The sequence below is a fragment of the Theobroma cacao genome, chromosome 3, assembly GCF_053813885.1.
Source record: "Theobroma cacao isolate CCN51 chromosome 3, ASM5381388v1, whole genome shotgun sequence".
Taxonomy (NCBI): domain Eukaryota; kingdom Viridiplantae; phylum Streptophyta; class Magnoliopsida; order Malvales; family Malvaceae; genus Theobroma; species Theobroma cacao.
The window spans coordinates 3,205,839-3,465,326 of record NC_142641.1 but is presented as its reverse complement, the minus strand read 5'-3'; the positions used below and the strand labels follow the sequence as shown (position 1 = coordinate 3,465,326).

The 259,488-nt window shown below is 34.2% G+C and overlaps 20 protein-coding genes, 1 long non-coding RNA gene, 1 other non-coding gene and 4 pseudogenes across 28 annotated transcripts in view; 10 read left to right on the top strand and 16 right to left on the bottom strand.

Annotated features, from left to right (window-relative positions):
- Window positions 1-1,805: 1,805 nt before the first annotated feature.
- On the bottom strand, window positions 1,806-5,858 carry LOC18604202 (LEAF RUST 10 DISEASE-RESISTANCE LOCUS RECEPTOR-LIKE PROTEIN KINASE-like 2.8). Its single transcript, XM_088804235.1, has 4 exons — window positions 5,099-5,858; window positions 3,901-4,019; window positions 3,780-3,809; window positions 1,806-3,068 (listed from the first exon to the last, which is right to left on the bottom strand). The coding sequence occupies exons 1-4, from the start codon at window positions 5,800-5,802 to the stop codon at window positions 1,927-1,929; spliced, it is 1,995 nt and encodes a 664-aa protein (XP_088660361.1). The 5' UTR covers window positions 5,803-5,858; the 3' UTR covers window positions 1,806-1,926.
- A 1,857-nt stretch (window positions 5,859-7,715) lies between these two features.
- On the top strand, window positions 7,716-9,946 carry LOC148763476 (rust resistance kinase Lr10 pseudogene; annotated as a pseudogene).
- Window positions 9,947-31,371: 21,425 nt separating this feature from the next.
- Window positions 31,372-34,272, bottom strand: LOC148763475 (rust resistance kinase Lr10-like). Its single transcript, XM_088804916.1, has 3 exons — window positions 33,501-34,272; window positions 32,791-32,823; window positions 31,372-32,669 (listed from the first exon to the last, which is right to left on the bottom strand). Exons 1-3 carry the CDS (start codon window positions 33,940-33,942, stop codon window positions 31,561-31,563), a joined length of 1,584 nt encoding a protein of 527 aa, XP_088661042.1. The 5' UTR covers window positions 33,943-34,272; the 3' UTR covers window positions 31,372-31,560.
- A 2,434-nt stretch (window positions 34,273-36,706) lies between these two features.
- On the top strand, window positions 36,707-41,449 carry LOC148763474 (rust resistance kinase Lr10-like). Its single transcript, XM_088804361.1, has 4 exons — window positions 36,707-37,188; window positions 39,362-39,468; window positions 39,559-39,588; window positions 40,134-41,449. Exons 1-4 carry the CDS (start codon window positions 36,707-36,709, stop codon window positions 41,273-41,275), a joined length of 1,761 nt encoding a protein of 586 aa, XP_088660487.1. The 3' UTR covers window positions 41,276-41,449.
- Window positions 41,450-83,948: 42,499 nt separating this feature from the next.
- LOC148763473 (rust resistance kinase Lr10-like) lies at window positions 83,949-87,548 on the bottom strand. Of its 2 annotated transcripts, none has more exons than XM_088804733.1 (3): window positions 86,767-87,548; window positions 85,395-85,490; window positions 83,949-85,278 (listed from the first exon to the last, which is right to left on the bottom strand). In XM_088804733.1, the coding sequence occupies exons 1-3, from the start codon at window positions 87,476-87,478 to the stop codon at window positions 84,170-84,172; spliced, it is 1,917 nt and encodes a 638-aa protein (XP_088660859.1). In that variant the 5' UTR covers window positions 87,479-87,548; the 3' UTR covers window positions 83,949-84,169. The 2 variants fall into 2 exon arrangements, with proteins under 2 accessions (XP_088660859.1, XP_088660860.1); XM_088804734.1 differs by having other exon boundaries at window positions 83,950-85,278; window positions 85,395-85,430.
- Window positions 87,549-95,471: 7,923 nt separating this feature from the next.
- On the top strand, window positions 95,472-99,336 carry LOC18604192 (putative receptor-like protein kinase At5g39030). Its single transcript, XM_018116954.2, has 4 exons — window positions 95,472-96,157; window positions 97,231-97,334; window positions 97,425-97,454; window positions 98,100-99,336. Exons 1-4 carry the CDS (start codon window positions 95,514-95,516, stop codon window positions 99,239-99,241), a joined length of 1,920 nt encoding a protein of 639 aa, XP_017972443.2. The 5' UTR covers window positions 95,472-95,513; the 3' UTR covers window positions 99,242-99,336.
- A 9,782-nt stretch (window positions 99,337-109,118) lies between these two features.
- On the bottom strand, window positions 109,119-112,183 carry LOC18604193 (rust resistance kinase Lr10 pseudogene; annotated as a pseudogene).
- Window positions 112,184-122,797: 10,614 nt separating this feature from the next.
- On the top strand, window positions 122,798-123,505 carry LOC148763472 (uncharacterized; annotated as a pseudogene).
- Window positions 123,506-125,814: 2,309 nt separating this feature from the next.
- Window positions 125,815-130,927, top strand: LOC108661112 (rust resistance kinase Lr10 pseudogene; annotated as a pseudogene).
- Window positions 130,928-132,303: 1,376 nt separating this feature from the next.
- On the top strand, window positions 132,304-139,868 carry LOC18604191 (diphthamide synthesis DPH2 family protein). Its single transcript, XM_018118037.2, has 10 exons — window positions 132,304-132,471; window positions 132,556-132,746; window positions 134,059-134,167; window positions 135,581-135,920; window positions 136,536-136,605; window positions 136,820-136,887; window positions 137,357-137,472; window positions 137,559-137,665; window positions 138,144-138,283; window positions 139,103-139,868. Exons 1-10 carry the CDS (start codon window positions 132,391-132,393, stop codon window positions 139,351-139,353), a joined length of 1,473 nt encoding a protein of 490 aa, XP_017973526.2. The 5' UTR covers window positions 132,304-132,390; the 3' UTR covers window positions 139,354-139,868.
- A 146-nt stretch (window positions 139,869-140,014) lies between these two features.
- LOC18604190 (coiled-coil protein) lies at window positions 140,015-142,566 on the top strand. Of its 3 annotated transcripts, none has more exons than XM_007036549.3 (3): window positions 140,015-140,360; window positions 140,615-140,840; window positions 141,473-141,790. In XM_007036549.3, exons 1-2 carry the CDS (start codon window positions 140,183-140,185, stop codon window positions 140,812-140,814), a joined length of 378 nt encoding a protein of 125 aa, XP_007036611.3. In that variant the 5' UTR covers window positions 140,015-140,182; the 3' UTR covers window positions 140,815-140,840; window positions 141,473-141,790. The 3 variants fall into 3 exon arrangements, with proteins under 3 accessions (XP_007036611.3, XP_017973528.2, XP_007036610.3); XM_018118039.2 differs by lacking the exon at window positions 141,473-141,790 and adding an exon at window positions 142,274-142,566 and having other exon boundaries at window positions 140,016-140,360; XM_007036548.3 differs by having other exon boundaries at window positions 140,021-140,360; window positions 141,492-141,790.
- A 691-nt stretch (window positions 142,567-143,257) lies between these two features.
- Window positions 143,258-145,666, bottom strand: LOC18604189 (uncharacterized). The gene is made up of 5 exons (XM_018118038.2): window positions 145,559-145,666; window positions 143,845-144,067; window positions 143,681-143,738; window positions 143,525-143,594; window positions 143,258-143,433 (listed from the first exon to the last, which is right to left on the bottom strand). The coding sequence occupies exons 1-5, from the start codon at window positions 145,587-145,589 to the stop codon at window positions 143,348-143,350; spliced, it is 468 nt and encodes a 155-aa protein (XP_017973527.2). The 5' UTR covers window positions 145,590-145,666; the 3' UTR covers window positions 143,258-143,347.
- A 1,704-nt stretch (window positions 145,667-147,370) lies between these two features.
- On the bottom strand, window positions 147,371-148,904 carry LOC148763471 (uncharacterized). Its single transcript, XM_088804354.1, has 4 exons — window positions 148,767-148,904; window positions 147,904-148,129; window positions 147,555-147,819; window positions 147,371-147,469 (listed from the first exon to the last, which is right to left on the bottom strand). The coding sequence occupies exons 1-4, from the start codon at window positions 148,828-148,830 to the stop codon at window positions 147,371-147,373; spliced, it is 654 nt and encodes a 217-aa protein (XP_088660480.1). The 5' UTR covers window positions 148,831-148,904.
- A 1,408-nt stretch (window positions 148,905-150,312) lies between these two features.
- LOC18604187 (uncharacterized) lies at window positions 150,313-151,949 on the bottom strand. The gene is made up of 5 exons (XM_018117179.2): window positions 151,747-151,949; window positions 151,429-151,669; window positions 150,982-151,270; window positions 150,809-150,878; window positions 150,313-150,594 (listed from the first exon to the last, which is right to left on the bottom strand). Exons 1-5 carry the CDS (start codon window positions 151,883-151,885, stop codon window positions 150,464-150,466), a joined length of 870 nt encoding a protein of 289 aa, XP_017972668.2. The 5' UTR covers window positions 151,886-151,949; the 3' UTR covers window positions 150,313-150,463.
- A 3,055-nt stretch (window positions 151,950-155,004) lies between these two features.
- LOC148763470 (uncharacterized) lies at window positions 155,005-158,209 on the bottom strand. The gene is made up of 5 exons (XM_088804353.1): window positions 157,995-158,209; window positions 155,863-155,994; window positions 155,514-155,778; window positions 155,359-155,428; window positions 155,005-155,265 (listed from the first exon to the last, which is right to left on the bottom strand). Exons 1-5 carry the CDS (start codon window positions 158,207-158,209, stop codon window positions 155,180-155,182), a joined length of 768 nt encoding a protein of 255 aa, XP_088660479.1. The 3' UTR covers window positions 155,005-155,179.
- A 33,321-nt stretch (window positions 158,210-191,530) lies between these two features.
- Window positions 191,531-193,133, bottom strand: LOC18604186 (uncharacterized). 2 transcript variants are annotated; one of them, XM_088804842.1, is made up of 5 exons: window positions 192,974-193,133; window positions 192,656-192,896; window positions 192,209-192,503; window positions 192,036-192,105; window positions 191,531-191,816 (listed from the first exon to the last, which is right to left on the bottom strand). In XM_088804842.1, exons 1-5 carry the CDS (start codon window positions 193,110-193,112, stop codon window positions 191,686-191,688), a joined length of 876 nt encoding a protein of 291 aa, XP_088660968.1. In that variant the 5' UTR covers window positions 193,113-193,133; the 3' UTR covers window positions 191,531-191,685. The 2 variants fall into 2 exon arrangements, with proteins under 2 accessions (XP_088660968.1, XP_007036605.3); XM_007036543.3 differs by having other exon boundaries at window positions 192,209-192,497.
- A 1,737-nt stretch (window positions 193,134-194,870) lies between these two features.
- On the bottom strand, window positions 194,871-195,858 carry LOC148763469 (uncharacterized). The gene is made up of 2 exons (XR_016025153.1): window positions 195,276-195,858; window positions 194,871-195,195 (listed from the first exon to the last, which is right to left on the bottom strand). It is a non-coding gene; the product is annotated as an uncharacterized LOC148763469 (long non-coding RNA).
- A 684-nt stretch (window positions 195,859-196,542) lies between these two features.
- TRNAL-CAG (transfer RNA leucine (anticodon CAG)) lies at window positions 196,543-196,623 on the bottom strand. The gene has a single exon. It is a non-coding gene; the product is annotated as a tRNA-Leu (tRNA).
- A 2,307-nt stretch (window positions 196,624-198,930) lies between these two features.
- LOC18604184 (uncharacterized) lies at window positions 198,931-199,504 on the bottom strand. The gene has a single exon (XM_007036541.3). It carries the CDS (start codon window positions 199,453-199,455, stop codon window positions 199,219-199,221), a length of 237 nt encoding a protein of 78 aa, XP_007036603.1. The 5' UTR covers window positions 199,456-199,504; the 3' UTR covers window positions 198,931-199,218.
- A 1,636-nt stretch (window positions 199,505-201,140) lies between these two features.
- On the bottom strand, window positions 201,141-202,713 carry LOC18604183 (Reticulon family protein). Its single transcript, XM_018117176.2, has 5 exons — window positions 202,569-202,713; window positions 201,959-202,139; window positions 201,723-201,864; window positions 201,554-201,623; window positions 201,141-201,474 (listed from the first exon to the last, which is right to left on the bottom strand). The coding sequence occupies exons 1-5, from the start codon at window positions 202,669-202,671 to the stop codon at window positions 201,305-201,307; spliced, it is 666 nt and encodes a 221-aa protein (XP_017972665.1). The 5' UTR covers window positions 202,672-202,713; the 3' UTR covers window positions 201,141-201,304.
- A 1,429-nt stretch (window positions 202,714-204,142) lies between these two features.
- On the top strand, window positions 204,143-208,817 carry CYP77A5P (cytochrome P450, family 77, subfamily A, polypeptide 5). 2 transcript variants are annotated; one of them, XM_018116730.2, is made up of 7 exons: window positions 204,145-204,871; window positions 206,057-206,167; window positions 206,336-206,552; window positions 206,756-207,089; window positions 207,225-207,286; window positions 207,400-207,472; window positions 208,500-208,817. In XM_018116730.2, coding segments are annotated over exons 1-7 (1,275 nt in total). In that variant the 5' UTR covers window positions 204,145-204,394; the 3' UTR covers window positions 208,501-208,817. The 2 variants fall into 2 exon arrangements, with proteins under 2 accessions (XP_088660287.1, XP_017972219.2); XM_088804161.1 differs by lacking the exon at window positions 208,500-208,817 and having other exon boundaries at window positions 204,143-204,871; window positions 207,400-207,476.
- A 7,697-nt stretch (window positions 208,818-216,514) lies between these two features.
- LOC108661085 (non-specific lipid-transfer protein 2) lies at window positions 216,515-217,228 on the top strand. Its single transcript, XM_018116864.2, has one exon. The coding sequence runs from the start codon at window positions 216,640-216,642 to the stop codon at window positions 216,916-216,918; it is 279 nt and encodes a 92-aa protein (XP_017972353.1). The 5' UTR covers window positions 216,515-216,639; the 3' UTR covers window positions 216,919-217,228.
- Window positions 217,229-218,323: 1,095 nt separating this feature from the next.
- HIK (ATP binding microtubule motor family protein) lies at window positions 218,324-223,846 on the bottom strand. The gene is made up of 15 exons (XM_018118599.2): window positions 223,725-223,846; window positions 222,991-223,320; window positions 222,818-222,907; window positions 222,607-222,707; window positions 222,335-222,451; window positions 222,149-222,230; window positions 221,993-222,060; window positions 221,846-221,905; window positions 221,517-221,641; window positions 220,834-221,032; window positions 220,615-220,725; window positions 220,427-220,519; window positions 219,367-220,326; window positions 218,950-219,272; window positions 218,324-218,844 (listed from the first exon to the last, which is right to left on the bottom strand). Exons 2-15 carry the CDS (start codon window positions 223,226-223,228, stop codon window positions 218,517-218,519), a joined length of 2,895 nt encoding a protein of 964 aa, XP_017974088.2. The 5' UTR covers window positions 223,229-223,320; window positions 223,725-223,846; the 3' UTR covers window positions 218,324-218,516.
- Window positions 223,847-230,505: 6,659 nt separating this feature from the next.
- On the bottom strand, window positions 230,506-231,303 carry LOC148763468 (uncharacterized). Its single transcript, XM_088804352.1, has 2 exons — window positions 231,073-231,303; window positions 230,506-230,859 (listed from the first exon to the last, which is right to left on the bottom strand). Exons 1-2 carry the CDS (start codon window positions 231,301-231,303, stop codon window positions 230,506-230,508), a joined length of 585 nt encoding a protein of 194 aa, XP_088660478.1.
- A 20,753-nt stretch (window positions 231,304-252,056) lies between these two features.
- On the top strand, window positions 252,057-255,540 carry LOC18604179 (disease resistance protein RPS2-like). The gene is made up of 2 exons (XM_007036534.3): window positions 252,057-252,153; window positions 252,498-255,540. Exon 2 carries the CDS (start codon window positions 252,506-252,508, stop codon window positions 255,461-255,463), a length of 2,958 nt encoding a protein of 985 aa, XP_007036596.3. The 5' UTR covers window positions 252,057-252,153; window positions 252,498-252,505; the 3' UTR covers window positions 255,464-255,540.
- A 278-nt stretch (window positions 255,541-255,818) lies between these two features.
- The window catches only part of LOC18604178 (uncharacterized), a 6,076-nt gene continuing 2,406 nt past the window's right edge, over window positions 255,819-259,488 (bottom strand). Inside the window, exons 3-6 of one of the 2 annotated variants that reach the window (XM_007036532.3) lie at window positions 258,254-258,545; window positions 258,075-258,160; window positions 257,907-257,998; window positions 255,819-256,678 (exon numbers count right to left, since the gene is read on the bottom strand). In XM_007036532.3, the coding sequence (XP_007036594.3) occupies window positions 256,434-256,678; window positions 257,907-257,998; window positions 258,075-258,160; window positions 258,254-258,545 (715 nt within the window). In that variant the 3' untranslated portion in view covers window positions 255,819-256,433. The remainder of the gene's footprint in view (window positions 256,679-257,906; window positions 257,999-258,074; window positions 258,161-258,253; window positions 258,546-259,488) is intronic. The other variant, XM_007036533.3, reaches the window with a different exon arrangement.

Below are 259,488 nucleotides of genomic sequence, written 5' to 3'. Positions count from 1 at the left end.
CCTTGACAGATTTCTCCAATCTTATCCACACTAGATTGGAATGCATGAACAATGTTGTCACCATTACTTTTTGTCTTAGTTTTTTTGTGACTCACCTCTCTGTCACCTTGCTCCATAGTCCTTCTTCTAGCAGCAATGGATCCCTCACTATTGGTAGCTTGAGCAAGAGAAACATCATCATCACCATTGTCATCTTCATCAACATTCAATGCACTGAAAGCTTCTAAAGCTACCTTTGTTGCCGCAAACGCAACTTCCTCAGTTTCTATGTTCTCCACTGTATCAGCTAATGACTCTGCTCCTTCCCTAGTTGCTCTATCCTTCCCAAATATAATGGCTAATTGATCAAAGTGAGGGCAAGGCTTGTTTCTAAGTCCTGCAGCAGCTGGGTGACTATATATATATAACCAAATATAAGGAATCAAAAAACCATGCAAAACCAAATATATGCCTAACTTTAGAATATAATAATGTTGTAAAATAAATTAGAATCATTACCTTAACCCAGCCAATCCAAACATCATCATCACAAGTAACACATTTCTTAACATCATCCCAATCGAATCTAGAAGCGGAATGTGATATCATCTCAGCAATTTCCCTATATTGTGTCTTCAACAACCTCATTCTAGAGTTAATATGGGGGATAGCCGTTATGTTGCAATTTGGGATCTTTTCTTTCATCCATTTCTCAAGTTGTTGCAAGTAACCAGGCTTGAATGTCCCAATATCTCTAGCCCAACTTCCTTCATTCACAAGATCAATGCAGTAGTCAATTAAGACTCCATCTTCAATAGGTGTCCACTGATGGGTGGATTTTTTGCTTGTCCTTCCTAATCCTTGAGACGATGCAACTTCCATCTATAAGTATAAAACATAATATAGAAATGCCATAATAACAAATATATAGTATACAATAGTTAATTAAAAATTCAAGAAGAAACATAACTTATCTAATTAAGAACAAATACAAATATGTCTCAATCAACACAAATTTGAGTTATTACAAATAAAGCATACAACATTTGTTGTACCAAATAAAAAATTAAGTTTCATTTCTAGAAGCTATCCAATCATTCCACATTTCTTGTGCCAAGTTATTTCTCCAAGTAGTCCATGCATTTGATGTCTCAATGTATTGAATCATATCTGCATTTTCCATCGCTTTTGATTCCACATACTCTTCATCCATTTCATCCTTAAGTGGATAATGTGTCATTTCTCTCCTAATGTGATTGTGTAACAATGCACAAGCAGAGATAATTCTACATTTTGTTGTCACTAGGTACCAAGACTTTTCTCTAAGTATTGCCCGTCTCATCTTAAGGAATCCAAAACATCTCTCAATAACATTCCTAGCGCCAGAGTGTTTGTAATTAAACAGTTCTTCTTTTAAACGAGGAGTGCAATTTTGTCTCTATTCATTGAAAATTTAATGGTAAGTTTAATCTATCTACTTATTGAAAAAGTTGAGTTCAAATCCCTCATTCCCTAACAAAACAAATTACCAAGTTTATGCTTTACGACAAAATTCACATCCTAATTAATTTAAATAAAGAAAAAAAGAAAATAAATTAAATTAATTATCACAATCATAATCATGCATGTATATATGAATATATAGATCTTCAGAATTAAATTGATATATGAGAGATATTAGAGAGTTAAGCTCTCCTTCATCATTTTTATGTTCATTGATTTTTTGATTATTTTTAATCATCATTCATATCTATGAGTCCATAATTCATTACTTATTTGAATAATAATTAAAAATATATAAAAAAGTAACGAACAAGAAAAATAAATAAAAGGAAACCAAAACCCTACATTAGAAAGTAAGGAGAAATCAAACCATACATCAACATCAGGGGGTAAGGGAGTAGAACTTATTAAAGCTAAAGGTTTCCATATTTTAAATCCCAGTATTTACATTTGAGGCACTTCCATGCCCTTGACGGTAGCATCAAGGGTCGACGTGGTTGGCTCCTTTTCCAAATTCTTACTCGCAAAGTCTTTGGATGAGCTGTCAAGAGATAATAGAAAAGGTTTTGCAGGTAACTCAAGTGGCTCAACCTCACCTTCAAGCATCTCCAAGACCTTACTGATTGAAGGACGATCAGTAGGCTTTATCTGAATGCACCAAAAAGCAGTTATGACCATCTTCCTTACAGTTTTCTTTTCATTCTCAGTGACATCTCCTAACTCTATATCCTCCTCTTTGTCAAATCGATCATAAATCCATGAAGGGAAATATATTTGACTAGATTGCTCAGCAAATGCATTCAAATTCCTTCTCTTTCCCACCATTTCCATTAGCAACATTCCAAAACTATAAACATCAACCTTATGTGAGATACTCCCAATGTTCTTGTAAAACAATTCCGGAGCAATATATCCGAGAGTACCTCGTGCTGCAGTGAGAGACACAATACTGTGATCTACTGCATACAATTTTGCTAGGCCAAAATCTGAAATTTTTGGAGTGAAGTTCTCATCTAGAAGAATGTTATGTGGTTTGATGTCAAAATGTAAAATCTGCATTTGACATCCTTGATGCAAGTATTCTATTCCTCGGGCCACACCAATTGCAATCTCAAATATTTTTTCCCAACATAAAGTGGTATCTCTTTCTCCTGAAAATATGATCTTATCCAAAGAACCATTTGGCATAAAATCATAAACAAGTGCTTGTTTTGATCCTTCTACACAAAAACCAATAAGTTGTACCACATTAACATGATGAATCCTTCCTATGGTAGCAACTTCATTTATGAAATCTTGCCCATGTGATTTCGACATGTTTAACAATTTTATTGCAACAAGACGCCCGCTTCGAAGCGTTCCTTTGAAAACTGAACCATAACCACCTTGTCCTAATTTATCCTTAAAACATTTTGTCATTTTCTTTACTTCGGAATAAGAATACCTGATGGGCATTAAATTATTTTGCATTTGAAGAAATTCTTCAATTGTATCATCCATAGATAAATGTCTCCTTCGAAACTTAATTAGCACAGCTGCAATCAAGCATGAAACCCCCAATAGAGTTCTAATAGTAATAAGTACTCCTGTACAAGAGAATTATTAATAAGAAGACATCAGCATAAATACACAAGACAAGGAACGGAAGTAGCACTGCTTTATTAGAATTGATTTAATCAATATAACTGGGGTATGATTTTTATCTTCTTGATTATCACAAATAGTAGAATATTTATTTTCCAACAATGAGAACACAATATTTTTACATAGCTAAATAGGATGGAAAAAGCTTTGATGATGTACAAGACATATTGACTATCTGTTTTTACTAACTAGGAATATATAACGTTTTTAGTTAATTAGTTGTCTCCGATGGGATAACTTAAAGATTCAAACTTAACACTTCATATTGGGAGTCTTGATTCCAATTTTAAAACGAGTGGAATGAGATTTACCAGATGTGATAACTCAAAGTAGCTAAATATTGGAAACTTCACCATTCAATTTAAATTGGTTGTTTAATTAACTCAAACTTTTTATTATGACACATAATTGTGCAATGGAAAGATTAAAAAAAAAAGAAAAGAAAAGAGAAAGAACATGTCATGATTCATGATCTCTTTGATTATTATCATAATTTTTTTAAATAATATATACTTATTTTACCTAATGAAAATTATTTTTATTTACCTCTACATATCCATGAGAGGTGTGAGGGATATTAGTATCTTGCAACTTGGGTCGTCGTGCACATAATCATTATAGCTTAATTAAGTCACAGGTAAAAGCGTTCTCACCTGTGATTATGAATAAAGCAAATGGGATTCCTGATAAAAAGGGGTAAAGATTAGTTTAAAGCAAGGAATAAGGAATAAGCAAAAGCCATAAGCAAATTAGAGATGAAATGAAAAAACATACTTCCATAGTAATAATAATAATAATAATAATCATAGCGATCTCGTGATAGAGAGCCGTGGGTAAAAAACATTCGCAAAGTGTGAAGATACTCCGAAAGGATAAACCTCAACCAGCTTAATCTGTGTCAGGAATGAAAAATTAGGTGAGAAATACATTGAAAATATTCACTTCAAACATTACAAATATTTTAGAAAAAAAATATTCTCATTTTAAGGATCTAATATTTACCAAATATTTCAGTTTAATATCAAATTTTTTTATTTACTTTTTTAAATTAATCTATTTTATCCATTAAAAAAATGATAAACACTATAAATGAAATTAATTGTTTTTCTTATGAGAATAACCTTAAACAAATATTGAAATATAGATTTGTATAGTTAGTTCTATATAGAGCCGCATATAGTTTGGCAAAGTTCAATTTGAAAATTTGTTGATTAACTTGTACTATTTTGATTTCTAAAAAACTGAATCTAACCAAATAAAATGTATTTTTAAGATCAAATTGACTCAAATCAAATTTCATCGATTTGGATTCAACCCTTTAGTTCTTTGATTTTTTTTTAAATGTTATATATATATATATATATTATTAAGTAAATTTAAAAATAAAATAAATATTTTTATTTTATGAAAACTAAAAAGTAATATAAAATATAATAAAAAACACCGTTCTTTTTTATTTGGATAATTTCAATTTTTTTCAATCAATAGATAGAAATCAAACCAAATGGAATACATATTGTTAGCAACCAAATTGGATGTAATAGAAAACCGAAACCAACTCTAAGGTTGGAATCAATTTTCCATTATTTCCAAATTTTTGCTTAGTTCTAAGTCTATATATGGGGCGGTAATCACAAACTCTTTTCAGTATTTTTTTAAATGGATAAAATTGCTTTAAAAAATTGGATTTTGAATTTAAAAAAATAAGTTGAATTGTGAAATAAAAGATTTGGTAAATATTAGATATAAAATGAGCATTTAACCATTTATTTCTATGTAGGGAAAAGAGAATTTGATGCTATTTATAAAATTATGGTATACTACCATTAAACAGATAATTTGATGTTTTTAATTTAAATGATCAAATACTAGTATATATTGTTTTTGTACTATTAACTCAAACGAATGTCCTCAAAACAAAGGGGGAAGAAGGGGGGAGGGGAAGAGTGTTGATGCTCCAAATTAATCTTACATCTTTCCAAGTATAATTTTGTAGAGGGGCGGTGTGCCATTGACCGTCACCGTGCCTAGGCTACTACGAGGTGCGCAATAATCCGGCACGTCATAACCCATGAGAAACATCTGGTGAATATCGAAAATAGAGAGACCGGTGATACTCGAAGACTGAAGCTGAAAGGGTCGCGGAACCTGGACTTCTATGATGCAGGATTCATGCAAATCAATAGCGTTGCTTATCTCTCTGCCATCTACAGCATAAAAGTAAGGGTGCGGAGAGAAGGAGGCGTTGGCGCAAGGAGAGGCATCTACGTAGAGTGAAGAGTTGATGGCCACTTTGCAACTTATAAAATACATATAATCAGATCCGCATGGAAAGGATTTGGGAAGAATGGAGCATTCATCACTCTTCAGACTTCCATCCACCAATCGAATTGTAGGGCCGTCATTATAAAAGATCTCCTGAACATAGAAACTTCCATTACCATAATCAACATTGTGCAAAATGGTGCGATTATTTTCACATATTAGTTCATAGTCGCCACACTCGAGAGGGTCGCCTTCTAATATGAAAGGGCTGCTGATGTTGGTGAAAGCTCCGCAGGAAGAGGGCTTGCAGGGCGTGGTGACACGTCTTGCAGCATTAACAGCATCAAGAAAGTGAGACAAATGAGCAAGGGCAAGGAGGCCCAATATTGCAAGTTTTGCCCTTATTGACATATTACAAAGAGTGAGATGAGATGAAGAAGAGAAGATTAATGCTATTAGTAGGAGAGAATGAGAAATGCTCTAATCTTATGTTTTTCAAGTTGAAATGGGCAAACTCTTGATAGGATGATGCTAAATTGTCGGTTTTTTTTTTTTATTTTTTTTATTTTTTATAAATCCATCTATTCTTCCCTACCTTTTTATTTGAGTTCTTTTTTTAAATGGGCCTCATGCATAAGGCGTTTTTGAAAAAAGATCTCTTTATAACTTTAAATATTTTTAGTCAAGAGAATTAAAATTTAGACAAAATTGCCCTTAATGAGACTGACCCATTTATTTGGTTCCGTGCCTCAACCCGAAACTTATTAACGGGTCAAGTATGTTTAGGTCTGTGCCTCAAACCAACTCATATTCTTTGAGCTTTCCTCGTCAGACTATTCATTTTTGGAGTATTCCTTACCAAAAAGCAAACGTTTAAGTATTTTAAGCATTTTGGAGTAATTTTTTATACACGAAGAAAATATTTGAGCGTTTTGAGTATTTTTAAGTATTTTTGAGTGATTTTTGATATATGAAGAAAAACTTTTGAACATTTTAAACATTTTGAACATTCTTTGTCAAGTAGGTATATTTGTTAATTATGTTGTTAAATGGAATATAGTGTATCGTCTAAAGTTGTTGATCTTGTTAAATGGAATTCAATAGTTTTTGTGATTTTTGGGCATTGCGTGACTAGTTTTTAGGCATTGCATGACTGACTTTGGATATTGCGTGATTGACTTTGGGCATTGCGTGACTAGTTTTTAAATATTGTGTGACTGGTTGATATGACATTGCATGACTAGTTGATAAGCATTGCGTGACTTATTAGTAAGGTATTGCGTGACTTGTTAGTAAGGCATTGTGTGACTTAAGCATTGTTTAAAAATCGGTCACGCAATATCTAAAAACTAGTCACGCAATACCTAAAACCAATCACGTAATGCCTAAAAACTAATCATATAGTGATTAAGTCACGCAATACCTAAAAATCAATCTCGTAATACTTAAAAACCAGTCTAATCAATTTCAACTCCTTAACTTTGGGGTTCTATGAATAAACTAATAAATTCAAGAACCTAAAACACATACTTTTTTTTTTTGCTAAGCCATGAAATTGTGCATTTCATAAAAGATAGATTACAAAACTCTATAACCCTTCAAAGCAAGACAAAATATATTCCTATCGGGGAGGGCCTTGCTCACTCCCTTATACAAAAACAAAATATATTTCATTTACAAAATATTCCCTAAATAATTTCAACTCAAAATCTCATAAAAAAAATCAAAATCCCCAGCAAATATTCTTAACAATCATCTCAATCCCAAACACAATAAAATCGTGAACCACCATAAAACCCATCAAACATGCTTTAGCTATTCCTTCTCCCTGAGCAAAATCGCTGCATGCAAAAAGCAAAATCGCTATTCATCGCCCTTGAGAACCCTAAGATCCACCATCTAAAAAAATAAAACAAAATAAGAAAGAGCTTGATGTCATCTCTGTGCTTTGGATAGCAAGATAGATAGTATTTGATCAGAGAGAAAAATCGAGATTTTATTTTGAAATTTTTGTCTAGATGGCGGGATAGAGAAAACTAAAACCATTTTAATTATTTTAAAATTGTTTAAAAGACATTATTGTCAAGTCATGTCAAAAATTGACTAAAAATAATTAAAATTATAAAAAATGATATTTTTTAATTAGGCTTATGAAATAGGTTATTTCTCACAATTTTTTCTTTTTATCTCATTGAGTACTTTATTTTTGCTTCTCTGTGCTTTTGTGTGGTGTGGGGTACTTGCATTTTGTATTTCTTTTGCTCTGATAAAAAATTATCCGAGATAGATAAAGTAAAGATGAATTGCACCCAAAACAGCCGGCAATGTCTAGTGGTTGACTCACTGTGCCACTTTATTAAAGTAATTAATATGTGAAAAAAAATTTTAATACATATAAAAATTTTAAAAAATACTAATGTCTCAATATTTTTATCTCAATTGATGTGACGGTTTGATTTCAATGTTTCATTTATGAATTTATTTATAATGCATTGATGCAGCTCAAAGAATACAAATAATTAAAACAAAAAGTAAAGAATAACTTACAATGCTAGTGCTAGTAGCAGATAATGATCCTCTTCTGAGGTGGGAAAGGAAATGAATCGAAATGAGGAATGCTAACAAAAATCAATCTAACAAGCATTTTTCAGCATTCGAGCTTTCAGTGGCCCACATCCTCTTCTCTTTTCAGCATTTTACAACGCTACGTAGTGATATTTTGATTAATAATAGTTAGTTAACTATTAGTTATAAAAATTTATTTGATTCAAAATAAAAATATATAAATTTAATTAAATATAATAAAAGAATTTATTTGAATGTTTCTCAATAGTTCAAATATTTTTTTAAGTATTATGACAAACATTTTAAATATAGATAACTTAACTACTTTTGAATTAATAATATTTTAATAATTTTATTATGTAAAATTAAGAAATTATACACTATCAAGTCACTAAAATGTATTACGTGTCCCATTAGCACATTTGAAAGAAATAAAAAAGATTTTTTTGAGAAAAAAAGATTTTGTTTTTAATTCATTAAATAGCAAGATTTTATATATTTATTATTAAATTTTAAAAAAGATTAATTTTACTTTATTAATGAAATAACACATTTTTATATAAAAACTATACATTGAGCATCAAATATAATCCCAAAATTAATAGTCTAACTCTTACCAAAATAGAAAGGCACCAAGCTCAGGAAAAGCAAAACAAAAAAAGTCATAGAGAAGTTGTTGGGTACTTGCGTTTACAAAGAGAAACCTGTTTTTCTTCTTCTCTTTTAAAAAGATAAAGTCAAGATAAGAATTGCACCAAAACAGCTCACTAGTCACCTTCCAATTGTGCGACTTACTTTATTAATATGTGAAAAATTAATGTTCTTTAATAATTATAAATAATGTCTCAACATTTTTATCTCAATTGATGTGAGGGTTTGGTTTCAATATTTCATTTATGAATTTATTGATAGTCTAAAGATGAAGTTTGTTTTTAAATTTATCTAAGAATTACATATTATATTAAAAAATAAGTATAATATTAAAAAATTTTAAATAATTTTTTATTTTTCTATTATGTTCAATCAAATTTTTATATTTTTATTTTAAATTAAATAAACTCTTATGATTTTTTTCTAAAAAATTTTTTTCTTGCCTAACCAAAATTGGCATTTCCATCTTCTTCTTCTCTTGGTGCTTGATCGCCATAGACTTTCCATGGCTATACAAAATTGCATTTCCAAAACTTCACGGAAATTTTTAAAGTGTGTAACAAAAGTTGTGTTATTTTTGTGCTATCAATAAATGTTTTACACAATAGAAGTTAATTATCTATTGAATACTAATTGGAAAAAAATATTTTGAACAAATATATTACTTTTTAATTGAAGATATTTTAACAATTTTATTAAGTAAAATTAATAATCTAATTCTTATGAGAATAGAAGTTAATTATTTGCAGGTGTAATCCCAGCTTCATTTGTTCTTGCACTAATTGTTGTTGCCCTTTACAAGTTGTACCATTTAGAAAAAACAAAGAAAGAGAGCCAACTCAAGGTTGAAGAGTTTTTGGAAGATTATAAATCTCTTAAGCCCTCCAGATACTCTTACGCTGATATTAAGAGAATAACAAATCAATTCAAGGAGAAACTTGGAGAAGGAGGTTGTGGAACTGTGTTCAAAGGAAGACTTTCCAATGATGCCTTGGTAGCTGTTAAGGTCCTCAACAATTTCAAAGGAAATGGTGAAGAGTTCATCAACGAAGTGGGCTCAATGAGTCGAATCCACCATGTCAATGTAGCTCGCTTGGTTGGATTTTGCGCTGATGGATATAAACGAGCTCTTGTTTACGAGTATTTGCCCAATGAGTCATTGGAGAAGTTCATATTTTCTGCCAAGGGTGAGAGTCATTTCCTTGGTTGGGATAAGCTTCAAGATACTGCTCTGGGCATAGCCAAAGGGATTGAATACCGGCATCAAGGTTGTGAGCAACGAATCCTCCATTTCGACATCAAACCGCACAATATTTTGCCATCACACACACTTTGTTGAACATTCTTGTTTTGTAGAAATATCTTATACTTGCTAAAAACTTTTTGACAAGTCAAACAATAGTCCAAAATTTCTTAGTCCTTCTAAAAGGAAAATTGTGGAAAGCTTGAATAAGTTAAAGCTAGAAAATAGCATGTCTTTAAAGTCGGTCTGGTCTTTGTTAAATATTCTTACAAGAATACCTGCAATTGCTACCTATATTGCTTTCATCCTTTCCGTTCACATTATTTCAGTTCAAAGCATATACCAACATTTAATTTAGATATAATACTTAAAAAACTCCTAAATTATTAAAAAAATTTAAATAAATTATATTTTTATTACGTTCAATCAAATCTTTATACCTTTATTTTGAACTAATTAAACAAATTCTTATATTTTTATTTTGAACTAAATAAATCTTATTTTTTCTGTTGCACTCAATCTAACTCCCAATTTTGCACTATAAGTCAAAATACTACTTGTCCTTCTATAACATATGATACTGATATAGTATAATGACATGTCATAATTGATAATAACGAGACATATTAATGTGACATAATGACATGGTCATGAGGCATTTTTTACCTTTTACATCAGCATCACGTTAGTGCCATGTTGAGCGTTAAATGACAAGTGTCATTTTGATTAATAATAATTAGTCAATCATTAGTTATAAGAGTTTATTTTACTCAAAATAAAAGTATAGAGGTTTGGTTGAACGTAATAAAAGAATAACTTATTTAAATATTCTTAAATAATTTAAGGGCTTTTTTGAACATTATGTCTTTAATTTAATAATAAATCAATGTACCTTTATTGAATAAATGACTGCTTTAACAAATCATCTATGCAAATAAAAAAAAAACTTCACCTGTATTTTTTATAATTTTAATAACACTTTCTAATATATATACCAAATATAATACAAAAATAATACATGTGTGATTAGTATGACGTGGAGAGTGAAAATGCCACATAATTATGTCACGTCATAATCCGTTATGACATATCAACATTCCATATCAACGCCACATTGTATAATATAACTAGTGACATTTTTACTAATAATAACTAATTAATTATTAGTTATAAGGGTTTATTTGGTTAAAAAAAATAAGGATTTAATTGACTACAATAAAGAAATAAGGATTTATCTGAATTTTTCTCAATAGTTTAAGGACTTTTTAAGTATAATGCTTGTCGTAACGTGCGGGTCCGGGAACCCGACCGCTAGACGTAAATGTGAAAACTCACTAAAAAATTAAACTAGGAGTCGCCACCAATCTTTTTTTTTTTTTATTAGGTGCGATTGGCCACCTATTGACTCGATTCTAATCGATGCAAACTTAAATTAATTTTAAGCCCATCGAAAAGAACCTTAAACCGGTCTACAATTTTTTGGATCTAGGTTCGGGAGTACGGTTACGCCCGGAGAAGGATTAGCACCCCTCGGACGCCCGTTCCATGAACGGTACCATTTTTAGATTATCCTATTGGGCTTTAATTTTTAATTTCACTAGATTTTCTTAATTATTATTTTTATTTTATCTCCTATTTAACCTAAAATGGAATGCAAATGAGTGGCGAGATGAAATGTATGACGTGAGATAAAAATACCGGACAAATAACCTTTTATCGAGGATATTTTCCGAATCCGTCCATCATACTGGTGGGACTCGGGATATTCTCTCACCTAGGGAATTATCCGAGAAACTCGCCTTCGCAAATTCGATGAATAATTCCCATCTTCGGGGTCATCGTACGTTTTCTTTTTTTTAAAAAAAAATAATATTCTTGTGCATAATGAACCTAATTCGGGTAAAAAGCCTTTTATTGAAGATGGTTCTCAAGCTCTCCCATCATACTGGTGGAACCCGAGGACATCTTTTCACCTAAGGAAATTTTCAAGAAATACCCGCCTTCGCAAGATCCCCGAAAGATCCCATCATCGGGGCTTAAACTCGAAAACAGAAATATCTATATACAATGACATGTATGATGCAATACGTATATGCTATGCTAATGCAATTATCTATATTTTTTTGTTATTATTAATTATTTTTATTTTTATTATATATTTTATTATCGTATTTTCTATTCTTATTTATTATTGTTATTTTTTTTTATACTTTATATTTTTTGTTCTTAAGTTCTTTGTTTTTCACATATGGTTAGACAAATTGTTTATAATTTTATGTTATTTTAGTGAATAGAAATTATATGTATTTTTATTGTACTATTTTTATATATTCCTATATTTTATTATTATTATATTTTTCATAAGCGATTTTTATTCAAACCTAACGCCTAAGACCTTATTTATTATTATTTTTTTATCTTTATCTTCACATTTCTTTATGCCACTTAATACTCAATGCTTACTTTTAAATTAGTCATTTTTTATTATTATTTATTTATTTATTTACTTATTTAATGTCATATATATTGTATTTTCTCACATTAATTATTCATTATATTTTTGAATTGTTATCACTTTATCATTATTTTATTACTTATTACTTATTTTTATCAAGTAATTTCATCAAGTAATTTTCTTTATATAATCAAGATCTTTATTTATTAAGGATTTCGGAATCTTGAAAACGAGACCCTCCCATCATACTGGTGGGGCCTTGATTCGGATTCCGAGCCTAGGGAACATAAGCTCGGGATTGCGACTTCTCGCATCCCGATCGATTATCCCATCATCGGCATCAAATTGAGCAGTTATCTTATCTATATTAAATAGTTCTTTATCTTCTTCTATTTTGTTCTTTCTCCATTTATATAGAACTACCTTTTTACCTAATTTGATTTTTCCACATTTTTGTTTCATCATATTTTAATTCTAGTTCTCCCTAATTTATTTTCACTCTTATTATCTCTACATAAATTTTCATGACTATGAATCTCATAAATATGTTCCACATTTCATCTTTTCCCATATTTATATATATATTTTTTTTTAAACAAGCAATCCGCTAAATATCATATGTACTTTAACTAAATTAATACTCTAACGAAACTAATTAGCTTCCTCTTTTTATATATATATATATAAATTTTAAGTCAAACTTAGCACCACAAAATCAAGACAATATATCTATAATAAAAATAAAGAATTTACCTTGTTATGAATAGCCACTCCCTCCAGCACCGAAACGGTGTCGTTTTGTAGTCAAAAGGGGTTTTGGGTAAGTCAAAACGGTGCCATTTTTAACCTTTGGACCCTCCCTCTTTCTTCACTCACCATTCCTCTCCCTTCCTCCTTCTCGCCCGATCCTCACTGTCGCTGGCACTGCGTCATTTCCAGATCTGGTGTCGCGCCAGCCGCCGCTCCTCTCTCTCTTCCTCCGTTCAGTGCTCCTTCCCCTTGCGCCAGATCCTCACTGTCGCTGGCACTGCGTCATTTCCAGATCTGGTGCCGCGCCAGCCGCCGCTCCTCTCTCTCTTCCTCCGTTCGGTGCTCCTTCCCCTTGCGCCAGATCCTCACTGTCGCTGGCACTGCGTCATTTCCAGATCTGGTGCCGCGCCAGCCGTCGCTCCTCTCTCTCTTCCTCCGTTCGGTGCTCCTTCCCCTTGCGCCAGATCCTCACTGTCGCTGGCACTGCGTCATTTCCAGATCTGGTGCCGCGCCAGCCGCCGCTCCTCTCTCTCTTCCTCCGTTCGGTGCTCTTTCCCCTTGCGCCAGATCCTCACTGTCGCTGGCACTGCGTCATTTCCAGATCTGGTGCCGCGCCAGCCGCCGCTCCTCTCTCTCTTCCTCCGTTCGGTGCTCCTTCCCTTTGCGCCAGCAGCAAATCCTTGGTGTCAATCTGCAGACTCTCCCTCCCTCACGCCTGCGGCTTAGGAATTTTGGTGTTGTTCACTGCTTCGTCTCTAGCCATGGCAGATGCGGTTGCCGACGTTGCTGCACCCGGGAAGCTGGTGGTTTTGCTTGCAGGTTGCTTTCTTGCTTTGGCCTACCGGATCTTCGATTTTTCTCCTCCTGTTTTTCTTTTCCCTCTTTCCCTTTCCTCCTCCGATTTCTTTTGTGGATTTTTTTGGTGTGGCTGCTGGAATTTTCTGTTGCAGGTTCTCCCCCTCATGCTACAGTGCCCCCTCTCCTTTATACCCGATTCCCGGGTTCTGGAGGGGGCACGCTCCATTGCCTTGTCCGTGGGCACCCGGGGGCAAGTTCCACTATCCTGCCAGACGCGAAAAATTCGCGTCTAGCAGGTGAGAGAGGTGCCTGGCAGGGTGCATCCGCACCCTGCCAGTCGTACCTCTCTCCTTTCTTTTTCATTTTTTTTTCATTTTTTCATTATTATTATTTTTTAAAAAAATTTTATTATATATATATTTTTTACTCCATTTTTTTTATTTGTAATTTAGTGTCTACAGCTGCCCCTCTTTGAGCATTTCGAAAATTCGAAATAGTGCAAAGACGTAGACACTGTATTCGACTAAATTCTTTAATTCTCTTATCAAATTTTTATTATATATACATATATATTTATTATTATTGTTATTATATTTATATATATATATTTTTTAATAAATTCCTCAAAACTGAGGCCACAAGACTTTTAAAATGAACTCCTCAAAACTGAGGCCACGAGAATTTTTAAAAGTGAGCTACTCAAAGTTGAGGCAACGAAACTTTAAAAATGAACTCCTCAAAATTGAGGTGACGAGACTTTAAAAATGAACTCCTCAAAAATGAGGCAACGAGACTTTAAAAATGAACTCCTCAAAAATGAGGCAACGAGACTTTAAAAATGAACCCCTCAAAACTGAGGCACCGAAACTTTAAAATGAACTCCCCAAAACTGAGGCAACGAAACTTTTTTCATTTTTTTGAAATGGTGAAAAATAACCAATTCCTCATCTGAAATTCATATGATTTTAGAGATAAATTTCCCTCTTTTTTCAATTGTTTTAAAATTTTGAACATGTCAATTCATCTTCATCAGTTTCCTTTTTTGGTGTTTTTAGAGCCTTTTCTTTGATCAATGGGGGATGAATCGATCACATTTCCGATCTCTCGTCTTCCTCAATTCATTGCTCATAACTGTTTTCTTCTTCTATCATATGCATGTTCCAATCACTCTTCACATTTTTACTGTGCTCCATTCTATTGCTAATTCCATTCCTTTCTTTCCCTTCTTAGACTCCATTTCATTCCCTGTCAATTATGATCCTTTTTTCAAGATATTGCAAACATTTCTTACCTTATCATGCTCTTTATTAAGTATCATTCTAATTTTTTGGCAAATGCAATGCAACATACTCATATCTCCTCTTTTGGCAGAATGGAAATGAGGGCATTGTTGGGAGTGAAAGGCTATTTTTCATTAGAAAAAAATGAAGTTTCTACAATCAAGTATAATGACAAGGAACAGGGAAAAATTGATTAATACAAAGGGGATACAGTCCTTTCTTAATGACTGTTTCGATAGATATTAACAGTAGTCTCAAAATTTTATCCCGAAATAGGCACATTTGTCAACTCCCTTGTCTTTTGTATGAACATCTCGGATCATGATCTTCACCCTTTCCGTGTTAAGCTTTTGTAGTACTTGGACCTCTTTCGTGTCTAGACCGCCCTTTCGGGTTTTCATCCTAAACACATCTCCCAGATTCAAGCCGCCTTTTCAGGTTTTCAACTTGAAAATTTTCTTTCTTTTTTTTTATGCAAAATATTTCTTGACAGCATCAGCATTCACCGGGTTGGAAAACTCCCTTCCATCCATCTCCGCCAAAATTAGTGCTCCTCCTGAAAAAGCTTTCTTCACCACGAATGGTCCTTCCCAATTCGGTGTCCATTTCCCGCGAGGATCATGCTGGTTTGGGAGAATTCTTTTCAATACTAATTCTCCTTCTCGGAACTGTCGAGAGTGTGCCTTCTTGTCATATGCCCTCATCATTCTCTTTTGATATAACTGCCCATGGCAAAGTGCTGTCAACCGTTTTTCTTCTATGAGATTCAATTGCTCATAACGAGCATTAACCCATTCGGCTTCTTCCAACTGTACTTCTTTAAGGACCCGAAGTGAAGGAATTTCCACTTCAATTGGCAAAACTGCTTCCATCCCATACACCAAAGAGAACGGTGTAGCTCCCGTGGAAGTTCGGACTGTTGTGCGATAAGCATGCAAAGCAAAAGGTAACTTCTCATGCCAATCTTTATATATATCTGTCATCTTTTCAATTATCCTTTTGATGTTCTTGTTAGCTGCTTCCACTGCTCCATTCATTTTTGGGCGATAAGGTGTTGAATTGTGATGCTTGATCTTGAACTTGGCACAAACCTCTTTCATCATCGAACCATTGAGGTTACTAGCGTTATCCGTGATGATCCTTTCTGGGAGACCATAGCGGCATATTATTTCCTTTTGGACGAACTTACATACCACTTTCTGGGTCACATTGGCATAAGATGCTACTTCTACCCACTTAGTGAAGTAGTCAATTGCCACCAGAATAAACTGATGCCCATTTGATGCCTTCGGGGTTATCAACCCAATCACTTCCATGCCCCACATTGAGAATGGTCATGGTGATGCCAATACATGCAGTGAATTAGCAGGGGTGTGGATTCTGTCTGCATATATCTGACACTTGTGACATTTTCGAGCGAAGTCTATACAATCCTTTTCCAACGTGAGCCAGTAATACCCTGCCCTCATGGCCTGCCTTGCCAACTTATGTCCACTTGCATGTGCTCCACAAACTCCTTCGTGAACTTCCTCAACTATTCTCCGAGCTTCAGTTGAATCCACGCATCTCAAAAGCGTTTGATCCCTACTTCTCTTGTATAAGATGTTCCCATCCAAGAAGAAATTCATTGCCAACCTTCTAATGGTTTTCTTATCATTTTCTGAGCTTTGATCCGGGTACTGCTGAAATTTGAGATAATGCACAATATCATGGTACCACGGTTTCCCGTCTATTTCTTCTTCTACACTAGAGTAGTGTGCGGGGCACTCTCGAAGATTAATCATGATGGGTTGGATCTTGATATTGGTACCAACTTTGAGCATTGCTGCCAGCGTGGCTAATGCATCGGCCATTTGGTTCTCCTCTCGGGGCAAATGATTGAAGCAAATTTTATCAAAATTTTCAATCAGCTTTGATACATACTTGTGATACCGGACTAACTTCGAGTCACGTGTCTCCCATTCTCCTCGCAGCTGATAAATAACCAAAGCAGAGTCCCCATATACTTCTAAAATGTGAATTTTTCTCTCGATTGCTGCTTGAAGACCCATGACACAAGCTTCATATTCAGCTACATTATTGGTGCAATAGAAGTCGAGTTTAGCTATGACGGGATAATGATCTCCTTCTGGTGACACTAACACGACCCCTACGCCATGCCCCAAGGCATTCGAAGCTCCGTCGAAAAACATCTTCCAATTCTCCTTCTTTGATTCTTCCCCATTTGTTTGACATATTGACATCAAGTCCTCATCTGGAAACTCAAACTCCATTGGTTCATAATCCTCTTCCACCCTTTCTGCAAGAAAATCTGCGATTGCACTTCCTTTGATAGCTTTTTGGGACACATATATAATATCATATTCAGACAATAACACTTGCCATCTTGCCACCCTACCTGATAAGGAAGGTTTCTCGAAGATGTATTTAATCGGATCCAACTTCGCAATGAGCCAAGTGGTATGATATAGCATGTACTGCCTGAGTCGATGCGCCGTCCATGCTAAAGCACAACACATCTTTTCCAACGAGGAATACTTGGACTCGTATTCAGTAAACTTTTTACTCAAGTAGTAAACTGCCCTTTCTTTCTTACCAGTTTCATCATGTTGTCCTAACACACATCCCATGGATCCTTCATTTACCGTCAAGTATAAGAGGAGGGGTCTCCCAACCACAGGTGGCATCAATACTGGCGGACTCAACAAATATTCTTTAACTTTGTTAAAAGCAACTTGGCACTCCTCGTTCCATGCCCCCGGATTATGTTTGCGAAGGAGTTTGAAGATCGGGTCACATTTGAGTGTGAGCTGTGATATGAAACGGGCTATATAATTTAATCTCCCCAAAAATCTTCTAACTTCTTTTTGCGTTTTGGGAGGAGGCAAATCACGGATTGCTTGAACCTTATCCGGGTCAACTTCTATTCCTCTTTCACTGACGATGAAACCCAGCAACTTTCCTGAAGTGACTCCAAAAGTGCACTTTGCCGGATTTAATCTGAGCTGAAATTTTCGTAACCTTTTAAATAATCTTTCAAGATTGGTCGCATGGTCCTCTGTTTTGCGAGCTTTTACAATCATATCGTCCACATACACCTTAACCTCCTTGTGCATCATATCATGGAAGAGAGTCACCATAGCTCACTGATAAGTTGCCCCGGCATTCTTCAAACCGAATGGCATTACCTTATAACAAAAGGTCCCCCACATAGTTATGAAGGTAGTTTTCTCTCTATCCTCTGGTGCCATCTTAATTTGGTTATACCCTGAAAAGCCATCCATAAAGGAAAACATGGAGTGGCAGGCAGTATTGTCAACAAGGGTGTCAATGTGGGGAAGAGGAAAATTATCTTTTGGGCTAGCTCTATTCAAGTCTCGATAATCCACACACATTCTCACCTTCCCGTCTTTCTTAGAAACTGGGACAATATTTGCAACCCATTCAGGGTACTTAGCTACTTCCAAGAATCCTGCATCGAACTGCTTTTTCACCTCTTCTTTAATTTTCAACAACATTTCAGGTTTCATTCTTCTCAACTTTTGCTTAATCGGTTTGCATTCAGGTTTCAAAGGCAGTTTATGGGCTACAATGTCTGTATTGAGTCCTGGCATATCTTGATAAGACCATGCGAACACATCTGCATATTCATGAAGTAGCTTTATTAGTTTTTCTTTTTCCATTGACACCAACGTCACACCAATCCTAACTTCTTTCTTATTTTCTTCATTTCCCAAATTAATCGTTTCAAGTGTCTCTTGATGTGGGACAATTTGTCTCCCTTCCCGTTCTACTAGTCTTAACACGTCCGGAGTTAAATGATAATCCTCCACGTTTTCTGTATTGTCAAGTTCACTGACACTTGTACCTTTTTCAAAATCAACTTCAAAACCACTGTCATTATCATCTTCGCATTCATTATTTGGAATCCTGGAAGGTAAAGGGGAATTGAAATATGTAGAGCTATTGTATAGGTAAATAGTTAAAATAAAGGGATGAAATGACACTAATGGAAATGATTAATTATGAGACGAGATATGAGAAATGCACTACGCATGTCAATTTATTAAAATGATAAATGATAAAAAGCCCGATACATAAAATTCCAATGCTTTTGGGCATAAGCATGGATGTTTAGTTTGCATTACTTTGAAATTGAATCATAAGTGACTGGTAAACTCATGGTGGTCCAGTTGCTCAGCTTTAGATTCGGTGGCCCAAGGTATGTAGTAGGAATCTCATCCACATTTCCTGGCTGTTCTTCACCTTCCTCCGTTGCACATATTGATAAATCAGAAAAGGTCCCTCCTAAAGCTGACACTGATTCTCGGTTCCCAACGGTGAGTGATTCAGGAAAGATGCAACCTCCAGATCGGAAGGTCTTGTAAAGATGAGGATATGTCATTCCTTGGATTTCCAACTCATGCCCCTTAAAGCGAGCCAACCTTTCCTTTCTTCTTTCGGCTATCATTTCTTCCCTTTCCTTCTTAGTTGGTTTGTACCCCAGGCCAAACCTTTCTTCATTTTTGGCAGTACGTATGGGACTTCTAATGCCTTGTAGTTCTTTTCCCAATCCTGCCCCCGCTCGGTATCCTTTTCCTAATATCTGACTGACAATCATCTTGGTGGTTTTGGAAAGCCTCGGAATAGGCGGTGTGGTTCCTTCTCCCACATACGTGGTGTTAACGAACTCGAAGGATCGAAAGGAACATTCAGGCACTTCTTCCGCCGCTTCCACGTAAGGCGTATCTGCTGGCTTGCTTATGAGTAAGTCCTCTTCCCCGTTAACACAGACAATCTTCCCTTCCACAATGAACTTGAACTTCTGATGAAGAGATGAAGGTATGGCCCCAGCCATGTGTATCCAAGGTCTTCCCAACAAATAATTGTATGAAGGAGCAATATCCATAACCTGGAATTCAATGGTAAAGGTACATGGGCCAATTTCTACCGGTATCTCAATGTCCCCTACTACTTCTCTCCTTGTTCCATCGAAAGCTCTTACGATCATCTGACTCTTTCGCATGTAGGACATGTTGATGGGTAAACGGGCCAAGGTCCTCATGGGCATCACATTTAAGGACGATCCGTTGTCAAGCAGTACCTTTACGACGGTACAACCTTTACACTTGGTGGTGATGTGCAAGGCTTTGTAATTTCCTCTACCTCCAGAAGGGATTTCTTCATCGCTAAAGGATATTATGTTACCCACCGAAATGTTCCCAACAATGTAGTCCAAATTTTCAACTGAGATATCATGATCCACATATGCTTGGTTCAGAATCTTCATCAAAGAGTTCCTATGTGGTTCTGAGCTGAGGAGCAAAGATAGTAGTGAAATACGAGCGGGCATCCGGTTCAATTGCTCGACTACGTTGTACTCACTATGTTTGATGAACTTGAGGAACTCGGCAGCTTCTTTTTCTGTCACCGATCTTTTTGAGCCATCTGTCGATTCCGGAGGCTGTACTTTTTCTTCTCTAGGACTTTGCTCTTTTTCCTTTCCCTTCTCATTCTTGAGATTCTCGAATGCTTCCGGTGAATAGCAGCCTCCGCTGCGGGTAATCCCTCCAACGCCAGTTATATTGGCAGCATCATCTTGAGATTCAGCTATCCATTTCTTCGCTTCTGAAACTTGTACATTGCAGTTGTAGTTCCATGGGACAGCTTTGTTGTCTATGTAGGGGAAGGGTTTAGGGACTTCGATGATCATCTTGGCACGGTTTTTGTCCTCCATAAACTCTCCTTTTGGTTCGTAGAAAATGGTCAAAGGTTTTATCTTCATTGGGTGAGTGGACTCCTTGGATATCATGTTTACTGCTGACTCTGAAGCTTCCGTATAAAACTCGATCTTTGATTCGTCCATCATTCTTTGCACTTCCTTCCGGAAAGAACTACAATCCTGGATTGAATGTCCCACACATCCTTTGTGGTACAAGCAACATAGTCTTTGGATATCTCGTGAGTCATTCACATTAGGACATTCAGGCCACACCTCAAGCATATCGGCTTTTACCAAGGCTTCAAATACTTTCTCCATGGAGGTTTCCACTTCCCGAATGTTCCTTTTAACATACACCTCCATTTCGATTGCATTTACCCCTGCCCCAGCATGATTTGGCAGTGGGTTGTTGTTAACATTTTGTTCTGGCTTTTTTTCAAAGTTCAGGATTCCTGCCTTGATCAACCCTTGCACCTTATGCTTGAATGCCATGCAATTCTCAATCGAGTGACCTTCGATTCCATAATGATAATCACAATGGGCGGAAGCGTCATACCATCTCGGGAACGGAGGTTTTAATGGCTCTATGTATAAGGGTGCTACTAGATGGTTTGCAACTAACTGAGTGAAGAGTTCAGCATAAGGGATTGGGATTGGGTCAAACTGCACTTTCTCTTGCTTGTTTCGCCATCCTCTTGATTCACCGGTAGTATGGTTGTTTGAAGGTGTTGTTTGTTGTGTGGTTGAAGCCGTAATAGGTGTGGAAGTAGGTGGGTGAATATTTGTGGGGTAGAGTGTCCGCTGGATGGGATTATATGGGTACGGGTTAGGGAAGGCATTTGGCATAGGCGGGTATGGGTATGGGCTTTGTGAAGTGTTGTTCACAGCTGGGTAATAGGGGTATGGTAGGTATGGCTGGTAAGGATTGTATGTCCCTCCTTGGTGTTGTCCTGAAGTGATGGCTTGGGCTTCTCCCTATTTCCTCTTGAAAGTTCCCCCTTTCTTTGTGTTTGCCATATCACCTCATTCTATCTTCCCCTGCTTAATGGCAGTTTCTATCATTTCTCCCGAAATCACCATATCAGCAAAGTTCTTTGTGGCACTACCAACCAATCGTTCATAGTAAGGGGCTCGCAAGGTGTTAACAAATATTACAGTGGTTTCTTTCTCAGTCAATGGTGGTTGAACTTGAGAGGCCACATTCCTCCATCTTTGAGCGTATTCTTTGAAGCTTTCAATGGTTTTCTTCTCCATATTTTGTAAAGAAAGGCGATCCGGAGCCATATCTGTAACGTGCTTATACTGAGCTACAAACGCCCGAGCAAGGTCTTTCCACGTGTGGATTCGATTGCGGTCCAGTTGGACGTACCATTTTGCTGCAGCACCAGTAAGGCTATCTTGGAAGCAATGTATCAAGAGTTTGTCATCATGAGCATATGCGGCCATTCTTCTACAATACATGGTGATATGTGTGACCGGGCACTTGGTTCCATCATACTTCTCAAAGTCTGGAACTTTGAACTTTGGGGGTATAACCACATCTGGAACCAGACAAAGCTCAATTGCATCCATAGAACAATACATTCCCATTCCTTCTACCATGCGCAATCTTTCCTCAAAAAGGTCAAATTTTTGATGAGTATCGGGATTATCTTTCGATTCAACGGATCCACATTTGAGCTTCTCTTGTTCCTTTGGATCATCCAAATCAGGTACAGAGATGGGATCTGAAGGACTTGCCCCTCAAATTGGCTTTTGTTGAGCATAAGTCGGTGGTGGTCCTATTGGCATCCCAAAAAATGGATATTGACCCACGGATGGCATGGGAATAGAAGCGTTCCTTGCAGGTGGAGGTGTAAATCCTGGTGGATACACGGGGTCTGTATTGGTTTCTATCTGTTGAACGTCTTCTGGTGTACCAGAACTCCTTGCCGCTTTCTTTCCTTTATCTGTAGATATTAACTCCAAAATTTTTGATAACTGACCCATGATTTCTTCTTACTTCTTCTCAATCTTATCCATCCTCTTTGAATGCTCGTCCCCCATGATCTTAGAACGGGCTCTTGTATTGTATCTGTGGAGAATTTGTTTTTCTGGAATTTTGTTCTATTAGTTCAAGGAATAAGTTAGAATTTTATATTGAGTGCATTATTATTTATTATTTTTATCTGAATCATGCATTATGATGCAAATGAAATGTATTTGAATAGGAAAAATATTGGCCATCCAACATTTACCATAAGAAAATCCGCATCCATAAAACTTAAATATCCAATTACATCATTGTCTGAAACCATCCATAACTATCAAAAAGAAAAACCGACTTTGTCATATTGGTCCCTAACCATCTTGAGGTGACTGATCAACCGCTCACTCAATTCATCCTTGGGAAGGATCTCTGGCCTGAGTTCTTCGGTCTTGTCTGCCATTACTCAAGCTCTAAATGCCACTTCTCTCATCTGTCTCAGTATCCATTGCATTTCAGCTTCTTTCCTTTGAAGGCTTTGTGTGCATGAATTGTTTCTTTCCCTCATTTGAAAATATTCTTGCCTTATTGCTTCATACTGTGCCTTATAGCCCTCCATGGCAGTTTCCAACATGTCGCAGTCATTTTTCAACTCTTGGATGGTTTGTCCTTGTCTTCGTACCTCGTGCTGCAAAGCATTGTTGGCACTTTGGAGTTCTTGTATTCTGGCCAACAGAGAAGAGTTTGCCACGCTCCCTTCCTCAAACTTGCTTTGCCACTCATCCTGCTCTTTCAAAGCCACCCGTACCTTTCTTGAAGTCTCTTTCTTTACTTCTTCTAGCTCATCCTCATGTCTTCGCTTTATATTCATCATCTCCTTTTCAAGTCTTTTCCTCGTTAACTCACTCTCCAGCAGGACGTCTTGAGGTTCTGGGTTTACGGGATGTTTGGATGGATTCTTCAGGGGATGTATGACATTTTTCACCCTTTGGTCATGCCAAGTATGATATCCTGTGGTGACTTCATCAGTAACCCTTCCCTGATCTACTCGGCAAGTTTTCTTCCAGTCCTGAGCAATTTCCTCAATTCTCTTTAGCGTCTCTGGCTCTCCATATGTAAACTCTAACTGGTCGAGCTGGTGAGTCATGGGCACGAACTGCTCAGATCCGAACTGTCTCCGTACCATTATTGGGGCATAGCTGATGGCTCCCCAAGGTCCCATCAGTGGTACCCATGGCTTATCCCCACATTTATACATTACTTGCATTCGTGGCATCCATGGAGCTCTCCAAGTCACTTCAATGCTCATTAACCTCTGGAGCCTTGCGACCCACTCTTCTTTCTTTTTGTAGTCGGGCCATTCACTTACGCAAAACTCAAGGATAGGACAACTCGCAGACAGATAAAGCTTTCGAAATTTGCTCTCTTTGCATTCGAAGTGGCTTTTGATCCATATGGTTAGGAGTTGAGCACATCCGATGAATCGTCCCTTACCTTTGCGTCGACAAAAATTCAAGGATCTGAAGGTTTCAGCTAAGATGGATGGGGCCGGGTTGATGCTCCTTGTCACCTGATCAAAGAAGTCTATGACTGATACCTCCACATGACCTAGAACCTTCGGAAAGACCACTAAGCCGTAAATTGCCATCGCAAAAGCCAAGAGACCTTGTTCATCCTCCATGTGTTTTTTAATATATCCGTTCAAGAAACTCCACGGAAGGCATTCTGTGTCTCCTTTCTTCTTCAAATGCTGATCTACTTCTACCGTAGTCATTCCTAACAACTTGGCCAACTTTCGTCGGTGTCCCGTCTTCTGGGCCCTCCAATAGATCTTGTCAGGCTGCATATGGTCTATCCGGAGTAGAGAGGAGTACTCTTCTATAGTAGGGGTCATGTCCACCTTGTTAAAGACAAAGCAACGATATGAGGGATCCCAAAACTGGACAATGGCTCGGAGCATCTGATCATCGACTGGTACATATAGGAGCCATGCAATGTGTCCATACTTGTTCTGAAAATTGTCTCGGTGAGCACATCTCCATTGTTCCCAAATTCCTACCATCTCTGTAAAGTCGTTATGCTGAAGATCCAAGTGAACTCTCTCGGGTAAAATTGAGATATGTCCTTGGGTCAAACAGTCTCCTTTTTCCTGTTGAATCTGCCCTATCTGTAACTCTATCTCATAGTCATTTCTGTATATGTTGAGCGGGCCTGCTGATGACGATGCCATGGATATAACTGGGATCTCTTAGGTTGAATGTTGTGTAGCCAATATTCCTCCTATATGCAATTACGATGTATGCAAATGAACATGTAACATGCGCATGACAAGCAAAATAAACTTAAGTTAGTATGGTAAAAAGAAATAATGTAATGTTAAAAATAATGAGAGAATAACAAGCAATATCATGGGTATTATTATCTACTCCACGATACTTTATTATCTCGGGGCATAATTTAAAATAGAGGGAGTGGAAGAAATTCCTTCATGTGTACCTATTTATAAGGTATATTCTCACGGGTATGGCCCTTTCTAAGGTTAAGCTACTCTCGGTACTCTATATGCTGAGCGGGGTTTATAAACAGAGCTAAGGTCCCCAAATCGTTCCTCACTGTCGTCCATACGGACTAGTAAGGCACCCCAGTTCTCACCCATTACAGGCTTCAAACGGACTAGGTTCGATTTGAGTGGGAGTCTTCACTAGCCCATGCGGAGGTTATCACCTCACGAGAGCGTAGCTACTAAACTCCCTCCTAAAAAGGACATAACCCGGGTGGAGGGTTGGTGTGAATGTAAAATGTGCTGTGTGTGTGAAGGAAATCATGAGTTCAAAGTAACAATCTCACATCCCTCTACCCTAAATCCCCACAAGTATTAGAAGCAATAAAGTAATAAATGCGAAATAAGCTAATGTACCAAACAAAGTATGCAGTACAAATCATTAATATTAAGGAAACAGTGAATTATTTAAAGCCTTGGATAACCTATTATTATTTTTTATGGCTCGACTCTCTAGGTCCACAGTGGAGTCGCCAGCTGTCGTAACGTGCGGGTCCGGGAACCCGACCGCTAGACGTAAATGTGAAAACTCACTAAAAAATTAAACTAGGAGTCGCCACCAATCTTTTTTTTTTTTTACTAGGTGCGATTGGCCACCTATTGACTCGATTCTAATCGATGCAAACTTAAATTAATTTTAAGCCCACCGAAAAGAACCTTAAACCGGTCTACAATTTTCTGGATCTAGGTTCGGGAGTACGGTTACGCCCGGGGAAGGATTAGCACCCCTCGGACGCCCGTTCCATGAACGGTACCATTTTTAGATTATCCTATTGGGCTTTAATTTTTAATTTCACTAGATTTCCTTAATTATTATTTTTATTTTATCTCCTATTTAACCTAAAATGGAATGCAAATTAGTGGCGAGATGAAATGCATGACGTGAGATAAAAATGCCGGACAAATAACCTTTTATCGAGGATATTTTCCGAATCCGCCCATCATACTGGTGGGACTCGGGATATTCTCTCACCTAGGGAATTATCCGAGAAACTCGCCTTCGCAAATTCGACGAATAATTTCCATCTTCGGGGTCATCGTACGTTTTCCTTTTTTTTAAAAAAAATAATATTCTTGTGCATAATGAACCTAATTCGGGTAAAAAGCCTTTTATTGAAGATGGTTCTCAAGCTCTCCCATCATACTGGTGGAACCCGAGGACATCTTTTCACCTAAGGAAATTTTCAAGAAATACCCGCCTTCGCAGGATCCCCGAAAGATCCCATCATCGGGGCTTAAACTCGAAAACAGAAATATCTATATACAATGACATGTATGATGCAATACGTATATGCTATGCTAATGCAATTATCTATATTTTTTTGTTATTATTAATTATTTTTATTTTTATTATATATTTTATTATCGTATTTTCTATTCTTATTTATTATTGTTATTTTTTTTTATACTTTATATTTTTTGTTCTTAAGTTCTTTGTTTTTCACATATAGTTAGACAAATTGTTTATAATTTTATGTTATTTTAGTGAATAGAAATTATATGTATTTTTATTGTACTATTTTTATATATTTTTATATTTTATTATTATTATATTTTTCATAAGCGATTTTTATTCAAACCTAACGCCTAAGACCTTATTTATTATTATTTTTTTATCTTTATCTTCACATTTCTTTATGCCACTTAATACTCAATGCTTACTTTTAAATTAGTCATTTTTTATTATTATTTATTTATTTATTTACTTATTTAATGTCATATATATTGTATTTTCTCACATTAATTATTCATTATATTTTTGAATTGTTATCACTTTATCATTATTTTATTACTTATTACTTATTTTTATCAAGTAATTTCATCAAGTAATTTTCTTTATATAATCAAGATCTTTATTTATTAAGGATTTCGAAATCTTGAAAACGAGACCCTCCCATCATACTGGTGGGGCCTTGATTCGGATTCCGAGCCTAGGGAACATAAGCTCGGGATTGCGACTTCTCGCATCCCGATCGATTATCCCATCATCGGCATCAAATTGAGCAGTTATCTTATCTATATTAAATAGTTCTTTATCTTCTTCTATTTTGTTCTTTCTCCATTTATATAGAACTACCTTTTTACCTAATTTGATTTTTCCACATTTTTGTTTCATCATATTTTAATTCTAGTTCTCCCTAATTTATTTTCACTCTTATTATCTCTACATAAATTTTCATGACTATGAATCTCATAAATATGTTCCACATTTCATCTTTTCCCATATTTATATATATATATTTTTTAAACAAACAATCTGCTAAATATCATATGTACTTTAACTAAATTAATACTCTAACGAAACTAATTAGCTTCCTCTTTTTTTATATATATATATAAATTTTAAGTCAAACTTAGCACCACAAAATCAAGACAATATATCTATAATAAAAATGAAGAATTTACCTTGTTATGAATAGCCACTCCCTCCAGCACCGAAACGGTGTCGTTTTGTAGTCAAAAGGGGTTTTGGGTAAGTCAAAACGGTGCCATTTTTAACCTTTGGACCCTCCCTCTTTCTTCACTCACCATTCCTCTCCCTTCCTCCTTCTCGCCCGATCCTCACTGTCGCTGGCACTGCGTCATTTCCAGATCTGGTGCCGCGCCAGCCGCCGCTCCTCTCTCTCTTCCTCCGTTCGGTGCTCCTTCCCCTTGCGCCAGATCCTCACTGTCGCTGGCACTGCGTCATTTCCAGATCTGGTGCCGCGCCAGCCGCCGCTCCTCTCTCTCTTCCTCCGTTCGGTGCTCCTTCCCCTTGCGCCAGATCCTCACTGTCGCTGGCACTGCGTCATTTCCAGATCTGGTGTCGCGCCAGCCGCCGCTCCTCTCTCTCTTCCTCCGTTCGGTGCTCCTTCCCCTTGCGTCAGATGCTCACTGTCGCTGGCACTGCGTCATTTCCAGATCTGGTGCCGCGCCAGCCGTCGCTCCTCTCTCTCTTCCTCCGTTCGGTGCTCCTTCCCCTTGCGCCAGCAGCAAATCCTTGGCGTCAATCTGCAGACTCTCCCTCCCTCACGCCTGCGGCTTAGGAATTTTGGTGTTGTTCACTGCTTCGTCTCTAGCCATGGCAGATGCAGTTGCCGACGTTGCTGCACCCGGGAAGCTGGTGGTTTTGCTTGCAGGTTGCTTTCTTGCTTTGGCCTGCCGGATCTCCGATTTTTCTCCTCCTGTTTTTCCTTTCCCTCTTTCCCTTTCCTCCTCCGATTTCTTTTGTGGATTTTTTTGGTGTGGCTGCTGGAATTTTCTGTTGCAGGTTCTCCCCCTCATGCTACAGTGCCCCCTCTCCTTTATACCCGATTCCCGGGTTCTGGAGGGGGCACGCTCCATTGCCTTGTCCCTGGGCACCCGGGGGCAAGTTCCACTATCCTGCCAGACGCGAAAAATTCGCGTCTGGCAAGTGAGAGAGGTGCCTGGCAGGGTGCGGACGTACTTCTCTCCTTTCTTTTTCATTTTTTTTTCATTTTTTCATTATTATTATTATTTTTTAAAATTTTATTATATATATATTTTTTACTCCATTTTTTTATTTGTAATTTAGTGTCTACAATGCTAAACATTTTAAATATAGATAACTTAACTACTTTTGAATTGATAATATTTTAATAATTTTATCATGCAAAATTAAGAAATTATACACTATCAGGTCACTCAAATGTATTACGTATCCCTTTGGCACATTTGAAAGAAAAGAAAAAAATTTGAGAAAAAAATAAAAAGATTTTATTTTTTATTCATTAAATAGTAAAATTTTATATATCAATTATTAAATTTACTTCATTAATGAGATGACAATTATGATATAGAAACTATACACTGTGCATCAAATATAATCCCAAAATTAATAGTCTAACTCTTATCAAAATAGAAAGGCACCAAGCTTAGGAAAAGCAAAACGAAAAGAATCAATGAGGACCCCTCCCCAAGTCCCCAAGGTCTCCAAAAGTGGATCCTCTATCTCTCTCCATACGATCGAAGTTCTTCTTTAAAAAATTCTCAGCAGCCCAGCAAGCTCTCAAAGGCTGAAACTATGACCATCACCCCTTTTTCCTTTTTCTCTTTTAAAAGGTTTGCAAAGAAAAACCTTTATTTCTTTTTCTCTTTTAAAAAGGTAAAGTCCAGATATGAATTGCACCAAAACAACCGGCAATAACAGTCAAGCACTCAAATGCTTGACTCATTGACTCATTGACTCATTGTGCGACTTACTTTATTAATAAGTGAAAAATTAATTTTTTTATATTATAAAAAATTACTAATGTCTCAACATTTTTATCTCAATTGACATGACGATATGATTTCAATATTCATTTATGAATTTATTGATAATCTAAAGGATGAAGTTTGTTTCTGAATTTATCTAATAATTATATATTATATTAAAAAATAGATATAATACTTAATTTTTTTAAAAAATTATTAAAATAAATTAAAATAAAATTTTATTTTTCTATTAAGTTCAATCACATTTTTGTATTTTTATTTTAAATGAAATAAGCTTTTATAACTTTTTTCTAAAAAAAAGTCACTTGCTCAACCAAAATTGGCATTTCCATTTTATTCTTCTCTTGGTGCTTGATCGCCATGGACTCTCCATGGCTATATAACATTGTATTTCCAAAACTTCACGGAAATTTTTACAGTGTGTAACAAAAGTTGTGTTATTTTTGTGCTATCAACAAATGTTCCACACATTAGAAGGTATTATCAACTGAATACTAATTTAAAAAAATATTTTGAACAAATATATTATTTTTGAATCTAAGATATTTTAATAATTTTATTAAACAAAATTAATAATCTAAATCTTATGAGACTAGAAGTTAATTATCTATTGAATACGAATTGAAAAAAATAGGATAAAATACCATGATCTCTTTAAGTTTTAACTATAATTCTATGCAGGTCCATTAATATTCGAAATAAATAATCCGTCCCAAATATATAAACGGTGTTAACAAAAAAACATAAAATGTCTAAACTACCCTTATTCTTTCTTCACTCTTTTTCACTATTTTCTTTTTTCTTAGGTCGGTCGGTGGCACTCCCTTAAATCGATCAGCCACCTCGTGGCTAGATCTGGGGGAGCGCTGCGGAGGGGAGCGCGAGACTCATGCTCATCAGGAGACCGTGATCTAACTAGATCTGGCTGCAGGTGGTCGACCGATGAGAGTTAGGTGTTTGTATATATTTTTGAACTAATTGGATTGGTCAAGAAATATATATATTGTCATTTAATGCATACTTAATCATATAATTATATACGGTAGAGGTTTTCCTTCATGTTAGTACAACAACAAAAAGTTTTTAAATACTAATTGGATGAATTTCATGGAACATAAAGGTCTTCTAAGAGAATTATACATTTATTATAATTATGAGCTCATTATACATTAAAACCATGTTCCTAAAATTATTTCTTGTCATTGTATTGTCAAGATAGGGTATTGATAATGCTCAAATATTAGTACATGTTAAGCCTCCTTGAAAAATAAATAATTGATCTCATAGATTGAAGTATATGGATACAAGCAATATAAACTGAGCCATGGAGAGCTACTGGTTATGGGAAGGCCCCAACTAGATAATCTGTGCAAAGCAGAAGTTATCTAAACTGGCCATTCAAGCAATGAAGGCATGTTTGTGGAAATTATATGGATACAAGGGACGAAAACATAGACCAAATAGATGTATGTGTATTAAATATTAGACTTGGCTTTATGAATATTTGCATCTCATTCAATAGTGCTGAGTTTGAGTCTAAGCAGTTTGATTAATGAGTTAAGCCAAATTCGGCTACTTCAGTACTTGACTCAGCAACTAAAAAACTTAATCAATTCTAAAAAATTTTAAAGATTAAGTTAAATATAATGTACATATATAATTGTCTACAAATAAAATATAAAACTATTTATGTATTTACTTAAGTTGATAATTATTTACTTAAGTTGATAATAATCAAGTCAGATAGTGAAGAAAATGTTTGAACGAGGAAGTTTTAAAGAAGAAAGACATAGAAAGTGTTTATTTGCCCTTAGCAATGTTTAGTACAAACACAGCAAATTTATTTAAGTGAATGAACTCACAATTGTGATTATAGAATGCATGTGCGTCCGTCTAGTTTGCTTCATTAGCCATATATAGTTAACTCTTTTCTAGACTTAGTGCTGCCAGCTGAATTATGTCTACTCGGCAATAATTGCTAGCTCTGTACCAACAGGGTTTTTATACTTGGAACCACCCAGCTTCATATAATCTGTGGAAGCAAAAGGATTCGGCGGCAGAGTGAGACTGTCTGCCTCACCTTCCAACATTTGAATCACAACTTTCATTGAAGGACGATCTACTGGAAACCATTGAATGCACCATAGTCCAACAATTGAAAGTTTTCTTGCTATCATGGATTGCCTTTCATCTTCAATTCTTATTCCTAAATCTTCTCCTTCGTCCAAATGATTATAAACCCATTCTGGGAAGTACACCTGACTTGTATTCTCCACTGTAACATCAATGTTTTTTCTCCCTCCAACCATTTCAAGTAGAAGCATTCCAAAACTATAAACATCTGATTTATATGAAACATTTCCAAAGTTCCTAGATAATACCTCAGGTGCTATGTAGCCCATGGTTCCTCTGGCCGCTGTCATGGAAACAGCACTTTGCTCCTTGGAACACAACTTAGCTAGGCCAAAGTCAGAGATCTTAGGGGTGAAGTTGTGGTCTAACAAAATGTTGTGAGGTTTGATGTCAAAATGGAGGATCCGTTGCTCGCAACCTTGATGCAGGTATTCAATTCCTTTGGCTATGCCCAGAGCAATATCTTGAAGCTTATCCCAGCCAAGGAAATGACTCTCACCCTTGGCAGAAAATATGAACTTCTCCAATGACTCATTGGGCAAATACTCGTAAACAAGAGCTCGTTTATAGCCATCAGCGCAAAATCCAACCAAGCGAGCTACATTGACATGGTGGATTCTACTCATTGAGCCCACTTCGTTGATGAACTCTTCACCATTTCCTTTGAAATTGTTGAGGACCTTAACAGCTACCAAGACATCATTGGAAAGTCTTCCTTTGAACACAGTTCCATAACCTCCTTCTCCAAGTTTCTCCTTGAATTGATTTGTTATTCTCTTAATATCAGCGTAAGAGTATCTTGAGGGCTTAAGAGATTTATAATCTTCCAAAAACTCTTCAACCTTGAGTTGGCTCTCTTTCTTTGTTTTTTCTAGATGGTACAACTTGTAAAGGGCAACAACAATTAGTGCAAGAACAAATGAAGCTGGGATTACACCTGCAAATAATATGCTCCAACTTAGCACATGTTTAATTAGTTTTAATCTTGAGATAAGGAGTGATTACCTCTCGTTATAAATAAAGTCGAAAATCATACGTTACAAAAAACAATTCCATACCTGCAAGTATTCGCTTTAGCTTTGTAGGATGGCCTGTAAAATGTTGGAAATGTATAAGCTTGTTATGTTTTTCAAACATTAATTCAATTGTACATATAATACAAGCAAGGAGTGTTTTCTTCGTAAATGGAAGTGAAGCAGCGTTACACTACACCAACTTAATAGGAAGAGAGATACATAGAAAAGAGGAGTGAGCAATCTTAAACAGTTTTAAGTTTTAGTGTCAAGTGGTGTTGGAATATTTTCAAAATAAAGTGAAAGAAAGAAACAAAAAGATTAATCAATTAAATTTGATATATAAAATGGTTGATCAAGTAAAAAATTATCAAGTTTAGTCAAATAATTATCGAGATTAAGTTATGAAGTTTAGTTGATTAAGTCAAAAAGATCATGTATGAAAGATGTTACATAGGAGTATCGAGATTCTTATAATAAGTGATCAGTAATAACTGTTTTTTTATCAAGTCTCGTTTCAAACTCAACAAGTCAAAACTTTAAAATCCTACTGACTATCCTACAGTATTTAAGCCTAGGTATCATTGAATATGTGATTATATGTAATTGTAGCATGTAGTAACATTTTTTTTTTAATTTTTTCTTATATATCAAATAGTGTAAAATTTAGGTGCTAGTTTGGGTAGTAACAATTTCTTAATCGGTAAGAGAAAATAAGTAAAAGAAACAAGTAAATTTAAGTTGAAGGCATATACCTTTGTAGGGGATGTCATAGCACTCTGTTTGATCCTCTGTATTATTCTTTACTCTACAACCTTTGCCTTCGGCTTCACACCTGGCGCACATCGGTTTGGACCATTCTAAGTAAAGATTCTCTCTACTTATTGGTCCCGCCGGTTTTACTGAGATGTCAACAACCTTGCTGCAATTTAACAGGTTATAAGCCTCCCAGGAATCAGAAGGAATAGCACTAATATTAAAGTCATAGATGAAGTCCAAGCAAGTTTTCTCATAGAAGAAGAAAGAATCTTCAGTTGGGTTTTCTGAACAGTTGAACATAGTGTAGTTATCTGGTTCTATAGATTGTCGGAAGGGAGATGCAGAAAAATTGATAGAGAAATATGGGATCATGGCGCAATCAACTGGATAAGAACGGTTAATTCTTTGTGTTTTGTAATCTATATCCTCAACGAACATCTTCACCGACGGTGGCAAGTGGAGCACGGTTTGCTGATTTTAGGTGCAGGACAGTTGAAAGCCAGGATGAGGAAAGCCACAGTGGGCCGGCTGCTTGTCTTTTAACCAGAAGGGAAATCGGACAGGCGGGCCATCGCGTTCGCACTTTGACACCTTGCATATCTCCTGAGTTGCTCCAACTTCTGCAACGTTGAGCAGCAAGAGGAAGGCGAAAAGGAAACTCATCGTCGTTACAGTGGTAGCAGAGCGGCAAAGAGAGGGTGAATTATCATCCATACTTGCAAGTTACAGCCTAAACTCGACGTTTTGGAGACTTTGGGGACTTGGGATCTTGTGTCAAGTACTCTTCCTTTCGCGTTTTTTACTTTTCACTTAATACTTAAAAAAATCTTAAAATTATTTTAAAAAATTTAAATAAATATCTATTTTTATCACATTTAATTAAAATTTTAAATTTTTATATTTTTATTTTGAATCAAATAAGTCTTTATAACTAATAAATAACTTATCATTTTATATCATATGACGTCAATATGTTACACTGATATGTCATAATAGATAATATTATAGTATGCTGATGTGACATAATATAATAAATATATATCATTTTTTACTCTCTAAGTCAGCATCACAAGAGAATTTTCACCCTCCACATGAACGTCACATTCACATTAGTATAAAATAACAAGTGACATTGTGACTAATGACATCAATTAACTATTAGTCATAAGAAAAAAAAACTATTAATCTTAAGAGTTTAATTAACCTAAAATAAAAGTAAAGCGACTTGATTGAACACTATAAAAGAATCAAAACTTATTTGAATTTTTTTAAGCATGATGTCTTTTTTTGTATGTAAACAAGGGTTCCAAGTCAAGCATTCCTTTCTTTCAACCTAGAACTAGAATATTCTACAAAACGAAAGTAAACATTAACAAAATATTTTTTTTGGTAAAATACCCTAACTTCTTTGAGTTCTAGTTATAATTTCACACGAGTTTATTAGAATTCGAAATGGATAGTCCGCTTCAAAAGAATATCTTTCGTTGGACATATAAGCTCAACCATTAGTCAACCGTTAATGTTTTTGTTAGTTTGATGACGTGGTAATATTTTTCAAATAATTTTATTCTTCATTAATTTCAAAAATTACTACATTATATAAATTATAATTTTTCATTTTTAAATTTTTTTTCTCTCTTATTCCAAAAAAATTTCTCTCTTCCTACCTCTTGCCAATCAATCACCCCGTAGTTGGATATGGTCAGGGAGCGCCAAATCTGACTAGATCATATGCCCCTAGATTCTGGGGAACATCGGTGCTTCCCTCCTCAATGCTCTCTTAGATTTGGTCGTGGGGTGGCTAGTTGGTTTAAGAGAGTGCTACCGATCGACCTAAAAGAAAGAAAAATAGTGAAAAATAGTAGAGAAAGAAGAAGGGTATTTTAGATATTTTATGTTTTTTTCATTAACGCCGTTTGCATGTTTGGGATAGATTATCCATTTTCAATATTAATGGACTCGTATGAAATTATAGTTAAAACTTAAGAGATGAGCGTATTTTATCCTTTTTTTCCAATTAGTATTTAGTAGATAATTAACTTCTATTCTCATAAGAATTAGATTATTAATTTTACTTAATAAAATTATTAAAATATCTTCATTTCAAAAGTAATATATTTGTTCAAAATATTTTTTTCCAATTAGTATTCAATAGATAATTAACTTCTATTGTGTAAAACATTTATTGATAGCACAAAAATAACACAACTTTTGTTACACACTTTAAAAATTTCCGTGAAGTTTTGGAAATACAATTTTGTATAGCCATGGAAAGTCTATGGCGATCAAGCACCAAGAGAAGAACAAGATGGAAATGCCAATTTTGGTTAGGCAAGAAAAATTTTTTTTGGAAAAAAAAAATCAGAGTTTATTTAATTTAAAGTAAAAATATAAAAATTTGATTGAATATAGTAAAAAATAAAAATTTATTTAAAAGTTTTGAATAATTAATTTTTTTAAAAATATTATTCTTATTTTTGAATATAATATATAATTCTTAGATAAATTTAAAAGCAAACTTCATCCTTAGACTATCAATAAATTCATAAATGAAATACTGAAATCAAACCGTCACATCAATTAAGAAAAAAATGTTGAGACATTATTTATAATTATTGAAGAACATTAATTTTTCACATATTAATAAACTAAGTCGCACAATGTGAAGGTGAATAGCGGGTCAATGAGTCAACCATTAATTAGAATGCTTGACTGATATTGCCGATTGTTTTGGTGCAATCTATATCTTGACTTTATCTTTTTAAAAGAGAAGATGAAAAACAGGTTTTTCCTTGTCAACGCAAGTACCCAACAACTTCTCTATGACTTTTTCATTTTGCTTTCCCTGAGCTTGGTGCTTTAATTTTCTCTTTTGGTAAGAGTTAGACTATTAATTTTGGGATTATATTTGATGCACAATGTGTAGTTTTTATATAAAAAATGTGTTATTTCATTAATAAAGTAAAATTAATCATTTTTAAAATTTAATAATAAATATATAAAATTTTTCTATTTAATGAATTGAAAACAAAATCTTTTTTTTCTCAAAAAAGTCTTTTTTATTTCTTTCAAATATGCTAGTGGGATAGGTAACACATTTTAGTGACTTGATAGTCTATAATTTCTTTATTTTGCATAATAAAATTATTAAAATATTATCAATTCAAAAGTAGTTAAGTTGTCTATATTTAAAATATTTGTCATGATATTTAAAAATAAATTCTTTGAACTATTAAAATATAATGGAAGTTTCTATGTTCAGGAGATCTTTTATAATGACGGCTTTCCAACAATTCGATTGGTGGATGGAAGTCTGAAGAGTGATGAATGCTCCATTCTTCCCAAATCCTTTCCATGCGGATCTGATTATATGTATTTTATAAGTTGCAAAGTGGCCATCAACTCTTCACTCTACGTAGATGCCTCTCCTTGCGCCAACGCCTCCTTCTCTCCGCACCCTTACTTTTATGCTGTAGATGGCAGAGAGATACGCAACGCTATTGATTTGCATGAATCCTGCATCATAGAAGTCCAGGTTCCGCGGCCCTTTCAGCTTCGGTCTTCGAGTATCAGCGGTCTCTCTATTTTCGATATTCACCAGATGTTTCTCAAGGGTTATGACGTGCCGTGGAAATGCGCACCTGCTTCTTTTACTTCCAGCAACGAAATTACACTTGGAAAGATGTAAGATTAATTTGGAGCATCAACACTCTCCCCCTCCCCCCTTCTTCCCCCTTTGTTTTGAGGACATTCGTTTAATTTAATAGTACAAAAACAATACTAGTAGTTGATCATTTAAATTAAAAACATCAAATTATCTGTTTAATGGCAGTATACCATACTTTTATAAATAGCATCAAATTCCCTTTTCCCTACCTAGAAATAAATGGTTAAATGCTCATTTTATATCTAATATTTACCAAATCTTTTATTTCACAATTCAACTTATTTTTTTAAAATCAAAATCCAATTTTTTAAAACAATTTTATCCATTTAAAAAAAATACTGAAAAGAGTTTGGGATTACCGCCCCATATATAGAATTAGAACTAAGCAAAAATTTTTAAAATAATGGAAAATTGATTCCAACCTTAGAGTTGGTTTCGGTTTTCTAATACACCCAATTTGGTTGCTAAAAATACGTATTCCATTTGGTTTGATTTCTATCTATTGATTGAGAAAAATTGAAATTATCCAAATAAAAAAGAACGGTGTTTTTAATCATATTTTATATTACTTTTTAGTTTTTATAAAATAAATATATTTATTTTATTTTTAAATTTAATTAATAATATATATAACATTTTTGAAAAAATCAAAGAACTGAACGGTTGAATTCAAATCGATAAAATTTGATTTGAGTCAATTTGATTTTATTAAAAACATTTTATTTGGTTAGATTCAATTTAAGAAGCATTTTATATGATTAGATTCAGTTTATGAAAAATCAAAATATTACTAGCACGTTTGGTTTGTAAAATAGAATGATTATTATGTAATAATAGAATAAGATATGAATAGTTATTATATAATTTGGTTCATGAAATAAAATTGTTATTATAACTTATTATAAGGTTTAGTAGTTAAAAATAACTTTAAAATAATAAAAGAATAAGCAATAAAAATAGCTTTTTATTTTTAATTTAATATATTTATTTTTATAATTTATTAAAAATGTTAATCAATTTTTATCTAAAGATTAAATATGATTATTTATTTTGTTTTTGAAAATATTAATAATTTATAATTATAACATTAATATGATTATTTTATTTTAATCTTAATTCTTTATTTTTAAAATAATAAACTATTAATAATTTAAAATTTTAATTTTAATTTAATTTTAAATTTGAAATATTAATTTTTCATAATTTATAATTAAAACTTTAAACTTATTTATTTAAAATTTATTTTGGTTTTTATTTTTAAATTTTTTTGTCAATCAACCACTATAGATGTGACTAGCATAATGGAGCACCAATCTTGTGCTTTGTGGTCGGATCTGGATGCTAGAGCGCTAGAACAGTGCTTCTCACAATCGGATTGAACTATATAGTGTTAGATCTGATCGATAAGGATCTAGTCATGGAGTGCCAAATTTAGTGCTTCCAACAACTAGATCTGATCGTGGAGCACCTAATTGACGCTTCTGGCAACCAAACCCAGCCTTGAAGGCACCTTTGTTGTAATCACCCTCCACCACCTTTCATTGGTGGAGGAAATTTATGAAGAGAAGGAGAAAGGCAAGCGAGTAGAAAGAGAAAGAAAATGTGAAAAAAAAAAATTGTCTTATATAGGATAGTTTTTTTAATATTGGTTAAGAGTAATTTTGTCTAATAATTTTTTAGTCTATTCTTGCACACCCAAAATTGTCATTACCAAAGAGGATCAATAATGGCTATTCCGCCTTCTTTCAAAGAAGTCATTTCATAAACCAAACATATTCTTGAAAGAGATTAGGATTTGGGAAAAATGATTAGCCATTCTCACTAGCCAAGCATGCACAACAAATTAATAAAAAATTTGTGGCCCTATATTAAACTTTTTCTTTTGTTTTTTCATCGGCAACCCTATATAGGACTAACTATGCAAATCTATATTTCTATATTTGTTAAAGGTTATTCTCACGTGACAAGCATTAATCTCACTAATGGTAATTGTTAACATTTTTCATCAATTTTTTAAATAAATAAAATCTATTAATTTGAAAAAAAATAAATAAAAGATTTTGATCTTGAACTGAAATTTTTGATAAATATTAAATACTAAAATGGTCATTTTTTTTTTCTAAAATGTTGTAATCTTTGAACTGAACGTCTTCCATATATTTCTCACATAATTTTTCGTTTTTGACACAGATTGTGGCGGTTGAAGTTTATCATTTCGAACTATCTGGAAAGCTTTCGAATATTTTTTACCTACGGCATTCCATCGCGAGAGACTACTGCGTACTATTATACTTCTAGTATGTTTTTCTTTTCATCTTTAATTTGCTCGTGACCCTTGTTTATTCCTTATTACATGCTTTAAAATAATCTTTACCCTTTTTTAACAGGAACCCAAGTTGATTTCCTTATAATCACAGGTGAGAATCACTTTTTACTAGCGGCTTAATTAAGCTTTAAAGATTACGTGCATGACAACCTAGTGTGCCATATTTATGCAACTACTGACTTGCAAGATACTACACCTCCGATGGATGGAGATAAAAAAAATATTTTTAATTAGGTAAAGCAAGTAATTATTAAAAATTATTTTTTAAAATCGGAGTTAAAGACTCCCAAGGTGGAGTGATCAATTTCTAATATCCAATTTAATCCCCTAGGCCTAGTGGACAACTAATGACACTATATATTATTGATTAGTATAGATAAATAGATAGATAGTTAGTTAATCAATATGCCTTGTATGTCATCGAAGCTTTTGCTATCTTATACATAGCTATGTAAAAAATTGTGTTTTCATTATTTCAAAACAAATATTCTACTATCTGTGATAATTAAGAAGATAACAATGATACTTCAATTCTAATAAAGTAGTGCTACTTTCATTCCCTTCCTAAAATAATATATAGTTCCCTGTCTTGTGTATTTATGCTGATGTCTTTCTATTAATAATTCTCTTGTACAGGAGTATATATTATTATTAGAACTCTATTGGGGGTTTCATGCTTGATTGCAGTTGTGTTGATTAAGTTTCGAAGGAGACATTTGTCTATAGACGATACAATTGAAGAATTCCTTCAAATGCAAAATAATTTAATGCCTATCAGATATTCTTATTCAGAAATAAAGAGGATGACAAAATGTTTTCAAGAAAAATTAGGACAAGGTGGTTATGGTTCAGTTTTCAAAGGAACGCTTCGAAGCGGGTATCTTGTTGCAATAAAATTGTTAGAAATGTCGAAATCACATGGGCAAGATTTCATCAATGAAGTTGCTACTATCGGAAGGATTCATCATGTTAATGTGGTACAACTTATTGGTTTTTGTGTAGAAGGATCAAAACACGCTCTTATTTATGATTTTATGCCAAATGGTTCTTTGGATAAGATCATATTTTCAAGAGAAAAGAATATCACTTTATGTTGGGAAAAAATATTTGAGATTGCAATTGGAGTGGCTCGAGGAATAGAATACTTGCATCAAGGATGTGAAATGCAAATTTTACATTTTGATATCAAACCGCATAACATTCTTCTAGATGAGAACTTCATTCCAAAAATATCAGATTTTGGCCTAGCAAAATTATATGCAGTTGATCACGGTACTGTGTCTCTCACTGCAGCACGAGGTACTCTTGGATATATTGCTCCAGAATTGTTTTACAAGAACATTGGGAGTATCTCACATAAGGCTGATGTTTATAGTTTTGGAATGTTGTTATTGGAAATGGTGGGAAAAAGAAGGAATTTGAATGCATTAGCTGAGCAATCTAGTCAAGTATATTTTCCTTCATGGATCTATGATCGATTTGACAAAGGGGAGGATGTAAATTTAGAAGATGCCACTGAAAGTGAAAGAAAAATTGTAAGGAAAATGGTCATGGTTGCTTTTTGGTGCATACAAATAAAGCCTATCGATCGTCCTTCAATAAGTAAGGTCTTGGAAATGCTTGAAGGTGAAGTTGAGCTCCTTGAAGTACCTCCAAAACCTTTTCTATTATCTCTTGAAGGGTCATCCAAGGATTTTGCAAGTAGCAATTGGGAAGAGGAGTCCACGACGTCAACCCTTGATGCTACTGCGAAGAGCATTGAAGTGCCTCAAATGTAAATATTGTGGAATATGGAAACCATTAATTTTAATATGTACTGCTCCTTTACCCCTAATGTAGGATCTTTGTTTCCCCCTTTACCCCTGATGCAGGATTTTGATTTCCTTCTATTTATTTTTATGTTAGTTACTTTTTAATATTTTTTAATTACTATTCATTTAAGTAGGACTTAATTTACGAATTGTGGACTCATTGATATAAATGATGATTAAAAATATATTGAAAAGTAATGAATATAAAAATGATGGAGGAGAGTTGAACTCTCTAATGGCACTTGTATATCAATTTAATTCTTGATATCTATTCATATATACATGCATGATTGTGATAATTAATTTAATTTATTTCTTGTTTGCCCTCATTTAAGTTAATTAGGATGTGAATATTGTCATAAAGCATAAACTTGCTAATTTGTTTCATTAGATAAACAAGGATTTGAACTCAATTTTTTCAATAAGTAGATAAAAACGATAATATATGTTACAATAGTTTACATTTTAATAATAGATACAAAAGAGTCAACCCACGAAAAAAATTGACAAAAACAGTGAACCCAGCGTTATTTATTACCCAAGTCTTTAACACTTGGAATAACATCTTTAAGATGACCTTTAGCAACGATAACATCCTTTAAGATGTGTTTGGATGAGAAATTGTTGAAATTTTAAACTAAAACAATTTTAAAATGTGTCAATTTAATACGATGTGGTTGGATAACGTTGAGAAATACCTACATTTTTATTTTTAAAAAATCTGAAACATAATAATAAAAAGTTTTTAATCACTGTTAAAATTTGATTATTACTAGGAAAATGAAAAATAAAAAAAAAGGAAATGGATCTTTTTAACTCTATTGCTTTCTTAAGTAATTAAAAATTCTAATTAACCTTTTTCTTTTTTTGAGAAAACTAATTATCCTATTTTAATTACATCTCAAGATTGGTTATAAAGACCTCAATGTTAATCTAACTTACATACAATGTGATTTTTTTCCATGTATGGTTAACCCATGAGAAATAAAATAGTTTCAAATAATAGAATAAAATGTCCAAATACATGAGCAACATATGCTTTTATAAATCCTAAACCCTTACTCTTAGTTTTTTTGTTTACTAATCCATTATTTTCTATTTAGAACAGTTCTTTTGGTATAGTATATAATCAAAATTTTAAAAATTTAAATAAATTATTATTCTTTTATTGCCTTTAATAATATCTTTATTTTTTTATTTTGAGTTAAATAGGTTTTTAATTAATTATTAATATCGTACTATACGCAATACGTATCGTACGATACAATATTAGTGAAAAACTATACGTATCTAGAGTTGTATCGCATCTAATCAAGATTTGAAATTATATCATACGATAAACCCACCATATGCGATATATATCTTACGATACAGGACGTATCATACGATACAGTCCATGTAGCTTTTATAATTTTAATGTTAATTAATTATTAAAAATTTATTTTTTTATTATTTTTTGAGTTGAACATGAAAAATTATTTTTTGAGTTTCAATCTTTAGATTTAAAAAAAATACTAAAAAATCAAATTCTCTTTTAATTTTAACATGATAAATTTTTTTAAATTTTTAATTAATAAATTCATATGTAGAAATGTATATTTTATTTAAAAATATATTATTAAGGAAAACATTGAGAGTTTAAATTAAAAAATCATCCTTTCAATTTACGCTCTATAATCTTCAATTCTGTTAAAAAATATAATATTTTTTCATTTTTTTTATTTTACATGTATAAATATTATTTATAATTAATTTTAAAATTTTTTACTGTATCTTATAATACGATACGATACTTGATACTCGATATTAAAAAAAAAAGATTTTGACACATGATACGGATATCAATTTACAAACTATTGTCTTTTTTATAATTAACAGTTTACTAACTATCTTCAATCAAAGCCTCACTTCTCATTTTACATCCGTGGTGTTGACATAAAATGTTAGATGGTGATGTGATATGTTGATGTGATATGATAATATGATCACGTGACACTTTTTACTTTCTATGTCAACATCACTTGACCATAAAATGATAAGTGACGTCTTGACTAATAATAGTTAATCAATAGTTAGTTACAAAAATATATTTGATTCAAAATAAAAATATAAGAACCTAATTGAACACAATAAAAAAATAAATGCTTATTTAAATTTTGTTAAATAGTTCATGATTTTTTAAAATATTATTCTTTTACTATATAAAATTTTCAAATAGCAAACTCTCTACTAATACATTATTAAAATTGTTAATGAAAATTCCTTTCCCAACTTAAATCAATTTCTTTCCTTACATGCCAAAAAAAAAAAACCCTTTAATCAATTTAACTATGTATCTTAAACCCAAAAAAAACCTTAAACCATCATGATAGAAGAAATATTTGCTGGAGATTTCTTTGCTACTTCCCCTCTTAGTGAGTTCTATTGTACTCAAACAAGTGAAGATGAAAATGATTTTAACATGTTAATTTCCTTTAAGTTTCAAAAGAAAATTATTTTAACGACAAAATAAAATTGAGAGGACTGAATTGGGCTAGGCCTTCTACGCCATCCCTAGCCCAAGGCTGGTTTTGTTTTCGTCTCACTTCTCTCTGCATATTTCTTCTTGGACCAGCACCCGAAGGGAGAGCCAGTCACCTAGCAGCCATGGACTTGGAATCGAACTTTGAAATCAACTGCACAGTAGAGTTCATTCCATACAGGAATTTCACCAGAGTTGCTTTGCAGGTAAATGAATATAATATATATTTATTCTAGTTGTTCCTTTTTTTTCTTGTTTTATTTGTTGAATGAAAAATTGTGCTTTGTTTTTTCAGTTCCCAGATGACTTGTTCAAACATTCAACGAAGGTGGTTCATTGAGAAAGAAACTTGGGTTAGGTAATAAAGTCAGGTTATTTGCAATGGAAAACACAACATACGAAAGTTGTTGTGTTGATGAGGTTAGAGATTCCCCTATTGATGCTGATTGCATTATACATTATTTTGACATACCTGCTTCATTGCGTAAGTACTTATTTTCTCTTTTTTCTTGTTTTGAGTATTTTACTGTTTATGATAAGCTTAGATGTGATTTATCAATTCTGGGTATTAATTGATGATTTGATCTTTCAATTAGTTATGCTGGAACAGTGCTTCTTTTTATTTCTTGTGCTTAAGAATTTTTTTTTTCATTATCCTTAATAGATCCTAAAATATAAAGTCCAACTCTTTCCTTATCAACATTAAGCTTTTAGGATAATTTGTCACCTAGCTTCCTTAGTAGCATCCTTAATCTTTTAGTTTATTTCTCCACTCAGTATGTGTAAGATCAGCAATATGACTAAACGTTGTCAATTAATCATATAACCTTCTTGGGATAGTGAGATCATGGGTGACCGGAGATGGTTAGATGGTCTGTATTCCATTTATGCATACAACCTCAGTAAGAGAGTGACTTGGTCAGTGATCAAAGGCTTTTTTGAAGAATATGGTAAGGTAGTTGATCTGTACATTCTGAAATGGAGATTCCAGGATCAGGAAAAAATGTCTATATTCGCATTCATTAGGTATAGGGAACAACATGAAATGGAGAAAGCGCTTCAATGGGGTGGTCACTAAAGGTTGGATGGAAGATGGGCTATGGTGAGCAAAGCTGAACGTATGAAAAGGATTTTTAAAGTACAAAGAAAAGGTGATAGCACCTACTTCCAACATGAGAAAAACGAGAAAAAATAGGAAATGAATGGCAGAACATTTAAGGATGCAATGATAGGGGAAGGTAGGAAGGTGATAAGGGAAGATGGAACTAAAAGGGAGGTAAGTGGTAATTTGAAAATTACAGAAATGATGGTGAAGACAAGTATCGAGGACAAGGAGGGAGTAAAAGAGTTAAGAGGTAATAGGAAATAAAATCTGTCAAATGGAAATGAGGTGGTCATTGTTAAAACCAACATTCCAGAAGATGAAATGATGTGGGTTAATAGCTCTATTATGGCAAGGCTCAAAACCAAAGTCTCATATGGAGTCATCAAAGTGAATTTTGCTAATGAAGGGATAAATGCTTAGTTAAGAGTTATAGAAAGGCTCTCATATCTCATCATGTTTGGCGATCAGGAGGAGATGGAGATAATTTTGGAGAGTTATCTAGATCTCTTAAAGGTTTGGTGTGATTCGATAACTCCACTCTCAATTGTCAACGAAGAAAGGGACATGAAACTATGGGTAGGATTAATTGAGGTACCCTTACGCCTATGGCATACAAACACTTTCAAAGCCATTGGGGAATGTTGAGAGAAGTTTATAGCAGTTGACAGAAACACTTATAGGAGAGAGAGGTTTGACCAAGCCTTTATTCTTGTAAGAGTCACGAGTAGAACTGTTATACTAAGAAGAATTTGTGTAAAAGCATAAGGAAAAATGTTCAACATCTTTGTGAATATAATAGGAATTGAAGAATGATGTGATCTAGAAAGATATTCGAAGGGAAAGGAAAAATTGCAAGAGGAGAAGAACATCACGCAAAATAGAAGAGGTTGAGGTAGAGATAGTGGCGAGGAGAGAGAACGTATGGTGGAACAGAGTTAGAAGGGGTATGGTGTTATTGACAACTACAAAGCATGGAAAGGCAGTGAAAAAATATCTAATAGAGCAAACAAATTTGAATTAAAGGTGGGGGAGGTTGTTAAGAAAATACCACAAAGGGAAGACAAGGAAATAAAGCTACAACAAGCTTTTTCAGAGGAGGTAAACTATAGGTTGCAAGAGTTAAGAAAAAGTTTACATTTAGAAAGTAGGTTAGAAAAGGAAACAGTCGGAAAACTTAATCAAGGGTCAGTGAACAAGGTTAAGTCAAAGTTGGATTTTGAGATAGAAGTAGAAGGCAAAGCTAAAGGAATGAGTGAATTAAGAGGTTGGGTTGACAAGGCAAATTTAGTGAGCTAATTTACAAGAACAAATAAAAAGGAATTGGGCTAGGATAACAATGGGGTAGTGAATGGGCTAAGAGGTGTAGCGGACATAGAGAAAATGAGCCCACATGAAAGAAGAGTAGTGAAACAAAGTTCAATTGCTACTAATTATCCAAGAAAAGGTGATTATGGTGGGCTAAAGAGTAGTGAGCAAGCCATGAATGTTATAATTAAAGTGATGGGCTACAATAAGGAAATAAGTGGAGTAGAGTGGAAAACCAAATCAACCCGATCTATTGAGGAACAAGAGACGAAGGAGAAAATGGAACTAAAAGTGACGATGAGAGGAAGTTGGCATGGGGAGAGACCAAACTTTGGGGGATAAGAGTTTAAATTTAGGGAGTTTGGAAAATGAAAGATACAAAGATAGAAGGCTTGATGGTGAATATCAGAGATTGGAAGACAATAAAAAATAGGGTAATGTCGGTAAACAAACTAGCAATGATGAGAAGGAAGACGAACAACGAGTCATTATTGATAATGAAGAAGCTGATATTTTCATGGGTAGTATGGTTGAAGAAAGAGTAAGTGAGTGAGGAATATTATGAGGAGGATTTCCTTAGGTCTTGGTTAAAAGAGTAAGAGAAAAGGTAAAGGCTGAAGCAACAAAGGGAAGGGGAAAGGGAACAATAGAAAATCCAAGCTAAGGTCAATAGGGAAGAACAAAAGGAGAAAGTCACAAGGTACTCAGATGGAAGGGTCAGCAAAAAATGAAGTTATAGGACAAGATGATCGAGGCAAAGAGTTAGTGCTTGATATGGAAATTCGAAGGTGAAATTCAGTGTTAAAAAAAAAAAAGTAGAGGACATGTGGGAACTATGCAAAATATTTGGTTTGAATTTTCAAGGGGAAAAAGAAAACGTCATTCAAAGATTGGTAGAGATATTTTCAAGCGGAAAAGGAAGAAGTCATTCAAATATTGGTAGAGATTGAAGCCACAACAGGTAATGTCTAGGTGGCATAGGGTCAGGGATTCTATGATGTGGTAGAGATATTTTCAAGGGGAAAAGGAAGAAGTTATTCAAAGATTGGTAGAGATTGAAGCCATAGTAGGTGATGTCTAGGTGGCATAGGTTAAGGGATTCTATGATTTGGAAAAAGGATGATTAATGCACATTGAAGGGAAAGTTGAGATCATAATTAGGTAAGAAAACTTAAGGACCAACAAAAGGAAATGTGCAACGTTTGAGTCAGTGGAGGTAACGATTGTGATGAGGCTTTTAACCTTGATGAAGATGATAAGAAGAAGATGATTGTTGGTTTGGATACTTTATCATGATTTCTTGCAGGCAATGAGTTTCTTTTAATCAAGGTCTTTTGACTCAAGGACATAAGGCTTAGAGGCAGTTAGCATAAGAATGAAGTATCTTTTTTTTGTATTTTCTTAAATGCTTTTACTCGAAAGCTCTTTTGTATAGAGGCTTGATTTTTTTTAATTGGAGTTGCCAAATACTTTTACAAGTAGCTATCTCTCTTTTGTAACTATACTAGGTTACTTTCTCACCAAAGCTAGTTTTTTTGTGCCAATAGAACTCTTCTACCACCTTTTAATCTTCTTTAGCTTGCACCTTTCTTATGCATTTAGGTTCATGCACAAAACCCTTTTATGATTCATCTAGCTTACATGTGAAGGGTGTATCAGAATTTAAGTATAAAATATCCTATTAGCTTCAGCTTTTTAATAATTTGTCATCCAATTCTCTCTCTGAAAACCTTGTCTCATCCAATTATGTTATTAATTACAAAGTTTGATGTGATTTTGAATCCAAAATTCTAGCATATAAATTCTTGTATATTTTGATGTCCATTTATATTATGATTCAGCAAAGCTCTCCACCAGTTATTGACTTCTTAATGACAATCTTCCTTTATCTAGACTAAGGATAAGCATACTTTTTAATTGTAGATGCCCAATTTTGACTAACTATTATTTCTTGAAGTGTTGTGCTACAAAAGAGGCACAAGCATGGAGCGGCTATTTCATTCAGGGAAGTAAAAGTAACTTAGAACGAATGACAGGGTTCACAAGTTTTTCTCACGATTAGGATGTTCTAGAGAGCTTGGCTTGGTAGCTTAAATATGGAGATAGTAAAAAGGATTTCCTTTAACGTTTCCTTAAAGTATATGAGCTTTACCTTTTTTTTCTTTCTTTCTTCCTTAAGAATACATGCGGTGCACTATCAAGTGTCACTACTCCATTACCCAAAACTTATGCCTATTACCCAACTACATGGTCATTTACTTCATATCCCGTAAGTTGTTCTTCAACTGCTCTTCCATGATAAGCACGTTTTCTTTTAATTAAATGTGTTCTCCTAACTACTCCTAAGAAAGTGCTCCTCTTCCATATAAATATTAGAGATTTGGAGGTTGGGAGGTAATAAGAAACTATTAAAAACCCAGAAGAGATTATCTTGAAAGTTCTCTCAATACTCCTCCAAACATTCTTTCTACTTAGCCTTTCCTATCCGCTGCAATCCATTACTTCCTCCACCCTTTCTTATTCCTTTCCATTTGCCATCAAAGCACTTACGCTTTAAGGACTACTCCAATCTTCCTCTCTGCCACCTCTAGTTCCTTTTGCTTCACTTATTGCAACATGTCCTCTCTCCCTACCAAAAGAACCTTCTACATTTTAGCAACTCCACTAGAGATGAATGATTACAATAAGTGAAAAAAATTTGCCAAAAATTTTTTTATCAAAAGATATGAAGAGTTTTCTCGACAACTAAGAAATGGCCGTTCCCACCTATGTCCAGGAGCTCATGAAAATGATTTAAGGTTCTTAAGAAATTATGCAAGTGTTGGAGGAAAACAACAAGCGAATGATGGAGGCCATCACCTAGTTTGTGTTTTCAACTGCCATAACATTTCAACCTCTATCTATGCCAACAGAAAATGTCGCTAATGTGGTCAACAACAATGAAAATGGAAGAAATAGAGAGAGCATGACTAACCCACTCCTTAATACCACCAATCCCTCTATTGTAGGCGATCTCGTTACAGTAACTCCTTACATTAACGCTCAAAGTTTTGTCATAAAGGAAGAGCTGGAGAAGCTATTTGATAAGAAGAACAAGAGTCTTAACTTCTTAGAGTTTGACTTGAAACTACCTTATCTTGCTAAGGTAGCCGTTAAGTCGTACCCTAAGGATTACACCAGCTCAAATTCAAACAATTCAACGGCAAGACAGATGATGCTGAGGAACATGTCATGAAGTTTGTAGAAACCTTAAGAGTCACAAGCTTAGATGACGATTTGAAGTTAAAAGAGTTCTTTAAGTCCCTCACTGAGAAAGCCTACACTTGGTATGTTAATCTAATTCCCAGCTCAGTTGAATCTTTGAACTAGATGTGTATGATGTTCAGGGAAAAGTTATTTTTTACCCAAGAAAAAGTGACCTTCATTGACCTGGGGAGAGAACATTAGAAGGCAAGAGAAGATCTTATGGAGTACATCTAACGGTTCAAGAAACGCGTATTGGATATATAAGATTTTCATGATGAAAAAAAACTGGTCAAAGTATGCATCCAAGGTATGTTCGATGAATATAGTGTGTATTTGGAAACCTTACCTCTTCTTACTTTTACCACTTTAGTTGAAACTGTACGACGGACTAATAATATGGTCCTGAGGCAAAAAAGAGCTGATCATTTCAATAGAAACAACATCCTAACTATGAATGCAATCCAATGAGGAAGTAGGGAAAAAAGAAGGCCTCGAGAAAACTTGAGGCCAAGGTGTGACAACTTTAAAAGAAAACAAGATGAAAAGATTGCTACACTTCTTTCATTTTCAACTCCACTTAACAGAGTAAGGGCACTATTTCAAGAATGGATTAGAGACGGACAAATAAATTTGCCTTATGTATCGAGACCACCAACTGCATAAGAGAAGTCCAATCTGCGCTACTGTGATTACCATCATGCGGTGGGTCATCCATTTGCTGAATGCAGAAACATGCATAAGATATTTCATAAAAGGACACAAAAAGGAGAAATCCTTATTGGAAACAACAGGATTCAAAATAATCCGCTCCCTACGCATCTAAATGCTTAAAGCCATGTAAGTACAATTATTAGTATTTAGGAAGAGCATGTCCTTTCTTCTAATAAAAAAGAAGATACATGTGCAGCTACTATGGCTACCTTTTCCATTTCCAGCCCACTCATGAAAACGCCTAGCTTCAGGCATTTTTTTTTTATCAACTTAGCTTCTCAAAATAATCAAGGAGGAAGTCAACCATAATGTTAATACAGATAACTGGTTCGTAGCATAGGGAATGCAACTTAGTGGGATAAATTATGAGGAAATTGGCAAACAGATATGAGAATGCCATAGAATTCACAAAAGCAGACATGTGTACGTAACATCTCTATCACAATAAGCCACTTGATGTGGAGAACAATGTCAATGGATACTCAATGCAAAGGACATTCGTTGATGATGGTTCTTTGACAAACCTCATGCCACTATCTACTCTGAAGGCTATGAATATAGACCTAAGAAGTTTACGTCATCCTACGACTGTTACTTCCTTCAACAACTAAGAAATTAAAACTCTAGGACAAGTCATCATGAGTTTCAAGATAGGACCTATTCAAGACCAGACTTGATTCCATGTTATTGAAGCTAATGTGGCAAATCATTGTCTTACAAGAAGGAAGTTCTTGCACAATCATATATCATTCCCTCATTGCACCACTAATGCATCAAGGGTCGCTGGAAAGGGAAGAAAATCTTCATTCTAGCAACAAGGCTCCATTTGAGTGCCATGAGGTAAGTTACACTAAAGCTTCTTTCTTTGAGGAACCAGCATAAGAAGGCAAAACTGCCATGGCTAAGCCCATAAGTATTCCACTTCCACGATGAGAAAAATACTCTAAAAAAAAGAAAAAAATCATATCGAAGAACAAGCAAGGAGGAAAAAGAAAACGCTTCGAAAAGAAGAGGTAAAATCGCACTAGGATAAGCTTTTATGCTCGTGAATACGAGAAGATGGTTTACTGCCTATGATGAGGCACGAGGTCTACAGAAACATCTTTTTCTAAACCCATATCACATGAAGTACCTAATATACCCCCATCTTGTCTTTTATTGGAAAAAGTAAAAGAGAAACATGAAACATCACTTGTAGCAAAGTAGCTTGAAGAACAACCAAAGCCACAATGCAACGAGTTGGAAGAACTCAACTTAGTTGAGGAAAGAGAGATTCCCAAACCATTCTTTATAAGTAAGAGCCTTTTGGAGGAATAGAGACTAATAATGGTTCAACAATTAAAGGAATTTTGAGATGTGTTCACTTGAACGTATAAGCAAATGCCCAGATTGGATAAGAAACTTGTCACTCATGAGTTGCATATCTCTCTCTAAACCAAGCCAGTGAAACAACATGCATGAGTATTTCATCATGAAGTAGAAAGTTATATAAAGTAAGAAATCAACAAACTCTTTAAAGTAGGGTTCATCAAGCCAATACATGATCCTATTTGACTAGCTAATGTGGTTATTGTAAAGAAGAAGAATGGAACAATCTGGGTGTGCATGGCTTTCAAAGATTTAAGTAAAGCTTGTCCCAAGAATGATCTTCCTCTTCCAAACATTGATACTTTAGTGGATGCTACCGCTGGTCATGAGATGTTCTCATTCATGGATGGGTTCAGTAGATATAACCAGATAAGGATGGCACTTGGTGATGTAAAGAAGACAGCCTTCAGAACCTTATCTCTAAGAAGTTTGCTATATAGCTATTTGGATCATCATTTGGCAGACCCCTAAACTGGACTAAAGTTAAATCATGGTGATGATAGTCAGCTTGATTTTGAAATTATTGGCTTGAATAGCTGACCTTCGAATGCTTGATGGAATCCATTGCACCAATGGGACATCATAATCCCTTAAACATCGTTTTCAGTTGCTACTCGCTTTTGGATTTACTATTCATTCTGTCGATCAGCCATTGTATTAGGTTTAGTGAAACCTTGTTGATTTTATCATCGAAGTTTGTAGAATGTTCTCTCAATCTCTAGATCAAAAGGTATAATCTCTAAGCTCTTTGCTTTTCTCATACAAAGCTTAAACACACCTCCAAAACAAAGAAATAAAACTTAAATTAAGATTAATCCGTGAAATTTTAATATTAGCAAATAATAAAGAAAACAAAATCCCTAGCAACGGCGCCAAAAGCTTGTTGTTGATTATCCATTCAAGTGCACACTATCACAAAGAAGTAATATAGTAGAAATAGAGTATCGTTCCCATAGGGATTTGTTTCTAAATTTTCACTAAGTACTAAAATTTTATAACAAATTAATCTTATTTAAGTAATCCGAAACTTGAAAAAAAATAAACTAATTAAAATGAAATTAAAATAAACACTAAGGTAACTAACAAAAATTAAAATTACTTGAGAAAGACAATGTATTAAAGCCTAGGATTATGGGTTCATTCAACACTTCATCTAATACCAACTTCTCTTATAATTTATATTCATGGGTGGTTTTACTAACTTATAATCCAAAGCTATGTGCAAGTCTCTATTGAGATGCTTGCACAAATACCTAACTTAATTGGGTTATTATATGTCAATAGTAATCAATTAAACAAAGTTCATTAAGCTAGTGTTCTAATTTGGCTATGTATGGCAATTGGCATATGTTTACCCAAATCACGAATCAGATCACCTAAATGATGTGGACATACACTATTCAAATTTTAGTCCAATCTAAAATCTCTTCAATTAGATTTACAAATTAGTTAATTATTGGCCAAACAATCAAAAGCATTAAGGACCGATTTGAATAAGCAAAACTATACCCATTCATATTAAATTAAAAATAAACTAATATTCAAACTATATGTTAAAATCCACCATAATCCTAAAAAAGTAAATTAGTTCAAAATATTAAAATAAAACAACATCCAAAGAAATTTAGCCATGAATTCAAACAAGAAAAACACAAAAGAGAGAAATAAACTATTATTGAAGCTTGATAAATCTCGAATCTCTCTCAATTGCTTTCGAATTCTTGATTCTTAGCTCTAATTCTCTAGAAAAGCTGTTGTCATCTTCTCTTTCTGAATGCTTTCAAAAAGTCCTTTACATATGTGCAAGGTGCCCTACTTTCCAAGTTTCTGTCAAAATTTTTATTTTTGAAAATCGGGGATGGCGTCGCAGGTTTAACTCCTTAGCACTGCGGCATTGTGACATTGCTTGGTGGCACCGTGACGCTATTTCTCCAATGTTGCAACACTCTACTCTCGAGAATTGGTATGATGCCCTTCACAAGGTCAGCGCTATTACCACGTTCTTCCGAACGCTGCAGCCCTCGATCTCTCAACATCGCAGCCTTGAGTAACTCAGAGCTGCGGCCTTTATTCACCATGCTGGCTTGTTCAGAACTACATTTGTCCATCATCTTCTAATGTGATTTTTACCTTAATCGGGTCCAAACTAGGCGAAGCGGTAGATATGAAAGTTTTAGCCCCATATCTTTGCTTTCTAATGGATTATCATATCAATTTGACTTCTATAGCTTAGGTTATCTTTGAATTACTTTAGCATGTATGCATGAGGCCTTTACCATACTTATGCTATTTTGACTCAAATACACCTTGCTCATCAAATATCTAATACAAAACTAAGAAAATAATTGACAATAACTTTTCTTAGAGTAAATTAAAGTAAAATAAAGTAAAATTGAACTAAAACAACCAAATTTAACTAGTCAATATGTAATCTATTTTAAACTAGAAAAACATCTAAAAAGCTAAAATCTAAACCTAAAAACTCAAAGATCTAACTACTTAAGTCCCTAAAATGTGTCAAAATAACTCTATATAATAGAGTTATCATGTATCTCTTTTCAGTTTCATTCAATTTACGACTTTCAAACATAATGGAGTGTCATTCTTATAACAACAACCCTCTAAAAGCAAAATTTGATGCATCCATCTATACCTTGAAGGGCTTTTCAATATCGAGGAATGTTAAAACAGGATCTGTCATCATCACGCCTTTCAAGCCTTCGAAAGCTTCATAGGCACTATGGTGTCCATCTCCACTTTTGTCCCTTTTTCAGCAATTCTATGACTAGTATTGTCTTTTTTGAATATCCTTTCATAAATCTCTGATAATAGTTAGCTAGCCCTAATAACTAACGAAGCTTAGTGGTATTCTTAGGAATGGTCCACTTTTTGATAGCTTTCACCTTTTGCATATCCATTTAGATGCGCCCTTGTTTAATAATGTGGCTAAGGATTTGAATTCAGGTTTGAGCAAATGCACATTTCTCTCTTTTCACATACAATTGGTTGCCGCGTAACCTTTGGAAGACCTACTACAAATGCCTTTGATGCTCTTTTAAGGTTGAACTAGACACCACAATATCGTCTTAATAGATTACCATGAACTTATCCAAATAATCATGGAAGACCTGATTCATCAATTTGCAAAAAGTGGTAGGAGCATTGGTTAGTTCAAAAAGGATAACAAGAAATTTAAACGCATTATACTACGCCATGTAGGTGGTTTTTGATTCATCTCCCTCAGCAACTCTTACTCGATGGTAGCCCGATTTCAATCTAATTTAAAGAATTACTTTACACAACTAAGTTGGTCAAAGAGTTATGTTGTAAAAGGAATTGGATATTTACTCATCTAATCCCATGGCAGTTGCTAATCCCATGGCAGTTGCTTACTTCATAAGTAAGGAACATAATATGTGCTAATCATTGAGCATTATTGTGCTAGGAATGGCATGATTAGAGCATCAACGCAGATGAAGAAAAAAAATTGAAATAAAATAAAAACCATGCCTTTTACCTTTGGATCACCTTAGTTGTTTAATGCAAAGTTAAGCACCACATAAAATCAGAAAAAGTTTTACCTTTCCAAGTGATATCATAATCAAATGGATTCCTTTTGTTGACAAAAAGTGAACAACTTTTGTGTGAAAGAATCCTAGCCACTCAATCACTTGGCCTCCAATGCTGCACACATGATTGCAACGGATCCTTATCAAGGAGAGAGCTTTATGCCACGGGCTTGTGCTAGCAAGTGGACAACGATTTGCCATTTTTTCTTCTTTGATTTCTAGCAAAGAATCAAAGGAAAAGTTTTCCAAAAACAAAAAAAAACTTCTCAAGAGTGGCGGTACTCAAGAGAAAAACCTTTTTTTCTCTTTATAGAAAAGAGTGGCTATAATGTGATATTTATATCTAAGTTTAACTTATTAAAATTTGCAAACTAAGTCCTTAATATTATAACAATTATAATATTTAACTAATACCTAATTAAACTCCTTTAATTAGGTCCTTAGTAGCTAAAACTTTTAATTTGATTTAAGTTTAACTTAAATCATCACCTTCTCAATTTAATCCAAATTGTAACCTTTATGTGTGACATATTAGGTTCCTAACATGTTGGCAATGAAATTGAATTATACTATTATTAATTAATTAATTTAAATGAATCATATTCAATTTTAAATTCATTAATTCAATTCCATAAACCATGATTGGCATCTAACAATGCATCATGGCCACCTAATTGTTAGAAGAGTCAAAGAATTTTTTGAAAACCTTTCAGTTTACAGTTTTTCAATGTAATTCATTCCCTCATCATATATCTCAGAGATAATAAGAGTTTGGTGCAGTGCCTACTCTTATTAACCTCCATATTTGTTCTTGCAGTTAGATCATTAGCTTTATAAAGACTCATGAAACTCATTTCATAATCTCCCAATCACTTAGGCCAAGGATTTGATTAAGTTAATGTCAACCCAGAACTAATGAGATATTTCCCCTCGAATCTTTTGGGGTGATGATTCCAACCTTGACCACTTATTTGCCTTCATGTGCTTCATACTATACCAAAAAACATCATGTTTTGGCATCCTTGGTTAGACACTCGTAGGGATGAAATCAAAGCATAGTACTCCACATACAGGACAACCTAGTGTCTTAAGTCTAGGGAGTAGTTACACAACTAACACATGAGAAGTATTGCATAGACAGTTGAGTGAGGTACCAAATGCACTTCTCATGGCGTATCATGTTCAGTGAACTCGCTCTTCTATGGCAAGCGTCCACATGCTAATTCCAAGTAATACTATACTTCAACCTATAAGAGCGATTGCTTACTTCACAAGTAAGAAACATAACATGTGCCAATCTTTGAGTATTATTGATGCCCTGTCTCAATAATACAATGCTCAAGAACTTTTAGGAATAATGCTTTAATGCATAAGGATCTCATAATTGTATCCCAATATAATTCCTTTGCAAGGCATATATAGTTCCATGGCCTTTATCTACATAAGTATAAAAAGTAATTAAATCACAAACTTATGGATAAAGAACTATAAAAAGTAATTAAATCACAAACTTATGGATAAAGAACTACCTTAATATTATTATGAATAATAAAATATCATACATGAATATCTCAAAATTACAATTCCCATACCACCACAGAATGGCTTGTAAGGCTTATTCTAATAATTTACCACTAGCACTAAAGCCAATCGCTTATGTATCTAATTCCAATGTTCTTAACATGACGATTATGCTTCTATTGAGACAGTGCTTTTGTGAGACCTTGACCTTTATAAACTCAGAGTTAGTAATAGACGCGACATCCTTGATCAGGGGCAATTTTGTCATTTCTGTAGTAAACCCCTAAAAGTAAGTTTTAAACAATATTAAGGCCTAAGTAGGCCTAAGGCATAAATGAATGATGAAAATATGGGTAAAATGACAAAGGAAATAAAATGATGATGATTTCCACGGTAGGGGCAAAATGGTCATTTTTCACCTCGGGTCAAAATATTTAAGTTTTCGTAAACTCGAGCATTTCTAGACCATTATGGACCTTGTCCCAATGTCAAAAAGGGTAAAAAGATTGCATAAAGGATTGGAGGAGAACAAGTTAACTTGTGAAGGCATTTTGGTAATTTAAGTGGAGTGGATAAGCTTGAGCTATAAATAGCTTTTTCTTCCAACAACTTCTTCTCCCATTTTCTAGTAGCTTCTTCTTCTTCTTCCTTCTTCTCTTTCACGTTGCTTTCATCCTCCATGGAAACTTGATATGAACCTCCATAACCTCCCTCAAAATAACTCCACTTTTCATGCTTTTGGTGCACCCTTTCATAAACCCTTGTACTTTTTCACTCTCACTTTAAAACCCTTGAAAAAAAATCTTACTTTCATACTGTCTCTCACTAGCTAGGTGTTTAGAGAGAGAAAGAGGGAGCTTTACAATAGTTTGGAGAATTAGTGAAAAGAATTTCAAATTTACAAAGCTACCAAAGTAAGTAATGAATTAGAATTGATTTTTAGTGTTGAAAATGATTAGTGTTTAGACTTGTGGGTGTTTTAGTAGTTGAGGTTGTAAATTCACTTTGGAGTGATTAGGATAATGAAAATGGATAGCCATTTAATGGCACTTGGAAACTAGTAGGTGATAGCTTGTAGAACTTGTAATTATGAGAATTGAGTTAATTGTGATGTTAATGTGATGATAGGTTCCAACGAAGCCCCACCGTCCCATTTGGACCATTAGGGAAGTTAGAATCGACTAAAGGCTCAATAAAATACAGGTGAGTGAACTTGCATTTCAAAATTGTTTTGGGAATGTGAATGTAATTGCACAAAACATTTGAATGATTTTAACCAACTTTGCTTTAAAAATGTGTGCCGGGGAACAAGCCCTTGATAAACATGTCTTGATGTTGCTAAAATGTGAAATGTGTAAAAGGAAGGACCTATGTGCTCCTATACTATGTTGATATATATATATATATATACGAATAATGTTGTATGATGATATTGACCCGGCTATGTGCGAGTAGGAGTACGCATAAGCCGATGCTGACCCAGCCATGTGCTAGTGGGAATGCATACGAACTGATGATGATGGGAGAGTGTGCATGATGATTGATATATATATATATATATATATATATATATATATATATATATATATATATATATATACATATATGATGTATGGTTGTAATGCATGTGAAAATTTGACTTGTTGAATTTTGGGAATTTATATGTGTTTCATGTTGCTTTTGTCATTTCAATAGGATGGCCTTTTCTTGAGGGGAATGGAAACTTTTTCTTGGTGCTCTGTTCAATTTCGCTGTAGCTAGAAACTCTCGGGTTGTTAGGGTTTTTACCGAACCTGGTTCTCTCTGCAACGAGAAACTTTTTGTTTGGCCAGCCGAATTTCGCTGCAGTAAGAAAGAATCTCACTGTAGCGAGAAACTTTCTATCCCACTTGGCTACCTTGTTGATTTTTGCTACATTTTTCACCCCTTTACCACCATAGTGGATCATTGACTTCCAACATCAAGGAATTAATTAACTAAGTCAGAAATGAGGGGTTTAGAGAGAAACCCTCGGCCAGTTGAGAAAATCCTCATCTTGCTATTGATATGAGCCGAACTTCACTTCAGCAGAAAGGCATTCTCGCTGCAAAGGGACCCATCGTTTATTTGACTTGATTCGCATGAATATTATTAAAGTTTTCACTTTCCAAATCCTTTGTTGAGCATAGACCCTTTTCATAAAGTGATTTACTCATGTGGGGTTTACAGGAGGGGTTTTAATAAAAACTAAACTAAATTGCATTGTTTTAAAGATAAATGCATCATGATTTCTTTAAGTATTCCCTATTGTTTGCTTATTCCCTTCCTTGTTCACTCACTGGATTTATACTCACCATTTTCAACTTCATGTTTTTTAGATCAGGAGGCAATCGATAACTAGGTCGAGGTGTCCTTATAGATTCGACTCTTGGTAGGTGTCTTGACATTCAGTAGCTGTACTTTCGTTCGAGTCTCTCCGCTGGAAATCAAGTCTTCTTTTTTTATGTATAGACAAACCTGATTTAAATTATCAAGATACATGTTGTAGACAATATATGTATATTTTGATGGTTAATACCACTACGAGTTGGCAATAGTCATCATTATTTGAATGGAGATTGTGAAAAATGACTTTAGAAATTTTCGATGGAATGATAAATAGGTCTTATAGGTAGGCTTACTTGGGCTTAGTAGGCTACGTCTATTGGGCCCATGCGCCGGACGTGGCCCAAAATTTGGGTCGTGACAGCTTTAGTGAAAGGATCAGCAATATTATCCTCAATGGGTATACGATCTATGCAAATGTCTCATCTTCCAATGATCTCTCTAATCACATGGTAATGCTGCAATACATGTTTGGATTTTTGATGAGACCTTGGTTCCTTTGCTTGTGCAATGGCGCCATTGTTATCACAATACAAAGGTATTGGATCAATAATGCTAGGAACCACATCTAGTTCAATAATGAACTTTTCAATCCAAATTGCCTCTTTTGCTTCCTCAGATGCAAAGATGTATTCGACCTCGATCGTAGAATCCGCAGTCATCTATTATTTGAAACTTTTCCAACTTACTACACCTTCATTGAGTGTGAACACATATCCACTTTACGACTTGTTATCATCTTTGTCAATTTGAAAGCTTGCATCTATATAACCTCTAACTTGGAGTTCGCCTCCTCTATAAACTAGAAATATATCCTTAGTTTTTCGTAAGTACTTTAGGATGTTTTCCACAACTATCCAATGACCCTCACTAGGATTAGCTTCGTATCTACTCGTGACACTTAAAGCATAAAATACATCTGGTCTAGTGCAAAGCATTACATACACGATAGATCTTATTGTTGAAGCATATGGGATCTTATCCATGTGATCTCTCTCTTCTTGATTCTTTGGACACATGTTCTTAAAGAGATAAATGCCTTGCGACATAGGCAAATGTCCATTCTTAGACTTTATCATGCTAAACCTTTTTAGCACCTTGTTTATATATGTGTATTAGGAAAGACCTTTCAATCTTTTAGATTTATCTCTATAGATCTTTATTCCTAGAATCTAAGTTGCCTCTCTCAAATCATTCATGGAGAATTGTTTGAACAACCAAATCATTGTAGAATGCAGCAATGGTCTATCATTTCCTATGAGCAATATGTCATCAATATATAGCACTAGGAAAATTATGGCACTCCCACTAACCTTTTTATAGACACATGGTTCATCCTCATTTTTGATGATGTCAAACCCTTTTACAACTTTCAAAATAGATGTTCCAACTCTGAGAAGCTTGCTTAAGTCCATAAATGGATTTTTGAAGCTTGCACACCTTATTAGCATTAGCATTGGATATAAAACCTTCAGGTTGTGTCATGTACACTTCTTCTCGCAAGTTTCCATTAATGAATATAGTTTTTACATCTATTTACCATATTTCATAATCATGGTATGCAACAATTGCAAGTAAAATCCTAACGAATTTAAGCATATCAACTGGTGAAAAGGTTTCTTCAAAGTCAAAACCTTGTCTTTGTTTGTAACCTTTTGCTACCAGCCTAGCTTTAAGGGTTTGCACTTTGCCATCTACATCGGTCTTTCTCTTAAAGACCCACCTGCACCCAATGAGTTTTATCCCTTCAGGTGGATCCATCAAAGTCCATACTTGTTTGGTATCCATGGCATCCATTTCAGATTTCATGGCTTCTTGCCATTTCTCAAAATCAATTTCCAACATCGCCTCCTTATAGGTTGTAGGCTCATCATTTATGGGCAATACGCCCCTTTCCAAGAGAAATCCATATTTCTTTGGAGCTTGACATATTCTACTAGACCTTTTGAGTGGTTGTGCCTCTTAAGATTGTGGTTGTACATTAGATGTCACAATCTTAGGCTCAAGTTCCAATGGAATGTCAATTTGTGGGTCTTAAACTTCTTCGGGTACAACTTTACTCCCACTAGCCCTTTCATTTAAGAACTCTTTCTCATGGAAAGTGCCATGCCTTGAGACAAACACCTTTTGCTCAATGGGATTATAGAAATAATATCCATTTGTTTCTTTAGGATATCTCACAAATTTCCATTTGTCTGATCTCGCTTCTAGCTTATTAGACATTGTACGCTTCACATAAGCAGTACATCCCCAAATCTTAGCATAAGACAAGTTTGGCCTTTTTCCAATCCATATCTCATATGGTGTCTTATCAACTAATTTGGTAGGAACTTGGTTTAGTATATGAGCAGTAGTTTCTAGGGCATATCTCCATAAAGATATAGGAAGATCCACACGACTCATCATGGATTGAATCATGTCCAATAATGTTCGATTCCTTCTCCCAAACATCCCATAATGCTTAGAGTCCTTAGAGGAGTCCATTGTGCAAGAATCTCATTCTCTTTTAGATAATCCTAAAACTCTTGGCTAAAATATTCTCCTCCTCAATCAGATCTAAGAGTGAGAATACTCTTCCCAATTTGTTTCTCAACCTTTGCTTTGTATTCTTTGAACTTGCCAAAAGATTCAGATTTATATTTCATCAAATATACGTAATCATAGTGAGAATGGTCATCTATGAAGGTGATGAAGTAGGAGTATCCTCCTCTAGCATTAGTATTCATAAAACCACATACATCCAAATGTACAAGTCCTAGTAACACCCCAGCTCGTTCACCCTTCTTGGTGAAAGGCGACTTGGTCATCTTACCAAGGAGACAACACTCACATGTTCCATAAGATTCATAATTAAATGGATCAATATAACTTTGTTTGTGTAACTTGGTTAAGTGAGTCTCATTGATGTGTTCAACCCTACAGTGCCAGATGTAGGATAGTTTTGGATCATCTTTCTTTACTTTCTTGACTTCTATATTAAGTATGGGTGTAATACTTTGCACTTTGATATGATGACTAACAAAGCTTATCGGATGCCAATTGAGGCATAAAAAGGTATTTTGGGTACCAAGGAGACAAGTGAAAAATTTTAGAATAAAATAATATTTTATTAATGAAATAGTAGTAGTTATCTGTATAAAGGAGTTAAGAGTTGGCTTTTATTTTATATGACTCGAATGGATTATAAAGTAGCTGTTTAAATGACTAAATGTGTATGGGAATCTTTTGGTATGATGGAGGTAGACTAGCAATATAATTATTGAGGAAGGATATTCACCTTAGTAGCGTGGTTGGTAGCCTTAGATAATTATTAAAGATCAACGTAGAAAGTCATTAATGGTACAAACAACTACGAGACCTGACAAATGATTACCAATTAATTGTGGAAAGGTGAAATTTGAAATCCCAGTTGCAGTTACAATTCGGAAAGGAGATGGGAGAAATCAATGAGGCTATAGGGGACATTTAGAATGGATGATGTGATTAAGTCGAGGATTGTAATTTAAGTATGGAGGGAACTACAAAATGATGCCATGACATTATAAGATAATTTGGCACAAATATGGACTAAGGGAGGCAAATTATGGAACTTAGGAAAAGGTGAAACCTTGATTTAAGAAAAATTGTGAATGTGGAGCATGGAGAAAGATGAACTATTTTCATGATCATTTGTACTGAAAGTCAACAAAATTATTTGAGTTACAAGACAAGAAAGACAATTAATTGTAAATGTTAAGGTATTTTGGAATGTCATAAATGGTGAATAATTTTGTGTGTGGTATTAAATATTGAGAATTTGTTACACAATATGGCAAGATTGTCCTAAGCTGAGACTTATTGGTAGAAGATAAGTGTTAAAGGATAAAATGAGTTTGAAAATATTGACTCGGCTTAGTGCATATGATAAGCAAAAGAGAAGATACACATGGTCATGAAAATTGTGGGATAGGCTTGGAGGAAAGCCAAATGGTTGAGCATGATCCCTATAGTAACTTTAAAGATGGAAGAACTTGTTCGTGGAAGAAATTTCCAACAGCCACAATGCTACAGCACTAACTCTTTAACACTGCAGTGTTGAAACTATCCCATGTCTAGTAGCCACGATGTTGCAGCACTGATTGTCTAGCGTCGCAGCACTGGGGACACATCATGTCTAGCATGCATGAACAAGATGGGAGTGGCACGATAATGAGCTTACAAGCTGAATTATGGCCATCGGTCATTGATCTTGTTATTTGGGAGTTTTAAATGCTTCAGAGAATGCTTACATGAATGAATTGAAAAGTTTCTTTATTGCTTTGTATATGCGCATATAATTAAAAGAGAAGTTAAAAGATTCTTGAGATGGCTACATTGAGATAAGATACCATGTGAAGTATTAAGATGAATAATATGTTGACCAAAGTCAAATCCTAAGAAATAAAAGAGACAAGAGATTAAGCCTTGTTAAAGGCCAAAGAAAAATTGAATGAAAAGTTAGATGAATGTATAAGATATTGATAAGGGATGTCAATACCAAATGATGAAAGTGTGAATGAAGGACTACAAGAGTGGTATAGTAAATGGGTTTATCCAGAATATAGTTATGATAATTTACAATTCTTGTCTTAACTCAGCTAAATGAAGAGGGTTACTAATGACACAAGGCCAATTGTGTGGCACTCTAGAAACCTATGAAGATGAATTGGGGATTGAATGGACGAGTATGTATTTATATATCTTTAAGAATAAGTGCATGTCTATAAGACGATATGCTCGGGATGTTAAAGAGCAAATAAGAGAATGAGTGTTTCAGGAATGCACAAACATCTTTGAGAGGGAATTACTAATCATGCACGACAAGTATAAAATGTGGAATTTTTGAAACTTGTTGAGGAGCCTAATGGCTAAGTCATGGGTTAAGTGATCACATGCGGTGAGACATAAGTTTAAGATAGGTATCCCCAAGGAAATACTCAAGAGGAGTTCTGCTAAGGATTTTGTGAAAGCAAGCATTAAGTTATGTGGTTATAAAAAGGAAGCCATAAGCTGAAAGTGATATTCGCATTGACATTGAAAAGTAGTTGAGGAGGACCTTGTTTCAAGTCTTGCAGTTTCAAGTACAAACTGCAGATTGGTCTAAGGAGAATGATGTCACATTAGTATGGAAGAATAGAACAAAGGAGATTGAAGATAATCTGGACAATGAAGTCCAATAATGAAAACTTCCTAATGTAGTATGGAAATTAGAATTCGAAAATGCTTAAGGCATGCACGATTCAAATGAGTCTAAGTTATAGGTGACTCATTAAAGTCAAAATGTAACAAGGATATAATACATATATATATGTTAGAGGTATGAAGAATAATTGAGAAATAAGGATGACTTTTAGAGATTGTGGTCTTGCATAATATGCAATGATCCAATAAAGATAAACCTTTGAAATATCAATGAGATTATAAAGCATATACGAATACTGGATAACAATTTAATGCAAATGACATTTAGCAAGTGAGATGTGATTAATGACATTGTGATGCAAGGATAAATAGTACAATGAAACTCAAGCATATAATTGGGAATGATATAAACGATATGAAGTTATGCATAGGCATAACAAGAATGTTGACATGCACTATGAGGATTATTATATTGAATCTTGGATAAGGATGGGGATGAATAAAGGGAGATGTAGTCCAAGGCACGCGAACACATGGATCCCTATGTGTAATGAGGAATGCTGACATTTGGAAATGAATGTACACACGTATATGTGAAATTGATGACTTGACCAACTGAGGTGAAGAATTGTTCTCAGTAATTTGAGATTTGAACTTTATGTATTTGATGAGTTGTATAGATGGCACAATGGCAAGAAGTCCCATTAGAAGTTGAACTATGATGATATAAGAAAGTTTAGGAAAAATAGTCAGACAAATGAGATTAAAGAAATGTAATCCATAACGTGGGAATAATTAAAGTATGTGGCGTAAATGCAAGATAAACCTGAAGTATGTGGGAATAATTGGAGGCATTAACCTTTCTCGACGTTGAGACTATGTATAGAAATGAATATGGCATGTTTATAATGTTGTAGGTTACATAGTAGGCATTAACCTTTCTCGACGTTGAGACTATGTATAGAAATGAATATGGCATGTTTATAATGATGTAGGTTACATAATAGCATATGGGGATAAGATGAATGAATGAATGAATGTCGAAAAGTTTGGCCAGGAGTGAAATAATAGGATGGTGATTAGATATACACAAGTAAGTATAATATGTGATCGAAATTGGCATGATTGAGATGAAGTTATGGTTCAAATTTAATGATAGTGATAGAGGCATGCTTGGTGTCTCGATATAAGAGATCATGATTGTGAAAGGTAATGTTGATCTGGTTCTAAAGGATAATATTGACATAAATGAAGTATTCAAATTGAGGTGAATAAATCAAATTTCCTTATAAAGGGGGAAAAGGAATAAGATCATAGAGTGAGATTGATAACTTAACACTGATGTGAATTCGAGGACGAATTCTATTTAAGTAGGGGAGACTATAATACTTCGCACTTTGATATCATGACTAAAAAAGCTTATCGGATGCCAATTAAGGCATAATAAGATATTTTGGGTACCAAGGAGATAAGAGGAGACAAATGAAAAATTTTAAAATAAAATAATATTAAAATATTAATATTTAACCAAATGTCGAAATCAATCATGAAGAAGGATCATATGGTTGATCCAAGTGGAAAAGAAGAAGTACGAATGAATTTTGAAAATAAATGGCGTAAGTGAGATACGCATGTTTTGTTAAGTTGAGCCAGCGCGGATAAGTAAATATTTAAATATTATGATGATTTCGCGTCAAAGTGCAATTTCGATATTTTGGTAGTACACATGTAGAGGAAGAAAGATAGATGAAAATTGAAATTTTTAAACGTGTCAGAAGGATCAAAATTTAATTATGAAAGTTGAAAGATTATGTAGTAAAATTAAATGGGAGAAGTAAATAAACAAATAATAGAATAATAATAAAAGTATATATATATATAATAAAATATATAAAAAAAAAAAAGAGAAAGACCAACATGGGAAGTCGCCCATGTGGTCAATCAAAGAGTCAAGAAATTTTTTTTATGGTGGTAGGGGCTAACCAAATTGATAAGTAAAGTGAAAAACAAAATGAATGAAAAAAATGGAAGGAGAAAAGAAAAGTCAAAGTCGATTGTGAGCGAAAAGTCGGCTATTTGAAGAAGGAAAGAGAGAAGTCAGTGTGAGAGAGAGCAAAGGGGAAAGTCGCTGGCCAAGGGAAAAAGAGAGGGTTGGAAGAGAGAGCAGAAATATGGCAGTTACCATCGCTTAAAGGAGTAAAAAGAGAGGCTTTGTGCTGCAAAATTTTGAAAGGAAAAAGACAAAGTTTTGCTGCAAATTTTGATAGGGAAATAGAAAGAGTTTTGCTGTAAATTTTAAGAGGAAAAACAAAGAGTTTTGCTACAAATTTGAGAGAGAAAACAAGGGCTGGTGCTGTTGGGTTTGTGAAGGAGTAAACAAAGGCTTAAGTTGTCGGTTTGTGAGTGAAAGGAGGGAAAAGAAAGGAAAAGAAAATACAAGAGAGAGAGAAGAAAGGTGTTGTCGACTGACGGGAAAGAAGAGAAGAAGAAAGAGAGAAATAAACGGGAAAGGGAGAAAGAAGAAAAAAAAAAGATAAAAAGATAAAAATAAAAATGAAAATAATTATTCCTTTGGGCCCCCAACAATACCTTTGGCAAAGAAGATCTAGTGGGCTGCAATATTTTACTTGGGTTAGCATCTGAGCCCAAGTGAGGTAAAAGTTAAAATCAAGCCCTTTTCTTTATGGATCCATTATGAAGTATGTTGTTTGGATTTAGTCCAATTCATTGGTTTGAATGTATAATATAATGATATAGAGCAAGTTGAATTATTTGGTATAAATGTTCTAGAATTGTTAGATAATATTTAAAATATGAAAATTAGTGTAAGTACAATATATGAAGGTAAATATCAATAGTAAGAAAATCAATAATAGATTTAGTTAGTTTTAAAATAATAATGGTAATAGTAATAATAAGTGAATGATGAGGATGAAAAATGTGAATTAGATTAAGGATTAATTGATTGAAGTGTTGTCGCACACGTCTATAATTAAATATATTGAGTTTGAATTGTTGCTAGGAAGTGCTAAGTAAAGATAGTACACTATAATGGCGTGTCGAAAGAAGTAGCGAGCGACCGGCAAGTAGAGATAGTTAGAGACACCTCCGAACAAATAGCAACTTGATATTTCATTGTTACAAGGTGAGTGAACTTGCATTAAAATGTTTTGGGAGATACACATTTATGTTTGATTGAATCCCCTAAAACGTTTTATTGGTTTTTCTTCAAAAACTTGCACGGGAACAAGCCCTTATGAAATGTTTTTATGTTATGAAATGGATAGTGTGATGAATTCATATGTCTATGTATAATGTTGATATATATATATATACTATGTCATAAATGGTACCATTGTGTGACAAATGCAACCGTGCATGTGAGGGGTGAGTGTGCACTTGCCGGTGATGATGGTGGTGAGGGAGATGGATGCTGATACTGCCCATGTGCACGATGTGGGGAGATGTACACGATGACATTGACTGTGCACGATGTGAGGGGATGCACACCGTCACGACCTGGTACTCCCTTCGAGTCCGTGACAACCGTCGAGACGTCTCGATGGACATTCATTGCCCGGAATGCCAATCGAAACTTCGCAAGGCTTTAATATCAGTTTTCGCACCTCCCCTATGAGCAACAGTTGTTAAGTATCATGTTTTGAGAGATTATAAACAATTTCCAAATCAAAACAATAGAAAAATAATTTTTTTCACACAGGGGCATTTTGGTCATTTTTTCTTAAAAATCTCGAAACCAGCTAAAAATGTAGTATGCGAGTGGAGAACACATATTTCATAATCAAAAATAAGTTTAGATGTCTAAAACATTCATTTAAAGTGAAACTATACCTATTTGAATATAATAAAAATATTCTATTTTCTTATAAAACAATATTTATAGTTATCGGTAAATAATTTTTGTAGTGTAAAAGCTAAATAAAATCATACATATTGTAATACAGATAACCAAAATATAAGATTTAATTTACAATAACAAGTGGGCTCCCGAATAACCAAAAGTAATAAAGGTTGTGAACCTACAGTTTGGAGGATGCAAATTCAATGGTAGCTCTCGATGAAATGAGCTATCTACCGACTATCTTGAACCTGAAATGGGTGAAAAAGAGGGTAGTGAGATTATATAATCTCAGTGAGTAAACAAATACCATCTAAAATATCTAAAGTTGAGCAAATGGAGACGATTAAAATAAATCATCATACTGTAATTCATCATCTTTCAACTCATTTCAACCAAATAAAATCAATTCATTTAAATCGAGTAATTAACATGGCTTATGAATTTCTTAAAACTTGGTTTCTGCCAAAATTATTCTCATACTCAGTTGTCAGGGATACCTTGGTCAAGAGCTATCCCAACTAAGTCCACCAAGGCTGTTAAAAAGTTATGTACGAATAAATCATGTTTTTATTTTGAAAACATAGTCGTTCCTTGGCGTTGGCTGAGTTCACCCTCACGTGGTGGTTTGGCTTGAAGTAAACTCTAAAATTGTACCTCGAGAGTTACCCAACACGCCTCTCGTACCGAGGTAATATATAAAAGGGGTTTACCGTGCCCCTCTAATAGGTTGGTCCACAGAAACCCGCCCACTGCAGCAAGCTAAACCCACCATACAATAAAATTTGCAATAGCATGACACGGCAATTATTTTATTTTATAGCCTCTCAAGGCAAATTAACAGTTCATACATTTTCAACACATTTATCAATTCAACCAGTCATGCCAATATTGCCATAAGCCAATCAATTAGAACCATAAATTTACAACACATCAAGTGGTCTCCAATTACTCTATTTTCAAAGCCATCATTCAATTTCAAGACAATTTATAAAATCATTTCATTTAAACACATTTTGTTTATAAAACCTGAAAATTTACCATTTAAACTCATTTTTCATAAAATTCACAAAATCGAATAAAAACATACTTTAGATAATTAAGACGATAATAAGGTTACTCACTGTATCAGGAGTTTGAAATACTCTTATTCTCAATCCTCTGACACAACGTCTTTACCCTTGTTAGAGGGCTCACCACCTATATACAATACACGACACATAATTTAATATACTGTGTCATACCATTATAAATCTATTTCAAGCTCTTTACTATTGCTTGAAATGGAATGCAAATTGTTCGAATTATCGTCTAAACATGGTATTCTACACAATTTCAATTGTGTACCTAAATAAAACGGTATTGGCCTAATTCGATCTATCACCCGATTAATTAGCCAATATGTCCAATTCAACACCAATTAACTCCATTTTTCTTCCTATTCTCCAAACCATCAAACACAAGTCAAATAGCATAAAATTTAGCCAAAATCATCTTCACATTTTCTCTTGAGAATTTCGGCCATGGTGGGTGCATCAACACTATGATTTTTCCTACTTCATTTTCTCACCATAATTCATCATTTCCTAACCAATTCACTTGAAATAAAATCAAATCCACCATCAACACTCTACAAGGAAGATTTGGCCAATGATGAACTCATGAGGAATATGTGAATTTCAAGCTTAATTCTTACACTTAACACCATAAACAACTAAAAACATCCATATATCTTAAAAATCTATCTAAATCATCATCAAATTCTCTCTCCTAGGGTTTGATCAGCAAGATACCCATCATGAAATCATGTGATTTAACCATGGAAAATGCAAAAGAATGCATGGGAAAGGTATATCACAAGTCAAAATCAAGAAATTTTACCTTTGATTACTTGATTACTTGAAATCCACCAATTTTCTCTTGAATTTTCACTCTAGGGTTTTTGTTCTTCTTTTCTTCCTTTGTTCTTGCTATGGCCGGCCATAAGAATGAGAAATGGGCTGATTTTGTGCTAACTTAGAAGGAAAATAATAAAGAAATAAAAGTTTGACACTTGTCACCTTACCATTGGTCCACTTTTAAATTCTTAACTATTAAGCTTTCTCTCTCCACCACATAAAATCCTTCAATTATCCATGATAATATTGGGTAAAATCCATGTGCTGGACAAGTGTTGGGTGGTGTAAAATTACAATTTTGCCCTTGGGGTGGCAAAATGACTATTTTACCCCTATGCTCAGAAAAATGTCAAAATTAAAATTTTTCACTTCTCAAACTCAAATTATGTTCTAAATAGTCAATCTTAATCAAAAACTTCTTCCAACATTTCAAATTTAACCTCGAGTGGTAAAATGACCATTTTACCCCTACATCATGAAAATTTCAATTTGACTCCAAATCGATCCTCGAACTCCGAATCACCATTTTAAGTCATTTTGGGGTTTTAAAATTCTCAATTTCATCTTAAAATCTCTATTTGGACTAGTTCGAGGCTTAATTCAACTTAATTGTACCATTTGGTACATTGCCGTCCTTTAATGATTTTCGAGGTACCCAAGTAAGCAAACATGCATTCTTATGTAAGAATGGCATAATAAACATATTGTACAGTCAGGCTTCACAACACTACTCCCCTTAAAATAAAATTTTGACCTCAAAATTTCATTTACTGAACTCAGAGAAAATGTGAGGGTATTGTTTTCTCATCTAATGCTCGACTTCTTATGTCCTCCCCTTTATAGGGAATTTCGATTTGTTCACCTCATTTACCTCCAATTCAACTCGAGTACTTCACTTATGTCTATTATTATCCTTTAAAATCAGATCAACAGTAACCTTCACAATTATGATCTCTTATATCGAGACACCAAGCATGCTTCTATTACTATCATTAAACTTGAACCATAACTCCATCTCAATCATACCAATTTCGATCGCATTTTATACTTATTTAGGAGTACCAATCACTATCTTATTACTTCATTCCATCTCAAACTTCTCGACTTTCATTCATTCATTCTCTCCTCATACATTATTGTGTAGTTTACGGCATCATTAACATGCCATACTCATTCCTGTACATATCCTCAGTGTTAGGGAAGATTAATGGCTTCAATTATTTCCACATACTTCATGTTTACCTTGCATTTAGGAAATTTCAATCTTCTTAATCCTATTAATCCATCTCATATGGCTTAATCACATTATAGATTACATTCCCTTAACTATTTCCCCAAAATTCCTTAGGTCGCCATAAATCATCTTCTGATAAGATTCTTGATCGTTACATTATCTATACAACTCATCAAATATATTGAGTTCAAATCTCGAACCACTAAAACCATTCTTCATTTTAATTGGGTACATCACTAGCTCCACACATACGTATACACGCACATTTAAATGTCCATATTCCTCATTATGTATACGAGTTTTTGTTTTCAAATGCCTTCAAAATAATTTCTCTTTGTTCATTTCCATCCATAACCAAGATTCAATAGAATAATCTTCATAATTCATACAAATTCTCATCATGCCTGTGCATAGTTTCACATCATTTACATATTTATACTCTCTTCTTATCATTTTCAATTATATGCTTAAGTTTCCTTGTACTATATATCATTGCATCACAATGTCATCTCCATTGAATTATAATCTATTATGCATGTATGCTTTATAATCCCATTGATGCCTCAAAGATTTATCTTAACTTCATCATTGCATCTTATGCAATACCACAATTCCTAAGAGTCATCCTTTTTCCTCGATTATCCTTCATGCCTCTACATTTCCTTGTATCTTTCTTGCATTCCGATATTGATTTTTCACTTAAAACTCATATTCATTTGAATCATGTATGCCTCAAGCATTTCGAATTCCAATTTTCATAATATATTAGGAAAGTTTCATTATCCGACTTCATTATTAAGGTCAACTTCTATCATCCTTTGTTCCATTCTTTCATACGAATATAACATCATTCTTCCTTAACCAATTTACAAATTGTACTTGAAATTACAAGACTTGAAACTAGATTCTCCTGGAGTACTTTTCAATATTAATACTAATATCACTCACAACTTACAACTTCCTTTTTTATAACCACATAACTTAGTGCTTGCTTTCACGAGATCCATGGCAGAACTTCCCTTGAGTATTTTCTTGGGGATATCTATCTTAAATTTATGTCTCACAGCAGGTGATCACTTAACTCGTGACTTAGCCGTTTGGCTCCTTAGCAAGTTTCAAAATCACACATCTTATACTCATCGCATATAATTTATAATTCTTTCTCAAAGGTGTTTAAATATTCTTGAAACACTAATCACTTATTTGCTCTTTCATACTCCAAGTATATCATTTCCATAAAGGCATGCCCAACTACTCATGCTTCAATTTATCTCCAAAGGTTTCTAGCATACCACGTAGTTTACTTGTATTGTTATTAATCCTTTCCTTTCAACAAAGTCAAGACAAGATTTGTAAATTCTCGTAACAATATTTTATATAAACTCATTTGCTATATCATTTTTGAAATCTTCATTCATACTCTTATCACTTGGTATTGACATCTCTTATCAATATCTCATACATTCATTTAACCTTTCTTTCACTTCCTCTTTAAACTTTTACAAGGTTTACTTTATTTCTTAAGATTTGACTTTAGTCAACATATTATTCATCTTAACACTCCACATGTTAATTTATTTTTATGTAGCCATCTCAGAAACTCTCTAACTTTTCTTTCTCTTACATGCCAATATATAAGGCAATAAAGAAACTTTACAATTTCACTCATCATCTTTATCTTAATACCTTCCCAATGCACTTAAGACTCCTAATAACGAAACTCGACATCAAAACCAATGACCATTTTCCAACTCGTGAGTCCAATCTTTATGCGGTTCACAGTTTGCTCATGCTTTCTAGCCATTAGGAGTTCTTAACGCGACAGCGTTTGATAGTTAGTACTGTGGTGTTGTAACTGTTTGAATTCACTTTATCCCAGCAACTCTTCTACCTTTAAAGCTACTACCTCAATTATTCACAATCGTGTGGCTTCCCTCTGAGTCTATACCACAATTAGCAAGACTAACTTTCTATCACAAGTGGGCGATCAGAACATTGATTTAATGTATTTATTTTGCCACTAACATTCATATATCTTTACCATAACATTTAGTACAAGTTTGCTTAAGCAAAAATCTTCAAATTTATTCATAGCTACATGTATCTCAGATTGCACACCACTTATCATCAGTCAATAAATCCCACTTGAGAATACTCTTTCCATATTGTATAGTGACTTCACCATATACGTATGACACCACACACATAATTATTCATTGTTTTCTAGTATTCCACAATTCCTTAGTATTCACAACTACTGGTCTTCTTTGTCTTACAACTCATATAGTCCAATCACTTCAACTTAAAATCTTCATGAAATTAATCCACTTAAATCAACATCTTATGCTTATCTTATTATTAGTTCAAGAGTTTCATGATCATGGAAACTACAATTTACAATACTAGTTTTCTATCATATGTACTTTATTAGAACATTAATTTCAACATATTTAATCTACCCTTGGTGGTATGTCAAAATCATCCCTGTCTCGGTTATAATCCAAAGGAATATCTCTTCTGCATATCCGTACAAGCTGGTGGAGATGGAGCAGCTACCATAGCCTGTCCTAACTGTGGGCAATCTTTCCTAATGTGACTCGGCTGATCACAATAAAAACATCGTATAGGCCCTCTACAGGGCCCGACATGATATCTCCTACAATTTCTACATCTATTAGAACCTTCGAAACTTTTCCCAGAAATAGTCATCGTAAATCTGTTAAATCTCGGAGGCCTCTGCTATGTCTGTGAAAATGGAGGTCAGGAAGATGTTACTGAAACAGTGGTAATACTTCCTGAAACAGATGAGTCTTTGCCCCTTTTTGGTGGCTAACTAAAAGATACACTCAAATTTCTCATTTTTGCTAACTCAGCTCGCATTATCCTATTTTTATTCGTAAGCTTCTCAGCTCTTAAAGCCATTCGCACCACTTCTTTAGCTACGGTTGCGTCCGACTCACCCATACAAAAAACGCAACCATGTTGCCTAGCCTCCTTCAGCTTTTTAGAAATAGATACATCCTGTACTAGCGGTGGAACTGGAGGTGGGGATGGTGGTACTGAATGAGCAGTTGGAGGAACTATAGGAAGAGCTTGACCAGCATGAGCCTAGCCAGCAATAGTAGTAAAGAAGGCTGCCAATGCCTGAACTGCCTTAGAAGGCATGACAGGAATACTAATAAGTGGCAAACAAGGTGGAGGATATGGAGGAGTCTCGGTCTGCTCAACAGTAACTGCTGCCCGAATAGTAGACGCAGTCGATTCTCCTCTATAGGATCTAGCTGACGATGTTGAGAACGACCTCTTCCCCTCCCAGCCGATCTAGTGAAAGGTAGGTGTTCACGTCAAGGAGGCATGATAATCTATAAGAAGGAATAAGGCAAGTTTAAACAACCTCAGGCTTTACATGCAAATATATGCATTCTATTCAGTCTAACCTAACTTAACTCTGGGCCACACTGACACTGTAAATATTAAAACAACTATAAAACCAAAAACTCTGTGCTCTGATCTTTAAAACCAAAAGCTCTGATACCACTTGAATTGTCACGACCCGGTATGGTTCCTTCATCATTAAATTATTTAATAACCAGGAGTTTAATGGAGAGATTTTTAATAAGAACTTGAACTAAATTGCATTTTTTTCGAACTTAAGTGCATCATGATTTCTAAACTTTCCTTAACATTGTTTGTTCCCTTCTTATGTTCACTCACTAAGTTTGTACTCACGTTTTTAAACTTCATGTTTTAAGTTTTCTGAGTTAAAGGTGATTGGATCCTAAGACGAAGTGCTCCTCCCTATCCATTACTCGGTAGGTTTACAATGACATTAAATGTTAGCAACCGTGCCCAAAGTCACTCTGTTGACGGTCAAGGTCTAATTATGTGTATATGAATACTTGATGTGAAATATTAAGATTCATTTGTTAATCTATATATGTATATAATGGTTGATGATGCCATTATGAATGCATGATTGGGTTTTATGAATTGGTTCCAAAAGAATTACATTTGAACACTACGAATTGTGGATTTTAAAGAAATATGGATTAATATATAAGATTATATAAATAGGCTTGCTTGGGCTTAATGGGTTGGACACATTGGGCCCTTATGCTGGTCATGGCCCGAAAGTTGGGTTGTGACAATGGGTCTCTTAGGATCAAGAATATAGAGACCGTTCGAATGTGTGCTTGCACCATAATGCATCTCTCCCTTTGAGAAAGAACAACAATTGCCCTTAATGTAAAATTCAATATCATCATATAATGCCAAGTATGACACAGATATAATATTTCAAGATATGGAAGGAACATATTAGCTGTCTTTTAATTCCAAGATCAACCTAGAAGGTAAAAGTATGGTAACTGTCTCCATAGCTGATGCAACAACCTTTGCTCCATTTCCTACTCTTAGGACCACCTCTCTCTTCGTTAATCTTCTACTCGTTTTCAGCACCTTTATGTCATTACATAAGTGTGACCCACATCCAATGTCTAATACACATGATGACTGATCAATAGTAGACAGATTTACCTCAATCATATACATGGTCAAAGGTAAAACTTCTACAAGTTTCCCATTTTTTTAGCTTGTCAAGAAGGATAGGGTATCTTCCTTAATGACATATATTCTTAATAGATATTTGAAAACATTTTTCAACTTGATATACCAGTCCAAACATTTTGGCCTGAATTTCATGATGACATAAAGTATGCCATGCAAACTAATGTGTATTCGCATTCTAACAACCTAGACATTTAAAGAACGTTTATGAGTAATCATGTATTATAAACAATTAAGATGAGATAGTAAATCTTAAATTGATTGCTCTCACTATTTTCATCAAGATAATAACCCTCTATATCACCTCGAGAGATCTCCACAAGGATTCTCTTAGTGGGCTAGGATCCTTATTCATTCTAATCATGACCTTGAGTGTGCTCAACAAACCATGATAAGTGGATAGGTAGGTAACTGAGCTTACCAATTGCATTTCTATACAACTCCTAGATCAGCTAGGTGACAACACATTGCCTAAACATATCATATATGTTTCACCTAGCCATTGCCTCTAGCTTCCATAATAAGCAAGTTTCCAAGCATCCGAATTTTATGAAACTAGTTAAGTAAGACCCACCAATAGCTCAAACATACTCGTGTAAAAGTGAGACCTTGAGTGTGCTCAACAAGTCTCCAATTAAAAGAGCAGCCAGGTTATCTTGCTATATGGTGGAAGGCAACTTAATCATATGTGGCATGTGCTCAATATTTACTGAGGGATTTTTTTTTACTTTTTAACTTAGTTAAGGTTTCATCTTTGCATGCATAGTATTTATTAATTGCATAAATAAATCTATCTCATGCGTACTACTTTAGATGATTATGGACTTTATCTATACTAATTTCCTTGAGCCATCGAAGGAAATTAGCTTGGTCAAACCTAGGAGATAACATACAACATATTGTAATCTTCCTCCTTGTATCTTCATGGCACCTTTAAGTCTTCATCTTTGAATTGTAAAATAACTTCTAAACTAATCCTAATTCTACACTTATATGTAACTAATTACATTTTAGTAAAGAAACCTCATGGTACATCCGAGGGGAGTTAGGTGAGGAAAGAATTTTACAATCCCTGAAAATCAAGAGAAAGGCAGGATGCGTAGATCTATTTAATAAATAAATACCATGATACAATTTAACTATACATCCATAATCATATTGGGCCTAGTCTATAATCATCCACATTCATCCATCCACATAAACATAAAATTAAAACTATGTCTTATTCTAATTGTTAATCATATGAGGCATTAAAAATTATCATGCAACTTCGAGTTCATTTTTTAATTCCATGTATGGAAACAGTTTTCCATAAATGGAAAGTCTTTACTAATCAGTATTAGTAATATTATCCATTCCTAATCTCATTATGATTAGAATTAAAATATTATTACAAATTAAAACATTTTTAATTCGTAATCTTTAAACATTTTAAGTAACTTTTATTAATTCTTTTAAATTAAAGATTATGTGTTTTCAATTATCTAATCTCATCAGATAATTTAAATATAATATTTAAGATAACATTATCTTTAATAATATTTAAGAGTCCTATTCGAATTTCACTTCTTAGAAGAAGGAAATTAATTCATGATATTTATCTTATCCATATTTATCACACTCCCATATTTGTAGGAATCAAATTCCTAAATTTATGGATGTGATTAATTAAATTGTAGTGTCCTTATTTTAAGGAATCAAATTTCCTAATTTAAATATATCAAAAATTTTCCTTCTGGAACTTTTCCATAAGATATTGTTTAGTGAATTAATGTTTTTAATTGCACCAATTTAGGCTGCAAATATGGACACTAAAATCCCAAGAACCATGACTTCAGAAAATTCTGGCAGCACTGTACCAGTCACGGTTTTGTGGCTTGATGTGTCACCAAATCAGTGAATTTAATTCCAAAATTTTAACCATGGTCAGCTAACATATGGAACCTTTCCATATTAAAATTTCATAATTTTTGGACTTGATTTAGCTAGTCAAAACCCCAAAAAAACATAGCTGATGTATCCTGTACATAGCTACAGTTTTTAGGTTGCATATGTGGCATTATGGTGGCATAAATCAAGGGATTAAATCCCTTAATTTTAGTAATCTTTCCAGGAATCTTTTGACCATATTCAAACTTCAAAATTTATCCAAAAAGGTACCATAATTGCATAATTTTAGGACTCTTTGAAGATGACTTTCTCAGCAAAATTGTGACCTGAAACTACTGTTGGCAGCAATGGTTTCAGCCACGATTTCATGATCTTTCCTTCACTGTTTTCTGCTGGTAATTAATCATATTGAAACAATTTCAATGTAGATTACTTTCAATTTTTTCAGAATTTTTAGAGGCTTTTAGACCCCTGTTAAAAACTGAAAATCAAACCATAAGCAAATCTGGACAGAATCAAATTCTATCACCAAACCGCATCTTGTTTCCCATAAATTCGAATCCTTTTCTTGCCAAACTCTTTTGTGCATCTCATGCACATATTGTTCTGCAAAATTGAGACACTTAAACAAGATTAGTTGCTGAAACAAATAAGTACTAAAAATTAAAACTCAAATATGTGATAAACTACTTTAAAACATAATCGAAATTTAACACTTGCTCTCTTCCAAATACCACACATCCAATCAGAATTGAAATTAAACAATAACAAGACATACCTTTGCATTAAAATGAGCCAAGAGAGGCTTTGATACCACTGTTATGAACGGCATGATAGAGCATCAATGCAGCGGAATAAAAAAATTGAAATAAAATAAAAACCATGCCTCCCACCTTTGGATCACCTTGATTGTTTAATGCAAAGTTAAGCATCACATAAAATCAGAAAAAGTTTTACCTTTCCAAGTGATATTGTGACCAAACGAATTCCTTTGGGTGACAAAACGTGAACACCTTTTGTGTGAAAGAATCCTAGCCACTCAATCGCTTGGCCTCCAATGTTGCACACACAATTGTAATGGATCCTTCTCAAAAGAGACAGCTTTACGCCACAGGCTTGTGCTAGCAAGTGGACAACGATTTGTCCTCTTTTCTTCTCTGATTTCTAGCAAAGAATCAAAAGAGAAGTTTTTCAAAAAAAAGAACTTCTCAAGAGTGGCGGCACTCAAGAGAAAAACATTTTCTTTCTTTTGTTTTTTTTTTCTCTCTAGAGAAAAAAGTGGTTATAATGTGATATTTATATATAAGTTTAACTTATTAAAATTTGCAAACTAAGTCCTTAATATTATAACAATTATAATATTTAACCAATACCTAATTAAACTCTTTTAATTAGGTCTTTAGTAGTTAAACCTAGAATTTGATTTAAGTAACTTAAATCATTACACTCTCAGTTAATTCAAATTGCAACCTTCATATGTTACCCATTAGGTTCCTAACATGTTGGCAATGGAATTGAATTATAATATTATTAATTAATTAATTTAAATGAAACATATTCAATTTTAAATTAACTAATTCAATTCCATAGACCATGATTGGCATCTAGCAATGCATCATGGCCACCCAATTGTCTGGAGAGTCAAAAGATTCTTTGACAACCTTTTAGTGTACAGTTTTTCAGTGTAATTCATTCCCTTATCATATATCTCGGAGATAATAAGAGTTTGGTGCAACGCTTACTCTTATTGACCTCCATATTTGTTCTTACAGTTAGATCATTAGCTTTATAGAGACTTATAAAACTAATTTCATAATCTCCTAGTCACCTTGGCCAAGGATTTGATTAAGCTAATGTCAACCAAGAACTAATGAGATATTTCCCCTTGAATCACTTGGGGTGATGATTTCTATCTTGACCACTCATTTACTTTCATGCACTTCGTACTATACCCAAAAACATCCTGTTTTGGCATCCTTGCTTAGGCATCCGTAGGGATGAAATCAAAGCATAATACTCCACATACAAGACAACCACGTGTCTCAAGTCTATGGAGTAGTTACACAACTGACACATGAGAAGTACTGCATAGACACTTGAGTGAGGTACCAAATGCAATTCTCATGGTGGGTCATGTTTAGTGAACTCGCTCTCCCATGGCAAGTACCCACATGCTAGTTCCAAGTATTTCTATACTTCAACCTATGAGAGCAATTGCTTACTTCATAAGTAAAGAACATAACATGTGCTAATCTTCGAGCATTATTGATGCCATGTCTCAATAATACAATGATCAGAAACTTTTAGGAATAATACAATGATCAAGAACTTTTAGGAACAATGCTTTGATGCATAAGGATGTCATAATTGTATCCCAAGACAATTTCTTTGCAAGGCATAAATAATTCCATAGGCTTTATCTACATAAGCTCAAAAATAACTTATGGATAAAGAACTACCACATAATTATTATAAATTATTAAAATATCATACATGAATAACTCAAAATGTAATTCCCATATGACCAGAGATTGGCTTGCAGGGCTCATACTAACATCACCTTCTGTTGCTGTAACTCCATCTTTGCCCATGGCTCGAGAAAATAAAACAACTTATTTTTCTCGATCATGTCCCTAATATCTAGTATTAGGGTAAAGAGTTCCTCACAAATTCTCATACTGGCCTAGTTTGTGTCAACTCTCGCAACTTCCACCAGGTCATGTACTCGACATTCTTAAAGAAAAAGTGGTTCTTCAATTCTCGCTTCAAGTCCACCCATGTCTATATGTGGCACTCACCATCGAAAAATTTGGAACGCCACCATAATTTGACATCCCTTGCGAGTTACATTGCAATTATCACCACCTTATCTGCCTTCGACTTTGTACACACAACTCGAAAGTATTACTCAATATCAAAAAGGAAGTTCTCCAGCTTCGCATCTCTAGCCCTTTCGTATTGTTTGTGCCCTGGCACTTTATCCTTTTTCTCTCGATCTCATGGGTTTACACTATTATTACCTACAGCAATAATCAAGAGGTTTACTTGAGCTTTTAATTCTCCAAACTCAGTTTAGAAAATACTCAACGCATCCTTAATCTCATCACTCAAGGTATTTATTATTTTGAACAGTTCCCACTAGACTATCTCAATTTCATCTATTCACTCTCGCAAAACCATTTGAGCTTTTATTATGGCCACCATGGCCTCTTAGTCATCGATTCTCTAATGGTCTTCTGGTGCATTTCACGTGGACAACATGTTTGCTCTTTCACTTAGCATGTCTCGCCTGTTCTTTGATACCAAAACTATCATAAACTACGCTCTTTTACTTAAGTATACGATAGTCCATACGGTGCTTGAGTGGACACTTTCAATCAAACTAGCCAATAACTCGTTTAGATTTAAACAAACATCCATAAATTAGATTAAGGCAACGCAACATCGAAATCATAAGGTATAACAAATGTCATATACGTAACCACTGAAGCCACATGAAAAAAATATTTTACTAATATTGAAACAAGTACAAAGGCACTAGCACATGCCATCATCGGGCTATAAGGGCAACCTTAGATGACTTACTACAAACATACCTTTACCAATGAAACAGCCCAACAATTCGTCCACTACTCACCCCATATAAAGAGTTTACGAGGATTTATAAGTATCTCACCAATAGCCATTATAGTACGTGAGATGGGGGCATTCCTTTTCTAAAAGATTTTCCCCCTAAAAACTTAACAAGCATTTTAAGAAATGTCACCAAATGCCATTATAATGTTTGAAAAATAGACATCTCCCTTAAGGATACAAAAGACTTAATCTACTAGGCAATTCTACCTTGTCATAGCCCTATACAAGGTTGGCTCATGACACTGGGCGTAGCAACAATTTAATTTTTTAAATTTCTATTATTTTTTCTTTTTCTTTTTGGACCAAATGACCTTTGGGCTTCAAAAGCCCAAAAGTCTATTTAGTAATGGTTCGAACTATCTTTGGGTTTTGAAAGTCCAAAGGAGTCCAATCTAAAAACAAAAATTAAAATTAAAATTAAAATAAAATGAAAAATAATAATCAAGAAATTATCTTAAATTGCCTTGGACAAAATAGGTTGTCTGCAAATACAAAAAGATCTACCCAAGAAAACAAATAGACAAAAATGGTGAACTCGATGTTATTTATTACCTAAGTCTTAAACAATTGGAATAACATCTTTAAAATAATGGATAGCCATAGCATAAAAAATTTGATGAAGAATACATTACCTTTAACAAGTTGAATAAAGATGTGATTATATATTGTATTTGAGCATTTTGTTTATTGTCAAGTGTATGTATCTCTTATTAAATGAGTTGGGTTTAAATCATCAAATAAGAAAAAAAAAGGAAGTTTGATAAAAAATAAATAAAATAGGTTAATAAAACATGACCTTGAGCAACAATAACATCCTTTTAAGATGTATTTGGATGAGAAATTGTTGAAATTTCAAAATGTATCAATTTAATATAATAGCATTTAGGAAATACTTAGTTATTTTGGACAAAATAGGGTGTCTGCAAATACAAAAAGATCTACCCAAGAAAACAAATAGACAAAAATGGTGAACTCGATGTTATTTATTACCTAAGTCTTTAACAATTGGAATAACATCTTTAATATAATGGATAGCCATAGCATAAAAAATTTGATGAAGAATACATTACCTTTAACAAGTTGAATAAAGATGTGATTATATATTGTATTTGAGCATTTTGTTTATTGTCAAGTGTATGTATCTCTTATTAAATGAGTTGGGTTTAAATCATCAAATAAGAAAAAAAAAAAAGGAAGTTTGATAAAAAAGAGATAAAATAGGTTAATAAAACATGACCTTGAGCAACAATAACATCCTTTTAAGATGTATTTGGACGAGAAATTGTTGAAATTTCAAAATGTATCAATTTAATATAATAGCATTTAGGAAATACTTAGTTATTTTTTAAATCTGAAACATATAATAAAAAGGTTTTTAATCACTGTTAAAATTTGATTATTACTAGGAAAATGACAAATGGAAAAAAGGAAAGGGATCTTTTTAAGTCTATTGCTTTCTTAAGTAATTAAAAATTCTAATTATCCTTTTTTTAGAAAAGTAATTACCTTATTTTAATTACATCTCAAGATTGGTTATAAACGCTTCAATGTTAATCTAATTTACTTACAATGCGATTTTTTTCCCATGTACGGTTAACCCATGCGAAATAAAATAGTAATAAATAAGAGAATAAAATGTCTAAATACATGGCAACATATGCTTTTATAAATTCTAAACCATCACTCTTATTTTTTTATTTACTACATTATTTTCTTTTTTGTACAATTCTTTTGGCGTGATACATAAAAAAAAACTCTTTAATAATTTAAGAGATTGTAAATAAATCATTATTCTTTTATTATGTTCAATTAAATTTTATATTTTTATTTTGAATTAAATAGATTTTTATGATTAATGGTCTACTAACTATTATTAGTCAAAAAACCATTTATCATTTTACGTCATGTGACGTTGACGTAACATGCTAGATACTGATGTGGCATGATAATATAGCCACGTTACATTTTTCACCCTTCACGTCAATACCTTATGAGTATGGAAATGATAAATGACATTTTAACTAATAATAGAAGAAAAAAAATTATTAAAATTTTCTTAAGTAGTTTACGTATTTTTTAAAGTATTATTTCTTTTACTACATAAAATTTTCAAATAGCAAACTCCCTATAAATACATATTTAAAATTGTTGATGAAAATTCTTTTCTCAACTTAAATCAATTTCTTTCCCTACATACCAAAACAGCAAAAAAAATGAACTTCTTTTAACATCAGACTAAATTGGGCTAGGCCTTGTATGCCAGGTGGACAAAAGGTGGTTTCTATCTCCAATAGCTTGAGTAAAGAGCAAAGGAGAGTTATAGGCTATGGGAAGGCCCCAACTAAATAATCTGTGCAAAGTAGAAGTTTATCTAAAATGACCATCCAAGCAATTAAGGCATGCTTGGGGAAATTATGTGGATAAAGGGACAAAAGCATCGACCAAATAGATGTATGGGTAGTCAATGTTAGACTTGGCTTTATGAATAGTGCTGAGTTTGAGTCTAAATAGTTCAATTGCTGGTTAAGTGGAGATCGAATAATTCAGTACTTGACTCAGCAAACTAGATACCTAATCAATTATTAAAAAATTTAAAATTTATGCTAAATAAAATATGACTATGTATTTACAATTTTCATTTGAAGCCAAATCAAATTATGTTAATAATGGTCAGTCGTATGGTGAAGAAAATATTTAAACAAGAAATTTTAAAGAAGAAAGACAGAAGAGAGTGTTTATGTACCATTGGCAGTGTTTGGTACAATCACATCAAATTTATTCAAGTGAATGAACTCACAATAGTTTTGGAGCAAGCAATTACGATGATAGAATGCATATGCATCCGTCTGGTTTACTTCATTAGCTACATATAGTTAACTCTTTTCTAGACTTTAAGGCTACATTAGGTCTACTCGGCAATAATTGCTAGCTCTGTACCAACAGGTTTTTTATACTTGGAACCACCCAGCTTCATATGTTCGGTGGAAGCAAAAGGATTTGGCGGCATAGTGAGACTGTTTGCGTCACCTTCCAACATTTGAATCACAGCTTTCATCGAAGGACGATCTACTGGAAACCATTGAATGCACCACAATCCAACAATCGAAAGCTTTCTTGCTACCAGGGATTGCTTTTCATCTTCAATTCTTATTCCTAACTCTTCTCCTTTGTCCAAATGATTGTACACCCATTCTGGGAAGTACACCTGACTTGTATTCTCCACTGTAACATCAATGTTTTTTCTCCCTCCAACCATTTCAAGTAGTAGCATTCCAAAACTATAAACATCTGATTTATATGAAACATCTCCAAAGTTCCTAGATAATACCTCAGGTGCTATGTAGCCCATGGTTCCTCTGGCTGCTGTCATGAAAACAGCACTTTGCTCCTTGGAACACAACTTAGCTAGACCAAAGTCAGAGATCTTAGGGGTGAAGTTGTGGTCTAACAAAATATTGTGAGGTTTGATGTCAAAATGGAGGATTCGTTGCTCGCAACCTTGATGTAGGTATTCAATCCCTTTGGCTATGCCCAGAGCAATATCTTGAAGCTCATCCCAACCAAGGAAATGACTCTCACCCTTGGCAGAAAATATGAACTTCTCCAATGACTCATTGGGCAAATACTCGTAAACAAGAGCTCGTTTATATCCATCAGCGCAAAATCCAACCAAACGAGCTACATTGACATGGTGGATTCTACTCATTGAGCCCACTTCATTGATGAACTCTTCACCATTTCCTTTGAAATTGTTGAGGACCTTAACAGCTACCAAAACATCATTGGAAAGTCTTCCTTTGAACACAGTTCCATAACCTCCTTCTCCAAGTTTCTCCTTGAATTGATTTGTTATTCTCTTAATATCAGCGTAAGCGTATCTTGAGGGCTTAAGAGATCTATAATCTTCCAAAAACTCTTCAATCTTGAGTTGGCTCTCTTCCTTGGTTTTGTGTATACGGTACAACTTGTAAAGGGCAAAAACAATCAGTGCAAGAAGAAACGAAGTTGGGATTACACCTGAAAAAATATGCTCCAACTCAGCATATGTTTAATTTTAATCTTGAGATAAGAAGTGATTACCTCAGGTTATAAACAAAGTCGAAAATCATATGTAACAAAAAACAATTCCATACCTGCAACTATTCGCTTTAGCTTTGTATAAGGATGGCCTGTAAAATGTTGGAAATGTATCAGCATGTTATGTTTTTCAAACATCAATTCAATTGTACCTATAGTACAAGCATGGAGTGTTAGCGGATTAATATGATGCAAATAGTCAATTAAGTAAAAAATTACTAAGTTTAGTAAATTGAACTTTTATGTTAGCGGATTAATATGATGCAAATACGAATTTAAATATTCCAAAACCAAGTTAATTGACTAAAACTTAGACTAATTGATTAACAGTAAAATTTAAAGTGAAAATCTTATTTAAGAAAGATTATTCTGTCTCTCTTAAAGAAGTGTATAGTGACATGATTTCAAAATACAATGTGAAATCAAAAAAAAATTTCATTGTATTATAAAGCTATTCGATTAAAATCCGTTGCACATTGTAATTGGTGTGGATGAAAAAATCTTAAAAGTAGGCCTTGAAGTGTTTTTTTTTTTTTTTTTGAATTTTTATACCCACACACAAAAACAACAAGCTGCGAAGTAATTCTAAGATGAATGACATAAAAGCATAAAACTCTAAAAAGATTCTACAGGAAATTAATAGGGTGCTTCTAGGTGAGTAGAAGGTGTATGCTTAAAGAATAGAGCAAAGGAAGGTTAGATGGAGAAAATGTCAGTACTCTTAATTTAGTAATTGCTTGCTTTATTACAAAAATCCCGTTTTCGGTGTTAGAAAAAATTATTTATAACGGCAAAGAATATTCTTGATTTAATGAAAATGTAACAAGCCACCGTAAGATACAATAAGAAAATTTAAAATATCATATATCAAGGATCATGTATTAAGAATATTACAAAAGAATATCAAGATTCTTATTATGAGTAGTCAGAAATAAGTGTTATATTATGGAGCCTCATTTCAACTCATTGAACCAGAACTTTAAATCCTACTAAATATCTTACAGTATTTAAGCTTAGATATCAGTGAATTTGTGATTATATGTAATTGTAGCATGTAGTAACATTTTGTTTAGTTTATTTATTTTTCTTGCATATCAAATCGTGTAAAACTTAGGTGCTAGTTTGGGTAGGATAATTATATACTGAAGCTTAACATTTGGTTCCTAAAGTAGTAAAATAACCTGTTTAGATAAATAGATAATATTCATGAATATTAAAAGTCAAAATTGTAATTTATTTATAATAAAAATTACATATATAATTTCACATTTATAAAGAATTTTACAAAGTGATGTTAACTTAAGTTACTCGTTCTCTTTTTATTTGAAACTGATTTTATTTATGCCATTAATTTAGCTTTTAACAATTTATTAATCGATAAAAGTAAATTAAGAAAAGAAACAAGTAATTTAAGTTGAAGGCATATACCGTTTTTGGGGATGTCATAACACTCTGTTTGATCCTGTGTATTATTCTTTAGTCTACAACCTTTGCCTTCTTCTTCGCAGCTAAAGCATATCGGTTTGGACCAGTTTAAGTTAAGATTGGGTGTATCAATTAGTTCCATAGGAACTGCTGAGATGTCAACAACCTTTTGGCACTTTATCAGGCTATATTCATTCCCCATGGAAGAAGGAGAAGCAGCTCTAATTTGAAAGCCATTAATGTAGCCAATGCAATTTCCATAATATAAATAATCTTCCCGTGGGTCTTTTGGACAGTTGAACAAGGTGTAATTATCTGGTTGTCCGAAGGAGCCATAGAAGGGAGATGCAGAGAAATTGAGATCGAGATGTGGTAGCTGCCTATTGAGGCAACCTTCCGGATCAGATAAGTAAATGCTTTGCGTTTTGTAATCTATATCCTCAACGAACATCTCCACCGACCATGGCAGGTGGAGCACGGTTTCCCCATTTTTGGTGCAGGCGAGTTCAAAGCCAGGATGAGGAAAGCCACAGTGGGGCGACTGCTTGTCTTTCAACCAGAAGGGAAATCGGACAGGCGGGCCATGGCGGTTGCACTTTGTCACCTTGCATATGTCGTGAGCTGCTTCAGCATCTGCAACGTTCAGAACCAAGAGGAAGGCGAAAAGGAAACTGATGGTGGCGTTACAGTGCTTGCAGAGACTGGTAGAGAGCATACTTACAAGTTACACCCTAAACTGCTCCCCAGGCATTCACCGCTTTGGAGACCTTGGGAGGCTTGGGGACGGGGTCCTAGGTAACTTTTCTCCTTTTGCTTTTCCCAACTTTGGTCTTTCTATTCTGCCTAAGAGTTACATTATTAATTTTTTTAATAAAATTATTAAAATATCTGCAATTCAAAAGTAATTTATTTGGTCATACTTGAAACAATTTACGATAACAAAAAAATAATTTTTAAAAATTTAAATAAATTTTTATTCTTTAATTATGTTTAATCAAACTTTTATAATTAATAATTGAGTAATTATTATTAGTTAAATTGTCTCTTATTCTTCTATACTATGTAACATTAACATGACATACTAACATGTAATAAGGAATGATGATGTGGCAAGTAGATGTGACATTTTCACTCTCTATATCCACATCATGTGGACATAAAAATAACAAGTGGTAGTTTGGTTCATCATAATTAATCAATCGTTAGTAATCAGAGTCTATTTAATTTAAAATAAAAATATAAAAACTTAATTGAATATAATAAAAAATAAGAGTTTATTTTAAAAAATTAAAATAGTTTAGAGACTTTTTCAAATATTATATCAAAATGATTTTATAATTTTATTAAGCAAACTTATCAAACTAACGTTAGTGAGAAGAAAAATAGATGTCCACATGAAAACTATATGTTAGTTAAAATATTTATATTTTATTTTACGTGACTCAAAATATAACAAACATTTGAGTTATGTTAGATTTTCAATATATTCATTTTAATGACTTGTGTTTTCTAATTAGACATATAATTATTGAATAAATTTAAAAGTGGAATCAAACCATATGTAAATGGAATGTTAAATAATTTATAGTATGAAATATTAAAATCAAATCTTTATGTGTTAAAGATAAAAATATTTGTTTTGACATAGTCATAAAGTAAGTGGCAACAATGTGAATATGCGCTGGTATCAATAATGAAACAGAGACAGTGAGTCAATGTTGGTGAACCGTGGGAGTGCATTGACTTTCATATAAGTGTGAATTGTCTTTTAGCAAGTGCATGTATTCTCGTGAGAATATTCACCCAACATGGCAATGTTTTTATATGTATTAAAAAACATGTTTCATTATTAAATTAATTTAACAAAGTAAGCTGGACAATGTGAATGCGCTGCGCTGTAAACCTGACAAGTTAAATAAAGTAATGCACAAGTTTCACTTGGATAACTTTTTTATAAAAACCCTAACAAGTTAGCTGTCATGTTCACGTGATTCACTTTATCTCACGATCTTTTACAATTTAGCAACATGCTATTAACACGTTGATTAATTAGAGCATTTCTCATTCTATGCACCTAGCATTCCTTTCTTATTGATTGCATCAAAATTTATATAGGTAACGCAATAATATATCATATTAGATAATAATATAATATAATGATATTATAATTTAATCATATGATATTTTTATTTAATATGTCAATATCACGTCAGCATCACGTGTATATAAAAGTAACAAGTAAAAGTTATATGTATATGCACCCAACATGTCAATGTTTTTATATGTAGTAACAAACATGTTTCACTTATTAAATTACTTGAATAAGTAATTTAACATGCTGCTTGATTTTTTCTGCTGCTGTGTGGTTTTGATAGCGTTGGAGTTCTCTGCCTCTTTTTCTTTCTGCTGCTTTTTTCCTGTTTCCTGAACTCTTCTTTGCTGATCTGCTTGTTTGTAATTCGAGTTTTGGGTTGTCTTGATTTTTGTTGTAGAGTTCTTTTGTGTTTTGGGTGTTCTATAAGGGGTTGTCTTGAGGTCTTTGTTTCTCTTGCTCGCAACCTTTGAGGGTTTTTATTTTGGATTAACATGATCCTTGGGGGTTGTTTGTTTCTGAAGAAAAATGAAGTTAAGATGTTTTGGAAAAATTAATGGAGAGCTAAAAGAATGGGAAAACAGAGAAAAAGGAGAAGTGACACCAGAAATAAGAAAAGACATGGTCGTTGAGCCTTACACCAGAAATAAGAAAACAGACTAAAATAGCACCACAGTCAAGGGCGACTTAATAAGTTCAAAAGTCTAAAACGAAATATTCAAATGAGGCTTTTTTTTATTGAAATTAAATAAAATTATTAAAATTTTATTCTTCTAACTTTTTGAGATGTAAAATTTTTAATTAAACTTTTATAATCAAGTTCTTCTAATATTTCTTTTTCAATTGATAATATAGTCAATCCATTTAATATTTCTTAAGACATTGTTGATCTTAAATAAGATTTTATTAATTTTAGTTCTGAAAAACTTCTTTCTCTTAAAACAACACTTACTGGAATTGTTAACATTATTCTAAAAATATTTAACTATTATAATTATCTTATATTTTTTAAATGGCTAATATAAAATCAACAATCAAAATTTTTAATTCAAATAAATCAACTATCACATAAAATAAAAATAATATAACAATATAATATAAATTTAAATTAAAGTAAAAAAATCTATAAAGATTAGAACAATAGTACCTAATTGTTGAATGTTTATTGCAAATCGCAAATGAGGCTCACAACTTTATGAAGATAATAAAAGAACAAAATTCTTTGGAGAAAAATTGAAGTTAAAGGAAGAAAGAACAAATGGGAAAGGAAGATTTCAAAAGTAGATATTATACATTGAAAAAAATAATTAGTTTTATATATAGGAAAAAAAATAGTTGTTGGAAATCATTAAATGTGCTTATTGAAAATAAGAGAAATAAGTGAGAAAAAAAATAGCTGTTGAAAATGATTAAATACATGTAACTGTTAGTTTATTAGAAATAAGAGAATATAGTTGAGAATTAATAGTATTTTAGAAATAAAGAAGTAATAGAAATTTGAGATTTATTAGGTACATAATTAAAAAAAGTAAAAGAACAAATAATTTTGATGAATTATTTTTTATTTTTATATTTTTTAATATAATTATTTATATTATAATTATTATAAAATTATAAATCTTCTTTAAAATTGGGACCTCCCCAAATTGGGGCCTAAAGCCCTTGCTTGGGTGGCTTCACCCAAGGGCTGGCCCTGACCACAGTGATGCATACAGGACCAACAAACATGAAACAAAATAAATCGACATGACCAAGATCGTTTTGAATACATCAAACTGTAAAAAAGAAAACAACACAATGAACTAGCGTGTTAGGCAACCAACATCTTCAGTCAAGAACGACAACATTTTTGCTCTAGGAGTCTTTCTTCAATCTTCAAAGCTGATGCTTCCTGCCAGTTCTTCCAGAAGCTTGATTTCCATATTAAGAAATACTTTTCAACACAAACCCTATAATTCTCAATCTAGTGAACTCCAAGACATGATCTCGAATACTCAAATCTCTCCTTTCCCAAGCTCTTAGTGAAAATATTAGCAAGCTAATCATTAGTTGACCAATGAAGTAATTCAAACTCACTTCCTTTACTGCATCTCTCAGAGCATGGTACTTGAATCTGATATGCTTTACTCTTCCATGTTGAACAGGGTTCTTTGCAAATGCAATTGCTAACAAGTTGTCAACATTAATTAAGGTTCCCTATTCTTGCTTAAATCCCAACTCAACCAATACCTTTCTCAACCTTAAAGCATAGTAAGCAACAACTACACAAGCAATGTACTCTACTTCAACTATTGACTGAGCTACCACTTGCTGTTTCTTTAAGTTCCAGGCAAACACTGCACTGCCAAATGAAATATCTGCTTTTAAAATGATCCAATGATCCAACCCTATCATTGTTTAAGAAACCTTCTAATTGATTGCTCTTCTGTTTCATGTATATTAATCCATAATCCAAAGTTCTTTTCACATACCTCAAGATCCTCTTAACTGTTGTAAAGTGAGTCTCTGAAGGATCTTACATGAATATTGACAGCAAGCATGTTGAAAACATTATATCAGGCCTTATAGTTGTTAAGTATAGCAAAAAACCAATTATGCTTCTATATAATTGCCCATTTGCTTTAGCAGTACCATCTTTTCTGCTAAACTTTGCACCAGTGCACAATAGAGAGCTTACAACCTTTCATATACTCATATTAGACCTACTAAGTAAATCGTTTGCATATTTTCCCTGATGCAATACAACCTTACTAACAGCTTGCATAACCTCCATACCCAAAAAGTAAGTCATCTCACCCAAATATGTCATTTCAAACACTTTCTTCGTCTAAACTTTAAATTCAGTCAAGTATTTACCTTTAAGCCCAGTAATTAAGAGATCATTTACATAAAGTGCTACAATGAGCAACACAATACCATTTTCACTCTTCACATACAATGTTTGACTCATTTATGCTCCTCTGGAACCTTTGATTCTTGAAACGATCATCAATTCTAGTGTACCAGGCTCTTGGGGCTTGCTTTAAGCCATAAAATGCCTTAATAAGTTTGCACACCTTCTTCTCAAACCTTTGTTGCACATAACCGTCAAGCTGCTTAATGTAAATATCTTAAATAAAAATGCCATTAAGAAAAGCTTATTTGACATCAAAATGATAAATCCTCCATCCCTCCCTTGATGACAAAGCAGTGAGCATTCTTATTTGTGTCATGTCTAGCAATTAGAGCAAAGGTCTCTATATAGTCAACCACATACACTTGAACATATCCTTTGACCACAAGTGGAGCCTTGTATTTATTTACAAAAGCATCAGGATTCAATTGGGTTTTGTAAATTCATTGAACTCTAATAATGTTCTTGTCAACAGGTCTGTCCACTAAAATCTATGTCACATTCTTAATAGTCATCTGCATTTTAGCATCTATGGCTAACTTCTAGTGTTCTTCTGAATGTGCTTCTTTAAAGCTTGCTAGTTCAGCTAAGGCTACATCACACCTGCTATAAATGTCATCTAAACTCTTGGTGCCTTTTGCAGCTTTTCTTTCATCCTCTAAGTCAAATTGATCATCTGAATCATTTTACAGAAACATATCATCAGCAAAGTAACAAAGTTAACCTTTTCTACATTTGCATTTGGCCAATTCCAACTCTGACCCTCATCAAACACCACATCCCTACTCACAAATGTTTTCTTCAATTCAGTATCATATAGTTTGTAGCCCTTTGATACTTCACTGTATCCCACTAGCATTGTTATTACAGACTTTGGGATTAAACTTGGTTCTTTTAGCATCTAGAACCTTAGCATAACATACACATTCAAAAGTCTTTAAGTGAAAAACACTTGGTTTATGATCAAACCACATTTCATATGGGGTTTTGTTTTTCAAAACTCTAGTATGAACTCTGTTCAAAATGTAGTTAGTTGTATTCATAGTTTCTGCCCAAAATGCCTTTGGAACATTCATTTGAAACAACAGACATCTTCCCATTTCAGGAAGAGTTCTATTCATTCTCTCAACTTTACCATTCTTCTAGAGACTATATGGAATGGTTAGTTGATGTTGAACTCTCAGAGATTCTAGATAATGCTCAAATTCAGTAGATGTATATTCCTTTCCATTGTCAGTTCTCAAAGTCTTAATTTTCTAGCTTGAGAAATTCTCAACTGCTATCTTAAACTTCTTGAAGTAGCTCAATGCCTCAGACTTCTACTTTAAAAAGTAAATCCAGCAATACTTTGTGAAATTATCAGTAAAAATTATGTAAAACTTACTACCACTGAGTGAAAGGGTTTTCATTGGTCCACTTATGTTTGTATGCACCAATTCAAGTTTTCTAGTATCCTTCCATCTGCTTTCTTGAGGAAAAGGTTTCCTTGATTGCTTTCCAAATTAACAAGCTTGACAAAGCTTATCTGGTTTTGAGATTCTAACTAAGCCTTCCACTAGATTCCTTGAAGAAAAAAGAGCCAAGGAATTGTAATTTACATGACCAAGTCTCCTATGCCATATATGGAACATATCCAACTCATTATACAAAGCCAAAGGAGCTGTATTAGCCAAGTTAAGTGGATAACAATTGTTCTTCATAGTAACAGTGAAAATTTCATTGTCATAAGGGTCAAGCATAGTGCAACCATCATCTCTGAATAGTAAAGTATAATGCTCTTTAGCAAGTTATCCCACACTCAAGAAATTGTGATTAGCATAAAGAACATAATGCACACTACTAATACATTTACTACCTGAAGCAGTTTTAACATTAATAGTACCTCCTCTAAGTATATCTAAGTAATCATCATCTCTAATCTTCACTTTTGACTTAAAACTTGTGTCAAGAATAGTCAATAGAGATTGGTTACCTATCAAATGATGTAAGCAAGCACTATCCAATAGCCAAATATTAGTTTTACTTGAATCTTTCCCAATGGTTGCAATAAACAAAACCTCATCAGTATCTTCATCCACATGTTCAACTACAACAGCTTTCTCATTCACCTTAGAACAATTCTTACATACTTTTTCTACATGCCCTTATTGACTACAAGCCTTACATTTAAAATTTCTTTGTGTGATTGGTTTTTTTACAGTATTGGCATGGTGGAAATTCCTTTATTTGATCTCCCTGCTTATTATCTCAAGTCTTCTTCCCTTTGTTTTTCTTATCAGCTGAACTACCTTTTGTACTACTTCCATTCACCTTCACATTTTTAGTCTTAGCCACTAAGGCAAAATCAATTGCACTTGCCTGCCTAAACGTTCTCCTTTGTTCAAGACCTTCTAAAGCATTAACTAACTCCTTAAGAGTAAGATAAGCAAGATCCCTAGAATCTTCTAATAAGGACACCTTAGATTCATATTTTTTCACGTAAGCTAACTAGCATTTTGGTTACTAATCTTTCCTTTGTAATTTCACTTCCTATTAACCTTAATTGGTTCACTAATGCCGTCCCATCATTTGTCTAGAAATATCTTTAATATTTTCATTGTCCTCCATTCTAAGTATTTCAAATTTCTGAGTAAGATTAAGTGCTTGAATCTACCTAATTCTTTCACTTCCAAAAAATTCATCCATCAAATTATCCCAAACCTATTTAGGAGTTCTCAAATGCATAACCCTAGCAAATATTTCATTAGATAAAGCTGAGTGTAGGCAGGACAAAGCTTTATACCTCTTTGATTTGTCTTCCTCAAATTGCCTAATCTAAGCAAGGGTTGGATTACCTCTCCTTTGAACAGGTTCTTCATCAGATTCCATAGCTTCTCAAAGAATGAAAGCCTTGAGATACGACTCCATCTTCACACAACAGAAGGAAGAATTCTCTCTAATGAACCTTGGAGGAGCAAATGAGTTGAAGCCAGAAGTCATGGTGAATTTTAGAGTGCAGTCCCTTAAGATCACTTTAGAGCTTTGATACCATTTGAAGAAAAATGAAGCTAAGGTTTTGTCGAAAAATTAATGAAGAGTTAAAAGAATGGGAAAACAGAAAAGAAGGGGAAGTGACAACTTGAGCAGAGAAAAATGAATGGCCATCAAGCACCCATTCATTTTTCAATTTCATATTTATATTTTCTCAATAACAACGTTACCTAAAATTTAGATGATGGAGAGTAAATCGAATCCAGGTAGAAGCTGCACAATAACTAATGCACAGCTTAACGGTAACCAGCATCTTCAGTCAAGAACGACAACGATTTTGCTCTAAAAATCTTTCATCAACCTTCAAAGCTTATGCTTCCCGCCAGTTCTTCCAAAAACTTGATTTCCAAATTAAAAATTACTTTTCAACAGTTTCTTCTACCGGTATTGATAGCCATGTATTTCTTTTTCTTATATTTATAAAATTTTTCTGCTTTTTGAAAAGAAAAATTATTTGAATAAGTAAGTCGCACAGGGTAAATGCATGTGCTGTAAAGCTGACAAGTTAAATAAAGTAATGCATGCGTTCCACTTAGATAATTATTTTTTTAAAAAAACCCTTACAAGATAAATGTCATGTTCACATGTTCCACTTTACCACACAATTTTTTACAATTTCGCGACATGTTGGAGAAACGCGTGCATTATATTAGAGCCTTTCTCATTCTCTGCGACTAGCATTGTTCTCTTCTTCATTGCATCAAAATTCATACCCTCGTCTCACTCTTTTCTAATATGTTAAGGGCAAAGCTTGCAATATTGGGCCTTCTTGCCCTTGCTTTGTCTCAGCTACTTGATGTCGTTGATGCTGCAAGACGAGGCACCCACGATTGCAAGCGCTCTTGCGGAGCTTTAAACATCCGCAGCCCTTTCAGATTCAAGGGCGACACTCCCGAATGTGGCGAGTATGAACTAGTATGTGAACATAATCGCACCATTTTGGACGATGTTGATTATGGAAGATTCTATGTCCTAGACATCTTTTATAATCACACCATTCGATTGGTGGATGGGAGTCTGAATAGTGATGAATGCTCCATTCTTCCCAAATCCTTTCCATGCGGATATAGTTTTATTTATTTTTTAAGCTGCCAAGTTCTCATCAACTCCCCGCTCTACATCGATGCCTCTCCTTGCGCCAACGCCTCCTTCTCTCCGCACCTTTATGCTTTATTTAGCAGAAAGACGCCCAACGCTACTGGTTTCCTTGAACCCTGCACCATTGAAGTCCAGGCTCCGCGACCATTTTGGTTTCGGTCTCCTAATGTCACCGGTCTCTCTATTTTCGATGTTCACCAGAAGTTCCTGATGGGTTATGACGTGCCGTTGAGATGTGTACATTTTCCTGACTATCGCAACAAAATTACACTTAGTTATATGTAAGAATTTCGAGCATAAAACCTCCTTTTTTTAAAGAACAATAGTTTAAGTTACTAGTATAAAAAATAACTATTATTTGATAATTTAAATTAAAAACATCAAATTATCTGTTTAATACTAGTAGAGGATACTTTTACAAGTCGCATCTTTGTATCAAGTAGGATCAAATTCCCTTTTCTCTACGTAGAAAAAAAATGGTTAAATGCTTATTTTATATCTAATTTTTATCAAATATTTTATTTCACAATTCAATTTTTTTAAACTAAAATGCAATTTTTTAATTTTATCCATTTAAAAAAAATAGTGAAAGAGTTTTTTATTAGCATCCTATAGAATTAGAACTAAGCGAAAATTTTGAGATAATGGAAAATTGCGTTCCATTCAGTTTTTTATTTCATTACTAAAAATATGTATTCCATTTGGTTGGATTTTTATCTATTTGGTTACTAAAAATATGTATTCCATTTGGTTGGATTTTTATCTATTGGTCGAAAAATTGAAATTACCCAACTCAAAAAGAATGGCTTTTTATAATATATTTTATATAACATTTTAGTTTTCATAAAATGAAATATTTATTTTATTTTTAAATTTACTTAATAATATAGAACATTTGTTAAAAGAATTAGAGAACTTAACAGTTCAAATCAAATCCATGAAATTTGATTTGAGTCAGTTTGATTTTAAAAAAAAAGCAACATTTTATTGATTAATTCGATTTTTGAAAAACCAAAATACTACAAGGTAATCAAAATATTTTCAAATTGAACTTTGCAAACTATATGGGGCTCTATAAAGAACTGATTATACAAATTTATATTGCTATATTTGTTAAAGGTTATTCTCACAAGAAAAACAATTAATTTCATTAATAGTAATTATTAACTATTTATCATTTTTTAAAATGAATAAAATAGATTAATTTAAAAAAGTAGATAAAAAGTTTGATCTTAAACTGAAATATTTGGTAAATATTAGATCCTAAAATGAGAATTTTTTTTAAAAATATTTAAAATCTTTGAAGTAGTTGTTTTCGAAGTATTTCTTACATAATTTATTATTCTTGACACAGATTTTTGTGGGCGAAGGGTATCAGTTTAGACTGTCTTTACAAATTGCGAATGTTTTTTACCTTAGGCGTTCCACCGGTACATTTCACTCAAGAATTTTATACTAGTATGTTTTTCACTTCATCTATAATTTGTTCGTGGCTTTTGCTTATTTCTTATTCCTTTGTTTAAGCTAATCTTTACCCCTTTTTAACAGGAATCGAAGATGCTTTATTTCTAATCACAGGTGAGAGAATCTCTTTTACTCATGAATTAATTAAGCTTTAATGATTTTGTGCATGACAACCGAAGTTACGAGATACTAATAGCCCTCACACCTCTGATGGATATATAGAGATAAATAAAAATAATTTTCATTAGGTAAAATAAGTATTATTCTAAAAAAATATGATAATAATCAAAGAGCTCATATCATGAATCATGACATTTTCTTTTCTTTTTTTTTTTAAATCTTTCCATTACACAATTATGTGTCATATTAAAAAGTTTGAATGAAGTAAAAAATCAATTTAAATTGAATGGTGAAGTTTCCAATATTTAGCTATTTTGAGTTATCACATTTGGTAAATCTCATTCCACTTTATTTAAAATTGGAATCAAGACTCCCAAGATGAAGTGTTAAGTTTTAATCTCTGAGTTATCCCCTCAGAGACAACTAATTAATAACGTTATATATTTTTAATTAGTGAAAATAGATAGTTAGTCATTATGCCTTGTACATCATCAAAGCTTCTTCTAACCTATTTAGCTATATATAAAAAATTCAATTCTAATAAAGCAGTACTACTTCCGTTCTCTGTTAAAACAATATATAGTTCATTATCTTATGTATTTATGCTGATGTCTTCCTATTAATAATTCTCTTGTACAGGAGTATACATTATTATTAGAACTCTATTGGGGGTTTCATGCTTGATTGTAGTTGTGCTAATTAAGTTTCGAAGGAGACATTTGTCTACAGATGATACAATTGAAGAGTTTCTTCAAATGCAAAATAATTTAAAGCCTATCAAGTATTCTTATTCAGAAATAAAGAAAATGACAAAATGTTTTAAAGATAAATTAGGACAAGGTGGTTATGGTTCAGTTTTCAAAGGAACACTTCGAAGCGGGCGTCCTATTGCAGTAAAATTGTTAGAAATGTCAAAATCACATGGACAAGATTTCATCAATGAAGTTGCTACCATTGGAAGGATTCATCATGTTAATGTGGTACAACTTATCGGTTTTTGTGTAGATGGATCAAAACAAGCACTTGTTTATGATTTTATGCCAAATGGTTCTTTAGATAAAATCATATTTTCAAGAGAAAAGGATACCACTTTATGTTGGGAAAAAATATTTGAGATTGCAATTGGAGTGGTCCGAGGAATAGAATACTTGCATCAAGGTTGTGAAATGCAAATTTTACATTTTGACATCAAACCACATAACATTCTTCTAGATAAGAACTTCATTCCGAAAATTTCAGATTTTGGCCTAGCAAAATTGTATGCAGTAGATCAAAGTATTGTGTCTCTCACTGCAGCACGAGGTACTTTAGGATATATTGCTCCAGAATTGTTTTACAAGAACATTGGGAGTATCTCACACAAGGCTGACGTTTATAGTTTTGGAATGTTGTTAATGGAAATGGTGGGAAGGAGGAAAAATTTGAATGCATTTGCTGAACAATCTAGTCAAATATATTTCCCAACATGGATTTACGACCGATTTGAGAAAGGGGAAGATGCAGAGTTAGGAGATGCCACTGAGAGTGAAAAGAAAATTGTAAGGAAGATGGTCATAGTTGCTTTTTGGTGCATACAAATGAGGCCTACTGATCGTCCTTCGATAAGTAAGGTCTTAGAGATGCTTGAAGGTGAGGTTGAAGTACTTGAACTACCTCCGCAACCTTTTGAATTTTCTTTTGGAAGGTCATCCAAGGATTTTGCGAGTTGCAATAGGGAAGACGAGCCTACGACGTCGACCCTTGATGCTACCACCATGAGCATGGAAGTGCCTCAAATGTAAATATTGAGATGTGAAATATGGAAACCATTAATTATAATGTTTTACTCCCTTGTCCCTGATGTAGGATTTTGGTTTCGTTTTATTTATTTTTCTAATTGTGACTTTTTATTATTATACTTTTAATTACTGTTCATATAAGTAAGATTTAATTTTTGAATTGTGAACTTATAGATATAAATGATGATTAAAAATATATTGAAAAGTAATGAATATTAAAATGATAGAGGAGAGCTGAATGCTCCAATATCACTAGTATATCAATTTAATTCTCAAGATTTATTCATGTATACATGCATGATTGTGATAATTAATTTAATTTATTTCTTTTTATTTTATTGAAATTAATTAAGACGTGAGTTTTTCGTCAAGAATAAATTTGCTACTTTGTTTTATTAGGTAAAGGAAGATTTGTACTCAATTTTTCCAATAAGTGGATGTATTTTACTTACTATTAAATTAAATATTCAGACATATAATCTTTAAAATAATATATATATATATATATATATATATATATGATAAAAGAGAGTACAAAGATTTGAATTAAGATTTCTATCCAAGCTCCATTTTTATTCATTTAACTTTATTATTTTGCTTGTGACCCGATATTAATGACTTTGTTCGGTAATTCTTTTCCTAGTTTCAATCTGACCCTATATTTTATTTAGTTCCAATAAAATATTGTAATTCTGGATGAAAACCAAGCTCATTTCGATCTTGTTTTAAGTAACTCTCTTATCTAATGAGTTGAGCTTAAATCTCTTTTTCTTCAAAAAACAAAAAGGATTTGGAGAAAGAAAAAAATAGAACATAACTTTTAGCAACAATATTTTCCTTTAAGATGTGTTTGGACGAAGAATTTTTGAAATTTAAAATAAATTGATTTTAAAATATATTGACTTAATATGATAGCATTTAGAAAATACTTAGCTTTTTTTTTTTTAAGTCGAAAACATAATTTTTTAATCACAATAAAAATTTGATTAGTACTAGGAAGCTGACAAATTAATAAAAAGGAAATGGATCTCTTTAATTCTATTGCTTTCTTAAGTAATTAAAAATTATAATTAGCTTATTTTATTTAAATATTTTAAAAAATTAATTATCGTATTTTAATTACTTTTTAAGATTAATTATAAATACCTCAGTATTAGATTAACTTATAATGGAAATTTCTTTTGCATGTATAGCTAACCCATGAGAAATAAAATAGTCATAAATAAAATTACATGGGCTCGGCCTTCTATGCCAGAGGGAGAGCCAATCACCCAGTAGCCCCAGACTTGGAATCAAACTTCGAAATTAGCCGCACAGCAGAGTTCATTCTAAGCAGGAATTTCGCCAGAGTTGCTTTTCTTTGTTTTAGTTGTTGAATGAAAAAGTGAGTTTTGGTTTTACAGTTCCCAGATCACTTGTTGAAACATGCTACGAAAGTGGTTACTTCATCAAGAAACAAACTTGGGTCAGGTAATAGAGTTTGGTTATTAGTAAAGGCAAACAGCGTTGAGAAGTTGAGTTGAAGAGGTTGGAGCTTCCCATATTGATGCTGATTGTGTTATACATTATGGGCATGCCTGCCTCAGCCCGTAACTACTCTTTTTCTCCTTTTCTTGTTTTGAGTATTTTCGTGTTTATGGTAATCTTAGATGTGTTTTATCAATTATGGGTTTAAATTGATAATTTGATTTTTCAACTAGTTATGTTGGAACGGTGCTTCTCTTTTCTGTTTTGGTATACGTAAGAATTTCTTTGTTTTTTCCATTATCCTTTTTAGAGCTTAAATATAAAAGTTGAACTCTTTCCCTTTCAACTTAAGCTTTTAGGATAACTTTTCACCCAATTTCTGTTGGAAAAATAGTGTATTTAATAAGGTTCAAATATCTCATATTACTAAGTTATATAAAGGTGTGAGTGCTTTAAATAAGTAAACCCATTATGAGCTTGTTGCAAAAAAGGAAGAAAAGAGTGGGCTCAGGCACACACGAGATCGAGTTATGCCTTGAGAAAATTCATAGTTTCCCTTCCCTGTGCACAAGTATATACGTGGGCTAGGCCCAAGTGAATTTTTTTTACATTGGCTTTAATTTTTTTAAGCTTTCCCAGTAATCAAACTCAAACTCTACCATATTGACCGAGTTTTCCTAATTCTCCTTATTTGCTACAACATCTACCTGACTGAGTATACATGTTGACCAGGTTTTTCCTCAACTCCCTAATTTGGTGCAACATTTACCTCATTCTCCTAATTTGGTGGAACATTCACTTCATTCTCTACCTATAAATACAGTCTCCCTACCATAGTCACAATATACACCAAGCCTTTAATCTCCTCTTCTCTGCATACTCTTTCTATATTTTCTACACATTTTCTCTACTTTCTTTCTTTCCCTACTAGGTTTTTTTTTTCTCTAAAAAAAAAATATTTCTACTGTTCTTGCTACCCCTTACTAGTTTATGCAAACTATAAGGAAGGGTCTGCTAAATCTTAGAGGATAACTGTTATAGTCCTTTTGCACCAAGTTTTACACTCTGAAGGGGTAAAAATTATCCTTAAGGACAATGATACCACATCTCAGACTTCTTACTGTTTTTCTTTGCTTTATTTTATTTTCATTTGTTTCTCAGACTTTCTAACAATCTTAAGGATAATGAATTTTCACATTGATAATATTGTTGCCACTATTCCTACTGTTGCCTCTATCCCTACTACCACCACCACTGTCAATGGTTCCACCATGGCTTCCATTCCATTGACTATTCCTTCTATGCCTTCGGTCTCATATGCCAAACCATTTCTAAATATTTCTAAATTTGAGGTTTTTAAGGGCAGAAACTTCACAAGATAGCAAGAAAAGATTTTTTCAATCCTTGATGTTCATGGTGTGGCTTTTATGCTAATTGGTTCCAAGCCAGATGATGTCAAAATGCTAAAACCATATATACACGCAAATAAGGTATGCAGGCATATGATCATTAGCACATTTTCTAATGAGCTGTTTGATTTATACAATTCGTACAAAGAAGTAAAGCAAATATGGGAGTCAATGATTGCTAAATACACTGCTGAATATGTTGAGAAATAGAAATTCGTTATTGGCAACTTCTATCGCTGAAATATGATGGATGACAAGGACATCAAGAGTTAAATCAATGAATACCACAAGCTAGTGGATGATTTGAAGGCTAAAAAAATCAACTTACAAGAAGAGTTTGTTGCTAAGTTGTTAATTTAAAAGTTGCCAGAATCTTGGAATGGCTACAAGCAACAACTAAAGCACAAGGAAAAGCAATTGTCACTTGTAGACTTGATTGTGCACATCATCATTGGAGACACAACCCGGAGGGAGATTAAGGCCTTAAAAGCTAAGGAAGTTATAACTAAAGCCAATTTGGTACAAGGCAGAACCTAACGTCAACGGAGGTACCTTCATAAACTTGATTATAAACCCAAAACTCCCCATCCCGCCTTTAAAAAGGAAAGTAGTTATTTTGTTTATGGAAAGCCAAGGCATCATGCATCGTAATGCAGGAAGAGAGCAAAGGGAAATGACAAACCTATTAATTCAAGAGTCAACTTGGTCAAAGCAGATGAATCCAATGATGTAATTGATGTGGTCATTTCACAATCAAATGTGGTGGTTAGTGTGAAAGAATAAGTAGTAGACTCAGGTGCTACCAAGCATATTTGTGCAAACAGAAATGCCTTTACCTTCTATACTCCAATAAGGGACAAAGAAGAGATAATATACCTTAGTGATTCTTGAACTACTCAAGTTCTTAGTAAAGGGAAAATCCTTCTCACGCTCACATCTAGCAAGACCCTAGCTCTGAATGATGCTCTTCATGTTCCCAATATAGGGGCCAACTTGGTTTTTGTGGCTTTATTGGGAAAGGTTGAGGTGAAAGTGTCATTCAAATCTGACAAGTTCGTAATGAGAAAAAATAATGTATTTATGGGTAAGACATATTGCAATCATGGACTCTTTGTACTTAACATTTCAAATGTTCTAAATGAAAAAGTTAGTTCTTCTATTTACATGATTGACTCTATTGATTTATGGCATGGTAGACTAGGACATGTTTGCATTCCCTATATTAAGAAAATGCAATCACTAGGTTTAATTTATTGTATTAAAAATAGATGCTTTAATAAGTGTGAAATATGTGCTGAAACAAAATCAACTAAGAAAACTTGTATTTTAGTAAATAGAGAATTTGAAAAACTAAGTTTAATTCATACTGACTTAGGAGATCTAAAACAAACTATGACTAGAGGTGGTAAGTAATACTATGTTAGATTTATTAACTAAAGTTTATTTACTTAGGTATAAAGATGAAGTTTTTCACATGTTTATTAAGTATAAAGTAGAGGTAAAAAATCAATTATGGAAAATTGGTAGGACACCTTATGAATTATGGAGAGGCTATTCTCCTAACTTAAAATATTTGAAAGTTTGAGGGTGTCTTGCTAAGCTAATGCTTCCTGACTTTAAAAAGAGAAAAATTAGCTTTAAGACATTTGATTGCATGTTTATTAGTTATGCTGAACATAGTGCTGCATATAGATTTCTTGTATTAAAAAGTGATGTTCTTCATTATAATACATTTGTTGAAATAAAAAATGTTAAATTTTTTTAACATATTTTTCCATTAAGAACTGATACAATTTCTCATGCACCTTTTAGTAAAAATAATTTTGAAATACAAAATGATGATTTGAGAAGGAATATAAGACCATGTAAAGAAATTTCTTTTGGTAATGATTTTTATACTTATCTTGTAGATAATGATCCTTTAACTTATGCTGATGCAATTTTTTTTAAAGAAAGTCCATTTTGGAAAGAAACTATACAAAATGAAATTGATTTGATTTTACAAAATTAAATATGAGAATTAGTGGATTTACCACCTAAAGCCAAACCAATTGGTTGCAAATTGAATTTTTAAAGGAAAATTTAATCTTGATAGTTCTATTGATAAATACAACACTAGATTAGTTACAAAAGGTTTTATTCAAAAGCAAAATATTGACTATTTTGATACTTTTGCTCCAACAACAAGAATTTCATCTATTCGTGTTTTGTTTGCATTAGCTTCAATTTAGAAACTTGTTGTTCATCAAATGGATGTTAAAACAGTTTTTTTAAATTATGATTTAGAAAAAAAAATTTATATGGCACAACTCGAGGGATGTGTTCTTCCTGGTCAAGAAAACAAAGTTTGTAAATTGACTAAGTCCTTATATGGCTTGAAACAAGCAGTAAAACAATGGCATGAGAAATTTGATCAAGTTCTTGTTAGTAATAGATTTTCTATTGTTGGAGTTGATAAATGTATATACACAAAAACTGTTGATAGTAAATGTGTGACTATTAGCTTATATGTTGATGATATGCTTATTTTTGGTACATGCATTGATGTGGTAAATAAAACAAGATGTTTCTTAATTTCTAAATTTGATATGAAATATTTAGAAGCTAATGTTATTTTGGATTTTAAAATCATGAGATGTGATAGTGGTTTAACGCTAACACGAGAGTATTATGTTGAAAGGCTACTTAAAATGTTTGGATATTTTGATGTCACACTTGTGAGTACTCTTTATGACAATAATATCCAATTAAAGAAAAATAGAGATGATAGTGTAGCTCAGTCTAAGTATGCACAAATTATTGGAAGTCTAATGCATTTGATGAATTATACTCGACTTGATATAGCTTATGCAGCTTTTAGACTAAGTAGATATACAAAAAGTCCTAATAAAGATCATTGGATTGCCTTAAGCAAAATGATGAAATATTTGAAAGGTACTTTAAACTATGGTATTTTATATAATAAATTTCCCACTGCATTAGAAAGACACAATGATACTAACTCGATCTCATATTCAAATTAGACAAAATCCACAAGTGGTTATGTATTCACCTTTGGTAAGAGTACTGTAACTTAGAAATCAACCAAACAAACAATAATGCAAAATCTACAATGGAGTCAGAATTTGTAGCTTTAGAGTTAGTTAGCAATAAGGCTAAGTGGTTGAGAAATCTCTTAGCAAATATTTTGTTAAGAATGAAACTTACACCTTTTGTGTCTGTACATTGTGATTGTCAATGGCAATAGCCATTACAAAAAAGAAAACTTTCAATGGTAAAAATAGACAAATTCGTTTAAAACATGATGTAATAAAGTAGTTGTTTAGAGATGGAATTATATCTATTAATTATGTGAAATCAAAACTGAATTTAGTTGATCCTTTAACTAAAACTCTTGGAAGAAAATTAATTAATACTACATCGAGGGAATGGGACTTAAGCCAATGGAGGAAATCAACAAATAATGGTAACCTAATCTATATGATTAGAGATCCCATGAATTAGGTTCATATGGGTAATAACAAGTTATTTATTGATAAATTCATGCATTATTAAAATTATTGTCCCTCCTATAATGTGTGAATAGTGTAAAACTGCAATACAAAAGAGGTTGAGTTAAACTCTTAATGAATTCCATATCCTCTATGGGTAGTGTATTAAACTACATTATATACTTCATGAAATCACCTATATAAGTGTGGAGTGGGGCCGCTCTCGCTCCTATGAGAATTGGGGCAAATTCTCTAAAGCACTTATGAATTACCCTAACCCCACTCTTATGAGAATTGGGGTAAATTCTCTATAGCACTTATGAATTACCAAGCATGTGCATGGCCTATTTGCACAAAATTGCATTGAACAGTAGAAATTGTAGGGGTGCAATGTGATTGATGAAATCTATATTTCACATAAAGAATTTTGGTTCACATAAGTTATAAACGTCATCAAAATTCTGTGATTTATATTTCATTCTCTCTAAGGGTGGTTCATAGCTTAAAAAGCACCAATCACAACGCATTACACCTAAATGAAATTTGACCAAGCAAAACTTCTTATGAAACCTTATGAAATATGTGGGACATTGTTGGAAAAATAGTGTATTTCATAAGGTTCAAACATCCCAAATTGCTAAGGTACATAAAGGTGTGAATACTTTGAATAAGCACCCCATTATGGGCTTGTTGCAAAACAGAAAAAAGGAGTGGGCTCGCATGCACACTAGATCAGGCTAAACTTTGAGAAAATTCATATTTCCCCCCTATGCGCGAGTATACACTAGATCATACTCGAACTCTAATAAGATTTTTTCTCAACCCTCTAATTTGGTGCAACGATCACCTCATTCTCCTGATTTGGTACAACGTTCACTTCATTCTTTTCTTATAAATACAACTTCCTTACCTTAGTCACAATATACACCAAGCTTCTCATCTCCTATTCTTTGTATACTTTTTATTTGTTTTTTGCATATTTTCTCTGCTTTCTTTCCTTTCCTGTTGGGTTTTTCTTTTTCTCCAAAAAAAAAAAAATCTTTCTGCTATTCCTACTATCCATTACTAGTTTGTATAAACTATAAGGAAGAGTCAATTAAATATTGGAGGATAACCGCTACAGTCTTTTTACACCAAGTTTTGTACTCTGAAAAAGTGAAAGTTATCTTTAACGACAATGATACCATGCCTCAGACTTCTTATTGTTTTTACTTGCTTTATTTTATTTTCATTTATTTCCCAATTTTTCTAACAGCTTCCTCTTTAGCATGTGGTATCAAAACTGAATTCCGAAAATCTTATCTTCTTTTAGTTAATTTCTTCACACAATGTGTCACCCTCTTTAATCCTTCTTTAGCTTGCACTTTTCTTTTTCATTAAGGTTCATGCGCAAAACGATTTCATCATTCATCTGGCTTACATGTGTAGGGTGTACTAATAACCTTCACACTTCATATTGATACAGATAAATAAAAATAATTTCATTAGGTAAAATAAGTATTATTATGTAAATTATGATAACAATGAAAGAGATCACGAATTATGACATGTTCTTTTCTCTTTTCTTTTTCTTTTTTTTTCCATTAAACAATTATGTGCTATATGAATTGGGCAGATAAGAGGAAAAAGAGAAAAAAAAAGTGTAAGTAAAAAACCAATTTAAATTGAATGGTGAATTGTTTCCAATTTTAGCTATTTTGAGTTATCCAACGGAGCCCTATCATGTATGCTATATCTCATTCCACTTGATTTAAGATTAGAATCAAAGACTCTCAATATCAAATGTTAAGTTTTAATCTCTAAGTTATCCCCTCTGGAACAACTAATAACGTTATATATTTTTAATTATTACAGGCACATAGTTGGTCAATATGCCTTGTATATCATCAAAATTTTTCTATCTTATTTAATATTTATAAAACTGTGTTCACATTGTAAACAAATATTCTAAATGATTCTTCAATTATTGATTAATTCAATTCTAATAAATTAGTGCTACTTCCATTCCCTGCTAAAACAACATATAGTTCCTTGTCTTGTGTGTTTATGCTGATGTCTTACTATTCCCCAATGAAGTGCATCAAGTATGTGTTAACTATAAATTCCCCAATTTAACATAGAGATTTATTCCTATCTAAAGTAGGCTGAGATTTTTGTTCGGTTTGCATTTAAAAGTACCGACTAATATTCTAATACCCCAATAGCTTCACTAGGATGCTTCCCATGCCGTTTGCAATTTCTTTTAGGCTAGATGAAATATAGGTGTGCTCTTCAGGCTATTCTGGGATTAGTTACTCTGAGACATCTTGACGCAGCGAGTTAGCGTGAAATAAAGACTTGCACTCGACAAAGTCTTTAAGATTGATAAACAAGTTTCTAACATAGAAACTTAGACTCAAAATTTGAGAGAAAATACAATATCATTCAATAATTCATAAAAGATAAGCTTAAGTTTTCTAAAAGCTAAGCCTAAGGGTGCTATTTATAATAGTCTAATCTTACTTAACCTAAACTTGGAGTGCAAGTAAAGTAAATTAAAATAAAGAAGTATTCTACCCAAGACTTCCTTGGAGTATAAGAAAAGTAAATTCCTAAACCTAAGCTTACTTGTTGTCCAAATAAAATAAAATAAAAGGAAAATCTATTATATCTATAATTCTTATGTAAGACTCATAACTAAACAAGGAAAACATTAAAATTATGAATATACTCATTTATGATTTTTGGGCTTTTATCTTGGCTTCTGATGCCCAACCTACTTTAAGAAATTGTCTATTAGACATTCTACGTCACATTTGCCTTTTAAAGGACCTCTTTGCTTTCTAAGATAAGTCTCCCACTAACTTATTGATCTGTAAGCATTATAAGACCTTGGACAAGACTTGTTTAGAGTATGAAAAAGAGGTGGTTTCTATCTTCCATTGCTTGAGTACATAGCAAAGGAGAGCTACTAGCTATTGGAAGGCCCCAACTAGATAATCTGTGTAAACTAGCTAGAAGTTTTTCTAAAATGATCACCATCCAAGTAATTAAGGCATGCTTAAGTAAATTATTTGGAAACAAGGGACAAAAGCATCGACCAAATAGATGTATGGGTATTAAATGTTGGACCTGGCTTTATGAATAGTGCTGAGTATGAGTCTAAATAGTTCAATTGCGGGTTAATTGGAATTCCACTAATTCAGTACTGGACGCAGCAACTTATATACCTAATCAGTTAATAAAAAATTTATAAATTACGTTAAAAAAACATGCCTATATAGTTCTTCACAAATAAAATATAATACTATTTATGTAATTATAATTTTTATTTGAGTTAAAATCAAATTAAGTTAATACAAGAAGAAAGACGTAAGAGAGTGTTTATGTGCCATGGGCAATGTTTAGTACAAAAACAGCAAATTTATTTAAGTAAATGAACTCATAATTGTAATGATAGAATACATATGCATCTGTCTGGTTTACTTTATTAGCCACATAAAGTTCTTTTCTAGACTTAAGGCTGCACTATGTCTACTCAGCAATAATTTCTAGCTCTATATCAACAGGTTTTTTATACTTGGAAGCACCCAGCTTCATATTATCTGTGGAAGCAAAAGGATTTGGCCTTTGGCGGCATAGTGAGACTGTCTGCCTCACCTTCCAACGTTTGAATCACAGCTTTCATTGAAGGACGATTTACTGGAAACCATTGAATGCACCATAGTCCAACAATTGAAAGTTTTCTTGCTATCAAGGATTGCCTTTCATCTTCAATTCTCATTCCTAACTCTTCTCCTTTGTCCAAATGATTATACACCCATTCTGGGAAGTAGACCTGAGTTGTTTTCTCCACTGTAACATCAATGTTTTTTCTCCCTCCAACCATTTCAAGTCGTTGCATTCCAAAACTATAAATATCTGATTTATATGAAACATTTCCAAAGTTCCTAGAGAATACCTTAGGTGCTATGTAACCCATGGTTCCTCTGGCTGCTGTCATGGAAACAGCACTTTGCTCCTTGGAACACAGCTTAGCTAGACCAAAGTCAGAGATTGTAGGGGTGAAGTTGTGGTCTAACAAAATCTTGTGAGGTTTGATGTCAAAATGGAGGATTAGTTGCTCACAACCTTGATGAAGGTATTCAGTCCCTTTGGCTATGCCTAGAGCAATATCTTGAAGCTTATCCCAACCAAGGAAATGATTCTCAGCCTTGGTAGAAAATATGAACCTCTCCAATGACTCATTGGGCAAATACTCATAAACAAGAGCTCGTTTATATCCATCAGAGCAAAATCCAACCAAGCGAGCTGGTGGATTCTACTCATTGAGCCCACTTCGTTGATGAACTCTTCACCATTTCCTTTGAAATTGTTAAGGACCTTAACAGCTACCAAAACATCATTGGAAAGTCTTCCTTTGAACACAGTTCCATAACCTCCTTCTCCAAGTTTCTTCTTGAATTGATTTGTTATTCTCTAAATATCAGCGTAAGCGTATCTTCCAAAAACTCTTCAATCTTGAGTTGGCTCTCTTTCTTTGTTTTGTGTAAATGGTACAACTTGTGAAGGGCAATAACAATCAGTGCAAGAAGAAACGAAGTTGAGACTACACCTGAAAATAATGTGCTCCAACTTAGCACATGATTAGTTTTAATCTTGAGATAAGGGGTGATTATCTCTGGTTATAAATAAAATCGAAAATCATATGTAACCAAAAGCAATTCTATACCTGCAACTATTCGCTTTAGCTTTGTATACGGATTACTGTAAAATTTTGGAAATGAATAAGCTTGTAATGTTTTTCAAACATCAATTCAATTGTACATATAATACAAGCATGGAGTGTTTCTTTGTAAATGTAAGTGAAGCAGCGTTACACTATAACAACATAATAGGAAGAGACATATATAGATAAATAAGAAGAGTGAGCAATCTTAAAAAGTTTTAAGTTTTAGTGTCAAAGTGGTGTTGGAATATTTTCAAAATAAAGTGAAAGAAAGAAACAAAAAGATTAATGAATTAAATTTGATGAAATAGTCAATTAAGTAAAAAATTACCAAGCTTAGTCAATTAAATTTTTATGTTAACCGATATAATATGATGCAAATACAAATTGAAATATCCCAAAACCAAGTTAATTGACTAACTTTGAACTAGTCAATTAACAGTAAAACCCAAGAATGGGGCAAAGGAAGGTTAGATGGAGAAAATGTCACTCTAAATTTAGATATTGCTTGCTTACAAAAATCCTGTGTTTGGTATTAACAAAAATTATTTATTCCCACAAAGAATATTCCTGATTTAATGAAAATGTAACAAGCAACCATAAGATACAATAAGCAAGTCTAAAAATTTAAGATAACATATATCGAGGTTCATGTATTAAGAATGTTACATAAGAATATCAAGATTCTTGTTATGAGTAGTCAGAAATTAGTGTTTATTTATCGAGACTCATTTCAACTCATTGAACCAAAAATTTAAGTCCTACTAGATATCTTATAGTATTTAAGCTTAGATATCATTGGATATGTGATTATATTCAATTGTAGCATTAGTAACATTGTGGTTATTTTATTTATTTTTTCTTGTATATCAAATGGTGTAAAATTTAAGAGCTAGTTTGGGTCGGAGATCATATATTGAAGCTTAACATTTGGTTATTAAATTAGTCAAATAACATGTTTAGATAAAAAAGATAATGTTCATGACACTATAACAAATTTGAGTTAAAACAGCACATTTTTAAAATGTGTTACTAAAAATATTGTTAATAACACTTTTTTTATATTTTTTAGAATATTTTTATAAATCTAATTTCACTATATAAATTTTTAGATACATTATAAATAAAATGTAACAATAGAAATTACATACACTAGTAAATGTTGCACTTTTTTATATTGCTACTAAAAGTGAAAAAAGTGAAGCTAAAAGTTTAAATACCTACACCTTTTAAAATTTTACTATACAAAAAAAAATAAGTATAAAGAAGTGTGATTAAAACTCAATTTTTTTTTTTGTAGTATGAATATTAAAAATGAAAATTGCAATTTATTAAGAATAAAAATTACAAATCGATCTAATTGTACTTTTATAAAGAATTTTTCAAAGTGATGTTATGGTTTTCTTTTTTATTTGAAACTGATTTTGTTTATGCCATTAATTTAGTTTATAACAATTTATTAATAAAAAAAAGTAAATTAAGTAAAAGAAACAAGTAATTTAAGTCCAAGGCATATACCTTTATGTAGGGGGAGTTTGAGATTGGGGATGTCATAACACTCTGTTGGATCCTGTGTATTATTGTTTAGTCTACAACCTTTGCCTTCTGCTTCACACCTAAACCATATCAGGTTGGACCAATTTAAGCGAAGATTCTGTGCATCGATTAGTCCTTCGGGAATTGCTGAGATGTCAACAACCTTGCTGCAATTTAACAGGTTATCATACGTCGTGGAAGAAGATGGAATAGCTTTAATTTGAAAGCCATTGATGAAGCCATTGCAAGTTTTCTCATTGGAATTAGCTGAACAGTTGAACAAGGTGTAGTTATCTGCAGGGGCGGACCCCAAAACTTTTAAAATTTTTTTCATAACATATAAAAATTTTTAAATTTTTTTATATATTCTATTACTTGCTCCCTCAAAATAATGTTTTATTTAATGATTAATATAAATAAAAAATAATAAAATGATTTCACTTATCTCACTCAACTTTAAATTTTTTTAATTGATATTATTATTTTTATTTATATTTGTTTATTTGTTTATTTTTATTTTATTTGTTCATATGTTATAAGTTTTTATAAATATTTTTTTCTAAATTTCTACAAACCATTAACCATGTTCTTTTCTTTCTTTTTTGTTATGTAATATGTGGTAGCTACCTTCTACTTGTCATGTTCTTTTTTTTTATGTTATATAAATTTTATTTTTGTAATTTTAATCTTTAAAAATTAATAAATGATTATATAGTTCTCAAATATAAGTTGTAATATTACATTGTTACTTAAAATTTCATCAGCGTATCATTTTTTTTATTAATCCTGATTATATAAGAGGAAATTAACTTGAGTATATTTTTTTTATATGCTTTACATTTTATATTTAGTTAAAATAAAATTCTCTTGAATATATAGTATTTAAATAATTCTGATTATATAAGAAAAAATTATTAATTTTATATATCGTTTTTAACTATTTATATTTTACAAATTATAATTTTATATTTAGTTTCATATTTCTATTATTAATATTTTTATTATTGATTGAATTTAACATATTGATTTTTTAAAATTCTTAACTTTTATTTAACTATGTTTGGCCCCCCAATAAAATTTGGCTAGCTCCACCGCTGGTTATCTGGCTGTTCCAAGTAGTCATCGAGAATTAGCTGGAAGGGAGATGCAGAGAAATTGAGATCGAGATGTGGGAGCTGCCTATTGAGGCAACCATCCGGATCAGATAAGTAAATCTCTTGTGCTTTGTAATCTATATCATCAACCAACATCTTCACCGCCCGTGGCAAGTGGAGCAGGGTTTGCTGATCTCCGGTGCAGGACAGTTGAAAGGCAGGATGAGGAAAGCCACAGTGGGGCGGCTGCTTGTGTTTTAACCAGAAGGGAAATCGGACAGGCGGGCCATGGAGTGTGCAGTTTTTCACCACGCATATGTCCTGAGTTGCTCCAACGTTGAGCAGCAAGAGGAAGGCCAAAAGGAAACTCATGGTGACGTTACAGTGCTTGCACAGAGCATAGTTACAATTGATACACCCTAACCCGCTCCCCACACTACACATTCAACGTTTGGGAGACCTTGGGGCTTGCGGACGGGGTCCTCTATAACTCTTGACCTTTCTTTTCTCAAGAGTTCATCTGATAACCGAAAAATTACTTGTTTGAAAATAATTTTTTTTGTAAAATATTTTATAAAAAAATTTAATTTTTTTCATTATTTGGATAAACTATTGAAAATATTTTTTATTGTTTGGATCATTGGAAAATACTTTCCACCATCATGATAGAGTTATTTGTGTGTTAAAATGATAAATAGGAATTGATCACAAAATAATACTTACATTTGGCTTTCATTAATTTTGGATCAAAATTAAAAATAAAAATGAAAATGAACAAAATCAATAACGATATTTCTTAAAGTGTTTAACCACATATTTATAATGAAAATAAATCCTAATTTTCAAAAAATTTTCCATTTTTATCACTTTTTTACTATAACACCATAAAAATATAAATATTCATCAATTATGTAAAACATCCAAAATCTCCATTTATAAATGTGTATTCATTAAATGATGATCATTGAAATATTTTTTATTATACTTATTAAGAAGATTTAAACTTATACGTATAAATGTGTATTCATCAAATGACAATCACTGAAATATTTTTTATTATTATTGCTAGTTAGATTTATTCAATTTATAAATAAAAAAATTAATTGCATTGAATGATTTCATTTAAAATATTTTTTAATAGTAATAATGTTGAATAATTTAAATAGTAATATTTTAAATTAAAAATTTTTAAGTTAAATATTAATATTTTTATTTTTTAAATTAAATATTAATATTCATCATATTTATACTCATAAATTTAATATAAGAGTGTTTTTGTTGTTTTTCAAAAAATGTCTTACCCCTTTAAAGCAAAAGACATTTTACGTAGTCAACTGTTGTTTTTTCTATTGATCCGTAAAATATTTTATATCTGGAATCAATATTTTGTCAATCAAATAAGTATAAGTGTTGAAAACATTTTTCAAAAATTATTTTACTTTGAAACAAACAGATCCTAAATTTGGTGTCACTTTTCACATGGTGTCATAATGAAACAAACACAATGAGTCAAGGACGAAAGTGCTTGACTGACATTTGAATCCGAAATCTCCTTTAGCAAGTGCATGTATTCTTGCAACAATATCAATCAAATTAAGACCGATCAACTTTTATTTTAGTATTTCATTACTTTTTTGTCTTAGGGTTTAGGGTTCAGGTACCATAAAGGGGTTTAGGTGCAAATGAACTATAACAGATAGAAGGTATGCACTGGCCAAATATGGCCCTCCTGGCCTTAACGGTGGCTTTGGCATTTTATCTATCAGTATAATTCATAAGACCTAAGGATTCATCTTCACTACTCAGCCTTTTGTATCAAAGAGCAGAAGTCTTTCTGTTGCACAGGATCCATTAACAATGGCAAGTGCAGAGCATATTCGAAGGATCTGATCTTATGATTGTATTGTAAATATCTTGCTATAGTATCCCCTAGGAAAGAAGAAGAGAGAATTTAGAAAAATATGTTTAAGATAATAAGAGTTTTTATATTTTAGAACTAATCTTGGATTTTACATTGAATCCCTTCATATTTATAGATAAAAGGACATATATAAGACAAAACTAGTTGGATAAGTATGACAAACTTATCCAAGACTTGGACTTTTATAATATCTAGACTTGGACTTTTACAATACATAGGTTTGGGCTTTTTTACAAAATCTTGACTTATAGATAAGTCTTTTTTATTAGTCATAGTCAGTTTTTGGGTCTGAGGTGAGGTTGAGTTCAATTATTTTCTACTACTTTCTCTCTCTACAGATATAATTGTGAAGAGAAAAGTCTTTTGGGTCTTCTTTACAATATCCTCCACATGTGTCGTATGGTAATTTAGAGGATGTAGCCTTATCTTTTGACTGTGTCTTGGGAGAATGTGTGCTTTTGTCTTCTAGTGTCTCCATGAAGAGTTGTGTAATTTTGTCTTCATCAATTTCTCTATAGTCCCATGGATCTTGGGACCACTTGTGAGGGTCTAGGATCCCTTCATTGTATTCTTTTAATGCTTCATTTATCTTCTCATGGTAGGGTCTTGGTATCTCTGGAGAATAATCTCTTGACATTTCTATCTCTACTGAGGGCTAGATATGATCTGGGATGATCCTGTTGTGCTGACAGATTCTTCTTTGGAACTCTCTATATTGTTTATCCAATTCTCTTATGCTGCAAGGAAATGATTTGTAAGTCCAAGCAGATGGAATAGTACCGAATTGGGTGGTTTTCCCATGAGTGAGAAAATATCGTGGCTTATAAAGGATAAAGATGGTCATTTGGTTTTTCTTTCTTGCTTCTGAGATGACCAATTCTTTCCAGTGAGAGAGAGGATAGAACCATGTGAGCATATCTACAAAAGTTTTTCCGCTATGGCTCAACCTCTTGGTTAATGGCCTTTTCAATGAATTCTAAGAAATCCATATTATAGAGTTGTATGCCAATGTGGTACCTATGGGTTAAGAACTAAAACATCCATTTTAATTCATCTAGGAATTCCATGAAATCATAGTGAAAGGGATGGATAAAAGGGTATTTGGGATGAAGTCCTGATGGTTTTAGGATAAGTCCACCATATTTTCTTAAAACTTCAATTTGGTATTCAAAAATCATTTGGTCAGTCTTTTGATAGAATGTTCCTTCTTAAACCAATCTAAGGACTTCAGGAGGATAATCAGGGTGAAGGTTTGGAGCAATTAGGATGGAGGAGGAAGAGGTTCCTTCAATGTATGTTTCTAGTTTAGGTGTGAAAGTGGGTCATTTTGATTTTGGTTAGGTTGAAGGTCTTGGGTTAAACATCAAGATTTTCTATTCTTGAAAATTCCTAGATAAGAAGTCTGTAAGATGGTTCTTCTTCCCTTAGATGTGTTTGGTGTCAAAGGAGTATTTTGAAAATCATTCTGCCCACCTTAACAGCTGAGGATGAGGGACTGTTTTTTGCTTGAAATTGAGCATTTAGGGAAATGATGACATATCCATTTCAACCAAAAAATGATGACCAATGAGGTGGAATTCAAATTTTGTGATGACTTTTTTTACTGCAAGGATTTTCTTGAAAGTGGAATGATAATGTAATTTTGAATCTGAAAACTTTCCACTATTATATGCATAAAGATTTCTCTTACCATACTTTTCTTCAAGAAGAACTGCTCTCCAATATTTATTACTGGCATCAGTTTGTAAAATCCTTTTTCTATCAGAAGGTATTTGCAATGGTTGCAAATTTTACATTTTTTGCTTGAGATCTTGTATTGCTCTTGTTTGGGCCGGTCCCCATTCTAAAAGATCTTTTTTGAGTATCTTCTTTAAAGGATTTGTCCATCTTGAAAGTTTAGGGATGAAATCTCTGAAATAGTTTACTATTCCAAGAAACTGTTGAACCTACTTTTTTGTGAGATTTTGATCTACGAATTTTAATAATTCCTGTGAGATATGCGGGTTCAATCTGTATTTTTCTTGGAGAATATGCATACCAAGAAAGTCTATCTCTAGCTTGAATATCTGCATTTTTTGTTCTGAAAGCATGACACCATATCAGAAGATGAGTTCTGAGAATCTTTGGAGAAGCTGAATATGATTTTGTTCTGTTAGACTGAACAGAAAAATGTCATCAATATAAATGAGAGTTGAGTCAAGGATGGGTTCAAAGATTTTTATCATGGCCTTTTGGAACAGTGATGGTGTAGTTTTGAGCCCAAATGGTAGAACAGTTCATTGGTAGTGATGGTTTGGTATGCAAAATCCTATCTTGGGCCTGTCTTCAGGATAGATTCCTAATTGCCAAAATCCTGCCTTTAAGTCAAACTTTGAGAAAAATCTTGCTTGAGAAAGGCTAGAGAATATTGAATTTTTGTTGGGCAGAGGAAACTTGTCATCAAGTGGAAAATGATTGAGTGGTTGATAATTGATAACTAGTCTTTGTTTGCCTCTTGTTTGCTCTGCTCTTTTGTTGACATAAAAAGCTTGGCATGCCCATTGAGAATTTGATTGTTCAATTAGCCCTTGATGTAGCAATTCCTTGCATTCTTGTTTTGCTAAATTTTGATGTTCTGGATTCATACCTAAATGGCTTACCTTGGTAAGATTGATATCCTCATTAAGCTTGAATGGAAGCTTAATAAAGAATTCAGGATTCTTCCAAAGTGGGTTTTCACACTTATGGAGAAATTCTTAGTGTGAATTAGCACATGTCTTTTGCCTGAGAGTCTCAATTATCAGTTGGATCTGGTCATCTGGTTGCTGGAAAGAATAAATCTTGGGAATTGGGACAAACGGTTTGAAGGAATACTTGTATCTGATCCTATTTGGAAGTATTCTCAAGTGTTGACATTGATGATAGATATCAAATTCAATAACTATGTCTTTTCCTAGAAGTTCAGATTCTAGTACTTGGGTTGTGATAGAACATTAGAGGAAAAATTGAATGGTGATGGGTTTGCTGATCAGATGAGTTGTGAAAGTTTGGTTTGAGGCTGTTTTGAAGTGTCTATCAAAAAGTATCCAGACCTCTTCAGGTAATATTTTTGGATTCATCACTGTTTCTACAACTCTAGTATCAAAAAAGGCTATTACTAGGATAGGTTGGCTGCACTTGGTTAGATATATGGAGGTTGGTATGGAGGGTATTGGGATATCAGAAAAGGTTTGAAATTTTAGGAAAGGGGTACTGGGCTGTGGTTGGATCATGAAACAAAAAGAACTATAACAGGAGGGTTTGAAATTAATAGTTTAGGGTTTAGAGCCCAGTAAAGGAAAGAATTCTTCCAAAGAAAATGTTGCTTTTTCAAAAAGGTAGATCTCGATAAATACTTCCAAAAGATGTAAAAGTTATTTTATATTCTTAGTGCCTCAGCAAGCTTGAAACAAGCTTTTCTTTCTTCATTACCTGATCTAATCCAAACAACAGTCACCAAAATCTTACAACAACAAAGAAAAGACATTCTTTCTCTCTCCCTTAAATAAATACAACAAGAAGTCCATTTTGCTTTTGAAGACATCTGCCATCGAAAGAATGTGGTCTAGGATTATCTCACAAGAAACAAAGAATTGGACAAAGCCTATGAAAGAAAAGAATGGTAAATAAAATGTCCAAAGTCCCGAGAATGCAACTACAAGACAAAAAAAAAGAGGCATTTTAGAAAATTCAAAATAAAAAGGGCACAACCAAGAAATAGGTTTAAATGGAGATATCTCAAGAAAAGATGTCTAGGAAAAAAGTCGAAACCAACAAAGTGCTTCATATGCAATCAACAAGGACATTTTGCAAAACAATGTCCTACTAACAAAAAGAAGAATGCAAAGATGATCGAGGCTATTCAACAGGAAACTGGAATCAATCTGAATGAAGAAGATCTTGAATTAATCTTTTCCATGGAAGAAGAACCTTTAGACAAAACCTTGTTTGCCTTCCAAACAGTCAATTTTGACTCAAACACTGAAGAATATCTCGATTTAGACACTGAAAACTTTTTAATGATCCAACCACAGCCCAGTACCATTTTCCTAAAATTTCAAACCCTTTCTAATACCCCAATACCCTCCATACCAACCTCTATATATCAACCAAGTACAGCCAACCTATCCCAGTAATAGCCTTCTTTGATACTGGAGCTGCAGAAACAATGATGAATCCAAAAATATTACCTGAAGAGCTCTGGATACCTTTTGATAGACATTTCAAAACAGCCTCAGACCAAACCTTCACAACTCATCTGATCAGCAAACCCATCACTATCCAATTTTTCCCTCAGTGTTCTATCACAACCCAAGTACTAGGATCTGAACTGTCAGGAAAAGACATAGTTATTGGATTTGATATCTATCATCAGTATCAGCACTTGAGAATACTTCCAAATGGGATTAGATACAAGTATTCCTTCAAACTTTTTATCCTAAATCCCAGGATTTATTCCTTCCAGCAACCAAATGACTAGATCCAACTGATAGTTGAGACTCTCAGGCAAATGACATGTGCTAATTCACACTCAGAATTTCTCCATAAGTGTGAAAACCCACTCTAAAAGAATCCTGAATTCTCTGTTAAGCTTCCATTCAAGCTTAATGAAGATATCAATCCTACCAAGGTAAGCCATTCAGGTATGAATCCAGAACATCAAAATTTAGCAGAACAAGAATGCAAGGAATTGCTACATCAAGGGTTAATTGAACCATCAAATTCTTAACGGCCATGCCAAGCTTTTTATGTCAACAAAAGAGCAAAGCAAACAAGAGGCAAACTAAGACTGGTTATCAATTATCAACCACTCAATTATTTTCTACTTGATGACAAGTTTCCTTTGCCCAATAGAAATTAAATATTCTTCAGCCTTTCCCAAGCAAGATTTTTCTCAAAGTTTGACTTGAATGTAGGATTTTGGCAATTAGGAATCTATCTTGAAGATAGGCCCAAGACAAGATTTTACTTACCAAACCATCACTACCAATGAACTGTTGTACCATTTGGGCTCAAAACTGCACCATCACTGTTCCAAAAGGCCATGATAAAAATCTTTGAACCCATCCTTGACTCAGCTTTCATTTATATTGATGACATTCTTCTGTTCAGTCCAACAAAACAAAATCATATTCAGCTTCTCCAAAGATTCTCGGAACTCATCTTCCAATATGGTGTCATGCTTTTAGAACAAAAAATGCAGATATTCAAGCCAGAGATAGACTTTCTTGGTATGCATATTCCCCAAGGAAAATATAGACCGAACCCTCATATCTCACAGGAATTATTAAAATTCCCATATCAAAGTCTCACAAAAAAGCAGGTTCAACAGTTTCTTAGAATAGTAAACTATCTTAGAGATTTCATCCCTAAACCTTCAAGATGGACAAATCTTTTGAGGAAGATGCTTAAAAAAGATCCTCCAGAATGGGGACCGACCCAAACAAGAGCAATACAAATCTTAAGCAAAATATGTAAAATTTGCAACCATTGCAAATACCTTCTAATAGATAAAGGATTTTACAAACTGATGCCAGTGATAAATATTGGGGAGTAGTTCTTCTTGAAGAAAAGCATGGTAAGAGAAATCTTTGTACATATAAGAGTGGAAAGTTTTCAGATTCAAAATTACATTATCATTCCACTTTCAAGGAAATCCTTGCAATCAAAAAGGCCATCACAAAATTTGAATTCCACCTCATTGGTCATCATTTTTTGGTTGAAATGGATATGTCATCATTTCCCCAAATGCTCAAGTTCAAGCAAAAGACAGTTCTTCATCCTCAGCTGTTAAGGTGGGCAAAATGGTTTTTAACATACTCCTTTGACACCAAACACATCCAAGGGAAGAAGAACCATCTTGCAGACTTCTTATCCAAGAATTTTCAAGAACAGAAAAATCTTGATGTTTAACCCAAGACCTTCAACCCAACCAAAATCAAAACAACCCACTTTCACACCTAAACTAGAAACATACATTGAAGGAACCTCTTCCTCCTCCATCCCAATTGCTCCAAACCTTCACCCTGATTATCCACTTGAAGTCCTTAGATTGGTCCAAGAAGGAACATTCCATCAAAAGACTGACAAAATGATTTTTGATTACCAAATTGAAGTTTTAAGAAAATATGGTGGACTTATCGTAAAACCATCCGGACTTCATTCCAAATACCCTTTTATCCATCCCTTTTACAATGATTTCATGGAATTTTCAGATGAATTAAAATGGATGTTTTGGTACTTAACCCATAGGTACCACATTGGCATACAACTCCACATTATAGATTTCCTAGAACTAATTGAAAAGGCAATTAACCAAGAGGTTGAGCCATGGCAGAAAAACTTTGTAGATATGTTCACATGGTTCTATCCTCTCTCCCATTGGAAAGAATTGGTCATCTCAGAAGTAGGAAAGAAAAACCAAATAACCATCTTTATCCTTTATAAGCCACAATATTTTCTCACTCATGGGAAAGCCACCCAACTCGGTACTATTCCCTCTGCTTGGACTTACAAATCATTTCCTTGCAACATCAGAGAATTGGATAAACAATACCGAGAGTTCTAAAGAAGAATATGTCAGCACAACAAGATCATCCCAGATCATATCTAACCCTCAGTAGAGATAGAAATATCGTGGGATTATTCTCTAGAGATACTAGGATCCTACCATGAAAAGATAAAGGAAGCATTAAAAGAATACGATGAAAGGATCCCAAACCCTCATGAGTAGTCCCAAGATCCATGGGATTATAGAGAAATTGATAAAGACAAAATTACACAACTCTCCATGGAGACACCAGAAGGCAAAAACACACATTCTCCCAAGACACAATCAAAAGATAAGGTTACATCCTCTAAATCATCATGCGACACATATGGAGGATATTGTAAAGAAGACCCAAAAGACTTCTCTCTGCACAATTATATCTACAGAGCGAGAAAGCAGCAGAAAATAATTGAACTCAACCTCACCTCAGACCCAAAAACTGACTATGACTAATAAAAAAGACTTCTCTATAAAAGTCAAGATTTTGTAAAAAAAGTCCAAGCCTATGTATTGCAAAAGTCCAAGTCTAGATATTGTAAAAGTCTAAGTCTTTGATAAGTTTGTCATACTTATCCAACTAGTTTGTCTTATATATGTCTTTTTGTCTATAAATATGAAGGGATTCAATGTAAAATCCAAGATCGGTTCCAAAAATAAAAACTCTTCTTATCTTAAACATGTCTTTCTAAATTCTCTCTTTTTCTTTCTTAGGGGATACTATAACAAGATATTTACAGTACAGTCATAAGATCAGATCCTTCGAGTATGCTCTACACTTGCCATTGTTAATGGATCCTATGCAACAGAAAGAATTCTGTTCTTTGATACAAAAGGTTGAGCAATGAAGATGAATCCTTAAGTCTTATGAATTATATTGATAGATAAAAGGCCAAAGCCACCGTTAAGGCTAGAAGGGCCATATTTGGCCAGTGCATACCTTCTATCTGTTATAGTTCATTTGCACCTAAACCCTAAACCCTAAACTATTAATTAAAAAAAGTTTTCACTTGTTAAATAAAGTAGTGGCACAGTGAGTGCGCTAGTGAGTCAACCAGTAGACATTGCCGATTGTTTTGGGTGCAATTCATCTTGGCTTTTGATCTCAGATCATAATTTTTTATAAGACAAAAAGAAATACGAGTTTTTCTTTATAAATGCAAGCACAGAGAAGCAAAAATAAAAAGAGGTGGGGAAGAATATGATGGATATATAAAAAACCTAACAAGTTAGCAACATGCTATCAGAAGTTTGCCCATTTCTTCAACTTGAAAAACATAAGATTGACTCCCTCCACAGTTGGAAAACTATTCTTCATTCTTTGCTACTAACAACATTAATCTTCTTATCTCACTATTTCTCTGTAATATGTTAATTAGGGCAAACCTTGCAATATTAGGCCTCCTTGCCCTTGCTAATTTGTCTCACTTTCTTGATGCTTGCGAGCCCTCTTCCTGCGAAGCTTTAACCAACATCAACAGCCCTTTCAGATTAAAAAGCGACCCTCTCGAGTGTGGCGACATTGAACTAGTTTGTGAAAATAATCGCACCATTTTGCACGATCGTGATTATGGTAATGGAAGTTTTTATGTTCAAGACATCTTTTATAATAATGAGCGTACAACAATTCGATTGGTGGATGGGAGTTTGAAGAGTGATTAATGCTCCATTCTCCCCAGATCCCTTATATAAGGACATGATTGTATCTATTTTATAAGTTACGAAGTGCCCATCAACTCTTCGCTTTACGTCGATGCCTTTCTTTGCACCAATGCCTCCTTCTCTTCGCACCCTTACGTTTATGCTTTATTTAGTGGATACACACTAAATGCTACTAGTTTCCAAGAATCCTACACCATTCAAGTTCAGGCTCCACGACCATTTTGGTTTTGGTCTCCTAATGTCACCAATCTCTCTATTATTGATATCCATCGGGGGTTTTTAATGGGTTATGACGTACCGTGGTATTACACACCTTGTGCTGGTGGGGTTGCTTATGCTCCTCCTCCTACATCATGCTACAAAATTACACTTGGAGATATGTATGAATTTCGAGCATCCCTAATTTGTTTTTAAGGACATTAATTCCTTTAAGTTAAATAGTACAAAAAAATACTAGTATTTGATAATTTAGATTAAAACATCAAAATATCTGTTTAATACTACTATAGGTATATATGGGATACTTTTATAAGTAGCATGAAATATTCTCTTTTCTCAACGTAGAAAAAAATGGTTAAATGCCAATATAATTAATTTATCAAATATTTTATTTCACAATTCAACCTTTTTTTAAAAAATAATCAAAATGTAGTTTTTCTTAAATTTTATCTATTTAAAAGAAATAATGAAAAGAGTTTGTGATTACTGCCTATATATAGAATTAGAACTAAGCAAACATTTTGAGATAATGGAAAAATGATTCCAACCTTTGAGTTGGATTCGGTTTTTTATTACATCCAATTTGGTTTCGACTTGCTTACTATAAATATATGTATTCCATTTGGTTCCATTTTTATCTATTGGTTGAACCTGAAAAAATTGAAATTATCCAAATAAAAAAGAATGATTATTTTTTAGTATATTTTATATTACTTTCTAGTTTTTATAAAATAAATATATTTATTTGGTTTTAAAAAACATTTTATTTGGTTAGATTCAGCTTTTGAAAAACCAAAATACTACGAGTTAATCAATAAATTTTCAGATTGAACTTTGCTTAACTATCTACGGCTCTACATAGAACTAACTATACAAATCCATATTTCTATATTTGTTTAAGATTATTCTCACGAGACAACAACTAATTTCATCAATAGCAATTATTAACTATTTATTACTTTTAAAAAATGAATAAAATAGATTAATTTAAAAAAGTAAATAAATATTTTGCTCTTAAACTTGAATATTTGGTAAATATTAGATCCTTAAAATGAGATTTTTTTAAAAAAATATTTGTAATCTTTGAAGTGAATGTTTTCAATGTATTTCTCACCTAATTTTTCATCCTTGACACAGATATTGGCGGTTGAGGTTTATCCTTTTAGAGTATCTTTACACTTGGCAAATGGTTTTTACCCACAGCATTCTACCACGAGATTCCTTTGGATATTATTACGATAGTATGTTTTTCATTTCATCTCTAATTTGTTGGTTGCTTTTGTTTATTCCTTATTCCTTACTTTAAACTAATCTTTACTCCTTTTTAATAAGAATCCAAATTGCTTTATTTATAACCACAAGTGAGAATCGCTTTTAACCGCGACTTAATTAAGCTTTAATGGTTATGTGCATGACAACCCAAAGTTGTAAGATATTAATATCCCTCACACCTCTCATGGATATATAGAGATAAATAAAAATAGTTTTCATTAGGTAAAATAAGTATTATTTTAAAAAATGTGAAAATAATCAAAGAGATCATGAATCATGACATATTCTTTTCTCTTTTCCTTTTTTCTTTTTTTCTTTTTTGTGTCCATTACACAATTATGTGTCATATTAAAAAGTTTGAGTTAAGTAAAAAACCAATTTAAATTGAATGGTGAAGTTTCTAGTATTTAGCTATTTTGACTTATCACATCTGGTAAATCTCATCAACTTGTTTTAAAAATTGGATTCAAGACTCCCAAGATGAAGTGTTAAGTTTGAATCTCTACATTATCCCCTCGGAGACAACTAATTAACTCATAACGTTATATATTTCTAATTAGTAAAAATAGATAGTTAGTCAATATGCCTTGTACATCATCAAAGCTTTTTCTATCCTATTTAGCTATGCAAAAAAATTGTGTTCTAATTGTTGAAAAATAAATATTCTACTATTTTTGATAATCAAGAAGATAAAAATGATACTCCACTTATTGATTAATTCAATTCTAATAAAGCAGTGCTACTTCCGTTCCCTATTAAAACAATAAATAGTTCCTCGTCTTGTGTGTTTATGCTGATGTCTCCCTATTAATATTTCTCTTGTACAGGAGTACTTATTGCTATTAGAACTCTACTGGGGGTTGCATGCTTGTTTGCAGCTGTGCTAATTAAGTTTTGAAGGAGACATTTATCTATGGATGATACAATTGAAGAATTTCTTCAAATGCAAAATAATTTAATGCCTATCAGGTATTTTTATTCAGAAATAAAGAAAATGACAAAATGTTTTAAAGATAAATTTGGGCAAGGTGGTTATGGTTTAGTTTTCAAAGGAACGCTTTGAAGCAGGCGTCTTGTTGCAATAAAATTGTTAGAAATGTCGAAATCACATAGGCAAGATTTCATCAATGAAGTTGCTACCATTGGAAGGATTCATCATGTTAATGTGGTACAATTTATTGGTTTTTGTGTAAAAGGACCAAAACAAGCGCTTGTTTATGATTTTATGCCAAATGGTTCTTTGGATAAGATCATATTTTCAGGAGAAAAAGATACCACTTTATGTTGGGAAAAAATATTTGAGATTGCAATTGGTGTGGCTCGAGGAATAGAATACTTGCATCAAAGATGTCAAATGCAAATTTTACATTTTGACATCAAACCACATAACATTCTTCTATATGAGACCTTCACTCCAAAAATTTCATATTTTGGCCTAGCAAAATTGTATGCAAAAGATCATAGTATTGTGTCTCTCACTGTAGCATGAGGTACTCTCGGATATATTGTTCCAGAATTGTTTTACAAGAACGTTGGGAGTATCTCACATAAGGCTGATGTTTATAGTTTTGGTGTTGGTATATGCCCTTAAGCCAATTGGATTGATAAAGAAATATATATTGTTATTTAATGCATATTTAATCACATAATTAAATGTGATAGAGGTTTTCCTTCATGTTAGTGCAATAATAAGGAGTTATTAAGTACTAATTGGATGAAGCCCATGGAACATAAAGGCCTTGCAAGAGAATTCTAAAGTTGTTACAATTATGAGATCACTATGCATCAAAGCCATGTTCCTAAAATTGTTCTTAGTCATTGTATTGTCAAGATAGAGCATTGACAATGCTCAAAGACTGGTACATGTTAAGCCTTCTTACTTGGGAAGTAAGCAATTGATCTCATAGATTGAAATATATGGGATACTTAGGGATAACGTGTATATGCTTGTTAAAGAATAAGTTCACTAAACATGACCCACTATGAGAACTCCATTTGGTATTTCACTCAAGTGTCTATGAAAAATGTTCTCATGTGATAGTCGTGAAACTAGTCTTTGGACTTGAGACACCAGGTCATCTTGTATAGGGAATGACATCTTTTGATTTCACCCCTACGAGTTTGGAAGCAACCAGATGCTTAAACATGGTGCTTTTGAATATACCATGAAGCATGCGAAGGCGAATGAGTGGTCAAGAGAGGATTCATCATCCCAAGTGATATGAGGAGATGTATCTCACTTGTTCTCAATTCTTGATTAACTTGCATAAAATCTTTGGCCAAAGCATGATGAATTTGAGGAAAGTTAGTTTTTTAAATTCATAAGGTTAGTTATGAATAATGAGAACAAATATGGAATGTCATAAGTAGCCACCGAGCCATGCTTAATGACATATCTGGGATATTTAATGAAATGACCATATTGTACTGAGAGGCTTATCACTAAAGGTGTCACGACCCAATTTCCCGGGCCATGACCGGCGCATGAGCTCAATGAGCATAGCTCACTAAGCCCAAGCAAGCCTATCCATTTACCTTTGCTTAACAAATTTATCATATCATGCATACACACACACACCTTTTCCCGGGTGTGAACATAGCCAAAACGCAATGGCATTATCGATAATAATATACATGCACTATACCAGTCATTTATTTAGAAATTTACATTGCATACACATATTCACATTGTTAGATTGTATTCACACTACAAAAGGACCCATGACTTCCAGCGGAGACATTTACAATAAAAAGGATTACTATCGAATGTCAGATACATACCCATGAGATGTACTACGGAGACTCCTCGATCTAGGGTCCAACAGTCACCTAATCTGAAAACATGAATTTTTTTTTAATAAAACGTGAGTACAATACTCAGTGAGTGAATAAGATGGAAATCATGATGCATTCATTTTCTCAAAACCATGCAATTGTTTTAACTCCTTTAAACCCCTCATGTAAACCCCACATGAGTAAATCACTTTACAAAAATCCATGCTCAACTATGGTACCAAAGAAATGGGATATATGGCAAAAACCCACAAGTTAGCAAAATGGACAGAAAGTTTCTCACTGTAGCGAACTTCATTTTCGCTATAGCGAGAACCAGAACATCAAAGAAAAAGTCTCATTTTTCCCTTAAAACAAGTCATCCTGCTAAAATAACAATAGCAACATGTAACACATGTAAACTTCCAAATTCCAACAAAACAAATGCTTACATATTTGCATTTACAACCATATACCCATCATCAACATGCACACCATCCCATCATCATCATCATGCACACCATCCCATCATCATCATCTCATATGCAACGGCTTATGCGCATATAGCCGGGTCAGCAACGGCTTATGCACTCCCACTCACACATAGCCGGGTCAGCAACGGCTTATATGCACTCCTACTCGCACATAGTCGGGTCAGCAACGATTTATGTGCACTCCTACTCGCACATAGCCAAGTCAGCAACGGCTTATGTGCACTCCGACTCGCACATAGCCGGGTCAGCAACGACTTATGTGCACTCCCACTCGCACATAGCCGGGTGAGCAACGGCTTATGTGCACTCCGACTCGCACATAGCCGGGTCAGTAAAGGCTTATGTGCACTCTGACTCGCACATAGCCGGGTCAGCAACGGCTTATGTGCACTCCCACTCGCACATAGTCGGGTCAGCAACGGCTTATGTGCACTCCTACTCGCACATAGTCGGGTCAGCAACGGCTTATGTGCACTCCTACTCGCACATAGCTGGGTCTGAATCAACATGCAAATAAGCATCCAATGCATATCATGCATTTTATCATATTTTGATAACACATAAACCATTGTATAGCACATTTTCACAATATAAAATCATTTTACTAAAAGCTTGTTCCCAAGGTACATTTTCTAAGACAAGTTGGATAGAATCTTTCATATTCCCCAAAACAAGTTTGAAATGCAAGTCCACTCACCGGTATTAGGAGTAGAAATACTCCTATTTTCAATCCGCGGGTACAGTCGTTTACCCGTATGGAATGGCTCACCACTTAGCCATAATCCATGACACATATTCCAATTAAATTGTGTCTAACAATCATAAGCTATTTCAGGCTCGATATATATATGATATGAAATGAAAAATGCACGGGTAGCCATCTAGACCCGGTAGTGGCCTAAGTCGATTTTTCATCCGATAAATTGGCCAATGCATCCAATTTCACTCCAAATTAATCCATTTCTTCTCTAATACCTTAATTTACCACATACCATTTAAATAAAGCCAAATTCAGCATTAGAACCCTCACAGTTCCTTATAGAAAAATTCGGTCATTTGGTGCACTAGTATCGAAATTTTTCTGCATAACCGTTTCACCTTAATTCATCATATTTCCAAGCCATTTTCCTTGAAATAAAAATAATCCCCCATTGATATTCAGCCCTCATGGTTCGACCAACAAGGAACCCTAGAGAAATTGAATATTTCTTTTGTGTTTTTGTTCATAACCATGCTTAACTATCCCTAAACACTAACATAGTCTAAAATCAAATTATTCCAACAACAATTCCTCTTCCATACCCATTTTTCAGAATTGAATTCATCATGATAACTCAATATTCAACCATGGAAATCAAGAACAAAAGCATGGGTAAGCTAGGTATCAAGGAGAATTAAAGAAATTTGAACTTACCTAACTTGTTTCCTTGAATTCCAACACTTTCTCTTTGATTTTTCCCACCTAGGGCTTGTTCTTCATTGGTTTCTCTTCTCTTCTGGTTTGGCTGAGCACTATGGGAGAAATGGGCTGATTTTTATGCCTTTTATAAAGAAAATAATGAATGGATGAGATTTTGACACATGTCACCATTCTATTGGTCCATGTGTCATACTTAGCCATTAAGCAATCTCTCTCCACCACACATTTCTCATGTTTATCCATTTACAGGATGAATAAAATCCCTTGGCCTTGACAAGTGCTGGGAAAAAAAATTTATCGATTTGCCCTCGGGATAAAAAAATTACGATTTTACCCCTATACTTCGAAATGTACCAGAATCAAATTATTTCTACTTTTCAACCTCAAATAACACTAACATTGATCAATATTAACCAAATGGGGCAAAAAAACTCATTTTTTAATCGAGCTTGACAAGGTCTCACAAAAGGGTTTTGTCAAATTCTTTAATTGACTCTTTAACATTTGGGTGGTCATGATGTATTGCTAGATGCTGCTCATGATCTATAAATATAAATTAATTATCAAATTGATATTTGATTATGATTTATATTTATTGCCAACATGTTAGAAACCTAATGGGTCACATACATTAAGTGACATGATTAAAACTAAATAAGGATAATTAATTAAGTTAAACTTAATTGAAAGAGACTGAAATAAAGTGAGAAATTAATTAAGTTTTCAGACACTTAATTAAATTAAAATACAACTATTATATTTAGAGTTACAAATTAGTTTGGCTATATAAATATGTTATATTAGCAAAATAGAATAAGAAGCCTCCAAACCACTTCTCAATTGTTTCATAAAATAAGAAAAGAAAAATAGTTTTCTTTCTCTGACAAAAATAAGATTCATCAAGAATTTTTGGTCCTTTTGTTTTAGAAACAATACTTGCTAGTACAAGTAAAAAAAAATATTACTTTTGAGAAGGTCTTATTCAGTCACTATGTGGATTACTGTTAGAGGCCAAATACTTGGGTGGCTAAAGATTTGACAAATCCTAAAGGTGAAGAAGCAAAGATTTGGATTTAATTGGCTCTTGATTACGATATCCAGAGTAAGGTCTGCAACCCTTAAACTTATGAGTGTTCATTATTGATTTAAAAATTACATGAAAAACACAAACATTGATCTTATAAGATTCGACTGTTTCTCTAATTAAATATTATTTTATTTTTTTCTGTTGCGTTACTATTTTAATTATTGATTATTTTCATGTTCGAGTATGCGGTTGAATCCCAACATTTAGAATGTTGTTATTGGAAATGGTGGGAAAGAGAAGGAATTTGAATATATTTACTGAACAATCTAGTCAAATATATTTCCCTTCATGGATTTACAATGAATTTGACAAAGGGGAGGATGTAGAGTTAGGAGATGCTTCTGAGAGTGAAAAGAATTGTAAGGAAGATGCTCATAGTTGCTTTTTGGTGTATTCAGATAAGGCCCATCGATCGACCTTCAATAAGTAAGGTCTTGGAGATGCTTGAAGGTAAGGTTGAGCTACTTGAGGTACCTCCAAAACCTTTTCTATTATCTGAAGGATCATTCAAGGAGCCCACGACGTCGACCCTTGATGTTACCACCAAAAGCATGGAAGTGCCTCAAATCTGAATGTTGAGACGTGGAATATGGAAACCATTAATTCTAATATGTTCTACTCCCTTACCCCTTGAAGTAGGGTTTTGGTTTCCCCCTTAACCCTGATGTAGGATTTTGATTTCCTTTTTATTTATCTTTATGTTCATTACTTTTGATATACTTTTAATTATATTCATATATTGGAAAGTAGTAAATATAAAAATGTTGAATGAGAGTCGATCTCTTTAAAATATCACTCATATATCAATTTAATTCTTAAGATTTATATATATATATATATATATATATATATGATAATTAATTTAATTTATTTTTTAAAAAATTTAAATTAATTAAAACTTGAATTTTTCCGTAAAGCATAAACTTACTAATTTATTTTATTAGAGAAAGAGGGATTCGAGCTTAATGTTTTCAATAAATAGAAAAAAAAGACAAAATATGTTACAATAGTTTAATTTTTAATAATCAATACAAAAAGTCCAACCCAAGAAAACAAACAGACAAAAATGGTGAACCCAGTGATATCTATTACCTAAATTTTTAACAATTGGAATAACATTTTTAATGTAAGGGATTGCCATGGCATGAAAATTTTGATGAATAAAACATTATCTCTAATGAGATGAGTTTAAATTTTCCTTTATTTGGATAATAATAAAAAAAAGAAGTTTGATAAAGAAAAAAGATATAATAGGATATAAAACATGACCTTTAGCAACAATAACATCCTTTAATATGTGTGTGGACGAGAAATTGTTGAAATTTTAAAATGTATCAATTTAATATGATAGCATTTAGGAAATACTTAATTTTTTTAATCAGAAACATATAATAAAAAGTTTTTTAATCATAGTTAAAATTTGATTATTACCAGGAAAATGACAAATGAAAAAAAGGAAATGGGTCTTTTTAACTCTATTTAAGAAAATTTAAATAAATCTTATTCTTCTATTATATATGTTAAATAATATAATGTTGATGTAGCATGTTAGATAGTGGTGTGGTGTGATAATGTGACCACATGTCATTTTTCAAAGAAGCATAAAATGACAAGTTACGTTTTGATTAATAATAATTAATCAAATTTAATTTTAAATGCCTCTTTGAACCAAAATAGAAATATAATAACATGATTAAGCACAATAGATTTATGAAAATTTTATTAAATAATTCATAGGTTTTTTAGAATATTATTACTTTTACTATATAAAATTTTCAAATATACATAATTAAAATTGTTGATGAAAATTCTTTGCTCAACTTAAATCAATTTGTTTCGTATGCACCCAAAAAGGGCAAAAAAATCTTAAAATCAATTTATTTTTTTATCATCAGACTAAAATTTAAAAGGTCTAAATTGGGCTAGGCCTTCTACGCAATCCCCAGCCCAAGGCTCAGTGTTTCCCCTCTCACTTTTTCTCCGCATATTTCTTCTTCGACTCGCACCCAGAGGGAAAGCCAGTCACCCAGCAGCCATGGACTTGGAAACGAACTTCGAAATCAGCCGCACAGCAGAGTTCATTCTAAGTAGGAATTTCACCAGAGTTGCTTTGCAGGTAAAGGAATATAATATATATTGGTTGCACCTTTTTTTTCTATGTTTTAGTTGTTGAATGAAATGTTGGGCTTTGGTTTTCCAGTTCCCAGATGACTTGTTGAAACATTCTACGAAGGTGGTTACTTCATTGAGAAACAAGCTTGGGTCAGGGAATAAAGTTGGGTTATTTGTAATGGCAGACACAGCGTACGGAAGTTGCTGTGTTGATGAGGTTGGAGCTTCCCATATTGATGCTGATTGCGTTATTCATTATGGACATACCTGCCTCAGCCCGTAACTTCTTCTTTTTCTCTTTTTTCTTGTTTTGAGTATTTTTGTATTTATGGTAAGCTTAGATGTGTTTTATCAATTCTGGGTCTTAATTGATGATTTGATCTTTCAACTAGTTTTGTTGGAACAGTGCTTCTCTTTTCTGTTTTGGTATGCATAAGAATTTTTTTGTTTTTTTCATTATCCTTATTAGAGCTTAAATATAAAAGTCGAACTCTTTCCTTTTCAACTCAAGCCTGTAGGATAACTTTTCACCCAGCTTCCTCTGTAGCGTGTGGTATCAATATTGAATTCTGGAAATCTCATCTTCTTTTAGTCAATTCTTCACTCAGTGTGTTGCCCTTTGAGCTTTATGTGTCACCCTCTTTGATCCTTCTTTAGCTTGCATCTTTCTTATGCATTTGGGTTTGTGCGCAAAACCCTTTCATCATTCATCTGGCTTACACGTGAAGGGTGTATCAGAATTTAAGTATTAAAACTGGACAATGTCCTATTAGCTCCAGCTTTTGGATAATTTGTAATCCAACTCTCTCTTTGAAAATCCTGTCTCATCCAGTTATGTTATTAAATTACAAGGTCTGATGTGATTTTGAATTCAAAATTCTAGCATATAAATTCTTGTATTTTGATGTCCACTCATACTATGATTTGACAATCCCAATGACAACCTTCCTTTATCTGGACTTAAGACTGACTTACACTTTTTAATGTAATGAGTTTTTATTGTTTAAATTGGGAAAATTCTTAAGGTATTTGAATCCTTGTTAATAAAGATCTTTCATAACATGGTAAAGTGAAACTTTAGACCACTTCCAAAGAAAGCTGAAATTGACTGATGACCACTGAAATCCTAAGTCTTGCAAAAATTTTTAGTTCTGAAGAAGGTTTTGGAGTTCCAAGCTTCTGGGATTATGAGCCTAGAATAGATCTTTCCTTCTTAATACATGTTACAAGGAACATTGGAGGAGCTTAAATTACCTTGACCTTTTAGTTTCTGGTCATAAGGAAATGGTTAAAAATTACGACCAGAGATTTTTTATTTTGTTGGAAGATTGTTTATAAGTTAATGTTGTTGGGAATTGTTGCAAGATTAGCTGTTATTTTAGTTATGATACATCTTTTGGGTTTGTCCAATAGAGTTTTGAACTTAGTTTGTTTCTCTTGGTTTGTTTCTATTGGTTTCCATTTATTGTGGTTTTCTCCTGTAATGTTTTAGTTTGAAAATGTGACTTTGGGCAGGGTTCAATTTTTTCTCCCTGTAGATTTTGTGCTCTACTTCATATATTTTCCGATCAAAGACTAATTTTTGTTGCAGAACCTCAACTCTTCCGTCATTCTGTGTATTTGGAAAAGCTTCCATCAGCGTATTCAGTTGTGTTGAGAAGTTGTCAAGTTTCTTTTGGACCAATTGCAGACCTACTGTGGTATGATAAATAATGTTGAATTTCTGCCTTTTCACTTGTAAGCTATTTTCCATTGTGATAAATAGATATCATGGATAACAATTTGTCCTGAAGTATGTTCGTATTTTTTGTTAACTATCATTTTTTTTCATTGCTGTAACTATTATATGCAGCTCATCTAAGTGCATATGTAGATATGAAGATTGTATAAAATGCTAGTTTCAGCTGAGGATATGAGATTTATTGTTGGACTCTTGTTTCGGCTATCCTATTCACTTTGCACCTTTTTTTTTTCCTGGAAAAAGGAAATAAAATGAGAAAAAGATAAGATAAGGTTTGGGATGAGTGCATATGGAAAAAGTTGAGGTTGCATCCATTGAAGGCCAAATGATTGAACCATGTTTAGGATGGTTTGGACATGTGAGGAGACCTACAAATGGCTTCGTGAGAAGATGTGATTTAGTGGAGGATACTAGAGGTGGGGAAGGCTAAACAGGACATATATGAAAACTTTAAGAAAGAACCTTATTTTTACTGAGCTTGCTGATGGTTTTGACTAAGTATAGTGTTGCGTATGATCATTATAACTGGCCGTATTATTGTTGTAGAAAATGAAGATAATTGTTCAGCCCTTAAATCTGGCCAATTCCAGGTGTCATAATTAGCAAAATGCTTTTATTGTCATAAGGTAGATAGCTGAAAGTACAAGTCCCTGACTTGAACTTGAGTGATTTTAGAAACCTAGTATCCTAAAGAACAATCACATTTGACCTAAATACCAGACTTACTGCAATAGAAACCATAAGCATCACATTGTAGCTGTTTATGCATTTTCTAGTCATTATGGCATTGGTGATATGTTTGGATTTCAAGGCAAATCAGAGGCATGTAGACTGTTTCTTCCAGTTAGTTTGAATGTACGATTTTATTTTTTACAATGCTATTTCAAACTAAGGGCATTTTCTCAAGGTCATGAAAGTTTTTCTACAGAATGAGCTGGCAACATTATGTTAAGATGGAGGGCAACATCAACTAAATGTCAGTGTTTATGAATTAGTCAGAAAATTTTGAAAGACAGGATCCATTATGTTCTTTCTCTGTTTATGTTTCTCTTTGCTGTGGTTTTTTTTTCTCTGGCTTATTTGAAGAAAAGGTCTTCTTCACAGTATGCAAGTAACATTCTGTTAAGATGGGAAGGAAACATTAACTAAATGCCAAATGTTTGCGAGATGGCATCATGGTGAAAGTTGATTTTTATGAATTGCTTAAAAGATTTTGAAGAAAAAAAAAACAGATTCATTATGTTCTTTCTATGCTGATGATTTTCTTTCTCAAGTCTCGCAATTCCTATTTTATTTTTGGATATAATATAGCCAGAAACAGCTAATACAAACATTTCTGTGAGGGCTAATGGTCTTATCTTTGATAGAGCAGGTTCTTTATGGGTTAGAGTATGCACATGCTATATCACAGATCAAAGAAGCATTGGTGGAAGCTACACCTAAGGCCAAAGTGGAACTCCAATTTGCTGATGTTATGTGTTCAATTATTAATCCATTAGAAGATCATAGGAGGTCCAACGGACTCCTAGGGCATTTGGGAAGCTGTACTAGTAACAGTTCAGGTGCAGAAACTGGTAGTAGGTATAGCCTAGGAGGCTTGATATGGGATCTACCAGAGGGACAGAAAATGGAGGATTACATGCTTTTATGGATTGGGCCTGATAATTCAGCTTTTGCCAATGTTGTGCTGACATTTAATGGCTGTGAAATAGGTAGATATATTGCCATGTTTGTCCCCATATAATCCCATCTTTTAATAGAGTAATCAATAATGCATTCAATCATGAAGATGTATGAGTACATACACCAAAGAGCAAGGACATTTTACTTCTTGTTTGCATCTATAGGCCTGTGGTAATTTTAATTGACAGCTTTGTGCAAGTTGGGAAGTTTATGTAATTCACAGTTGCATTTGTTCCTCTGCATGCAGTTGAATGATTGTCTCCCTGCTTTACATGTGGTCTTATGTTGATTTCCTTCTATCTGATCACCATGTATTGATGCTTCATATCACATCGATTACATGATTTCTGAACTCAGATGACACCATTGCACCCTTTTTCTTTTCCCTTTTTTGTATGTTTTGTTCAAGAGCTAGTATGTCATGATGGTTAACACTGCCAGATATATTTGCTTCTAATGCTCTTGGTGGACTTTCTCAAACCTTTTCTTTAAGGAAACAATATCTCATGAAGTCGAAATTATTTTTGCTTGTGATGCTTTTGCAGATTGGCTTCAGCTAGTGATTAATGTACAGTGATAGAAGAATATGCTATTTTTTCTTAATGAAAAGCAATTTTTTTTTAAAGTTTACTGTTTGTTTTTAGTCAGATATGATGCAGCAGAGGACCAGTTAGTGACAGATGTTTCCCAACAGAAAAGGATCCTTAAGCGTAGGTATGCTTTCAACTTTTCATGCTTTTTCAGCCTCACTATTGGTACCTCTTCCCAACTTTCAGCTTTTGTTGTTCTGAGTCAACAACACCTACAGTTATATTCCATCTAGAGCTCGTCACTAGTTACTTAGTACATTCTCTGCATTTTCCTTATGCCCTATCAATATGGTATGGCATTACTGAGTTATGCACTATGTGACTGATGTTTCTTGCAGATATTATCTAGTGGAGAGAGCAAAAGATGCTAACATGGTTGGGATTTTAGTAGGAACTCTTGGTGTAGGTAGGTTTTCATGCTTGTTCCTCCTAAACTTAAAGTTGTGCAGAGGACTCTCTTGCCTTTCTGTGTAAATTGTTATTTGGGAATTGAATCTTGGCCCCAGATTGTCTTCATGTGTTCAGCTGGTTACCCATTCTAAACCATTTTGACCATGTTTATGTGCTTTATACATCTGTTGCTCATGTCTGCTTACAGGTGAAGAGTGTTTCTTCACATATCCCTACACACAGAAGCACCCAACATGTGTAATATGTGTGTGTGTAATTTTAATGCTTACTTTTGTTTATTGTAGATGTGTGTATTACTGCTCCAAATCTATAATTATGTGATGTTTTTTTGCATTGTTTTTCAGATTTTGTGAAAAGTAATATTTTGCTAAGTCACAGCTAAGATTTATGTTTGCTTGTAGCTTTTGCATGCATCATACTAGTGCTAGAAGATGCACTGTATAACTTGGCAACTATTGGTGCAGCTGGCTACCTTCACATGATTCATCAGATGAAGGAACTGATCATGGGTGCTGGGAAAAAGGCCTACACGCTTGTCATGGGAAGACCAAACCCTGCTAAACTGGCTAACTTTCCTGAAGTAATCTCTAAGACATGCTCATAGATTGCCTTTATGTTAGGAAGTCAGAGAGTTTGATTAATAACAAAAATATTGCATTGTTGCAGTGTGATGTTTTCATCTATGTCTCCTGTGCCCAAACTGCTCTTTTGGATAGCAAAGAGTTCTTGGCACCAGTTATTACTCCATTTGAAGCGTTGCTAGCTTTCAACAGGTGCATCACCATTGACTTACCTCATTAATGTTTTGTTAATCTAGTTAATAAATTAATTTTCCCTGACCTATCTTGACTGTTATCTCGCACTGGTCATCGCCCCCCCTCTTTCCCTAATCTTTTCTGCATTTGCATCTTCTTGTTTATTTATCAATATATTTAATGTTTTTTATTATTCAGTTCAACTAAACTAAGCTTTACGGTGTAATTGGGAATGGCCATAGGAATACTTCTGCTACCACCAGTCTAATGCAATACCACTCTCTTAATGAAATATTAAAATTGAATGACTGTATGCTTTGTGAAACCAAGCAGAATGGTTGATTGACTTTCTCTCTCTATATATAAATACTACTCATGGCATGAAAACTTTGTAGGAGAAATGCTCTGGTCACATATACAAGCATGTGTAGTTAAAATCTCTAGAATTTTTCCACTTCTGTTTTGGATATCTAACTTTGAAATTTTCATTCTTTAGAGGAAGCCAATGGACAGGAACATATGTGATGGAATTTCGAGATTTGATTAATTCTTCTCCATTGGAGGTAAAGAAACAACCAGAAGAAGCACGGTTTTCCTTCCTTAAAGGTGGATATGTTGAAGATTTTGAACTCCATGGTACATGTCCCTCACTTTTGATTCATATTGGTAGCGTTTAAATTGCTACTCTGCTAGTTTCCAAAAAAAAAGGGAAAAAATTGCTACTCTATTTCTGCTTTTCTTAAGAATATCATAAAAAGACATTGATGTACTCATTCCTTTATGATCAATGCCAAAAGCCTATCAATATGGTTACCACTGTAATTAGTACATAGTAACTTTCATATGCAATTGTGTGTTCTAGTTGGCAGTAATACAGTGTTTGCTGCACTATTTTGTATTGGCAGCTTCAGAGACTGAGAGTACCAAGGGAAATTTATGTTTAGCCTGGTTGTTCCATGCAAATGAATGTTAGTTTTCTAAGGAACGTATATTTCTTCATTGTACAAAACTATTTCCTGCCAAATTTGTAATATTTTGAGGTATTTTTTTCTTTGCTTCACAATGAAAGTTATGCTGAAACTAGATCTCCATAATGCTTCCATTATTTGTTTTCTTTTTGCTTATGAAATGATGGGTGCACCAGTACTACCTGTAGAACTCTGTTATAGATTTTGTGGTAATTGACTTATTGTTTCAGTGAAAATGGTTCTGTTCTGATGAGTTAGCGAGCCATGCCTTTCTACATGGTTTCTTTTGTGTTTTTTTTTCTTTATTTTAAAAAACATAAAATGAGAAAACGAAAAGAGGTTTTCACAATGGTAGAGTGTTCTTACAAATGTAAAAGGGTTTTTGAACTATTGTTCTTTGCCCAACTTGGTTTTCTATTGCAATTTTTATTTGGTAACCGCATTATGTGTGTAACAAGGTATTTTATTTTGGTTGAATGTTATGCAGAGAACGGAGATGAAGACAATGAAGGAAGTCTTGCTTTAGCTAATGCAACAGAGAAGGTTCTGCAATTGCGTGACACAAACCCTGGTTCTCTTGTCAAAAGAGTAGCTAAATCTGGAGCAGAATTTTTTGTAACTCGATCTTATCATGGTCTTGAAATGCATGCCAACAGTTCCTTGCCTGAGCCGTATTTAGTTGGAAGAAGTGGAAAGGCATCTGGCTACAAAGACGAAAAAATTGAGCATGAAACTTAGTGATTAAGAGTAACATGTTAAGGAAACATGCAGGATTGAAGAGAGCCCAATTGGCATTCAAGGTACTGATGTTTGGACCAAGCTTGGTCAGATGGAAATCCTGAAGCCATTAAACTCATTAGTGAGTTGACTTTCAAGGAGTGGCAAGGAGAAGTCCAACCCTGTACTAACAGCAGCATATTGGGTCAGAATTTCAAGCTCTTTTTTGAGTGTTTGCACTGATGTCCAGCACCTTTGGTCTGAGTATGGCTCGGTGCTTAGTTGATCGGTCTCTTGTTTCATAAATGTATTGGTCAAGTACAGTTTTCTTTCATAGTAAAAAAATGCTGAGGCTGGTTGGTTCCAGAAAAACTTCATTATTCTTATAGTAACACAAAATATGTCAACAAAAATGTGTGGTTGACGTATTGAAATTTTGCTTATCTATCTGAGCTTGTTTTGCTGTAACTTTGAAGTCCTTTAGATTTGGTGAATGTCAAGGTAATTAAGTGTTAGTGTATGGTTAGTGTTGAAAATTTTGTGAACATTTGAGTATTTTTTTCTATTTACCATACCTCCTAGTCTTGAGTAGATAAAAATAATTTTTAACTGTAAGTTGCACAATTTAATAAATAGAATATCAACGATCTCACAATTCATAAGAGATAAGAGATAGAGGCGGTTCTTGAGGTGGTTGGTGACCTTGTTTATATGTAAATTTATGTACTTAGAAATAATAGGGCAGTAAACAAGAAAATTAGCTATAAAACACCAAGTGTGGCGTGGCTGCAAGGCCATACAAAAGCCATTTCTTTTTGAATTAAACCCCACCAAACCGAAGGAGGCAGCCATGAAACAAGCTCTGCTTAGGAGCGTGCCCTTTTTTGCTTGCAAATTTCTCCTCTCTTCTACTAAATGCAATGCATTCAGCTCAATTCCCAAGCGGCCCTTATTCGCCGCTTTGACTCGCTCCCAACTCAGGTTCTACTCCTCCGGTTCCAAAGAAGACGACGACGTTAGTAACGAAGGTAACCCAATTTTGAAACTTTACATTCTGTTTGGTTCTCGAGGAAATATTAAACTAGAAAACACAAGAAAATTTTAATCTTACTATTCTGCCTCTTTTTTTCTTAAAGGTTAAAAATTTTTAATGTTTTGAATTGTTTTGGCATTTCATCATAATTTGCAGGAATTAATCGAAAGTAAAGAAAAAAGAAGATATTTTTCTTTCTGGGATTTTTTTTTGTAATTTGGGTAATTAGTAAAGGGTTTGTATTTGCAGAGCTAAAAATGCGAATACAGAGGTACTTTGATGGTGATGAAGAGGCTATACCTTCAATCTTTGAAGGGATTCTAAAGAGGAAGTTGTCAGGGAAGCATGAAGAGAGTGATGATGAATTGATGAAAGAGATTCGCCATCTCCGGCATGAATCTCCACCTAAAGATCAAGAGTTCGACTCGGATTTGACTGACGAAGATTGATGCTTTTAAGGTGGCATAAATTTAAGGTCAGTGAAATGCTTTTTAGTGCATAATTCAATACTATGAAACATGTAGTTACTTCTTTGAGAGAAGAGATGCATTTTCTTTGTTGCTATGGAATTGATACTGTGTAGTTTGTCTGAGTGGATTTCTTTCATTTAAATATGAAATCATGTGCAGTTTGCTATCAAATTAATGCATCTCTCATAGTACCAATAATAAATAGGAAACATCCGATATTTCGAACCCAAATCAGTAAAATTTGGTTGAATTTGCTTAATATTCTTACAAGGAACAAAAATTCCTGTCATTTGCTATATTGTTTCAAATACTTAATTGCTTGTGTGCAAAGTTTGCATAAAATGGTAAGTGTATGAATGCTTTGACCAGGCTTGAGTACATTTGAGTCTTTAAGTGATCATGGTCTATATATAGATTTTCTTTTGTGCAAAGGTGAATAAAGGATAAATTTCTATTGATGCTTTAATCACTCAAAATGAAACAATTTTATTTTCACACAAACAGATTATAAAGATTTCATTCCTATTTTAATGTGCAATTGGGAATGTCTGTGCATGTCTAACCCAAAAAAATATAATAATCCTCTGAGGTTACAGCAAAAGTCATTGTTATTTTAATGCGAACTAATAAGGTCTAGATTCACTATGCAAACACAGAGCAAAGCCAAACAGTAGCACAAGTGAACAAGAGAAGCAAAGCAAAATGGTGTAAAGTTGGTTTTTTGAAGCTTGTAGTATCTATGCTGGGTGGTGAACACTTCCTGAAGATCTTCTTCTCTAAAGGAATTTGTATCAGAGGCTAATTCTGTAGTGATTGTTGTTCATGGTATATCACCATGATACATGATCATCAACTAATATAATTACTTTTGTAATACACAATTTTTTCTGGTAATTGTGGATAATCCACATTTACCGGAACTATAAATTAAAATAAATGCTCTCTCTTCTCAGGCTTTGGGTTTTCTCTCTTCTCTTCTTGCTTTTTCCCTCTTTCTTCTTCTTATTTATTTATTTTAAATGAAGTATGACCTCTTGGAGTCTTGGGTCCTGAAAATGGTTTTCGTGCCTGATTACATTTCAGGTCAGAATCAGATCACCAGCCTAATCTTTTTCCTTCCTTTCTAGTTACTAAATCCTACTTCTCTTTGATGGGTGCTCCAACTCTCAAAAGTAATATCATCTTTAACAAATACACTACACGTTTCATAACCCCAGTTGGGAGAAAATGATAGTAACCCACTTAGACAAACTACATAGGTATTAAATGTTACTGCTCTATACTTCAAACCAAGACATTTGAATTGTCTTATGATGCAAGGATTGAGTGGGTCGAGTCTAAAGCAAGCCAGCTCATGGTGTCTTACCAATCATTTCAAGGGTGAAACTTTCACATTATGTGCGTGCTGCCTAGATGACTTTGTTTCTGTATTGCACAGGAACACAAGTGACTGTGGCATATTGCTATTGATAGTGCTTGCCAACCTGGAACTAGGAGGGGAAAGATGTCTGCAAGCAAGAAAAATAAATGAAAGGAAACGGGATGTACCTTGGTCTAATTAGAATGCTAGAATAATGGAAATAAGCAACAAACTAATGACTGATTTTGCTCTTTTTTTTTTTTTTCCATGAATGACCAATATTGCTTAGATGCAAGGGGAGTTGTTGTGCCATGTTTTTTATGTAAATTTATTATAAATAGTTTAATAATACCTTTCTGCTGAAAACTTTTTATGTATTCATTCTTTTGCACTATATTGTGAGCTTGAAAGATGTGATTGAATGATGGATCTAGCAGCAACCCCAAAGAACTTGGCGAGGTAAAAATCCATTTTTAGAAAACTCTTTCCATTTTTGACTTGTCTTCAACCTTTCAAAACTCATAAAAAGTCCAGTTTGAAAGTGTTGACACGACCTCAAACAATTTCCTTTTCTACATTTTGTTATTTGCAAAATAAACTCTTACTCTTACGCAAGAGGGAAATAGCACTGAAACTAGATGTGAATATTTTGGTGTCAATCTAAGAAATCTAGGGATTTTGGATTACTATTTGGATTGAGGAATGGATATTTCTTTTTCTACATGTGAACTTCATTGAGATTGGGTTATGCAGTGAGAGTTAACATTCTTGCCTTTCCCAAAACTCTTGAACATAAGACTTTCAAGTTGAAAGTTTTGAGTTTCAAGTTTAATCATGAAGGTGTCTACCTTTACAGACTGATTGATGAAAACTAGAATAAGAAACTCCTGGAGTAGAAATTCTAATGAAATCAAGACATTAGCAACTTTTTCTTCACCCTTATAGATTGGTACATGTGCATATATAATTTCATTTAAACGTGGGTGGATTAGTAAGAGTTTTGGTGTACGCTGATACAATAGAAGCTTAGAATGCATACACATTTCTTAAATTTTAGAAAAATTCTAGGATGACATTGAACTTTTAGATGTCTCTGCTTATTTTGATTACAATTTTGTCAAAGAATCAGAAATGAGCCAACCTCGAGATTCTTCAGTTGCTGGCCATGAGAGCTCTCCACTTCCTATAGAAATTCATAACATCGATACATATTGGCAGGGTTGCAAGGCATAGATATCCTAAATTGATACAAGAACAAGGGAGAATACATAAAATTGTTGGAAGGAAAAGAGGGATAAAACAAGTTTAGAATCTTGAAATTAGTGTTACCTAAATAGAGGACCAAATTAGTGCCAAAAATGACACAAAGGAATGCGAGTATCTCGAGAGAGGCAACAACCTGTAAGCTAGAGAAATTATATTAAGAAATAAAAATGGCATTGAATTTAGAGTAGAGAAGGTATTAGGCATACAACAATGGCGTACCACACAGAAAATTTTCAGGTGATGCTCTAAAGCAATGATCACTAGCACACCCCATAAGCTTGACAAATATAATTAATTAGTAACAATCAGAGGGTAAAATCTTGTCATAATCTTTAATTAAAAGACCACTTATGGAAAGATGCTACCAACAATCTCAAACTTACTCTCGAAAACTAACAATGCCAGTGGGAGGTTTTCCAAACTCAAAGAAGCAGAGGATGGCAAGCAGAGCCATACTGAAAACATGAAGAAGCATCAAAGCCATGACGCAAAGCAGTGATCTAGCAACCCGGCTGTCCGTAGCTAGTATGGAGAAAACCAAGATTTCTGTAGCCGTGAACATCATTAAGGTAGACAATAGAGCCTTTATCAATTGCCCTGCTCTTGCTGCAAAGAAACAAAACAAAAATCATTCGGGCAGTTAATCGTTTAGGATTTTCTTTTTTGAAGTACTAAAAAAGAGGGATTTGAATATGGTTTTTGTGTACTAGAATAAAGGTTTTCAAAGAGGACTCATTCGACTCAATTAAGGTTTGGTGTCATAGATGTTCGGTGAGTTAGGCCGGGCCTATCGAGCCTCTCTTCTTAAAATCAAGCCTGAACTTGATTTGGTCCGACTTTGCTCATTTAATTATTATTTTAACTCCATAAAATATTATTTGTATTTTTAATATTAAAATTTAATAAAAAATAAATTAATGTCAAGCCAAACTCAAGGCTAAATAAATAATGTCTCAGCTCAACCGTGGAGGGTCGGGTCGAGTTTACGAGTCTGGACGAGTAGCTCGGTCCATAAAAACTTTTATTTTTTTTTTTAATTTAAAGGAAATTTAAATACTGTTTTTTAAATAGAGAGATTATGTATTAATTAATAAACTAAATATTCGAATGTTATAAAAACCTCTACTTGCATTATATATACTTATGAAATTATTTCTCATTTTATAAATTTCATCCCTCTTTAAGTTGGAATCTCAAGCCATTATCACATGAATGTAGACTTGTCCTCTAGTTGAGCGACTCTTTAGGCCTTGTACAGAGTTTTCCAATCTTGAGTTAGTTTGATTATTTTATCATTAAATAGTTTTTTTATTTAATTTTAATTTTAAAATATTAATATAAAATTTATATTTTAATATTTGAATAATAAATAATTTTTAAATGGGTGGATCGGGTTGGAACTTCAACCTATGTTTTAGAGTTACCAACCATATCTGACCCCGGTTCATGAAAGCTCTAAAGCACTCGGATTTGATCTGATCTAATTAATAATTTTACGAGATGAGCTGTTTTTTTAATCTAAAACTTTTATTTTATTTTTCTAAAATTTTCCAAACAAAAAATCATGGAATAAGAAGGTATTCATGTTCTATAATAAATGAAATATTTAAAATAAATAGTTTTAAAACTTAATTAGGAAAAACAATTTAACATTGGAACATCTGCAGTCATCCAATGCATTACACAAGTAGTAAGCTGGTCAAAAAGAAAACAAGTGACCAAAAAGCATATTAGGAAATAACCAAATAACTAAAACCGGATGTTAATTTATAGGTACAATCATAAATTTCATTTATACATAATAACCAAATAAGTCTAATTATAAGAGTAAAGCCAAACAATTATTATAAAAATAAGAAAATATTAAAATATCCGACAAATCAACCATTTGATTACTCACAAAAAATCAATATTTATAAATTTTAATGTTTATTATTTCTGTACCCTTTACAAGTAATCAATTATCTGGATAAAATAGAATTATCCATAACAAATTGAGAGAAAACAAGTATTTATCAAAAATGGAGAAATGGGAACCATTAATAGACAAAGTAGAGGATGAATAATAATAATAAAAAAAAACCTTAAAGCTCTTACCTATTGGATTCGGACTCTCGTGATTAGACATGGTTTTTCTCGTCAAAATTTTATGTATAAATTTGTTAGAAAAATGGTGCTTTGAAGAGAATTTATTTAAATATTCAAATCGTTATGCCCAAAGAGATGTATACGTGGATCTCAAAGCCTATAGCTTTATAGGCTAAAATCAAACATAACTTAGTTGCCAAGGGAACTAAAATAGTGAAACAGTGGATCAAAGAAGAAAAGAATGGCTTTCATATTTAGTATTTACCAAACAAAATATGCGATTTCAATCAGAGGAGAAAAGCAAAGAACAATTGTATTTTTGCTTTTCTTGGAAGAACAATTGTCCTAATTTAGAATATCTTACAGTGAAATTACTTTGCATGTTACTTAACCTTTATATATATGCCTGGATACAGCTTGTGAACTACATGAAATTTGGCTTTATTTAGCTAAATAAACAAGCCTCGATCAAGGGTACTGCTTGACTTGTTTTATATATGTTGGTGAATGTAGCTAGCAAATAAAACTTTTGGAACCCAATTTCATGTTTTATTATCCCAAACTTTTATTTTTATGCGAGCTTTGAGTAATTTATTAGTAAAATACCTTTTTTTTTCTAGTAAATTAGATTAAGATTTAAATAAAAAAATTCAAACAAAGCAATTAATGTATACATCATTTGACAAGTGTTTGATGCATGTGACATTCATGTGTTGCATATTGAAGTTGTGATCAAAGATATCCAACATTAGTTAAATTAAAGGTGTTCTAAGAACTTAAATATAATAAAGAGTCTCTCGATCAATATTCAATTAGTTTTAAATTAGATGTCGGTATTAAAAATTCAATATGGTATTAGAGTTAAATTCTGCATCAATTACATTAGGGGTATCTCAAAAATTTAAAAGTTAAATATAATAAGGATCTCTCTACCTATTGTCAATTGATTTTAGCTTAGATACTTGTCTTTAAAATTCAACATGCTTTGAAAGCTATTCATTAGCTCCTTCGTGAATCCTTTTTATGATTCATATTACATGATATGTTTGTATTCCCAACACGTTAAAAGAAGTAGTTAGGAGTATTTAATTGGTGATAATAAACATCCCATGTCAATTAAATTAGAGGTGTTATGAGAATTTAAATATATTAAAATTTTCTCCACTTATAGAGAATTGATTTTTGATTAGATATCCGACCTCCGCAAAGTATCACCTAACACCAGAATTAATGGAACAAAGAATAAATTCTTTATAAAGTTGGAAGAATATTAGGAACCAAAAAGTTATTTTCTAAACTATGAGAATTAAAATGTTACCTATGTCCTGAAACTCTGAGGATCACTTGTGTAATTTACTCTATTTATTCCCAAACTAAGTCTAAAACATTATTTTAGTACGTATAAAAGAAAAATAAATTAAATAATGACGAGGAGATATTTTGATGAATCCTTAAAACAAAGCAGTAGTCACTATATATAGAAGATATATAAAGAAATAACTTTTACATGAAAGTATATATAAGAATTTATTCGTATACATGTCAGTATTATGAAACCCAAGTCCAAGCCCCAGCACCATAGGCATATTGTCATGGGAATATTGTCACCATTTATAGTTTGATTACAACTTGGAGAAGTATATACAGCAAACCCAAGCCAACGTTGAACTTTCACTTGCTGGCAGCGAGAGCTCTCCACTTTCTATAGGAACTTGTAGCTTCGTGCCATATTAGCAGAGTTGGAAGGAATATATATCCTGAATCGATACATGAACAATGGAATATAAGGAGATCTGTTGGAGGAAATAAGGGAAAACAAGTTTAATCTCTTGATATGATCTTCTTATTACCTATATATAGGATCTTAGAAGGACGGAAAAATACACAGATAAATGCCAACACCTCGAGAGATGTAAGAACCTGAAAGGTATAAAGAAATAATCAAATACACATTGAATTTGGAATTGAGAAGGTATATACATTAAGCAATTCCATATTGACGTACCACAGAGAAAGTTTTTAGTTGATCTGCAGATATAGTGATACAGAATTGCTGCAACCCTTTGCATATGTTCGAATACCTTCCGCTGGAATATGCTTGCAGACCATCTTTCACAAGTTTTTCCCTTGCCCCATAAAATTCCCAGACATTTTCAACCATGAAATTGCTTATATGTTGTTGGATCCCAGCAGTCAAGACTTTCACACGTTCAAAGAGTTTCGCCAGTTCAACGATGGTGATCATTTCAGTGCATTTCGAGATGCTTCTTCTGATAGGATCATTAGAAGATGAATCAAGCGAAGAAGCAATTCTTTTGCTTGATATAATAATATTGTTGGCTATTTCGACTTACTTGTCAATGTGACTTGAGAGAAATTGTTGGAGAAACTCATCAAGTTGAAAGGAGCCGAAGATGGTCAGCAGAATCATATTAAAACGATGAAGAAGCATAAAAGCAGCGATGCAAAGCAGTGCTTTAGCAATCCTGCTATTGGTAATTAATGTAAAGAAGACCAAGATTTCAATTGCTGTAAACATCATCATTGTATACAATAGTATGTTCCTCCTTAGCAATGTAACTGCAAAAGAACAAAAAACACAACTATGCTTCATCTTTTATATCAATATATATACCTTGTTTCAAATATAATTTAAGGTATCTCAATTAATTTATATCTACTCATGAACTATTATTTTATATTAATAATTACTTTTCACATAAAAAATTGAAAAAAGATAAAAAAATTAAGCTCGAGCTTGATCTAGTCTGTTCTGATCATATTTTATCAATACATAATAAAGTTTTATTTAATTTTAATTTAAAATTATAAAATGATATTTTTTATATTTTAACCTACATGGGCAAATTATATAGGTCAAGTACTTGACTTTTAAAAAGGAGATGCGTAGGCCAAGCTCAATACATAAACACCTCTATGTTTTTTAAATACTATTTACGTATGCATTATAGAATTTTTATCCAATTATTTTTACAAAAATGAAGAGTTTGCCTAATTTAAAATTTTATATTTTTGAACAGAAATTTTGAAACAAGAAGGTATTCATTATTTTATAATATCTTTAAGTATATTTAATAGTTTTAATAATTATATAGAGCAGTCAAGAGATAATCAAATGAATTTCTATTCTAAAAAAACTAAAATTAATATAATTTGGAAAAGCATATAATAAGGAAAAAAAATTTAAAAGCTCTACCTGGTCCGTCGCTGTGGCCTTGGCTGTCAGGTATGGATTTTTCGTTCTCAGCATCGTTTGCCATTTTCTTTCTGCCAATTTGTTGGAAGAAGAAGGGAGAGAATTTATTGGTGCCACTTTAAGTAATCAAATTGACTGTAATTCACCATAAATGAATTAAAAAGTCCTAAATGCTTGTTGCTTTATATATAGGCTGAAAATCTACCTAGCTTAGCTGCCAAGGGAATCTAAAATAATCCTATATATTACTAAGTAAAGAAGAAAAGAATTGCTTTATCTCCTAAGAACTAAATATGAGAACTAAACTTTAACTTTAAAATCAGATGAGAAAAAGTAAGGAATAATTGTTGTTTACAATCCCTTAGGAGAAATTTTTTTTTTTTTTTACGTCTTTGTCTTTTAATTGAGTGCCTATGCTTTGGTCAGGCAGAGGCAGTAGGAGGGGCAGGGATTTGAATAGAAATTTAAGAGTTAACTCCAATTTCTCTTTCTAATTATAAAAAATTAGCAGAAAATTCTTTTTTTTTTTTGAGTAACAATTGATTTCGAATTTTAAGTAATATTTATTATGTATAAAAAAATAGAATTTGATAGAGTTTTTTTGTCAAATTTTTGAAGTTCTCAATTAACAACGATTAAATGAAAAAGAAAACTTAAAATCTCAGATTGAGAAGACTTGTAAAGACTGCTCCAGCTCATAAATTTGGTGATTTCTAATAGTTTCCAACAACTAAGAGAGAGATAAACTCATTGAAAGAATTTGACCAAGTTGCTGCAAGTGTCAAGCCATTTTGAGTTTTGAATTATTTTTAGTAAGATGAAGTTAAATATCTAATTAATTTACTTTCAAGATTAAATTATTTCAGTTTGAATCAATTTGGATTCAGATTCCTCCTATTAGGTTAAATTTCACTACTTCTAATTAAGTCTTTTGGATCTTTTCTGAGAGGGTGTTTTAGAAAATTATCAAAGGATGTGGCCCTTTTTTTAAAAAAAAAAATTCATTGAAAAGGCTTATGAATAAATTGTTAATAAAATAAGACATCATAAGATGTTTTTTTTATTATTACTTTTACTATTTAATCTTTGTAACTTTATGCAATTTTAATTTATAATCTATAAATCAAAGCATATCTAGATTACATTAATATTTAAGATACAACTTATTGTTGCCAAAAACAAAGAACGCTTCAATGGGAATGTGAGTACTTGCTTCGAATGTTTTTCATCTCTAAGTCTCACAACTTTTTTATGAACAGTAACTGAGCAAGCAAGACATATATAGGCTACTGGAAATTTAAACGACTTTGCATTTGGATTTCTATTGAGAGAGCAATGCAAATGAATTTACGCATACCCTTAAATCATGTACAAGGAAATGTTTTTTTTTTCTAAACATTATTTATTCATTCGTAGGAGCCAACTCAAGTAGGATGGATAGAATGGGGATATGGCAATGGATTTAGAGATATACAAGAAATTAAAAGATGCATCAGATTCAAAATGTATAATAAATGGATATAATAGACAGGAAATGTGTGAACAATTGATGAGAAATGTACAGAAATTTATTTATTTTCCCAAATTCTGATGGGATATATGTACAGAAATTTATTTATTGCAATTATTTTATTCAATATTATAACCATTGCAGAGGAATCAGACTGCGAACGTGCAAATTGTCATAATGCCAAGCTTCAGGAACTTTTAGGTACTGACTCATCATTGCCAGAAATCTTGTCTAACTTTGTTTCGAAATTCTTCTCAAGCACAGTGGAAATCTTTAACTTGTTGCATAATGCTGGCAAAGTAGCCACACACAGATATCCTAGAAACAGACAATTACAATAATAAGAAACAAGAAAAAAAAATTTAAGTTCATTTGTGATAATATTATTATCCATAATCTGCACATTAAGTTAGGTGTGTTAAAAGAAGATAAAATCTTAATTTATGAAATTCGGAATTCTGATACCACGCGTTATTAGAAGAGATCGAAATTATGCATATTAGAAGAGTAAATGATATATATATATTTTTACCTATATACAGGACTGTGGTTGGAGGGAAACATATGCACATAATAGAGATAACCTGGAGAGAAGCAACAACCTGAAAGGCATACAACTAATAAGAATACAAGCTGTGGAGTTGAGATAAAATAATTGTTAATATTTACTTGAAAGAAATAGAAGTAAATTTGTCATTTACGCACCCCATAGAAGGTCTTCTTTTGGCTTCCTTCTGAAATCATGAGAAGCATCTGCAGGAACTCTTGGCATATTTTTGAATGAAAAATTGCAGGCAAGTTAGGCTTGACAATTGCTGCCAAACCTTGTAGAACTGACTCATATAAGGGCCACAATGCCCCATCTAAACCGTTCTTAATGGATTTTTTTATGGTATCTGTTAGGCTCTTGCCTTGAGTTTCTACGAAAGCGCCTATAACCTTTCCCGCAAAGTCCAACTCTCCGCGGTACTGGTCAATTACTGAACCAATTGCTCTGCAGCTTGTAGATAAAATTATTAATCAGTAGATGCTTTCAAGTGTTTTAAAATTATCACAAACACCAGCAATAAGGTTTCAGATTCAAAAGAAAGGTGATTTCTCATTAACCTTTTTCTTCTTTCTTAAGGCAATGTCTGCAAATGCTTGACTTACCCTTCAACTTTGTTCAAACAAAAATTTATCTTTTCTTCAACGCACTTGTCAAGGTAAAAGGCAGTGAAGACGGACGCAAGAGCCAAACTGACGAGGTTGAGAAGCACGAAAGCAATGATTCGAAGCAATGCTTGAGCAATCCAGTTTTCCACGATTATTGTCGACAAAACCCATATTTCAGTTGCAATACATATCACTGTTGCCGACGAGATCGCATTCTCCCAGAGCAGTAACCCCGCAACTATACAATTTCATAACATAATAAAATCATTATATAGCTGGAAAAGAATACTATTAATTTAACGATTAATTAAATACCTGTTCCCCCTCCCAGAATGTTAGTCAGTGACCTGGATTTGGGGTCCTTTGCCTTTGATACCAGTGTTTGAATAATAGATTTGGGTTCGGGGTGGTCTGCCTGCGATTCCTCATTTTCACTGTTGCTTTGGGTTCCCATCGCTAGTCTTTGAGAACTATTAACTACAAAGATGAAGGATCTCAGAGCCTCCAGCTTTATAGGCAGATACCGTACCAAACCTAGCTGCCAAGGGAACTAAAACATTAATCAAACAAGAAAAGAATGGCATTCAACTTTCTTCAATTGGCAAGAAGCATTGCATTCTCTTCTCAGCAAGAATATCAACACATGAATCATGCTTCAAGTCCTTATTGCACAAGCCTGATTATTTGTTACTCATTTTGCTTAGAATGTGTTTATTAAAATGTTCATACTTGATTAATCTAATTCTCTTTTCTTCTATAAATTATAATCAATTTAGAAATCTTTTTAAGAAAATTATAATTTAGAACCAATTGCGCTACTCATATTTAGATGAAAAATATCATGTAAATTAATACTGTAATTAACCTTCTTTGCAAGCCGAGATAAGATTTGTGCATTGCATAGTGTTTAGTGTATTGAAGAAAGCTTTTGGATTGTTTCATCAATAGTGTAAATGAAACACAAGAACAGGGAGAAAATGGTACATAAAATGCGAGAAAAAAAAAAGGCTCATATTCTTCGTTTTTTTCAAAAATAAAGGATATGCCATAAAATTTGTCACGTGACTAGAGGATGTGAAATAATTTATTTTTCATATGGGCATTAATGAAAAAGAAATAAAAAGGAAAAATGTTATATTTTTATATTTAACACATATCTATCATGCGATGTGATGAAAATTATTCCATTTCATGAACGCCACATGATAATCTCATCTTATTTGGCAAAAGATTAAATATTAATTCACTTAAAATTTTTTGTCCAAATAAGAGTTCAGTTTTATGTAAGTAACAAATAATAGGCTTAATTGATTAATGCAATAAGGGATATAACTATATATACATATATAAATTGGAGTATGAAATTTAATGAATAAAATTAAAAAATATAACTATATATTTCATTTTGGCATTATATATATATATATATATATTAATATATAAACTCATTTTTAGAATTCCAGACCCCGAATCTGACTCAAAAAAGAGATGCCAATGTTCTGCACATTTATAAAAGTAGGGAGTAACGAAGAATAGCATCAGCATCTTACATATGTAGAGCTAACATCACTTGTTATACTTTGGAATTACGTAATACAGCTAGATTCCAAGTGCTTTGCATTTTTCATGTACTTTTTTTTATTTGGGAAGTAAAAGAAAGCAAAAAATGTTGGATACAAAATATTATATATTATATATCTAATTGTTTTATATAGAATTTTGTTACTATACTTCAATTTTATTCAATTTACACCTTTAGGTTTTTTATTTTTTCTATTTTAGATAAAAGTAACAAAATTGACCGAAAGTTGCCTCTTACATTAACAAAATATTCCATAAAATATTTCAATTTTGTTATTTTTTATCCAAAAATCATAAAATTAAAAATATATTACTAAAATTATAAAGTACAATGATAAAATTCAATATTAAATGAGGAAATTATGAGAAATAGTCTTTCTTGATTAGGACATTTTAAAAATAATCATCAAAATAAATTTAACTGTTTTTAGCCATATTTAGCCATAACTTAATAAAAATGCTCTTGAAACTATTTCAAATAAATTAAACCATTCATCACAATTTCTTCCCATTTATGTTTCTGATTTCTCTCTCTCACCATCAGAGTCTCTCAAATTTTATCGATTTCTTTCTTCGACATTCTTTTACTATGCTTCCGATTTCTCTCTCCTGCATTTTTGAATTTCTATTTCTTGCGCTTTCAAGACACCAAGCAATGGTTTTGATGTGCTTGGGTGGGTGGCTATTTGGAAAATTTGATTTTTAAGTATTTTGGGTAAAACTAAAACGGTAGAAATGATCAAAGATATTTGAAATAGCTTTTAATTGAATAAATTCGGGACCTAAACACCAATAAACCCAAAAAATTAAAATTTATAAACCTAGATTTTCAAAGGAATTTTTTTTTATTTTTAGTTGAAATAGGTGCTTTAGATAAGAAAATTTATATTTTGATTTATGAAAGTATGTTAGAAACACTTTAGTCGGTGTCAAATTGTAAAAAAAAAAAAAACAAAAAGAAATTATGAGAGTTGAGAGGATTTGAAATTTTCGTTCGTAAGTAATAATAATATTTTAGACATTAAAGTGTAACAAAATGTTTTTGAATATGGTGTGTAACAATAATATTTTTTCAACATGGCGTGTAACAATAATATTTTTTTTTTCAATATGGCGTGTAACAACCTTTTTTAATCATGACGTGTAATAAGTTTTTGTACATGACGTGTAATAACAGTATTTTTTTCAACATGACGTGTAACAACCTAACCATAGTATGTCGTATATTTCTGTACATGACGTGTCACATGTTTCCGTACATGGCATGTAACAACGTAACTATGACGTGTCACATGTTTCTATCCATGGCGTGTTACATGTTTTTGTACATGGCATGTAACAATCTAACCATAACGTGTCACATGTTTTTGCACATGTCATGTAACATATTTTTGTCCATAACGTGTAACATCATAACGTGTAATTTTATTAAGGGTAATTTTGTCTAACTTGGTTAAAAATAATTAAAATTATAAAAATGGCTATTTTTTAAAACATTTTATCTTTAAGGATTATTTTTAAAAATGCTCCATATTAAATTATAATATAATTTCTCATTAAATCTCTGTCTCCCCTTACTTCTGAACCTAAGTGACAAATTTAGAGATTAAAACTCATTTATGTGTTAAAAGACCCTCTAAATAGTTAACATGTATAGATATTATATTTGGAGAAGCAAAAGGACTTTATGAGTAAGCATAGCTCATTTCATTTAAAAAGTTATTAGTTTAATATTTTCAAGCTTGACTCCATTATTGAACCAAAAAGTTAAAGAACCAAAAAGTTATTTTCTAAACTATAAGAATTAAAATGGTAGGACCTATGTCCTTAAACTCTGAGGATCACTTGTATAATTTACTTTTTTTATTCCCAACTAAGTCTAAAACATTATTTTAGTGTAAAACAAAAATAAATTAAATAATGACGAGGAGATATTTTGATGAATCCTTAAAACAAAGCAGTAGTCACTATATATAGAAGATATATAAAGAAATAACTTTTACATGAAAGTATATATAAGAATTTATTCGTATACATGTCAGTATTATGAAACCCAAGTCCAAGCCCCAGCACCATAGGCATATTGTCATGGGAATATTGTCACCATTTATAGTTTGATTACAACTTGGAGAAGTATATACAGCAAACCCAAGCCAACGTTGAACTTTCACTTGCTGGCGGCGAGAGCTCTCCACTTTCTATAGGAACTTGTAGCTTCGTGCCATATTAGCAGAGTTGGAAGGAATATATATCCTGAATCGATACATGAACAATGGAATATAAGGAGATCTGTTGGAGGAAATAAGGGAAAACAAGTTTAATCTCTTGATATGATCTTCTTATTACCTATATATAGGATCTTAGTAGGACGGAAAAATACACAGATAAATGCCAACACCTCGAGAGATGTAAGAACCTGAAAGGTATAAAGAAATAATCAAATACACATTGAATTTGGAATTGAGAAGGTATATACATTAAGCAATTCCATATTGACGTACCACAGAGAAAGTTTTTAGTTGATCTGCAGATATAGTGATACAGAATTGCTGCAACCCTTTGCATATGTTCGAATACCTTCCGCCGGAATATGCTTGGAGACCATCTTTCACAAGTTTTTCCCTTGCCCCATAAAATTCCCAGACATTTTCAACCATGAAATTGCTTATATGTTGTTGGATCCCAGCAGTCAAAACTTTCACACGTTCAAAGAGTTTCGCCAGTTCAACGATGGTGATCATTTCAATGCATTTCGAGATGCTTCTTCTGATAGGATCATTAGAAGATGAATCAAGGGAAGAAGCAATTCTTTTGCATTATATGATAATATTGCTGCCAATTTCGACTTACTTGTCAATGTGACTTGAGAGAAATTGTTGGAGAAACTCATCAAGTTGAAAGGAGCCGAAGATGGTCAGCAGAATCATACTAAAACGATGAAGAAGCATAAAAGCAGCGATGCAAAGCAGTGCTTTAGCAATCCTGCTGTTGGTAATCAATGTAAAGAAAACCAAGATTTCAATTGCTGTAAACATCATCATTGTATACAGTAGTATGTTCCTCCTTAGCAATGTAACTGCAAAAGCACAAAAAACACAACTATGCTTCATCTTTTATATCTATATATATACATTGTTTCAAATATAATTTAAGGTATCTCAATTAATTAATATCTACTCATGAACTATTATTTCATATTAATAATTACTTTTCACAAAACAAATTGAAAAAAAAAATTAAGCTTGAGCCTGGTTTAGCCTATTCCGATCATCTTTTATCGATACATAATAAAATTTTATATAATTTTAATTTAAAATTATAAAATGATATTTTTATATTTTAACCTACATGGGCAAATTATATAAGTCAAGTACTTGACTTTTAAAAAGGAGATGCGTAGGCCAAGCTCAATACATAAACACCTCTATATTTTTTAGATACTATTTACGTATGCATTATATGAATTTTATCTAATTATTTTTAGAAAAACGAAGAGTTTGTCTAGTTTAAAAATTTATAGTTTTGAACAGAAATTTTGAAACAAGAAGATATTTTTTATTTTATAATAGCTTTAAGTATTTATATTTAATAGTTTTAATAATTAGAGAAAATTGTGAGAAATGACCTTCATAGTAAGGTGACTTAAAAATTGACTGTTTCTATAATTTTAACTGTTTTTAGCCAATTTTTTACATGACTTGACAAGAATACCCTTTAATCCAATTAATCCAAATGAAGGCGCGTCTCGGTTTCTTTCTTTCTGCTCTCTCGCCATTTACCTTAAAATTCCAAAATTAAATCTCGATTTAGATTTAGCTATCCCTCCATCCAGCTCTCCAGCGCCATTGAGGTCTATGTTGGCAGCCAACTTTCTCACGATCCCAAAGTGCAGAGATGACATCAAGGTATTTGTTATAGGTTATTGCATTTATTTAGGGTTATTCATAGAACGAAAAAGTTTATGGGTAAATTATATGAGTTTGGAAACTTAAATCTGGCTAGGGGTAGCAAAATCAATCAGTTTATAGGCGATGCGTGAATATTTGTTAGGCATTGAGTCACTGGATATTAGGGTGTGTGACTGGATATTAGGAATCGTTACTTGTTTATTTGGCATTAGGAGCTTGAATATTTGTTGAGCATTGCGTGAGTTCTTTATAGGTATTACGTGACTGAATATACGTTGAGCGTTGCGTGACAGGTATTACGTGACTAAATATTGTAGACACCTAAAAAAATAATTAATTAATTAATTAATTAAATTAAATTATAATAAAATAAAATATAAAGTAAAATAAATAAATAAATAAATAAAAAGAGAGGGAATGGCTGGGCATACGCCCAGCCATCCCTTCCCCAACCACGACGCATGATGGGGTTCTGGCCACCAACTCCTTGGTGCCAGAACCCCATTGCCGGGTTGTCTAAATTTTTGGACAACCCGACTTTTAAGGACACCACCTGCAACACCGAAAAGAACAGAGAGATAAAAAATTCAAAATCTACCAGCAGCAAGCTACCTAGCCACACAAAAAAAAAAATAAAAAAAAGCAATCAGAAAAGAACCCAAAAAAGAAAGCCAAAAGATCAGTGTTTGAACAAAATGGGGTTCGGGTAGTGGGGGAAAGGAAGGGAGCTGATCTGTGCGAGTGTGTTCGGCTGGCAGTGAATAGAGAAGAGGGTCCGGTCGCAGGGGAGGTGTCGGCGCAGGGAAGAAATCGGTGAAGGGAAATCGATCAGAGGCGATTTAAGGGAGTAGATCTAGATCCGATTGATGGGTTTTGGAGAGTAACATGGGGATTTCGAGGTTAGAGAGAGTGTGAGGAAGCCGACGAAAGATTTGGGAGAAGAGAGGGGAGGACGTCGGCGTCGGCGAAGAGAGGAAAGTTCTTTTTTAGAGAGAAGGCAGAGGGAGTGGCCGGTTAGAGAGAGAAAATGAAAGTCGAAAATGAATAGAAAATGCTAAAACGGGGTTTTTATACCTAGAGGTAGGAGAGCAAAACGGTGTCGTTTTAGTGGAGTGGCAGAAGTTGGAAGGTCCAGGCCCAAATGGCGTCGTTTTGAGCGACTCCACAAGCACCAAACGGTGCGTTTTGAGTTCTGCCTTGTGGGCCTCAAGAGGCAGGCCGGGTGTAGTGGACTTGGGCTCCTGTGGGTTATTGAGTTGGGCTAATTCAAGCCCAGAAAGGTAACCCATCTTCCTTGGTTTGAGCTCATTCCAATTAATTTTGAGTTAGTCCATTTTATTAAATTAATTACAATTTTTGGTTGTCATGATTTAAAATATAGTAGGGAAAGTTATTTATATATATGTATATATATCATGAATGCTTACATTTAATATTAAAAAAATCAAAAACTAATAATGATAGTAATAATAAAAAATAATGGTAAAAATGCATAGTTTAGAAGAATATATATATATATATATAATAAGTAAATAAATAAATAAATTCATAATAGATTTAGTTTTTTTTAAATAAAAAAAATATAGTAATAATGATAAGTAAATAAAAAATGAATGAAATGATTCTTTGAAAAATTTCACCTAAGAGAGGTAAAGAGTTGCCTCTTCTAAGTGGGATTTTTTTGAACGCGAAATTCGAGACAAATTTTCACCGAAGCGTCGGGATAAATCCGAACTCCAAACTTCAATATCTATTAACTCAAATAATCGTTGCTAAAATAATAATATATATATTGAGAAAAATAAATCTACATTTAAATCTAAGTTAGTGTAGTTAATTAATTAGAATTAAGTTAACCATTAATTTAATTAATTGTTTATTCGATTAAAGAAGGAAAATAATACATAAGATGGAATATTAATTCACTATGCTAGTTAAAGAATATATGTTTAGATAGGAAACTCTAAAAAAAATCATAATAATAAATGATTAATAACAAATAATACTAAGTATATAAACAAGGTGATAAATATTTAAATACATAGTTGGGTGAATTATGAACCACCTAATTCAATAAACGCGTGCATGTAGACATCAGCATTTTATCCTGTCATAGCACGTCACATTTATCTTGCAAATGGTGCGAGAATTCCGATGATGGAATTTCCCCGAAGAGCTTGTAGAGACGAGTTCTTTTGAGGATATCTCTAAGTGAGGAGAATTTCGAGACTTCACCAAAGTGTTGGGATGGTCTTCGAATAATTTTCCGATAAAAGATTACCGACTCCATTATTTAAAATAAACAAGTCATGACATCATTTTACGCTTGCATCATGCGCATACGTAAAACCAAATAAAAAAACTCAGTCAGTCAATTTAATAAAAATTTAATTAATAAAGTAGGGATTAAATTAAGAGAAGGCTATATTAAGATAACATAAGATTAAATGGTACCGTTCGTGGAACGGACGTCACGGAGGTGCTAACCCTTCTTCGTGCGTAACCGCACTCCTGAACCCATCTCTAAAAATGTGGACCAGTTCTCGTTCTTTCGACGAACCTAAAATTAATTTAGGACTTCGTCGATTAGAATCAGATTAATAGATGACCAATCACACCTAGATAAAAAAGATTGGTGGCGACTCCTAAACCATTTAATTTTCACCCGCGTCTGGCAGACGGGTTCCCGGACCTGCACGTTACGACAAATGGCGACTTCACTAGGGATTTCGAGAGTCAAGCCATATATTAATCATAAGTTATCTTAAGCCTTAAATAATTTGTTGTTTTCCCTAGCATCAATTTTGCATATTTTTGTTTAATGCATTCAGTTATTTTATTACTACTTCATTGTTTTTAATAATTGCAGGAAATTTAGGATAAGGGGAATGTGAAATTATTGGTCCAAGGTCAGTATATTCCTTCTCACACACTACACATCTTGCATTCATGCATAAGCCTTCTACCCGAGCTTTGTCCTTAATTGGGAGGGAGTTAAGTAGCTACGCTCTCGTGAGGTGATAACCTCCGCATGGGCTAGTGAAGACTCCCACTCAGATCGAACCTAGTCCGTTTGAAGCCTGTAATGGGTGAGGACCGAGGTGCCTTACTGGTCCATGTGGACGATAGTGAGGAGCGATTTGGGAACCTTTAGCTCCATTTTCAACCCAAACTCAGCATGTAAAATACCGAGAGTCACCTTTGCTTAAGTAGAGCTTCACCCGTGAGAATATACCTTTTAACTAGGTACACATGAAGGAATTTTCATAATCCCCTTGTTCTAAATTCTTCTCCGCGAGTAATAAAGGTATCAGGTTATTAATTACTTTCGTTCATCTTTTGAAATTCTTGTTTATAGTGCTAACTTGAATTTTTTGTCATATGCATATTTGCATCATAATAGGAAAAGTATTTGTCACTTGACAACTATTAACAGAGTAGATCCAGTTGCATACATGGAGTCATCATGGCCATCCTCAAGTTACGATGGAATTTATGAAGTGACTCCGCATATGGCGAGTGCCCAACAAAGTGAAGGAGATTGCTTGTCAAAGGATCACTTCTCATCACTACTTGATGGGGTCCACCTTGATCTTAAACAGAACGACTTCACCGATTTGCTCAACATATGAGATAAGTGGGGGGCTACCACTCGGGCAAATTTCGATAGGAAATATGGCCATATAGCTCGACTCCTTAAGGTCCAGATAGATGAACAGTTGTTGAAGGCTATTGTGCAATTTTGGGATCCGTCATATAGATGCTTCGTGTTCAATAAGGTGGATATGGTCCCCACAATCGAAGAGTACTCGGCTCTCTTACAAATCGATCTTGATAATCTGGATAAGATATATTAGAGAGGACAAAAGACCAGACATAGGTGAAAGTTAGCCAAGATAATGGGTATTACCCCGACGGAAGTTGATCAAAATCTAAGAAAAAAAAGGGACAATGAGTGTATCCCATGGAGTTTTCTACGTAGCTATATCATGAAGCATCGGGACACCGAGCAAGGACAGCTTGTGATGGCCTTGGGAATTTACGGGCTAGTGATCTTTCCAAAGTCTTGGGACATATAGATGTCGGAATTATAGAATTCTTCGAGCAAGTCATCAACAAGGCCAATCCTTCACCCTCTATTCTAGTGAAAACTTTCAGATCATTGAATTACTGTTGAAGAAAAGGGGAAGGACGATTTATGGGATGTGCACAGCTTCTTTCTATCTGGATAGTAAGTCACTTTGAATGCAAGGTCGATAAGTTCAGAAAGCCATTTCATCTGCAAACCGCCCCTATCAGAGAATTTTGTGAGAGTGAATGGCCAGAAAATAGGACTAAGGAGCAATGGATCTCTAGACTTCGAGAACTCATGAGTGTGGAAGTAACATGGAGAGCTCCGTGGATGCCGCATCACCCGGTCTTGTACAAATGTGAAAATAAACCTTGGGTACCGTTAATGGGGCCACGGAGAGCCATCAATTATGCCCCAATTATGGTGAGAAGACAATTTGGGTCAGAGCAGTTTGTGCCGATGACACACCGACTTAATGCTTTGGAGTTTGCTTATGGAGAGTCGATTTTCTGAAAAAGATTGAGGATATTGCGCAAGCCTGAAAGAAAACTAGCCGAGTTGATCAAGGGAGATACACCGATGAAGTGACTACCGGATATCAGATATGGCATGACTAACGAGTTAAGGATGTGGTATATCCGAAAGAATATGCACTGCGTGGCCCAGTTGATCCAGAACCACAAGACGCTTTGCTCGAAAGTGAGTTGGCTCGAAAGAAGTCCAAAGTTGAAAATGCCAGTTGGAAGCAACGGTATGAAGACCTCCAAAAAGAGTGCCAGAAAATGAAAAAAGAGGTAATTGAACAAAGAAAAAAGGTCCAAAAAATAGAAGGGAAGTGTGAGAGCCTGAATGATAAGTTTTCTGCCACAACCAATGAACTTCAAAGGGAAATACAAGTGAGAGAAAATCGAGGCAATGAACTTCAAGCGCACAATGATGGATTAAGAAGTCAAGTGCGATTCGAACAAGAGTCCATCCAATTACTAAGACAGGAGTATGAAGAGCTCGAAGGGGTCATGACGACTTATCAACAGGAATATGAACGCCTCAAGCAACAGAGCACCAGAATTCAAGAGTGGGGTGAATCTTACAGACAAGCTTATACAGAGAAACACGACCAGATGGATTACTTGGTTTGGCAAATGAGGGAGGTGGCTTACAAGGCGAGAAACATGGCTTGAAAGACGGACATATTAAGGAGCCAGGTCTTTCCAGTTGGAAAACGAGAGCAACGGTTGATTAAGTATTTATATGAGGTGTATAACCATTATAATAAGATTGGCGAATATTTCTAGATGACTCCTGAGTTGTAATCAAAGACAAATATCTTATGCAATGGATGACTTTGTTGTTGGGTGTCATGTGACAAATACTTTTAGTACATAATCATTCATACATACATAAATCATCATTTCATGACAATAAGTATTTTCATCTAAAAATAAAGATAATGGGTTCATTTTTTCATTCATGCATTGAATACGCATCTAATTCATGTTCATGATTACAATAAGGTTCCAAAATAGCTCGACCACCTAAGCCAAGTGACCAACGTGTCCATAATACGCGTCAGTGAGCAAGGATCATGGAAGAAGAACAAAGAGAGCGAATGGACAGAATGGAAAGAGCTAAGGAAGAAATGAAAGAACAGTTAGCAAAGATGATGGAATTGATGATGAGTTTCAGTAAAGGAAAAAGAGCGATCAAAGAGCCAGCTCTGTCAGAAAACCCACCAGCTCAAGACAGTGGAAACCAAAGGGGTGATCCACCCAATCCCCCAGGGTTCACTCCACCACATGCCCAAACCTCTCAAAGGGTCCACCCTCAAGTGATACCATCCGTTTATTACAATGCACCACCTCCGATGGGCCATCAACCAACGCATGGGCAATTTGGGCCATATTCTGGGATAAATCTTGCTGAACCAATACACGTCCCAGATTTAGACGATCCAAAAGAACAAGAGAAACTAAGAAAGGACTCGTCATAAATAGGAGAAAATGAAAAAGACTAGAAAAAGTACGATATGTTGGAAGAGTGTGTTAGTGCTATCGAAGGAGTAGATAGGTTTGGTACCATGGACGCAACCAAGTTATGCTTAGTGCCGGATGTATTGATCCCTGCCAAGTTCAAGGTTCCAGAATTTGAAAAATATGACGGAACAAAGTGTCCCATGGCACATATTACCATGTATTATAGGAAGATGGATACACAGTCTCACGATGATAAGTTACTGGTCTATTTTTTCCAAGACAGTTTGACTGGGTCAGCTGCTCGGTGGTACGTACAGCTAGATCAAAATCGTATTAAGACTTGGAAAGACCTAGCAAGAGCCTTCATAGCCCAATACAAGCATGTGGCTGAATTAGCCCCTGATCGGTTGTCATTGCAGACTATGGAAAAGAAGCAAAGCGAGAACTTCAAGGAATATGCTCAAAGGTGGAGAGATACAGCAACGCAAGTTCAGCCACCTCTCACTGATAAGGAGATGACTGTGTTGTTCATAAACACACTTCGAGCTCCATTCTATGAGCGCTTGATCGGCAATGCCACAAAAAACTTTGCAGATTTGGTCTTATCGGGAGAAATAATAGAAGGAACTATCAAAAGTGGAAAAATTGAAGGGCATGAAGTTGTCAGCTCAAAGAAAGGGAATACGCCCAAGAAAAAAGAAGGGGATGTGCAAGCAGTCGCTCACGACAACCAACAAGCCCACAACTTTAGCCCATATTACCCGTACCCCCCATACCAATCCTTCTATCCGAACATAGGCAACATCACACAAAACCCATATGTGTACCAACCTGCCCCACAACCAACGTTTCAGACCAATATTCTTCCACAAACTCCACCACCAAGACCGTTAGCTTCAACCAATAATCCTGGTCATGGTCAAAGAAGACCTGAAACTACCCTAGAAAAATCAAAATTTGATCATATTCCAGTCCCTTACACTACATTGCTGCCACAACTCATAGAAAATCGACTCCTTGCTCGAACCCCTTTAGAACCACTCCGACCACCTTTCCCGAAATGGTATGACCCGAATGCGCATTGTGATTACCATTTTGGAATTCAAGGGCACTCCACCGAGAATTGTACTGCTTTAAAACATAAGTCCAAGCACTCATTAAGGCAGGACTTTTAAATGTTGCCAAAAAAGATAGTTCAAGTGTTGATGGGAATCCTTTACCTAATCATGGAAGACCGACAGTGAATGCCATACATGAAGGGATGATTCGAAGGGTGAAAAAGAGTATTGATGAGATTCAAACGCCAATAGATAAAGTGTTTGAGGCGTTGTCCAAGATAAATGCCATCACTCTAGAACCCATCGACACAAAGGATTTGGGGCATAATCTCGCTTATTCTTGCAAATTTCATATAGGGGAAATTGGGCATTCGATTCAAAATTGTGAAAGCTTTCGTTGTAAGTTGCAAGAATTGATGGATTCATCGGTAATTGAGTTCTATGAAGAAGCCGAAGAGAATTTGGTCGGAACCATAAATGGAGACACCCCAACTAAAGTGGCATCAAGTTCATTCGGGGCGAACAAACCTAAACCTCTCACCATCTTCTATGAAGAAAACAAGAGCCCGATGAATGATACATCTCCTACTATGATCAGAAGTGGTATTACCATCGAAGTCCCCAGCCCGTTCCCTTACAAGAGCGATAAGGCTGTCCCATGGAATTATGAGTGTAATATTTCGGGCACGGCTTCATCTGCCCCCCAAGCATCTTTTGAAGATCTAACTGGTGTGGGGGGCATAACGCGAAGTGGGCGATGTTATTCCCCTAAGATAGCGGAAAGAGTTGGAAAAGGAAAACCTGCACAGGGAGAGGGAGGCCTGAAAAAAATAGATACCTTTTCCAAGGACCAAGTTGTCGAATCTGTAGTTGCTCCGAACAATGAGGTCAAAAATCCTGTTACCGAGAAAGAAGCGGGTGAATTTCTCAAGTTTATCAAACACAGTGAATACAGTGTGGTAGAACAATTAACCAAAATGCCTGCTCGCATCTCACTGTTGTCTTCGCTTTTGAATTCGGAAGCACACAGGAACGCGCTGCTTAAAGTCTTGAACCAAGCTTATGTGTCACAAGATATATCAGTGGAAAAGTTAGACCACATTGTGGGAAACATTACAGTGGGGAACTTTATTGCCTTTAATGATGAAGAAATCCCATCGGGTGGTCGAGGAAGTAACCAAGCTCTGCACATTACCATCAAATGCAAAGACCATGCCGTACCTAGGGTCTTGGTCGACAATGGTTCAGCATTAAATGTCATGCCTCGCTCTACTTTAACCAAGTTGCCAGTAGATGTGTCTTATATGAGAACCAGTGCATGGTTGTAAGGGCCTTCGACGGGACCACGAGGGAGGTGGTAGAGGACATTGAACTATCGATAAAAATTGGCCCTTGCATTTTTTAGGTACAATTTCAAGTCATGGACATTGCCCCATCATACAATTGCTTGTTAGGGCGTCCATGGATTCATATGGCGGGAGCCATACCATCTTCCCTTCATCAAAAAGTTAAATTCATAGTTGAGGGTCAACTGATAAGTGTATCTGCGGAGGAAGACATACTGGCTATTCAACCATCATCTGTTCCCTATGTAGAGACGATAGAAGAAGTCCCAGAATGCTCTTTCAGATCTTTTGAATTTGTTAATACTACTTATGTGGGGGAAAGAGAAGTGATACCAACTCCTCGTTTGTCAGTAGCAACTAAAATGAGGGTTAAATAGACAGTGGGTAAAGGATGCCGTGCCGGTTTGGGGTTAGGAAAGAATTTACAAGGAATTAATCGTCTTCTGACTCTAATAAAGAATGAAGAAAGGTTTGGTTTGGGGTACAAGCCTACCAAAGAAGAGAGAAGGAAACTGGCAACTCGAAAGAAGATTAAAATGATGGCTCAACTTGAGGGAAAGAAAGAAGAATTTGGGGAACGGACAATCCCACACTTATATGAGACTTTTCGCTTTGCAGGTTTCATTCATCCCGAAGCACCAACAAAGGTCAATCAGGTTCTACGGATATTTGATGAGCTATCAATCCATATGATCAAAGATGAAGAACCTAACGAGAAGATCCCTGTGGTGTATCCAGTACTGCCAAAAGAAGAGCTAAACAACTGGACAGTCAAGGAATTGCCCATCGTCTTTAAGTCTTCAGAAATGTAATGAACAATTTTATCTAAATGCCTATGTCCAAGGGTGTTAAGAGTAATTTCTTGTTTAAGTAGGGCTTTCTGTTACCTTCATCATTTAAATAAATGACAATGCATAATGTGTTTCATAATTCATCAATCTTTTTGCATATTTTCTTTCATCTATTCTTTTAGCCAATAAATACTTACCCATACACGCGTCCAACTTTACCTGTTTGTAGGTCTTTAAATAATGAACACGAAGACAATCTAGACAACGATTTGAATATCGATTTTGAGATGATTCCGAACGTTGATGAATTGAAAAATGAAGAGGAGGTGGATGACTATGGCTTACCCCCTGATTTGTCGAGAATGTTGGAACAGGAGGAAAATGAGATTTTACCTCATCAGGAACTCACAGAAATGATTAACCTCAAAAATGGGGAAGAGAAGAAAGATGTTAAGATTGGCACCTCGTTGTCATCTGATGAACGACAGAAGTTAGAAGAACTGCTCTGTGAATATGTGGACGTGTTTGCTTGGTCATATCAGGACATGCTAGGTCTTAATACTGACATTGTTGTCCACAAGTTACCTTTGGGACCAGATTGCAAGCCTATTAAACAGAAGTTGAGAAGGATGAAGCCAGAAATGTTGTTGAAGATTAAAGAGGAAGTCAAGAAACAATTTGATGCTGGATTTTTAGAGGTGGCTAAGTACCCTGAATGGGTGACTAATATAGTTTCAGTTTCTAAGAAGGATGGTAAAGTTTGAATGTGCATCGATTATAAGGATTTGAACAGAGCGAGTCCGAAGGATAGCTTCCCTTTGCCACATATTGATACTCTTATGGACAACACGGCAAAGCATGCTTTGTTCTCATTCATGGATGGCTTTTCTAGTTACAATCAGATTAAGATGGCACCCGAAGATATGGAAAAAACAACGTTCGTAACTATGTGGGGAACATTTTGTTACAAAGTAATGCCATTTGGATTGAAGAATGCAAGCGCCACCTACCAAAGGGCAATGGTAGCTTTGTTCCACAATATGATGCATAAAGAGATAGGTATATGTGGATGACATGATTACAAAATCTCATACAAAAAGGGATCATACTGTCAATCTCAAGAAACTGTTCGAGAGATTGCGAAAGTTCCAGCTCAAGTTGAATCCTGTAAAATGCACTTTTGGTGTAACTTCTGAGAAATTGTTGGGGTTCATAGTAAGTGAAAAAGGAATTGAAGTGGACCCGGATAAAATACGAGCTATTCAAGAGCTACCACCTCCCAAAACGCAAAAAAGAAGTGAGAGGATTTTTAGTGTGGTTGAATTACATTGCTCGATTTATGTCCCAACTCACCTGCAAATGTGATCCAATCTTCAAGCTACTTCGAAAACGAGACCCAAGAGAGTGGAATGAAGAATGTCAAATAGCCTTTGATAAAATCAAAGAATATCTCACAAATCCACCGGTGTTGGTGCCACCGATGGTTGGAAAACCTCTTATTTTGTATTTGACTGTGAACAAGAATTCTATGGAATGTGTATTGGGATAACATGATGAAATTGGAAAAAAGAACGGGCCATATATTACTTGAGCAAGAAATTCATGGAGTATGAGTCCAAATACTCTGCGCTCGAAAAGATGTGTTGTGCGCTAGCATGGATCGCCCAGAGGCTCCGACAATACATGTTGTATCACACAACATGGTTGGTGGCAAAATTAGATCCCATCAAGTATATTTTTGAAAAACCCTTTTTGTTTGGAAGAGTAGCTCGGTGGCAAGTGCTATTGTCTGAATATGATATTGTATATGTGTCCCAAAAGTCAATCAAAGGGAGCGTCATCGCTGATTTCCTCGCAGATCGAGCTAATGAGGATTATGAATCTGTAAGTTTCGATTTTTCAGATGAAGATTTGATGGCCGTCTTGCATATAGAAGAGGATGGTCCCAATGAACCTAATCCATGGAAGATGTATTTTGATGGAGCATCCAATGCTTTGGGGCACGGAATTGGGGCAGTGTTGATTTCTCCAAAGGGAAAGTATTATCCAGCCACAGCGAGATTGAATTTCAATTGTACTAATAATATGGCGGAGTATGAAGCGTTGGTAATGGGACTACAAGCAGCAATCGAGATGAAGGCTGACGCAATAGATGTTTACGGAGATTCAGCTTTGGTGATATGCCAAATGAAAGGCGAGTGGGAAACTAGAGATTCTAAACTAGTTCCATATAAAAAGCTGGTTACAGAATTAAGCAAACAGTTCAAAGAAATCAGCTTCAACAATTTGCCTCGAGAAGAGAATCAAATTGCTGATGCTTTGGCCACCATCGCAACAATGTTCAAAATAAAAGAAGCGGTTGATGTACGCCCTTTTGATTTAGAAGTCCGTGAAGTCTCCGCACACTGCTTGAATGTTGAGGAAGAGGTTGATGGTAAGCTGTGGTATCATGATATCATGCAATACATCAAGCACCAGGCATATCCTGAGAATGCCACGGACAATGACAAGCGAACTCTTAGAAGATTAGCAATGGGTTTCTTCCTTAGTGGAGAAGTGCTCTACAAAAGGAGTCGAGATCAAGTACTCTTGAGATGTGTGGTTGTTACGGAAGCCAACAAAATAATGAAAGAAGTCCACGAAGGAACTTGTGGAGCTCATGCTAATGGATATATGTTGGCTAGACAAATTATGAGAGCTGGTTATTATTGGTTGACATTGGAAACAGACTACATAAACTTTGCTCGAAAATGCCACAAGTGTCAAGTTTACGCTAATAGAATCCATGCTTCACCAACCCCGTTGCATGTTTTCATAGCACCTTGGCCATTTTCAATGTAGGGAATGGATGTGATTGGGCTTATTACGCCAAAAGCCTCTAACGGACATCGATTCATATTGGTGGCCATTGATTATTTCACGAAATGGGTAGAAGCAGCTTCCTATGCCAACGTGACACAAAAAATGGTGTGCAAGTTCATCCAAAAGGAGATCATATGTCTGTATGGGCTTCCAGAAAGGATCATTACTGATAACGCAAGCAATTTGAATGGTGCGATAGTGAATGATGTTTGCACTAAATTCAAGATCAAGCATCATAACTCGACAACTTACCATCCAAAGATGAACGGAGCGGTAGAGGCAGCCAACAAAAACATCAAAAAGATTATCGAAAAGATGACTGAAGTTTATAAAGACTGGCATGAGAAACTTCCTTTTGCCTTGCATGCATATCGAACTTCTGTGCGTACCTCCACCGGGGCAACTCCGTACTCATTAGTATATGGTACAGAACCAATTCTACCTGTTGAAGTAGAAATCCCATCATTGAGGGTGTTGATGGAGACAAAATTGAAAAATACTGAGTGGGTCCGCTCCCTCTATGAGCAATTGAATCTGATTGAGGAGAAAAGGCTTGCGGCTCTTTGTCAGGGCCAGATGTACCAACGAAGGATGATGCAAGCATACGAGAAAAAAGTTCGTCCCAAGCAGTTCCGAAAATGAGAGTTGGTTCTCAAAAGAATACTCCCTAATCAAACTGATTCTCGGGGAAAGTGGATGCCGAATTGGGAAGGGCCATATGTGGTAAAGAAGGCTTTTTCAAGAGGAGCTTTGATTTTGGCTGACATGGATGGGGAAGATTTGCCTAATTCGATAAATGCGGATGCGTTGAAGAAGTACTATGCTTAAAAAAAATAAAAATAAAAATAAAAAAAAACGGAAGGGGTCGTGCTGAAAACTCGAAAAGGGCAACTCGTACCTAAAGGAGGAGGCTCATGTTGAAAACCCGAAAAGGGCGGCTTGAGGCCGAAAAGCAGGAAGTTAGAATGGAATTTGAAGATGTCAACCTAAAGGGAACACAAGATTGAGGTAAAAATACACCATGAATGGAACTCCACAATTTCACAAAATAGGGGAAGCTAGGGAGTCTGCAACCTACATATTTGCTCAAAGCATCAAACAAGGACAATTCTAGAAGTCGAATATCAAATTGTTTTCTCTGAGTGGTCTAGGTGTTCATTACTTGAAGATCTAATGTTTGCCCTGTAAATTCTTTTTGCCTTGAATTATCTGACTTCTCATATATGAAATTCTCCTTCGCCTTTTTATTTTAAGCCTTTTGTTCTTAACTATCCCATTGATTTCACATAATGGCTGTCATGGAAATTAATGATGACTGGTAAAAGAAATAAACTAATTAAGCAAGAAATTATATTCATTGTTCAGCAAAAGACTTAATAACGAAGAAAAAGAATGGCGGAGCCTTAAACTTGGGGCAAAATCAAATGTCAAAAGAAAAAGTGCTTAGGGAAAATCCGGAGTTGCCTAAAGCCTCCAGAAGAAAGGCACAAGACGAAGGTCATTGAAAGCTACAGTGAAAAATCGGATGAAGCAAGAGAAGGGTCTTGGGACCTTAATGAATCATAAACATGAAAACATTTCATCATGTCAATCATGCATACATGCCTAGCCATGCACTAGACAAGAATCAAAATTAATTCTTGTCCCAAGCTTCGAAAGTAGAAATTCACTTGACCTAAAAGGTTGAGATTGTAAAACTTTGATGGAAAGATTTGAGTTTTTTTCATTTCATGTTAATCCAATTAAGTTAGCATTAAAGAATTTAAATCGAACATGTTGTGAGATAGGTCGAGTCTAAATTAAGTCTAAGAATTTTAATTTTGTTTAAATCGAACCTGTTGTGAGATAGGTCGAGCCTAGATTAAGTCTAGAAATTTTAATTTTGTTTAAATCGAACCTGTTATGAGATAGGTCGAGCCTAAAGTAAGATTAGGAATTTCAATATTTAAATCGAACCTATTGTGAGATAGGTCGAGCTTAGATTAAGTCTATGAATTTTAACAATATTTAAATCGAACCTGTTGTGAGATAGGTCGAGCCTAGATTAAGTCTAGGAATTTAATTTAAATCGAACCTGTTGTGAGATAGGACGAGCCTAGATTAAGTCTAGGAATTTTAAATTTAATTTAAATCGAACCTGTTATGAGATAGGTCGAGCCTAAATTTAGTTTAGGAATTTTAATTTTGTTTAAATCGAACCTGTTATGAGATAGGTCGAGCCTAAATTTAGTTTAGAAATTTCAATATTTAAATCGAAGCTGTTGTGAGATAGGTCGAGCCTAGATTAAGTCTAGAAATTTTAACAATATTTAAATCGAACCTGTTGTGAGATAAGTCGAGCCTAGATTAAGTCTAGGAATTTAATTTAAATCGAACCTGTTGTGAGATAGGACGAGCCTAGATTAAGTCTAAGAATTTTAAATTTAATTTAAATCGAACCTGTTATGAGATAGGTCGAGCCTAAATTTAGTTTAGGAATTTTAATTTTGTTTAAATCGAACCTGTTATGAGATAGGTCGAGCCTAAATTAAGTTTAAAAATTTCAATATTTAAATCGAACCTGTTGTGAGATAGGTCGAGCCTAGATTAAGTCTAGGAATTTTAACAATATTTAAATCGAACCTGTTGTGAGAAAGGTCGAGCCTAGATTAAGTCTAGAAATTTAATTTAAATCGAACCTGTTGTGAGATAGGACGAGCCTAGATTAAGTCTAGGAATTTTAAATTTTGTTTAAATCGAACCTATTATGAGATAGGTCGAGCCTAAATTTAGTTTAAGAATTTCAATTTTATTTAAATTGAACCTGTTGTGAGATAGGTCGAGCCTAGATTAAATCTATAAATTTTAATCGAATTTATTCTAATACGAGTCAAGCCTAGATCGAGTCTAGAAATTTCATTTTTTTAAAATCGAATTTATTTTGAGATAAGTCGAGCCTAAATCAATTTGATTAAATCAACTGGCTTCAAGATAAGCCGAATGTGATGTCTACGTCTTTGCACTATCCTTGATTCTCAAGAATGTACAAAGAAGGGCAACTGTAGACACCTAAAAAAATAATAAAAAAATAAATAAAAAAATTAAATTATAATAAAATTAAATATAAAGTAAAATAAATAAATAAATAAAAGAGAGGGAATGGCTGGGCGTACGCCCAGCCATCCCTTCCCCAACCACAATGCATGATGGGGTTCTGGCCACCAACTCCTTGGTGCCAGAACCCCATTGCCGAGTTGTCCAAATTTTTGGACAACCCGGCTTTTAAGGACACCACTTGCAACACCAAAAAGAACAGAGAGATCAAAAATCCAAAATCTACCAACAGCAAGCTACCTAGCCACACAAAAAAAATCAAAAAAAGCAATCAGAAAAGAACCCAAAAAAGAAAGCCAAAAGATTAGTGTTTGAACAAAAGGGGGTTCGGGTAGTGGGGGAAAGGAAGGGAGTTGATCTGTGCGAGTGTGTTCAGCTGGCGGTGAATAGAGAAGAGGGTCCGGTCGCAGGGGAGGTGTCTGCGCAGGGAAGAAATCGGTGAAGGAAAATCGATCAAAGGCAATTTAGGGGAGTAGATCTAGATCCGATTGATGGTTTTTGGAGAGTAACATGGGGATTTCGAGGTTAGAGAAAGTGTGAGGAAGTCGACGAGAGATTTGAGAGAAGAGAGGGGAGGACGCCGGCGCCGGTGAAGAGAGAAAAGTTCTTTTTTAGAGAAAATGCAGAGGGAGTGGCCAGTTAGAGAGAGAAAATGAAAGTCGAAAATGAATAGAAAAGGCTAAAAGGGGGTTTTTATACCCAGAGGTAGGAGAGCAAAACGGTATCGTTTTAGTGGAGTGGCAGAAGTTGGAAGGTCCAAGCCCAAACGGCGTCGTTTTGAGCGACTCCACAGGCACCAAACGGTGCGTTTTGAGTTCTACCTTGTGGGCCTCAAGAGGCAGGCCGGGTGTAGTGGACTTGGGCTCTTGCGGGCTACCGAGTTGGGCTAATCCAAGCCCAGAAAGGTAACCCATCTTCCTTGGTTTGGGCTCATTCCAATTAATCTTGGGCTAGTCCATTTTATTAAATTAATTACAATTTTTGGTTTTCATGGTTTAAAATATAGTAGGGAAAGTTATTTATATATATGTATATATATCATGAATGCTTACATTTAATATTAAAAAAATAAAAAAATAATAATGATAGTAATAATAAAAAATAATGGTAAAAATGCATAGTTTAGAAGAATATATATATATATATATAAAATAAGTAAATAAATAAAAAAATTCATAATAGATTTAGTTTTTTTTTTAAATAAAAAAATAAATATAGTAATAATGATAAGTAAATAAAAAATGAATGAAATGATTATTTGAAAAATTTCACCTAAGAGAGGTAAAGAGTTGCCTCTTCTAAGTGGGATTTTTTTGAACGCGAAATTCGAGACGAATTTTCACCGAAGCGTAGGGATAAATCCGAACTCCAAACTTCAATACCCATTAACTCAAATAATCGTTGCTAAAATAATAATATATATATTGAGAAAAATAAATCTACATTTAAATTTAAGTTAGTGTAATTAATTAATTAGAATTAAGTTAGCCATTAATTTAATTAATTGTTTATTCGATTAAAGAAGGAAAATAATACATAAGATGGAATATTAATTCACTATGCTAGTTAAAGAATATATATTTAGATAGGAAACTCTAAAAAAAATCATAATAATAAATGATTAATAACAAATAATACTAAGTATATAAACAAGGTGATAAATATTTAAATACATAGTTTGGTGAATTATGAACCACCTAATTCAATAAACGCGTGCATGTAGACATCAACATTTTATCCTGTCATAGCACGTCACATTTATCCTGCAAATGGTGCGAGAATTCCGATGATGGGATTTTCCCGAAGAGCTTGTAGAGACGAGTTCTTCCGGGGATATCTCTAGGTGAGGAGAATTTCGAGACTTCACCAAAGCTTGGATGGTCTTCGAATAATTTTCCGATAAAAGATTACCGACTCCATTATTTAAAATAAACAAGTCATGACATCATTTTACGCTTGCATCATGCGCATACGTAAAATCAAATAAAAAAACTCAGTCAGTCAATTTAATAAAAATTTAATTAATAAAGTAGGGATTAAATTAAAAGAAGGCTATATTAAGATAACTTAAGATTAAATGGTACCATTCGTGGAACGGACGTCGCGGAGGTGCTAACCCTTCTCCATGCGTAACCGCACTCCCGAACCCATCTCTAAAAATGTGGATCAATTCTCATTCTTTCGACGAACCTAAAATTAATTTAGGACTTCGTCGATTAGAATCAGATTAATAGGTGACCAATCACACCTAGATAAAAAAGATTGATGGTGACTCCTAAACCATTTAATTTTCACCCGCGTCTGGCAAACGGGTTTCCGGACCTGCACGTTACGACAAATATTACCTGATTGAATATTGGTTAAGCATTGCGTGAGTTCTTTATAGGCATTACGTGACTTAATATTGGTTGAGCGTTGCGTGACAGGTGTTACATGACTGAATATTACGTGACTGAATATTTGTTGAACATTGTGTGACTTGTTTGTAGGCATTGCGTGACTTTAGCTACCTAATGCTGAAGATGATTATCTATTGATTCAGCCCGTTTAATAACAAATTGTGTAAAATTAGAAGAAAAATAGGTTAAAGCTGTTTGGTAAACTGTTTAACAAAATAAATTATATAAGCTGTAATTTCGATTAAAATTACCATAAAAAGATATTGAGTGTCATCTTCAATAACCTAATAAGCTCTAATGTAATTCTTGAAGTTTATATATAATTTCATACTTGTATAGTAGCAATAGTATTAGATTTTGGTTGGTCTACCATGATGCTTAAATTAAAAAAAAAAAAAGAAAAAAGAGGAAATGATAATGAATTTCTTGAAAAAGAGAAAAGAGGTAACATTAAAATCCTTTTTGATTAGTGAAAAAGAGACAAAACCTTTAAGCTGTTTTTTATTAAGAATTTCTTGAAAAATAATGTTTAGCCTGGCTTTTGCTTTTAAGAGATAGATAAGATGAAAGGACCGGCCAAACAAGTCCTTTATAACCAATTCAACACCCCTTCATTGCACTGATATGGGTGTAGAAAATGAAAAGTCAACTTTCATGCCAATAAATAAAAGGAACCATTAACCATTTGAATCAAATTCAATTATCTTAATCAATCTCAGATAATTGAAAAATGACATCCAGAGATCCAAGAGTCGTGAAGGGGAAAGAGGTAGCCTCCAAAGAGGAGGAGCTGCCTTTGAGTGTAAGGGACCAGTTGCACATATTCCAACAAGAGATGCAAGTCCTCATAGATAACCTAATGCAAAGGACTTTTGACCTGGAGGCTGCCATCCTGAGCAACGAAAAGATTCTCTTCGAGATAGAGTTCAAAATAGATGAACTTATGAAGAAATGAACTATGGTTCATTTTTTTTTGTATCATCTCCTTGTATTTTTTTTTTTGGGGGGGGGGGGGGGGGGGGTTTAATAAAATTTGAATAAAATTTATTGTAATTTTTATTTTCATTGAGCACATATTTTCTTGATTTATTTTCTTCGTTTAAGTTATATTATGCTGAATAACTTCGTGAGTGGATGTTAGGCATTGGGTGACCTATTATTAGGTATTGGGAGAGTGGGTTATACGCAGTGCGTGAATTGTGCAATGCATATCTTCTATTGAGACATTGCGTGAGCTGTTTGTATGTATATGGAATAGAGTACCTATGGTGATGTGTTGTTATGTATTGCATGACGTTGGGCCAGTACGTGATTGTTTAAGTTGGCATAACGTGAGTGGATATTAGATATCGATTGACTTATTATTAGGTATTACGAGACTGGTGGTGCGTGACTTATGCAATTCACCTCTTGTTTTGAGGCTTATTATTCATGGAGTGACTTATTCTTAGGTGTTGCGACCCTGACGGTGTGTGACTGACTTGTACAATTCATGTGTTATTTTGAGGCTTTTGTTCAGTAGTTTTTTAGGCAATGCGTGACTGGTGTTTATATATTGCATTGCTTATTATAGCGAGAGTGGTGGTGAGTGACTTGTGCAATTCATGTGTTATTTTGAGGCTTTTGTTTAATAGTTTTTTAGGCTTGCGTGACTGGTTTTTATATATTATGTAACCTGTTGTAGCGAGAGTGGTGGCGCGTGACTTGTGCAATTCATGTATTGTTTTGAGGCTTTTGTTCAATAGTTTTTTAGGCTTGTGTGACTGGTTTTTATATATTACGTGACCTGTTGTTATGCATTGTGAGAGTGGTGGCACGTGACTTGTGCAATTCATGTGTTCTTTTGAGGCTTCTGTTCAGTACTTTTTTAGGCTTGCATGATTAGTTTTTTAATATTACGTGACCTGTTGTTATATATTGCGGGAGCGGTGGTGCGTGACTTGTGCAATTCGCCTCTTGTTTAGGGGCGTTTGTTCACTAGTTATTAGGCATTGCATTAATGTGTATTAGACATTGCGACACTTAATTTCTGTTAAATTTCTGCGACCGGCCAAATGTGACTTAGGCATTGCGTAAGTGGTTTCTATGCATTGAGGGGCTATTTTTGATAAATTGACTAATCGTGACACTTATTTTTTGTTAAATTTCAGCGGCCTGCCAAATGTGAAGCTTATGATTACATACGGTGGTCATTGGGTCGATGACACTTACCAGAATGGTGAGACACGAGTGAGGGGTGTTGGGAGTGATTTGTCATTTTCGGGACTAGTGAAGCTGGTTGAAGAGGTTGTTGGGGTCAACTCATATAATAATGAAATCGAGCTACATGCATCGCTCAGCCACTCCGCAGGGGTGTCGCGCGCAATTGTCAGCAATGATGAAGATGTAGCAAGTATTCTGTGAGATGAGAAGACAGTTGTTGTGTTTGTGACAGTTAAGGCAAGAAATACAAACGATATTCCACATAAGCACGGTATCCAACATAGTAATCACCAAGAACAAAATGTTAATTATTCTGACATACCACACCATGCATTTCCTAACAAATAACCATGGCAATCACGCTTAATGTATCCTCATGAGTTTTAGTAGCCTGCCGCACACATGAGGTTTCTGCAAATGATGTCTGCATAATTTCGATCGGAATGTGCATCCAACGAAATACTTGGTACTTTGCAACAAACACAACTATCGCTCGAAAATGCATTGGGTCCATTGTCATTAGCAAACGACACTGTGATGGTTGTGAGTGATGACGATGCATCTGATCAAATTGAAGATGATGTTGAAAAAGACGACATGACGGATTGGAACGATGAGTTGTGTGATGACTGTGAAGATTACATTGGCGGACATGAAGAATGTTCAGAGGACGACAGGGTTGAGCAGACCGACATTCCTAATTGCAATCATATAGATGGCGGTACAGGTCATACCACAACTATTGTGTTAAAAGAGGTTGAGTTGGATGACCATGGCAAAATCGTTGAATTAGAAGATGTTGAGGGTGAAGACTTTATTTACGAGAACGCCATTGTACTTGAGAACGGCATTCGTTCGCCTGATGACAGTGATCAAGAGAGGGTAAATACAAGGGTATCTCGTCAATGGATTATTCTCGGGCTAGATATGATATCCTTCCAAACAGTTAGGAGTGAGGAATTCAGATCAATGGACGACCACTTATATTGCGAAAAAGTATTTCCATCGAAGGATGAATTGAAACGAGCTTTGAGCATGTTGGCACTAAAAGAGCATTTTGAGTTTAGAGTTAAAAAGTCATGTCACACTCGTTTTAAGGTTGGTTGTAAGGATAAGGCATGCAAGTTTGCTTTGTGTGCAATGAAGTTGCCTGAGGGAGAATATTGACAACTTCGGACATTGTAGAAGGTACACACGTGTACTGTGGATGGTTTGCAATATGGTTACCGAATTGCGAGCGTGAGGGTAATTGGTGACCTTATCTCCAGCAGGGTGCAAGGAAATTGTGTAACCCCATTGAGACCAAAGGAAATAATGGAAGAGATGAATCGCAAGTGGGGATTACAATGCCTATATGGTAAAGCTTGGCAAGCAAAGGAGTATGTAGAGAGTCTTGTGTTCGGTCCACCGAAAAAGTCATTCCAACTCCTCCCCTCGTATTTCCATATGTTGGAACGTGAAAATCCCGATACTGTCACGTGTGTCGGTACTGATGGGGAACAACGATTCAAATATTGTTTTTAAGCGTTCGGGTCATGTATTTGGGGGTTCAGTGCTGTAATGCGGCCTGTAGTCACTATCGATGCCACACATTTGAAAAGCAGATTCAAGGGTACTCTGTTTGTGGCGGTATGCAAAGATGCGAATGAGCAAATATATCCACTTGCATTTGGCATTGGCCATGTCGAAGACGAAGAGTCTTGGTCGTGGTTTCTTAACCAATTACGTTGTGCGATTGGTTGTCTTGAAAATACAATGTTCATTTCTTATCAGCATCTTGGCATTAAGAATGTAGTTGAGAAAGTGTACAAGGACGCTCATCATGGTCTATGTAATTACCACTTAGGGAAAAACGTTAAAAATAGGTTCAAGCGCGAAGATGTTGCAGCGATTTTCACCATGGCCTTATGAATCAGCTAAAACAACTTTGCAAACCTGCTTATGATAGCCTTATGAGATTAGGCCTGAGAGATGGGAACGTGCATGGTCACTAGTAAGGCGATACAAGCTAATGACATCCAACACTGCAGAGTGTATTAACTCTTGCCTAAGGCATGCAAGAAAAACGCCAATAACGGTGTTGATCGAGTGCATCAGAGGCATGTTACAATGTTGGTTCCATGACCGGCACAATGAGGCATTGAATTTGACCACGCCCCTCAGCCCTGGGGCTACCGATATGTTGAACAGACAGTTTAATGAAGCATGTCACTTTTCCATACAAGTAATTGATCGGGTGGAGTTTTAAGTTATAGGTGGGAGTAAGGACAAAGTGGTGAACCTCTCCACCAAGGATTGTTCATGCGGTGAGTTCCAATCTGATCTACTCCCCTGCAAGCATGCCATGGCAGCAATAAGGTATGAGCAATCATGTTTTGTTATATTGTGCATGATGAATTGAATTTTTACATTGTTCGCCAACTGTGATTTCATTGCCTTGGCAGTAAGTGCAAACGTGCAGCCATTGAATTCTGCTTGGACTATTACAAGACTCGATCTTGGGTAGAGGGATATACGGTTCCCATTCGCCTAGTTGGGCATCCCAGTGAGTGGGACATCCTCGATGACGTTCAACAAATTATCATTTTGCCACCAAGTTGGCGAGATCAAGCGGGAAGACCTAGGAGGAAAAGGATTCCATCAATTGGGGAAGGTAGCGAACGACGTAGATGTTCACAATGCAAGAGTTATGGTCATAATAGATAAAATTGCCGGACTTCATTTACATCTTTACCAACAAATGGGGAAACATCATCTGCTCAGTCGACGGCTCGACGACGTCGACCTAAGGCATGCAATTTACAAACAACCCTGGCACACACGAAACCATGGTCTAATGCAGACTACAAACTCTGATAATGTTATAGGTGTCGTACCTGAAGATAGTGGCCCTTCAAACGTTAGTTGTTAGGGATTGTTTTGAACTAGCCATTGATATTTGCATTGAAAATGCCATTGCATAGTTGGATAATCAAATTCCAATTACAGTACTTAGCCCATTTGTTGGATCATCAAATTCATTGTACTCCTTAATAATTTGTATTTCTTTGTAAACCATTAAATAAAGCACAAAATATTTAATTTAATAATATTTGCTTGATTGATTTTGGCATCCTGCTTCATATTTTTGCCTAGAAATGATTTATAATAATAGTAATAGTTGTTCTTAATGTCGACTATTGTAATAAAAAAACATAAAGGGCATAAGATAGCTTCCAATCGTTTTTTCATATTTTAGTCTTCCCAATATCTATTGATAGCTGCCGTTTCATCTTCCAACCGTTCCAAACTTAGTTTAAGGGTAAAAAGAAGTTGAACCACTAAAGTTGAACCGTCTTGCACTATCTTAAGCAATGATCGCATCTTCGAGCAGGCCCAATGTCCGTGACAATGGCAACCAAAGTATAGGTGATGATGAATACTCTCGCCTACGATTAAGGAAGAAATGGAAACTGGATCTTCAATTGCCTGCCGCATCAATTAGTTTTTCAATTGAACCAGGTAATGATTTGTGCTCTCCCTTACAATTTAGGGACATATCACATGGTGGTGGGTATTGGGTAATAGAGAATGCCATGATATCGTGTGGGAAAGTGGTAGATTGGGAAAGCTTAAAGGAAAACATATACCTTGAGGGTGACATATCTTTGTTTTTCGACATGGGTAAACTTAAGGGTCTAAGTACCTTTCCATATTTTGATTATAGCCTGACTCTTGTTAGGGAATTTTACTCCAGCATTCGCCAGAGTGAAAATGAATTTGAAAATCCTAGAGGTTTTGACCTATTTGTTTTGAACGTGTTTTTGAAAGGAATAGAGTTTGTAGTGACTCCTTTTGATATTGAGAAGCTCCTAAAAACGGAGTATAGACATGGACAATACAGACCTCCCCCATCATATGACCCGTCCCGCATGTGGGACCAAGTGACAGGCAGAAGAGAACCATAAACCACAGAGTCATGTTCTGCTAGTCATTTGAATTCTGCACCAGATAGGCTGGTACATAATTTTCTGGCGTCCACATTACAGGGAAGGATTAGTCATTTAAGACATGTTAGCGCTGAGAATCTGTGGATGATGGAAATAATTGGAAGCCAGTTTGGCGTGAATATTGCAGAATATATGATCATGAGAATGAGACAAGTTGCTATGCGAGAAGAGACAACCTTTCCATACGGGAACATCATATCAGCTCTAGTTAAGAAGAAAGGGTTATGGACCAATAGGTATCTAGCTGATTAGACCAGTCGCAGGCCTCATAATCTCTCATTTCGATGGCTCGTGAAAAAGGGATATGACTTGAGTCTTGATGAGCCATTGAACTCTGTCGAAGGCAGCCCAGTTCATCCTGCCCATGATACTCCATCCAAACAACCATCTAGAGTTCCTGTTTCCAATGATGTGATGTATAATATGCTCCTGAGGATTGATGAGAAACTCAGTAATCAAACTACTAGAATGCAGGCATTGGAATTGAGGATACAGATGTTGAGAATTTTCTAATGCAAATAACAGATACAGTTGTTTGGGCAGCAGAAGTGCGGCAGAATTGACTATTCTCATATGAGTTTCTTCGACATTAACCTCAGAGAAAAAGGAAGTCAGTTGTCATTGGTTCTGGCAGAGCCAACCATACCATATGAACATTCATATTTGAAAGTTGTGGGTTAACTGGATTATGGATACTGCAGTTTGTATTTCATAATTCACTTGTGGTATTTTGTTTTCTTTAACTTGATATTTTGTTATGATGGTGCTTGGGGTTGAGTTATGGTTTGATATTGTCCATGCTAATTGGCTTACCCTTATTCGAAGAACATGACACAAAATAGGTGAGTCACGCGATCCCATATCATCTAGTCACGCGATTTAATAAGAATTCGTAACACCACTCCATATATACCACTCACGTGACTCCATATCAACTAGTAATGTAATTCCATAATAGCCAGTCACTCGACTCCATTTTTCTACTCACACGATTTTAGAATAAATATTCACACCATTTCATAATAACTAGTAACGCCACTCCATATGTATTACTCACGCGAGTCAATATCAACTAGTCACGCGATTCTCAAAAAAGTCATGTCATGCGCTTCCATATTAACTAGTAACGTCACCCCATATTTATTACTAACGGGAGTCAATATCAAATACTCAAGCGATTCTAAATCGTAACGGTTCACTCGATTCATATTTACTACTAACGGGAGTCAATATCAAATACTCACGTGATTCTAAATCTTAACGGTTCACGCGATCCATATTTACTGCTCACATGATTCCAAGTGGATTAGTGACACGATTCCATATTAACTACTGACGTGATTCAAAATTTAGTACTCACGTGACTCCATAACAAATACTCCTGCGAATCAATATCAACTGGTGACACGATTCCATCCACACCATTCATGCAATTCAGTAGCAACTGCTTACAACCCTATGTCACGCAATGCAATTCAACAAGGGGGGTTGGCATATGCAAATGAATGAACGTTGTCATGCAAATGAATGAACGTTGTCATGTAAATTGTGTAAAATACTAACAGACTTTACGATATGAATAAGAAAAAAACAATGTTGTTCTTATTGGACCTATATGCTTATCACATGAATGAATACAAAGAATAATATAGAAATGATACATAATAATGTTAATGTTATTTACAGATTGAAAAAATAAATAAATTAAAAATTTTAACAACTTGAGCTATTGGAAAAATCTCAAGGGCAAACTTTGTTCGAATGCCCTCTATGGCATTTGCCTTCAGCGTCTGATCCTCCAAGCTAATCAACCACTACAACGAGGTTATAACTCAATCCCCATAACTATGTGAATCTTGCTGTATCGAGGTCTTCTCATATAACCTATATTTCATCCGCGTCAAACCTCGCTTTTGACGGCGTGAGTTGACAAAGTACCCCGCCTGGTGGCATATAATGGGAAATAATGATGTTAGTGGACTCATCTGCTTATCACACAGGTTAAAATTTAGTGCTTCTTTCCGACCATACAATGAGTCCACTAACATCATAGTCCATTTCAGCAAGTTAATGTGCACTACCACCCAGTGGTCGTCTACAAAGCACAGTACGAGAATTGCGTCAACCTCATGCCATGGCAAACCCCACGAAGGTCTCCCACCCCTTGCATACTCAAGCAGATCGTCTGGTATAATCGACTCACTCGACTTGAATGTCTTCTCGATGGGGGAAGGCTACATTTTTTGGCTTAATTGGAGCAAAATAAGCTGTTAATTACGTTATGCACAATAGTTAGATGCAATTAAGTAACCCTAAACCCCATACATTTGAATAATTACAACTTAGTAAAATATAATATACTTACATAGAATGCGGTGTCAACGATCAATATTCTCTGCTTGTAATGTTGTGGATGGTGATCGCGCGCCCGCTTACACAACACATTGATGCATGCATCAAACTGTTGGGTGTCCATAAACTCTGTCGGCATCTCTAATCGCCAGAAAAAATCAGGGCCCTCTTGCCCTTCGATGCCCAGAATGTTAACCCTATAAACTTAAAATAGAGTTAAATTAAAATTATAGTATTGCTAACTGTTTAATAAATATCCTAGAACCGTTAAACCTAATATGGTCTATTGTATTCATTTTACCTGGCTTGGTCATTTTTCAGAAAGGACTCATATCTGTCCTCCAAATTGTCCTTCACTTTGCGTTGGACTAATAACGGGTTAACGTACGGGCTTCGAAGGTATTTGCTGGCCAAGATCACACGTGCATCTTCCGGCTTAGGTCGAGGTGGAGCCACAGTAGAAGGTGTGATCTCACTATGCGAAAGGGGGCCTCTGTTGGAGTTGGGACAAGAGTAAGATGCTCGAAAGTTGTAATTCCACTACTCGCAAGATAAGGTACCTTTTCGACCTCAAACGGAGAAGGTGGAGCCTCGAGAGAAAGTGTGGGCTGAGAATGCTGGGCTGCCTCTACCGGAGATGGGATAGGTGCAGGATGATGTTCAATCGAGCTACCGAGAGGTGAGCTTTGACCCTAAACAATCAAAAAAATTAAACACATTAGAACAGTGTATGCATCATACATGTTATAACTCACGCGATGAATAACATAAAACCTCATACCTCAAAACAGTCGATCAGTCGACCAACAATTCGATCCTCCAGCACTTGCAGTGAGTGTTGGATATGCTCATGCAGGGACTGTGTCTGCATCTGCATTGCCCGCTGGATCTCCAACTGCACTGATTGCTGGATCTCTAACTGCATTGACTGCATCTGCATCTGCATATTCGTCTGCAATGGTTGGAGGTCTTTTTCCACTATGTCTGCATCTTTTGTAGCTCTCTCTTAATACTCGTAGTCATTTGTAGACGCAGTGCCTGGTTATGCGACTCAGCATGAATGGCAGCACCTAAAGTAGGAGGAAGGGCAACAGCAGAAGCAGGAGGAGGAGTAGGAGAAGGAGCAGCAGGAGTAGCAGCATGATGAGCAGCAAGATATGCACCATGAAGAGTTGCAGGAGGAGAATGAGGTGCCTCAGCAGCACCAAACTCGGAATGGACCTCCTCGTCCATGGTGCGTCTCCGCTTAACGGCTCGTTGTATTGGACTTTTCCTTTTGCGGTCCATTATTTTCCTCCTTTGTTGGGGACCGAATTCTAGGCGACCCTCCAACTTCCATAATGGAATGTATTGCTGCCCCTCGGAGATATTGACTTCAATGTCCGCCCAGTATGCGGTCAACATCTCTTCTGCCGTTGGCTCCAACGTCCTCACTGCCCACAACTGCACCAAAACATACATTACCATTAGGTATAACGCTTGTTATCCTATGACAATAAAAATAAAATTTAATAAAATAAAAAATATATGGTTTCTTTTCTCACCTCGCTCTCTCTCTCTCTCTAAACTTGCAATATTGGCGTGGAAGCTTGAAGGCCTCTCGTCACATTGCCATTTAAGCATTCTTGGCCAAATTTGTCTAGACTGTCACTACCTTTCGAACAAACTTCTTATTTCAGGTATTGCTTTCAACGCCCAAAACTGCACATCAATTGTGTAACATTTTTACTCACCTCATAAATTCTTATGCGAAAAAAATAATCATAATGATAAATATTAGGTTATGGCAGACTACCTGAAACGCCCATATGAATCCGTAGAGGTGGTAGCGCTTTTTCTCTGCTTCGCCCGCAGCATCAGGTTCGAAACCCCTTAGCAAGTAAACTCTTGTCTGCTTCAACATCCATCATAACTCTACCTCCGTGGCGTCAGGTTCGTTGATTCTGCACAACATTAGATTGTGCACTAGATTGGCACAGAATAAACTCTTGTCTGCTTCAACATCCATCATGTAATATTCCGTACTTTGATATGGTGACTACTAAAGCTTATCGGATGTCAATTAAGGCATAATAAGGTATTTTGAATACCAAGGAGACAAGTAAAAAAAAATTAGAATAAAATAATATTTTACTAACAAAAAAAAGTAAAATATTAATATTTAATCGAATGTCGAAATTAGTGATGAAGAGGGATCATATGGTCGATCCAAGTGGGGGAGAAGAAGTACGAATGAATTTTGGAGATAAATGATGTAAATGAGACCTGCGTGTTATTGTTAAGTTGAGTTAGCGCGGGTAAGTAAATATTTAAATATTATGGTGATACCTCGTTGAAGTGCAATTTTGATATTTTGGGGTACACATGCAGAGGAAGAAAGATAAATGAAAATTAGAATTTTTAAACGTGTCGGAAGGATCAAATTTGAATTATGAAAGTTGAAAGATTATGTAGTAAAATTAAATAGGAGAGTAAATAAACAAAGAATAGAATAATAATAGCAGTATATGTATGTATATATATATATATGTATATATATATATATATATATATATATATATATATATATATATATATATATAAAGAGAGAGAAAGACCAACATGGGCAGCCGCCCATGTGGTCAATTAAAGAATCAATACATATTTTTTTATGGTGGTAGGGGCCGGCCAAGTTGGTAAGAAAGAATGAGATAAAGATGAAAGATAGAAAAGATAAGAAAGAAGAAAACAAAAAAGTCAAAGTCGGTTAAGTGAAGAAGGAAAAAGGAAATAGAGAAGTCGGTTATGAGAGAGAGCAAAAGGAAAGCAAAAGAACAAAGGAAAGAAAAAGGAGAGAAACAACCGAGGGAGAAAAAGAGAAAGAAGAAAGGAAAGAAAAAGAAGAGAAAAGTTGAGCGGTGAGGAAGAGACAAGAAAGAAAAGGAAGGGAGAATGAGCTGAATTTGAGGGGGCGATTTTGTTGCCATTTAAGGAGGAAATGAAAGCTATTTTTCTGCAATTTTAAGGGAAAGAAAGGGTCGATTTTTGAAGGCTGAAAGGAGTAGCTTTGGCTGCTAATTTTTGAGGTTTTGGCTGTCGATTTTGAGGGTGAGATGAGTAGCTTTAGTAGCTGATTTTTGAAGGCTGAAAGAAGCAGCTTTAGCTGCTAGTTTTTGAGGTTTTGGCTGTCGATTTTGAGGGTGAAATGAGCAGCTTTGGCTGTTAATTTTTTAGGTTAAAATGAGCAGTTTTGGCTGCTGATTTTTTAGGTTGAAAGGGACAAAAATTTGCTGTCGGCAGTGAGAGAGAGAGAAGAGGAAATGGTGGGCGGCTTGTGAGTGTAAGGATAAATAAATAAATAATAAACAATGGAAATAGCCCATGAGAGGAGGCCCAATGGCAATAAGGAAGGGTAGGCCCAAAAGAGAAGAAAGGTGGAGAGTTGGGCTTGGGCCAACCTAGCCCAAATACGTAAAAAAGAAAATTTTCTTGCTTTTTATTGGGCTTGTTATGAAGTTAGATTAATTAGGGCTAGCCCACTTGTTTAGTTAAATTTTGGTTATTAGTGATATGAATTAAATTTAAATTACTTTAATACAATATTTAAAAATTCTTTTATGATGTCTCATAGGACTAAAGTAAAGAAGAAAATATGAAATTGATGAATAGTGCTCAAGTGAAGTTAAGAAATTTTAAATGATTCGTTGTGAAGAATTATTGTTGTCGAAAGAATTTGTTCGCATAATTTAGTTGAAAGTGTTAAGTTGAGTGGTATAATATTTTGAAGAAATAAGGAGAAATAATGTGGATTGAAATTGAAAAATAATTGGATAGATTTGAAATGACTGTGGTTGCCGTAAATATAGTTAATACTGTGAAAATGTAAGATGGATTTGGGCGAAAATTATTTAGAAAAGGTGAAGTAGGCACGTGACATCATAAATAAGTTGTCGGAGATATAATATAAGGAATTACGTAAGCAACTGATATAAGTAATTTTAGTAAAAATGTATTAAGATGTGAGTTAATTGAAGATGGTTTCATGATAGGATGAAAAATATAAATTTGAGTAAAGATTAATTGATTGAAATGCTGCCCATATATGTATGTAATTAAATATATTGAGTTGGTACTATTGCTAGGAAGTGCAAAGGCAAGGTTAGAGTACTGTGGTGGCGTTCTAGAGTAAATAACGAGCGACCGGCCAGTGAAAATAGTTAGAAACACCTTCGAACAAATAGCAACTTAATATCTTGTTGTTACAAGGTGAGTGAACTTGCATTAAAATGTTTTGGGATATATACATTTATGTTTGATTGAATCCCCTAAAACATTTTATTGGTTTTTCTTCAAAAACTTGCATGGGAACAAACTCTTATGAAATGTTTTTATGTTATGAAATGGATAGTGTGATGAATACATGTGTTTCTGTATAATTTTGATATATATATATATATATATATATATATATACTATGTCATAAATGGTACCATTGTGTGACAAATGCAACCATGCATGTACGGGGTGAGTGTGCACTTGCTGGTGATGACGGTGGTGAGGGAGATGGATGGTGATACTATCCGGTGCATGATGTGGTGGGATGCACATGAGCTGGGTGAGATGGGATGTCCGACTATGTGCACGATGTGGTGGGATGCACATGAGTCAGGTGAGATGGGATGTCCAGCTATGTGCACAATATGGTGGGATGCACATGAGCCTGGTGAGTTGGGATGTCGGGCTATGTGCACGATGTGGTGGGATGCACATGAGCCGGATGAGATGGGATGTCCGGTTATGTGCACGATGTGGTGGGATGCACATGAGCTGGGTGAGATGCACATGATGAATCTTGAAAATTTACCATTTATTTGTAAATTGATTCTATTGCAACGAGAAACATTCTGTTTATACTACCTTGCTTGGAAAATTTCTGGAAATTTTCTTTCTTTCCAATTTCATGCTGAATACGGTTCCTTTATCATTAAATGATTTTACAACCAAGGGTTTAAATGGAGGCATTTTAATAAGAACTTGAGCTAAATGGCATTGTTTTCAAATAAGTGCATCATGTTTTCTAAACCATTCCTTGTCATTGCTTGTTCCCTTCCTATGTTCACTCACTGAGTTTGTACTCATGTTTTTAAAATTCATGTTTTAGGTTTCTTGAGTTAAAGGTGATTAGATCCTAAGAGAAGGTGCTCCTCCCTATCCATTGCTCGGTAGGTTTACCATGACATTAAATCTTAGCAACCGTGACCAGAGTCACTCTGCTGACGGTCAAGTTCTAATTACGTGTATATGAATACTTGTTGTGAAATGTTGAGATTCATTTGTCAAACTATATATGTGTATTATGGTTGATGATGCCATTCTGAATGCATAGTTGGGGTTTATGAATTGTTTTCAAAGGAACTATATTTGAACGTTATAGATTTTGAATTTTAAATGAGTATGGATTAATGTATAAGATTCTATAAAGAGGCTTGCCTGGGCTTAATGGGTTGAACCCATTGGGCGCTTGCGCCTGTCATGGCTCGAAAATTGGGCTGTGATACATCATGTGCCCAAAGCATGTTCTCTTAAAGTTTTTCAGCTCGTTCACTTGACACAGCATCTCACGTATCATGTGTAGATGCGACCACTTACAGTGGATGTTAATGCCCGCATTGAACCCCCACTAGTGCCTCGGCACACAAAGCAAGGACTCCACGTTTTCCTACTCTATTCCTGTGCTGGTCATCTGTAACATAAAACAGATAACATTCCCATTTTAGTCATGTCAATACCATCATTGTAGATTAACAAAAAAACTAAAAGAATTTCTGAGAAATAGCCCTCCTCATAAGCTCACTCAAAAAATAACCCTAACAATATTTTTAACTATTTTTAGACATCCTTGAAATAAAATAAGTAATCCAAGTGTGGAGCATGGATTGTTAAGTAAATCAACATATACATACTAAAGCATTACAGTTGACCCAAAATAATACAGAATGAACCCATGTAGTTATGACACTCGTGCAATTTCCTACAACAATAGTCACGCAATGCCTAATCAATTAGTCACGCAATTACTAACATTAAATCACGCAATGATTTATAAACAAGTCACACAATATTAAGAACAACTAATCGAATCATGCACACACTAACTGACGCCATGCCTGAACAATATTCACGTAATAACCTAGAAACCAGTCAGGCAATGACCTATCAATCAATCACGCTAAGGTAAACACTTTTGCAATCATGCAACCCCAACGTGACCCCATGCCAAAATCCACTCATTGAAAAGGTGCCAACCACCTAAGCATGCCTTCACTCACGTAATATCTAAACCCTCAACCGAATTCTTAACACATACATATCAACCAGTCACGCATGGCCGATCACCTTTCCACCCCAACAACACCAACAATACTACCTTTATGTTTATATTCAAAAATTTCCAACAACAAAAATATCAATATGAATGTGCAATATGTATAAGTTTATGCTTAAAAACCTTAACCCTAAACATGAACAATAACCATTCTGTCAAAAACCTCCACATGGTTTAACATAAAATAAAAAATTCATAAAAAAATATTATACCTTTCTCAGTGTAATGTCAACTTCCTCACATTGCTCAATATGTGAACTACCTTTGTGCGAATAATAACCACTCCAAAAGGCTCCTACCATTGCCAAAATGCTCGAAAGTTGAATTGTCAAAGAATGCTTTTGCAAACTTGCTTCTGAGGATATGTACGGTCTCTCGATGAAAATCGAAGAGTTACGGTCCACATAAAGGACATACTAGACCCGTTAATAGGTTTCGGGTTGAGGCACGGAGCCTAGGGAATGGGCCGATTTCATTAAGAATAATTTTGTCCAATTTTTTTTCTCTTGATTAAAAATAGTTAAAATTATAGAGAGGACTATTTTCAAAAACGCTTTATACCTGAGGCCCATTTAAGAAAAGTACTCTAATAATTATATAGAGCAGTCAAGAGATAATCAAATGAAACAAAAATTTTCTTTCTGCCAATTTGTTGGAAGAATGAGGGAGAGAATTTATTGGTGCCACTTTAAGTAATCAAATTGACTATAATTCACCATAAATGAATTAAAAAGTCCTAAATGCTTGTTGCTTTATATATAGGCTGAAAATCTACCTAGCTTAGCTGCCTAGGGAAACTAAAATGGTCCAATCTATTACTTAGTAAAGAAGAAAAGAATTGCTTTATCTCCTAAGAACTAAATATGAGAACTAAACTTTAACTTTAAAATCAGATGAGAAAAAGTAAGGAATAATTGTTGTTTACAATCCCTTAGGAGAATTTTTTTTTTTTTTTACTTCTTTGTCGTTTAATTGAGTGCCTATGCTTGGGTCAGGCAGAGGCAGTGGGAGGGGCAGGGATTTGAATAGAAATTTAAGAATTAACTCCAATTTCTCTTTCTAATTATAAAAAATTATCAGAAATTTTTTTTTTTTAGTACAATTTATTTCGAATTTTAAGTAATATTTATTATGGATAAAAAAATAGAATTTGATAGAGTTTTTTTGTCAAATTTTTGAAGTTCTCAATTAACAACGATTAAATGAAAAAGAAAACTTAAAATCTCAGATTGAGAAGACTTGTTAAGACTGCTCCAGCTCATAAATTTGGTGATTTCTAATAGTTACCAACAGCTAAGAGAGAGAGAGAAACTCATTGAAAGAATTTGACCAAGTTGCTGCAAGTGTCAAGCCATTTCGAGTTTTGGATTATTTTAAGTAAGATGAAGTTAAATATCTAATTAATTTACTTTCAAGATTAAATTATTTCAGTTTGAATCAATTTGGATTCAGATTTCTCCAATTAGGTTAAATTTCACGACTTCTAATTAAGTCTTTTGGATCTTTTCTGAGAGGGTGTTTTCGAAAATTATCAAAGGATGGGACCTTTTTGTAAAAAAAAAAATTCATTGAAAAGGCTTATGAATAAATTGTTAATAAAATAAGACATCATAAGACGTTTTTTTTATTATTACTTTTACTATTTAATCTTTGAAACTTTACGCAATTTTTATAAACTATAAATCAAGGCATATCTAGATTAGATTAATATTTAAGATACAACCTATTGTTGCCAAAAACAAAGAACGCTTCAATGGGAATGTGAGTACTTGCTTCAATTGTTTTTCATCTCTAAGTCTCACAACTTTTTTATGAACAGTAAATGAGCAAGCAAGACATATATAGGCTACTGGAAATTTAAACGACTTTGCATTTGGATTTCTATTGAGAGAGCAATGCAAATGAATTTACGCATACCCTTAAATCATGTACAAGGAAATGTTTTTTTTTTTCTTTTTCTGAACATAATTTATTCATCCATAGGAGGCAACTCAAGTAGGATGTATAGAATGGGGATATGGCAATGGATTTAGAGGTATACAAGAAATTAAAAGATGCATCAGATTAAAAATTTATAATAAATGGATATAATAGAGAGGAAATGTGTGAACAATTGATAAGAAATGTACAGAAATTTATTTATTTTCCCAAATTCTGATGGGATATATGTACAGAAATTTATTTATTGCAATTATTTTATTCAATATTATAACCATTGAAGAGGAATCAGACTGTGAACATGCAAATTGTCATAACTCTAAGCTTCAGGATCTTTTAGGTACTGCCTCATCATTGCCAGAAATCTTGTCTTCCTTTGTTTGGAAATTCTCCTCGAGCACAGTGGAAATTTTTAACTTGTTGCATAATGCTGGCAAAGTCGCCACGCACAAATATCCTAGATACAGACAATTACAATAATAAGAAAAAAGAAAAAAAAATTAAGTTTATTTGTGATAATATTATTATCTATAATCTACACATTAAGTTAGGTGTGTTAACAGAAGATAAAATCTTAATTTATGAAATTCAAAATTTCGATACTACATTATTAGAAGAGATCGAAATTATGCATATTACAATAGTGAATGATATATATATATATATATATATTTACCTACATACAAGACTGTGGTTGGAGGGAAAAATATGCACATAATAGAGATAACCTGGAGAGAAGCAACAACCTGAAAGGCATACAACTAATAAGAATACAAGCTGTGGAGTTGAGATAAAATAATTGTTAATATTTACTTGAAAGAAATAGAAGTAAATTTGTCATTTACGCACCCCATAGAAAGTCTTCTTTTGGCTTCCTTCTGAAATCATGACAAGCATCTGCAGGAACTCTTGGCATATTTTTGAATGAAAAATTGCAGGCAAGTTAGGCTTGACAATTGCTGCCAAACCTTGTAGAACTGACTCATATAAGGGCCACAATGCCTCATCTAAACGGTTCTTAATGGATTCTTTTATGGTATCTGTTAGGCTCTTGCCTTGAGTTTCTACGAAAGCGCCTATAACCTTTCCCGCAAAGTCCAACTCTCCGCGGTACTGGTCAATTACTGAACCAATTGCTCTGCAGCTTGTAGATAAAATTATTAATCAGCAGATGCTTTCAAGTGTTTTAAAATTATCACAAACACCAGCAATAAGGTTTCAGATTCAAAAGAAAGGTGATTTCTCATTAACCTTTTTCTTCTTTCTTAAGGCAATGTCCGCAAATGCTTGACTTACCCTTCAACTTTGTTCAAACAAAAATTTATCTTCTCTTCAACGCACTTGTCAAGGTAAAAGGCAGTGAAGACGGACACAAGAGCCAAACTGACGAGGTTGAGAAGCACGAAAGCAATGATTCGAAGCAATGCCTGAGCAATCCAGTTTTCCACAATTATTGTCGACAAAATCCATATTTCAGTTGCAATACATATCACTGTTGCCGACGAGATCGCATTCTTCCAGAGCAGTAACCCCGCAACTATACAATTTCATAACATAATAAAATTATTATATAGCTGGAAAAGAATACTATTAATTTAATGATTAATTAAATACCTGTTCCCCCTCCCAGAATGTTAGTCAGTGACCTGGATTTGAGGTCCTTTGCCTTTAATACCAGTGTTTGAATAATAGATTTGGGTTCGGGGTGCTTTGCCTGCAATTCCATATTTTTACTGTTGCTTTGGGTTCCCATCGCTAGTCTTTGAGAACTATTAACTACAAAGATAAAGGATCTCAGAGCCTCCAGCTTTATAGGCAGATACCGTACCAAACCTAGCTGCCAAGGGAACTAAAACATTAATCAAACAAGAAAAGAATGGCATTCAACTTTCTTTAATTGGCAAGAAGCATTGCATTCTCTTCTCAGCAAGAATATCAACACATGAATCATGCTTCAAGTCCTTATTGCACAAGCCTGATTATTTGTTACTCATTTTGCTTAGAATGTGTTTATTAAAATGTTCATAATTGATTAATCTAATTCTCTTTTCTTCTATAAATTATAATCAATTTAGAAATCTTTTTAAGAAAATTATAATTTAGAACCAATTGAGCTACTCATATTTAGATGAAAAATATCATGTAAATTAATACTGTAATTAACCTTCTTTGCAAGCCGAGATAAGATTTGTGCATTGCATAGTGTTTAGTGTATTGAAGAAAGCTTTTGGATTGTTTCATCAATAGTGTAAATGAAACACAAGAACAGGGAGAAAATGGTACATAAAATGCGAGAAAAAAAGAAGGCTCATATTCTTCGTTTTTTTCAAAAATAAAGGATATGCCATAAAATTTGTCACGTGACTAGAGGATGTGAAATAATTTATTTTTCATATGAGCATTAATGAAAAAGAAATAAAAAGGAAAAATATTATATTTTTATATTTAACACATGTCTATTTTGCGATGTGATGAAATTTACTCCATTTCATGAAAGCCACATGATAATCTCATCTTATTTGGCAAAAGATTAAATATTAATTCACTTAAAATTTTTTGTCCAAATTAGAGTTCAATTTTATGTAAGTAACAAATAATAGGCTCAATTGATTAATGCAATAAGGGATATAACTATATATACATATATAAATTGGAATATGAAATTTAATGAATAAAATTATAAAATATAACTATATATTTCATTTTGGCATTATATATATATATATTAATATATAAACTCATTGTTAGAATTCCAGACCACGAATCTAACTCAAAAAAGAGATGCCAATGTTCTGCACATTTATAAAAGTAGGGAGTAACGAAGAATAGTGTCAGCATCTTACATATGTAGAGCTAACATCACTTGTTATACTTTGGAATTACGTAATTCACCTAAATTCCAAGTGGTTTGCATTTTTCATATACCTTTTTTTTTTTATTTGGGAAGTAAAAGAAAGCAAAAAATGTTGGATACAAAATATTATATATTATATATCTAATTGTTTTATATAGAATTTTGTTACTATACTTCAATTTTATTGAATTTACACCTTTAGATTTTTTATTTTTTCTATTTTAGATAAAAGTAACAAAATTGACGGAAAGTTGCCTCTTACATTAACAAAATATTCCGTAAAATATTTCAATTTTGTTATATTTTATCCAAAAATCAATAAAATTAAAAATATATTACTAAAATTTATAAAGTACAATGACAAAATTCAATATTAAATTATAATATAGTGACATCAATTTCGTCGCAATTATAATTTCTCATTAAATCTCTGTCTCCCTTTACTTCTGAACCTAAGTGACAAATTTAGAAATTAAAACTCATTTATGTGTTAAAGGACCCTCTAAATAGTTAACATGTATAGATATTATATTTGGAGAAGCAAAAGGACTTTAACAGTAAGCATAGCTCATTTCATTTAAAAAGTTATTAGTTTAATATTTTCAAGCTTGACTCCATTATTGAACCTAATATATAAATAAAGTTGAATTAATCCAGTCAAGCTTAATTGGAGCACTTGTGAAATCCAAATATCTACCAACATGTGAAAAGCATTCAGGACATATTCCAAGCTAACCAAGTAAAAAGAAGGAAAAAGAAGAAAGCAAGCCATCTGTCGGTGACTTGATTGGTCCATGGGAATATTGACAAGATAAATTAAAGGCTTGCAAAGCAACAGATGCAGTAGATTATGTTGTTTCCATCTTGGCTAAGAGGTTGTTCATCGTCATCCTTGCAAAAGATTCATTGCTTCACCATGGTATTCTGTTTTTTGAGCCATTGTGGGGCTTTGATACGTGGTTGATGACCCTTGATATCGAAGCTGCAACAACTTGGAATTAGATGCTGATCAGAAAAATGGAAAGCAAGTTTTCCCTTAGAGATAAAGAAAAGGTAAAAAACCTCGATCGCAAACATAATCACCCCAAGGCAAGTTCTGGTGCTTATTGTTCTTCTTGTGGTTCATCCAAGGAACATAATTCCAGATGCCATGAAAGTTTAATAGAGTTTGCTTGCAGTGCTTGCTTTTTCTGTATTTTTTGCCCTCTTTCGATTGTTTGGTGTTGTGCCCAGATGCCATGTAAGATTGGATGGCGCACTGCACGGTATGCAATCAATTGGGCTTGTTGCGGATCAGATAAAAGGGTTTTTGTAGAATACTCTTCATTTTCTGACATTGATTTGGATGATCTGCCGAGTAAATCACCTAACAACTCCTCTTATCCTTTCAATTCTGCAAGGAGTAGGACTAGCCATAGGACTAATGACTCACGGCGTAACTGGTGTTCCTGTTGCAGCTATATATAATCATAGTTTGCCTGCTGTTGATATAGTAATATTTTTGTGGCGTAAAATCAGTTGAATGTCATAACAAATAGATATGTGAATGCGAGAAAATATTTATACTTCTCAGATTATTAACTTCATCCCCTTTTCTTCTGAATGCCCTGGGCCCCTTCCTATTCTCTTCTCCTGCCTGGCATGGGGTGTGGGTCTTTTCCTCAGTTTTGAAAAGTTTGTAAACGTTTAACATATGCTTTGATGCTGCGGTCTTGATCCCCATTCCTTCATACTGTGGTGGGGTTCTGGACAAAGACAAAGGAAAGGGAGGACTGGAGAGGGAGAAGAAGGTAAGAAACCAACTTTTCGAGTTAAGGAGGATTTTACAGATTACTTGTCTGCGTTTTCATTACCAAATATTGGAAGAAAATCCAGTTGCCTTAACAAATCCAAAAGTCCAGATGAACTGCAATTCTGCAACTTCCCCCTGTTTTCTCTACCCCATCCCCGCCTTTGCAATAGAACTTGAGGTCTGCAAGGACCTAAGTTGTGTCCCTGGAAGTTGCAGATTTATAAGTCAAGCACTTGAAATCAGATCATCCATGTTGTAGAGATCTTCTAGATGGATAATAAATTTTAGTGGTCTAGCTCCTGATCCTTAAGACTGGTTGATCAACAACACTGGCTTTCCTTAAGATCTTCCTTGTAGTAAATCTTGCTGATCAACTGATTAATGTTGTTGTTGTTGTTGTTGTAAGGGAATCCTCAACGCAAAGATATGCTCCATTTTTGAGTAAAACCGAAATCAATCTTTCAATGGCAGATACCACGCTACCTCTGTCAAGTAATTTGGGCAAGCAAAAATATATGGTAAAGACAGCAAAAATGCTGTCAAGAATGGGATTCGAACCCATGCCCTTTCGGACCAGTACCTGAAACTGGCGCCTTAGACCAACTCGGCCATCTTGACTTCCTGTTCTGCAAGCTGAAAACTAATTGATTTAGAGTTGTAATTTAGATTCTGACACCGCCTGATATATCTTACGCGCGTAAACGTTCGGGCCTCGCTTGCACTGTCAAAATGCATAAAAAATTTGGGCTAATCGCAAACAAAAGTTAATGCTATTGAGTCAACTGGTTAGAGTCTTGGAATTATGAGCATCGGAAAGAACTATTGATCAAGAAGTCACCAACTTAGAGGGTTACATTTCTAGCTAGAAAAGAAAGAGAGGGAAGGATGATAGTGAGCAGGAACCAGAAGTAAGAAGATTGTTACAGGTGTTAGGGAGTTGAAGACCAAACAATCAAATCGGAAGACATGGGGTTCAGGCAGGCTATCCCAGAACAGCCTCTGCAGCAGCCATGGTAGCCTTAGGTTGGAACATTAGGTGGATAGGTGAGGGCCTAACACTATTCCATTGTAATGAACTGATCCAACGGTTCAAACCCAACTTCTATAACACAGGGAACGGGTATGGGATCAGTTACAAGCTTTGGCTGCAAATTTATCCGAAAATGGTTGTTGGGTGGTTCTTGATGATTCCAATCAAGTCCTTAAGGCCAAAGACAACATTTCTTTTAAAGATCAGACACTGCTAGGTGCCAATAATTTGAGAGAATGTATTTAACACTTTCAAACTCACAGAAATCCCTCCAAAGGGCCAATATCTGACTTGGACTAACGACAAGGATGGGCTGGATCTAGTTTGGAAAATACTTGACAGAGCTTTTGCTAACCCCTTCATGGATCAGGAGGTTTGATAATGCCTCCCTCCTTAATCTACAGGTTTCCTTTTCTAATCATGGTGCCATAGTACTGTTCAATGAAGAACAGAAGCCCTTTAGAAGAACACCATACAGGTTTGAAGCAATACAGACCACAATGCAAAGAAATTATCAATAATGTAGAGTAAAATCATGTCCCGGAACCTCCACCTTTGACCTTATTCAGAAGCTGATAAGGGCCAAAAATTACCTGTAAAGATGGAAAAGAGGTGTTTGGAAATCTCAAGGAAAGAAGAAAGCCGCTCAAACAGGACTTAGCATTGTTTCAACAAACGCTGGATTCTGAAAAAGCATGCAAGACAGAAAAGGACTTAAGGGGTTGAACTGGAATTGTTAGCTGGGCAAGATCAATTTTTGGATGCAGAAATCAGGACTTAACTAGATCATTCAAGTGAAGAGGAACACAAAGTTTTACCACAAGACCACACCTCAAAAGAAGGATTAGAAATAAAAACCACAAGAATCTCCACTAAAAGGGATAACCAGGTCTAGGGTGAACAAATTTTGGTGAAGGCTTTCTAAGTCTATCACAAGGATCTATGAACCAAGGCTGTGGCCTTGCTTGAAAGACCATTTGAGGCTAAGGAAGTCAAAGCTGGTGCTTTTCAGATTCGCCCCATGAAAGCTCCAGGCATTGAAGCCAAACCAAGTATTTTTATATAAAATTTTGCGAAATCGTGGGAGCCCTTACTACTGCCTCATCTTTTTATTTCTTAAACGCAGGTCACATGCGTAAAGACTTAAACAAGACACTTATTACCCTTAATCCCTAAAATTTGGAATCCTACAAAAGTCATTGATTTTAGGCCATTGGTTTATGTAATGTTGCAAGAACTTTTGTCAATGGACTCGTGACCAATTATGGAAGACCTTATCGCCCTTTCCAGAATGCATTCGTCAAAGGAGAGAACTTTATGGCTTGTCTGTGAAACAGTTCTAAAGGTCATATTTTATGGATTAAATTCACCCCATTCTTGGAGATAACTCCATCTGTGAATTGAATTTGATGGAAAACTTGAGCTGCTTAAATGTTGTAGAACAGTTAGATATATATAGGCTAAAAATATATATATCCCATTCATTACAATATGCTAATTAGATCATAGTAGCACTTTCTCCATCTCTCAGGAAGGTTGAAATGTGGCCCAAAATTAGAAACCAGGGAACAGAGAAATATGCATATGCTTTGTTGATTTGCAGGATTACTGAAAGAGAGATCGAACTCTCTAGCTTGATCTGATCTGTATGGATAATTGTTCATATCAATTAATTAGAGAGGTGAAGAAGTAACATGCAGCGTGCCGTTCCCTGCACTCTAGGAAATTAATGACGAGTAATAGCAACTCACATTAAGTATAGTGAGATCATGCAGTCAATACACACTCAAAATTAGAATGTCCCTTAATCCCGGAAACATAGATGCATGTAAGCTACCTACATATGCTTTATCATAGCATAATTATTGTCCTTAGTTGGAGGGAGCATCAGTGCAAACATGGAAAATTAAATGAGTCTTGACATTCACTTTCCATGATAAATGGAATCTGTTCTTTAGGACAACAAAAGGCATATATGAGGAAGGTGCAGCTTTATAGTATTCCTTAACAGCAGCAAGTTGGCTCACTTCACTTACAATTGCATAAACCTTGATAGTTAGTACATCCTCTTTGCAATTCTCTCTAAAAGTGGCAAGCACAGCCACCCCTTAAGACAGAATAATTAAGCTAAATGGAACTTGTCCGAGAATTCTGGTTTGTACAAGTAATGAGGAACAAACGATTCATCCACCACAAGCTGCACCACAACCTGCACCGCCACAATCAGCAGCACATCCTCCACCATAAAAATTTGTATCACCTGAAGAAGTTTTGTCCTTGGATACACCATCTGCACAAGAGAAGATTATGGCTGAAATCAAAGAAAGAGTAAGCAAAGCTGCCCAAAAGACTAGGCAAGCACCACCGATCCCACCAATCCCATCTCCATTCTCAGTAATTATTTTCAGTTCCCTTACCATGTTCTCTCTCTCTCTCTCTCTCTCTCTCTCTATCTTCTTCCCCAAGTCTTCAATAGTGGTATTGGAGGATTGTGGTTCTCGACTAGTGTGTCGAATGAGCATTCCAAACTGAGGCCGTGAGTCTTCTTATATATATGATATTAGGTCAATGACTTAGCATAATAATAATAATAATATTTTCTCCAAGATCCAAAATACCGTACTGGGATATTTCTCCTTTACTTCCTCCCTCTGTTTTAAGGCCTCAGCTTTTAGTGATTCTTCTTGCTTGCACAAGATTTGGCAGGCAAAACCATCAGATTTGACATGAAAATAGTGGGTCAACAGCACTACAATATCATGTATGATGGTTGGTTTTGCATGTACTTCCACTCTTTCTGGTCACAAAAAAATTGATGAAGAGGCAGGTAAGCTATATATGTTAACTTCCAAATGTCATTTTAATCCATGACAGTCGAATTCTGAGCATGTGTGTGTGATCAGCACTAATTAGTTGGTTGGCCACCACCATGCAAAATAATTCAATTATTTAAGAAAAACTTTTCGTCAGTGGTAATTTGGCAGGCTGGAACTAGTCCAAACGTATCCTTAAGTTACTGTGCAAAAAAGGGTTTTAAATGCAATTATTTGCCTGAGTGGACACTACAGCTTTAATAATAGAAACTTTTGAGGGTTTCCACATATACCTTAAGTAGTTTGTGGAGGCCAATTAGAAATTGGATTCGGCCTTAATCATTCGAAAACTACAAAAATTTATTGTGGATCTTGCTAGGTTAGTTGGCTTAATTATTCCTACTCTCTTAATCTCTCTCCATGTGCTTTACGTGCTTTGTGACTCTTGTTTACGTTTTTCATGTAGCATCACAAAACACATGTACCACTATGTTCTACTTCTAGTAAATCCTGATGAAGTTTCTGAATTCTGACAAAAGTATGTACCCCACTATTAATTCCAAACAAATGGAGAAGCACTGCATCAAGGCAATTTCAGTCAATGGCTTCGTTAACCTATGCAAAACTCCCACTTCCATCTGCTAATGGCTTAACGTTGCACATTCTGCCATCTTGCAACCTTTATAGAAATGGCCAGGAAAATTACAAAATAAAATTTCCATCGTGGAACCAAGTGCCAGCAACTGCTGCATGCATCAACTTGACTGGTGCATGGGTGTACAAATGGAAGAACACCTTCAATACCATTCCTTAACATGGATTTTAGCACAAGATTTCTTATTCAAAACCTGTTAAACAGTCGGTTAAAACTGATGAAGAAAATTTTGATCACGCACTTCAATTTATGAAGTTTTGGTTCTATGTAACTATATCTAGATCCATAGTCATATACAGAAAACCTAGGTGCAGTGGACCTTGATAGGATACAATTAATCTAAGTTTTCCTTTCCGGCATGCGAATCTATTAAGGATACAGAGAAGGTGGGAAAGGAAGTGGAGAGAGAGACTTGTGGACATTCGCTTGGTCAACCCGGGAATTAAAGAAGTAGTGGTCTGAAAGTGGACAGCAACATAAAGGAGATTCATCATTCATTCTTAACTCAACAGGGTTTTACTTTCTGTTGGTTTAATGGTACCACACTTTTTGAGTTATGATGCCAAATTTCCGTAATGATACATAATGAATTCCAGCTTTCCTTTCAATGTATTTGTAATCCAACATGTAAATCTGATTTATTAGACCACCCATCAAACATATTTCATTAGCTTCTGTTCCATGGTAAGAACTTCAAATATACAATACAACAATGATTTTGTAGTTTTTACATGTCTAAGGAAATGTACATCTGCAATGGAAACAAAGAGGAAATCCCGATTTTGCACGCTACTATGTTATTTATGCGTGCTTCTTCTCCTTTACTGGTCCTCTCGGTATCTTGGTAAGAACTCTAGAATCAAACCTTCTGTACAGTTTGCTCGCCTTCCGGGTCATTTGCCCAGCATGATAATCAACTTCATTCTCGAATTTAGTGTACAGGTATGGCAGGGTCTCCATACAGAGAAAGCCTTGAGGCAATAAAGAAAAACAAATTACACCAATGATAAATGCCTTGAAATTGCATGATTTGATACCAGATTATCTTACCAATGAACAGAAGATTCACAAAGTCGAAATAGGATCCGATCACTGATATTATGTACAGAGAAACAATTACCTGTAGATAATTAATATAGGGATAGAAAAGAGAAGGGCATAAGTGAAGTTTTTGGGGACTAAATCAGATTTATAGAAGGCAGAGAGTGGATAATGATACCAAAAAGAAGTGAACGGGGTCTTTTCCACCAGCAATGTGAAGGAACTTTGACAAGAATTGATTGAACCTCCAATGGAAGGCGGAAACAACTTCTCTGAAGGCGTGTTCATTCGACAACAACTCAGGGATCTTCGGGCGAGTACTGGAGATGAATTACGAATCAATATGGATCGATGTGCCAGAAAACAAGGTTGCACTTAACACGAAAATTTAGATGGTGATCAAGAGAAAACTACCATCCAAAATAATCTGCAAACATGCCCCATATGAAGATAACAAGCATTGTGGTGATGGAGATGTGACAGAGAAGGGTCACGAAATTGTACTCAACCACCTCGAAGAGAAACCATATGGCTGTCACTCCAATTAATAACGCGGCTGATAAGTTTCTTTCCCTCCATAGTAATACATCAGCAACTGAAATTTCAATTTCTTGATGGTCAAAATTTTACCTTGGATGGTAATCAAAATTATTATCAGGAAGATCTAGATACATGGTGACTGCCATGGCAACTAATTTTCGATTGGTTAAAGTGAATCCCAAAATTGTTCAGTAAATGATTCATTTGACCATGACACACGCAACCAACAAAATATGAGTCAAGTGACTGCTAAATTTGCAGTCAGAAAGACCACGTGTAAGTGCAGCCATTTTTGGTATGCTGCCTGCAATAATGTCCTAAGACTAACATGGTTTTGGTAAAGCCTGGTGTAGGAAGGAAGGAAAAGTAGAAGAACGGAAACGAGCTGTCGCATCCTAAACCATTGGATTAAAACATTTCCCTTCTTTCCAACTTTCCTTCTTACCAAATAGTGAAAGTGAATGCATATATATAGACATATTACCTTTCCCTCCTCCAAGAATAGAATGCATAGGCCTTTCACGTCCAAACAGCTTTACCCGTGGGATGGTCTCATTGTCAGACTCCGAGGATTCATATATCGGCATGGTTGATTATATTCTCGTGGTTGTGTTGTTGATACCAAAAACAATGTTCTGTCACAATTGGCATTGAACCAATCTTATATATGAAAATGGAGGGGGGGTTCTTTAAGCTTGGTAAGAAAGAAAGTAGTTGCCACAATAAAGAAGAAAGGAATGGCTTGGGGCTTTTCCTTTTCAAAGGTTGTTACTTAGCATGCCCGTCACTGACAAAAGTAGTGAATCTTCAACCTTGGCGTAGGACCCCAACAGATTGCATCAATTTCACTTATACTCTTATTATGTCAAACTCCAACGTGTGACAGGAATAAAGCTCCAAGTAGCTTCTGGTTAGCAACCTTTTTCATTTGCTTTACTTTGAGACAACTTGATTCACGTAGGCATCGATGCTAAAAACTCTTGATCTTGTTAAAGGCATTGAAAACTCTCTTTTCCACTAGTCCTCTAAATATTGCCAAAGTGCGCCACACATGAAATTCTATATATTAATTTGGTTAATATGAATAAATGGCTATGTCATCATAAAGGCAACATCAACATGTTGCTTTGAATTCTCGATGATTAATAAAAATAAAAAGGAAAGATGTTTATTGTTAAAAAAAAAAGGGAAAGATGTTGTAGAAAACTAAGAAGCCATTGCTAAAAACTAAGAACAGTTATATCTGTTGTTTGGTCAAAAGTACTTCCTTTGTCCTTTTCTTTAACCTTCTCCCTCTTTCCTCTACCTCTCAACTTCAACTACGTGCCCTCTATGGCCTCCTTTCATTTGCTTTTGGTTGATTTAAGCCTTTATTTTTTTTAATTGATAAATAAAGCCAACCAATGAGAGAATGGAAAACGAATATTTTAGAAATGAAAAAGGAGAACGAAAATAAAGAGAAGGTCGGCCATTGGCCGGCTTAAGTACATCGGAAAGAGACAACAAGAATAAAATGGAAAAGGGGAAAGGAGTTATAAAAATTATAAAGTACAAAAAGAGTCATAAGTGTGTGTTAAACAATTTTTTTGCATTAAATCTAGTTATTTTATTAAATATCATAAAAATTGATATTAAATCTTAACTAAAACCATATACATGATCAAAACATACCATACAGATTAGAATTCGACAAAAGTCTATTGATCTAAATACATTTAAAAACTAAATTTATATCATAAATCATATTCTCACATAATAATAATCTCATTAATGAACCAACAATAGGACATATTGCAGTCAACTCATATCATAAACATTTTCTTAATCAAATTGTACAAAAAGGCTTGAATTGTTTAATTTTTAAAATCGAGTGGTCCAATCAGTGCATTTGGAAATGAAGAATTTAATTGCATTTGTCAAAATTCATTGGGTCTTTGATTATGTAATTAGAGGTCTCTAACCTCTTGTTACGAACAAAGCATATGGCTATTTTTAATGTGTTGTCATACGCCACATAATAAAAGGAAAGACAAAAATTGTATAAATTACTCCGAGGGATGGCCGGGACACCGAACCAGACAATGGCTGAAACAGAATAACACATGCATCCAACCGCATACTAAAATAAAAACCTGACATGTTCAATTTAGAATAACCATTTCAACTGCTATCCAATTTTCAACAGGTCAGACAAACCCCTATTGGAACAAGAATCATCGGCAATGGTTATGGTGGCTGCTCTTCACATCACTCTCTCACTCTCGCGAACCAATCAAAGTCCTCTCTCAAAGCAAAATCCGACAGCAGGAAATGTTCTCAATGGGGTCTCTTTCTTTCTTCCAGAAAGCCCCATTAAAACCCTTAAAACCCCATAAACCCCTCAATCTCCAAATACCCATTAGCTGTCTGTGTGTCAAAAATTCAATGGAAGTGCCAGCTACTGCTTCTGTAACGAATTTTGAATTCAAGGATTTGATGGAAACCTTCACAGTGGAAGTTCAGAAAGCTGAGAACAGACCGCTGAATGTTCCTTTGATCGCTCCTTTCACTATAGCCTCTTCTAGGCTTGATAAGGTGGAGAATGTGGCCATCAGGATCGAGTTGAAAGATGGATGTGTTGGTTGGGGTGAGGCTCCGATTCTGCCTTTTGTTACGGCGGAGGATCAGCCTACTGCCATGGCTAAAGCCAAGGAGGCTTGTGAGGTGCTTAAGAGTTCTTCTGCCATGACTCTTGGGGCAGTACTGGGGCAGATTGCTGGTGTTTTGCCTGGACATCAGTTTGCTTCTGTGAGTTTTAATTCGGTTTTATTTTTTTAGCTGTTTTGGAGTTTTGAGTTCTCTTCTGCTTTTTTTTTTTTTGGTAGTCCTCTCTTTGGATTTAGTATTGTTTGTTTGGATTTTAACTGCTTAATTATTTTACTTGGTTGACAAAATCTTTATTTCGTTTAGTTTGTGAGAAAGTGTTTATGAATGATAGTACAAATTTAAGGCTCAAGTAAATTCCGAACGTCCTAGTGAATGTAATTCGAAAAAATAGTAGTTGACTTAATTTGGTCCTTGCATACTTTTCCCCCTCTATTTACTCAGCAACCAGGAACAAGTGGAAGTTTTTTGAAACTCTGCTCCTTTGTTGCATATTTAGATCATATTAAGCTTTAAGGACTTTGATGAATTTAAAGTTGGCATTTGGGTTCTAGATCGTATTAAACTTTAAGGACTTTCAACTGAGCTGGCACATTCTAATAGTAATGACTTGTTATACATTCGTAAAACATTCTTATGAATGATCTGGATAAATTCTTATTAAACATAGAACTGTAGAAGCATTAAATATCGGAATTGGTCTGAATGCACATGTGGATGTCTTTCTTTTGAACGTTAGGACTAGTTTTGTGTTGTGAAAATAGCGGAATAATTTAAAAAAAATGGTTAGACATTGCATCTAAAAATCTGAAATATATATATATTGTGTGTGTGTGTGCGCGCGCTTTTCGTCTTTTGGTCAAAATAGATGTCTATAGTCAATCCCATCTTTCAGCTCTGATAAGGAGAGGGTTATTCCCCTTTTAGACTGTTCTTGCAGTAGAAATTTATGTAAAGAGTTTGAGAGAGACAGTGAGAGCACATGTGCACGTAAACATACACATTTTCTTTTCCTGTTCCTTTTTTGAATTCTTACCGCATAGGAGTGCTTTTTTTTATGATAATAGGCCATTAGTGCACCTGAAGCCGAGGTCTATGAACACACTTTTTATATCTCATTTTCATTTCTGAATTGTCATGACCTAGAGGATTCTGTATCCGTGGTATACTGTTCTTGAAATTAAAGGTTGGGATGAGAGTTTAGTCAGCGCATGCATGTGTAGCTTACAGTCTAATGGAAGATTATAATTCTTCTTTATTCTTTTCCATTTTTGAATTCTCATAAATAGGAGGGTTTTATATTTCATTAGACTGTTCTTGCAACTGAAGGTTAGGGCAGGAGTTGAGATGGCATTGGTTGATGCAGTTGCTAAGAGCATTGGCATACCTCTGTGGAGACTATTTGGTGGAGCTTCAAATACAATAACAACTGATATAACAGTTCAGTTTCTCTCTTCCTTCATATTTTTCTGTTGTTGTCCCCTTTCTCCATCTCTTTCTTTGTCCTTTAGAGAGAAACAAAATCTGGGAGAAATCACCTACTACAGCTGGTGGTCTCTGCCTGAAATTTTAGTTTCCATCTGTTACTTTAACCTTTTATATTTGCAGATTCCTATTGTTTCCCCAGCTGAGGCTCATGCATTAGCTACAAAGTATCAAAAACAAGGATTCAAGACTTTGAAGCTTAAGGTGGGAAAGAACCTGAAAGCTGACATCAAAGTTTTACAAGCGATACGTGCGGCCCACCCTGATTGTTCATTCATCTTGGATGCTAATGAGGGATATAGACCTGAGGAGGCTATTGAAGTTCTTGCAAGATTACATGGTAGAGAATATACTGGAAACACCAAGTTAAGATTCTCCATACCAGCTATGAGAAAAAATGAGCACAAAGCAACAAATTATTTGCATGTGCATGATCTTGCATTGAAACTTTTGTTAACTTGCCCAATGAATTATATTTCAGCACTTTTTGGTATCTAGTATCTTCAATTTTTCTTGAAAGTTGAAGCTTTTTTTTTCCTGCAGAAATGGGGGTGACTCCTGTTCTATTTGAACAGCCAGTTCATAGAGATGATTGGGAAGGTCTTGGTCGTGTTAGTCATTATGCAAAAAGCAAATATGGGGTATCTGTTGCTGCAGATGAGAGCTGTCGAAGTTTAGTTGATGTTAAGAAAATAGTAGAGGAAGAACTTGCAGATGTTGTAAACATTAAGCTTGCCAAAGTTGGAGTTCTTGGTGCTCTTGAAATTATTGAGTTGGCAAGGGCATCAGGACTGTATCTCATGATTGGTGGAATGGTGGAAACCAGGCTGGCCATGGGCTTTGCTGGCCATCTTGCTGCTGGCCTTGGATGTTTTAAGTGAGTATCATCATCCTTGTTAGAGAAATGACAACAGTAGCTTGCCATGTATATACATCAGCTCTCACAAGTATCAGTTGCATTCTGTTTTATAAGTTTAATGTTGTTGTTTTAACTTGCAAATATGCTGCTTAGATTTGTTGATTTGGATACTCCTCTTCTCCTGTCAGAAGATCCAGTTCTTGAAGGATATGAAGGTATTATACCCCTGAACTTGACAATATGTTATGTTCAGTTTGTCCAATGCGTGGTCACTCCTCATTTTATGGTAATAAATTGAATATGACCATGTATAATTATTTGTGACTAGTTCTCGGAGCTGTTTACAAGTTCACAAAGTCTACAGGCCATGGTGGTTTCCTTTATTGGGAAAATATTGCATGGTAAGCCCCTAGTTTACCACCTAATTTTTTGCAGAATGTGCTTGAGATACAACATTCTATAACTTGTTGTTGACATTATTCTAGAGGTCATTGACAACTCATTTTTTTGTTGATTGTAAGCTTAGAACTCTTGGCTATTAACCTTTGAACTGAGAGGTGCACACTCAATCATCATGAAAATAGCAACGATAGAAATGAAAAAATCAACAATGCAAGGCAATTAAGTCTTGATATATATATATATACATATTGTATGTTTGGAAAAATTCTATTAGCTTTTGAGGATCATGAGCACAAGAAATTAGTTTGGTTCCCATATGCTACTTAACTATTACTCAGTAACTGAGTTGGTTTTCAAGGAGGCTTTAACTTGTACTCTAGTTTGTCTCTATAGCACATAAACTGTAGTTTCAATCTGATTGATCCATTGAAGTACTGTGTTGACAAAGTTTAAAGAACTGTAATGAAGAAAAAACCTCATCTTTCTCTCTAGAGAAGTCAAAGTTGGCAGCACTCATTATTGGAATTAGTGATTCTAGTTAGGTGACACCTCTTCAATTACTGGGATTTGGTTTGTGGATGGATGAAGGTTTGGAAATGGCAATGCTTAGGTTGTTATATATATATATATATATTTATTCTCATATATTTACTTGAGTCACTGTTGCCATTGATTAATGTCATTAATCTATGTATCTGAAGATCATACTTTAAAAAATCCACTAATTATCACATTTTTACTTATCCTTTTGTAGTATTTTGGTCTCTAAACTAGATGTTAGCATCCAAACTTTTTCTTGCTTGCTGTCCTAGATCATATTGCCTAGCATCTTAGGGTTTAAAGCAAGGCTGCTTCTGTATCCTGTACACAGAATATCAATACGTGTACACATAGTCCATCCTCTATAATAAATTGAATTTGATACCATAGACAACATTCCCACATGAAGTTTTCTTGCCATGAGGAATGACTTGTTAATATTGTTATTCCCCTACTACTGTTGCTAACAATGATATTTACTTGCAGAAATTATAAATTCAGTAGCTTCATCAATGCTGGAATTCTGAGTAGAGGAGCTCCATAGAGGTTTCATATTTGTCAGACTGGTTTTTTAAAGTGGCAGCGCAGACCTCCAGGTTTTAAGTGGATTGTTAACAGTAAACAAGTGCCCAAGAAGTTCTCATATTGGCAAACAAAGAAGCGTGTGCAGCTTAGGTGCATGGAAGTTGGAACAAGTTATTGCATTAATCTTCACTTTGAAAAAGTTTTTCACAGCAAATACAACTATATCCTCTCTATATAGTTATATTATCAATGCAATTTTTACTTAAACTGTGAGTGAAATCCGTTCTCATTGGATGCATCATATAATCTATAATAATTGTCTTTCTAATTTTTACAAAACAGCCCAAATCTTTCATTTTACAACCAAGCCGATGTATACTCCTTTACAACATCTACAGCATCCTCAAAACACATCAGAACAAGTTTAATCAAACACCAACAAGACATCAATCGGCCTCGGCACCTTTTCCTTAGCAAGCTAAATTACAAATTGTATTAATATAGATACTTAATTTTGGTGAATATCTATTCTCTAAAGAATTATTTTATAGCATAATATTGTATAAAGAATAATGAGAACAATAATTACAATCGAAGCATTACTTCACATAAAACTAGAATAAATGAAGTATTATATCATGCCGAACAACTAATATAAGTAGAACAATTACTTCGCACAAAATAATCATTTTATATGAATAGTAGTGAAAGCAATTTGAAATAAGTGGTAGGGTTTACGAGTTACTTTCATCTTAGGATGTTTCGGAGAGTTTGTTTTGGTGACTCAGATATAGAGGTAATTAAGAAATTTCCTTTTAACCATTTCCTAAAAGATAAGTATTTCTCCTTTTTACCTTTTCCCTTAAGTTGTTTCGTATAGCTTTTCTTGTATACCTCTTCCATTTACCCTCTACTCAAGAATAAATCTCATTATATTATTAACGATTACTTTTTTTTTATACGAAGGGAAATTTTATTGAATTAATTTAAAATAACATCCTAGGCCATTGGACACCAAGAGAGTCCGCAAGTAATAAATAAGAAATATTTACAGGCAATGCATCATAAACTTGTAATCCTATACTTAAATTATTATGATGAGTGGCCATCTAATCGGCACATTGATTAGCTTCACGATGTATATGAGATAAGTGACATTCTCATTCCTTATGAAGTAACTGTCTGATTGATTGTAGTAATTGAATATTTGGCTCTAGGTCGTTATCTTTGTTCTGTATTTTTTGCAATGCTAAAAGCGAATTTGTTTCCACTTATACTTTTTTATAACCTTTAGACCAACATATCATCAATCCATGATAAATTTCCCAAAGCTCCGCAGTTAGAGAGAATGAAATACCAATCTTATAGGTGAATCCTGTTAACCATGCTCCAGAGCTGTCTCTAATAAGTCCACCTGTTGTCGCTAGTCTCGGTTTCACTTCAGCACTTCCATCTACATTTAATTTGACAAAGAATTCTTTAGGTTTCATCCAGCTAATCAGAGACTCATGCTTCACCTAACCAGATATTAATCATCAAAGTCCAAAATTGACTAAACCCAAGTTGACACAATCCACATTGTTTAATTTCCAACTGTATGCATGTTTATGTTACTGCCAATTGATTTCACTTTTGATAACAATTCACCTACAAAAATTCGTGGTTGTTAAAAATGTTAAAAAAAATCCATAATTATTCTCATGGGACCAAAACCTGCAAAGTCATCATTCTATTCATCCCACTTCAAATTATAGGCAGGCATTTTCATTGCATGCCTAATCATTATGTACATAGTGAATACACAATCATATAGTTTTAACATTCATATCATCACATTCATATTTAAAAACCACAGCAAATTAACATTGCAAAGAGAATGGAAAAATCTCTAATGTCGACAAGGAGTGATTGCATTAAAGGCACTACTTCATTTTAAAAACATTACTTTTGGGTACTTAGTCAACTTTAGATAGGAAGTTTTGATGCCCATGAACAAGGAAAATTACCAGTGGAAAAGGAAGGTGAATAAGTGTAAAAAACTTTTGCTAGGGTTTGCCAAAAGTGTGATAATCATTGTAAAACCATTGAAAAACTAGAAATCTTGATTTCTTGACTAGAGAACAAGTAAGGCGTGAAGATTAAAAGTGAAATTACTTATGATTTTTAGGGGCCCAGGTAATGATATCAAGCATCTAATTTTGACTGGGAAGTGGACCACAGTACCAGTGCCCTGTAAAGACTGCAGCAGATTGAATCATGCTGATTTTGCCTTTTGTTTTTCTTCTTTTATAAATTTTTTCTTCTTCTAGGAAAATGCAAAAGAAAAATCAGATTTAGGGTGATCACTGCAGTAAATAATTGCAATGAGGACCTAATCATAGCATTAGCATACCCATACTTTTAGAGTTGGTGGGTGGGTGGGTAGAATTCATGCCCTTGGCTGTGGCATTTACTCATGATGAAGGCAGCACAGCAAGCCTGGCCGACTCTCTTTTATTGTTATATACATTGCAACTAATTAAGCATTATGTAATTATATATTCTAGTGGCCACCACTACTAGGTTTCAATTCTTCAAACTTTAATCTTCCAGGGTCGCTGCAATTACATTTGAAAATAGGAGATATCTAAATAATTATGGATGTAAAGATGGCAAATTGTTGGATTAAGTCACGACTGAACCATTCAATTGTTTGATAGCATTACATGATCATTATCAAAACTAATTTCAGTTTGTTCACATGTTTTTTGTTCATAATTTTTTTTTAATATCTTCTTAGGTTTGGCCATACCTATAAGTTTACTTTTAGCTCTTAATACTATCATCGTATTAAATTTTATTAACCTAAATTTTAAATAATTCTAAAATATCACTTATTGCAATTATTGACTTGTTATTTTCATCTCGTACTTTATGATATTTACGTTAATATAAAACTTTTTCTAAGGTTAGGCATTCCCATTTATATGTTAATGAAGAGGTTTGCAAGTGAGAAGTAGCAGGAGGATGTAAGCTAACTAGCTTGGTCCCCGGGCGTATAAGTTTGAATGGTTAAGATGGGTGGTCGGCTATCATATCTAACCCTAGACTCTCCACCAAATTTTGCTTCCTAACTTTTCGATTTCTATGAATTGTCCTTTTGTGGTCTATATTCGGATGTCTTAAAGTAGGGCATTTTAAAAAATAATTTTTAAAAATAAGATGTTTATAAAAATAGCCTTCTTTATAATTTTAACTATTTTTAGTCAAGTTAGATAAAATTACCCTTAATGAAGTTATACGCTATGATGTTACACGTCATATAAAAAAACCTGTGACAAACCATGGTTAACGTGTTATACGCTATGTACAAAAATATGTGACAAGTCATGGTTAGCTTGTTACATGCTATGTATAAAAATATATTATACGCCATGTACAAAAACCTGTGACAAGCCATGGTTAGCGTGTTACGCGCTATGTACAAAAATATGTGACAAGCCATAATTAACTTGTTACACGCCATATACAAAAACCTGTGACAAACCATGGTTAGAGTATTACACGCTATGTACAAAAACCTGTGATAAGTTATGGTTAGCTTGTTACATGCCATGTACAAAAACTTATGACAACCCATGGTTAGCGTATTACACGCTATGTACAATAATATGTGACAAACCATAATTAGCGTGTTACACGCTATATACAAAAATATGTGACAAGTCATGGTTAGCTTGTTACATGTCATGTACAAAAATATGTGACAAACCATGTACAAAAACTCGTGACAAGCTATGATTAGTGTGTTACACGCTATGTACAAAAATATGTGACAAGCTATGGTTAGCGTGTTACATGTTATGTACAAAAATATGTGACAAGCCATGGTTAGCTTGTTACATGCCATGCACAAAAATATGTGATAAGCCGTGTACAAAAACCTGTGACAAGTTATGGTTAGCTTGTTATATGCCATATATAAAAACCTGTGACAAGTAATGGTTAGGGTGTTACACGCAATGTACGAAAATATGTGATAAGCCATGGTTAGCTTGTTACATGTCATGTACAAAAATATGTGACAAGTCATGTACAAAAACTTTTTACAAGCTATGGTTAGCTTGTTACACGCTATGTACAAAAACCTGTGACAAGCAATGGTTAGGTTATTACACGTCATGTTGAAAAAAATACTGTTGTTACATGTCATGTACAAAAACCTGTGACAAGTAATGGTTAGGGTGTTACACGCAATGTACGAAAATATGTGACAAACCATGGTTAGCTTGTTACATGCCATGTACAAAAATATGTGACAAGCCATGTACAAAAACCTTTGGCAAGCTATGGTTAGCTTGTTACACGCCATATACAAAAACCTGTGACAAGTTATGGTTAGGTTGTTACACGCCATGTTGAAAAAAATACTATTATTACATGTCATGTACAATAACATGTTACACGTTATGGTTAAAAAAGGTTGTTATACACCATGTTGAAAAAAAAATATTGTTGTTACACACCATGTTGAAAAAATATTATTGTTACACGACATATTCAAAAATATTTTGTGACACTTTAATGGCTAAAATGTTGTTGTTGCTTACGAATCAAAACTTCAAATCCTCTCAACGTTTTTCTTTTTTTTTTTTTGACAATTTGGCACAGATTAAAGTGTTTCTAACATGTTTTCATAAATCAAAATATAAATGTTTTTTTTATCTAAAACACCGACTTTGACTAAAAATAAAATATTTTTTTTGAAAACCTAGATTTATAAATTTCAAAATTTTGAGTTTATTGGTATTTAGGTCCCGAATTGATTCAATTAAAAGCTATTTCATACATTTGTGATTATTTTTACCGTTTTAGTTTTATCTAAAATACCTAAAAATCGAATTTCCCAAATAGTCACCCACCCAAATATGTCAAAACCATTGCTTGGTGTCTTACAAACGTAAGAAAGAGAAATATGAAAACACGGGAGAGAGAAATCGAAAGCATAACAGATGAATGCCGAACAGAGAAATTGATAAAATTTGAGAGACTGGGATGGTGAGAGAGAAATCCGAAGCACAAATGGGGAGAAATGAAAAGAAATTGTGATGAATGGTTGAATTTATTTGAAATAGTTTAAAGGGTATTTTCGTCAAGTCATGACTAAATATGACTAAAAATAGTTAAATTTATTTTGATGGTTACTTTTAAAATGTTTTTATCAAAAAATGTCATTTCTCACAATTTCCTCCTTAAAGTATATATGCTTTGATGAGGACGTCTATGTTTTGTTTTTGAAGCAAACATCCGGAAGTGTAGGTTACTTAAAAAATTGTGGTGTCTCAATTCGGAAAGGAATGCTCAACAAAGCAGATGTAAAGGGAAATTAAGTGCACATGCTTGCTAATTCCAATACACTCTCCTACATGCTTAAAGTAAAACCCTTTTTGGATGCCCCCACAAAAAATTTAACCTTCAAATTGCAATGCTAATCATCTTATCAACTTGTAAAGCAATTTCGGGAGTGACTCTAATTATACAGTGTAGATGAGAAAGCAGGGCTGGCATGTACCTTGTTTTTTTGGCTATATACCCATTCTTGAATCTAGCATTTGTAAATTTTCTATTTCCCGATGCAAAGGATTTCGGTTTTTTAATTTCGATTATTTGAGAAAAATTGAATTGTGAACAAAAAAATGCAAAACAAAAATGTTTCTTTTTACAAATGAATTAATCTAAAACATGGCCACGTGTAACTAAATAAAGAAAAATAATTAAATTTCATTTTTCCATAATCAATCAACCAAACAAAATTAAAAAGTCAAAACCCTAAAATAAGTCAAAATAAACAGTTGCAACTTGTACGGAAATATTTTATAAACATTTAGATCATAAAGTTAATGAGTATTTAACTTATTTTTTGTATATAAAGAGACACGTTATGTCTTGATTCTTAAACTATATAACGTGAGAGATCTCTCTCATCCATAAATCTCAAACTTGTTTTATGTTTATCATTATTACATATACATTATATATAGCATTATTTACATTATTATTTATGATCATATATATATGATAATGAGAGCATGATTTGTGATTAAGATGAGGATTAAGTATAATTGAAGTGCAAGTCAAATTAATACGCATGTGATTGCACAAGGAACTAAAACTGAAATGCAACATGCTTCACCGAAAGGAAAGAACAAGGGAGTGTCAAAAAGTGGACACCGTGCAATTCCATGTACAATTAAAGGTGGATCAAAAGCACTGGCGAGATCATGACCATCATTTCTTACTTTTTAATTTTTTTTATCGAAAGTGGTGGTAAAGAGAGGGTCGTTTTTTTTTAAAAAAATTTTTAATTTTTTATTATTATATGTAAAAAATTTAATATATATAATTCCATCACTTCTAATAAAATCAAGAGATATGAAAATGAGATATGGAAAGTAATGATAAGTCACACCTCATGTAAAAATTTGTATCCATCAAAAGGGATATGGAAATGATTTATCATGGGGGTAAGTTCTATCATCTCTCCTTATATGTTGGGGTTACGTTCACATTCATACTTTATACACATTTTTTACCAAAGGCAATCATTGACTTTCTCTACAATATTCTTTGGGGGATTAAGTTTCCCTGCATCTACTAAAGAATTTGAGGCACAGCTTGCTGGATGCGGCGCTATCATAGAACATGAATCATATCAATCATTGTGGGTTACATTTAATCATCTTAAGAACATTTAAGCATTTGTTTCAATAATAATCATTTAAAATTAGTGTCAAGGTTTAAATTCGTGGGACAAGGAGATGTAGTTTATAAGATTAAGGAGGGTTAATTCAATCTTTATACTTATTTATTTACTTTTGTTCCAATAAGTCTATTTTATCAATAAAAAGTAATTTACAGTTCAAGATTTTGAATTGAAAAGACGAATACAACTCATCAGAAACAACAACTAACTAATCAGAAAAATGATAATTACAATAAAACTCGTCACATAACACATAACAAAGGAAAATTTGAGGTATTTGGCCTCAACATATGACCAGGCTTTGAATCATTACATTATAAATCCAATCACCGAAACCACACTGAACGCATTGAGATCAATTCTCATTTTCACGAGTGCATCAATATAACAACCAACCTTTGAATCATTACCACATAAATCCAATCACCAACATGTACAGAACATATTGAGACCACCAATTCTCATTTTAATAAAATATATTGTTAAAATAAATAGGTGTGAACAAAAGAAATATGAGACTTGGTAAAAAGAGAAATTAATCATTTGATCAACAGCAAATCGTCAATTAACTCAAGAACACATTTGGTACCAATTAATTTCAAGAATTTTGACTAAAGTTTGACAGCTAAAAAGGAAGCAGAAGTCTAAATCCTTCAATTTCACAGGACTTGTAAGCGTATGATATATGTGTCGATTAGTGGAGGACAATGACAAAGGCACACCTCATTTCGGTGGCGATCGTTATCTATTTATCTGTTAACCTTTGACACGAATGAAAAGGTTCCAGCTTATATTTCAAGTGATTTTCATTCTGTTTGCACCAAATTGTGGAAAAATCTTTGAAATTGTTTCCTTAGCGACCTTGCTATTTGTGACCTTTCAAGAGTTATCTTGGTTACTTCAATAATTGAGAGAAGCTTAGCAGGCACAAAGAGAGGGGAAAGAAGCAAAAGAAAAAGCTATATCCTGAAATCATTTGACCATTCTTTTCCCATTAATGTTCTCCCTTTTGTTAGTGTCTTGAAATCATTGGATCAAGTAGTTTTCTCTCTCAAATTCTACGAATTCTTCGTTTAAGTAAGGCACCGAATTTGTCGTAGAAGTGGGCCAAACTCAATGTATTGTACAACTAGCTTTTTCCCTGGCAACTAAGTCAAGTCAAGTAAGAGGAAATTAAATGCTACATGAAGTTGGACATTACCATTTTACCAAGCCTCCCTCTATAAATTGGGAGGGAAACCAAGGGAATTGCAGCAAGCATCGCATAAAGACTCTTTCTCTCATCATATACAAAAATTTTCTTCCCACAAAGCACGCTCCAAGTTCTTTTACGCATAGAAAGAGAAGGGAAACCGAAAAATGAAGGCATCATATATTGCATTGTGTGCCGTGGTGGTGCTCCTCCTGGCTGAAGCCCAGGTCTCAATGGCAGTGACATGCAGCCCAACACAGCTGAGCTCTTGCGTGAGTGCGATAACATCTTCATCTCCACCATCTAAACTGTGCTGCAGCAAGATCAAGGAACAGAAGCCTTGCCTTTGCCAATACCTTAGGAATCCCAACCTCAAGAGATTCATTAACACCCCCAATGCCAGGAAGGTTGCTAGTACTTGTGGTACTCCCTTCCCAAGGTGCTAGGTTCCTGAACCTGTTTTAAGGCTCTCTTCTCTCTATTTCTCTGCAGAACATGGACTAATCTAGAAACAAAAGAGTCTTGAGGCTGGAGGATAGGGAGAAATTAATTAAGTATTGTAGTTCTGGTGTGGTATATCTTGTTTTGATGTCTGCAGTAAAAGCAGTGAGGTTAGCTGTGATGGGAATAATGTTGGGGTCATGGTCACATGTCACCAATTTGTTGACTTTATTCATGTGTGATCTATCATATATACTACAAGTTGTTGCAGACGCACTATGTTTAATGAATATCAGTGTTGGATCATTATCACAACATCTCCTTTTGACTCTCTCTCTCTCTGAATTTCTCTGTTTCCTCACACACAAATGCAATCTGATCAGCTTTCGAGATTATTCCCATATCCATTGTCAGCAATTCTGTTTGTTTCGAATATGATATGATTTATCATTTGTTCTGCACTATTGAAGTGTTGAATTCTGTCAGTCTCAGGATTTATCCTTATCTTTAATACTTTAGAGTACCATTCCATGTTCCATTTGCTTAAGTGCAACATGGAAAGCCCGTCCAATGGACCTTATCAGACAGAACAACAGAACTAAAAATAGCCTAAATCCAGCATTTGAAAAGTCCAATGACATCATGATTCTGAATTGGGAAGCTCCCTCAGGGAGCAAAGAGCTGCTTCCCAGAAATGCTTTCTTAAAGTCATTACAATCATCTTGACAAAATTACCACTTAATTCTTCACTTCTTGCATCTACTCCAGCGAATGAGCAGCAATAATAAAGAACCAGAAGAAAACATACCCATTTGAAAAGAAATTGCGAGATAGTTTACACTCTGTTAATATCTAAAAATTTATGATAAAAAATCACTACTAAATCGAGCAATGATAATACTTTTTCACCGTACAAGAGCTTTCACCTAAAAATGGAAAGAGAGTGATTTTTCTTTGAGACGAGAGAGTTCAGTTTTCACCTTAATCTTTCTAAATCTTACATAGAAGGTACCATTGGATTCCATATAAAAGTTTCCTACAGTAAACCATTTAAAATTATATTTATATCATTGAAACTCTTACATTTATAACCTATGACAATTCTCTAGCCACCAAACCAAACATACAAGGACATGATGTTTAGGTTATGGTTTCAATACTCAATTAAATAATATGGTATTTTTGTAGCGAAATTATATGGGATGAAGAATATAAATGGTATCGACAATTATGATGGGCTAATATGTCGTTTTCATGAACTAAAATAATTTTTTTTATAATAAAAAAAACTACCAAAAATCATTTCTTGGTTTCAGTGGGCCGGAGGGAATTGCCCCTATTGGCCCATTCTTCAAATGCAAACCACAACACAACCCACCATCCGGAAAAGGGAGAAAATGAGAAGGGGAATGCAAGATGAACCAAATTCCTTTATTGAAACATGAAGAGTACAAAGAATAGCTTAAACAATCCTCACACACAGTGTGCTTGATTGGTGACACTGCAATGGATGAAACTAGAACATCTGGAGAAAGGACTCCAAAAATTCAATTACATGTACACAAAATGGAACTACTTACAAACAAAAAAGGCTTTCTTTCTCTTACAAATTAAGAAGGTTTGATATCTGATTCCACCCCACAACCCAAGGCCTCTTGTCAGCTGGTAGCGCAAAATTGAGCTCAAACATCTCTTTCGACATGTTACCGCCTTCGCAGAACCCTACAAGCTTTGCCACTATCTGAGCACTCTCCTCTATGTGTTTTGCATCATGAGGATCTGTCCACAGCTTGTTTATGAATTGTAGTTTCCTCTGCTTTCCGTCCAGTGGTACATCCCATTTTATGTACAATGCATCTCTCTCCTCCACACTCAGGCGTGAGGTCAACCTCTTTGCAAGGAATTCCCTTTCACGCTTCAGCGCTCTAATACTGCAAGAAGAAAGCAGGCACAAATTTCAGTAAGTTCTAGAAGTTCCAAGGGGAGTGTGTTGTGTGTTTAAGCAAGATAGAGAGAGAGAGAGAGAGAGAGAGAACCTTGATGACAAAGACACTGAGGACTCATCTCCTACAAGAGCTGGGCTTGCATTTCCAAGTTCTGCAAAATGCTGCTGCAGCCAATTTAAGCGTCTAAGCTCCACTTCCATGTATATTTGGTCAGCAGGATCTCCCTTGAATAACAAATAAAACTGTGTTCTATGAATGATGGAGACATAGCAGACATCCCATAACTCAATGATCTGCTGCCTTTGCTCCCTGAAGGTTACATGCCATGCAACTTGGGGTTCCTCTGGTTCAATGGCACTCTCATCATCCTCTATATTGTATCCAGCTGCTTCATTTGCTTCCAGCTCAAGCACCTAAAATGCAATTCAAAAACTAATTAAGTTCCCAACAAATGGAAAAACAAATGTAAGATAAATCATATAGAAAGGGCATAGACAATTATTATACCTGACAAACAAGTAGCTGCTTCTGGTATTGCAGCTTGGCAACACGCTCTTTCAGTTCTGTTACGTATGCTCTTATGCTTCTTACATTCTCTTCGGCTGCATTCTGAAACATCTTCTGCATTTTCCTCATGTTGACTGAACTTGAACGCCTATATCCTGGAGTGCCTTCCTTTGATGAGACATCTCCACCCTCTTCACTCTTCACAGGTGTTTCTTTCTCAGACTCTGGGAGAGTCTCCTTGGAGACAATGTCATCATCCTCTGGAGGTCTATTTTCTTCATTCTCAGGCTCCAAAATTTGCCGAGAGGTTGATAGAGGTGAGCATGGAGATCTTATAAAATTTTGCCGGTTCGCAGCATTACTAGAAGCTAAGGGAAGCAACTTCTTCTTTTTAGATTGACTCTTAGTTTTGGGGGTTGCTTCACGGTTGGATTCCTGATTATTGCTTGGAAGAGACATTACCAATTTGTCTATTGACTTCTGAACATTCTCTAATTGCTCCTCAAGGTCAGCTATTGTGCTACCTTGTGAATGAAGTCTTGTTATCTCTTCCTTAAGATTAGCACTAACACTTTTGTTAGGAGCTATAGCAGTTCCAACTTCAACTTCCTTTGGAATTGACCGGACAGAACGCATCTCCCTTATTTCTGCCTGCAGCTTGGCAATTGTCTCAGCTGCATCTTGATTACCTAGTCTATGACAAGCCACCTCTTTTTGAAGTACTTCCAAAGCTCGATTTGCTTCTTCTCCAAGCTGCTCTTGAAGATGTTCAAGTTTACGAATTTCATGCATAAGTGTGAAAGGAGCGGTTGATGATTGCCTCATAGACTGCCTTAACATTGTTTTCCTTGTTCTATCATTGCGGCCAAGCTCCTTACCATCAAGTTTTGGGGACAACACACCAGAATAAGATAGGCACTTCTTTACTGATGGACGTGATGATTCAAGTGGGTTTGAGATCTGTATAGAGACAAATTAAACGGACAAAAAAAGTCGGAATTAATCAAGAACTACAGAGACAAAGAAAAGAGGGGCTGATAAGCAGGGATAGAGAGGGAACCTGCTGATCCTCCTGAAGTTTTCTGCGCAACTCATCCACCTGAGATTGTGCAAGATCTCTTTGGCGCTTCAGTTCTTCAATCTCCATTTCCATCTAGAAAGCAAAAACATAACACATGATTACTTATGGTTTCATTTGCAAAATAAAAATGATTCAAAATGAAGCCAATCTTGAATAGCTTATAGTACCTGTTGTATTTTTAAGTCTTTTTCCCTTGATGGATCAGGGGTGCGAAGCTCTGCTTCTAGCCTGGCTACTTCTTTCTGCAGATGTTTGACTAGTTGTTTATCCGAAACAACCTAATAATGTTTTCAAAAGAACATGTCCATTCATTTAGAAATTCATAAAGGAAAAAAAAAAAAGAAAACTTCATTTCAAAATACATGTCAATCTCGTAAAGTAGGTACCATATTGACTTGTGCATTATTTGTCACTTCCTTTGCCCGAGTGGCAAAGAAGAGAGTATTACGAGATTGTTCAAAATGACTCAGTGCTGGACTCAGAGTACATATGATGGCAGTACGTGCATTTCCACCCAGTGAGTGCTGCAATATGCGAGTAAGCTTCGAGTCTCGATATGGTATATGACCACTTCTTTTTCCAACACTACAAATAGAAATAGTTCATCAACACATGGGACAAAATCAATCATGAAAAATTAATATGGAAGTTTGCCTTCAATCTGTCAATGTCTGCCTAGCTTTAATCAACTAGAAGTTGGTCAAAAGTTCTAGTGGACACCTAGTTAAGAGATGTAAATTCTGTTCTGCACAAAGTTCTAATGTCCATGTCCTTGCAGCTAATGTTATTGAAGTATCAATTCTGCAGTCAGGTATAAAACTTGTGACATTTAAGAGATATCAAGGTGATTCAGTTTCTCTAGACGCAAGGGGGATTAAAAAGTTGATATAGTCGACCATCAAATATTAAAATATGTATATTTTTAATTTTAGAAGTCCGTTATATTATTTTTCTCTCCATCATCATAGGAACACTTTATTCCAGCGTGCACTGAAAAGTTTAAGACACATGAAGGAACAATAGTCAAGAAATATAAATGCACAACAAATATGCAAGGATATATTCTGACCTGAGTTTTCTGATTACAGTTGTCAGAGTCATCAAACTAAGGTTAATATGACAGCCTTCCCTGAGTCTTGCACCATCAGCATGTGTTTGTGAAGCTCTTTCACTTCCAGCTAGATCCACAAAGTTCTGCAAGTGTTGTCCCCAACAGCTTGTCATCAGGGAAAAGAATTCATACAGCATTTTTGAGTTCATTTGGATAAGATTGGGGGAGAACAAGTTAAGCCTCAACCTTGACCTTCTATCTAACAACTACTAAAGCAAGTGTGGATTGTAAAATTCCTATTTATTCATTTTATTGAATTAGGTAGAGAAGTGATAAGACATTCTTACCAGGCTTGCAACAAATGATCTCACACAATCAGAATTTTCGCGCAGGGTACTTTGAATTGTCTACATTGTCAGCCAAACAAATCCAATTGTTAGCTTCCACAGGCATTAAGTTACTTAACAAGAAACAGCATAAATCATCATTCATACCAATCTTATTATTTGGTGTGACCGTGAGCTAGTATCATTTAAGGCAGTTTCACCAACTTGCCTTTGAGCTACAAAATTCCAGTGAATCAATTAGCCTCACATTTAGAAGAAGAGTAAAAGGCTTTGCTAACTCTAAGCCAGTGCCTCACTAATTACCTTCACAAATGCTAATCAGATGTCTTAAATGCTGATCATTGCTTGCTGTTTCTTCCACCAACTTCTCAACCACAGTACCTTTCTGCAAGCAGAGATTGAAATAAATAAAATCTAGTAAATGACAGAAAGAGGAGGATTGACGCTTCATTTCTATGAATACGAAATTAGCTTCACAGAGGCCATTACCTCCGGATCATCTAGAAGCTTGAGATTGCGGTCGGATTCTGAATTTAACAGGTCTCTAACATTCTCATTATAAATTTCTAATCCCGAAATTTTAATAGTAAAATCCCTCTCTGGTGTCTGCAACAATTCCAAATTTACAATAAATCAATTAAGAAAACTCATAGCCTCTTATCGCAACAATTGATGTTAAAAACCAAAGTCCACATATAAATACAAACTACATTATGGGGCAATAAGAATAATTAATTAGACTCAAGGGAAGCTCAGCTTACATTCAATATATGCTGGTAGATGTCATTAACAGCCTTCTCTGTTATTCCTCTCATCGTGTATGTCTTCCCACTGCTGGTTTGGCCATATGCAAATATCGTAGCTGTGACAGAAATTCCATAATTTGATGGTTCAATAAAGGGAAAAAACAAAATTTAATGAATACGGGCTTCAAATTAAGTAATCAGTAGAAAATATAACACATGGAAGTACCATTGATGCCCATCAAAGAAGACAAAGCAACATTCTTCACTCCATCCTCGTAAACCGTTTCAGTTAAGGATGAAGGACCAAAAACTTTATCTGAGCAAGACAAAAGAAAAACCTCAAATGTCAAATTTCATGAAACTGAAACCAACTAAGTAACAAGGGTGTAATTAAGTTACCAAATGTGAAAGAAGTTGGCTGAGCTGTGCGTTCTTGAGCAGGATGTTTAGACACGATGGTGTGTTCGTCGACGCAGTCCCATGCTACTTGATCTTTGGCCAGTTGCTCCCTTTTGCTTAAAGGCCTTAACCTTACAGTAACTACAATCTTCTCTTCCTTCGATTTAGGGCCTCCAGGTGTTGTTACAGGCGTCCTGTCTGTCTTACTGGCTGGGGTTCCTGGAGTTCTAACTGTCATCTTTTCTTATTTCCTTTTTGTCTCTGAAAATTGAAAAGACCCAAACAGAACCCTCTCCCTCCAGAGGCTAAGGAAATCGAGTCGAATCTTAACTGTGAATGATGAAGTAGAAACGGAAATCATTAACAAATTATAAACAGATAAAAGAAAATCCTTTAACACTTATCAATTTATGAACTAATTGAGATCATGTTAAAAACTAAAATTTCTAGTGATTCCTAAGATCAGACGTTCAATAAGCTGAAAAAAAATTAGTAAATCTGAAACAATTTAAAGTTTCTGTAACTTAAAATCTATAAAAATATATGATCTCATCGAATCGCAAAAATTATCAGAAAAACGAAGCATTTTAACTAAATTGAGTTTATAAATTAATAGCAATAAATTAAAAACATCCAATTTCGTAAAAGGAAAGTTCACTTCCTTTAATTATTTTCTATTTTTAACTCAAATCTTACCAAGAAAAGAAAATTAAAAAAGGCAGCAGCATACTCACTCAAATATCTGGATCGGAATCAAGATTATTTGATTGAGATTCAGATCCAAACAGTAAAAGAAAAGAGAGAAAGGAGCGTAGCAATCGAGAGAGAGAGAGAGAGAGAGAGATTTCTAGGGTTTGGGGAAGTGAGAAATTTTTGAAGCTTTGTCTTTAATGGGGAAAATATGAAAAGCCATTGAAGAGAGAAGTGGCCAACAGATTTGAAATTTACGTTCCTAACGGCTAGTTCATTTTCTTACCATTTTTAAGTATTTTATTATTTCTCGCCGATTTATCGAGTTTACTCATTTTGCTTCTTTTTATCGTCCCCTTGAAGCGGGACCTGATTTAAAGTTTTAATAACGGTTTTTTAATTTTTAATTAATTACAATTATTTTCCCCGACAAAAAGAACCAAAGTTTTGCTGAAAAGACCCTCTAAGATAACGAGTTTATTTTTAATTAAATTATGAAAAGCTCCCTATGCTTTTCAAGAATTAGATACTAAGCCAATCTGTGAAACCCTTTCTATAATTTAAAAATCACAAGATTTAGCACACTTGAATTGATGCATTTTTTTTATTTCTTTTATATTTCAAGTAATGTCGATGCATGAATTGTATATCATTTCAATAAATTCAATGTAATCATTTCATTTATAAATAAATTAAAAAATCAATTATTTAAAAAAATTAACTTTTTTCTTACATATTTATGAAGTGGTTCTCTCTAGTTAAGTAATAATGTATAGGTATCATATACGGACAATACATCAAAATATAAACCTTATTAAATAACTAAAATTAAAAATACATTTCCAAGGAAGAAATATGGGAAGGTATTATATTTTGTTTGGTAACAAAATTTCGGTTTTTGCTTTGTTTCATAAAATTTTTTTAAGATAATATAATGCATTAATTACATTTTTTTAACAAAAAAATCACTAACTTATTTCATCGAAATAAAAATCACTAACTTATTTCATCGAAATTTAAGATGAGATAATTCATTAATTATATATTTTTTTTGTAAATATCACCTTGACTAATGACTATTTTAACCAAAATTTAAAAGGAAATTATGCATTTTCTCAATTTATTTTTTCCTCTAAATAAAAAGCCACATTAACGTGGCTCTTTAACCTAAGTTTTTCTTAACTCAAAAAGAGGGGGGGAAGGATATTATTCAACATAGGTTAAGCATATATTAAGGAGATTTATATTTATTAAGGTTTCGAGTATCACCCTTAAGATGCCCTAAATCCAAATCCGTTATAATTTGTAATTTGTGAGATTTAAACTTTTATCTCTCTTACCTTCAAAACAACATTTACCATCTTAACCAACTTTCTTTTTGTAAACTAAGAAATATAAAATTAATTTTTATATGATTTTTAATTATTTAAGTTGTTATTTGAGTTATTTAATTGGATAATTACCAGATAGTGATATATTATTAGAGTTAGGTTTTTTATAGTGTTTTGCGATTTTATTCAAGTTTTAATAAAATTCAAATACTTTCTTAATTAAACGAATTCAGAATCGCAAATCTTAAAAAATGCGAATACCTTACCTATTTACATTCCTACCTTTGCTCCAGCATTGAATGATTTTTACTTCTACTTAGTAATGAAAGTTGCATCCTTGCAAAAAATAAAAAAATCTGGCAATGTTCTAACAAAAGTTGAAGGCTTGCAGTCAAACCCTGGTGCTTTTGACAAAAGAAGAGGAGAAAAAGATGGGGTGATGGATGAGACAGAGTTAAAAGAATGATTTAAAAATTGTTTTTATCTCTTACATATTTTTTGAAGAAAATTATTAATATTTACTTTAACATTTTTTAAAAGTTTTAAATTTGTTACTATAATTAAAGTAGCATCTAGCTTGACAATGCATAGAAAATATAAATTGTCAAATTAATTAAACCTTTAAAATAATTAAATTGAATAACTAATGATTTAGGACCAAATATATTGGCTTCTAAAAAGTAAAAAGTGATACTTACACACTTCGGGATTCGTTAACTCGAAAGTTAACACTATTACAGAGAAATAATATATATATATATATATATATATATATGTCCTTTATTCTAGTGAATATTTAGTGAAATATAAATAAAATATAAAAAAAAAAGAAAATGAAAACTTTAGGATTTTTGTATAGTAAAAATAGTACCCAATGATTTTTTTTGGTCAAAGTATCCACATGTCCCTATATTGTAATGTTTACGCCAATTTAATCCCTCTACCCTAAAACTAGTCAATTTAGTCCATGTACTCTAACATTTTATGTAATTGAGACCCTTTGCCTAACTCCATCCAAATTGACTGATTGTGGTGTTGATGTGTAAGATAAAAAAAAAAAAACATTTTTGTCAAATCATAGGGATCAAATTGCACAAAATTGCATAGTATAAGGATTAAATTGAACAAAACTCTATAGTAAAGAGACTAAATTAAACAAAGCCCTATATTTAATAGATTAAATTTTTACTTCAAAATTAATAGGTACAAACATTCTATATTCTATCAAGCTTTTCGTAGTTATAAAAATTTAATCATAAAATGCCTTTTTAGCCATGTCCAAAAAGGTAACTTCCAAAAGATATAGAATGAGAGTAAAAATGTGTTGTCATTGAGTGTGAATGGGAAATCCTTGCTTCAAAGTATGGGAATGACAATTATTATAAGTAAAAAAATATAAAATGTCTATTGGACATTAGGGTGAATTCGAAATTGCCTTGTTGGACATGGCTAAAGAGGTATTTTATGATCAAAGTTTTATAGGTTCAAAAAGCCTGATAGAATTTAAAATGTCTATACCTGATACTTATGAAATAAAAATTTAATCCAAGTCAAATATAGAGCTTTATTTAATTTAGTCCCTATACTATAGAGTTATGCTCAATTTAATCCATGCATTTTTGTAATTTTGTATAATTTGATTCTTATGATGTGGCAAACAAAATTTCTTTTTTGGTATGACACATTAGTGCCACATTAGCATCGTTTGATATATTGGCACACACATCAGCACCACTAATGATCAATTTGGATGGTGTTAGGTAGAACGATTGTTGAAAAGGCTTAAAAATTATGGTTTCAATGTTAGGTAATGAAAGCGTTGAAAGGAAGACAATGAACTAGAAGAAAGAGAAAGAAAAACAGTTATTGGAACAACATTCAATTCATTCCTTTAATACTATTGATATTTCGAGTACGTGAGAGAGAAAACCATTAAAAGCATAACAAAAATTAGGCAAAGCCAAAAAGGTTATAATACCACAGCAAATGAGAGGCACAACTCATCAATAATGTCAAGTATGTATGTACACATAAATTTCTCGTCAAAATTTCTTGACTTGAAAATTATGAGACAAATACAAATATTTAATGAAGTGAGTGATGATCTCTGAAAATTTCTCTGATTAATTTCTTCAATTCGTCTTCAAGAGTCACGAACTTGGACTTAGTCTTGATCACGAACTTGCTTGATCTTTGCTTCAAGGGTCTTCACGACTTAGTCTTGATCACGAACGTGCTTGATCTTTGCGTCAAGGGTTTTCACGACTTAGTCTTGATCACGAACGTGCTTGATCTTCGCGTCAAAGGTCATGAACGTGCTTGATCTTCTCGTCAAGGGTCTTCACGACGACTTAGTCTTGATCACGAACGTGCTTGATCTTTGCGTCAAAGGTCTTCACAACTTAGTCTTGGTCACGAACACTTGATCCTCGCTTCAAGGGTCTTCACGACTTAATCTTGATCACGAACTTCACTTGATATCTTGATCACGAACTTCGTTGCTGCTTGATCACGAACTTCATTGCCGCTTAATCACGAACTTCATTGTTACTTGATCACGAACTTCGTTGCTGCTTGATCACGAACTTCGTTGTTGCTTCACTTCAGAAATCTTCTATTCTTCTTGATCTCTGAAATGCTCTCAATCTTCAAATGCTCCCCATCTTCGAATGCCTCCGAATCTTTGAATGCCTCTAAATGAATGAAAATAGCTTGGGGGAGCCCCTTATTTATAATGTTTGGTGTGAGACTTTGATGAGAATGTAATCTCTTTGAATTATTTCTAAATTATTTTAATTTATTTAGAGATAAATCATGATGACTCATTAAAAGTCTTTTGATTGGTTGGACCTTGAGTCCTTGAATTTTGATTGGCCGAAATTAAGTATTATCTCTAAATTATCTCAATTTATTTAGAGATTAAATAATCCAATTTGACTTTTATCTCTAAATTAATATAATTATTAGAGATAAATTAAATGACTAATAATTAAATTTTGATTGGTCAAAAATATGAATATTATCTCTAAATTATTTTGATTTATTTAGAGATAAATTGGATGACCAACAACTAATTTTTGATTGGTCAAAAATATAAATATTATCTACCAATAGGTGGATTGATTTAACTATACGTCTAACTAATAAATTAATTATTTTATAATTAATTACATGGTTATTAAATCCACGTGGCGGCATGTAATTGGCTGATAATTTTTCTCCTTCTACAAATGCCCCCTCAAGACTTGTTCATACATGATTTTGAATGTGACAAGTGGACAAGTCTTGAAATTTTAAAATTTTTAGGATTTCTTAAAATCTTAATGTGTCTTGGTATACTTGCAATCCAAATTAAATTTGAATTATGCTTACTCAGAGGTAAGAGAATCATAATCTTGGAAGATGTATATTGCGATAAAATCATTTGAAGAAGTATATTGCAATAAGACTATAATTTTGAAAGAGTTATATTGCAATAAACTATTTAAAGAAGTATATTGCAATAAAACTATTTAAAGAAGTATATTGCAATTAGGATTACATTCCTTAATCAACAAGGACTTTGTCTTTTTACTCTATAAAAAGGGAATTCCCTTGTTAATTTTCTGCACATCAAAATCAACTTAAGCATTACGGATATTCCATAAGCAAGCAAGACCGATCTTTTTATCTTCTCAACATTATAAGGTATGCCGTCCTTTCTTTCTCTTCCCTTTATTAACATGGCAGTAAAATTCGCCCGCTTATAGGCTTATGCAACTCCCATTATTTTGCATGCTAAAATCTTGCAAGCTGCCATTTATTCCAATTCCCAAGCTACAAGCTGCCACTTGTTTTAATTCCCATGTTAAAAGCATGCAAGCCACCATTTATCTAATTGACATGATAAGCCACCACTTGCCACGTTACAAAGCCCAAAGGGAGCCAAGAATTGGCTAAAGTCTTTTAATCCTCATGCTTTTGCCATGTTATACAACTAAGCCAAGATTTAAACAATTGACTAATGCCCACGTTACATCATCTTTCTACCACATTTACAAGGCTCATGCACTTTGTATCTTGCCACATTACACACTTAAGAAAGAAAATTATATTAGCCATGATTTCATTCAATTGATATGCAAGCCGCCACTTGTCTCCATTGCCTTGCCAAACCACCATTCATCTTGCCACATTACATGAATATAGGCAAACATTCAAGAGGCCAAGAATTGGCCAATATGTTCTCATCAATTTCCTGTATGCACAATCGTAAATTGCCATGCCAAGGAAATCCAACGTTGCCATGATTTTTTTTTATTGCTTCAACTTTTTTTTATTTTTTATTTTTTATAAATTGTTGTTTTAGACTAATAATTTGATATTTTATTGAGAGTTAAATCTCAAACTTATCAGTTTGTAATCAAAACAAGCTCAAATTGAAGCAGAGAAATTGGTAGCAATTTAAAGTGATGCTCTTTATAATAACACACAATTTGTTATCCTCGGAGGGTGCTCTTTATCATAGCACTTATTAATCCTTGGGGGGTGCTTTTCACACAATTTATTATCCTTGGAGAGTGCTCTTTATAATAGCACTTGTTGATCCTTGGGAGGTGCTCTTTAAAATAGCACGCAATTTATTATCCTTGGAGAGTGCTCTTTATAATAGCATTTGTTGATCCTTGGGAGGTGCTCTTTAAAATAGCACGCAATTTATTATCCTTGGAGGATGCTCTTTATAATAGCACTTGTTGATCCTTGGGAGGTGCTCTTTATACTAACACACAGTTAATTATCCTTGAAGGGTGCTTTTTATAATAGCACTTGTTAATCCTTGGGAGGTGCTCTTTAAAATAACACACAATTTATTATCACCATGGTATACTTCAAGGATTACAAAGATCTTTTCATTGTCTCCAAGAATGAAGATATGAAGAAGAGGTTGTTTCTTTCCATAGCGAAACTGTTGATTCAGCCTTGTTGAAGAACATAGTTGAAGAATACTTTGGACAAGTTTGCAAATTTATTGGCCTTAAACCATCTTTCAGTAGTACGTTTGATTTATTTTTCGATGTTCTATCTTGGTAGCTTTATCATCATAAAGAATTGAGCCATGCTTGATGCAAGAGATTTTTTTTTTGTGTGACTAAACTTGGCAATGGGACCAAGCTGCCTACATACCTCATAATACGAAGAAAGATCAAGTCATAACGTAGTTCATATATATATATATTTGCCTTAACTTTTGCCTAAGTCGTCCTGTTAAGGATTTTTAACTTAGCAGGCTTTTTCTTTTTTTTTTTTTTGGATGCAGTTTAAGCTCTTGCTGAGGAGCATCTGACCTTCAAGCATAGTAACGTTTCAAGAATCTACCATTAATTGGGCCAACTCTTACTCCATCTTGATCAACAATTTTGTATGCGCCATTAGTGTAGACTTCTTGAACAACATATGGTCCATCCCACTTTGAGAGGAACTTGTTACTTATATGATGTGTAGTGTTTATGGGTCTTCACACTGCATGAACTAAGTCTCCTACTTGGAATGATCGTGGTTTAACTTTCTTGTTGAAAACTTTGGACAATCGAGCTTGATAACATTCTAAGCGTTGTTGTGCTTCCAACCTTTTCTCATCCAATGCTTCAAGTTCTTCCAAGCGTAGGCGAACATTATCTTCATTTGAAAGACCTTTTTGAATGGCAATTCTCAATAATGGAATTTGACGCTCTAATGGGAGGACAACTTCCACACCATAAACAAGCGAATATGGAGTTACTTGAGTAGGTGTACAAAATGTCGTATGATAAGCCCATAAAGCTTCCTTTATTTTCTCTGGCCAATCTTTCTTTGCACGATTAGCAACTTTCTTGAGACGATTGCACAAAGTCTTATTAAAAGCTTATGCTAACCCATTCACTGGTGCGTGGTACATAGAAGAATTATATTGCTTGAAGTTAAATTGTGCGCATAACTTCTCCATTGCGAATTGTTTTCCATTATCTGTCATGATGCATCGTGGCATGCCGTAACGATAAATGATATTTTTTCTAATGAAGGTAGCAACAGTTTCTTTCTTTACTTCTCGATAAGATGCTGCTTCTGCCCACTTTGAAAAGTAGTCTGTGGCTGCGAGTATGTAGAGATGCCCTGTGGAACTCTTAGGTAATGGTCCAACCAAGTCGAGTCCCCAAGCATCAAATGGCCATGATGTAACTGTTGGGTGGAGTGGCTCAGGGGGCTGATGAATGAAATTGGCATGAAATTGACATGCTTGACATGTTTTAGCATAGTCCATGCTATCCTTCACCATTGTTGGCCAATAGTACCCCATTCTTTTGATTTGGAAGTGTAACTTGGCTCTAGATTGATACGCCCCGCAAATTCCTGAGTGAGCTTCTTGTAAAGCCTTGTATGCTTCTTCATCTCCTAAACAACGACAAAAAACTCCGTTAAAAGAACGACAATAGAGTGTACCTTTGAAATAAATAAATCGAGGAGCTCGATGTTTTATCTCTATTTTATGCCTTGGATCATTAGGAAGCTTGCCATGCTCTAGATAGTTAATCAACGACTGTCGCCAATCTTTTTTTCCCACTTCAAGGACTGAGACGACATTAGACTCTACGTCGACTTCTTCACTTAGAGTGATTGGTGGTATGATCCATCGCTTGCAAAGATGCACCTTTAATTCTGTATTTGGTGAGGCAATTGCTGACGCTAAATTAGTCAAAGAATCTGCTTGCCTGTTTTTTTTTCTAGGCACATGTTCTATGCTAGTTTTGTCAAACCACTTCAAAAGTTTTTTAACATAGTTGACATATGGCAAGAGCTCAGGCTTTTTAACTTCATAAAGTGTAAGGACTTAGTTTATAACCAACTTAGAATCTCCAAACACCTTAAGTTGAGTGATTTGCATATCCACTACCATCTCCAAACCTATGATCAAGGCTTGGTATTCTGCCACATTATTGGAACAATTTTCGATGAGAGTAAATGCGTAAGGCAATACTTCTCATTCTAGGGTGATAAAAATGACTCTTGCACTTACCCCATCTTGTCGAGCTACTCCATCAAAGTATAGCTTCCATGGCCTAAGGATTTCAATGCAAAGAACGTCTTCATCTGGAGATCTTCAAAAAATTTCCAATCATCTGGAATTAGATGGTCTGCAAGAAAATCTACAAGTGCTTGTCCCTTGACAACTTTTTGAGAGATATATGTGATGTCGAACTCTTGTAACAAAAGAGCCCATTTTGCTAATCTCCCACTTAGCACTGATTTTGACATAAGATACTTAAGGGGATTTGCTCGTGAAATTAAGTGCACAGAATGAGCTTGCAAATAGTGCCTTAATTTCTTAATGGTAAACATTAATGCCAAGCATTTCTTCTCAATGGGAGAATAATTTAATTCTGCGCCATTAAGAGTTCTAGTAAGGTAGTAAGGCATTTTCCTTTCCTTCATCATTTTGTTGTGCCAAAAGTTCTCCTAAAGAGCGTTCTTGTGCCGCAATATAGAGGATTAATGGATGTCCTGGTGTAGGAGCCCTTAAAACTGGAGGCCTTAGTAGATAAGACTTTATGCTTTTAAAAGCATTACTACAAGACTCATCCCAAACAAAAGGCGTATCCTTCTTCATCAATCGACTGAATGGTTGACATCTACCAGCCAAGTTCGATATGAAGCATCGAATATAAGCCAATCTTCCTTGCAAACTTTTAAGTTCGTGGAGATTGCTTGGCTCAGGCATTTTCATGATTGCATCTATTTTTGATTGATCAATTTCAATCCCACGATGGCGCACTATGAATCCTAAAAATTTTCCCGAAGATACTCCATAGGCACACTTTAAGGGATTCATCATCAATTGATATCGACGCAATCTCTCGAATACTTGGCAAAGATCATCAAGATGATCAACCCTCTTTTTGGACTTAACCACCAAATCATCCACATAGCATTCAACATTCCTATGTAGCATATCATTGAAAATCTTTTGCATTGCCCTTTGATAAGTGGCGCCTGCATTCTTTAACCCAAAAGGCATAACTTTGTAACAGTATATTCCTTTAGGAGTTCGAAATGCAGTGAGCTCTTTGTCCTTTGGATCCATGCGAATCTAATTATAACTAGAGGAGCCATCCATAAAAGATAAAGCCTCATGGCCAGTTGTTGCATCCACCATTATTTCTGTCAAAAGGAGAGGAAAATCATCCTTTGGGCAAGCATAGTTCAAGTCTCGAAAATCCACACAAACTCAAATTTGGCCATTCTTCTTTCTAACTAGAACAACATTTGAGATCCAAGTAGGGTACTTGACTTCTCGAATAAAGCCAACCTCAATGAGTTTATTGACCTCAGCCTCTATTTGGGGAATCAAGTTAAGGTGAAGACGTCGTTGAGCTTGTTTAATGGGTCGAACGTCTTTCTTTATTGCTGGATAATGCACAACGACTTTAGGGTCTAACCCTGGCATTTATTTGTAAGTCCATGCAAAGACGTCTCGATACCTTGTCAAATGGTCAAGATAAGATTTTTCTTCTTTAGAAGTTAAACTAGTATTTATGAAGATTGGACGAGGATCTTCTATAGTGCCTATGTTAACTTTTTTTAATTCATCAATTGTAGGTCGATTTCCTTCCTCTAATGATGGAGGAGCTTCTTAGATATCTTTTTCTTCAGATTTTTCATCACTTTCTACTATAGACATGTGATTACATGTGAAGATCTCCACTTCTTCTTGCTTTTCCTCTTTTAAAGATGAGTCTTGTTTAGTCACAATCACAGTACACCTTTTAGCCTTTAATGTGTCATCATGTGTTACAATCCATTCACTTTTTCTTTTCATTCGTGAAAGGATGATGCTATGAAAATCTTTTAATTCATGTGTCACGAGGCTCTTTTTATTCCTCTTCTATGAAGGTTTTCTTTTTACCCTCGAACTAATGGAATCTCTTGAAGTCTTTTTTGTATAATCTTTGTTGATATGTTTAAACACTAAACCTCGATTTGAAGGCATGCTTAATCGATCAAAAACTAAAGTTTGTGTTGTGACTGTGCCCAAGCGATCGAAAATTGAAAGTCTAGATGACTCCATCGAGGTTTCTTCCTCATCGTCGACTTCTTCAGTCGTTATATATCTTGAAGCTTCTTTATGAATCTTCAACTTTAAGGGTGTAAATCCCAACCCTAATTTTGTAGCTTTGACAGCATTTGCCTTTTTTTGCCAAACTCTACGATTCTTGGAAAGATCTTGTGAAGTTTCTTTGGTTGGTTCACTAGGCTCATGTACCAACTTAGTAACTTCTTCTTGTTTGTAGCCAGCCCTTATTAGGAGCTTATAAGCATTAGGGTCAAAACCATTAGCTTTTTGAGAGGGACGATCATCGTGTTCCACCAAATGGCCCTTTTGTTGGCCTTACGAATCCCTTCAATGGAGACTTAGTGAATTTTGACTCTTCTAAACTAATAAGTGGCAAAGTCAAATTTTTTAAGCCTTCAATAAGGTCATTATTTTCCTTTGTAGATGAAGACGATTTCTTTCCCGTTCCCTTTGATGATTGTCCTTCATCATTTCCCTGATCGCCTTTGGATTGTACTTCTTTTACAAAAGTACTTTCCAAGTAGAACTTAGCATCAGCTAAATGTGCCTCTGCTGTAGTAAATGGCTTAGCATCTGCTATGACTGTCTTCACTTGACTATTTCTACAATATTTGAAGCATTGATGAAGTGTCGATGATACTACACCATTTCGATGTATCCAAGGTCGTCCTAACAACATGTTGTATGTTGTGTTAGCATCAATCACATGAAACAATGGATTGGATTCCATATCATCAATGAAAAGTTGAAGTCTAACTTTTCCTATAGCTCTTTGCCCTTCAAGATTAAAACCTTGGATCATTAAGCGACTCTTCGATAATTCATCAAGAGGAATCCCAATCTCTTTCATTATTTTTAGTGGGAGTAAGTTGATAGCAGATCCATCATCTATTTGGATCCGATTGATCTTCTGTTCACGACTATATCCCTAAACAAAAAGAGGTCGATTATGAGGGGCGGACCTCAACAATAAGTCTTTGTCAGAAAATTTAATTTCTGCACCATAAGAGGAATTAGAATCGAGCTTAATTTTTTCTTCATTCCCAACATCTTCATCAATTTGGAAACATGATGTGGGAATTGGATTTTGATTTTTGAATTGCACTGGCATGAAATCATTCAAGGTGATTGGTCGTCTAGGCCTTTACACCATTGAATTTTCACACTTAGCCATACTTATTTTCCTTGACATTACCTTTGGCATCACTTTCCTAAATGGCTGTTTCACCATTTTGGATCTTCTTGGTGCTTGCTTATCCTTGGGAGGACTTTTCTTTCCTCTTCTTCGATGAGTAACTAGGATCCAACCTTCATTGTTTGGATCCTCACTTATAGAACCACAAGCTTTGCCCCCATTATCTTGAGGATTAGATGTTTCCTTAGCGTTCGAAGTGAGCATTATAAAGTCAAAGGATCCAAACTTTATCTTACTCCACACATTAAGTGGAGAAAGTATGCTGGTTACTGATGTTACATTTACCGTAGCCGTTTCTTCTTCAAACTCAATTTTTCCATCCTGGTATAAACCCATGATTTTGTCTTTTAAGACAAAACATTTTTCTATAAGGTGACTAATTAAACAATGGTACTTGCAGTAGTTGGGGTCATTTTCTCGATCAGCTTCTTCTGGCCGCTTCATCTCTGGCAATTGAATGAGCTTAGCTTTCAAAAGTTCTTCCAACATTCCTGCGATATCTGAGTCAGGGAAAGGATACTTTTTCTCCTGTCTTTCTTTCAAAGACACTTTTTTTTTATCTTGTGGGAGACCAAGCTTTGTTTCTTGGGTTTTCTTTGAATTGGCAGTCACCTTGATAGGCTTGATATTTACAGTTATAGACTGTTTTCCTTCACCCTTATCTGCCAAAGCTTTGCCCCCTTTATGGACATCTTGCTTACCCTTCCTTGGCTCTTGCATTGGAGGTCCTTGATTTTCAGTTGCTGACATGCTTAATTCCATGTCATGAGCGCGAGTAGCTAATTCCTTAAAAGTTTTAGGCTTAATGCCTTGAAGAATATAGCGTAACCCCCAATTCATCCCTTGGATGCACATATCAAGAGCTGAGGACTCGGACAGTCGCTCTTTGCAATTAAGACTGAGATTTCTCCACCTATGGATATAATCAATCACAGGTTCATCTTTCCATTGGTGTGAACTTGTAAGTTCAATCATGCTCACCACACGTCGAGTGCTATAGAAGCGATTAAGGAACTTACGTTCTAATTGCTCCCAATTATCAATCATCCCAGGCTCTAAGTCTATGTACCAATCAAAGGCATTGCCCTTTAAAAAGCGAACAAGCTGCTTCACCATAAGATCACCGTATGTGCCAGCGTTGTTATAAGTTTCTACGAAGTGTGCAACATGTTGATGAGGATTTCCTTTACCATCAAACTGTTGGAACTTTGGTGGTTGATAGTTTGGTGGCATCCTCATGTGATCAATCCTTTGAGAATATGGCTTGGCATATGTTTATGGAGGTTGAGTGACACTTTCCACCTCTTCCTTGATGGCTTCTTTGATGAGTTCCTTCAATTGATTGGTGACTGCTTCATTAGATTTTTGTTGGAGATTATTTTTTACTTCCGTAGTGGAATTCTCTTCATTATCTTGGCGTTGATTTTGACCAAGATCCATTGGTGCCTTTCCAGTAAGGCTACTAATTTTTATCATCATTGAGGCAATTTGTTCATCCTTTTCTTTGATGCTTGTTGTTAGAGATTCTACAGTCTTCGCAAGAAGTGCAACTTGTTCTTCTAGAGATGTTGTTCCAATTGTCATGACAACCATCATTCCAGAATCGACTTTTGACGAAGAACTTTGGAGAGGGGATGATGAAACAGAGATACTGCTTGAGTAGCCATCATGTTCCTTGAGTTGATTGGTACTTGATTCTTTAGAGGAAGCAAGTTGCATGGTAGGGACTTCTTCGAAACTTAGGGAAAAAGCATCATACAAAGGATTTTGGTTGAGGATTGGGAGAGTTTGCTCTTACAATTTAGCAAGAGCTTCTGTCTTTCTCCGAGTACCATATGGATGTGTTGGAACATCTGTGCTTGATGATGAGGTTGGAAAGACTGTAGAATTCACTCTAACAGGCTTGACAGTAGGTTTATTGGCCAGATTCTTCTTAGGAGCCATTTCAACTTGGAGATATTTGGAGATTTGCTTGAAGAAAGAAGATGAGAGGTAGAGATTGTCCCACTGGTGTGCCAAAACTTTGTACACAAAAATTTCTAGTCGAAATTTTTTGACTTGAAAATTATGAGACAAATACAAATATTTGATGAAGTGAGTGATGATCTTTGGAAATTCCTTTGATTAATTTCTTCAATTCATCTTCAAGAGTCACGAACTTGGACTTAGTCCTGATCACGAACTTGCTTGATCTTCGCTTCAAGGGTCTTCACGACTTAGTCTTGATCACGAACATACTTGATCTTCGCGTCAAGGGTCTTTACGACTTAGTCTTGATCACGAACGTGCTTGATCTTCGCATCAAGGGTCTTCACAACGACTTAGTCTTGATCACGAACGTGCTTGATCTTCACGTCAAAGGTCTTCATGACTTAGTCTTGATCACGAACACTTGATCCTCGCTTCAAGGGTCTTCATGAACGCAGTATCTTGATCACGAACTTCGCTTGATATCTTGATCACGAACTTCGTTGCTGCTTGATCATGAACTTCGTTGCCGCTTGATCACGAACTTCGTTGTTACTTGATCAAGAACTTCGTTGCCACTTGATCACGAACTTCGTTGTTGCTTGATCTTCACTTCAGAATTCTTCTATTCCTCTTGATCTCTGAAATGCTCTCAATCTTCAAATGCTCCCCATCTTCGAATGCCTCCGAATCTTCGAATGCCTCTGAATGAATGAAAATAGCTTGGGGGAGCCCCCTATTTATAATGTTTGGTGGGAGACTTTGATGAGAATGTAATCTCTTTGAATTATCTCTAAATTATATTAATTTATTTAGAGATAAATCATGATGACTCATTAAAGGTCTTTTGATTGGCCGAACCTTGAGTCTTTGAATTTTGATTGGCCGAAATTAGGTATTATCTCTAAATTATCCCAATTTATTTAGAGATTAAATAATCCAATTTGACTTTTATCTCTAAATTAATATAATTATTAGAGATAAATTAAATGACTAATAATTAAATTTTGATTGGTCAAAAATATGAATATTATCTTTAAATTATTTTGATTTATTTAGAGATAAATTAGATGACCAACAACTAATTTTTGATTGGTCAAAAATATAAATATTATCTACCAATAGGTGGATTGATTTAACTATATGTCTAACCAATAAATTAATTATTTTATAATTAATTACATGGTTATTAAATCCATGTGGCGACATGTAATTGGCTGATAATTTTTCTCCTTCTACAACGTAGTATTAGACCACCATTAGTGCTACTACACGTGTCTAGTCAACCAATAGTTTACAAAGGAAAGAAAAGAAATAAAGTCTTGACATTTGAACATAAAAGATTGTATAAAATAAAACTGTGCGCATTAGTGTTCAATTTAAGTGAATCACGTCGCATCACTCACGTTTTTTCTTCAATCTATAAAACCAGAAGCCATGAACCTCCATTGCTACCAGGAAATGTAAAACTCCATTTTAACTCACCTCTTTGGGTTCTATCTTGCAAACACCATGTTTTGATCTAAAATAAACAAACTTATCTTTGTTTAACCCTTTAGTAAAGATATTAGCAAACTGTTCTTCAATGCGGCAATGCATCACTTGAACTTCTTCATCTTTCACTACTTCCCTGATTGCTTGAAATTAACTTTTATATGTTTGGTATGTCCATGATGGACTGGATTCTTGGCAATCGCAAACGCTGATTAATTGTCAAGCTTAGGAATTATTCCTTCCTTCTGTTTAAACCCTAAATCAGCAAAGAGTTTTCTCAACCAAATTGCATGATTTATGGCCAAAGCTACTGCTATATACTTAGTTTCAACACAAAACTAAGCAACCATCTATTGTTTCTTTGAGCACCAAGCAAATACAAAAACCACTAGTGCTCTTAGAATCATCAACTGAACCAGCCCAATCAATGTCACAATGTCCAATTAGCTATTGATTTTCTTGTTTGTAGTATTTGATACCATAGTCCAAAGTTACTTTGACATATCTAAACACCTATTTTGCAGCAACAAAATGTGCTTCAATGGGAGTCTACATAAACCTATATAGCATGTTAGTAACATGCATTATATTAGGTCTTGATGTAGTCAAATACAATAGGCAACCAATTAAACTTTTGTAGGTTATGCTATTTACACCAAGACTTCCACCACACTTTGAAAATTTACTGCTAGAGGCTAAAGGAGTATCAACAGCTTGACATGATTCCATTTTAAACTTGTTTAAGAGTTCTTAAGCATATTTTTTTTTGGTAACATGAATGTACTAAGAAATTTGAAGGTACTTTAAACCAAGAAAATAGCTCATCTTACCAAGATCTATCATTTCAAACTCATTATTTAGCTACACCTTAAAAACTTCTAAATTATTACCATATGGTATTGTAATGAGAATATCATCAACTTACAGTGAGATTATGAGACTCACTTGTAGATCTTTGCCTTTGACATATAGTGTAGGTTCATTAGAGCTTCGATTGAATCCTCTAGCTAGCAAATACTTGTCAATTCAATCAACCAAGCCCTTAAGGCTTGCTTTAAACCATATAGTGCTCTGATGAGATTACAAACCTTCCCGTCTTTTCCTTTCTCAACAAAACCTTCTGGTTGCTTAATATAGACTTTCTTTGATAAGACACCATTAAGAAATGTGAACTTTATATGAAGAGGACTAATTGTCTAACTCTCTTTTTCAACTAAGGCAATTAAAAGCTATTATGTCATGCGTAGCCACTAGAGAAAATGTCTTAGTGAAGTCCACTACATATTCTTGAGAGTAACTTTTGACAACAAATCTAGCTTTATACTTGTTTATCGAGCCATCTGGATTTAATTTAGTCTTATAAACTCGTTTACCTTCAATCACCTTTTGATTTGCAAGTTTATCAACCAATTCCCATGTGCCATTCTTCTTAATCATCTCAATTTCATTTGTCATTATTTTCCTCCATTTACTGTTTTACATTGCATCCAAAAGATTTTCAGTTTCAATTACCACCAGATTGCATATCTCATAAATCTCTTGTAAAGACCTTGTCCTTTTTATTGTGTAGTCTTCATCATCTTCATCATATGGAATTTCATTGACAATATCATCATTCTTTGAGTTTTCAACTACAAATTTATCCTAGTTCCACGTGAAGTTCTCATCAAATTTAACATATTTGCAGATGAATACCTTTTTGTTATAATGTTGTAAAGCCTTTAACCCATGGAAACATCATTGAATCCCAAGTTGATGGCCACTTTAGACTTTGTATCCAGCTTAGACCTTTTTTCATCAAGTACTTTAGCATAACACACACAATCAAAGATTCTTAGATGATTCACTGATGGCTTTACCTTATACCAGGCTTCATAAGGGCATTTAGTTTAAAGAGCTTTTATAAGTAAAATATTCAACAATGACACTACCATATTAGCTGTTTTAGCCCAAAAACTTAGAGGCAATCTTTTGTCAAACAATAAACATCTAGTCATTTCCAAAATAGCCCAAAAACCTTGCCGTCTTTTCCTTTCTCAACAAAACCTTTTGGTTGCCCAATTTAAACTTTCTCTGATAAAACACCATTAAGAAATGCAAGCTTTATATGAAAATGACTAATTGTCCAACTCTCTTTTGCAACTAAGGCAATTAAAAGCTATAGTGTCATCCCCAGCCACTAGAGCAAATGTCTTAGTGAAGTCCACTCCATATTCTTGAGAGCAACCTTTAACAACAAATCTATCTTTATACTTGTTTATCAAGCCATCTGGATTTAATTTAGTCTTACAAACCCATTTACCTTCAATCACCTTTTGATTTTCAAGTTTATCAACCAATTCCCATGTGCCATCCTTCTTAATCATCTCAATTTCATTTGTCATTATTTTCCTCCATTTATTGTTTTTCATTGCATCCAAAAGATTTTCAGTTTCAATTACTACCAGATTACATCTCTCATAAATCTCTTGTAAGAACCTTGTCCCTTTTATTGCGTAGTCTTCATCATCTTCGTCATCTGGAATTTCATCTTGTCAAGATATGTCATTGAAAATATCATCATTCTTTGAGCTTTCAACTACAAATTTGTCCTAGTTCCACAGGAAGTTCTCATCGAATTTAACATCTTTGCAGATGAATACCTTTTTTGTTATAATGTTGTAAAGCCTATAACCCATGGAAACATCATTAAATCCTAAGTTAATGGCCACTTTAGACTTTGTATCCAGCTTAGACCTTTTTTCATCAAGCACTTTAGCATAGCACACACAACCAAAGATTCTCAAATGACTCACTGATGGCTTTACCTTATACCAAGCTTCATAAGGACATTGAGCTTAAAGAGCTTTTATAGGTAAAATATTCAACAATGACACTACAATATCAGTTGTCTTAGCCCAAAAACTTAGAGGCAATCTTTTGTCAAACAACAAACATCTAGTCATTTCCATAATAGCTTTGTCTTTTCTATCACAGATACCATTCTGTTGAGGGCTATAAAACATAGTTAAGTAGTGCTTAATACCCTCACAAGCTAAAAAATTCTTAAATTCAGTAAAACCATACTCAATTACATTATCAGTCCTTGTTAGAAATGTTAGCTCAATGAATTAAGTAACAAGAATATCCCAGAGGAGGGTGAATTGAAATTAAAAAAATTTAGAAGTGGAAAACAACATCTATTGTCAACTATAATGAAGCTATAGTCAATCCTACATTAGAAAATGGCTTTTGTAAATGTGAAAAAAAGTTTTTGTTAAGGTTTTGAAGAAAGTAATGATTTTAATCAAAACTAAACAATTGAAAGTAGATTAAAGATCATTTTTAAAATGCTTAAAACATTTTTCAAAAATAAATTAAACAAGCACAGACATAAGAAAAACATTTCAAGAAATCTTTTCAACAAGAAATAGACAAATAATGATAATAGAGAAAGATTGGAAAATGAAACAAACCAACAAGTGAGAAAACAATAGTAAGTTAAGAGATGGTTTTTCTTGAAATAAAATACAACAAATCAAAGTAAAAATTAAAATGAAGACACAAGAAATTTATAGAGGTTCAGCTTTTTCAAATGCCCATGTTCTCTCCCTTAGCAAGCTAAAAGGTTTCAAATTCACTCAAGAAAACGTGTTTTTTAACAAGATCAAGCATTAAACCTTTACAACAACTTTTTCATGAGATTAAACGATAACCCTTACACTGGTTTTTTCACGAGATCACGCAATAACCATTGCACCGACTTTTTAATGGAATCAAGTGATAACCCTTTCAACGTCTTTTTCACGGGATCAAGTGATAACCTTTACAATAACTTTTCAATGATGAGTTAAAACCTTTACAAGAATAGCAAGAGTGCCTCTAAGACGTGGATTTTGCTAGTTTAGTACAATAGAGGAAGAATGCCTAACAATGAGTATAAATATAAGATATAAAGATTGGAGTGAAAAGTACAAAGAAGATTTTAGCTCAAAAAGGTTTGGTATTGCTTGGTTTTTCTCTCTTTTCTTTTCAAGACTTTAATATTCAAAAGTCTGGCCTTTTTTTCTCTTTTTCCTCACTTGGAAATGCTCCCAAAAGGTATTTTATATGGTTGGAAAGGTCATGTAGCCGTTAGAGATGAATCAGGTGAGAATCTAGCCATTAGATACAAGTTTGAAACAAATCTGACCGTTGCTAGAGCTTTGGGATCAACTGCAAGGCTCCTAAAATCGACAATGGTTCTTTAAATCTTCAAATTAGGGCTTTTACAGTCAAACACAACCATCCTCTACTTGTTCCACTTCTTAAAAGCATGCATTTTTAAATTCTAGGCATTGGTAGTCGACTACCTTCCTTTGAGGATTGACTATGACTTCTCAAAAGCTAGATTTCACATCCAAGCAGCCATGGGATCAACTACTTCTCTTATAGAATTGACTGTGGTTGTGTCTTTTCAAGTTTCCTTGCTCGTTCTATCATAAGATCAACTTGCCTTGCTCTAAGATCGATTGGAGCTTTGATTCCTCAACATTCCTTGTCATTTTAGCATGTAATTTTAGCCATATCTTCCTTGTTATCAAATGTTAAGTTGAGAATTTGCTTCTTGACTTGAGACACCTTTGTTGTTGTGTAAATTAATGATCTTTGAATGCTTTGAGATAAACTCCATCACTCATGAACTTATCATGCAACTTTAGTGTGAGACCTCGACCTCTATAGGCTCTTAACTAGGCATAAATGCAATAACACGGGCTATGGGTAATTTCGTTATTTCTTTGAAAAGCCCCTAAAAGTAAGTTTTTAAACAATATTATGGCCTAAGTAGGCCTAAGGCATAAATGAATGATGAAATACGGGTAAAATGACGAAGGAAATAAAAATAATGATGATTCCATAGGTAGGGGCAAAATAGTCATTTTTCATCTCCAATCAAAATTTTTAAGTTTCACAAAACTGAGTATTTCTAAACCATTATGGACCTTATCCCAGTGTCAAAAGAGTAAAAAGATTGCATAAAGGATTGGAAGAGAATAAGCTAACTTGTTGAGGGCATTTTGGTAATTTAAGTGGAATGGATAAGCTTGAGCTATAAATATTTCTTTCTTCCAGCAGCTTCTTCATTCTCCAGTAGCTTTTCTTCTTCTTCTTCCTCTCACCTTACGTTGCTTTCATCCTCCATGAAAGCTTGATATGAAAGCTCCACAACCTTCTTCAAAATAGCTCTAATTTTCAAGCTTTTGTGCACTTTTGCATAGAACCCTTGTACTCTTTCACTTTCTCACTTTAAAACCCTTGAAAAATCTTATTTTCATACTTTTTCTCACTAGTTAGGGTTTTAGAGAGAGAAAAAATGACTTTTTATAATAGTTTAGGAATTCTTGAGGAGGAATCCAATTACAAATCTAGCAAGGTGAGTTGTGAAATTGAGTTGATATTGTAGTTATTGATATTATCTAGTAATTTGACTTGTGAATGTTTTATTGTTGAGATTGATTAATCATTCTTAGTGTGACTAGAGTAGTGTAAATAATAGCCATTTAGTGGTAGATAGGAAGGGCTATTGAAGCTTGACTTGAAAAATAGCTTTGGAGCAATATTAATGTAAATTGGATTGGCTGTGATGTTTTTGGTGTGTGATAGGTTCCAACGAGGCCCCTTAACCCCAATTGGACCATTAGGGAAGTTAGAGTCGACTAAAGGTTCAACAAAATACCGGTGAGTGAACTTGCATTTCAAAATCGTTTTGAGAAATATAATTGTATTTGTATGACACATTTGAATGATTTATTTCAACTTTTCCTTAAAGATGTGTGTTGGGGAACAAACCCTTGATAAAATATTTTGATGTTGTGAAATGTGAAAAAGAACGAACTTATGTGCTCCTATACTATGATGATATATATATATATACGAATAATGTTGTGCAATGATATTGACCCGGCTATGTTCGAGTAGGAGTGCGCATAAGTCGATGTTGACCCGACTGTGTGCGAGTGAGAGTGCGCATAAGCCGATGCTGACCCAGCTATGTGCAAGTGGGAGTGCGCATAAGCTGATGCTGACCCGGCTGTGTGCGAGTACGAGTGCGCATAAGCCAATGCTGACCCGATTGTGTGCGAGTAGGAGTGCGCATTAGCCAATGATGACCCAACCATATGCTAGTGGGAGTGCATATGAGCTGATGATGATGGGAGGGTGTGCATGATGATTGATATATATATATATATATGTATTGTCATACATAGATATGTGTGTTATCACAAGCTCATGAATATGGTATATGGTTGTAATGCATGTGAAAGTTTGACATGTTAAACTTTAGGAATTTATTTGTGTTTCATGTTGATTTTGTCATTTCAGCAGGATGGTATTTTCTTGAGGGAATGGAAACTTTTTCTTAGTGCTCTGTTTCTCGCTGCAGCAAGAAACTCTCGGGTTTTTAGGGTTTTTACCAGACCTGGTTCTCGCCGCAGCGAGAAAGTCGCTGGAGCTTCTCGCTGCAGCAAGAAACTTTCTGTTTTGGCCAACTGAATCTCACTGCAGCGAGAAACTTTCTGTCCATTATGCTATCTTATTGGTTTTTGCCATATTTTTTTCCATTTCATTTACACCATAGTTGAACATGGACTCCCAACATTTAAGGGTTTATTTAATTAAGTTTGAAATGAGGAATTTTAGAGAGAAACACTCGACCATTTGAGAAACCCTCGTCCAGCTGATAACTTGAGCCTAAACTTCTCTGTAGCAAAAATTCACTCTCGCTGCAGCGACTCGTCGTTTCACTTGACTTGCTTGTGTATCACTGAAGCTTTCATTCTTCAATTTCTTTGTTATGTGTGGATTCATCATTATCAAGTGATTAACCATTTAAAGGTTTAATGAGGGGTTTTAATGAGAATGAAACTAAATTGCATTGTTTTGAACAAGTGCATCATGATTTTCAAATTTTTCCTATTGATTGCTTGTTCCCTTCCTTGTTCACTCATTGGGTTTGTACTCACCGTTTTCAACTTCATATTTTCAGATCAAGAGGCAGCCGGTAACTAGGTCGAGGTGTCCTCATAGACTTGTATCCATCTGTTGGTAGGTATCAATGGCATTCCATAGCTGCACCTTTGCTATGGTTGCTCTGCTGGAAGTCTAGAGTTTTTTTTGTTGAACACACTTGCCCTGATGTAAATTGTTAAGACATGTATATATATATATATATATATATATATATCTTGAGCGAATAGACATTTATATTGATTAATGTTGCCACTATGTAATGGCACGGATGACATTATTTTGAATCATATAAATGTGAATATATAGTCAATAGAAAAGTATTGACATACTCGTTAGTGAAAATTACGAAATACGGTTGGTAAAACGAATAATGAAATCGATGAATGGAGTCATGTAAATAGGCTTGCTTGAATTTAGTGGGCTATGTCCATTGGGCCCATGCCCCTGTCATGGCCCAAAATTGGGGTCGTGACATTTAGCATCTCAAGGATGAATGTTAGAGGAATTATAAGCACTTATACAACTAAGTCATCCAAGCTTGTAGACATTTATGAAATGAATGTGTGAAAGTTTAATAACTTCATGAATTCACACAACTAAAACAATAAATCTTGTAATTATGTAAGAACAAATGTATGAGATTTAAATTATTTCAAGAACTTGTCAGGGATCACTCTAGTAAAGCAAATACAAATTCGAATCATTTTGTCATAGTCAAATTATACTAATTTTCAAGCTAATAGTCCTTAAAGCTTTCATTGGCATTTTAGATTGCTTTTCAACTAAGACAACAAACTTGGTAAACTTCTCAAATGCTTAAGATTTATATTGGATAAAGAAATCTAAGTAAATCTGGTCTACTCATCAATAAAAATTATGTAGTAAAGACTACCATTAAATGATGCTACCTTCACTACACTTCTAAGATCAAAATGCACAACCTGCGGCTTTTTAATGGCCCTTGTCAAGCTTTGTTTTGGGAATGATGTATGAGATTGTTTTCCAAAACAACATACCTTGAAAACATGTTCATTGTGACCTATGTGTGGAAGCCCCTTAATTAGATTTAATGACAGCATAAGCTTTAGTGAACTATAACTTGTGTGCCCTTGTCTTTTGTGCTAAAGAGTTGCATTAGTAGATACACAATTATAACCCTTATGTTTAACTACCATCCAATTCAAAGGAAAACATTTATTCCTCATTGCAACAATGAATAATTTCACACAAAATGGACTAAAGACAGTGCACATTCTATCTTTGAATAATAGAAAGTAATTCTCATCAACTAATTGGCCCATACTGAGCAAATTCTTATTAATATCAAGAGCAAAATGAACATTTGCAATTGATTTTGTACCTAACAAGGTTTTTACACCAATAGTACTTGTTCCACAAATCTTCAAGTAATCTCCATATCCTATTTCCACTTGAGATTTGTAGCTTCTGTCAATAGTAATAAAATTGCTTGCATCACTTGTCTTGTGATTCGAGCGACCACTATCAAATAACCAGGTAGATTTTTCTCTTGACTTCTCAAGTACCTTCATCATAAAAGAACTTCATCTGATCTTCTTTTTCTTCAACTACTACAACTTTCTCCTTTACATCCTTTCCCTTGTTCTTACAAACCTTTTTGATATGCCCCAACTGATTGCAGGATAGACACTTCACATTTGATCGATGCCAACAAAACTTTTCAGTGTGATTCCTCTTTTGCAGTAGGAACACAATGGATATTGACCTTTCTATTTGTCTTGCTTCTGTCAAACCCCTTTTTATCTTTCCTATCCTTCTCATTCTTCTTAAAATTCCATTTCTAATTCTGCAACTTCTTTCTTTGGTTCTCGCCATTAAGGCTTCTTCAATATTATTTTCACCTCATAAAGCCTTTCTTTGCTCTTGGGCCTAGTGTGCATTAACTAACTTAGTAAGAGTCAGTGTTGTTAAGTCTTTAGAGTCTTCTAAAAATGAGATTTTTGCTTCAAATTTCTCTAAAAGACTCACCAAAACTTTACTCAATATTTTTCTCTCTAGTAACTCTTCTCCCATTAGCCTTAATTGATTAACCAGTTTCATAACCTTCTCAGAATACTCCTTAATGCTTTCATCTTCTCTGATCCTTAAAACCTCAAATTCCCTAAGGAGATTTAAGATTTGGATCTGACAAGTTCTGTCACTTCTTTGAAATTCTTCCTTAAGTTTATTCCAAGCTTCCTTGGGAGATTCACAAGCCGTTATATGAGTTAATATTCCTGTAGAGACAGCTGAATGTATACAGAAAAGAGCTTTATACCTCTTGGCAATCTCTTCACTGTGTTGCTTCAATTAAGCCATAGTTGGATGCTAATGCCTCATAACAGGGACCTCACCTCCCACTTCAACAACATCCCACAGGTCAAAAACTCTCAAAAACTCTCAGGTCAGTTTTATTAAGACTGCCCAGATTGGATAATTGTCGCCATTAAATGTTGGAGCAGTGACATTAAAGCTCACAGGCTCCATTTTTCTCTGTGTGATTTTCTAAGATGAGAGAGGAAACACTTGGTAAGGTTCTTCAGTGATTAATTTTTTTGGTTTTGTAAGCAGTCCCTTAAGATCGATTGAGAAGCTCTAATACTATGTTGAAAAGGCTTAAAAATTATGATTTCAATATTAGTCAGTGATAGAGTTGAAAGCAAGACGATGAGCCAGAAAAAAGAGAAAGAAAAAGTTCTCGAAACAACATTCAATTGACAAAAAAGTAATAATACCATAGCAAATGAGAGGCACAGCTCATCAGCAGTGTTAGGTTCCTAGTACTAGACCACCATTAGCGTCACTACACATGTCCAATCGACCAACGATTTACGAAGGAAAGAAAAGAAATAAAAAGTGTTGATATTTGAACTTAAAACATTGCATAAAATAGTCTTCAATTTAAGTGAATCACGTGACACCACTCGCGTGATATCTTCTTCTTCTTCAATTTGTAAAACCAGATGCCACAAACCTTCATTGCTACTAGGAAATGCAGAACTCAATTGTAAGACAAAACTCAATTGTACAAAATATCACATACATAGATTAAATTGACTAATTTTAAAATAGAAGAACTAAATTAACTAAATTGCTATAATGCATGAACCTGTGGGGTACTTTGATAATTTTTTTTCCTTTTAGCTGTGCAATCAAATAGTGGTCTCAAGAAAACGTAAAATCCAAACATTCAAAGAAAACCATTAAATTGCACAATCTCGCGCTTCTAAAATTTAAGAATACGAAAACCTTTCTTTACAATCAATTAAATTGAAGGTTTGAGTCTTTGACAGCAGCAAGACTCCACAGAACACTCAAAGAAAGGAAACTGAAATTGGAAAAGATTAACAACAACATAGAAGATGGAAATCCTCGAGCAGGCATCGAACTTGAAAAAAAAAAAATCTTTTCTTGTGTTAATTTGAAGTTGGACTTAGAATTAAGAAAATTTGGCAAGAAAAAGAGAACCAAGGGATTAATGATCATGTGCTGCTACTGTTTGACAGATTTTGAAGCATTATGAATGACTCACTATCAAACTTAAGTGGAAAATTTATTTTGGGAAATGAAAATTGACATTCAAAGGTGAATGCCAAATTTGAATATGGTGAAGGAAGGATAATATTTGGTTGATTTGCTTTAGAACCAAGCCAGGTTATTGTCAAACATGATTGTAGGAAGACTGGTAAGAGAGATGAATGCAAAAGTTTAGGGAGAGGAGTTTGAAATCAACCAAGAACAAAAAAAAAAAAGTGTAAAAGGAAAAGAGAAAAATTAAATGCCATAAGACAAATTATAATAAAAAGTGAAAAGAATAATTAAAGGCATGGTATTAGCTTTCGAATTAATAGAAAACATTTTCAGGGCCACTAAATATTTCGTTTTATAAATCTCAAATGATAAATTTATTTCACTTCAAATCATAAGGTGTTTTTATTTAACACATTGTTATTACCAAATTTAAGAAGAGATAATATATTAATTGCAAAAACATCTCTATAAATTCACCTTAAGACAGTCCTTAAGAGTCCCCTTTAATTTTTTTGGTATTCTTTTAATCTGAAATATTTACTATTCCGATTAATTAATAAAAACAAAAGATTAATAGTAAAAAAACAAAAAGTAAAAACATCCATTCAAACAAAATCTTAATTAACTTATATAGAATTTATCAAATAAATTTTGTATCTAATAACAATGAAAATGAATTTAGAGAATCGAGTTTAAGAAAAAAATGATAGGAGAAGAGGGGAAATGAAAAGGATGATAATGTTGCTTATTTGTCAGGAAAATATTGGAGATCAGGGGAATTACAAAGAAACCATGTAATAAACACTGATTCACCATCATTTCCATTATCACAAGAAGAGGACAAACTTTTGTTAAAGTTTTCATAATCTATATTTATATATAAAAAGAAGGTCATACCAATTATTATGGTTGCGACATGTGGGATTTGTTTTGTTTGCCTTGCGTATTAATAATAGGGATGTATAGTGAAAGAGTATATTCATCACTAGGACTAGGACTAGGAGTGGTGTAGAATGAGCTTGACCCACCCTCCTACTAAGTCTTCATCTCTTTCATTTCATTACTTTCTTTAGGAGTTATAGCATACTATACAATGTAATACATTTCTTGAACCATCTCTATCTGTAGCTTGTTTCCATATTTCTGTTCTTTTTCTGGTTTAATTTTCTATATAATAATTAATTAATTGCTTTCGTGGCTTTCATCTTTCTTAGGATATACAAGGGTAGGTGATAGTCAAAGTAAATGCACCCAAATTTTGGGCGTTAACTTGTGTGCCACAATTTGACCGCACATGATGTCTAATTCAAATATTTTGCAACCTCATTTTTTACTTCATTTAATTACTTCTCAATCCAAATATATAAATTATAATTAAAAAAGTATAATAAAAAATAATGATAATAATAATAATGTTTTCAAAAATAAATAATAATAACAATAATAACACTAATAATAAAAAGAATGACATCTGTTCTTTATTTTTTTAAAAAAAAATAATTAACATTACATTTCATATATAATAGAGCTTTACCAGAGCTGCCTGAGCAAGACAGGAGTCAAGCCAGAGGCAACAAGAGGCAAGAATACACAGCTTGGACTGAAAAACAGATTGTGATGAGGTCGGAATGATGTCATTTTGAAAACACTCTAAATACACATAAATATATTTGATTTGTAGAATAGAATAGAAAGGGAATAAATTTTATGTGTTAGATATAAAATAAGATAAGAATAATTATTATGTAGTTTAATTTATTAAATGGAATTGTTGTTCTCACATTATTTCAATGTTTGGTTGATAAAAATAGTTTTGGAATAATAAAAGAATAGGTGATAAGAATATAAAAAAACTTTTTTTACAAATTATGATTTTTAATTATAAATATTAAGTTTTTCTAATTTATCAAAAATATTAATAACTCTTAATTAAAATTTATTATGATTATTTAAATTAATTTAATTTTTCTCCATTTTTGTTTTTAAAATAATAAATATTAACAATTTATAATTTATTTTAAATATTAATAATTGTAATTAAAATTTTAGTTTTATTTTTTAGTTCGAAATATTAATTTTTTATAAATTATATAAAATTTTAATTTAACTTTTTATTTTAATTTCATTTTATTTTTTCCTTATTTTATTTTATCGTTTGGACACTGGTGATGTGGTGGACGCAATGAAACCCAGCATGTATGGTCGCTAGGGTATTGGAGGACGGCAAGGAAATCAGAAAGAAAAAGAGGCAAATTAGAGAGAGGAGTGAGGCAGAGAAGGAAGAAAGAGAAAGAAAAACAAGAAAATAAAAGGATTCCTTTTACATATTAGGGTTAGGTTTTATTATATACAGAGTAATAATTTCATAAAATGGTTAAGGGTATTCTTGTTTAAAATTTTTTTAATCTATTCTATCGCAGGTGGAATATCTATTATTCATTAGAAATCAATAATAATTATTCCGATTTCTCTCGAAATGATCATTTTGTGAACTAAACAACAAAATAATAGAGGAAAAAAGAATTGCTCAATTAAACATGCTGATAGCAGCTTTCATCAAGGGAAAAAAAAAAGCCAATGGACCGTTGTTCACACTCATTTTCTCTTCAATTGACTTTTGGTTGATTGCAAGTCACAGCAATAACAACAAAGTCCCTTTCTACTTAGTTGGTCAACTAAAACATATACAACTTCAATGGGACTCTCTTGTCTTGACTTGGATTATTGACTTTTAGTTTTTCTGTTTGTTTGTACCCAGATGCTAATTTTCTTGAATGTACATTTTTCCTGCTAATTTCTCAAATTTAAGCAACATCTTTGAGAACAGGGGAACTGGAGAAGTACCAGGCTCACTAAATCAGGTAAACTGTCTTAACTCTTTTGCGTCTTTCTTTAGAATCATACCTCATGCAACACCTCATATAACCTTCAGCTCATCATGTGTAGGGTTTTCCTGTTTCATTCTCTTTCATGTTTCCTTTTCTTTTTTCCCTGTTTTGTTAATCTTATTTTGGCCTAAAACTAGTCAGAGTGATTAGATATATAGGGACCATAACCCCGGGCTCTTTTCAAATTTCAAGTCCATAAAGCCATCTTAATGCATTTGATGCCAAATCTTGGACGAACTTTGTTGTAACACTGGCGAATCTGCTTGCTCATCGTCTTTGTTATATTGCTAAAATGGTTTTCGTTTCATATTTACAAGGAGCCTGTATGGAGCTTGCAGTAGCGTCGATCTTTGAAATGATGAAATGCTTTGGGCCTCCAATTTGCAAGTACTTGGACAATCACCGCAAACTTGATGAAAAAGTGGAACATCTTAGAAGAAAATTGAATGATCTAAACATTCGAAAGCAAGACATAGAGTCAAGAAAGGAAGCAGAGCTTCGCAGCAAAAAATTGGTAAAGAAAGAAGTCGAGAAGTGGTTTGTAGATGTGGAAACGATGAATGCAGGAATGCAAGCGCTGGAAGAAAAGCTGCGCATTGTCTCCTACTTCTCACGTGCCCGCCTCGGAAAGCTCGTTTGTCGAAAGATTGAAGAAGTGAACGAAATTTACGAACGAGGTAGATTTCCTGAAGGTGTCGCCATTGATGGACCTCCGACCATCGGAATGACATTACAGACAACAAACCTCGAAGGTGAAATCGATATAAAAGAACTAATTTGGGAATACTTAATGGGCAATGTGGTTGGGATGATCGGAGTCTGTGGAATGGGCGGCGTAGGAAAAACTACCATAATGAAGCATATCAACAATCAGTTGTTGAGGGAGAGTCGATTTGATAAGGTTATTTGGGTCACTGTATCGAAAGAGTTCAATGTTGTCAAAGTGCAGGAAGATATTGGATCCGCCTTGAATCATTATCTTTCTAATGATGAATTGGAACGAGCAACTATGTTGATGGATATCTTGAAAAGAAAGAGATTTGTTTTAATCTTAGACGATGTATGGAACAGGATTTCCCTGCGTGATGTGGGAATCCCTGAACCAACTTTACAAAATGGAAGCAAGTTAGTAATCACTAGTAGATCAATTGATGTTTGTCTATCTATGGGTTGTGAGATACTCAAGGTGCAACCTCTTTCAAAACAGGAGTCCTTCAACCTTTTCGTAACTCATGTAGGGGATGATGTTCTACAGCTTCCAGCTTTGGAAGAGATTGTGAAGCTTACTGTTGACCAATGTGGTGGATTGCCACTCGCCATTGTGACAATAGCCGGTAGCATGAAAGGGGTTGATGATGTTCGTGAGTGGAGAAACGCACTAAATGAATTACGTGAATGTGTAAAAAGTGTGAGAGGTTTGGACAATGAAATATTTGGGCGTTTGATGTTTAGTTATGACCGTTTGGGAGATCCAAAAATTCAAGAGTGTTTCCTATATTGTTCCTTGTATCCTGAAGATTATATAATTGAAAGGAACGAGTTAGTAGAAAAATGGATAGATGAGAAACTAATTGATGAATATGGGAGTAGACAAACAATGCGCGACAGAGGACATAGTATTTTAAACAAGCTTGAAAATAATTGCTTGGTAGAGAAGGTTAAGGATTTTTTCGAGAAAGGGGTCAAGATGCATGACGTTTTGAGAGACATGGCATTGTCTATTAGAAGCGTTGGACCTCGATTCATGGTGAAAGCTGGCATGCTATTAAGGGAACTACCAAGCGAGAATGAATGGACTCAGGATCTTGACAAGGTTTCCCTGATGGAAAATTCAATATTGGGAATTCCTCCCCATATCTCACCAAAATGTGGATTTCTATCCACCTTGTTGCTGCAACAAAATCATGGATTTGAAAGGATTCCAGAAGTTTTCTTTGAGCACATGCATGGATTAAGGGTTCTAGATCTTTCTTATACAAGTATTCAGGATCTGCCAAATTCCATTTCTAAGTTGGAAAATCTTACTACACTGGTACTTAGAAGATGTTACAGGTTAAGATATGTGCCTTCTGTAGCAAAACTAAGAGCACTGAGAAAGTTGGACCTTTTTAATACAGCTATTGAAGAGGTCCCTCACGGTATGGAAAAGTTAGTAAACCTCACTTATCTTGCCTTACATTCAGGGAGTCTAAAGGAGCTACCCAGGGGAATACTACCCATGCTTTCTCATCTTCAGTACTTGGCAACCACACTCAACATAAACGGAGAGGAAATGACCAAATTGGGAAAGCTGGAGACTTTGACAGGCTCATTTCCTGAGGTGCAAGATTTCCAAAACTATGCCAAGTTTATATGGGGTCAATGGCCTACCAGTTACCAGCTTGTAGTGGGATCACCTTGGTCTGCTGAGCATGATGATTTGACCGAGCTGTTTGAGAACCCTGAGGAATTTCATAATGGGATAAATCTTATCAATTGCGCGATAGGAAGAGAAGATCTTGTACTTCTCCCAAATGATCTTCACGCTTTGGCTATTAAGAAGTGCCCCAATCTCTTAAGCTTAAACACCATTTCTTTGTTCCATGAAGCTAATGACTTGAAGATATGTTATATTAGCGAGTGTGAAGGGATAGAGTGCGCACTTGACTTGTCATTATTGTCTTGCAACTCAATTCAGAACATTGCGGTGTTAAACCTTAAGGGATTGTGCAACTTGCGCCAACTTGTTAGTGGACTAGCCATCGAATCTACATCTCCAGCCACTCCAGCTGCTCTGGCACCGCCTGCCATCTTCTCTTCCCTTGTAACATTTGAATTGAGCAACTGTTCAGGCATGAAGAAGTTATTTTCGCGTGAGATATTGCGGGGCTTCCAGAACTTAGAATTTCTTAAAGTTGAATCTTGTGGTAAAATGGAGAAAATAATAGCAGTGGAGGAAGATGAAGGAAATGGCAAAGGAGGAGGACGGAGTGCCAACATAACAGCATTCATTCTTCCCAAATTGAGGAGGCTAGTCCTGTGGGAACTACCGGAATTGAAAAGCATTTCAAGTGCTGGTGTTATGATTCATGCAGATTCTTTCCAATACATTTGGATAGTGGACTGCCTGAAGCTAAAGAGGATTTCACTGTCTCTTGCCCTGCTAGAAAATGGGCAGCCATCGCCTCCTCCCTTCCTCGAAGGAATCTACGTAGAGCCAAGAGAGTGGTGGAAATCAGTGGAATGGGATGACCCCAATGTTATGGATGTCCTCTCACCTTTTGTTGCGTGTAAAGAAGACTAAAGAGCCACTTGAATAAAAGTGTTACTCCCTCCAAATTTTGTCTTTATTCGATTCTTTCATACGCTCATATATATACACATAGTTCTGAAACATTCTTTAGCTGGAAAAATTAATTCCAAGCAAAGCATTTTATATCAACCTTAAATCAGCTAAAAAACTTGGTAAAATCCCGAACTTACCTACAAAGAATGTGTATAAAGTGTCTTAAACACGTTCATGCCTGTGCTTTGTTTTGATGTTGGGATGAACCAACTTCAATGTTATGGTAGGTCCATGGACCCCGATGTTCCAGGTTCTAAAGTAGAGAACCAAATAAAGCAATTAAAGGCAACATCCAAAACAGAGCAAACAAATATGCGAAAAGATAAAAGTTTCAACCATTTATCTTCTTGTTTCTTTATTTAATCATAAGTTAGCATATATCAAAGGAATAGCTCAAAAGACTAGCCATGTTGTACATCAACCACATCACCCATAGATATACCTATTATTTCCTACTATCATCATAATGTAAATATAATATAAGTAAGAAAGTCTGATTATAGCTACATCTTATTCTCCCAGCAGCTTATAAAACCATCTTCAAAACTCAGTAGCTCAACTGCCACCATATCATCTCGATCCCTTAGTATCATATGCGTAGCCCAACTCAGTAATTAGGCTTTATCTGATGCCATGAGTTTTTCCACTCTCTTCCTTATATGATTATCTTTTGTGCTTTCTGCTTTACAATGCTTGAAGTTCTAACTATTTCAGCTTCTTTTTTTCCTTTCTTTTCTTTGCTTTGTAAGTAAATAGGAAATCCGAACCAGACAAAACTCCCTCAAATGGTATGCCACCACTATACCAAAAATTAATAGCATTTAATCTCAGTTTGACCATGCATTTAGCATGGAAGTTTAGGGCATTGTTTTTTTTGCAGTGTGGAAAAGCAAAGAATCGCACTGACTTATATCTTGATTTGATTTCACTAGAGGTACATCCCATGTGAAGCAAAAAACTGAAAATCCGGGTGATTGACCTGATGCAGCCTTAGCCAGTTTTCTGCAGCCTGCATAAGGGAATTAGCATGTTGACACTCGCTCACGCCATTCTGTGTCCACATGGATCCTTTAAATTTATAAGATGCCATTCCAAAAACAGGTAGTGAAATCTGCGGTATACCATCAGCCTTATCGGGATATACTACAAATGGTGTTTGGCCACTTCCGCTGCCTACAAAAGCCAAATAAGGGTCACTTAAAAGACATGAGAAATATTTAAACTATTTTAAAAAACACAAAAACATGTTGTAGGATGCGTTAGTATGAACCATAATTTCAAATCTCTAGTATGAATGACAATTCAAAATTTTCTTTGCTATAAAGCATTGAAACCATGAAGGAAGTGAATAAAAAGGTCTTCAAAACTATATCATAAGTACTTATACATTATGCACTATATGAGATATCATTTTATCATAGTATTCAAGAAAGATATAGATCAAGGCACAAAAGATTCAAAATGCATCTACCAAATATCAGAGAAGATATCAAATTGCAAAAGTTTGAAGCAGATAAAACTGACCAGTACCAGTAATAGCAAAATCTATGGGCCATTTAGTAATTCAGAATTGGCTGGACAACTATATAACAGGTTGCTGAAGCCAATGTATTAACACTGGAAGAGTCACCCACAGCCTAATAAGATCCCTAAATCTAACCTCTAAAAAACCTTATGGTCAACTATTCCTCACCAGAAGACCACGGTGCATGCAAACTCGTGTGTTGTGCCACAAAGCCGAAGAAAACTAAAAGAAGATATCGTTACATTTTCTAGCAGAATGTGATATAGATAGAAAATATCAGATGCTCAAAGACATAAAAATAAACGTGCATGTATCAGAGTTTGCACCCTTTCTATATGGAGCAACAATCGAACTTTGCTGTTTTCTTGGCGGACAGTCCATCTTGAGACTCACCTCATCAAAAGCTCATATCCAATGTTTTAAGTTTTAAGAATGAAGAAAGACACCTAGCAACTAAAAGTGATCAATTTGCTTCTGGAGTAAAGTTTCTCCCAGAAAGGAACGCCCTGGATTCAGCACATGCAATGGGATGAGGAATGCAAATCACATTTGACTAAATAATTTTAACTTTTCAGTATAACAGCAAGCAGATATTGGCACAAAAAGCAATCAGTCATAAACGTAATAATCTGATACAAGCAACTTAATAGGTGAATGAAACAGAAGGGGTATTCATTTTCTTAAATGTTGCATCAAAGAACAATATAATATTATAAAATCTATCAATTTTAGATCACCACTTCACTGAAAAAGGTTGAGATTACGAACAAGAAAAGGGGGGCAGCAAAAAAGAAAATGGGAAGCAAGGGGGGGGGGAGAGACAAAGAGAGAATTTCCCCAATCCACTATAACAATAATAAAAAAGATGGTGATTACCTTCTATGGGTGTGCAAAGGGAATGGTATGTTAGAAAGCATGCATCCAAATCTTTTAATGTAGGACCTGTAGGTATTCGGTATATGGGATACCTACAAAGGTACAATCAAGGAAAATGAACATTTGTACATTACCCCAAAAAGAGAAAAGGTGATACAGGAACTTTACCATGCAACAGATATCCAACTGATGGGTAGTAAGTCACAACTTCTTAATGTCTTCAAACCAGGATACTCACAAGCCAGGTCAAATATCTGTAACAACAGTAGAAGAGAATAAAAATAAATAAATAAGAGTTGAAGCAGAGATCAAACCAGATCCAGTAAATAAAAAATAAAATAACTAGCCTTGTCTGCCAAGGGTTCACGACTATAAGGAGTATCATGCTCAAAAAACTCAAACAGCAGGCGATCTCGAGAGTTCCCAGCTTCACTATCATCACTTAAAAACCCTTCATGCAGTGTACTGTTTTCATCACTTATAGACAAACTGCTAACTCCAAAATGGATATCATTTGTCAAATTGAATAGACTACGCCGCTCTCTAGAAAATTTAATGCCTTTTTCTATTTCATAATCACTACTTCCATCACTACTTGAATCTCTGTAGTAGTCACCATCACTCTCTTCTCCAGATAGCCTAACAAGACAATTCAAATTTGTTGCAAGTTAATAAATCATGCATACACTCTAACTCAAAATACAAAGTAGAAACACAGAATTTGATACAATCACATTGTATCCAGTCACGGTGTAACCTAAATTGCTGAAAAGTGAAAGGAAGAACAACTTGGTAGCAAGATAAATTGAACAAGTACGGACATCCCCTATTGGAAGGCACATGTTTATCATAATGGAACAGCATATAGCCACAGAAAAATTACTTTTACAAAATTTTTATTAAATCGTCATAAATAAGAATATGTTTTAGATCATTGAATGACTAAAAGATACTCCACTAGTAGTATTTAATTTTCCACACCGGGAAAATGGATTTCTTGTGCATTAAAGAATCATGATTCAAAGAAATTTGACAATGTAAAAAAATCACTCTGATCAAGTTTTGCAAAGCCTCAACAATTTAGGCATGCAAAACCTGAATAAAGCACATGAGCTGAGTTCTTAAGTCATGATCAAGACACTTACTTCCCAGTAGGGGGGTGGGGGGAGGGGTTTGAGGATTTTACTCCCACATCGTTTCAGGGGGAGGGGAACCACTAAGCCAAAGGCTCTTGGTTTCATGAACAAGACAATGCTTTCTTAAGTTTAGCATACAAAAACATGCTATGTTGCCATACCTGGTGTAAGAAAACATAAGTTAGTTCACTGTACACACATGCTCTACAATTTTCTATAAGTAAGAATATCCGTTTTCAATTACCCATGTTAGGAACAAGAAAGTGCTTTTCCCTAGTAGAGACCTAAAGATAGGCAACATGTTTATATCCAGAGTAGTATCTTTATTTAGGCTACTGCAATACTACAAGAATCCATCGACATCAAGCTTCTTAAGGTAAAACATCTGATTTAATAATTCCCACACCCTAGATCCTTCACGAAGACAAATTACAGTATCATTATTC

Excerpts from the sequence above, each read along its gene's own strand:
- LOC18604202 (XM_088804235.1), bottom strand. The coding sequence starts at position 5,802 with ATGTCAATAAGGGCAAAACTTGCAATATTGGGCCTCCTTGCCCTTGCT. Across the intron at positions 4,020-5,098 it reads AAAATTATACTTGGAAAGAT|ATTAAGCTGGTTGAGGTTTA; the intron begins GTAAGATTAATT and ends TTCCTGACACAG. Across the intron at positions 3,069-3,779 it reads TGCTTTATTCATAATCACAG|GAGTACTTATTACTATTAGA; the intron begins GTGAGAACGCTT and ends TCTCTTGTACAG.
- LOC148763475 (XM_088804916.1), bottom strand. The coding sequence starts at position 33,942 with ATGTTCGTTGAGGATATAGATTACAAAACACAAAGAATTAACCGTTCT. Across the intron at positions 32,824-33,500 it reads CTATGACATCCCCTACAAAG|GCCATCCTACAAAGCTAAAG; the intron begins GTATATGCCTTC and ends AACATTTTACAG. Across the intron at positions 32,670-32,790 it reads GCTAAAGCGAATACTTGCAG|GTGTAATCCCAGCTTCATTT; the intron begins GTATGGAATTGT and ends TATTATTTGCAG.
- LOC148763474 (XM_088804361.1), top strand. The coding sequence starts at position 36,707 with ATGATATTTAAAAATAAATTCTTTGAACTATTAAAATATAATGGAAGT. Across the intron at positions 37,189-39,361 it reads GAAATTACACTTGGAAAGAT|ATTGTGGCGGTTGAAGTTTA; the intron begins GTAAGATTAATT and ends TTTTTGACACAG. Across the intron at positions 39,589-40,133 it reads TGATTTCCTTATAATCACAG|GAGTATATATTATTATTAGA; the intron begins GTGAGAATCACT and ends TCTCTTGTACAG.
- LOC148763473 (XM_088804733.1), bottom strand. The coding sequence starts at position 87,478 with ATGCTCTCTACCAGTCTCTGCAAGCACTGTAACGCCACCATCAGTTTC. Across the intron at positions 85,491-86,766 it reads TTATGACATCCCCAAAAACG|GTACAATTGAATTGATGTTT; the intron begins GTATATGCCTTC and ends CTTGTACTATAG. Across the intron at positions 85,279-85,394 it reads GCTAAAGCGAATAGTTGCAG|GTGTAATCCCAACTTCGTTT; the intron begins GTATGGAATTGT and ends ATATTTTTTCAG.
- LOC18604192 (XM_018116954.2), top strand. The coding sequence starts at position 95,514 with ATGTTAAGGGCAAAGCTTGCAATATTGGGCCTTCTTGCCCTTGCTTTG. Across the intron at positions 97,335-97,424 it reads CACTCAAGAATTTTATACTA|GAATCGAAGATGCTTTATTT; the intron begins GTATGTTTTTCA and ends CCTTTTTAACAG. Across the intron at positions 97,455-98,099 it reads TGCTTTATTTCTAATCACAG|GAGTATACATTATTATTAGA; the intron begins GTGAGAGAATCT and ends TCTCTTGTACAG.
- LOC18604191 (XM_018118037.2), top strand. The coding sequence starts at position 132,391 with ATGGACTTGGAAACGAACTTCGAAATCAGCCGCACAGCAGAGTTCATT. Across the intron at positions 132,472-132,555 it reads TCACCAGAGTTGCTTTGCAG|TTCCCAGATGACTTGTTGAA; the intron begins GTAAAGGAATAT and ends TTGGTTTTCCAG. Across the intron at positions 136,888-137,356 it reads AGTAGGAACTCTTGGTGTAG|CTGGCTACCTTCACATGATT; the intron begins GTAGGTTTTCAT and ends CTATTGGTGCAG.
- LOC18604190 (XM_018118039.2), top strand. The coding sequence starts at position 140,183 with ATGAAACAAGCTCTGCTTAGGAGCGTGCCCTTTTTTGCTTGCAAATTT. Across the intron at positions 140,361-140,614 it reads CGACGACGTTAGTAACGAAG|AGCTAAAAATGCGAATACAG; the intron begins GTAACCCAATTT and ends TTGTATTTGCAG.
- LOC18604189 (XM_018118038.2), bottom strand. The coding sequence starts at position 145,589 with ATGTCTAATCACGAGAGTCCGAATCCAATAG. Across the intron at positions 144,068-145,558 it reads CGAGAGTCCGAATCCAATAG|CAAGAGCAGGGCAATTGATA; the intron begins GTAAGAGCTTTA and ends GTTTCTTTGCAG. Across the intron at positions 143,434-143,524 it reads TAATTTGGTCCTCTATTTAG|GATATCTATGCCTTGCAACC; the intron begins GTAACACTAATT and ends GTATCAATTTAG.
- LOC148763471 (XM_088804354.1), bottom strand. The coding sequence starts at position 148,830 with ATGGCAAACGATGCTGAGAACGAAAAATCCATACCTGACAGCCAAGGC. Across the intron at positions 147,820-147,903 it reads CTCTCAAGTCACATTGACAA|AAGAAGCATCTCGAAATGCA; the intron begins GTAAGTCGAAAT and ends TGATCCTATCAG. Across the intron at positions 147,470-147,554 it reads AACTAAAAACTTTCTCTGTG|GTTCTTACATCTCTCGAGGT; the intron begins GTACGTCAATAT and ends TATACCTTTCAG.
- LOC18604187 (XM_018117179.2), bottom strand. The coding sequence starts at position 151,885 with ATGGGAACCCAAAGCAACAGTGAAAATGAGGAATCGCAGGCAGACCAC. Across the intron at positions 151,670-151,746 it reads CATTCTGGGAGGGGGAACAG|TTGCGGGGTTACTGCTCTGG; the intron begins GTATTTAATTAA and ends GAAATTGTATAG. Across the intron at positions 151,271-151,428 it reads TGTTTGAACAAAGTTGAAGG|AGCAATTGGTTCAGTAATTG; the intron begins GTAAGTCAAGCA and ends TACAAGCTGCAG.
- LOC148763470 (XM_088804353.1), bottom strand. The coding sequence starts at position 158,209 with ATGGGTTACCTTTCTGGGCTTGAATTAGCCCAACTCAATAACCCACAG. Across the intron at positions 155,995-157,994 it reads TTTTGCTCTCCTACCTCTAG|GATTGCTAAAGCACTGCTTT; the intron begins GTATAAAAACCC and ends TACCAACAGCAG. Across the intron at positions 155,779-155,862 it reads CTCTCAAGTCACATTGACAA|AAGAAGCATCTCGAAATGCA; the intron begins GTAAGTCGAAAT and ends TGATCCTATCAG.
- LOC18604186 (XM_088804842.1), bottom strand. The coding sequence starts at position 193,112 with ATGGGAACCCAAAGCAACAGTAAAAATATGGAATTGCAGGCAAAGCAC. Across the intron at positions 192,897-192,973 it reads CATTCTGGGAGGGGGAACAG|TTGCGGGGTTACTGCTCTGG; the intron begins GTATTTAATTAA and ends GAAATTGTATAG. Across the intron at positions 192,504-192,655 it reads TGTTTGAACAAAGTTGAAGG|CTGCAGAGCAATTGGTTCAG; the intron begins GTAAGTCAAGCA and ends TTTATCTACAAG.
- LOC18604184 (XM_007036541.3), bottom strand. The coding sequence starts at position 199,455 with ATGGTAAGGGAACTGAAAATAATTACTGAGAATGGAGATGGGATTGGT.
- LOC18604183 (XM_018117176.2), bottom strand. The coding sequence starts at position 202,671 with ATGCCGATATATGAATCCTCGGAGTCTGACAATGAGACCATCCCACGG. Across the intron at positions 202,140-202,568 it reads TATTCTTGGAGGAGGGAAAG|TTGCTGATGTATTACTATGG; the intron begins GTAATATGTCTA and ends TTGAAATTTCAG. Across the intron at positions 201,865-201,958 it reads TTTGCAGATTATTTTGGATG|TACTCGCCCGAAGATCCCTG; the intron begins GTAGTTTTCTCT and ends ATTCATCTCCAG.
- CYP77A5P (XM_088804161.1), top strand. The coding sequence starts at position 204,395 with ATGTTCTCAATGGGGTCTCTTTCTTTCTTCCAGAAAGCCCCATTAAAA. Across the intron at positions 204,872-206,056 it reads CTGGACATCAGTTTGCTTCT|GTTAGGGCAGGAGTTGAGAT; the intron begins GTGAGTTTTAAT and ends TTGCAACTGAAG. Across the intron at positions 206,553-206,755 it reads AGTTCTTGCAAGATTACATG|AAATGGGGGTGACTCCTGTT; the intron begins GTAGAGAATATA and ends TTTTTCCTGCAG.
- LOC108661085 (XM_018116864.2), top strand. The coding sequence starts at position 216,640 with ATGAAGGCATCATATATTGCATTGTGTGCCGTGGTGGTGCTCCTCCTG.
- HIK (XM_018118599.2), bottom strand. The coding sequence starts at position 223,228 with ATGACAGTTAGAACTCCAGGAACCCCAGCCAGTAAGACAGACAGGACG. Across the intron at positions 222,708-222,817 it reads TTCTTTGATGGGCATCAATG|CTACGATATTTGCATATGGC; the intron begins GTACTTCCATGT and ends TTTCTGTCACAG. Across the intron at positions 222,452-222,606 it reads TCTACCAGCATATATTGAAT|ACACCAGAGAGGGATTTTAC; the intron begins GTAAGCTGAGCT and ends GAATTGTTGCAG.
- LOC148763468 (XM_088804352.1), bottom strand. The coding sequence starts at position 231,303 with ATGGTGAAGGATAGCATGGACTATGCTAAAACATGTCAAGCATGTCAA. Across the intron at positions 230,860-231,072 it reads AAGCAGCATCTTATCGAGAA|AAAGTTGCTAATCGTGCAAA; the intron begins GTAAAGAAAGAA and ends AATCGTCTCAAG.
- LOC18604179 (XM_007036534.3), top strand. The coding sequence starts at position 252,506 with ATGGAGCTTGCAGTAGCGTCGATCTTTGAAATGATGAAATGCTTTGGG.